The following is a 288,358-nucleotide window of genomic DNA, read 5'->3' as shown; positions in this document are numbered from 1 at the left end:
GATTGATGGTCAACATCTGATTGATGAGGTTTTTGGCTTCAGGGGTGACCGTGTCCCACTCTGGCGAGGGGAACTACAGGAAACATGGGAACTCATGGGTATGTATTGACTGTTGTACTGTATGAGTGAAATCACAAGGGGACTCACGTCATAAGCTCCAGCTTTGATCTGTTGGTAGAGTTTGTGCTGGTCTTCATCCCAAAATGGAGGATATCCCACCAGCAGAATATACAGGATGACTCCTGCAATCACATTCTAGATATTTGACTTCTAACGGATTCTATGGCATTCTTTGTGTACTCACAATTCAAAAAGTACTAATGCAGACATTTAGTCACACCTAAAACAACCTTAAATGTAATAATAAATACACATATAAATTCCATAAAGAAACATATACATATATAAAAAATAAAACACAAACTTATATTATTGAAAAAATATCAACTTAAACACCAAACGTCATCAAAACGGCATCAAAAGTTTATTTCTGTATATAACTTATCCAATTTCCACAATTTAATAATTCATAAAATAATACACCTATATTATAATAAATAACATTTACATTTTAGAAATATATTAACAAATGCTTAAATGTAATTGCTTAAAGCTCTCGTATTGAAGTCTAATTTGTGTATAAATCATTGTTTTGAACTGGTTCTTTGTAATAACTTGTACACAAAATACACAACTGTTCAAAAGTTTGAGGTCAGTAAATTCTATTTTTTTCTTTTTTTGAAACAAATCAATACTTTTATTTAGCAAGGATGTGTTAAATTGATAAAAAGTGATAGTGAAGACTTATATTGCTAGAAAAGACTTTTGCTGTTCATCAAAGAATCCAGAAAAAAACATTACAGGCTCACAAAGAAAAATATAATATATATATATAATTTTTTCTGAAAGGTTTCTGAAGGATCATGTGACACTGAAGACTGCAGTAATAATGCTGAAAATTCAGTGCTTTGCATTACAGAAGTTAATTACATTTTAAATTGTATTAAGATAGAAAAACATTCTTTTTTATTGTAATAATATTTTGCAATACTACTGCTTTTTCTGTATTTTGAATCAAATAAATGGAGCTTTGATGAGCATAAGAAATATTAAAAACATTAAAAAAAAACATTAAAAATCTTAATGATACCAAACTTTTGAACAGCAGTGTTATATATGGAAATTATATTATATTAAAATAATATAAAAAAATATATATACTATAAATGTATTAAAAAAATGTAATTGTTAAATTCCATTGAGAAATAATGAACCGGTTCAAATGAATGATTCATTCAGAAACAAGAACTTCTTTGAACCAGTTCTTTGTAATAACTCAGCATTTGTGAATCATTTGACTGTAAGGCAGAAATTTGCTTGGAGACTAAACCTGCTAGGTGGGTTCAAAAATGTTACTAAACATCACGCAGCCTGGTGATAAACAGTTTAAATTAATTTCTCTCTCTTTTGAGTGTTGCATTTTGAGAATGACTCCTATGAATCCATGAACTGGTTCACTGATATACAAACAATCCTAATAAACCACTTCACCCAAATGAATCAGAATTCCCAACCCCAGACCAAAAAACCACCAACCCACCGCCTGATCTGCAAAGTAATTAAACCGCTCAACTATCGATACTCTAGAGAAAGTGAATGTGAAACACGACGGTGAAAGCGGTGCTTGGCAACAGCCTCTTGACAACACCTGCCAGAGAAGAGCTCTCCACATCTGAGAGCTGATGTGTCTGAATATGTGCGGGGCGTCGAGAGAGAAAGAAGATAGAAATAGATGCAAAGAAGTGTGACTCACCACATGCCCAAATGTCCACAGGTTTCCCATAAGCTTCCTTTCGTAGCACTTCTGGGGAAAGGTAACCCGGTGTTCCAGCGAACCCTGAGTGCGAAAGCAAAAATAAACATCTGAAAATGCAAAATCCAGGCTCTTTCCAGCATTGTATGCTGGAGAAAACCATTTGAGTGCCAGATTATGTGCTTGGAAGTAGCCAAATTAAACAAATAAGGCAAAACTGTTGGGGATTTTTGCTTTGGGAGAGTTCAAACCGACCACGTACCAAACCAGGCCTGCTGGTCCCCTTGCACTTCAATGGCCAGGCCAAAGTCGGCCAGCTTGACAGCGGCGTTCTTGCATTTACTGGCCAAGAGCAGGTTCTCCGGCTGGGGGGGAGATCAGGGGCGCACTCATATTACTGCCGAACCAAAATCTGATACATGTCACCTTTTAACATCGAACACATAACATACAACCACAGCTGCGCAACAGATACAGCATACAAACAGAATCAACTCCCAAAATATAAGCTGTGCTGGGCGGCGCGGCCCGTGTTCTGTAACCGGTAGAGTTCACTAGAAGCGCATAACCTGTGATGTTTACATTTAAAATCACATGTGAGCTTGATATCTACAACTTTTAATCATCCAAATGGACCAATGGTTGATTCTCTGAAATAAAATGGCTACGGTTAGCATTGCAGGTATTCGCTTGTCAAGAAAAACATCTAACAACCAAAATACAGGTGACAAATGATGCTAAGCCATTGGTTCTCAAGCTGGTAGCTGGAACCAGTGTTATTTTAGTATTATTTATACACGATTAAATTTTTTATTATTATTTCTTCTTCTTTTTTTAATTATAATTTTGGTTCAATTTGATTAAAAAAAAAGTAAAAATCCATAAAAAAAAAATTAATTTGGTTAAAAATTTCATTATGTGCTTTTGACATTTTTTATGCTATTATTACTATTATTCCCACTAGTATTACTATTACGTTTATTTTTATTTCAGCCATTAGTTTTAGTTTAATTCAGTTTTGGTTGTTATTTATTTCCAGTTAGTATTTTTTGTGCTTTAACAAAATGAAAATTTAAAAAAAAATAAAAAAAAATCTAATATTTATATTTTATTATATTTCAGTTTTATTTTAATGAACAAAATAGTTATAATAGATTTACTTTTAGTTTATTTAATGATAACACTGGTTAGGACCTACTAGGAGGCCTCAACACACTTTACAATAATTTATATATATATATCCCAACAACTACAATTTTAATTGTATTTTTAAAGAACCAGGGCTCCCATGGTCTTTAAAAACCTGGATATATGAGGGTTGTTTTAAAAACGCAATTTCTAGACATGGAAAAGATTTGGAAATGTATAAAATCATGGAAATTTAAAAAAAAAGTCATGTCAAGACCAAATGTACAGTAATAAAAAAAAATTGATGAGAAATTACATTAAAATCTTCTAATCACAAATGACTGGAAAAGTCATGTAAATTCATCACTCATTAAGAGTGTGAACACTACACAGCTTTTGAAACTTTTACAATTATGGAAGTTTATTATTTAAATTTAAAATCTTTATTTCCCAATTTTAATAAAATAACATTATGCAAAAATAAATAAATACATTCGTATATAAAAGAAGTAAGCTACTTCAAAACAAGTAGCTTTGTCATTATAGCAGAAGTACCATAAATATCTTCACTTATAAACTGAATATTTTTGGACAATGGGAAGCCCTGGAGTCAAAAAGGTTGAGATCCACTGATTTACACACCTGTGTGTGCAAACATTTGTTATAGCTCTAGGTAACATTAGCCTATATTAGCTTGCTATCGACCTAAAGTTAATTAATACAGGATATAGAGCATTACGAAGAAGAGTGTTATTCATCCTGAAGAGCATTTTAAAGTTGTTCTTTACTGTCATTCAATCCCAGTGCTCCCTACAGCACTTTCCTCTGAGACCGGACTGGATTATCTTTAGCTGAGTCAATTTGATTGACAGGACGGGCTCTCAGTGATCTTACTGATGTCTGATACAGAATTCTGGGAAACAGATATTTACACACAACACTGACAACATTCAACCAAAGATATCAAGACAGACACTAGGGTTGATTTTGATTTCATGTTGATCATAAAAAAAGACAAAAAGAAATATGGACCTATAATACCATTGAAAAAGTTGAGGTCTTTAAGATTTTTTTTTTTATTATAAATTAAAGCTCTTTTATTAAGCAAGAATGCATTGAATTGATCAGAATTGACAGAAAAGACCTTTACGTTACGAAAGATTTCAAATAAATGCTGTTCTTTTTAATTTTTTATTCATCAAAGAATCCTGAAAAAAAAACGCATCACTGTTTTTAAGTAGTCTGATGTTATTAAGTAGGTTATCTTCCCTCTGCTCTTGTGGAAGTTAGGCCAGGTGGGAAATTGGGTCCAGAGGAGCAAAGAATCATGGGAAACTTATTCAGTCTTGATCTCTGATCTCTTTCTTCCTGTCATCCTCATCACGCTACAGATGCCGCTCTGAAAAGAGACGAACGGTGTCTGTGTTCTGACGCTGAGCTGCCGTTGCCATCTGCTGGAGCTATTCACGGAGCTCAGATGGCATCTCGACGTTTCGGGCTCAAGGTTTGAAAAGCGTTCTGATTGAGAATCCGTAGGATGGTGCGAAATACTCAATGACCTTGAACTGAATCCGGGGAAAACGGCGCTGGAAACGCATCCAGACTGAGATTTGCATAACCTGATACTTACAAATATAAAAAGTGACTTCTAATCTGAAGTAGGATTGGAAAAAGAAGCAACATGAAATCAAAACTGACCCTATTTACTGTATTTCAGGGTTATATTGAATTATACTGGTGAAAGTGATTCCATTCTAGTCCAGAATCAACCTGTGTGCCTTCAAACAAATCACAAAGAAATTTACATAAAATCAACGATAAAAAATTTAATCTGTACAATTTAAAGTTTTATGCCAGACATAGACACCCATGCACACAAAATGTCATGCTAAATTAGATAGCGAGTATTAAAAAGACAGTTCACCCAAAAAAGAAAATTCTGACATCATTTGTTCACCCTCATGTTGTAGGAAATGAAAAATAAAAGAATAAAAATATCAAAAAAGTTGCTGCCCAAACATTTACTTCCACCCGTTGACTTCCACAGTATGGAAACTATGGACGTCAACGGGTAAAACACAAACCCACATTCTTCACAACATCTCTTCCTGTGTTCAGCAGAAGAAAGAAATCCATACAGGTTTTGAACGACATGAGCGTGAGTAAATGACACAATTTTCAGTTTTGGGTGGCCTATCTCTTTAAGACACCCCCCCCTACTGAATATTAATCATCTCATCATAATCGCACATCACACATAGCATATTTGTACACAAAAGCATGCACGACACACGCACAGATGAACGAATCACCTGTCACTCACCTTTAGATCTCGGTGCACCACGCCCATTTGATGGCAATGAAGCACCGCCTCCAGGATCTGCTGGATGCAGTGACTGCATGCAAACACCAGGGGGCGCATGTTAGTCTGAGCAATGCCATTCTCTCGTGCACAGGCAGGAAATGCAGGCGATTACAGGGAGCTACTAATAATATGACAGGACATCTTCCTGAATTAATGTCAAAGATTGATGCCAAGCATCATAAATTATTTTAAGTGACTCACTCTCCCAAAAAACTGTCTTGTAAATTTTCACAAGTGTGGCAAAGAGATTTATCTACAGAATGAATCTCCCTACATCATGACCACATCAAATTTCAACCCCAAATCAAAAGAAAGAAAATAATAAAAAATTAATTAATTAGTAAAAAAAAATTATTAAGATTTTAATTTCATGACATTTTACCTTCCGAACTGTCTTTTAATTTGGCACAGAGTTTTATATATATATAGGACGAATCTTCCTACATAATTTTAGACCAAATTTTATCCCCAAATTAAAAGAAAAAAAATAATTTATTTTATAAATTACATTAAAGTGCCCCATTACAGATTTTTGGAAAATTACCTTTCATGTCGTTGTGTAACACAGCTCTAAGTGAATGAAAACATCCTGCAAAGTTTTAAATCCGAAAGTACACCATGTATAAAGTTATTGTCTCTCAAAAGAAAGAGTCGACTCTGAATCATTGAAACAAGTCATTTTTAAAACAAATCCCAAGCCATTTCATGTTGGTGTCAGCATGACACATTAGCATGTTGAGCACACAGACCTGGGAAAACTTGATTTTAGCGTTGGTCTGAATGAAAATGCAAATTCATTCTTTGCCACTAGGTGCCGCTTTTGAAAAGGTAACAATAGCGGTTTCCCTTTATCAGGCATTACAGGCTCATGATGAAATGAAAATGAGACCAATCGGACCAATCACCGCAGATTAGCGTCATGCAAGGGAGGGGTTCGGAAAAATTAATTGTTGAGCAAATCATTAGGGAGTCGTTTAGCAAGTAAGGTAAAAATAAATTCATATTATAAAACCATGAAAGTGTTTTTTGACCTTGCATGTCAACCTGTTGTTGGGGACTCCCAAAACCAAAATATGAACCTTTCATTACCCATAATAGAGGCACTTTAACATTATTTTCATGAAAAAAAAAACACATATTATCCCCCAAATTGTCAAATTTAACCCCCAAAACAAAAGAGAAAAATAATTAACTTATTTAAGATATTAATGTTTTTTTTTTCTGAATGTTTAACATTTTAATAATTTTTAAAAAATAATTTAGTGACAATATTTTCAAGATAATAAAGCATATTTTATCCTGAAATTTTATCTGTCATGATCAAGTGGTCAAAGTTTGACTAATTAATTCTTTCTTTTGATCTGAGAGTAAAATATGACGTAGACAGATTCACCCTTGGATTTATCTTATCTGCAAAGAAAACTAAAGAGTTTGCATTCAAACACATTCAAAAATAAGATCAAAGTAACTTGGGACTTGAGAAAGACAACAACCGTCACCCAAAACAGAGACCCTTAACAGGCAAAGAGAGACACAATAATGGATGAAATAAAGGCTCCTTCTTGATGCTATAAACTCTTTTCAGTCTGCAAAAGTGTTCATGTGCATCAACGTCTTTTGAAACAGCAGACATGATGGTTTTCCTGCGTACTGAAACCGTTTTACTGACACAGGAAGCTCTAGCTAACACTAAACGCTTAAAAACTGCTCTCAAGGGTGAGACGATCTCACCTCCCACGACGAGAGCGAGCATCAGGAGAGACAGAGAAGGTGAAAGAGAAAGACTGAGCCCGAGACGAGAAAGAAGAGAGGCCCTGGAAAGGCTGTGGCGCTGCAGTGGACTGGAGTGTGTTTTTTGGCAGTTGTGTGGTGAGATAGGCTGGAGGAAATGTACCGGTGTGTGAGGAGAGGGAGGTGGACGCGTGAGTCAGCCTGTGTAGGCGTTTACTGCTGATTTACTGAGAGTGAACGTGTGTGTGTGTATTTGTGTGTGTGTACATGTTGTAAAACTGGAAAATACAAAGCTGTTGTCTATTTCTTCCACACTAGGGCTCTTCAACTACCTTGTTTTGGGGGCCAAACTGAAGGTGTCCAAACACTTTTCAGAGTCGTACTAGATCTGGACGTCATTAAAGGGATACTCCACCCCAAAATGAAAATTTTGTCATTAATAACTTTCCCCCATGTCGTTCCAAACCCGTAAAAACTTTGTTCGTCTTCGGAGCACAATTTAAGATATTTTGGATGAAAACCGGGAGGCCTGTGACTGTCCCATAGACTGCCAAGTAAATAACACTGTCAAGGTCCAGGAAAGGTATGAAAGTCGTCGTCAGAATACTCCATCTATCATCAGTGATTCAACCGTAAGGTTATGAAGCGATGAGAATACTTTTTGTAAGCAAAGAAAACAAAAATAACGACTTGATTCAACAATTATCATCCGTGCCACAAGGATGTGCTGTTTCTATGTGCATTTAGCTTTGATTTGAAAGAAAACAGCACAGCCTTGTGGCGCGGATGATACAGAAGAGCATACGCAGCATACGGTGATATGGAGAGACACAGAGGAGACTGTTGACAAAGGAATTGTTGAATAAAGTTGTTATTATTTTGTTTTCTTCGCTTACAAAAAGTATTCTAGTCACTTCATAACGTTACGGTTGAATCACTGATGGCAGATGGAGTATTCTGACAATGCCTTTAATACTTTTCTGGACCTTGACACTGTTATTTACTTGGCAGTGTATGGGACAGTCACAGGCCTCCCGGTTTTCATCCAAAACATCTTAAATTGTGTTCCGAAGACGAACGAAGCTTTTACGGGTTTGGAATGACATGGGGGTAAGTGATTAATGACAAAATTTTCATTTTGGGATGGAGTATCCCTTTAAAAACTAAACCAAACACTATTAATAATGTGTTTACTTACATTAAAATAGTCAGATTTAAAAATCTAACCTTCTTAAAGTCCACAAATAAAAAAATGACTGATGACAAACTGTGATGTTGGCTTGACAAAGTCAGGTTCTGAAAGTTTACAAATACTTTGAAAAAGTTTTTCTCATAAAATGTTACTAACATGTTTTAACATGATCCGTTAATGACTGCTAGCAAGTTTTAACAAATTGCTAACATGTTTTGGCAAGTTGCTAACTTGTTTCAACATTTTGCTATGATGAATTAACAAGTTGCTATATTTTATATTTTCCCTGCAAACACTAGAGCAAGTGTAATTTTCAAACATTTGAACAGATAATTTCATTTCATTATAACTAGAGTAGATCTGATGATGAAATTAACTAACTTTTCTGTCATTTTTCCTTTGAAGGTTTAGTTTCATTATCAGTGTCTCTTTACCCAATATGTCACATTTCTTGTGGATGCAATCAAAAATGATGCACCTGTCTGAACCACAGACTTAACCTCCAACTCTGCTCCAAATACGACCACCGAGTGCTGTACTCGTCTCAGGTTGCACAGCAATTTCATCAATATTAATCGGAGGGCAATAAAAATGACTGATGGCTGATTTGGCCCACAGGCGGCCAGCTGAAGAGCCCCTGGACTAACACTGTTTGGTTCACTAATATAACGTAAAAAGATTCTGCGAGAAAGAAAAATTACAAATGGGATCTCTTTAAAGTAGTTACAGCATAGAGAATCAGATTTTTCTTCATCTTTTGAGATAGAAGAGTTGAACTATGAAATCAGAGTAAATTCTCGAGCTCAAAACTCAAAAAGAATTTATTAAAGCCAAGCTGCAGAAATGGCTCACTCTGAGATCCTAACAAATCCTCAACATATGATCACCTATTTTATACATCCAAAAACTCAATTTAAAACATAATATTGTATTATAATGGTTTTCAGAGCATATGGCCCCAATTGTTTCAGACAAAGTTGGTTAGATGAAATAAATGAGAACTTAATTAATCCTCCTAAACAATGAACACGTACACACTGCAGCTAAATTCAGTTCACCCTTTAGTTATTAATCCTGGTCAGAATTTACAGAAGTGACAACCGCATTCAACAACTAAATTAACTCCCAAAAATTTTTTGTAACAACCACATTACAGAAATTTGGGAATAATCCACAGGGAATGAGATACTTCTTGACTTAGTGTTGCCAGATCTTGCTATAAAAAAATACCGAACCCAAACAACAAGCCAAAAGATGCTTAATAATAAGTGGACACGGCAACCCTTCAAGAGCGCGCTCTGCAAAGCAACCTTTCAAATATGTGACCCCGGAGCACAAAAGCAGTCTTAAGTCGCTGGAGTATATTTGTAGCAATAGCCAAAAAAACATTGTATGGGTCAAAATTATCGATTTTTCTTTTATGCCAAAAAGCATTAGGATATTAAGTAAAGCTCATGTTCCATGAAGATATTTTGTAAATTTTTCACTGTAAATATATTAAAACTTCATTTTTGATTAGTAATATGCATTGTTAAAGGGAAACTCCACCCCAAAATGAAAAATACCCCCATGTCGTTCCTTGTGTGTCATCCGCGCCACAAGGATGCACTGTTTTATTTCAAATCAAAGCTAAATATACATAGAAACCTTTTATGGACCTTGACACTGTTAGTTAGCCTCCAGGTTTTCTTCCAAAATATCTTAAATTGTGTTCCAAAGACGAACAGAGCTTTTACAGCTTTGGAACGACATGGGGGTAAGTGATTAATGACAAAATTTTCATTTTGGGGTGGAGTATCCCTTCAAGAATTCATTCGGACAACTTCAAAGGTGATTTTCTCAGTATTTAGATTTTTTTTTGCACCCTCAGATTCCAGATTTTCAAATAGTTGTATCTCGGCCAAATATTGTCCGATCCTAATACACCATACATCAATGGAAAGATTATTTATTCAGCTTTCAGATGATGTACAAATCTCAATTTCTAAAAATTGACACTTAAGACTGGTTTTGTGGTCCATGGTCAGATATTACTTCCAAATATTTGTGTACTATTCCTTTGGTTAAAAATAGCAGATACCACAAGACAAAAACAAAACAAAAAACTTTACTATGGTTACAACGCTTCTGTGTGTTACATTTTCATTTAACCAGCTTTGTGTATCCAAATTACAATGCAAGAAATGAAGGGAATGAGATGCATCTTGACTCAGTGATGCCAGATCTTGCTATAAAAAACAACAAATAAGAACAAGCCACATAAGCAACTTAAATGCAAACATTTTATTGTGGAAATAAGCCACATACCAAAATATAACATCCTGCACCTTCCAACTTTATTAACTTCATAAAATGGATTGCTTTATGAGCCGAGCCCAAACAACAAGGCAAAAGATGCTTAATAAGCATTGCTTATAATAACTGGACATGGCAACCCTCCAAGAGTGTGCTCTGCAAAGCAACCTTCCAGATATTACTTCCAAAAAATATCACAAACCAAAAACTTACAAAAAATTACTTTGTTTAAAAATTGCAGGTATCACGAGATGGAAAAATGTTTCTATGGTCACCATGGTGTCAATCATCTGTAATTTAGGGGATTCACTTCTGTATCACTCCTGAAACTTAACAGTATTTACGCAGCCAATAAAAGTGCAACCAACTACTTATTCTCCGCCAATAAATCACGAGGACAGACCTATCAAATGCATCAACAGCAGGTCATACAGCCTGAGCAACCTCCCATTTTTAATCATGATCTCCCCTTCAAATAGCGTGGAGGTCTGGTTGACGTGTGGCCGAACAGAGCAGATACAGTTAGCAGCTTTATCTGAGCTTTTGAATCAAGACCTCAATGAGCTGCGAGACTCTGAAAGAGCCCTTCACTCAAGTGACTATTAAACAAAACAGCAGCACTCTGTCATCCTCAGTGCGAGGCTTGACTGAAACAATGCATTACACGCACCCGAGAATTACCCAATTGCAGAGATAAATGACACTGTTTTGAAACAACAGAGAGGAAGAAAGACAACGAGACAAGAAACAGAGAGAGCAGAACACACAGAGGGTGAGGAGATACTCTCAGTGCATCAAGAGCAGTTTGGCTGTTTTCACAATAGAGTGTCTGGTGCCGACCCGAGTTCATCTGACCACACAGTTTGGTTGGTTTGGTCAATGGGGCACAACCCTAAAATGTACAGTATCTATCCCCAAAGGGTGCCTATTAGTACCTTAAAGGGACAGTTCACACAAAAATTAGACTTCTGTCATTCTAAACCTGACTTTTTTTTCATCTGTGGAAAGTAAAAAAAGATATTTTCACAGTGGGTTGGTTATTGTTAAAATCTAAAATCTAACCATTTTCGGTAATTGAAATAAAGCTGAAATAAAATATATTATTAAATTGAGAGCAAATCGATTTTGAGCCTGCAAGCCTCAAAATGAACTCAGACAACCAAATTCTGTCATGACCAGTTTATCTGATTTATGCTATTAATATAAATGTTATAGCTCGATACTCTTACTGGTACTTTAAATAAAAACTGAAATTAAATATAAATATTAAATGAAACTTCTGTCTTGGCAATTAAATGAAATAAATAAGTTGAAGCAAAATTACAAAAACTAAGCCTGAAACGGAAATGAATTAGAGGTATATTATAATAACTATAATAAAGATAAATAGAATACAATAAATAAATAAAAAATTATAATAAAAAAAAAACTTAAGCTAAAATGAAAATGAAAACTGATCAAACAAAAATAAAAGCTAATTTAAAATATTATAAATACTATAATTGTATATAAATAACACTAAAATATCTCTGGTTTGGGTCAAAACAACAACAGATCCCACTGACTTTCATTATATTATGAACAAAATATTTTTCAAAAAGTCAGTCATGCAGGTCTGGAAACCCATGGAGGTGGGTAAATAAAGACAGACACCATTATTTTTGGTTGAACTATTCTTTTGAAGTTGCAATTTACTACCTTTAGATGAAAGCAATAAAGCCTAATTTGAGGCATAGTAATAAAATGTCTTTCTTTTTTGCCACTAGTTTGAAATTGCACACACAGACGCTTTTCTGTACACGTCTTCATAATGTTACTCATCGCTGTGAATCAGAGCCAAATAACACGTAAAAACTGAACTGTGGAGGAATTCAGACCAAACTACTTGCATCCTTCTCATCTCTCGCAATTCACCCACAATGCCCTGTGCACTTTAAGATTTTGTAGTAAAACTAAAGCCAAAAAAAAAAAACCTTTCAATTTTAGGTCGTCTCCTACACAGTTTTCTAGCTGGTAAAAAAAAAAAAAAAAAAAAATGCTGCTAATGTTCACAATAGCACTCGCATTACCACACAAAAACACAAAAATATATATAAAAAATCTTTTTTTCTTTTTTTCTTTTTTTTTTTTTTTTTTAAACAATTATATATATATATATATATAGATATATTTATATATATTTATATATTTTTTTTTTTTTTTATATTTATATATATATATATATATATATATATATATATTTTTTTTTTTTTTTTTTTTTTTTAAACAATTATATGAGTATAATATAAGTAATACAAGTAAAAAAAAATCTAAAAAGTTTGCATATGTGACCCTGGACCACAAAACCAGTCATAAGGGTAAATTTTCTAAAATTGAGATTTGCTGAATAAATAAGCATTCCATTGATGAATGGTTTACTAGGATATGACAATATTTGGCCGAGATACAACTATTTGAAAATCTGGAATCAGAGGGTGCGAAAAAATAAAATCTAAATACTGAGAAAATCGTCTTTAAAGTTGTCCAAATGAAGTTCTTAGCAATGCATCTTACTAATCAAAAATTAAGCTTTTATATATTTACGGTAGGAAATTTACAAAATATCTTCATGGAACATGATCTTTACTTAAAATCCTAATGATTCTCGGCATAAAAGAAAAATCAATTTTAACCCATACAATGTATTTTTGGATATTGCTACAAATATCCCACGCTACTAATGACTGGTTTTGTGCTCCAGGGTCACATATGTGTTTTTTATTGAGTATCATATTTTATACATAAAGCTTTTATGGCTCAGATAGTTTGATATAGTGAAAAAATGGAGGGAAAACGCAGAAAAAAACTCAGTTTTATTCAGAGGAACCAAATGAGCAAAAATATGAAATATGGTGCAGTTGCTGATATTTATATGTTCTGAAGAAATTCTGATAGCTTGTAATGTAAACCAATGAGATCTTTGTAACAGTATTGCAGATACTTACATAAAATGCATATAAATATCAGTTGTCAGTCTAAATCTCCCAATAATATCTCTTAGTAAGATGATATTTAAATACTTAGTTTAGATCCTGTTATTAATTTGATGCCCTTAGAAATTTGTGTAGAAATATGATACAGTAGGCTTTATTGGGTTAAATATGCAAATAATCTGCAAATTGTAGCCAAATAACATAAAATGAAAAGAAACCTGCAGGGAATCGAACTCAGGTTCAGACCAAACAATCAAACCAAGTGTAAAAACAGCCATCGAATGCAGAAACACACCAAATCCCAAACGTACCGTTCAAGACAGACACATGGGCGGCTCGAAACAGGCAAGAGTCACATGACACATGCAGTGGTCCAGTGCACTTCCCATACTGACCTTCAGGTCCCTGTGCACTATGTCATGTTGGTGAATGTGATTGACACTCTCTAGAATCTGATGGATACAATGACTGCAAAGACAAGCAAGACAGAAGGGAAAGAAAAAGGAAGGATGAGAGAGGCGTGGCGGAGGAGGGGAGTTGAGACCGGGAAAGGAACAACCCAGATAAGAGAGACTGTTTGATAAGAGGGTGATGAAATGAGACGAGTGATAACAGTGCCTGATGTTACACCACCCAGAACAATAGCAGCGCAGCTGGGCGGGACGCATCATTTCCTGTGAGGGCGCTGCCGATCACACGTGGGATGGAGAGATGAAGGGAAGGGTGGATGCTGAAGATATGGAAATGATCCGTGTGTGTGAGTTTGTCTGGGTGTTTGAGAGAGAGTACGGCTGCTTTCTGAGATGCATTTGATATTTTTAACACACATATCTAATACAGGCTCAACCGCTGAGTCTGACCCGGAAACAGTGTGAGAGCGTTTAGGGCCAGCTGGGGCAAATGTCACTTGTACAGTACATTCAGGCCAGTGCTACTGAAAATTGTACATTTGTTGGTGCATCATGTAAAACGTTTGGTTTTGTGTCATGTAATCTCCAAAAAGAATGTTTCAGAAGAATTATTAAGAAAGTATTGATAATTACAAACCTATCAGTCATGTGCTCATGAATTAATTAGTTACATTACAGCTGAATATTTCCAGCTTGTTGCAAGTTTTCATTTTGCAAAAAAAAAAAAAAAAAAAAAAAATTAGATACATATTCAAATAATAATAATTTTGTAAATATGTTTTATATAAAATATATTCATTATTTGACATCAATATGTGTTTTATATTTAATATAAAAAAATACAATATATAAGTTTGGGGTCAGTATTTTTTGTTTAAAAGAAGTTAACATTAATAAATCAGCAAGGATGAATTAAATTAATCAAAAGTGACAGGGAAGACATAAACAATAAAGACCATAATATTACAAAAAGTTTTTCATTTCAAATAATGCTATATATGTGTAGCATGGCATATATCAGCATTGCATCACAGAAATAAATTACATTTTAAAATATATTCAAATAGAAAACAGCTCTTTTAAATTGTAAAAATATTTCACAATTTTTCTGTTTTTTTTTTCTGTATTTTTAATCAAATCAGCCATGGTGAACATAAGAGACTTTAATCATTCTTACTCACTCCAAACTTTTTAACAGTAGCATACTGTATACATTTATCTAAATTTATTTAATTAAACTTTTTTTTTTTTCATTGTTGGCCCCTGAATCATGTTCCCTAAAGCAACTGATCAGACTTGTAAACAATTAAATGGCACAGACTTTCTTTTTACTTAGGCAATCACCTAGCAACAGCATAGTAATGTGAAGAAAACAGTAATTTTCTTCAGAAAGTGTGAACATGTAGTTTCTAGTGCTATGGAAACAGATCGAACTCAAATAAAGCACGTGCGACGCTGAATGTTAGCTGACACCGTAATTATGTGCGTTAATTAGAGGCCTACTTTCAGCCATCGCTCTAGTGGAGGCAGGTGGAGGGTCTGTGGCCCTCGGGAGCGGATACATTTCACCGTCCTGACAGCATCGTGACATGTTTCTACCCACGAAAATGGCTGATGAGCTCATGGATTCCAGTAGTCTCAGCGCTCGCCAGCTCTTGTGTTTCCTCCCTCGGTAAGTATCTCTCGTTCTGTTTCTCGCCGTATCTCTCACTCCCACATGCAAACCCACACAGTCAAATTGATTAAAGCTTTTCTCCTGAGGGCGACTGCAGTGTGTGTGTGTGTGTGTGTGTCTGTGAGAGGATCTGATGCAGAGAGGAAAACAGGAATAGATGGAATGGAAAAAAAGAAGCCAATGGGAAAACCGGAGGAGAGGGACCTGCAGCAGAGAGAGCTGCCGCCCACGCTTGCCGCCTCAGCGAGACACTGCCTCAAACATTCAACAAGCCTTTTAAACAAAATGTATTACTTGAATGATGTGGACAAAATTATTACTCACATGTTATACTAGAATATGTGCAAAACACACACGTTTATCTGGTTAAAATGTGTGAAAGAGAAGAAGAAAGCAGTGTGGATGGGGAGGATGGAGGGGAAATGGACAGGACAACAGGAGAAGATGGAGACTGAGTTTTACCTGGCGTCAGCTTCACTGTAATATTCTCTGGCTACGATGTCTTCAAACAGCTCTCCGCCCGTAACACTGCAGGACAGAGAGAACCGGTAACCATATTCAACTGGGATTATTCAACTTCAGTTTGGTGCTTTAAACTGGCAAACTGTGCATTCATATTGCAAAAGCATTTGCAGCATGGCATGGAAGAGAAGAAAAAGTAAAATAAAAGGTCAAATAAGAATGCAAACAAAACCAAAATAAATAAATGAATTAAAATAATGAAATATTAATCAAGTAAAATGTAAAAAAAGTAGTAACAATTTTTTTTTAAATGTAATACTGATAATATTAATTAAATTAACTAATACTAAATAAATACATTAATTAATTATAATAAAATAATTAACATTTGTTAAAAAAAAGTTTATTAAATATTTGGATTCAAACAAATATTAAATAAAATAAAAAATATTAATAAAATAAATGAAAAAACTGTTAAATTAAATGTTTTAAATGAAAAACTATAAATAAAAAATAAACTAACTAAATAAACTGCAATTTTAATAAATTCAAATATTACATAAAAAATAATAAATAAAATATTAATTCATGTAAAACTAATAAATCTAATAATAATAATAAAAATACAGTAATTAAATGAATAATCAAACAAATCTTAACATTTTACATTTTAATACAAATAATAAAAAATACAAAAAATTAAATTAAATTAAAAAAAAAAAAAAAAAAAAAACAAGGAAATAGCAATTTAACCAAAAGGAATAAATTAAAGGTGATTTGTGTTATTCAGTACTTTTTTTCTTCTATACAATTATTAGCATAAGAAAAATACTTTATCCTGTGCTAGGTTAGGTCTGGTTTGGTTGACTCCCCTGAAGTGAAAACAGCATGAGAACAGATTGACACAGCAACACTGGCTCAACCAATGGTGCAGTCCTTAATTATACTGCAGAGATCACATACTTCACTTCGTAAGCAAATTAAAGTGCAAATGTATCCAATTTATCAAATAATGTATCAAGAAAAGAATAAAAAAATAAAGCAGCATTTATTAAACAAGTACAATTAAGGAAGATAAACTAAAGTCAGTGTGGCAAAGCATGACAGAAAAAATAAGCAAAAGAGAGAGAGAGAGAGCGAGAGAGAGAGCAGTATGGACGGGGGAATCCTCTAGAAGAGAGAACACTGGGGCTTCGGGGGGGAAACCCCTGCTGCAGGATTTCTCTTCGGCTGGGCAGCCCAGCTCTGTTGCTATGGAAACTGGCTCTCGAGCGAGCAGGAGAGAGAGAGAGAGAGAGAGAGCAAGATATGAAGAGAGATGCGAGAGGAGTGGGTGGCAAAAACAAAGCAGAGAGAGAGAGATATTATGCGCCATATTATATGGAAGCACTTACAGGTCAAATAAGAGGTAATGGAAGCCTTCCTCTGATATACTGTCATGGAGCCGCACTGCATTAAAGAGAAAGAGAGTAATAATATCATGACACTTTCATTCGCCATTCCCTCAAACAGCACAATTCAAAGAGCAGTTTTATGGGCTGAAATCAACAGGCTTGCTTTCTATATTAATGCCCCTCAAAACACCTGCGTCCTGAATGATGGATTTCACACTGATTTCATCATGAATGGAGAAGTTTGGGTTTATTTGAGAAACTGACTTTAATGGACTCACCGATATTGGGATGCTTGAGCAGACGGCAGATACGGGCTTCCCGTTCCAGCTTCTGGTGATCTGGGAAAAGATTTGGGTCTGTGTTAAGTGTCATGTAATGGAGAAATTGCAGATGGAGTAATTAAAAGTTAAAAAAGTAATAAATTAATAGTTTGCACAAATCTTTTGTGTGATTTCATGAACTTTGAGGAAGTTTAGTTACTATGAAACCATGTTAGCCCTTTCAGTTTCACATGAACTTTAGTTAACCACAAATTAAGAAACCAAAATATGCCAGATTAACAAGTTTTTCAGTGATATTACCGTTAACTAAAACTAAAACCAAAACCATACAAAATCTAATAAAAATTAACTGAATAAAATATTAAAAAACTATTTCTGCTATTTGCAAAGGCAACATTTCTTATTTTCATTTAGTTTAACTTGAAGCACTAAAATAACTCAAACTAAATACTGTAAATAAAACCAATTAAACCAACTAATTAATAAAAAAACTATACAGACCATTAAAAACTTGAAAAAAATAAAATAAAATAAGAAAAAACACAACAAAATGACTAAAACTTTAAAAATAAAATAAAACAGAAAATATAAAAATAAAATCTATTCTGATATATTAGCAAAAACTACAACAGTTTATCAATAATACTAAAATAACAAGATATATACACACTGAAATGTCGGACAGAAAAACATGAAATAGTAAGTTGGCACTGTTTTATGCACAAGGGTTTGGTCCAATCGTGACAATTTATTATCATCATCATTATTTTATCCCACCCACACATCCTTCTTCCATCAGCAGAAAAGTCTTTTCAGTATGAAGAAAGATTATGAAAACCAATGAATCGTGCACAATATTTATAAAGACAGTAAACTGGATCAAGTTAGCGTTCACATTGAAAAAAGTGACATTAAAAGTGCTGTATTTGAAAGTAGTCTCACCAAAGCTACATTTAATTGTTCGAAAAACTACAGTAATTAATAGTAAAATTATGAAATATTATTACAATTTATAATAACTGTTGTCTATTTGAATATATGTTAGAATGTAATTTAGGGCCCTATGAAATCCGTTTATTTTTTCCCAAATTCCATTTTATTTTTTTTAATTCCGTTTTTTCCGTTTTAATTTTTCTGGATTCCGTTTTTTTAGTTTAATTTTTCTCAACTCCTTTTTATTGGTTAAATTAAATTGTATTAATCAAAAATCATGTCTAATTAATTAAAAAAATAAAACATACATTTTCACTTCAAAAAAAAAAAAATTTAAAAAATTAAATTACAAGTTCACTACCAAATTAAATTATTTTTCTTCACCACAATATTTATTATTACCACCATTATTCTTTTTATTATTACTACTAATTAAATAAATGCATAAAAACAACTTAATTTATTAAATTTTTTTCTCAAAATGGCCTCATGAATTTTTTTTTAATTATTGAAAATTAAGCAAATTTTATTTTTTGGTAAACAAATGGGATTTACTATTAAAATTAAAACATGGAAGAAATGTTGTGTGATTATTCCTTTAAAAAAAAAAGTGTGTGTGTTTTTTATTAGTAGTAGGCTAAGTACATTCTGCTGAACAACAGTAATACATTTCTGGCAAATACTTGTCTTTAAATTAAACCGGACTTTTATTTTGACAGGTTGCCGTGAATACCTGTACAGTTCTGTGTATGTGATATGAAGCTAGTTTTACTCAAATCAAACGGTCAAATGCTCATGAAGTCACTCTCAGAGCAGTTCTGGGGATGTTGTTCATGTGTTTACGTCTTAATTTAGAGAGACGGCAGACGCTGAAATCACCGCGAGCGTCACGCACACTTCCCTACGTGTGTAATAAATGAAAAGCACTTTGGCACCATTCATTAACAGAGACATGCAGAACATTCAGGATTCATATTTAAATTGAATTTTCCAGCTTAATACTTACAGATATTAGTCCATATCGCAATTTGATTTAAGTGTAATGACCTACTTTTGATTAATTCATTCAAAATTTGACAAATTCCGTGACATTCCGCGTTATATTCCATTTTTATGACTGAATTCCATGATTCCGTCCGCGTTTTCTGCATTGCGGAAATCAAAGGGCCCTAGTAACTTATTTCTGTGATGCAAAGCTGAATTTTCAGCATCATTACTCCAGTCTTTCCTTCAGAAATCATTCTAATGTGCTGATTTGAGCTCAAGAAACATTTCTTATTATTATCAATATGGAAAACAGTTGTGTTGCTTCACATTTTTTGTGGAACATGTGATAAATTTTTTTCAGGATCCTTTGATAAATAGAAAATAATTGATTACTTTCAAAGAATTTATTTGCAAGATCTTTATAATATTATAAATGCCTCAAATGTCAGTTTTGAACAATTTAATACATCCTTGCTGAACTGAAAAAAAAAAAAAAACTAATACATAAATCTTGCTTTTATGTCTTTTTTCATGGATGGATTGTTCAAAAATGACACCACTATCTTAAAAACAGCTTGCATTTAAGTTGTCATCAAAGGATGGGATGCATAATGTTTGTGTTTAAAAAACAGAAAAACCTTCATAATTAATTTCACATCATTTGAACAAAACACACAAGCTTGTTATCATTCTGAAGGATTGTGCTATTTGTTTTTTTTCCTCCAGTCAAACAGTTCCAGCTCAATTCACACTGATCTCAGATCAGATCTAGTTAAAAGTGCACATTTAAAGCGGTTTGCACATCACTTCAAACACAACGGCAAAGGTCAGACTCGTCATCACGCAGACCACACGATCTACTGTAAACCACACGGCCAACCGGCGGCTGGAGATCATGCAACCTCTACTAGTTTGAGTCTGGAGCGAATCTGCATGATACAGAGAGACAGACGTGCACAGCCAAGAGGCCTGGACCGCTCGGGCACACCCCACGGAGGAAGCCTGCTGTTTGCCACACATGAGTCATACAGGAAAGAGGCCGCAGATCGTCTTCAGCACTTCACGATTCAGAGTCCTGATAAAAACACACGCGGCTGGCTGTCTATCATCCCAGCATCATTAAGTGTTCCCAAACGGACTAGTATGGATCACAGCTATTATCTGATTGTGATGTTTTCTTTTGATTTAACACAAAAAACACACAATACTCAAAAACAACAAACAGAAAAAAACCCAAAAACACAATACAATGATAAAAATTGTAAAAAAAAACAAAAAAAATAAAATTATGAGTGTTATAAAAGTAGAAAAACCATTCAAAAGTTTGAGGTTTGGAGGATTTTTTAATCATTTTTTAACTGAAACTGCATTTACATGATCAAAAATACAGTAAAAATAGCAATATTGTTCAGGGTTATTATCATTATTTCAGAAAAAATAATTTTCTTTTTTGTTACATGAAATAAAATAACATTTAACTGAAATAACATTTACATAAAATAAATAAATAAATTCAACTAGTTGTAAAAGAATAATTTAATTTTCTTTTAAGCTAGTTCGAAGTACTAAAATATCTAATACTAAAATTTGTATAATTTACAATAAATAAAAAGACATTTGAAATAAATTATAAAAATTACCAAAAACAACTAAATTACTAAATCTATAACTAAAACTAAAATAAAAAACATTAATCAAAATATTAATAAAACTATAATTGTATATGCATTGTACTAAAATAACATTTTTGCGAAATATTATTTCAACTTAAAAGAACAATTTTCTATTTACATTTCAAAACGTAATTTATTCCTGTGATCAAAGCTGAATTTTCAGCATCATTACTCCATTTTCAGCGTCACATGATCCTTCAGAATCATTTTAATATGCTGACTTGCTGCTCAAGAAACATTTATTATTATTACCAATGTTGTGCTGCTTCATATTTTTGTGGAAACTGATGATTATTTTTTTTAAGGATTTTTTTAATGAACAAAGTTCAAAAGAACAGCATTTGTCTGAATTGGAAATCTTTTATAACATTATAAATTAAATTAATATTTTGAGTGCTAGTATATAAGTCGACCTCAGGGAATATATAAAATTACATTAAAAAATGCATGTACAGTCAGTTTAGAGAACATCACTGTGGCCTCACTGCAACCCTCCCAAACAAACTCACACAAACACAAAAGTTGTCACCTGGAGCATTGTGACTGGTGTGAAGCTGTGAGAATGCTGACACCCAAACACCACAAAACACCTCTGCGGCAAAGTGCATCAGACCCTGCCGAGACTGACTACTGCATCACCAGACTACAGTCATCAAGCACATTATACTCATTATATTCTAAAATTACTGAGCATTTATATATTTCTCTGAAGTGATGATAATGATAATTAGTAGGGATGTAACGATAAACTGCGAGCCGGATTCAAATTGGTTGAGATGCTAAACAAATGTTAAATGTTATGAGTTTAAATGAATGTATGTCTGAGGGGAACTTACTGTCTTTAGAAAAGTTAAGATGGTATTTTTTCTTTTCATCTCTCCTCTGTATAATGCATATTAAAGTTAATAAGTGCAGTGCTGCTTTGTTTACAGCGGAAACCATGGAAACACTTTAAGCTCCACCTGCTGGCAGAGAGTGAATCTGCGTCTCATTCAGATATTTTTTATGTATAGTTTTACAAAACTGAAGTCAAACCATTCTGTTTTTGCTTCAAATTTCGAAATTATACAATCTAATTTAGATTAAAATCTGCTCATGTTGCAAGTATGCAGCATCTTTGTATGGATCATGATTAACATGCAGTGGTTGCCTCTAATGTTAAATGCAAAGAGCACACAAAGACTTATTCTGTTTATATGAAGAGATTTTATTTTTATTTATTATTTGATTTTGGGCTTGTTTCAAAATTTAAAGTTAGTTTTCTTATTTACATTTACATTATATTTAAATTTGGTTATTTAGCAGATGCTTTTATGCAAAGCGACTTTCAAATGAGGACAACAGAGGCAATGAAAACCAATAAAAGAGCAATGATATTTAAGTGATATATTATTATAGTGTTATATTTCATTTTCACAAAGAAGCGTGCAGCATTTTGTCCAAGCAATAATAAAAGGACACATTTAATTTATAATTTATCTTAAATCTCATTATGTAAAAAAAAAAAAAAAAGAAGAAAATCGTGAATCGAATCGAATTGTGTGTTGATTGAATCGTTACATCCCTAATAATTAGTCATAACACTCTCAACTGTCTAACATTTTTTTTTATTTAAAGGGATGTTTTACTGTACCGATAAGACATTTTGTAAATTACCTCCTGAATCCCATCAATGTGTATATTAACTGTGTACATCAACTTACATTTCATAAGGGTTGCACAATAAAAAATAATTCCCACCAGAAATTTTGCACAATTTTGCAAAAATTTGCACAATATTGCAAAAAAAAATCAAAAAAAATAACACTTAAACAAAAAAAAACAACAAAAAATAATAACAAACAATAACAATAATAATTATTAAAAAATTAAAATACTGTAAAATAGAAAAAATACATTTTACACTAAAACTGTACACTTACAGTACTAATATTTTATTGCAGTTTTAGTTCATTCATTTTCAAACATTATACTGTTTTATTTTGTCAGAAAAATAAGAAATATTACTTTTTGTAATATTTTACCGTCAATGTTTTATGAATAAATAATTTTAGTTTGCAGCCAAACTGTAAAATTATAATACTAACATTTATTGTTCTCTTCAAGCTTTTATTTCCACATAAAAATTTTAATTACTATTGTAGTACTTTACAATAAAATAATGTAATAATGTAAAAAAAAGTTTTTCAAAACGAACTAAAAAAAAATTACAAAACTAACTTTTACGGCAGTCTTAATTTCTTCTAATTTCAAATGTTAAACTATCAAGCTTTTATTTTATCAGAAAACAAATATTTATAAGCTGCAAAAATAACTTGCATCAAAAACCCAATCAACTTCTTAAAGTCATATAGAGGGTGTAAACTGGCACTTAAAGGGATACTCCACCCCAAAATTAAAATTTCGTCATTATTCACTTACCCCCATGCCGTTCCAAACCCGTAAAAGCTTCGTTCGTCTTCGGAACACAATTTAAGATATTTTGGATGAAAACCGGGAGGCTTGTGACTATCCCATAGACGAGAACACTTTTTGTATGTGAAAAAAAATGAAGGCTCTTCTGTGTCAGCCGTGACACAAGGATACATTTTCAAGCCTCCCCGTTTTCATCCAAAATATCTTAAATTGTGTTCCGAAGACGAACAATGCTTTTACGGGTTTGGAACGGCATGGGGTTAAGTGATTAATAACAAAATTTTCATTTTGGGGTGGAGTATCCCTTTAAAAACTATATTATGACTGTTTATTATTATTAACATTATCTGATAGTCATTGATATTTAAATCACAAAAATCTTCCTAAATCGGGATATTCAACCAGAAAAAATATAGGCCAGGACTTGAGTTTATCTACTGGGAATTGATTCATTGTACATTTAGCAGAAGCTTTTAACCAAAGTGACAAATAATTCATCATACGTAAAGAACATATTCCAACAAAATACCCAGAATAACTAAACATAGGCAATTTTGATGCAAACAAATTTGGCAGGAGGTAAACTAAAGATAATTGGTGTTGCACACAGAGGAAGCCACAACCATATGCAATCAAATGCAACTGTGCTCACATTTGCATGGCAGGATAATAGGCCTGTCAGAAACAATTACAGCTCCAACAATCAATTTTATTGCTATTTATCCCAGCACTAAGCCATTATAATTGGAAACAATCACCGAGTCGATTGCCCCGATCAACCAAGTGCTGCATGTGTGTGTTTGTGTGTGTGTGGCACTTCAGGTAAATCCAGGTCAACTCCATACTGCATTGCAGGTGCTGCGATTATGCACATAAAGTATTCACAGCAAATCACAACTTCCCCAAAGCAGCTCTTGTTGTGTAATAAGACAATCCTTGTTGAGGAAGGGGCTGCAGCATCACTGGCTGCACTCTGCGTCAATCACTCCACCCAGGCCCCGCCCCCTCACGTTTGCTCCAGTTTCCACTAGCCACGTTAACTCTTTCAGCGCTGACACTGCCTTCACATGACACCCAAACCCTGTTTCTGTAGCAAAACCGCGATAATATGAATGCACCCTGATGTCTGAGTGAAAGCGGATCGTCGCATGGGCGTCAGGGGACAGCGAGGTGTCAGATGTGGTCACGAGCCGAGTCAAAACAAGAGCAGCGATGACGAAGTGACAATCTGAACGTTTTCCACTTGAAGTGTGGCATGTCTTTGTTTCAGAAGCGCAGTGGCAAACAAAAGCCCCTGGTGTTGGAGTACTTGAAGCCGTGGGTGTGTGTTCGAGCGTGTACACGAGTCCCGGGCTCTTGGCATGTTGGCCACGCCGTGCCAAATGCTCAGGCTGCCTGTGATGACCTGCTGACCGTATGATTATCCCATGTGTGGCCAATGCTTCCCAAAACACACACACACAGACACACGTTCACCCAGATTTCACAGAGCACCACAACAAACATGTCAACTAGGCTATGTGCTGACATCTTTATAGTCACCTAGTCATTTAAAGAGGCCATTTTTGCTTATTTACAAGTTCATAATTTCATTTTTGGGGTCTGCTAGAACTTTATTTCAAGCCATTTCAGTCCACTATACATTAATATTAAGGTACGTATCAAATATCCTTAAAAGACCTGAAAATATCCACAGGTTTTTTAGACATATCATCCATCTCAAAGTGCAAATCAACCCCATTTTCTCTGCCCAAAAACATTTTCCAGCAGTCATGATTTACCTCTTGCCGAAAGCTTTTTGGTGTTTATGATTTTGGCAGCATACTCTTGGCCCGTGCACAGCTTGACACAACGTCGCACGACTGAGAAGGCCCCCCTGAAGAAACAGACAGAGAAGAAAATACACCATTGAACTTGATGTGGAACCCAAAAATATCAGTTTAAAACCCTTCAGAAATGGCTTAAAGGGACACTTGTGTTCTCTATTTGCGTTCCATGCAAGCAAATGTTTTATTCTTCGGTGAACTGTTAAGAAGAACAGCAGTTATGCACAGCTACCTCTTTACCAAAAGCATCAACAGAGCCAGATCAGAAATAAAAACAACACGCAGGTGTTTAATGCGCAAATATTCATGATATTCACACGGGAACAAAATGTAGAACACACTCTGTCTTTCAAAAGCCTCCTTGAGTCTATTTTCAGAAAGACCTGTGTTATGAAAATCACTTGAGACGGTCATGATAACGGTCTGATGTCATTCCTTACTGGCTAAATTTAGCACACCTTGTTACAGTTACACAATACACTCGGCATGTCTCAAGCAGCCGCTCCGGATCTGTGACTTCCCGCCCCTCACCGTCAGGCTCAAATGCCCTTGGAAACACCCATGTGATGATAACATGTGATAAAAACAGACCATATGCCCCTCTGTGACCTCAGGCAAATCACCTGCACACGATTGGCTTGGCTAGCGGACTAGAAGAAACGAAGCCTGGAAGAGCTTGAGCATCATTAGTTGCGGATCATCGTTCAAAACATCATGCCAGAGGTGTAAAGGTCAACCATACACTTTCAAAAAAGTGACTTTTTGGATACGGTAACATGGTAGTACTACGTTTTAGGACATTTTCAACATGACAAGGATTGCCATGTAAATTAGTAATGGATGTTAAAATTCTAGCTAATGCCAATAAGCTTATGGATAATCATTTAATGTTCTGACTGATAACATGCCTTAATACAACCCAATCCCACCACCAAAAAAAAAAAAAAAAAAAAAAAAATTTATACCTAATCTCCTCACAATTCTGACTTTTTTTTCTCGCAATTGCAAGTTTATATCTCGCAATTTTGACTTTATAACACACAATTACGAGTTATGAAGTCAGAATTGCGTGATATAAACTTAATTTAACTTGCGAGTTAAAGTCCAGTGATATGTTCTCAGAATTGCGAGTTTATATCTTGCAATTCTTTTTGCAAGAATTGCGTGATTCTTGCAAAAAGAATTTCTGAGAAAAACTTTTTTATCAGAATTGCATGATATAAAGTCAGAATTGTAGGATATAAACTCGCAATTGCAATAAAAAAAAGTCATAACTGTGAGTTTATATCTTGCAGTTCTGACTATTTTTCAGGAGTTACAACTTTATATCTCACAATCATGACTTTTTAACTTGCAACTGCGACTTCTCACAATTCTTACTTTTTATAAAGTCAGAATTGCGAGATATAAAGTCAAAATTGCGAGATAAAAACTCACAATTGTGACTTTTTTTCTCGCCATTGCGAGTTTATATCTCGCAATTCTGTCTTTATAACACACAATTACGAGTTATGAAGTCAGAATTGCGTGATATAAACTTAACTTAACTTGCGAGTTAAAGTCCAGTGATATGTTCTCAGAATTACGAGTTTATATCTTGCAATTCTTTTTGCAAGAATTGCGTGATTCTTGCAAAAAGAATTTCTGAGAAAAACTTTTTTTAGATTTGCGTGATATAAAGTCAGAATTGTGGGATATAAACTTGCAATTGAAAGAAAAAAAATTATAATTGTGAGTTTATATCTCGCAGTTCTGACTTTTAAACTCGCAATTGCGAGTTTAAATTATGCAATTATGAAAAAAAAGTCAGAATTGTGAGATAGAAAGTCGCAATTACCTTTTTTATTTTTTATTCAATAAAAAAAAAAAAAAAAAATACAATACAGTTAACAAAAACAAAAATTAAAATTAAAACAATAAAAAAAAATCTGGAACTTAAAAAAAAAAAAAAAAAAATAGGCCTATATAAATATATGGCCTATGCAAAATATCTCATTTTAATATAATACTAAATTTTAGTTTAGTTTAAAATGTAGTACTCATTCTAACTTGAAGTACTAAAATAACTGAAAATTAAATTAAAATGAATAAAGACTATATAGAGTGTAAAACTGGAAAAAATTCATGGAAACTATACAGACATATAGGGGTAAAAAACACAAAATGGTCAAAACACACAACAAAATTACTAAAACTTAAATTAAAATTTAAATGAAACCAGAAATAATAATAAAAAAAAACTGATTCAAAATATTAATACAATCTATAATAGTATCCCAACTGCAAGTGTAACACTGCCGATAACTTATGTTATTATGTTAAGAAATTATGACATTAAAATTCCTAAAATGAAAAATAAGAACACTACAAACTAAACTCAATAACTTTAAATGCTGCAAGTTAATTTAGGCATGAAAACATTAAACTATATTATAAAAAAATATATACATTTTAATATTTGCATATTTTAATATTTAACATTTCACAGCTATTAAACTATTAAATTATTCATGTTTTAAAAATTAACTCTTTGTGAATGCAAAATTAAACATCAAATATTGCCCTAGATATAAATATATACTGCATATAATTCAATACAATGATATTTTTATATGATAATGAAGTACCATAGTATTACCATCTGATATCATTAATGTACCATGGTGCCATTGCAGATTGCAATAAAGGCAGCATATTAACACATCAACATGTATAATGTAGTGGGTGACAATATGTTTTATGATGGCTGATATGAAGCCAATATATATGAAACTGCATTTAATTGAAAGATCATGAATAACACATGCATAACAACTGCTGCAATTAAATTGGTTTTGCATAATATTTACTAAAAATAATCCTTTTGGTATTTACTAAAGTTAAAGATCACAGAGCTGTTACAATAAAAGTCCCACTTGTGACATTTATCAATCAAAACAGAAAAACTTTTCAGCCAATGCCGATAATTAAAAAATATCAGCTAATAAACTCAGTCAACCACTAATATCATGTATTATTATAATTGATGAAATAAATTACTGCTTGCCAGTGTGTGGGAAACAACGCGTTCAAGAAGAATGAAGAAGAAGAAACTTCTCGACTAATAAAGCAGAAGGTCATGAGACCGGGTGGAGGCCGGAGAGCCGTCTTTCTGCAGACTCGTGCGCTCAGTTAGCAAACGTGTCGTTTCATTAGTGCTGGAAACAGCCTGAGCGTCTCAGCGGAGACATTGAGCTGATTTACTGCCGTCGGCCTGTCAGGAAAACTGAACCGCCGAGCTGCGGGCTGCTGAGGTGTTCAGGGTAAACTGACACACAGCAGCAGAAAACACGCTCACAAACCCAAAAAACATTGTTCTGACAAGTCATAACCCTATAACTGTAAATTAAACCATTAAATGCTACCGAGTTCATAATATAATATAATAATAACCAAGTCTGCATTTATTTGATCCAAATAGTTTTTTATTTAATAGTTAAAAACAGTATTAATGTGAAATATTATTACAATTTAAAAAAAATGATTTTCTGTTTAAACATATTTGAAAATATAATTTACTCCTGTGATGGCAAAGCAGCCGGACTAATCATTTTAATATGCTGATTTGGTGATCAAGAAATATTTCTTAAAAGTTTGAGGTCATTTTTTTTACATACACTACCCACACAAATATATAGATATAAAAAAAATGTATAATTAATTTATATTTATAAAAAATATTTCTATATAACATTATGAATATATATTTATATGTATAATTACTTACAGTATGCATGTACAGTTATCTAACAAAAAGCTGTTAAGAAAAGGCTAAAATGCATGTCTCCACCACAAACTGAGGATGTGGTCAAATATTCAGCTCAGTACGGTGAAGATCTGCTGAAACATCACAAATACAAAATGTTTAAAAAGATTTTAAAAATGTCTATTTCTCCTCAGTGAGCGGGAATATACACTACGTTGAGATGAACTGAAAATGAAACCCGCAGAGTGAGTATTTATAAAAATGAGAAGTTTAAAAAGTTATGAAACGGATTATGAGAGAAGTCTGTCTACTACCATCTGTGTGTTTATGTGATTGTGGGTGATACACATGGGGCCTGTTTAATAATTCGAGAGAAAAAAGGTGCAAAAGAAACGCAATATTGACTGACTGGAGGAGAAGTGGGGGGGGGGGGGGGGGGGGGGGGCTGGGGGTGGGGGGGGGGGGGGGGGGGGCTGAGAGAGTATAATAATTTCCTAACGTCAGGCCGCTGGCATGCCTCACACACACACAGTCAGATTATAGACAGCAAACAGCCGCCCGGGCAGCTCTCGCAGCTCCAAATGTCACCAGACAGAACGACACAATGTAGCGACCGTTCACTGCTTCACCCTTTACACCAGAGTTTATGTTACATTGTAACGTTCATAATAAAAACTCTTTACACACTGTATCAACCCTACATATACACTCTCAGAAAAAGAGTACAAAACTGTCCAAATTTGTTAATAAATTTATTTATTAAAAAATTAATTTTTTTACCTATAGGATCCCGCCCCAGCGACAGCGTTGTACCTTTTTTTTTAAAGAGTGTAGAAATAAAACGTAGTGACCTTTCGGCCTGGTTATACTCTCGAATGTATCACACTGAACACAACCTCCAAATAACCCCGACAGCTGATAATTATAATCAGACATATGAAATAAACTCACTGTAATTTGCTCTAATGTTTCCTGACAGCTCCTCTGAGCTTTCTGCATGAAATGCACCATGCAATATTCTCAGGATTCTGTTAAATACTCACATGCATATTAATGCAACTCCCTTGTGCATTCTAGATACACAATATCTCCACATTAACATGCAATATCCTTTAAATTAACCCCTGATTGATCATGTTTTATCTTTAATTCAATACACTCACTATAAGAGCTCTTTAGTTAATGCATTTCAAAGCAACTCCACATTATATTTCCAAACAGCATATAAAAAGGATGCAACATCCTCAGATTTAACACCTGCATGCTCATTTTTATAATCAGAGACTGTATGCACATAAATCTTCACTGTAATATGCACAGTGGTGGGTGTATTTAAATGCAACTCCCCTCTAATGTTTCCTGACAGCTCCTCTGAGCTTTCTGCATGAAATGCACCAGAGGGGCCACAAAACATGCAATCTCCTCAAACTTTACCCCTGACGGCTTATATTTATGAGCACAGACAGTTCAAATAACACAGTAGTGGGAGTATTTGTATGCAACTCCCTCTGATGTTTCCTGACAGCTCTTTTATGCATCCTGCACGAGATGCATCGAGTTCAAACATGCAAAAAAAAAAAAAAAAAAAACATATGCATGCGCATATAGTAAATATGTAAACATTAACTTTAACATATATGATAACAGAGTATTTAAATGCAACACGCCTTTAGGATTCCCGAAAGATACTCAATGCATTTCAGATGCCAAAATGCATCAAACATTTATCAAAATGATCACCAGATCGCAGATTATTATCATCATAGACTCGATATAGTTAAACTGTACGAGTATTTAAACGCAACTCCTTCTAATGTTTCCCCACAACTCCTTTGGGCTTTTGCATATGAATTTACATTCAGGAAATGCGAGATATCAACACAAGACACTCCGGTTACGCACAAACACAAGCAGAGAAAGCAAATCTTACTTTCCAAGTTCTTCATACAGCTGGAACTCGTCGGTAAAGCGCGTGCAAGTTGTCGTTGCCATTTCTCAGCCCTCAGCGTTCGCGGGCAATATCCGAGCTGTGTGTCCAGCACCACGATTATTCTCCTGTACCTTCGACTTGCGGGATTTTTGAGGACAGAACTTCAACGTGGACACGGATTCGAGTGAGGGAGAGGTTCGCCGACGAGCAGGCTCGACTGCTTTACCGACCTCTCACCGAATGCGCCGTTCGACTGCAGTGCACTAGTTTTCCGCTGTGAGAAGCGCGCGCTGTCGCCGCTGGAGGGCGCGGCGGAGCTTACATCTCTCCATTTTTCACCTTTTTTAAGTGGGTGTATGGAGAGGTGCTGTGATTATGAAACTAATAACACATTTAGAAATTAATGATGTTCAGTTTAACTGACCAAATCTATATACAACTCTTCGAATATATGTCATCCCACGAAACACGCACATAATTTGCGCACTCGTTGTTTTCAGCAATGACTAACCTAAAAGCCCCTGATTGGCCATAAGCTAAACAGAAATCTATGTGATTGGTTATAATGCTCAACGCTGAAAAGAAGGAAAAAAACGCGTAAAAAGCAATGTGATGCAATCTGATGCAATTCACAAATTGACACTTTTCTTTTATTTTCACGTGTAATTTTTCATGCATGTTAAACTGAATACATAAATATATAAATGTGTGTATTTGTGTGTGTGTGTGTGTGTGTGTGTTTATATATATATATATAATACTGGTATGAATACTGGTAATATATATATATATATATATATATATATATATATATATATATATATATATATATATATACTGTATATACCCTACATATGATGATAGATAGACAGACAGACAGACAGATAGATAGATAGATAGATAGATAGATAGATAGATAGATAGATAGATAGATAGATAGATAGATAGATAGATAGATAGATGGATAGATGGATGGATGATGGATAGATGGATGGATGGATGGATGGATGGATAGATAGATAGATAGATAGATGGATGGATAGATAGATAGATAGATAGATAGATAGATAGATAGATAGTAACCCGTGGTTAATATGATGAAAAAAGATTGTGAAAATAAATCACATTGTTTATCCTTTAGCTCTTTCATTCAAAAATTTCACAAAAATCAAAGAATTTAAGCTAAAAGAAACAATTTTCTCTTCTTCCAATGGAGGTTGTCTACAGTTATTAACACCCCTGGAAATTCTTATATGTAAAGTATCTGTCAAGTATATCCCTCCTCATATTTAACATATTTTAGCACACTTATATCCCTCCTCATATTTAACATATTTTAGCACACCAAGGTTGGTGTGCTAAAATATGTTAAATATGAGGAGGGATATACTTGACAGATACTTTACACATCTCTCCTTGGCAAGGTGACTAGAAACATGAAATTCTCCAACCATGACTTCCAGTTTCACAGAAAGGAGGTAACACTAAGGTCAAATTCCCTCAAACATCAATCACAAGTAGTAAAACCAAAGAAAATTCTGATGTGCAGTAAAAGATTGTTGAACTTCACAAAACAGAAAGATGATGTAAGAAATTAGCTAAATTGTTGAAAACTCTTATTTACACCATCAGACAATAATTAAGAAGTTTTAATCTACAAGAAATGTTACAAATCTGCGGAGATGAACCGATCGACCGGCCAGGGACCAGAATAAGCAAAATATCAAAAAGATAACCTCACGGCAACTGATAATGTATTGATGTCGTGCCAGATGAGGCTCGCGCAGCCTGAGTGAGTCTGAGACTCGTGTAAAATAAAAAAAAAATAAGCGCAACAGTTATAAAGTTATAGACCCATACTGCGGTAGAATTATTTTTTTTTTTTATAATATTTGATTTAGTTAAGCAACATTAAACGACCAAGATATTTTTGACTCCCAGCAACACAGCGGTGTTACATTACTGAATGAATCCACGTTTTTGAACGAATCGAGTGAGTCAATGATTCAGTGGCACATTCCTAAAGACAGTCACTTGCCTAGTTTCTAAATAAATCAGCTGTTTGAACAAATTGGTTGAATAAATGATGAAATGACTCACTCATTGAAACAGTAATTTGCCGCCACCTACTGGTGGTTTGGTCATATTTAAAAGTATCATTGCATTTTTCCCATTTATTGCAACATTGCAACATTTATTTGTATGTTTAAAACAAATATGTAAAACATTAATCTTATAAAATTATTTATGCATTTGAAATGCATTTATGGCACCTCAGCTTCATCAAACAGTCTGTGTAAATACATCTAATGCCACTTCAGATGCAGCTTCTGTGTTTCCTGCAGTGGAAAGATGGAGTTTGTTGATACAGTTTTTAATTATTCTGACTGAATTAATTGAAACAAAGTAAGAATTTGATGTGAAAGATGACACATTTAATAAGATTAGGGAAAAAATGAAATCTGTAATGACTTGTTTTGTTACATACAGCAACACATTTTAAGTTAATTGTTATTTCTACCTCTTACCAGTCACAGTACTTTATTTTGAGAGTTGTTTAAGTGAGAGAACATCTGTAACTTTGTCAAGATTGGGGGAATTGTAATGTTTAATAATTTCTTTTATTGTGCAAATAACCTTTTGCATTGAAACTGGCATAGATTTTTGTTTGTATATGCTGTCAATTTTTATTCTTAGAGAGAAAATCGATATTGGCAGGTCCGCCAAGAAATTTGCAATCGGTGCATCTCTACAAATCTGCCCGTCTATATTGTTTTAATACAAGATAAGTAGGAGGAGTCTGAGTGGCCAAAGACTCTACAGGGCTCACAGCTAAAGAATTGTAGAAATTATTTCAGTCTTGTGGTCAGAAAGCTTTAAAAATATCAAACAGCACCTACATCACCACAAGTCATTTGGGAGAGTTTCAAGAAAAATCCTCTGCTCTCATCCAAAACCAAACTCCAGCATATTCAGCTGCCAAACACTACTTCTACATCAAATGGGACTGGGTTCTGAGGTCAAGTGAAGCTAAAAAGAGCTTTTTGGCACACAAGAATTAGGTTTGGTGCACACAGGGATAAAACGTACCCCATGCCCACGGTTAAATATGCTGCTGGATCTTTAATGTTGTGGGCTTATTTTTCTGCCAGAGGTCCTGAACATCTTGCTCAGATACATGGCATCATGGATTCTAGCTAATAGCAATATACCGGCACATGAAAAAAAATCTCAAAACCTGACCGCCTGTGCTAGAAATGGTTGGATCTTCCAAAACAAACATCAAAATCAACACAAAAATGGGTCACCGAGCACAAAATGAATGTTCTGCCATGGCTGTCCCAGTCCTCTGAACCCTACAGAAAATGTGTGGGGTGAACTAAAGAGAAGAGTCCACCAACATTTTGGAGTTTTATCATTTAATTATTTATTTTAATGACGTTTTTAGCTTGAAAAATATGTTTGTGCCAATACGTTGTTATCTAATGCAGTGTGACAGCAATCAAACAATAAGACAAATTTAATGTTTGCAAAAGGTTTTATTAGATTCAGGCACAAAAATCTGATGCAAATGGCGGAAACAAGTGAAGGGAAGAATTTCTTTCTTGTGTGAACTGCAGCAATCTGCTTAAAGAAACAGTGCAAACCCTTAACTTATCTGATGAAACTTTGTTTCACTGCTGCTATTGTAGATCACTGAAATAGTATGAAAACTAACAATCAACAAGCCCGAATAACTGGGCAAATGTAAGATCACAGACACTAAAGAAAACCTCAGTCAACTGATTTCATAAAACACTAAAAATTATAAATGATCAATGACCCATTTTGCATGGCAACTAAACATGAGACAATTATCAGTGTCAGTGAATCAGCTGTATTGGCATAAGATGTGCAGTGCAGACCTTTTATAGCACTGCAAGAAACCGACACCGTCACTGTACTTCAGTGTGTGTGTGTTTGTTACATGAAGTGCTGACTTTACATCTGGCATGTCATGTGACCTCAAAACTGCACAGCACTGGGTGGGATGTTGAACATGGAGGGGTCAAAGTCTTGGCCTTTAAATGGAGATCCTTCAGCATTCCAGCCCTTCTTCAGCATCTCGTGGACTTTCTGAAACACAAAGTAAAACATCTTTCAATGCAATATCCAGATGCAAACAAGTGCCAAAGCTCTTAAAGGAATAGTTTGCTCAAAAATGAAAATTTGCTGTAATGTAGTTACCCTCAGGCCATCAAAGATGTAGATGAGTTTGTTTCTTCATCAGAGCAGATTAGGAGAAATGTAGCATTACATCACTTGTTGTTGGATGCTCTGCAGTGAATGGGTGCCGTCAGAATGAGACTCCAAACCGCTGATTAAAACATCACAGTAATACATAAGTAACCCACAGCACTCCAGTCCAGCAATCAACCGCTTGAAACGATGCGTGTTTGTTAGAAACAAATCCATCAAGATGTTTTTAACTTTAAACCATTGCTTCAGTCCATATTCACATTAACACTTCCTCCAGTCAAAAAGTCTATCCACTGTTGTCCCCTCACATCAAAATCTACCTACATATTTGAACTGTTTTGGACTGTTTTTGCTTGGTGCTTGATCTGTGCATATTTCTCTCGATTAGGACTCATATTTTAGATGCAACAGTGTGAAGTTAACATCTTGATGATGGATTTGTTTCTTACAAACACGCAGCTTTTTGCTTCACAAGACATTAATTGCTGGACTGGAGTGGTGTGGGCTACTTGTGTATTACTGTGATGTTTTAATCAGCTGTTTGGACTCTCATTCTGACGGCACCCATTCACTGCAGAGCATCCATTGGTGAGCAAGTGAAGTAATGCTACATTTCTTCAAATCTGCTCTGATGAACAAACAAACTCATCTACATCTCGGATGGCCCGAGGGTGAGCACATTTTCAGCAGCGTCCTTGGACTGAACTCCTTTTATATTCCAGAGCAGTTATGAAGCAGCATAGAAAATAACAATTTCCATTGCTTGCTCACAATCTCATGGCTCTGTGGTTTCCCCTGGAGTTTTTGGTGGTAATCAAACGACAGGCGGTCCAGCACAGCGTGCTCCTCTTCATCTACAGTTGCCATAGTGCGTTCCCGGTTGATCTGGTTCACATCGATCTCGACCTCACCCTTCAACACGGCACTCCACCAAACCTCCCCGGTTTTACTGAGGGACAGCTGGAGGAAAAGTCCAAATGATCATCACGAGTATCTACAGCTACTATCTACAGATCTGTCTCCAGCTTACATTGCCTCAAATAATAATAATTTAAATTCCTTATAATACAATACAGAATACAATTTAATGACAGCAATGAGATGTACAGAAAACAGGGCTGTTATTGTTAACTACAAGGTTTCTGCAGGTTTTATCTTGGTTTAAGGATGTTTTGATACTGTAATTGCACTACAAATCAACTTAAAACCCTGTAACTAAAACTAATAAAAAAAAAACAAATACATTAACAAAAAAAAATATGAAATCAAACAAAATATAAAAATTAGACGAAAATCTTTAACTTAAAATACTGTCACAATGAAATTGGCAGATGCATCAGTCTATCACCATTTCAGATACACCATCCAAAAACAATGTGTACCAGAACGCATCGGCCGGGCTCCAGGCTCCATAGGGAACTTTCAGTGTTAATTTTGTGTGTGAATTCGCCCTCCATCAGGACTCTTTGTGATCCTCCCTCGTTCACGGCCACACGGACCCTCCCCGGCTGCAGATCCACAGACACCTGCGCGCAAAGATGGAACAGACAGCAGACTGTTATCAAACTAGCTTTGTGGTAATACTACACGGCAAGATTAATAGATGGAAATGAGGATTCTGCCAAACTGTGAGACAGTAACACTGATAAAATCAGATGGCAGCAAGATACACACCTGTCTGCCTTTAACGATGTTAGGCTGCACATGCACTCGAACCTCCACATCCGTGTAATCCTGCGACCAGGTGTAATTTTCTCTAACAGCACCATTGTAACTGTCTGCATTCGACTGAAAACGTTCTTGTCCACTGAAAAAAAGTAGAACTTGTTAATAGGTCAAAACCATGCACAAACCTTTGAGGTCAGTGAGACCTTTTAGTATTCATATTTTTGAGCAAATGATTTAAAGGTCAAGCATACACTTTGGCTGTGTCAGAATCGGAGTTTGATGGCGCTGCGGCTCCTGCTGGCTCAGCGGTGCTGCTCTGAGTCTCTCCGTGTGTCTCTGTGCTCTGTGCTGATGGTGCTGGGACAGCTGCGGGCTCCTCTGTGCTCCTCTTCTCCTCCACAGGAGCTTCAGCGTCCTGTTCTGATTGAACCTCCAGCTCCTGTACTGCAGGAGGAGCGGCTTTATTACCCTCTGCCAGCCTCGCTGCCCTCTCTCTGTCCTGCTCCGCAAGATTCTCAAACAACTTAAACGTCTGATGGGAAAAAAAAAAAATTCACTTACAGTAAATTCAATAAACTCTTAAGTCTGTTATAGCAACTACAAAGTGGGATAATAAAATAATATATATAAATGACTTAATTATTATAAATTATTTTATAATTTTTATTTTAATAAATTAATGTTTAATTAATTCAATTATTTTAAAGACCCTTACAGCAATTATAAAGTGGCATAATATAAATAAAATACACTAATAATTAAAATGTTTTAATTTAATATTTTTATTTTGAGTGATGAAATCATTTTTAATATTAATAAGACACTACCACAGCAATTACAAAATGGTACATAAATAATATTAATTGTTAAAATGATTTATTATAATACAATTAATTTAATAAATTATTTATTTTGAAGACAATGTTACACCAACAGCTGCATGCTGTAAATATTATAATTTAATTTTTATTTTATTTTTATTTAATGAATTATTATTCATTTTGATTCATTTAATTATTTTGATAATATTAATAATACATTTTACTATTGTCACAAACATCTAAAACACTGACATGGCTAGATGTCACACATTAAAAGCAAAACAAGACAATACCATGTTTTTGAACAAGTACCAACACAGAAGCACCATGGTACTATTTGAAATACGTTAATATCATAGTACATGAATATAATAATTAGGGCTGTAAGTCGATAAAAATATTAAAACTAATTAATTACATGGTGTAGTGATTAATTAATCTAATAATTGCAAAACTAAATTTGGCTGTGAAAATATCCACAAAAGATTATTAAAGTTATTATTGTGTTAAATGAGAAAGTATAAAGTAGACATTACAAATAGTAGTTTTAGAAATAAATATTTTGTTTGATTCAACATAAAATGTATTACACATAAACATTTAGACTACAATGGCTTAACATAAACTATGGAACATAAAAGAATATAATTAGAGAAACATCTCAGTAATTTTTTCACTGATAATCAAAACAGCTTAGTTTCCAACAGTCTTTATAATAAGTAAATGACAGATTTTTTTTATTTTGATGAACTATCCCTTTAATGTTTTTGTATTTATTTATTTCTTTTTAATAAATGAAATGATACTCTAAGAAGAAACTAAAACTGCCAGCAGGTGGCGGTAAATGTCTTTGAGTCATTCATTCATTCGATTCGTTCAAACGGCCGATTCATTCAGGAATCAAATAAACGGCTCTTTCTATGAACATGGACTTTTGAATCATTGGTTCAAATGATTCGTTCAAAACGCAGATTCCTTCAAAACTAAACACCGCTGTGTTGCTCACAGACGAACAAAAGTTCAGCGGTGGCTTTATAGGTAATATTTTCGTTGGCAAAATTGAGCAATAACACAAAATATTGCGTTTAAAATATAACAGTATTACCTTTTTATTTTCTGAACTGTTGTATGAAATCACATTTGCACTCGTGCTATTCGGACATAATCAGCACTTATCATGTGATATAAATATGAGACAAAAACTCATACAGGGGCACTTTTTGGCCCAAAATTTTTAATTTTATGCCATAAGTGCATTTATGGAGTTGTCCTGCATTATATTTGTCAACAGTCCACTGTATTAAATGTAAGATGACGTACAGGTTTGAGGGCGGGGCCAAAGCGTCATTATTCATAACTAACTTAACTAACGAGTTAAACTGACATCCCCAATAATAATAATTTAGTACTACCATGGTATTCTCAGCTGATGCCATCACTGCACCATGGTACTGCCACATTTATATTTATTTCTAAATTATCCAGTCAGTTTAATGGATCGAAACAACAGTCAGTCAGTACCTTGAACACCATTTTTTCAGCTACTCCGGGCGGGAAGCCCATGCGGTCCTGCGGGCCGCTGAGGAGGCGGTAGAAGTCCGTCTTTCTGTAGAGGAACCCAAAATAAACCTGCAGAAAATTCTGAATGTTTCCAACATGCTGCAGGATCCCCAACAGCGCGTTATCATACAGCTCAGTCATTTCCAGCGGAGAAGACATGGCCGGGTAGCTCAGCGGGAACAAATCTGACCGAAAGCTGTTTAATTTAGATGCCTATTAACGAAAAACAAACCCAAAGCAGCAGAGAGCCAGCAGAAAACTTGGCTAACAGCACTAGAACAACAACAGATCTTTCGAGACTGAGCAGCTGCTACGACACTTCCTGTTCACTCATTACAAAATAAAAGTCTAGCCAATAATAAATCACTTTAAAAGCTTTTTTTTTTTTTTTTATTACGTTTATTACATACACATATTTACAATATATAACACATCGAATGTAATATTTATAGTATAATAATTTATATTATATTATAATTCCAGTGCGGCAGGTGGCAGTAATGCGCTGTTCTGCAAAAACATGGCGACGTCCTTGGTCAGAAAGACAAAATTGTTGTCGGTAAGATTTAATTAGACTTTTTTGCTATTCTAACTAATAACGTCTAATCGAGAGGATCTTCCATATCTTATGTAACTGACGTAGAAGCGGTCTGATAGATATATATGCTACTGGCACTGAATGTAGTGTGGGATGCAAAGCACGATTTAGATTGAATAAGTAGTAAATATCATTTATCAGATGTCCTCTGTTTTTGTAGATGGTGAGCAGCCAGTTAAATTCTGCGGCATGTTTCAGGAACATTCACTGTACTGCAGCTTGTTTGAAGGTATGTGGTCGAACTCCAGTGTTTTAATTAGTTTATAATGTGCAATCTTGTTTATCCAAGCACATTTAATTTACATAATCTTAAACAAAATTAAAAAAAAAAACTAAGAAAAAAAAATAAAAAAAAACAAAAATAAAAAGTACGAAAAAACATTAAAAAAAAAAATTGAAAATATTTAGTGCTGTGAAATGATTAATCGCATCCAAAATAAAAGTTTTTGTTTACATAATTTATGCATGTGTAATGTGTATATTTATTATGGATATATTAATACACACACATGCATGTATATATTTCAGAAAAAATGTTATGTTTATATATTATTTATAATATAGACATGTAAATATTTTCAAAAAATATACTCTATGTGTGTTTATTTATATATACATAATAAATATACACAGAACACAAATATTATGTAAACAAAAACTTTTATTTTGTATGCGATTAATCGCGATATACCACTAAAAATATTAACACATTTTACAGCTTTGTATTATAGTATTTTACTATTTTTGTAATGTTAAACTTCTGCCTTAAAAATGAAAACAAAGCCTTATTTGTCCCATATTTACATTTATGCATACTAAAATGAGCAAATAGAAGTAGCAGACTAATTAAATAATATTCCTTATGATAAGACATAAGCAAAAAATGCATAAAACGGTTTCAAAACTCCAGAATAAATAAAAGAACATTTCTACATGTAAAGCACAAAATGTACAAGAAATATCAATATTAATGTTAGTGAAATCTATTTACAAGATTGCGACGGTAAAATGTACGTGTTTGAGACATTTAATTTGTGATTTAGTATCTATAAAGTAGTTCTCAAATTTTATTCCACATCAGACTGTCGTTTACAAATGTCAAAGTATTAGACAAAATCCATTTCAAACAAAGCCTGGACACATTGAATATTATATAAGACTAGAATCGGTATTTTTTTAATCTGCATTTTTAACCCAGAGGATCTGTCTCCTCTCTAACAGAACCGTGCAGCTCGTATTCGAGTGGCTAAAGGAGACAAGCCAGTGACTTATGAGCAGGCGTATCACCCTCATCACATCGGCCACAGGAAGGGCTGGCTCTCACAGCACACCAGTAACTCACATCCCCACTCTTTAACTTGTTCAGCATTACTGAAGCTCTGTGGGATGCTAATAAAGACCTCGTTGGTTCATTTACCTGTAGTATCTGTGAGTGCATAAACAAGACTCTTTTTTTACATCCCGCAGGTAATCTTCAGGGTGAAGATGGAGCGGCGGAGCGTGTGGTGGAGGACGTCTTCATCAGACGCTTCATGTACGGCACGTTTCACGGCTGTTTAGCGGATGAGGTGGTGATCAAACGCAGAGGAAACCTCCTGCTCATCTGTGCTGTGATGATACAGAAACTCTTACCGTCGAAATTCTACTTTCTCATTGGTTACACAGAGGAACTGCTCTCCCATTTCTACAAATGTCCAGTTAAAATCGAGATGCAGACGGTAGAAGAAAAAGTAGTCTACAAATATCTTTAAGGCCATGTGTTGTGGGGAAAAGCAGAAGTGATTTCTCTTTATTAGTATGTTTTATACTGTCCAGTAAGTGTCGGTGAAGGTGTTTTGTGATTTATTTGGAAAATCATTAGTAAAAATGATCTCATGATAGTAACTTGAAAGGGTCTTACACTGTGTTTATTTGTAAGGAACAAAATATTTCTTTATTACTTCATGCCAGGGTTGGAAATTAATAGGGGTTTGGTGCAAAAATTCCCACAAAAATTGCATAGTTATACCAACTAAAACTCCACATTTTAAAATTTAATGAATTGTTGATTGTGGCATTAAAATCAGATCTTCTCATAAAATACAATTAATTCAATGCATTTTTTTTTTTTTTTTTTTTGCAGCGTTTAGCATTGCAACCAATCGCATTTTTCTGTTGAGCGAATGAATGCAGTGGCCAATCAGAGGCGTTTAGATTAGTTACCAGGAATGAAGAAAATGCCAAATTTAACATAAAAGACAACACAAATACATATAATAAGATAACTCCTTTTACAAAAGGAAAAAAAATGCCCTGGAAAAAAAAATTGCCCCTTAATGGAAAAATAAATGAATGACCCTGAAGCTTTTGTTGTTGTTGTTCGTCACTTAAAAAAAAAAAAAGCAGTGAATTATGTATTTTGCATTTTTATTTTTAATTTATTTGATTATGTACTTTATAGATTGACTTAACAAGGGTTAAAATCACTGAGTCTTTAATTCAGTCAGCAATAAATATTATTTTATATTAAGAATATTATGCATGTTCCATAAAGTTCATCATACACAGTTTCTTAATTTAATCAGTCTAGATGACTTTAATCAGAAAACGTTTAGAAGGGAAACTGTTTGCATCAATTGGACGCTGCAAAGTCTGTCTTCATAAATTTATTGATTATTCAAAATTATTCAACATTTGTATCATACAAAGGCACAAACACTGCTTTAGTGCAAAAAGGCACAAACACGTTTAAGGCTAAAATCAAAGTTGGCAAAATTCCTTTATATATCAGACCTTTCCCTTTATCATTTTAAAATAACAACATCAGAACAGTATTTCCACTGTGGCACATGAGCGTTTTCAATTATGGACACATATAAGGTTTAATTCACAGTATCAATAAATCAAAATAAAACAACCATACATAAAGGTCAAACAGAAAAAAAAAACCTCTTAAAATGCAAAAGATGTTTTGATGGCAGTATATTTAGCCAAACACGACAAGATTTGGTTTAAACATTCATTTATCATAAAAGTGCTGAAAAAAAAAAAAAATAAGCCATGGCTGATGATGAGTAATTCTCCAGTTGAACTGGTTCAAGCCCTTAGAAACTGTGTTCATGTAGCTGTATGACAGCATTTGAACTAGAATCACACTGTAGATACAAGTGCATGTGACTTCCCAGATCATATTTAAAGGGAGAGTTCATACCAAATATTACATTTGTGTAAATATTTACTCATGAGAACCTGCACGACTTTCTTTCTTGCTCCAAATGCAAATCCATCCACTTTCATTGCATAGTAAAAAGAAGAAAGTCAGGGTTCAGTAAATACCGACAGGACATGAACTGTCTCTTTAAGAATTTCAGGAGAGATTTGTGAAATACGACTTCACATTACCCAACTTGGCGTTTGCTGCTAGAGATGGGCTTTCAGAGCAGGGCTGGGGACCGGCCCGCCCTCTGGCACGGTTTTATTTGACGTTTCGACAGCTGTCACCCGTGCAGGACTCCAGCTTGATCAGCCTTTGGTTCATGATCTGCAGAAGCGCAGGATCGACCTTCTTCACGATGTTCTCCAGCTGATGGGGATCTGACGTCAGGTTGTACACCTCTACGAACGACTGCAGGAGATCACAGGGGAAATTCACTGAGGTTCAGCTTAAAGTTGGGTCCACAACGGCCCACCTGTCTGTCATGTGCTCACCTCGTTGTCTGCGAACTCGCAGTACTGCAGGTTTGCATCCTTCAGAGTTCTGACGCAGGCGTACGTGTTGTTGAAGGCGTCTTCGCATACGCAGTCTGGGAAGCATTCCTAGAAGAAAGAGAAAACATCACTTTGTGTAAGAAGAACTCAGGAGAGGTTGATGGGAAAATGCATTATGTCATAGTAGAACCATTTTTGCTTTTACAAAGAACAATAGTGTGAAGAACATTTTTCCACTATAAAGGATCTTTTGTGCAATAGCAAAGTTCCACTGATTTTAAAGGTTGCTCATGGAACTAATAAAGAAGTTTTGTTTTTAAGAATGTGGTATGTGATTCCTGAAGCACTTACAGCTAGTCCAGGGCCGAGTTTAGGGCAGCTGGGATCTTCAGAGGAATGTCCCTCACCGGTGTACTCGACCAGGAAGAAGGGCCGTTCGGTGCCGTTACGCAACGATGGTGCCTACATGAGAACGTTAAACACTGAGAAGACTTTCTTTCATTGTGACATTATTAGACAATCCTCATTGTGAGAAATCTCATTCATTGAACTTCAATTATTCTCATTAATGGAATGCAAAAAAAGCTATGAGATTGGTATTCCTCGGATACAATTTTTCTTAAAAATAAAAATGAGCATAAACACTAGATGCAGAAAGTATTACTATAATTAGTATGTTTAGTTGCTTTCTAGTAATGAGATTTGAGGGGAAAGTGCTAAATTTTTGCAATGCATAAAAATCTTAATCATCCGAAACATGCTTCATTTTTTTCTTTTATAGAAAATATTTTCGATTTGGCCTTGAAATATGATGTGGTTCTGACAGGTTTTGTGAGAAACATACACTTCTGTTTAACGGTTTGGGGTTGGCTGCATTTATTTGATCAGAAATACTGTAAAAACAGTAAAATTATTACAATTTAAAAAAATGGTTTCTATTGTAATATATTTTAAAATACAATTTATTTCTTTGATATAAAGCTGAATTTTCAGCATCATTACTCCAGTCTTCAGTGTCACACGATCCTTCAGAAATCATTCTAATATGCTGATTTGAAACACAAAAAACATCACTAACAATTCTTATCAGTAACAGTTGAGATGCCTAATATTTTTCTGGAAACTGATACATTTTTTTCAATGAGTAGAAAGAACAGTATTTATTTGTTTACATTAGAAATGTCTTTACTGTGACTTCTCATCAATTTAATTCATTCTTGATAAATAAATGTATTGATTTCTTCTCAACAAAACCCACCCAATCGCGTTTCAAGGGGGTCCCCCGTTAAAAATCACTTTCCAGGAATAAAAAACATGTTTTTAGCGGGGTTCCCCTGGTAAAATTCACATTCCGGGGCTAAATATCACATAATTGAAGTCACTTCAACCAGTGGACATGAAAAACAACCCGCGGCAACAGTTTTAAAGTAGCCCAATTTGGCAACACTACCCAGCGTTTAGTGTGGAATTTTTACAAGGTATGAAAGTGAAATTCAACGAAAAAAGAAAATGACAGCCGCAGTCACTGGCGCCTACACCAGATTTGTTGCCAATCTACTAAAAATGCCTTTTTCAAGCCGCTCTTTTGCAGACAAAAGAGGAAGAACTGAGAAAGGTTTTGTGCTCCATTTCAAAGATTGCAACTATGAGTGGCTAACAGCTAGCACCGAGCACAAGTTATTTGGCCATGTTTACTTTTCATTACGAGTACAGGGACATGGAATGACAGATGCACAGAATTTATTTACAAGTGACAGGTGAGTGCTTTATAATTTGATGAGTATTGAATCCTGCACATTGTTATGTAGGTGTACGTGGTGTGTGGATGTCCAGCATTTGTACAGTTTTGCTGCGCATCATCATTTTAGAGTGACGTGAATCTTCATAGTGACCCGTGTATTGGTGGATTACTTTTACTGATCCATGTAGGGAAATTTACTCTGCATTTAACCCACCCTAATCTAGCCTATTGTTGAAATTGTTGACCAGCTGTCATTGTTGTTGAGAGCCTGTGTGCGGCATAATATACCAATTATATAAATATGGCTGTGTTGGCTGTAACAGAGATGTGTAAGATAGATGTGTGGGTATGTGGTTTACAGTTGCTTACTGAAGGCCCTGACTGAAACCCCACGGTACGCTACTACATATACATAAACAAATAAGAATATAAATATACATGTACAGAAACAGAAAGTGAAAATCATGACACACTCACCATCTGTGGCAGGAAAGACTGTCCGTCCATGTTGACGGTGGAGAGGTTTACTCCTGCGATGTCCAGGATAGTCATAGAAAGATCTATATTCAGCACTGGAGACTAGTGGACAGTTGAACACAATTCTTACATCTAATAATATATCCATACACACTGTTCAATAAACCTGTAATTCTTTGATCTAACCTGAAGTGTTAGTTTAGGTTTGATTCCTGGACCCCGAACTAAAAGAGGGATGCGAATATCAAATTCGTACAGCTGTCTCTTGTCAATAGGCAATGAGAACTGGCCTAAAATGGATTTTTAAAAATATGTGTCAAAGTCAGATGACAACAGGTCAATAAAACTGTGAAGACTGAGGACGCACCGGTGTGATAGCCGTGATCAGACGTGTAGAAGATGTACGTGTTGCTCAACTCCTTTATTGAATCCAGTTTGTTAATCAGCTGCTCCACCATGTCGTCCACTGACAGAAGCGTCTGCCACCTATCAGATATTAAACACATATCTCAATAGAAAGATTTATTTGACAGAATGTTGTATGACTCTATATTTGCATACCTCCTGCGGTAAGCGTTGTCGAGGTACTCAACAGAGCTGTTTGGCATTGGATTCGCAGGCTGCCGTAGTAACCAATGTTTGCCCTAAGAAACAAAACAAAAACAAACAGCATATTATGGTCATGTGGAGTTCAGGAAACTCTTTAATTGCATCAAAATATATAATTTAGCAAAATGAACATGCAGGCTAAAAAATTAAACTGGCAACATATAAACAAATAATAAAATATATATTGAAACCTCTATTTGGGTGAAAATAACATTCATCATCAAATTGTATTTAATGCATAATATTATAGATTTTTAAATATATAGTTAATGCATAATATGAAATTCAATTGTTAAACTAATTTATTTAAATTATTAATATGGTATTCATTGTTTACATTTATTAACACTTTATTATATAATTTTATTATATATAATAAACACATTTATTATTTTGGCAAAATTTGAGAACACATATAGCAACATGTAATATACATATATATAAATAGGTTTTTTTATTTTTATTTTTTTACTCTTTGTAATTTCTTAACACTCACTGACTGGTAAATCCAAGAATATATTTTAACAAAACATGAATTTAAAAAAAATCATGCTTTTTGCTCTATTTTAACAATAAAACACAACAATCACCATCAATGATATTTTAATACGCAAAATTTTTAATTAAAGGTCTTTAATAAAATTCCTGAGATTTATGTTAAATTATATCCAAATTATTTATAACATTTCAATAAATATTATTAAAATATTATTTTGTATCCAATTTTTTTGGACATTAAATTAGATTTGGTTTCTTAAAGTGTGATATGTTATGTAAAGCCGATCTTGTTAAATCCAACCATATTCATGGTTTACAACAGCTACGGTACTTCCTCATAATCGGTCAGATGTCATTAAAGATGAAACTGAAAGCTGAACCTTTCCAGGCATGTTGAAGCTGCCGTTTCGTGGTGCTTTGACGTCGCTGAAGGTCTGCTGATAGTGAGGGGCGGCCGTCCACGGCGAATGAGGAGACGGCGGACACAACATCATGAAGAACGGGTGACTGGGGCTCCGCTCCTCCAGGAAATGCAGCGAGCGGTTCAACTAGAATCAACATACATTTGATTTCAGATATTAACCACCAGTTTTTCATGGGAAAAAGTAGATTTTTCTTTTGCTGTCCTCAGATGCCACTTGGTTCATATTTTATATAATGCAATGACATTCATACTTTTCATTAAAAATATAAACGCATGCTGCAGATGGGTTTCAGCGACCCTTTTCTAAGAAAAAAAATAATTCTTGCATGTCTCATTTTCATTTAGTGTAACCTGATATACTAAAATAACAAAACTGAAATAAAATGACTATACAGACATTTAAAATAAATAAATAAATTACAAAAATATGCAATACAATCACAAAACCTTTATCTAAAATTTAATTTCTGAAATCAATTAATATATTAATTTATACTAAACTAATATACAATTTAATAAATAAAAATATCAATAAAGTAAATTAATAAATTTAAAAAAAATTAAAAATTAAAAATTTAAGAATTAAATCTAAAAAAAAAAAAATCTATCTAAATCCCAAAAAATCTATAATAGTATCTCAATGATATTAAAATAACACTGTTACACACAGCCCCAGACTGTGGACAACCACTATTGTGACTGGAGTTTAATTCAGGACTAGAGGTAATCTGTTTCCGGGATAACAGCCCTTAGTTAAATAATAACAGAGCAATGGTCAGTGACGGCAAGATTTCAGCCCAGGTTTTAGTGTCAGATAAGCAATAAAACAATGTAGCAGGCCGTATCAAGCAGTCCAGTCTCATGACTTGGAGGTTACACATAATGAAACTATGTGGCTTCTCAGTTAGTCTCTTGTTCTAAAACAGCCAACGGCGATATTATTTGGTAACCACATTGTGTTAACTGATGCACTTCCAACGTAAAACAAGTTTAGCAGGTGATGAAGCAACTCACTGGCTGTCACATTTAGCAGGAAGTAAACAGCTGCAAAAACTGCTGTTTACACCTCTAAAAATTAATGTTTGATTGAATGTGACATGACATGTTCCAACTTGAAGTCAAATGACTCTGTTTACTTTGTTAATATACATTCCAAATCAAGTCATGTCAAGTCTGCTTTATTGTCAATTCTTCCACATGTACAGTACATACATACAGAGAATCGAAATTGCGTTACTCTAAAGTTAAATAAAGCAGCGCAAGGCACATGGCAGAAGTGCAAACCAGTGAACAAACAGTGCAGATAAAAAGATTTTTAGTGCATAAAAAAAGCTCATTCAGTCTGATTAAAGTGACAAAAGGGCTCAAGAGCAGTTATTTTATTTAAACTGACTGATGAGGTGGTAGAATGATGAAAGTTCCATGGTGAATGAGGTAGTGAGCAGACCAATGCTGCACAAAGTGACTGGTGCATGTCATCGTATGTTAGAGGGAGGTGGGGTGGAAGGACCTGGGGATGTGGGATCTGGGTGGGGTGGGGTTCATAGTTCAGTGGTGCCTGGGGCAGAAGAGGGATGGGGGGGGGGCAAGTTTGGGAGTGAGTTCAGCTTCCTGACAGCCTGATGGATGAAGCTGTCCATCAGGCTGTTCCAAAGCTTATCGTGAACTATTTTTTAGAGCAACTTATTAAAATGTCTTGTCATGAACATATTGCCTATTAAAAACCAGTCTCCAAATTCTAAACAAAATAACAAGATATATAATAAAACAAATGCATGTTTATATATACATATAAATGTATATTATAACCTATTTATATATAAATAAAATAAGTCTCATTGAATATCCTGCTTAACCCAGAAGTGCATCACATTATGGAAGTAAAATGGTTTACAGATCCTTTATTAATGCTGACTCTACACTTAAAAGCATTAAACACTTACAACCAGATCTGTGAGATAGTCCTTCTCATAGTTGTCTCCATGTTTCTCCTCTTTTCCATTTGCAGACAGTGTGTAATTGTAATATTTAGAGTTTCCCACCTGTGGAGATACAAAATAAAACCAAAAGACTGTTCGATCGCACAACAAAAAGAAATATTTGCTCTTAAATCATCAGTAAAAGGGAAACCAAATGGTTAAAAATCAAATTTGCTTTTGCAGTTCAAGTTGTAATGAGACCCATCACATGACCATACTAAACCATGCTTTCTGCATGAACACTTGTCTATAGGTGACTGACACTGTCAGATAAGGGAAGTATAGAACATATTGCAGCACATACAGCATACAGCAAAGGGAAGTAGTCTTGGATAGATGTGTCTACACTGTTCGTGACTTACCAGTGCGTGCCATTGGTCCCAGCCAGGAGGCACATGACCCACACCGCCTGCGTCTTTACTTCCATACTGAGGACACAGAGAGGGATTTATGTAAGCTGAGGGAACAGATACTGGAAGAATCTCATGAAACGAGTCAAGAACATGCCAGAGTCATTTTTAATCTCTAAGGAAATATTTTTTTTTTAAGTTTCAGAAAATTAAGACTAAAAAGAGGCTAAATTAACATTTTTTTTTTTTTCATTATAAAATTTTAAATGAAAATTTATAACAAATAACTTAACACAATTATCATTACAACAATATAGTAGTGAAGAACTTAAGATTTTGTGCATTGCAACATTATTTTTTTTATCACAGTTTAGCACATTATCTTAACATGTTGTCATTACTATAATGCAAAAAGATTATAATAAAAATATTGTATAATTAACAAAAATATGCAACAAAAATATTTTTTAATTATTTAAAAAAAATTAAATATTAAAAAATGTATAGAAAATATTTAAGTAATATAAATTATTTAAATAATATTTTTTTTTCTTGAATTTGAGGGGAAATAACTGAAAACGAACACAAACATTAACAGTATCTCAAACTTCTCAAACCCATAAGAATGTTGTTGGCTTGGAACTCTTTAAATATTTGAAAGATTGCAAATGTTTAAACACGTTGTGCAGAGCTTCTGATATCATTGTAGGCAAATTTCAAAGAATGAGCACCATGCAAATAGGCAAGTGATAGTGTATAGAGGACCAAACGGGACAAAAGCGGACCTGATTCAAGTATTTCCCGCCGTAGAAGGTCTGGTAGCGCAGCTTATTGAGGTAAACTGGAAAGGCGAAGGGCTCAGCCTCCTTCTGCCACGTTGTGCTGCTACAGTTGCCAGAGATGGAGTTATTTCGGACCAAATGATTGTGTGGATATTTACCAGTGAGGATGCTGCTGCGACTGGGACAGCACAGAGGGGTGACAGTGAACTAAACACAACAGGAAGAGAGAAACTTGTGATATTTGATCAGATGAGATCCATAAAAAAAAATCTTTGGATCATGACCAAGCACTCACAGCATTGGAGAAAGTCACACCAGCATCACCGATCAGTGCTTTGGTCTTCATCATGGGCGTCTGTGAGTAAAAAAGATTCTATGAGATGCCTATAGTGTCAATCTGTAACAAAGAGTCAACAGGATGTATGATTTCACACACTAATTTTAGCCCAATGACTTGTTCCTGGACTTAATTCTTAAAACAACAGCAGCTTCAATATGACTTTAACATGAGACTGGTTTAATCTAGAAGTTTTACAGTCACAACGTTATTTTCATGATGCTTAGGTGCATCATATTTTATTTCAGTCAGCACTAGTACAAAAAATGCCACAATGTATACTTTTTAAATTTAAATGATGCATTTTAATACATATTTAACTGTTTAATATTTTTGCATTATCTGTGCATCTATCTGTTAATAAATGTGCTTAATTTCTGTGAAAAGATGTCAATGTAAAATCCTAAAATAGCAACAAAAAAACAATTCAAAAGTGAATGAGATTTCTGCACACACACTACATTTTTACACAACATTTCTATGGACATACATTTCAGTGCCATTGTATTACATCTACATTTTACCAGCAAGACACCACCACAATACTTTGTGAAGAAGTGTTACTGTCATGGTGCACGACAAAAAAAAAAAAAAAAAAAAAAAAAAAAAAAATTTGAAGTTTAATTTTGTTCACTTACCATTCCCCCCATCTCCACATCTTGGTCGTCGGTGAGAATGAGGATGATGTTGCTCAGTTTGACGCATTGTGAACACCTGAGCGTGCAGGTGAGAAGCGCGACAAATAAACAGGTGGACACCACTCGCGCGCTCGCCATGAGGCCAACAGCAGACCAAACCCGCAACCTGTCTGTCTGTCTGTCTGTCTGGAGAAACGCTGTCAAGCCTGTTCGAGTGGCGAACAGCAGCACACACGCTGGCATGAACCGAGAAAGTTTGAGGAAGTGAGACACTCAGTGTGTCATATGACTGCAACCTGATCTAACAGCTGATGCACTCACATAAAGTCACAGTTCATAATGAAGTTACAACATAACAAAAAAACATTCGCTCTTTTAGAGTTTTTTTTTTTTTTTTAGGTTAAAGGTTAAAAAAAACATGGTCTAGTTTTTAATGTTTAAAAAAAAAACATTATTAGTTTAAAAATCCACAATACATATTTTTAATTCATTTAATTAAAAAATGACAAATGTAAGTTTATAATTATATATGTCTATCTTTTTCGTTTATTCACGTATGTTATAAGAATTCAGTGTAAATTAATAAAGAGAAATATAGAACAAACATGACACCTCAAATAAACACTATTACTCTCAAATTAACAATATAAGTTTATCAGACATGACCATCCCTGCGTCACAATGTGCATACTATCTGCCCTAAATAGTGTTGAAAAGTATTACTATCACATAGACTTCAGGATGGATTGTGTGCACATTGGGACGCAGACCACGTGCGTTTTATTGTATTGCAAGGTCACAATCCTCACCTTCCCTTTCTTTCACTTATGATATTGTTTATTTATCGCATATGACATAGTATTGTAAAATCATTTGAAGATCAAAAAATCTGCCCTTTCGTATTTATTACGCATGTCTGCACCCAGTCGGAACACTTTATGGAATAAACAAAACTTTCTAAAAACCTGCAACACCGTATCACCCAAAATAGCGCATTCAGGCTGTAGAGTATGTACTCTTTTAGCGCTCGTTAAATTAGTTCTTATTGAAATTAAGTGCCTAATTAAAGGGTATGCGGTTTCGAACGCATCCCGACAAAATCTCGTTTTGACATCTCGCGTGGTTCTGTGTGATTTGGACAACTTCAAGTTACGCCTCTTTCGTCAAGTTACGCCCACTTCAAGTTACGCCCCTGTCTTGCAGTCTGCAGACAGACCCTTCCCAAAATAGACCCTCCTGGGGACAATCCTGCGAGACATGAGGTCCGTCTTCCGCGAGGTGGCGCCTGTGGCCCAAAAACCTGAACTCTCGTCTAGATTCGTATTGAAATGTGTACACGCTTTAGGTTTTTGAAGGCGTTTGTTTACCGCGCTATTATCTATAAAATATATTAATCGATATTCTCGATCCTTTGCTATATAATTCGAATTGTTCCGGAACAAATTCTATAAGTGATTACAGAATTAATTTCCAGTAATCACAAACGGCTGTGATTGGTCCATCTTCGCCAGCGCAGAGAAACGTAACAGATGACACGTGATTAAAACACCGCATCGTTTAGCAGCGATCAGGACAGCTTAAAAATTATACTCTTTAAGATTGATTTCTTCATAACTGTTTGGTTTTAAAAACACCAAGTGCATAGCTCAAACAGAATAATTATTTTCTATCATTAAACCCACGCACACTTATTTTCACAATAACATCACCAATGGATATATTTTTTAGTTCTGTGACGCACACGTGACACCTTTTCTCTCAGTGTGCTGGAAGTGCAGAAATAAGCACAGGAGGGTCTGATCTTATCTACTCTGTGAAGGTAGATGGGGGGATGAAGGTCATATGATTTTAGTGTTTGCTCTAGACTATGATCCCATTAAAACGCAGGAAGGTCTCTCTACCTGTAACCCAGCAGAATGACACCTGTAAGTTCCCCCATGTTTCTGTATTCATCCTGGAGAGGAAGATGGGAACGTCTAGAAGAGCATTTCTTACACGACTAGGACGGAGCAAAGGATTTCTTATTAAAGAAACCTACAGGTACGAACCATCAGCACTTTAATATGATATTACCACAGTACTAGGGGTGCAACTTTTGGACTATTCCTGTTTTTTTTACTGTTACAGCTCCTCCATCACACATGTTGTGTCAGAAAGCAACAGTGGAGATGAAGTCCAGGCCTGGCTGGACAGCCAAACTGAACGAAACGCCTCCAGTTCTGTCCATTTGTTGGACATTAGTTGGTTTACAGAGAGCATGGAGGCAGGACATCCCGTTATAGTTCAGGACAAACACATATTAAAGGTACAAGGGCACATTTCTGGACACATTACTTTTAAAAGAGCATTTAAACTAAGTATTTAGATGTGTTGCAGGTTAACCCCAAACCCAACGGAGACTCCACCGCAATGCTGATGAAAAGTTACGCCTGTCAAAGACGAACGCCTTTAAAACACCACAATTCATTTCTTACAGTGAGTTATCGGTTGTCTGTTTTTTTCTAATAATATGTCTGAACAGTTTGATGAACAGTTCGTCACTCTGACATGCAGGAGGCTCTTGAAATCTTGGCTCAGAATGCCGAATATAATGATAATGAAGGACGGAGCGTGGCGTTCAGACGGGCCGCATCGGTCCTGAAGGCGCTTCCCCGGCGCGTGAGGAGCATGCAGGATCTGAGGTGGCTGCCCTGCCTGGGTGACCATTCACAGAGAGTTATAAAGGTGATAATCAAGCTCCCTTATCTTCTCAAAGATCCTTATTATCTAGATGCATCTGCTAATAAGGCTATTTCACCATTTTAGGAGATTTTAGAAGATGGGTCATCAAGAGAAGTAGAGTCTACAAGACAATCAGAGCAATATCAGGCCATGAAGGTAAAGATACTATATTCTGTGTTTGCAGAAAGAACCGTGAAGGCATTGTAAATGATATTCCTGATTGGTCAGCTTTAGTGTGTGTATTATGAGGTCACATCTTCCCTTTCTGCAGGCTCTAACTGGTATTTTCGGGGTGGGTGTGCGGACGGCAGATCGCTGGTTTAGAGAGGGTTTGCGAACCCCAGACGATTTGATTCACACAGGACAACAGTTGAACCGTGAACAGCAAGCAGGTGCTCCATTTCACTGTTGAAAATTATTATTTAATTACGTAATTACATTCAATGTAAAAAAAAAAATCATTGATTCATGATATAAATACAATAAAATATATATATATATATATATATATTATAAATAAATAAAGTAAAATAAATAAAAAAAAAAAAAAAAGCATGTATATATATATATATGTATATATATATATATATGTATGTATATATATACGCACACACATACATATACATACATACACATATATATATATATATATATATATGCATGTATGTATGTATACGCACGCACACACATACATATACATTCGATCATGAATATGATTTTAAAATAAAATACATTTTTCCATTGATAAGCTGCTGCCAGTTCACCACATTATATATGTAAAAATGATTTTTTTCTTTTAACTTTAATTTTAATTTTAATAATTTGATTAATTGGTTGAATTAAATTATTTTCATATTTTTGAAAAAAAAAAAACTAAAATGTAAAGTACATTTTTTCAAAATATTTACATAAAGCAACTTTTAATTGATTTGATCAACTTTTAAAGGGATAGTTCGCCCAAAAAATGAAAATTCTGTCATTAATTACTCACCCTTATGTCCGAACCCGTAAGACCTTAATTTTCAAGATACAAATTAAGATATTTTGATGAATTCCAAGAGCTCTCTGTCCCTCCCATAGACAGCAAGGATCCTAACACGATCGAGGCTCAGAACGTAGCAAGGAGATCGTTAAAATAATCCATGTGACATCAGGGCTTCAACCGTAATTTTACGCAGCTATGAGAATTAATTTGTGAGCAAAGAAAACATAAATAACAATTTTATTCAACAATTCGTCTCCTCCACGTCACCCTATAGTGCCATTTTGGGGAGTATCATATACATAAACAACGTATGTTGTTCTGTGTCAGCAGCACCGTACGCTGATCCTGTTTACGTTTTGATCTGAACGTAAACAACGTATCCGCGTACATGCGTTGCATACATTGTTTATGTATGTGATACTCTCCAAAATGGTGCTATAGGATGACACGGAGGAGACGAATTGTTGAATAAGGTCGTTATTTTTGTTTTCTATGGAGGGTCAGAGAGCTCTCGAGTTGCATATAAAATATTTTAATTTGTGTTCCGAAGATGAATGTCAAATATATATTTTATTCATTTAGCAGATAGCAGAAGCGACTTACAAATGAGGACAATGGAAGCAATCAAAATCAACAAAAGAGCAATGATATACAAGTGCTATAACAAGTCTCAGATAGCCTAATGCATATATATATGACCTCTGACCTCAGGAGTCCAGTATTACGATGACCTCCAGAAACCCGTCACTAAGGCTGAGGCTGATGTCATCAGTGATATGGTTGAGAAAGCTGTGCACGCTGTGCTGCCCGGAGCAGAGATCCAGCTCATGGGAGGCTTCAGGAGGTCTGTGTGCTAATGATGTGCAGATCTTATCTCAACACTGGAGCTTCAAAGCAGTTTTGAGCATTCGTGTGCATTTTAGGACTATACATATTGATTAACAGCTTCTTTACAGAAAATACTGATGTTAATGTTTCTAATATCTTAATATTTTCATGTCTTATAGCAGCATTTAGTCAATTAGAGCTGGACAATACTATAGTTTCCATTCTGTGATGATATAAACTATCAAGAAGTTGACATGTGCTATAGATTGCTTATCATTAGTATACTGTATGTATGCGATTAAGGTTGTAAACATTTCCAACTTTTTAAACAGAGCTGTACAATAACATGATTACAATCAAACACTCGTGATTTACTATACTGCATATATTGCTTTACATGAATGTACTGTATATATGTGAGTAAAGTTGAGTGTACTATATATACACATCTTTATTTGCTATATATATATTTTAGGGGGAAGGAAGTCGGTCACGATGTGGACTTTCTCATAACACATCCAGAGGAAGGAAAAGAGGAAGGACTGATGCCTAAAATCACAAACTGGCTGAAGGAGCAGGTGCTCGTCAAGTTCTGTGAATGCTTGCATGATCAAATCCACCCAGTATGGCTGTTTGCTGATGACATTTTAGAGCGAGTGTTTATGTTGGATGACATGTGTTCTTCATCAGGGTTTGCTGCTGTATCAGAAGACGACCAGAAACTCTTATCTGGAAAAAATGGATGGTCCAGCTCGGGCGTCTAGTAACATGGATCGCTTTGAGAGATGCTTTTCCATATTTAAGCTTCAGAAATCTGCTGCGAGCTGCAAATCGAGTTCCGCTGCTTCTGCCGAGGATGTCAGTACAGGACGTGAAAGTGAAGGACCCGCTGAGCATCATTCAGAAGCGTCCGGCTGGAGAGCTGTACGGGTCGATCTGGTGGTCAGTCCCTACAGTCAGTTTGCCTTCGCCACTCTCGGATGGACCGGCTCAAAGGTGTGTAGCTTCCTCTCTTTTACACGATCCAGAGGTGGTTTGGTTTTAGCTGAAAATTTGGTTGGTTTTGATTGAAATGAACACTTACTTCATTTAGTAATTTTATATTAGTCAGATCACAGATTATTGGTTGAAAAATAATGATAAAAAATGTTTTTATTTTCTACCATTTTTGTAGTGAATCATTTCTTAATGTCTCATTCTCAACTTTTGATTAGTTTCATTGGTGTTTGATATATTTGATAAATATTTTTGTATTGATTAAAAAATATTATAATTTTTTTTTTTTAATAAATTCACAAATATTTGAATGAAACAACTTACTATATATATAGTCTCTCGTGCTCATCAAGGCTGTATTTATTTGATCAAAAATACAGAAAAAACTAATATTGTGATATATTATTTCAATTTCTATTGATTTTCTGTTTTAATATACTTTAAAATGTAATTTATTCCTGTGATGCAAAGCTGAATTTTCAGCATCAATACTCCAGTCTTCAGTGTCACATGATCCTTCAGAAATCATTCTAATATTCTGATTTATTATCAGTGTTGGAAACAGTTTTTCTGGATTCTTTTCTGAATGAAAAGTTAAAAAGAACAGCATTTATTTAAAATTAAAGAGTCTTTTACTATCACTTTTTTATCCATTTAACACATCCTTTTGAATAAATGCTCTGACTCCTAACTTTTGAACGGTAGTGTATATTGTAACACAAGATTTCAATTTTGAATAAATGCTTTTTTTTATTTATATTTTATATTCATAAAAGAATCCTGAAAACCGTATCACAGGTTCCAAAAAAACATGAAGCAGCACAATTGTTTCCAACACTGATAATAATTCAGCATATTAAAATGATTTCTGAAGGATCATGAGACACTGAAGACTGGAGTTATGATGCTGAAAATTCAGCTGCGCATCACAGGAATAAATTATATTTTAAAGTATATTAAAAAAGAAACTGTTTTTAAATTGCAATAATATTTTACAAAATAACATTTTTTTTTCTGTATTTTTGATCAAATAAATACAGCCTTTATGAGCACAAGAAACTTTAAAAATCTTACTGATTTGAATGGTAGTGTATAGAGAGAGAGAGTTGTATTTGTTTAATTTAGTTTTATTGGTGAAGTACTTTTAGTAATAAACATAGTAGTCAGATCACTGGTTATTGATGGTGATTTTTAAAGATTTGATGAAAATATATTTTTTATACTTTGTGTGTGTTTCATAAATGTATTTTTTTTTATCAACTTTTGATATAATAGATTTTGAGTCAATTGTGAATAATTGATTGGATGAAAGTATTTTTTTGTTTATGAAAAAAAGTAAATATTAAGTTTTTTTCCAATAATTAGAAAAATATTTTCATGAAACAAATTTTGATTTATTTATATATTTTTGTAATGATTCATACTTTTAATATACATATTTTTATATTTTCAATAACTACATTTTCTGAAAGTATATTTTTCATGTTGTTCAAAGTTTAGTTTGACATCTGTGAGTGTGACTGTCTAAACTGTGCCGTCACACCTGACTGCATGCAGCGGCAGTGTTTGAGGTCAGTTCTGTTCACTCATGATGCGCTGTTTGTTCTGCAGCTGTTTGAGAGGGAGTTGAGACGGTGGGCGGGGCAAGAGAAGCACATGTCCTTGAGCAGTCACGCCCTCTATGACAGCAAACAGGTGAACCGCGCTAGAAATACATCATACCTTACCATATTTGTGTATTAGGACATATAAAGCACCATTTGGCCTATATGTAAAATATAGGTTTATATGTCATTATTAAACGTTTAATTGTAAAATCTTGCTAGAATATCTAGATTTAAATCTCTCTCTCTAAATCTGTACAGAATCTGTACCTCAGAGCAAAGACGGAAGAGGAGATTTTTGCCCACCTGGGTCTGGAGTTTATTCCTCCATCCGAGCGAAATGCCTGAATCTGTCTGTTTTTGATTATCACTACAAATGTGCCATCGTCGAGCCTTATATTTTAGCTCCCAGTTATGATCAGATCACATTTTATATGTAAACATTTATAGGACATGATGGAAAAGAGACCGGTATCTGATGTTTTGTGTGCAGTCATCAATCAATTGCTGCATATGCAGTTTCAAGTTGTAATGTGTCTAGTATTGTATACTTCTTCTAGATGTTTATAAGATATTGTCTTTTTTGAAATTTTAACATTACTTATGTCTTATTTTATACTTTGTAATTAAAGAATATTTTAATTAAAACACCAAAATATGTCTCTCTTGATAATCTTTATCTGGATAAATGACCGATTTCCTTTCCATTCAGTGCACTGGCACCTATTGGTTATTCAACATGTAAATGTTCTACTGACATTCGTAGTTATGGAGGCTCAAGCTTTTGTGAGAGAGAATATTTGATGCATATGTAGGCGTTATTGCATATATGCAGGATGTATATGTGGTTAGATGATGCTTGACATTATTCTAACGTCCTTTTTGCACACCTGGTTCATTTTGACCCGCTTTTCCCAACCGCCTAACAACCATACATGCTCACTGTATATTATAGATGCTTACTTCTTGAGAACTGCACGGGGAAGAACAAACCACATAGACACACAGACATGTTTTTTCAGGAATTGCAATCTACTTAAATATAAGAAGAACAATCTTCTAAAAGTACAGAATTGCTTTATGATGTTAAGAACACATAAAATTATATGTGCAGCCTTAATCAATACAAATACATATACATATTTCTGAAACTGAGAGAGGAAATGTAGCTGATGGCGGTATAGTTAGGAGACTGTCTCCTGTATGTAAACAGACGTCTCTGTCTCTGCAGGAGATCTTTCAGGGGTGATCTCAGCTCTGTGTGTCTCCTTTCTTTCAGTGTTAATGGCAGCACGGTTTATTTAGCCTTTATAAAAAAATCAACTGTGCGGTAATAGAAGGAATCCCTGAATTTGCATGCATTTATATACTATGGAGAAGTGCACATGGTTACAGAAAAAAGGTAAATAAGAAAAAGTTTACCACAGCATATAGAGTATTTAAATCATTCAATTGCTCATTTGAAAATAAAAAATAACCATGTATTACTTGGTTTATTGTTTTTAATGCAACTGGTGTGGAAACCCTATTGAACCCTGTTGACCTTTCTGACCTGTATTTTATTCTTTCCCAATACAATTTTCCTACTGCTGTTTTTTTTTTTTTCCAAGGTGTAAAACCTTGAGACTTTTTCATTAAATATCTGTATTTAATTTTATACTAGCGTATTTATATTTATATATATATATAACATTAAATACATTTATATTCAGATGACTGTATATACAGGTCTTATATCAATATCAGTTATTATAGTTAACTAAAACCAAAAACCTTTACAAAAATGTTATAGATACATTAACTTATAACTTATTTAAGCATGTTGCCAAGGAAACATTTATCATTTTTATTAGGTTTAACTAGATGCACTAAAATAACTAAAACTAAACCTGAAATAAAATTAATAAAAACCGTAGATATTAGAAAATAATGATGGCAAATGGAAATAACAAAAAATGCAACACAATTTCTGAAACTTTGACTTAAATGAAAATTAAAACTCCCTGCTGTTACCACTTTTTTCCCAAGTATGAAACTTTTTTTTTTTTAATTATATCACTTTTTTTAGACAAGGTACTATGGTAATACCACAGTAAAAATGAATTAAATCTGGAAGTTTGAATAAAAAATTGAAATAGTGTTTTCTTTTGAAACTCTCCAATAATCACATAAATGTGTTATAATAATATTCTTTGTAAAAGGCTAGATCACATGTGTAAATATGATTCATGAATATGACAATCATTCAGTTGCATTACTATCTGAAACCATCAAGGTACCACAGTGAGTGGTGAAAAAGTATTTTGAATCAATACAAAAAAAAAAAAAACATAAAATACTAACAGTATTTAAGGTCTCCTCTCATAGTCATTTATATTTTGTTTTGATATTCTGTCACAGAAGTCTATAATACACTAATGGACGGTGTGAAATACTATAATGTTTTATCTTCAGGTTTGAGAGGACAATAAACTGCCACGTTTTATTTTATCCACCTTTAAGTTGTATTTTACGGTGGTTTGAAACCGGCAGACACCTTCTGCTAACAACATAATTGAGCTCTAAATGTCATTTGAACTTCAAAGGGCCTGTCTACGTTCACACCTCACATCAGCTTTTACGTTACACTCTTAACAGGAAAAGGAAAGGCCCAAATGCAGCGCTCCCTCCTCCCTCGTCTTTCTCCACGAGGACGCTCCTTTCAGTCGAGTGTCCGTGATCTGACAGCATTCACAAACATGCTGATCTGGCCCCGGCTCCTCAATGATGAGCGTCGTAAGAGACGGGGTGGGTGGCTTTCGGCAGTTATGCTCAATAGGGCTTAATGCCTCGTTCACACTTCCCCTCCCCGGTTCCAGGTGTGAGACAAAAGTGCTCTGAATGGGCCACTGGAGCGTCCCGGGACACATCTGGCCTCGGCTGTGGAGACGGGGCTCCGGGGCTCTGATCGAGGGTCTGAGTTCCTGCCGTGATCGGGCCGGTTCCTCAGGTCCTTCTTTGAGGCTGATTCATATGATTGTAGTCAATGAGGGATTACTGGATGTGTGGCAATCAAACTGATGGGATTAACTGGATCAATGACTTTCATAACAAACAAAAGAACATTAACGAGAGGCTGTATTAAAGTGATTAAACAGACATGCACAATCATTATTCAAGTGCTGATGTGACAATTGACACCTACAGACTACAGTACAGTACTGTAGAAAAAATGCAATCTGTTTACAAAAACAATAGCAAAGGTAATTAGGATTAACAAATATTCTCAAAATTGTCAACAAATTTACAGTGTATTTCATTAGAGTTTCTGTAAATTTTTAATCATGAAATTTAGCACATTTTTATTAAATAATATATCATGACTCAGAGGTCATTTTGACTTATGCAGTTGAAATATGCAATTTTAATGTTAGATTTTAAGAGTTTATTTTATTTCTAAACATATAATAATATTTTGTATTTTAGGTTGTAAAACAATTATTTTGGTTTAAAATGAGAATAATGTTTAAATAAATCTACATTTCATTTTATATTACCATCAATATTGATATATACTGGCATATAGTTGCAACTAAAACCATAACTAAAATGTTTTCATTGCTTGAAATAATATTTAAATAAAATAAACATAAAATTTAATTAAATATAAATACATAAAACTATTTAATTTTAGTAACTTGATGTATTAATTCAAACTGAAATAAAAATGGGAAAAAATGAAGGAAAAAAAACTATTAAAAAAAATCTTAATGTTAGATTTTAAGGACATTATATTTTATAAAATATATAATAATAATTTAGATAGAAAATGAGAATATATTTTAATTTAATATCTACATATTATTTTATGTCTGTATGTATGTATATGTATATGTATATGTATATGTATATGTATATGTATATGTATATACATATGTGTGTGTATACATATATACAGTATATTTACAGAACTCATTATAGTCTGAAATAAAGTAAACATTAACCTAAAATATATAACATTAACTATCTGTTAATTAAAAGCCTAATAAATAAATAAATTGCATTCAAGAAAAAGGGCTTTATTTTATATATTACTAGTTTTAATTACATTTTTTATAGACTGCTGAAATCATCAATATTCCTTTTTTTAAACCAATAAAAGCCTCTGAATAAATAAATTAATAAAGTTTACATAAATTATAGCTAAATAAGTAAATTACAGTGATTAGTTTTGCATTAGTTTAAAATAAATGTAACTGTTTATGGAGGAGTGTACTGCTAATATAATCTATATTGCTGTTTTTAAACAAATAAAAGCATCTAAAAAATTAATAATAGTTAATAAAAATGAAAATGAATAATATAGAAATAAAAACAAATTCAAAATATTAACAATATAAAAAATATAAATATACATAAATGTTTATTTTAATATGAGCATGTTGCATGTTGTAGGGACTCAATATAAGGTTAAACCCATCTAGAAATGTTGATGTAGTGTTTATTTTGTGGTGGTGTGCTGCTGGTTGTGTGTGTTCAGCCTCTGGCCCTGCAGCACCGAGAGAGAGACAATACATGAGCAGTCATTACAGAGCAGCAAACAGCCCTATTAGAGATGAAAGAGGCTCAATGAGGACAATCAAAGGCCGTCACCGCTGGGGGCCATTACTGTGAGAGACTGCCGTCTGTAGCGGCGCTTCAGGGTCCACTCACTGACGGACACCTCACAGCCCCATCACACTAGCCAGATATGCTTAACTGCTCTCATCATCACAAATGATTTGCATTAGTTTTTAAGAAATTGTAATGTTTTATTACGAGACGATAGACTAGTGAAATCATCTGCAATGCTAAATATTGAAAATAAGATAAATATAAATAAAAAGTAATGTCAATAAAACTTATTTATATATAATTTGTTTTGCATTAGTTTAAAATAAAAAATTTTATCAATGAAAAGCTTCATAAATAAATAAATTACAGTCAAGAAATATGACTAGTTTAATATGACTAATATATATATATATATATATATATATATATATATATATATATATATATATATATATATATATATATATATATATATATATATTATTAAGGGTGGATAGACCTCTGAAATGATCTAAAATAATATGTTTTTAAACAATTAAAAGCCTCTAAAATTAATTATTGTTATTAATAAAAAAAAGTATTTCATATCATATTAGTTCTGCATTAGATTTAAAGAAATTTCAGTCATTTAATAAGAGAGGATGGACTGCTGAAATAATCTATATTGCTATCTTTTAAATAAATAAATATATGTTACCAACAAAACACTATGTGACACATAACCTTAAATAAATAAATAAATACTTTAGCATCAAGCAACTCAGACACTCTTAAAAGAAAGTGTAAGAACCTTCTTATGAAGAACTATTTTTGGCTGTAAAAGGTTCTTCCGCTGCTGTATACTTCTTTAGAGAACTAAAACCATCCATGCTATGATATTACATGTTCCTCAGATGAGTGTTTTGGATTCTGGGTTCTTTAGCACCACGGTTATATTGATTATTTTTTTAAAAACAAAACATCTCTGTATGCTGCTATCAGCTCAAGAACATTATTACAGAAGAGTCTCCCTCTCTCACTGTAATCTGTGCTTTAATGATAGTGTTAGTGAGATGAGAAGTGGACCTGCCGTCTCCAACCCCTCCTGTCTGTCATCCATAAAAACAGGCTCCTGTCTGACACGCACATCAAAGTCAGGCCCCGGTTTATCACATATCAGGGCCCAGGGACAGCGGAAACGAGACGGGGACAGTCCCCTAACACTGAGCCTTACTGGAATATAGAAACCTACAATGCAATTACAGACAGATCAGTGACAGATAAGAGAGGAATGAGATCGGCCTGTTTGTTTGGCCTCTCGCTGAAAGAGATAGACAGATAGAAATGAAGATATGATGAAAGAGTGTAAACAAATTATCTGCCCTTTGAACCTTTAAATGGGTTGAAGAAGGAAGAATACATACAGACTCAACTCTCTGAATGATTTTACTCTCATTACTTGGTCGTTTGAGAAGATGAATGAACTAATTATATATTTTCTCCATTTATTTTACATTATCGCATCTTTGCAAGTTATTGAAAAGGAGCCACTTTTCATAATTTAACTATTCACAATTAAATAAAAATAATGTAATGTTAATTTTACAACATAAAACACTCCTGAATACTAAAATTCCTGTTTTCAAGCAAGAACACACACACACACACACACACACACAACCACACACACACACACACACACACACACACACACACACACACACATACACATACACAGATATAGATATGTACTACAAGGCATAATACTGACTGTTATTTTTTGTGATATTTTCATATTTTATATGGTAATGTGCTCACCACTTATAAAACAGTATCCATTTTAAACAACAAGAAACAAACAAAAAACACCTTATTTTGTTATTTTTTAAATAAATAAGTGCATAAAAATCAACCAACTCAAGAACCAAACAAATAAATAAAAAAGCAAGCAAGAAACTATCCAACACATAAATAAATAGATAGATAGATAGATAGATAGATAGATAGATAGATAGATAGATAGATAGATAGATAGATAGATAGATAGATAGATAAATAAATAAAGAACGAAAAACATTGTCATTTTTTAAATAAGCGTGTAAACCAACAAACAAGCAAAAAACAAATAAATTAAAAAAGAAACAAGCAACCAACTCAAGAACACACATAAATAAACAAATAATAAATAAATAATACAAACAAACAAAAACACTTTGTCATGTATAAATGTATAAACAAAAATTTAAATAAGCAAACAAACAACCCAAGAACAAAACAAATAAAAAATATCCGGCAAGAAACTATCCAACACAATGAACATAAATGAAAAACTAATAAATGTATTAATGAATAAATAAGTAATAAGTACATCATTTTTTAAATAAGTGTATAAACAAACAAACAAAAAAAACTGAAAAAAGAAACACGCAACCAACCAAAGAGCCAAACAAATAAAAAGCAAGCAAGAAATAAAGTAAAACATAAATAAAAAAAATTATTAAAAATAAATAAGTAAACAATAGAAACAAACAAAACACTTTGCTGTTTATAAAAAAATATATAAACAAAATTTTTAATAAATAAACAAACAACCCAAGAACAAAACAAATAAAAAAATATCAAGCAAGCAAGAAACTATCCAACACAATGAACATGAATGAATGAATGAATGGTGATAATCTTCCAGTGAACCTCTGTATGCGCAAATCTCCTCCCTTGGCGCCGTCTTTCTGTTTTTTTCTTCTTCAATGCGCCCAAAAGGGATCAAACCCTTCAGATCCTTTAGAAACAATAAAGGGACAATCTGAGGCTGTTTTATTTGCTCATCTGATAATCAAAAGTGTCTGGCAGGCTTTGATATCATGTATTCTTCAATAGTGGGCCTGATCAAGTTAATCTCAAGCAAGCCGCTGATAAACCAGATCAGCTATGCGTAATGATCCTGTTTGGGGAGGGCAACAGATCCAAGGGCCGGTAGTTATCTCCGTCAGTAGTTGGGTCTCTGTAGACTACTGTCTCCATACTCGTGTAGTGTTTCTAAAACAGCCCATTAACCTCTACCTGCCACTTCACAAGAGCCGCCTGCTTTGATACCAATACCGGCTGAAAAGGGCATAAACAAGAGCTGAATTACCCACGTTTGCAGCCACTCACAGGAACATTAAGTGTCTATGAGAGAGACATTTTCACAAAAAGACACTACTGCAGTTTTGCTCGATTGGAATCAGAGAAACTGACAAGCAAACAAACAATAAATAAACAAACGGGCTTTTCATAAATAACATTTTTTGTTCTAAAGACACTTTGAAAAAAAAAGAAATGTTTTATCTTCTGTATTGAATCAGTAAAACTAATTCTGAATGAATGAATAAATATAAATATATAGGAAATAATTTTCACATTTGACACTGAAATGTTTGAGCTTCATTTTGTTGTGTTGCAACTGACTCGTCTTAAAAAACAATAATAAAAAATATTTGGATGTCCTTTTGCAAGTTGTTGACATTTCTGTTCTAAAGAGATTATAGTAAAGGGCTTTTGAAAACATTATTTTATTGTGCTGAAATAAATACAAAAAAATTTCTTATTTTTTTCCCCAAATGTTTGAGCATCATTTTGTAGTGCTTGAACTGTAAATAAATAAATAAATGAATCCTTTTCTTATTTTACACTATGAAATATTTGAGCTTCATATGTGCTGGAACAAACAATCAATCGATCAATCAGTAAAACCTTTGCTTGTTTTACACTGAAATGTTTGAGCTTCATTTTGTGGTGTTGGAACTGTAAATGTATGAATGAACAAACAAACAAACAAACAAACAAATCCTTTTTTCAAGTAGTTGTTTTACTATTACCATTTTTACCATTACCATTTACCATTTCTGTTCTTCTGATGAGGGACTTTAAATTTGTTTTATTTTTTTATTTTTTTTGTATATGCATGCATGCATGTGTAAATAAATAAATAAATAAATGGATGTATTTTTTTATTAGCATTTCTATTCTAAAGATATTTTATAATAAAATGACTACAAAAAAGATTGAAATCTTTATTTTTTTTATTCTGCAATAAGAAAGAAAGGAATACGTTTGTAAGTCTACGGTGGATTTAGCTCCGTAGACATAATGCAATGATGCTTTTGCAGCATTTTAGTCAAATAACTAAAACTATTTAACTTTATGGATTACCAAACACGGCTCTCGATTATGAATTCCAAGCCTCTGTTTTTAACCTTGAACTTCCTCCATCACACTGTTCTAACGTGAACATATGAAATCACACACGCACACATGCACACCTCAGAGAGGAGACAGGATCAGAGATGGTTTTAGGGAGGGGATTACATCTCCAGACTTACTGGTGCCAGGAGTTAATGGGTTCACTCGAGGCCGATTGAGACGTCTTCATTACCACACTTGTGAAAACTGAAGGGGTGGAGATCAGGACGTTTCCTTTGATCCGGGGCGAAGTGAATTGTAAATGAGCTGGGATTAGTCCTATAAATACTTGAGCCCCATACTTGAGGTGTTGATCAGTGAACACAAACACACATCTGTCTCACTCAGACACGGGACTTCAGCTTCAAACTCAGCCTAAAGAAGAACTGCTTTGTGTTATACCGGATATTGGTCTTTCTTTGCTGGATTTGGACACAGCTGGTTCTCAAAGATGAAGGGGCATTTTTCCATCGAGTGGCTTTCTCAAAGCAGCCAGGCCTCGGCATCCACACTTCCCTCAAACTCTTGGGTCTCTCCCGGCCGGGACGTCCCGAGCACCTCTGGCACTGCCTCTGAGAGCCTTCCTGGCTTCTACAGCAGATGGAGACAGGAAAACATGGAGGATCAGGAGAAACGTATGGAGCCAGCACAACCGGGAAACAGTTTGTTGTGTACATCTACACAAGATACTGAGTCCAATGACAACAAGATCATCCAGCAACACACTCACGGTAAGAAACTGTTAAAATAATCCATGTTTTCATCGCTGAAGAATGTTTTAATGTAAAATACTGATCTAAAAGTACTTTTGTAATTTTATATTGTTCTTAATTTAATTATCAGTGAAATAGTATAAATTATTTAACATCTTAAATATATATATATATTTATAAAACTTTTAATTGAAGTTTTGTTTATACTATTTTACTGTTAAATTAAAAAATATTATTTTAGACCAGTATACTGGTAAGTAAAATACTGGTCTAAAATACTATTTTTAATTTGTTTAACAGTAAAATAGTATAAACAAAAATTTAACATAGTTAAAAGTTAAGTATAAAATCTAAGTTTTGCCAACAGAGGAAAAATTATGTTTTAAATATTTTAAAATAGAAGGGTTATTTAAATTTTAAATAATTATTTAAAGTAAAATACCTATTGGTATTTTATATTTATTGAATTAAAAATAGATTAATAGTAAAAATGGATTAAATAAATAAAATTACTTAACATCATACCAATAGTTAAAAAGTACTTGTTAAATACTGTTGAATAATACAATAATAAATAAAATGAACATCTGTATTAAGTATAAATCCATTTCAAGTAGTTTTTAAAAGTAATGCTTACAGCAAAATTACAGATTGCATAGGATCTATTTTATTTTACTATTTTATTATTATTATTAGTTTCAGTTGAGCAATAACCTATCCACTTAAATGCAAATTTACAATATATTTCCACTTTCTCTCTTGTGTAGCCTAGCTGTTGTATATTTGAATCTTTGTACTCATTTGTCTGTGTTTTCTGACAGCATCAGAGCCAGGTTTCAGCAGCAGCAGCAGCAGCGCGGAGGAGGAGGAGACGTCAGGGTACGAGAGCGAGGGCGGCCGCTCTCTCTCACCCGGGGCCCCTAAAGAACCGGCCCCGTCAGTGTCTCCCTCTACCGGCCGCAGACCCCGAACTGCGTTCACCGCCGAGCAGATCAACAGTCTGGAGAGAGCCTTCAAGAGGAACGCTTATCTCGGAGCCCAGGACAAAGCTGAGCTCTGCAAAACGCTGAATCTGTCTGATAAACAGGTACGAGGTCGAGTCATTGTATTTATTATTACTATTATTTTAAATGGGTTTAATAATGTGATTCAAGGCGACCGTGTGTTCGTTTTTCGTTCCTTGAAAGAGTGACGCGCAGCCACGAAGCTTCGAAATCTTCGCGAATCATTTGTTTTGATCCAGTGATTCGGAGCACGTGTAGAACTGCCGAAGTCACGTGATTTCAGAGGCTTCGTTACGTCATAACAGTTTCGAATCTTGTATTAGTATTAAAAAAAAAAAAAAAAAAAAAAATATTTGTATAATAAAAAGGAAGAGTAGTTAATATCTTATTGGACTGTTTAGCGAGTCCCTCCATAAAACATACAAAAACAACTGATAAAAAATAGAACATGACACATTATATTTAATGGAATTAGATGATTTATTAATTGCATTTCATATATTATACTTGAATAGAACATTTGCATTGGGTTAGGTTGGTTAAAGGTTTTTAATCCATGATTGGAAAGTTTTTGTCGCATTTACATAGTTTTGACCAGCAGGCGTCACTAACGTATTGCGTTTCGAGCGATTCGAAGCAGTGACTCTTTTTGCGAATCAGTTGGATCAATTGATTCAAAGATTCGAATAGGTTCGTTTCTCCCATCACTACCTTTAAATATCAGTTTCAAGATAGCACACTGACTTCTAAGAAGGCGAATGGCTTATCTTTCTTTCCCAAACGTCTGTTTTGTTGAAAAGGTTTCTTATTTAACACACCTGGCTGAGATCATCAGCACGTTAGGAGAGACATCCATGAGCTGAACTAACGAGTTGATGATCTCAGTCAGGTGTGTGTTACAGGCAAGACATGCAAAATGTGCAAAGCCGGGGGCCCCGGAACTGGAATTGGAAATCACTCTTTTAACCAAAAGAGGCTCCATCTAACTTTTATGTATTCAGTGTAAACTTATCCCATGTTTCTTTCCATTAGATCAGAAACTGGTTCCAGAACCGACGCATGAAGCTGAAACGGACCGTTCAGGACAGTCTGGCTCATGCCTGCCAGGCCAAGGTGGCCTCGCATATGATGCATTACTCCGATCTGCACAGTTTCCGTGCCTCTCCGTACACCAGCTACTATCCGGCGGTCCAGGAGACCCTGGCACCTTACAGCCCGGGATTTCACTACAGTCCTGCTACATCCGGAGGCCTGCCGACCCTGCCTGTGGAGGCCCTGTATCAGTACAGCACCCTACAGAGCCTTCCTGTCCATCCCAGCAACCCTTCCATGATGAGTCCATACCAGCCCTTTCACTCACAGTACTACAACACACAGTGAGACCAGAGACCCACAACAAAACATTCATTTCTGCCTGTTAAGCCTTGTGCTTTGTTTACATCTTTGCATTTGTGAATACAGGGTGAAGTGCAATAACAAATGTGATCTTGAATTATTATTTAAATGTTTGTAAATCTTGAGAAAGTTCTATTTCGTTCATGTCTATGTGTACAAGAGGAGTGTATAAATAAATCATTTTCTATTTGATTACACCAAGGTGTAAGGTGCTTTATTAATCCCGTAATTAATACTTTTACTCATCAAACATGGATTAAACTGATCAAAAGTTACAGTTAAGACTATAATGCTGTAGAAGAATTGAAATTTCTATTTATCAAACTGTTTTCAACAGAAGATAATAAATGTTTCTTAAAGCAACAAATCAGCATATTAGAATGATTTCTGAAGGATCATGTGACATTGAAGACTGGAGTAAAAAAATGATATTTTAAATGATATGCAAAGACAGTATTTTGAAATTGCAATAATATTTCACATTATTACTATTTTAATTTTTCATAAACATTTAAAAGTCTTACTGACTTCAAATTATGTGAAACCAAAACAAACAATATTGTACTTAAGTATAATTTTGGGGATTTTGTACAACAAATATACTGACCTAAAACTGAACACTTTTAATCTTACATCTTCAGCACTCTACTATCTATTGTTATTAAATGAATATTCAGTTACAGGGTTTCTGCAGGTTTTATGAAGTTAAATTAAGGAAAGGAATAAATAGAAGGGAACACAATACATCAATATGTTCTCTAAATCTAAATGTCTATGGAGGACACAATGAGCTGCATTAGCAACACTTTGTTTGAAAATACAGCTCCCAACACATCTGTACTTTTTAATCATTTTACAGAAACAAACAGCTGATGACTCAAATACCTCAGCTCACAGCTACTAGAATACAAAAAAATATTTTACTGTAACTTCTGATCACATTGCAAAAATTGTCTAAAGATTCTTAAATGATGCATTTAACTGTGATAAAAAAGGACATTAGTCCTGTTTTCTAATTGACCCGAATGAAGCGTTTATGAAAAAAAAAGCATAAGTTCACAGTTATGTTTAATTTCTAAGGAAACCAGACATCATATCTGCATTTTATATTTAAAGTAAATGTATTTTGATTTTAAGATAGATACACATACAAAAAGAAACCTCCAAAACTGAGGATCATTTAATGCCATGACTATGAAATGAAGACTTTCTGCGCCAACTTAAGACCTTTTAATTTGACCAGCTATTTGATAAACATTTAATTAATTTTTAACTATAATCAAATGTAAAACTACTATAAAATCATCTGCTGATAAAGTTAGTGTAAAAAAAAAAAATTAAAAAAAAAAAAAAAGAAGAAAGAAAGTTGCTTTAATACGTCTACAAAAACCTATATATTTTTCTATAATATAAATGAACCAAGAATGACGATCAGGATTCATTTCAACAGATTTCCTGCAGTATTTAGCGTCACATAAAGCTAATATGGAGAGTTTAAGCAATACGTGTCAAATGAAAGTCACAAAAAGGCAAAAACACTTAGAAAAAAAAAAATCTTTTAATGTATAAAACAGATTTTAAAAAGCCAATAATGAAACCCAAACCTCACAAAACCCAGAACCTATTCCTTAACCCAACTAAACAAAAACCATGATTACATTTCCTTACCCACAACACGTAACACCCCCCCTCCCCCATTAATTACCATGAATACAGTACGTCAACTCTAAACATTGTTATGTTAAACTACGCTTACCAAACAAATGGGGAAACATGACAAAAGCAACTGCTCTCTCAATGCTGACTGCCGTTTTCTATACAATGACAGAATCGAACATCAATGCATCTTATACAGTCTTCTGCTGGCCCTTCTTTCCAATCAGTGACTTGTGGATGTGTGGAATCACACCTGTAGGGAAAAACAAAGAAATGCCATTAAAATTAAATCCTTTTACAGCAAAGCATCATATTTAATGCAATTCACTTAAAAAAATAAAATAAATATCAGGAGTTGCAAGAGGCTCACCTCCACCAGCAATAGTAGCTTTGATAAGCGAGTCCAACTCCTCATCACCACGGATGGCCAACTGTAAATGCCTTGGAGTGATACGCTTCACTTTCAGATCCTTGGAGGCATTACCAGCCAACTCCAAAACCTGTGAATAAGACGAGCAACGTGTTTGAACGAGGTTGCATTTGCTTAACAGATGGGTTTCAGATGATTCACAGTAAGAGAAACCACAGCCAGCCAGAAATCTGCCACTACGACATTGTTTAACAAACTGTGCCAAAATAAAATCATTACCTCAGCAGTCAGGTACTCCAAGATAGCGGCGCTGTACACCGCAGCGGTAGCTCCGACACGGCCGTGGCTGGTAGTTCGGGTCTTCAGGTGCCTGTGGATACGACCTACAGGGAACTGAAACATAAAAACCAAATCAAACTCTCCGTATCACTCGGTCCAATTCAACAGCAGTCCGTTTTTTCTAATCTGGCAGAGGACTGTGTACCTGCAGACCAGCTCTTTGTGATCTGGAGACTGCTTTTGTCTTGGCTTTTCCGCTGTCCTTTCCAGCTTTTCCTCCTGCCTGCAGAAACACAAGAAAAAAGCTCATTTAAAAGTCTCATTAAAGGGGAAAAAAAAGAATAGAAATCTCTGGTGGAAGTTTTACTTAAGAAAATAGCAGTGAAACAAGATTTACTCTGAAATTGCTAGTAAATTTCACAAATAATTACAAAAACAGAAATCTGCTCCTGTGACATTAATTCAACCTTTAATGCACCTTTAATTTTATTTTTTATTTTTTGTAGAGACTTGTAGGTAATTTTTAATAATAAAGTGATTTACAAAAACGCCCAAAATGACTTCTGATACCTTTGTTTAAATGCTAAGAATACAAAAGTACAAATAAACCGAAGTAAATTCAAAATTGAGCTTATTTTTTATATTTTTCAGCGTGTCCAAACAGCATAAGCGAATTGCTTCGATGAGTTTGTCTCTTATTTCTAAACATTACGTTACTTCTATAGTCTTTTAACTTAAAGCATTCCAATATCATACCAATCCTATCAAATGCACACATGATTTTGCTTAATAATGCACCAAATTGATTTTAATCCACGGTCGGCGCTCTTTTCCAAGAACACTGCAAACCCTCAAACACCCCGAGCTTATTAAAAGCCATCACGTGCGCGGAATTAAAGCACGGCACCTTTATCATTTATACAAAACATAACCGTCCGAGCTAGGCTTCATTTTAGAAATCATACAAATAAAAACGTGCTTTACCATATCGTCAGACGAGCTTCTTCTCTTTTCGCACGAAACGGAGGGAAAACACAATGATGCCCACTTCAGCGTTTAGCGCGGTACGTTCCAGCTTAATAACCAATGAGCGAGCCGCGTCTTGGTTTGAAACGCCTGTTTCGTCCAATCACAGAGCTTTTCTATAGGTGGGTGGGTTTTTTTCTTGGTTCTCTTTTTTCCTTAGCGCACTAGTCTTGTGCGCATGCGTGCCGCCGTCATCTTTCGTTACAAAAAAAATGAAGTGTTTTTTATTTGTGATGTGATTGGGAATGTTTCGATCGCAATAAATGATCTGTAGAATAATAACTGGCATGTTATCGGGTATTCCGTTGTTCTTTTGGAAAAGCTACAATGCATAATAAATAAACTGTGTCAATGAGCACGTTTTGTCAGTTTATTTCAGGTCTCTTTCTGTTCAGCTTCCTGTTTTCAACCCCTCTAAAACTAAAAGTGACCTTGTGAGTGCCTTTCATTTTGCTTTTGCATGAGCTTATATCTGTTCATGGCGATGAGATGACCTTAGCTGTATATATATATATATATATATATATATATATATATATATATATATAGATATATATATATATGTATATTTTTTCCCTCGTTCACACGATGATGTGTTTTGTGGATTTGTCTTAAAAACTGTTAAATGCTCATAAAAGCGAGTTTATTTTACCTGGCCATGTTCTAAAAAAAAAAAAAAAAAAAAATCACCTGAACTATATGCGCATGCGCGATCGTTTGCCGCCTTTTTTTTGTTTTTGTTTCTGAAGATTGACCTGTAAATTAATGAATTACCACAACAATAACAAGAAACGTAAGTAAAACAATAGTACAGAATTAAAACCTGATTATAATATGATTAAAGCCTATGTTCCTCAATTAAAATAAGATTGCCATAGCTGTTGTCATGAAAATACCGCCCAAAAGTGACAATTCACCCATCCTCAGCTATCCAAATTTATTGGATTAATTTTGTAGTTGGATTAACTTAAAAAAGTAACTCATTTTGGCAAATTTTCCCTCTTTTTTGGCCAGTCTTTGAGTTTTTACTTCACTTTGCAGGTTAATTTTTAGGCTAACCCTATTTATTTAATTTTGGTTATGTATACATAATATATTAACCTTTTGAAAATGTATATTTTTCATAATTAAAAAATAATAAATAAAACGATAAACGTTAATCTTGAAGTAATAAAGTATCGGTTGTGCTGGCACATGAGGTCTTTTTTAATCTTGCCTATCTGTCTTTTCTTTTTATTTGTTGACAGTGGAGGGCGTAATAGTCCACATTTATTGTTTACCGTCTTGATTTATTATTTTACAGTAGGCTAGCAATATATTAATAAGCTTATTTAATTAAAAGAAAGGGACTAAAACAAAAAATCAAAAAAAAAAACAAAAACACTAAACATTTTAATTATGATGCCTATCATTAATTATTATGCCTATCAGTTATTATATATTAATATTAAAATTAAAAATATGTATATTGATTTTTTTTTATGTTTACATGGAGGTTTCCCAAAAATAGTTGAATAATAATGTTAACAAATAGATTATGCATTCTTGGATCTGTTCTCGGCTGTTGACAGACTCTGTATGTGAAACATAAAAGACATCCAGGGGCGGAGAAGTTTGTAGTATTTTGATAAATAATAATAATAATAATAATAATAATTATTATAATTATAATAATTAAATCTGTAGTATATTTCACTACTTAAACTTTTCACTTATAAAATATCATTTGTGATATAAGTGTTTTATTCCTGCATGTTTATTAAGATTCAAGAGTTGTTTTGCAGTAACACAGATATGCAAACAAAAGCAGCTACTTCTGTTAAAATTTCTCACAGCTGATTCGAGCAATAAGTGAATAATTATAGTGATTTAAAAAACCAAAACCTTGTTTTTGCTCATCTAATGATTTCATTAATTTTAAAATACAATAATTATGCTATATTATTATAGGCCCAATTATTTCTTATTTTCAGTTTATTTTTATTTTTATTGGAATGACAATATTAGGAACTGTGTTGAACAGAGGAATAATTAAAACAATTTGCAATAATTTGTACAAAAAGTCTTATTCATCCCAACCCTGGTTGTTCCAGTTACACACTTATTAGTGTATCACCTTCTACAATTAAAGAGAGAGTGATAATTATTCATGTGCGTGCTTTTCCTAATCACTTTCCCAACACACCGACCTCGGGAATTAAACCCAGACGTCACCTTTGACGTCATCCCGCACTCAAAGGCGGAAGTTCAGCAGCTGATCTACATTCAGCGTTTACGTCATAGCTCACGCTTCGAAAGCGGAAACCTGCTGATCCTGGGTCAGATTTTAAAATAAAATACGTATAAGCGTGTGCATATAAACGCTACATAAAGCCGTTATGTAAAGTATTGCTGATAATTTCCTCTGGTATGGATTTTAAAGAAGATATAATTTCATAACATTTAAAGTAGCCTATTAGTTTAATATAAAAACACCTATAACCTATAAACAGGCTACTAAGTGTTTAAAAATATATTTGTTTCACATTTATTCGTTCAAATTCACTATATTTTATATTGTTATGATATTAACATCAAATGCACGTCATATCTGTATCGATTTATTTTATTTTCTGTTTCTTTTATTGCATAGTTGCACAGGCGACACAAAACAATCAAGAAACTTACTTTGATATAGAAATGATTAGGCTATTTTTCAATTTATTTTTCTATTTTTGTTTATTTATGTTTACATACGTGTATTTTTATTCTCTTTTTATTCTTTACAGTCTCTTGTGTTGTTGTTGTCTCTGTGTGGAAGCTAAAACACATTCCTCGTATGCGCAAGCTTGGAAATAAAGCGCTTTCTGACTTCTGATTTATTATTATTTTTATTTTTGTAATGCTAATGTTTATTAGTTCTCCTTCAAAGCCTGAGCTGAGCTCCAGAAGGACAGGAAATGCCTGCACAGGAGGAGGAAACGTCTCTAACCAATGGAGCCCGAACGAACCTCCCTCGCGCTCCGAATGACAAGCGCGCAGACCTATTGGTGACCCCGCGAGCGCGCGTCGCCGGTTATTGGCTGGAGCAGGGCAGAGAGGAGCGTTTCTCTGAGGGAGAAGTTGGCTGGAGGTGCTGAAGATGGCGGATGGAGACAGCGGGAGCGAGCGCGGGGGCCTCCAGCACTTCCAGCGGGAGCAGGAGACCCAGGAGCTGGCGTCCAAGCGCCTGGACATCCAGAACAAGCGCTTCTACCTGGATGTCAAGCAGAACGCGAAGGGCCGCTTCATTAAGATAGCGGAGGTGGGCGCCGGGGGCTCCAAGAGCCGCCTCACTCTTTCCATGTCCGTGGCGGCCGAGTTCCGCGACTACTTTGGGGATTTCATCGAGCATTACGCCCAGCTGGGGCCGAGCAGCCCGGAGCAGATCGCGCAGTCGTCCGCCGGCGATGACGGAGGCCCGCGGCGGGCGCTGAAGAGCGAGTTCTTGGTACGCGAGAACCGCAAATACTACCTCGACTTGAAGGAGAACCAGCGCGGGAGGTTCCTGCGCATCCGCCAGACCGTCAACCGAGGTCCCGGCTTCAGCGTCGGCGGAGGAGGGGCCGGTCCCGGCGGCGGCGTGCAGGCCGGCCAAACCATCGCGCTGCCGGCGCAGGGCTTGATCGAGTTCCTACACCCGATCTCAAAGGGAACCCACCGACAGCGCGGGGAGCACGGGGGACTCAGTGGGGGGCTCGGGGCCGCGGGGGGCTACGGCGAGCTCCCCGAGGGCACGTCCATCATGGTGGACTCCAAGAGGTTCTTCTTCGATGTGGGCTCCAACAAGTACGGCGTGTTCCTGAGGGTCAGCGAGGTCAAGCCCAGTTACAGGAACTCCATCACCATCCCCTTCAAAGCCTGGGGGAAGTTCGGGGGAGCCTTCTGCCGCTACGCCGAGGAGATGAAGGAGATCCAGGAGAGACACCGGGATAAGATGTACGAGAGGAGAGAGGAGTCCGAGGGCGAGGATGTGGACGACGACTGACCCCAGGAGATGTGTGAAACAATAAGTGCATGAACTGAACTCAAATAGCCTACTAAAATATTCATCGGACAGAAAAATAGATCTGTGAAGTTTCTGTGTGGTGAGGGGTGGGGGGGGGTCGTCTAAGTTTGAAGCCGTGGGGTGAAAGATGTCTCGTGGGGTTTGATTTATTCCTAATGCTGCCCTGTCCTGTGAAACCAGCAAGTTTAATTGTCTTAGCTCACAATTAAACTTTTGTTGCATCAACACCAAGGCTGCTGAATTTCAAAAGCAGCACGTATAAGATAAAACCAGGCTATAAGGGTGCAAACATGTTTTTAGAGGGGGAAGTTTAGTATATACAGTATATATATATATATATATAGCGTCACTGGTCTTCATGGTGTGTTTCCTATCAAGGCAGCATGGGACTTTCTAAACGTATACCAGAAGTTTTGTTCCCAGTTTATTTTTTCCCTTTTATAGACTGATGTTCCCCAAGATGTTCCCTTTTTTGTTCTCACATCAACATGACTTTTATGGTTTGGCCAATTTGATTGAGCATTGAAAAGTTTTAAATTCAGATTTGGAGCATTTTGACCCCCTGGTTTGGAGTTTGTGTGTCTCGGCTGTTCATGGCGAGACTTTTTAAAGTCTTTATTACATGCATTATTGATGAAAATGGTTGCTTTGTGCACATCCTTCCACCGGTGCTATAAATTGATGGTGATATATTTTGGTTTTGGGGTCAACATACAAAAAGCTTAGTCTTTTTCCGACTTGGGTCCAAGTCCCCTCTGAATATTTAAGGACAGATTGCTTCAATAGATGAGTATAATAGTTAATATAAAGGACAGAGCTTCGTGGGTGAATGTTTTCACCCCGTCCCCTTTTGCATTGTCTTTTTTTTTAATTTATGTGAGATTGTTCCTTATCAGAGAATACGAAAACAAACCAGCATATTTTTGAATACACAAAGTAAAAATTATATATAAACTACAGAATTATTAAAGCTCAAGAAGCTAATTTTGTAAAAAAGAGAAATAAGCTGGGATTGGAAGACTGTCCAGTGTATTTGTTTTGTGGAAGATTAGATTAGCCTCGTGAAACGTCACCCTCCCAAGCTCCTCCCACAACCTTTTTGAGTTTACAGCCCGCACTTCATTACGTTTTCTCTTTCTACGCGATTAATATCAAACATCTTTCCGGTGGTCTCGTGCGTCCATTTCTGTGCATGCCCGTCCCGCATTTGCCTTTTTATTTAATTTATTGCTTTCTCTTGCGTAGTATCTGCAGCTATATTAATGCAAGATTTCTATTTAGCCTTTCACCAAAAATATTATAAAAATATGGTCTACTTGGTTATTTTTATAATATTTTTGAGGGAGAAAGATTGTTAACGACGTTAAACCCATTTCATCCATGCACTTTAGCAAAAACACAAAATACGATATGCTTGCATCCACGGCGAAGAATTGAACAACCTTTTTTATTAATTTTTATTTTTTTTTGGGAGCAACAGTGTTTTGTGAAGCCTCCTTTGACCTAAATGGCAGCTGTTGAAGTCATGTGTACTGCTGTGATCCTTCCTAAAACGCAACGAAAACGAATTGCATCCCATGTTATGAAATATTTTCACACACTCTTATCTGTTGGCCGCAGAATTGTTAATGGATGCCAATCTCTGCGCTCATTCTCTGTACTTCCACGATTGCAGCAGCTGTTTCTCCTCAACAGCACGCTGACTTAGCAGGCCGACTATTTTAATGCGAGAAGCATGAACAGGGTGAGCATTCCTGCCCTGGCGGCCGTGGATTCAGCTGTGCCGTTTGCTCTGTAGTGCGGCGAGGCACAAGGGCCTGATTGTTGAGTCGTTTGCACGCCACTGCAAATGTTATTACATCAGCAGACTGCATTCTCTGCACGTGATGAAGCTGTATAGTGGAGAGAAACCTGTCGTTTGACGTCGTAACATACAGCATTGAGTGTTTTCTGTGTAACCTTAAAAAACAGGCCCCGATTTGGCAGCCAAGCCTAAACGGCAATAGAAAGCGTGACACAGCAGCTGTTGGCAGGACATTCTTGCGTTTCCCCCCGCCTGCTCCCCTCCTAAGCTGCTGTTCGGGTTGCTCTGCTAAACTGAGCATTTGTAGACGGGAGGCACCATTCGGGACTCGAGGGGGGCTGAGTTGGCTTTATAACACGACTCGCTGCTCGCTTTAGGTTTTTAAGTTTTTAGTACATTGTACTTTTAGTACTGGCGTGTCTAAATCAGCAGCGTTTGTGCATTCATTTTGATTGTATGACCCATCAGTACTAATAGTGAAGTGAATGTGTCATGTGGAAAAACTGAGACTAATTGTTTCAGACATGCAAATCACAACAACAAAAAGCCATTCGAAAGCATTTTTTCTTCACTTTGAGAGATGCATTAAAACCCTCTAGGCTGCTAAACTTCAAAGTGGAGTTGAATATCGCAGCACTTTTTTCATTCGTTTAAAATACGGAATCGGGCACAAATCTCTTGCAGAACACCGGAAATGGACTTTCTTTCGATTGAACTTGCCTGTGTTTATTTCAGATGTATTATATATAAATATATATGTGAGAATATGTGCTGTAAAAGTTTGTGTTTGGTTTCCACCTTATTGTCACTAAACAGAAAAACAAAAAGGGACAGGAAGCAATACTCATCCAGAGGGATGGGATTATGAGTTCATTTCCTGTCAGGCTCTTTGCCGACTCTCACAATTGGCTGATTTGTCTTCCTGTTTCCTGAGGTTGGGATTTGTGTAAAGTTGTGTGGGGCGTCCGCATACTTTTCGAATGAACAATACCTCTGTACCACTGTACGAAAACCTCTGAAAGAATGTTCTGTTATTGCAGGTGACTCACCCGAGCTCTTAACAGCATCCATGTGTCAACTACGTTTTCCTGATCATACGCACAAGAGCAGCAATTCATAGAACAATCTTTATCGAAAGGTAGCTATTTTTCCAATATCTTATGTGTTCAGCAGAGATTTTAACGTCGGAATGCCCTCGTCTGGTTTAAACTCAGGTTCTTGGCATTCTCCGTATATATATATTTGCTCGATTCATTTTCTATCTGTTACTTGATACTGAAGTTACGGAGCTACTGCAGGACACTGTCAAGAGCTCAGGTCTCAGATACTCAAAGTATCTCCACCCATCCCATCAAGCCCCGCCCCCCACACTAGACTGCCTCTATCAGAACGGGCAGCCTTCCATTTTACCCATGGCTAAACCTTTTTTTTCTTTCGGAGATTTACAAATCTATATTTAGAAAATGCTATGTATGTTTGTAACAGAATAAAGGAAACTATAAGTGATGGAAAGCAAACTACTGGACTGGCGTTGGTTTGTTCATGTACATTGTGTTCACCAGTTTAAGAGTTATTTTTGTAGTATTTATGTAGTATTCACAGTTTTATTTCATATTTTTAATAAGATATTTTTAGTTTCTTTTTTGTAATTTTATTTAACATTTTATTATATATTATATATTACTATTTATTTTTAATTTATTTTTTATTTATTTCCAGTTAGTGATTTTAGTGTTGCCCTGGTAACATTTGTCATTTTTGTTTCATTTAGGGGTTTCATCTAATATTTATACTTTATTTTATTTCAGCTCTATTTAAATCAAGAATATTGTAATGATTTGGCTGAGTGATAACCCTATAGTCAACATAAAAATCAAACCTATTTATGTTCTTAAAGTAAATGATAAAACCATTTGTCCTTAGTCTTTTTAAAGATAAAAAGAAAGCTTTACTTCTGAAATAACATTCCTTGATTAATGTCCAGACTTTGGGTGAACACATTAATATTAACTATAGCTCTTCAGTCATTGTTTTCAGCTGGTGTTTGTCTAATGTCTTGCCAATAGTTAATGCAGTACTTCATTGCAATTTAATGTCAGCTGCTAATGTAATAATAGAAGTTACTGTTACTGCAATAAAACCAAATAACTGATTTTGGGTTACATTCTTGTTTTTGAAAGTGAAATAGACCTTCAGCCACTAAAGCCATTCCACTGTACATTATTTATTTTAAGTGAAATATCTTTTTTATTGTTAATATGCCACATAATATACTGTTCAAACATTTGGTGTCAGTAAGTCTCTTCTCAAAAATACAGTAAAAACAGTAATATTGTGAAATACTGGTACCATTTAAAATAATTGTTTTCTATTTTAATATATTTTTAAATGTTATTTATTTCTGTGATGCAAAGCTGAATTTTCAGCATCATTACTCCGGTCTTCAGTGTCACATGATCCTTCAGAAATCATTTTAATATGCTGATTTGCTGATGAAGAAATATTTATTATTATTATTATCAGTGTTGAAAACAGTTGTGCTGCTTAATATAATGTGGAAACTGATGCACTTTTGTTCAGGATTCTTCAAAAGAATAGCATCTAAATAAAACAGACATCTGTAACATTGTCACTTTTGCTCAAATTAATATCCTTGCTGAATAAAAGTGTATTACAAAAAGATATTACTAACCTCAAACTTTTGAGTGTTAAGTAAAAGTAAAACTTTACTGCATGAACTTACATAACCTAAAAAGTGAGTCAGTGCGTGGTAAGACATGTTGTAACGGTGACGTAGAAATTGCAGTGTGACAATATATAATTTACCTACATTGCAGCATCTCCAGCCACACAGATGCCTGCGGCCCATTTGGTGAACGTCACCGTAATGACAGTCATTCTCACAGGAGCCCACTGGAATGTAAGTCACCCTTTTTAAAGACTACAGGGGATACCAGGTACGAATACGCTCCGTGTCCCAGCTGACCCTTAGAAAGTGACCCCGCCGCACCCGTGGAATTAGACAGACAGGGTGGCACTGCAGACCGGGACACAATGCCACGCTAAGGTCTCTGCCAGATCAGGCCCGGATTATTTGAAATGCACTGAGCTCCTGCTGTGATCACATGAGCATTCATTGGTCACGAAGAGTCGGCGCTGTCTCTAAGCATTAAATGTGGGCCAAATTTAGACACGCAACTGGATGGTCCGTCATTATTCTGATTTAGGTCAGGGTGGGTGGGGTCATATGACATCAAAAGAGCAAAAAGCCATAATATTCAAATGTCAGGCTTAGGTTTTTCTCTGGATGAATAAAATGCAAATATGTCTTGTTGGTAAGACTTTATGGTGGTGCATATTTTTTTCTAAATTAAACTAATTTGTCCTGTTCAAGATTAATAATGCTTTTTACTTATGATTACATTGATGATTCAAATGTAATTATTCATTTAGCAGACACTTTTATCCAAGCTAATTTGATGGTACAGCTCACAGGAAAACAAGCTGATTTTTTTTTTTAGGTTAACTAATAGTGAGATTATTATTAAGTGTTATTCATTTATATACTATTATTATTATTTTTTTTTTAATATTTTGTTATTTTATATTTGTATTTAATTTGATATCTTCTGTTATTAGCTTATGTCTATACAGTTTTTTATTTTCTAAGTTATAGTTTTTAGATTATTTAGTTTTAGTTACTTTATGCAAGAAATGTTGTTGCTGCCAGGCAACTAGCTGAAAATATATTTATTTCAATTAACCAGCTGAAATGTAATGATTTAATGTTTTATTTAAAGTAATTATTCATTTTTTTTTTTTTTTAGTTGGCAGCTAGCTAAAATAAGATTTTTGTTTTTGTTTATACTTAATTGTATTCAATATTTCAAGTTATGAAAATTCAGTTATTATTTTGTTGTATATGTAAACATCTGTTATATGAAATAGCTTATTCAGGACAGTATAAAAATAATATGCAATTTTCATTAATCCCCTTATTTTGTTTCAATTATTAACATTTTGCACACTCTGCAAGGGGTTATGTAAACTTATGAGCACAACTGTATGTGTGGTTATACATAGATCAGTTAATATTTATTTTATTTCAAGTAAGGATTTTTTAAATGCTTTTTTGTTTGTTTGTTTGTTTGTTTGTTAATGACAGTAAACCTGCTGCACACAATGCTTTCGACATCGCATTGAGGTGAAGTCCTCGGAGAGCAGCTCTTTACAGTTTGACTGTAAATGAACTGCTGCCTTTGGAAACCAGCTCGAGCTCCCCGGTGAGAAGTGAACGCACGAGCAGATGAGAGGACAGCGTAAAGAGGAGGAGGGAGGGGGCGTTACGTGATGGGGATTCTGCGTTCGCAGGAAGAAACGCTGATCCCAGCGTGCTGCTGGGCTGGCAGGCTATATTTAGCCGGTGTTGCCATGTGCCCGGAATGTGAGACATATATTCTGCAGCGTGCGCATGTGAGCGTGCAAACGGCCGGGGGGAGGAGGAGGGCGCGTGCACAAATATTACACACTTCTCAGATCATTTTAAATAAACGCCTCATATAGAAGCAGTCATATTGGTCAATCCTTTGAAAATATGAATATGAAAAAGAAAAAAAATTGCATGTTTGCACTTGTTTTTTATGCAACCGGCGGCTCAGACAGCACAGAATGACCTGAAACATCTTTTATGATACTCTGTCTTTTTTTTTTTAATACTCTGTCTTTTGTACGCTTGGGCTCGGCTTGTGCAATTCAATGCAGTTTCTGTGTGAAATAGGAATCGGGTTGTTTCTCCAGATACTTACAATGGAGGGCGGTGTGTGGGAGGAATCCTTTTACATCTGGGATAAACACCCGTTTGGCATGTGATTAAAATTTTTGCTCATGAAACCACAGAACCTTTTGATGCAGTCATCTGAGCTGTAAATACTAGTTGACTATTGACATTTTTAATATGTAATACGATTGCCTTTTGAAGGAACAGCTCACCCAAAAATCAACATTTTCGGAAAATGTACTCACCTCGGGTCATCCAAGATCTAGATGAGTTTGTTTCTTCATCAGAACATATTTGGAGAAATGTAGTAGGCTATTACGTCACTTGCTCACCAATGGATGCTCTGCAGTGAATGGGTGCCATCAGAATGAGAGTCCAAACAGCTGATAAAAACATCATGATAATCCACACCACTCCAGTCCATCATCTCATGGAGAAACAGACCCATTAAGGTGTTTAAACTTCAAACTATTGCTTCTGGACAAAATAAGAGTCCTCTATCTATAATATTGCTTTCTGCAGTGAAAAAGTTTTCTCGTCTGAATCAGGAGAGAAATATGCACAGATCACCATTAACAAGTGAAAATAGTTCATGTTGGTTGATTTTAATGTGAGGGGACGACAGTGGATGGATTTTATTTTTCCACTGGAGGAAGTGTTATTATGGATATAAGGCTATAGTTTTTTTGGCCAGAAATGATGGTTTAAAGTTCAAACGCATTTGATTTGATTTGATTTGAAGTCAATCATGTATCTGTTCAGGGATATGCGCAAAAACTGGGACAAACCTTTGCTGCAAAGAACCCAGCAAATGCCATCTGGTGGCTCCTCTCATAAAAAGCAGTAGCTGCTGTACACAGTGATTATATCAGAAGGCAATACATTCACATGTGTTCATGTAACACTGCTCCATATTTATATTCGTTTACATCCAAGGTTCTTCAAAGATGTCCTAACATAGTACATGTCTAAAATCACCCCCAACAACTTGGTAATAGCATAGTACGTTTTTGTTAGTATCTTACATGTTGGATATCATTATTTTCAGTGTTTAATTGACCCAATGATGATATAATCAGTAAGCCATCATGGCAACCCATCAAAAAAGTTGAACCAATTTCAACTTAATTTTTTAAGTCTAGTGACAATGAAAATACATGCTAAAAGAAAATACTGTTAAAACGTTGTTTATTTAAATTTTTATCATGAACAAGTATTGCCTTAAGCCTACAAATGACATGCCAAAATATATAAAGAAATAAGTTGACATTTGATGTGCTCTTTTTGAAAGACTTATAAATCGGTCACATCATGGTTTGCTTTAATTAGTCTGATATCAAGAGTTTAAAGATCACTGAGATTTTGGTCACATTATGAACCAAGAGGAAAACTGTAACAGACAACATAAACACTTAATATCCAACACTGAGGACGCTTATGTTTTTATGTAATACAATCAACTATCTGTATGCAGTGAAATGTTCGACCGCATGGAGGCGCTCATGTCTTATTTTCTGTGTCTAGACCAGAGAAAGTACAGCAGAAGGCGCTGTGACCTGATATATAAAACTAAAAATTATAACAAAGCTTAGTTTTTAAATTTAGCGTGTTTTTTCTCTCTCCATGTTTCAGAGTAAATTGTCAAAGTTTATTTTGTCTTGTTTAATAAATGTTCAAAATATCTCATTGTTAATTGTCTTTATTTCTACATATAAAGTAGCTATTTTTGGGGTGCATAAATTCAGCTAAAACATGATTAAAAAAAAAAGTTCAAAGTTCAAGAGCCATTGAAAAGTAACATTTTACTTAAGATTATCAATAAAGTGACGTCAGTGCTTCAAGCATAAATGAACTGCATTTATGTGTAGGATGAATGTAAATTATCTATTAACTATAATTAATTCATTAGTGTTCTGCTAATTGCATTATTTTGGTGTCTCCATTTAGTGCCTTTAAATGTATAAATGCATCTTATTTAAGCTGATAAGAGATTGCTTTTTCTTTTTGTGCAGTGACTTATTTTTTAGTGCACTTTAATATTCTGTTGTCACTTTATATAATAATCTTAATAGTAATCTTTTAATAATAATAATCTTGTAATCAACTACACAACACCAAGTAACATCCATATCATAGGTTTATTTTAATATAAGATAAAAAAATCAGTACAGTGTAAAATAAGTTAGATTTAAAAATAATTAAAAATAAATATTAATAATATTTAATAATTTAAAAATTAAATTAAGCACATAGGCAAATGTTCACACTCAAATGTTCCCAACACAAACCTTACACATAATTGTGAAAAAAAAAAAACCCAGACAGATACATAAACTCATACAGGTTTGTAACATGTTTGAATAAATCCAGATTATAAACTGTACATTGTACATACTGGAAATGCGTTTATGGATCAGATCTGATTCTTAACTCAGGATTTATTGTTAATCTTCAAGTGTGAAGTCTGTAGTTCGGTCAGTTGGCACCTGGGACATTTCCACCCTCTTCCAGTCATCAAAAGCTGTGCTAATAAACCATCCAGGATATTTAACAGATTCAAAAGTGTTGTAATCCGTGCCCGTCTCTCTTTTGAAGAAGAGGAGGCTGTCGTACCCGTTCGGGTCACCGGCTGTGATGGTGTTCAGAGGGCCACTGACCTCCTAAAAAATAAAAAAGGGCTTTAAATCCTCATTTTATAATGTGGAAAACATTTCTTGGGGAAGGTTAATGTGTTTGTGGTGCACGAACCTTCAAGAGCAGGACGGGAGGAGAACCACCAGACTGGGTACAAGCAATGTAGAGGTTGCTGTTGGAGATCCCCAGGCACACAGGCTGGCCGTTATTTTGTGGGTCACTCGATACGTACGGCGACATGCTGAATTGAACTAAAGGGAGCAGAAAATGTGTAGAGGGTAACGTCAAGAGGACATTTCTGAAGTCATGCATTTACATGTGAAAGCTTGTGTTGAAGAGTTACCTTTGTATTGAATGTTTCCTGCACTCAGCGTCACAGCCTTCAAATGAAGATCTTCGTTGGTTGGTTTGTTGCTCTGCACCAGAGTCTTTTTGTACTTATCGCAAACGGTGCACAGCAGGGTCCGGCTGGTCTTACAGTAAGTCTGTGTCGCATTAAGCGGCTTCACTAAACGCTCTGAAAAATAAAAGATGCAAATGCTTAAAAGAGAGTGGTAGTCAAATTTACTTTTTCAAGTCATTAATATACTATCTAATATTATAGAGGTTTGACCAACCGGCTTGAATTAAATAAAATCTTGTGTCAAATTGATTCAAATGACATTCACCCAATCAGAACACATTAAAATCAGGTAATGTTAGTAAATCTAAAACCTTGTGCTGTGCTGAAAATCCTTTTCCTAAATCTGAGCTTATGCACCCCAGTTGTTAGGTGAAAAAAAGCATTCTGTAATCTTTCCTCATGCTATATTATAATCAATATTAGATTCAAAAGTTTGTTTTTTTTCAATTTCTTCAGATATGAAGCTTAAATGTAAACAAGCTTCTTCGAAGATGCATTAAAAAAATATATTGTTTTGGATGTGCATCCATGAAATATGCTGTTAAAACTGACATAAAGTCACAAAATATGAAGAACCAGGTTAACCGGTATTTTTTTTGTCAACTCAAGAATCCATCTGGATCAAACTGAATAGCTACATAATTTAATGGTTAAGGTGGTCGTCAGTATGGTTTAACCATCTTGACCAACTATCTATCAATCCACCTGAAGCTAGTTTAAGCTGCTTAAAAGTTTGCTAACGGTACCTTCGATCACATTCTCCAAGATGAAGTTGAGCAGTGCATCTTCACAAAACTTGCCAGAAGACATTTTTTTGATGTGCTTCAACTTTTCCACAGCGATGACGATGTTCACCACCTTCCTCATGCTGTGAGGATGCGGCGACAGTTCCAGTTTGATGTCTTTATGCATGTCACATTGGCACATCTGGAGAAAAAAAAACAATGAGCGATGTTTTAGAAGACTTAATATTAATCAGATATTAATCCACGAGCATATTTAACAGCAACTCACCATGCATAGTTGATCTGGGCAGTCCGGTTCATCAAAGCCAGCACTGTCAGGGTAAATTAGGTCTGTCTCCAGTGCACTGTTTAAGAAATTAACAAAATGTATCATTAAAGGAGTTTTAGGCAAACTAATCCAAAGCAAAGCAAAGCTAATTAAAAATAAAGAAATGCATCATTTACAGATTTTATTTTAAATGCATCATCTAGACAAGAGCTATTTGATAATGCATTAATATATAAAAAAAATATATAAATATATAAAAAAAACCAAAAAAAAAAAAAAAAACAAGCTATACTTACTCCGAAGGCAAAATATAGCGTCCATGGAGCGCCATCGTTCTGAAATAAAGCATAAAACTAAACAGTGAGAAAATGACAACAATCATCATCAAAAAAAAACTACCAACAAACAACAACCTAAGAAATAAGAAAACAGTACGCCACATACCAGTCGTTTAGTTGAGTTGCTGTCTGGAGTGACTGAGTTGGTTAAATCGTTGCTTCTCTTGTGAGAGTCTTCGTTGAATGTGTTTGTGAGGGTGGAAGTAAGCTTTATATCTACCCTAAGATCCTCCTCCATCTCTGTAAGTGGGAATTTCCGCTTTACAAGAAGTTTGTAAGTTTCGACATAGTTTCGATAAGAATCAGGATTTTATAATTGCATGTGTTCCTTTGAAGTGTAAACAAACGTGCATACTTTCCTTTGTTACATGGCTGTCACAACATATAACTAAAAATCCAATTAAACAAAAAGGAGGTTGTGCGCGAGCTCGCATGCACTCGCCATCACATGATGCTCATTTTGTTGTCCGGATCTAATCATTTTTTGAAAAATGCATTTAAATACATAAAATAATTTAGAGACAACCATTTAATGATTATGATTCTGCATACACTAAATTAAGAGTCAGTTTGAAATGTTTTGACTGTCATAAAGTATCAGATATTATAAAAGGAAAGTATACAGATATAGGAAAAGGATAAAAAGTTTCTTTAAAAGTTATAATTCTTAAAAAGCAAAGCAAAGAAGCATTTGTTTTTAATGAGAAGTTATTAAAAGGCGTTTGTTTGTGCAAGTAGCAACAAGAAAACCATAAAATATATTTTTATAACTAATATATATATATATATATAAATTCAAGTATATATATATATATATATATATATATATATATATATATATAAATTTTAATGCGCATGACATCATTTTAATATTTAGCATGAGGCATCCCAGTAACATAAAAATAGTTTAGTAGAAATTAACTGTGATCATTTTTTGTGAATATTTCTCAGTATCTTGACTACTAAAAATTTATAAGGCTTGTCATAATGCAAATTATGCCATTAAACAGCTTATTTCAGGCTTTTCAGCAAATAAATTACAAAAAAATTAAAAAAAACAAAAAAGTAAAAATAAAAACATGAAGTTTTGTTCTGCAAAAGCAAAAATCATAATTGCGCAGTTGGTTTTTTGTGGTCATTTTTTTGTGGTTTCCGTCTGCCTTTGCAATAATATGATGCAATTCACAAAAATCATCCTAATTTTCAACAGTTTTGAACTACATATGAGACTAATGTAAGATAAAATTTAAACTGAAATCTGGAACTGAAAACATTACAGTTACTCATATATAACCCATGTTACAACTAGCCCCGGTCTCCACTGGCACCAGTCCATAGCTAAATGTACACACAGATTATACACTCATCTTTGAGATTTACTTGTACTTGAAAGAAATTTAAGACAGTTTCTTACCTACAACGTTGTCTTGTTGAGTCTCAGTCCTCCATGCAGTGTTGCTGTTTGTGCTGTGAGGAGCAGGTGCATACAGTAACTCACTCCAGACTGATCTTGAGACATGATCCCTGAAAAGGCAGTGACTCAATCAAGCCCCACTGCAAGGACCAGATAACAGCCCATAATATTAGATTCAGGGGTCAAACAGCAGGGGCTGCAAGAAGTGTTCACATGAGATGACGGTTATTAAAGAAATGAGTCATTACTGTGTTATTCTTATTCAGTGGAGTGCAAAATTATGTTTCAAGTCGAATACATTGTAAAATTATACCATTTTCGTAACAATTCGAGTGAAAAGTTGAATGAATGTCACAAAATTCTGACTTTAATGTCACAAAAACTTAGAAAATAGTCTTTGTTTACAATTTTTCAAAAACCTACAGCAATTTATTTATTTTTAGGTTTAAATAATATTCGTTCAAGTGAAGGCATTCAGCACATGAACATTTCTTGTTCATGAGATTTACAAACAACTCACGCATGCGCTGTGGTCTGTGCACAATCCGCACAGATCCAAAAATCGAGCCGAACAGAGCATGGGGACATTTGTTAATTTGAAATTATTTTAAAGGTGCAGAATGTAGCTAAGAGGTTGAAATGGGTACTGCAGTCCAAATTCAAATGACATTTTCAACGAAAACTCAGGATCTTCCCAATTTAACATCACAAAGGGCTTTAGATTACACTGACCAAATCTGGAATTGATCTGATTTAATCTCTAGAAGGAGTTCGCTAAAATACAATGCCTGAAAATGGCAAAAACTAATTCTAAATAACTGACTTCCTGTTGGGTTTCGAACTTCGTAGCAGTGGGACTATTTTGTAGGTATTGGTGTGTTACATGTGTCGAATTTCATACATGTTTGTGAAACATAGCTCAAGGGGTACTTCGTTAAAATTGTATAGGTGGCGCTATTGAGCCATTTTGTCACACCCACTTTTGAAACCCATATCAGATGTAAATTTTCACCAAAAAAATGTAATGAGTTTTCGAGCATGTTTAAATCCTCAAAAATGCAATTCATTTTTGAGAAGAAGATAAAGAAGAAACTGGGCAATTCCAATATGGTCCTCGCATCACTGGTGCTTGGGCCCTAAATGTTGGAGAGAGTTGTTTCTCACGCTCCCTCACTCACGCTGGTTGCCAGATTGAGAAAACACAACAGGAACAAGCACAGTTTACAATGGAAGGCGATTTATCCACGTGTTAATATGTCTCTGGTCACAGAAGTTTTCAGATGGATGCTGAGGGTTTTTAGGTCGGATAAAATCTGCGATCTCTAAGCGGGTTCATTTGCAAGCTTCCATGGATGCAGTACGCTATGATTTTTTGCCAACTGTCAGCCTGGCGTGCCATAGTACTACTGAATTTTACAGTGTGTGGAATCACACAGACCAAGACAAAAACACATTCCCACACAGAATGCATGTTTTAAAGTTGAATAAATGGCTGTACCATTGTTTTTTTGTTTTTTTTTTTCCAGAAAAAAATTGTATGTGAGCTTAGCATGTTTCCTAAATATCTGCAAACATTTTATGCTATTTTTATGCTTTAGATTAGAACATTCAAATATATAACATACAGCACCTTTAAAATTAGATTTTGTAGAGTCACAAAAATACAAAAAAGCACTGCCTAAATAACTAAAAAAATAACTAAATAACTATAAATAAATAAATAAATAAATACCTAATTAACACCACTGGCTCTGCACCCCTTTACCTAAATTCATTTCTTCAGACTTATGTGCCCTCTAGAAGCTTCTGAGGTCATACATAAGGTTCTGAATGAATTAATGACCTATTCCAGTCTATGGGAGAATGTCCACAGTTGGGTTATTATCAAAATTAATTCAGTGAGGGTTGTCAGGTATTTTGTCTATAGGCAATCCCCATCCACTTACTTAAACAAATACTGGGGCTAAAATGTCGAGCAGAATTTCTGCGTTTATGAAATTTCCTCATTTAGCTTCTGCAAAATGCTGGTATAAAATATTAACCTCGGCTGCACTGCCACTTTTTGTCAGGAGAACACAAAAAAACAGCTCATATGCAGATTTACTTTTTAAAGACAATATTATTGTTTTCTCATGAAGTTTCTGATATAGGTCAAACAGACACAATCAGTCAGGATTTGCAGTTTCAGTAAGTAACAGGAAATTGTGACACAAAACATAAACAACGGTGTCCCCACCCGCAAATCCAGTTTACTTCGGACTCTCTTATCCTGTGACTCACCTGTCTTTCCCAGGTGTGTTCTACAAGGATGTGTGTAAATGGTGTTGCATCATTAGAGTTACTATCGTAAATTATATAGGCTAGTTAAATCATAGACTCAAATTTTTGTTCCGTATTGTCGTGTCCAGTATTAGAGATCTGAATGGGCAAAGGAAGAAAAAGGGATAAAATATTATAAGCTATAATATTTTATATAAATGTGAGTGTTGGAATTTAAGTCAAATAAGTCTGGATGATATAATGTTAGGGTCAGGAATATTTAATTTAATTATTTATTTTAAGAAATGAATGCTTTTACTCAGTAACAATGGATTCCATTGATCTAACAGGTCTGTAAAGATATTTATAATGTTACAAAAGTTCTCTATTTCAAATAAATGAAATGATTCCATAAATAAATATGAAGCAGAAAAAATATTTCTGTGTTGACAATAATCAGAAATGTTTCTTGAGCTCAAACTGGTATATTAGAATGATTTCTGAAGGATCATGTGACACTGAAGGCTGGAGTAAAGATGCTGAAAATTCAGCTTTGATTCACAGGAATAAATTAGCCTACATTTTAGAATATATTAAAATAGGAAACTTTGTAATAATATTTCACAATATTACTGATTTTAGTGTATTTTTGATTATATAAATGCAGCCTTGGAGGATATTTGAATGGTATTGTATGCATGTAGCCAGATGTAACCTTGTTTGTACTTCCACTTCCAAATATGGTCTTCAGTCTTTTTTTGTGATGTGACATGACTAATAAAAGGAAATTGCTCATAAATTTGTAAAAAAGTACCACAACTACTCATATGTAAATAATGTGTATTTAATGACTATATGGCTTGGCTATAATACATCTCTAAAGTAGCCTACATTAAAAATGAAAGATATTAGAAATCTAAGAAAAAAAAAAGATTCAAACTGCCAAATAATTCTGTTTATACTACGGGCAGTTGAATGCTTGAATCTGATTGGCTGATGAACGTTCTAAGGCAGGGGTATCCAACCCTGTTCCTGGAGATCTACCTTCCTGCTGACCCTGATCAAACACAACTGAAGCAACTAATTAGGATCTGAAGGAGCACTTGATAATTACAGACAGGTGTGTTTGATCAAGGTTGGAACTAAACTCTGCAGGAAGGTAGATCTCCAGGGACAGGGCTGGGCACCCCTGTTCTGATGTGTGCAATTATTTTCAAAGAAACCCACAGCGAATGTAGTTCCAGGCAGCTCTGGACCACATTACATCACTTTTTTCAGTTATTTCAAAGGTCTTACAACAGCAAAATAACCAAAACCCACAATGACACTGGCCAAACAAATAAATAATAAGCAATATGATAAAAATGACAGTTCATTTCCATGGTTTTGGCACAAAATTACGTTTTATTATGTACGGATAGCACATACTCTATTCCTCCCGCTCCAGCTCTCCCTACAGTTTGCACATACTGGTTGTTTGCACATGAAGTCACTGATGACACACAGAATGCAGCTGGAGGGCAGGAAGTGATCTTTCTCCATAGGATCCACTAGCAGAAACTAGAAATGCCTGTTTTTTGCGTTGTTTATGGATGCTCAGATTGGCCAATCTTTTATCATGTGCGAAAATGTGTTGTTCATAAGGGGGGAAAAGTCAAGAAATTGATTGAAAAACGCAGGAAAAAGTGACTTGTAAACCTGCATCTGCGGTTGGGTGGAGTGAAGCCGGATAATGCTCATGTGTGCAAATGGTTAATAATATAAGATATAATCATATCTTATATATATATCTATAATCTGAACATTTGTTTCCGATCTGGAATCCCTAAAATAAGGTCTGTGGTTCACACAGGCTCAAGATACTTTCACGTTTTTTTTAGGACATAACAGTGTAACACACCAGTAACACCCCACTCATGATTTTTTATACTGTTACGTTTCTTAAAAAAGACAGTTGCTAACAAGTTGCTAAATGGGACTACATGCACTGTCGGAGACATTAAACGTCATCACACCGTACAGTTTATCAATTTACAGTATTTTCCAGTCGTAGTATAATTTGTAATACAACTGATTGTAGAATAACCAATTAATGGTTTCCCGCATTTTATATTGTTGGTCGACGATGTTTTTTTGTTTTGCCCCGAAATGCAACACAAGTCTTCCGATGGAAGATGCTCGTTTTATCACTTTCCTACTGATGTGGAGACTGGGTTCATAATGTAAACTCATATTACGATTATTCCATGTAAACGTTCTCGGTTACTCACGTAACCTCGGTTCCCTGAGATGAGGGAACGAGACATTGCTATGGGAATTACCCTTTTTTCCAAATACTACTGAAGCCTTACTGAATCACGCCAGTGAAACTGGCCAATGGCGTTCAAAAGCGCGAAATATGAGCCCCCCCACTCTATATAAAGCAGCGCTTGTACGTCATCCATTCAGAATCTTGACTGAAGCACTTGGCATTCTAAGATCCTGAGTTAGGTGACACGGCAATAAGAGCAATGTCTCGTTCCCTCATCTCAGGGAACCGAGGTTACGTGAGTAACCGAGAGCGTTCCCTTTCAATTTGGTCACTCTACATTGCTATGAGAACATATAAAATCCCGCTGTGTCACAGCAATGGAGCCTGGCTCGACTAAGTATGTGAAGTTTCATATACGGAACCATAATGAGAGCGGCAATGATATAGCTCAGGTCAACAGGACCTAGTCAAAACCATGTAAAAGTCAAAGGGGGGCGTGGCAACTAGACCATGCCCCGTCACACCAGGGGCAGAATTAATGTAGATGAAACAAATGTGAAATGGCGGCATCTCCGGCGCCATAATATATAAATTAGTTAAAGTTTGTTTAATTTCAATGAAATTATGTGTTATGATGCAATGGCCATACCGATGCGCAAATAAGTAGAGTATGGTGGTGATCATGTCTTAAAAGACGTCATGAACAATATCATAACAATGTGATCAGCTGATAGGGACAGCATTGAACTAGAGGTACATCAATACAGGGGTGTATACGACCTAGTAGAAACCACTGAGGCAAGCAGCTCAGATCATAACTGAGGCTGAGTAGGTGCGTGCGCTGCACGCACTGACAGCACGTGAGGCAAGCGACGACACGTCTAGGTAATAAAAACTCGCAAAAGTGCTGGGAAACGACCAGCCTGCCACCGTGCAAATGTACTGAATAGATATGCCATTTGCCCAGGCCCATGAGGACGTGAGCTTGGACACAGGCAGGCCTTTTGTGCGCCCTACAAAGCATACATACAACTACCTGCTCCAAGAGCCTGAACTGTATAGGCCACTCGGTATAAATGCGCACTGCATGTACAGGGCAGAGCAAGAGTGTATTGAGTGGCTCCGGCCCGGCCAGTGTTTCTGGGTGGAAAGCAGATAGTGTTATGACCTGCGCTTTAAATGGAGTCGAAAGCACTTGAGGCACATAACCTTTCCAAGGCTTTCAGTTTCTGTCTGAACTCCCGAACTCAATACACGAGTTGTCAATTGACAGCGCCTGCAGGTCCCTAGCTTGCTTAACAGAGGACAGCACAAGCAGGAGTGCTGTCTTGAGAGAGAGCGCACGCAAGCTCGCTGATTGTATGGGCTCGAACAGGCCTTTTTTTGTCTCTTGAAGGAAGGCAAGAATTATTGGTATTGGGTAGTTGAATGAAAAGACTTCTAGTGGAAGGAGACCTAGCCTCAGACATAGTGCTCAACACGTGCTGAGGAAGTGCATCCGTTACAGGCAAGCTTTGTCGAGTGGCCAGACATGAAGAAGGCTCCATGACTCTTGATTTGGATGCTATATCGTTAACTGTGCTTGAGAGAGGAGGTCTCTCTTCAGTGGGATAGTTCATGGGGGGGGGGGGGGGGGGGGGGGGGGGGGGGGCTACCAGCATCTCCACCAGTTCTGGGAACCACGGCTGATTGGGCCATTTCGGTGCAACTAACAGAACAGATTTACTTTCCTCTCTGATTTTTCCAAAGCACGAGAGGCAGAAGTTTCACTGGAGGATCACTTTCTGCCAACTGTAAGCTAGTGCATCCACTCCCAGTGGACAGTGTGTCAGTGAATAAAACAGTGGGCAGTGAGTGTTCTCCGCTGATGCAAAGAGATACACCTCCGCCCTGGCGAATACACTCCAAATCATATGGACTTTAAAAGGGTGTAATCTCCACTCTCCGTGGATTACCCCGCCCCTCGACTGTAAATCTAAAGATAAGAAAGATAAGATAAGAAACTTATCTGTTTCTGATCACGTCCCAAAGGCTGGTCTGCTCGATGCATCTGTTGTAACAGTCTTTCTCCTGATCACTTGTCCAATAAGAACACCCCAGCAACACAAAGTCATATCGCGACAAGGGATCAGCACATCCCAGAAGTTGCGCATCACTTTGATACGCAAGGTCCCCGTGCACCATGCGCTCTGTGGCACCCGCCACTTTAGCCAGAGCTGAAGCGCTTGCATATGTAGGAGCACTAGTTTGCACACTGCCGAGGCGGCAGCCATTTGGCTGAGCGTCCTCTGAAAGCATTTCAGCAGGGGAGAGTGCCCTTACTTTAAGACTGTGAGAGAGCTGATCAGTTTTTGTGAGCGCTCCTCCGACAGACACGCTCGCATATTGATTGAATTCAGCTCCACTCCTAAAAGGGAGATGTTCTGGCTCGGTACCAGCATGCTCTTTTGCATCTTCAGTCAGCCCTAAAAGCTCTGAAGATATGCGAGGAGCCTGAGCTTAATACCACACAAGTGTGAGAGTGAGTGATGGGGGAGAGGGGAGTGAGAGGAGGAGAATTGCTCTGATAATGAGGTGAGTCTTGTATGTTTTTCGACTTTATTGCACTGCATAGTGGAACAGTCAAACACAAACATATCAATTGATCTCACCGCCCGCAACAGGCAGGGGGCGTGGTGAACACGTACAGTGGAGCGAGCAGACTTTTTTTGTGGCTCGTCTTCGCCGCTGGGTGCAAATTTCCTCCTCCAAGAGACAGCATCAGGAACGCATCTTTGATTCTTATGCCAGTGGCCTGCTGTCTCTGTCAGGGCAGGGTCTGAGGGGCAGATCCATGGCACGTCGGAGCTCTTTGAACACTTTAGGGTCCAGCCTGTCCTCATCCACACACTTGCGCAGATTGGCCTGATACACCTGGAGTATCGCCATCACATGCAGGGCTTAATATGCTTGGCCCGCCCTGGAGAAAGCCTTGTCGGCAAAGTTTGCAGTGGCGTGGCAAGTTTTAGAGGGGAGAGACGCGTTGTTCACTCTCCAGTTTGCCGCGGTTGAAGGACAGAGATGGGCAGCAACGGCTTCTTCCACAGTGGGGAGTTTAACATACCCCACTTGGTCAGTGCCATCCACAGAAGACAGTAGGGAGGATCCTGGGTGCACTTGACTGGTGAGCAGCGTGTCCTTTCGGCCGCGATCTGACTGGAGGTACTACTTGTCCAGACTGCTTCTGGCCGGCTCGGCAGGAGCTCATGAACTGCCTAGGACAGGACGCTAATGAGCTCAACATCACTATAATAGAGGTCCCCTGTGTCGCTGCTGTGGGGCACAGTGTAGTCCAGCGGGCTGTTAGACCACTCCTCTCTCGCAGATGCTGCCACCGAAATGGCATCATCCTCCTCTTCAGCCCTCCATGGCACCGAAGGACACCACATCTTGAGTGATGGGGGAGGGGCGGAGAACAGTGGTCTATTAAGCGCACTGGAAGGGGACCTGCAGCAGGGGGGTGAGGAGTGCATGGGCTCGTCACCTGACCCTGACTGATCCGCATCAGAAGCTTGTGGCACTTTCCTCCTTGGCTCGAAAGAGGCTGCATAGGAAGAGCGCGGCATGGCTTGTTGGGCAAGTCCATCACCTTGGATGATGGCCACACGGAGCTTGAGAGTCTGGAGGCTCATATCTCTGCAGTGGGGGAAGTCCGACCCCCCAAGCGCTGCTTTTGCATGGGCGCGACCCATCAGAGAGTTCAATTGGCTCTGCGCAGGAGAGGCAATCATGAATAATCCTTGTTTCCGAAGCTCTCCTATGAAAGAGTCGATATCAAGAGCATTCATGGCTCATGAGCAATACAGAGAAGATTTGAATCTTAACTACCAAAAATGGCTGGTCAGAAGTAAAAGCGTGTTTGAATCCCTGGTAATATCTATGTTTGTACCTGAAGAATTGACATCTTACAATATCCAAAAACTCGCTCGCTCTGCTGTTATTTAATAGATTAAATACACTAGAATTTTATTGAATAGTATGTGGAGACACATTTTTTTATTAAAATGTTCATATTAATCAAGGATTTATTTACTTTTAATGCACCTTATTTCGAAATGTACAGAAATACGTGCTATCATATGTCCTTTAGTTATGATTATTTCATTTATTCACTATGCTATTTATTATTAATGTCTCATTTCAGTTTTAGTTTGGCTCTAGTTTTGTATTTATTCCAGTTTATAGTGTATTTGGTATCAAAGTTGCGCTGTTGAGGCTCAATGTTTGTCTCTTTTTGTGAGAGACTTAAAAACAAATGAGCGTAACAGCACACATAGAGAAACTCAGTAGAAACACAGAGGTAAAAATTCAAAATGGTTAGTTTATTCATAACATGATATAGTTGAGTAACATACCATGACATGTGAACTATTTTGCTGAATATTCTCATGACAAAGAAAAAAAAACAACAAAAAAACAAAAACAAAAAAAAAAACATACAAAAAAAATATACAGCACGCACTACAACTGCATGATTCAGTCTATTCATTTACAGTGTGCTCTTTCACTGCATGATTCAGTCTATTAAAATACATTCAGAATTATCACAAATTCAAGACATGGGGGCAGAAAATTTATATATTTATACCACTTCATATAGTTAATAATTTTCTCCAAAAATGACCATGATTACAAATTATTTTTTTTTTTTTACAACAGTTCAATAAACTAGAAGCTAATTAAGAGACCCATATTGCCTGTTTCTGCACAATTTCAACAACATAAATAATTCCAAACAAAGCCACAGCCACTGATCTATAATAGAGATCAGTGGCCACAGGGCTGTTTTGTGTCTCTGAGCAACATGACAGTGTTTCGTTCCTGAATTTATCAAACATTTAAAGGCTTCGTTTGATGTTGCTAAAAAGAACATTATTTTGTGTATTTGGTGTAAAGCAATGTGTTAATGTGGTTTAAGGTTAAAAAAAAACACATTATTTTCCACATACTGTCCATTATTGTTTCTCCTCTATGCCCCGACTTTCTGAAACGCGTCTAATTTTACAAAGCTCATCGGTCTGAAAAGCGAGGTGTATTCTGATTGGCCAGCTATCCAGTGCGTTGTGATTGGCCGAATGCCTCAAGCGTGTGACGGAAATGCTATGCCCCTTAAACATACTGTGATGCCAGTGTGTCCCGGCGGGACAAGACAACACCATTACAAATGAGGCATTTGTTGCATCCAGTGGGGACATAATTACTTATTAACTGCATTAATCTGCTATCAATTGCTCAATCCTCGTTATGGACGATATGCGGAAAAAATTAATCCTACTCACAGTAGGGTTTTAAGTACAAAATCTGGACCAATACCTTGAAATATATAATCTGATCGATGTCTTGAGGTGTGGCAGCCGTAGTGTAAGCGGAATAATTGACTCTGGGCTGTTGAATTATTCGAAAAATAATGCACACCCGAGGTGTAACGGCATTATTTTTCAAATAATTCAGCGGCCCGTCGTCAATTATTCCTTACTTAAGTAATATTTAAGGGGATTTTTTTTTCAATATGTCGGCACATTAATTATGTTAAATGCTACAGATGTATGACAACTCATCTGGCAATATGTTTTAGACATTTGTCACACTTAAAAATACTTGAAAGTCATAATAATCAACCATACATAATCAACCAATCGTGGCGTGCAAGAAGGGGGGATTTGCAGATAACTATCAAAACAATGCAAACGTGTACTTATAATGTAGGAGGACTATAAAGAGCACGTCAACAGAAAAACAAAGCCAAAACCTGGACATTTTAGGCAAAAAAAAGTGGGCTATTTATGTCTAGCATACTGGTAACATAATACAAAACGAACAACAATCAGTTAAGCACTGGGCTGTGTTTATTTCCTATGAAAGAGTCGATATCAAGAGCATTCATGGCTCATGAACAATACAGAGAAGATTTGAATCTTAACTACCAAAAATGGCTGGTCAGAAGTAAAAGCGTGTTTGAATCCCTGGTAATATCTACGTTTGTACCTGAAGAATTGACATCTGCCAGCAACTGTTCCCACTTTACAACCTCAGAAGTTTCTTGTTAATTTACAGTCATCTCTAACCTATTCAAAAATCTCAGCATTTCTTTTGATAAATAGATTAAGACAAGAAAAGGTTTTTATCTATCTATCTATCTATCTATCTATCTATCTATCTATCTATTATACATTCGTTATTTTGTGACCATATAAATTGACTTTTACAACAGAACAAACAGTACAACATTTTGAACAGCAGAAAAATATTTACTTGGATCACACACTGATCGGTGAAGTGAGTTTTTAGCTGATGGCCTATAATGACAACATAAATAAGCACACATGTAAATAACTGCTTAAAATTGGTTATATGACTATTTGCATCAATAAAACAGAACAAATGAAGGCTTGAAATTCTTGAACATTAAGTCTATTTTGCACATCAAAACCAAATAACACACTACCGTTCAAAAGTTTGGGGTCATGATTTTTTTAATTTATTTTTTTTAATAAATTAATACTTTATTCTGAAAGAATAAACTCAATTAATCAAAAGTGACAGTAAAAACATTTAAGATTGCCATTTCAAATAAATGCTGTTCTTTTGAACTTTTTATTCATCAGTAAATACTGGAAAAAAATGTATCATAGTTTGACAAAAATATGAAGCAGCACAACTGTTTTCAACATGGATATTAATAAGATTTTTTTTTCATGAGCAGCAAATCAGCATCATTAGAATGATTCAGATTTCTAAAGGATCCCTTGACACTGAACACTAGAGTCATGATGCTGAAATTTCAGTTTTGCAACACATTAATTAAATTACATTTTAAAATATATTCAAATGAAAAACAGTTCTTTTAAATTGTAATATTATTTCACAAACGGTACTCAAATAAACATTCTTGGTGAGCATAAGAAACTTGTTTAAAAACACATACTCCAAACATCTGAATGGTAGTGTAGGCTGGCATGCTATAGAAACCTAACATAAACTTGAAATGTTTAAACCAAGCGTTTTTTCTAGGACAAGCGGATGGAACGGATAGCGGATTCGTTATAACAGAACACCATGGAATGCCAGAAACTTGTAGACTTATTAAGAAGTAGGTTTTAGGTTAATTACTCATCTACACAACGTTTCTACATTTCAAAATATGATTCAACCTCAAAAACACTGGGATTTTCAGAATTGCAAGGATCTAATTTCATGTTAATCCAATGGAATGTTCAGGTTATTCCAGTATTGCAAAGGTTGGACTTTTTCGTTTATACTGTTAGCTACATCTGCTACAGTCATGCATTTAGTCACCTAATATGCAAATGTTCTGAGATGCAGAATTAAAAGGCAGCCCGATGTAGACGTGCAGTGAATATAACGGGTAGGGATCACACAGAAGTTGTAACGTCGCTCTCCAATTTGTTTTTCTGCAAATAATCAATCTAACAATCTGAAGAGTTGGAGGGAACTATATTAGGCAAAGGTAATGATAATCAAAGGGACCAAGTATAGGAATTTCTAAGACAGAGAAGGACATATTCCCATCCCATTTAGTGATAACTCTGCATCGAAGACCATTTTTTTATGTGAAAAATCCAGCTTTCCACTTCTTGCAAGTTTTCTGTAGATAAACTTACATTGGCACTTACATATTGGGACCTAAAAGACATATTCCACCTAAGGACTCACCATCAAACCTGTCTTTGGAAAGCATTAATGTGGTTATTACGGATTAATCTTCTCCTACACAAAAATAAATATTTCAAAAGGGGGTTTTCGCACCAAATGCAATACATTTTTTAAAATAAAGTTGTTTTTAAAACTAGCATTGGTGGTTCCACGTAGAACTATTAACATTCATGGAACCTTACCATTGCACAAAAGGTTCTTGATAATGGAAAAAAGTTCTTTAGATTATTAAAATGTTCCTTTAACACACACACAGCAACATTCCAAACGCCCCCTTTTGGAATCTTTAATAAGTGTAGAAGAGCCATTTTTGGCTCCAAAAAGAACCTTTCAGTGAACAGTTCTTAAAAAAAAAATAAAAATAAAATATATATATATTTTTTTTAAGCACACCATTAACCAACCTTTAAAATCAATGGAACCTTTCCATTCCATTGAAAGGTTCTTTATATTTTTTAAACAAAGAAAAAATAGTTATTTTAAGAACTGCTCACTGAAAGGTTCGAGGAACCCAAAATGATTCTTCCATGGCGGGGTGCCCAACCCTGTTCCTGGAGATCTACCTTCCTGCAGAGTTCAGCTCCAACCCAAACATTTTCATAATCTAAAGAACCTTTTGTTGAATGGAAAGATTCCATGGATGTTAACGGTTCTTTACTGAACCATAGATGCCAATAAAGAACATTTATTTTTAATAGTGTACTTCCCCAAAGGTCTAAAATCTTATTTGCGTTCAGATTTGATGGCACTAAAGCCATGGAGAACAACATTTGAGTGCTTCAGTGAAGCTGTTTTGTCCTTTACAGAGGGAGGCTGACAGCTGTAGTCACTATTAATTGGAAAAATGGATATTTTCTGTGGCTCTGAACCCATTTTGGCACATTAGGGCTGGACGATTCAGGGCTGTAATACTGCTTATATGATATGACAGGGATAGTAAGATCTTGGCACACCATTTAATTTAGTAGCACATATGCACATGCAAACAGCTTAAGGAAGTAAGTGAACTTAAACAGAGTGCAGAGGAAGTGACATCAGAGGGAACAACTGTATAAGCAGAACAGAGTGAACAGATCCTGTCTGACCACAAAGACACGTCTTGAACATCACGTCTTTTGTTTTCCTCAACAGTCCTCCATCTGACTCAATCGCTGCATTCCAGGAGTAAAAGATTCAAGACGACATAAACAATTTAGTTGTCATAATAAAATCCTTGTGAGTTCTGCAGGAAGGCTAGATAGAAGATCAAAACGCTCCTCTCTGGCTGTGAAGCCCCTCGTCTGGCCTGGATTCCTGGCTTTTGCTCGCACCTGCAGAGCCCGGGAAATCAGAATGAAACCGTCCGGCAAAAACACTGATTCATCGTTCTCTGGTAACATATTCTCACATCATTCTGTGGACAGTGTCCAAAATGACCAGAAATACATTTCAACTCAATTCTTCTGAATTGTTACAACCTCATCAGAATTATGAAATCAACAGAATTACTAGCTTATTACGTTATTAATCGGCAGACATGTGGTAAAAATTCATGTAAAGTTCACACATACATATGTGACCCTGGAGCACAAAAGCAGTCTTAAGTCGCAGGAGTATATTTGTAGCAATAGCCAAAAATATATTGTATGGGTCAAAATTATACATTTTTCTTTTCTGCCAAAAATCATTAGGATATTAAGTAAAGATCATGTTCCATGAAGATATTTTGTAAATTTCCTACCATAAATATATCAAAACTTAATTTTTGATTAGTAATATGCTTTGTTAAGAATTCATATTTACAAATTCAAAAAATTTTTTTTTTTTGCACTGATTTATTTACACACCCAGATTCCAGATTTTCAAATAGAAATATCACAAAAAAATACAGACCAATCATAAAAAACCAAAAATCAATTTAAAAACATGTATAAATCTCGAAAAATTTGATGATGTATAAGTTTCGAAAAATTGACACTTAAGACTGATTCTGTGGTCCAGGTTCACATATAGCCTGTATTATCAGTATGTACGTATTTTTCTTTTTTTTCTCTTTTTCAATCTTTGTTTATTAGATTCTCATCCATTTCACTGCTTTAAAGTAGAAACAAAAATACAGTAATGTATTTTTATAGATGGCACAACAAATACTATATAATATAATTGTTTCCTTCTTTATTGCATTAATGAGAATGACAAGATAATGTACATAATATTATTTCTTATTTATGTCTTTTGACTTTGGGTGAAATATGTATGACCTGGACATGCTCTTATATGGGTTTTGTGAGATTAACCCATTTACTATTTGAATGTAAAAAATTTTTTTATAAAAATGTATCAAAATATATATATACACACATATACACACACATAAATAAATATTTCTTGACCAAAGTTAATTTATTTATTGCCTAAAATAAGTAAATGAAAATAACATAACATTTGTAATTAGTTAGCAGTTTGGTAGAGTAAAGGGAACTTCATAAGAAGACCTACCTGGACATTTAAATCCTGTCTGAGAGTTTAATGCGGAGGAGCCAACAGATAGCATTAATATAGAAGAGGGTTACTTTGCAAAACAGTGTCAATAAAAAATCTGAAGGATAAAACACTGACTTAAGATCATATCAGTGATGCATTCAAATGTAACCACTATGCGTATCATCTGACGTGCACTGATGTATCATACCAACCACCTGGTGGCGCTCTGTGATGCTTCGATGTACTGCTGGGATACATGTTTCAAACATAATATACCATGCTTATCACTTGCATTTACCTCATGCAAAGCACACTAACAGTAGTTTTCAATTGCGTCAAAGAATGAAAAGTGGAGCTGAAAGTCTAATGGAGATAAAAAGAGGGAGAAAATGAAGGGAAGGAGAGAAAAAGACAAAGAAAGAGAACAGTTTTAGTTCAGCAGAAGAGAGCGATGAAGTTTCATAGACATTCGCGGTCGACCTGTTCTTGCATGTTTAGACTCCACAACATTCCAACGCTAGCAAATTACACTGAAACACGGGAAGAAGAAAATACACAAATTCAAAAGCACAGAGTCGCACAAATGTTCTGTTATGTATTCGGTGTCATGCATGTGTGCCGGTGTTCATGCGCCGTACCTTGAGTAGTGTTTTTCTCGTTCAGGAGTTTGGTTTGACTGTTGGGCAGGATCTTGATTTCAGTCGGCTCGGGGCTCTGGGCCACCCGCGACGCCATCACAGCGTTGAGGTACTGCAGACGGGTCACCTGTGGGACACGGGCACATTTTAACAGCAGAGAACACAAAGGCAACCTTTTCTGAAGGTCACACGAATACATTACCCACATGCAACAAACAAGTCCATCATTTTTCAAAACAAATCTTCAATAAGTTCCAAAATAAAGATGCATCGCAACATAAAAAAAACAACAACTTTAAATTGGCACAAAAAAGTTGGAGAAACCAAAAGATACAACACTGTGCACTTCAATTCCTCCTTGGATTGCAAAAATAAAATGAAAAAATGTCATAGAAAATAACAGTACAATATAAAATTGTTGACTTTGATTGCTATTGATTGATTGATTGATTAGATTGATACTGTAGCTCATTATCCATTATAAATAGAAATAAATACTATTTGCTAAAAATCAATTTCTATATTTTCAGTACTTTAAATATAATTTTAAATGTTAAGATAACTACAAAATGACAACAACATATAATACATACAGCAGCAATAATAACAAAATGATCAATGTTTAAATATTAAATTAATAATAATAATACTTTTGAAAATATTTAAAAATGTTAAAATAAAATAAAAATTAAAAAAAAAAAAAAAAAAAATTAATATAAAAAAAATTATAAATGTTATAATAATAATAATAATAATAATAATAATAGTAATATTAATGAAAATATATATTTTTAAAATATAAAATTTATAAAAAAAAAAATTAAAAAAAAAATATAAAAAAAAAAAAAAAAAAAAACATCTAATTAAAAAAAAAATTATATATATATATTGCAAACAAAAAGAGAAACAACCGCTGAGTGAAATTTAAATTTGACATCAGCTGAAAAATAAAGTTGTTTCAGTTATGGAGCAGAGATGTATGTTTTGATTAAAATGAACAAGGAAAAAAAATAAAAATAAAACATGCATTGAGGAATCATGCACAATAAGACCAGAAACTGAGTCAATTCTGATTAATCAGCAATAATCCATGATCAAATATGAAAGCATACATATTGCAAAAGTCACAAAACGTGTGGGGAATAACACAAGAAAAGCAGACGCTGAGACGAGAGCTGCGTGTCACCTTGATGAACTGCAGGTCTGTGAGGGCTCGTACTGTGTAGTCGGGACAGTAGCTGGATGGGCTGGTGGCGTCTCCCAGATCAAAGGGGTCTCTGGGGGACTGACGCTGCGTGGACACCGGAGACTGATGGACTGATCACACAAACAATCATCACAGTCAATATACCAGAACACGCACTGCCATCATTCACAGCAATAAGACTGTGATCCCAATCAGACGTTACGCAATAAAACAACAAGTGATAAATCTTATCACCTCAGATGTTTATCTGAATCAACCGCTACCGCATAAAATGATCCACTACGAGATTTTGTGTCATATGTTTGGATTGTGTGTTTGTTATTTTGCGGCGGGTAGCTCCGCCCACGGCGGAATCTCATTGGTCTAAAATTACAATCCACTGAACTGTACAGTAATGATCATATATGTTCTAATTGGATGCAAACTTATCATTTTCTACAGCATTTTACTCTCAGTGAGGACAGAAAACTGGAAAGTTTACAGCATGTGTGGTCAGCTGGACATAAACATCTAAACAACAGCCCCGTATAGTCCTCATGCTTTCAAAACACAAGGCAGTTTACAAGCAACACTCACAGGAATGTCTTTGACTAATGGGCCATTTTTAAGACAACATTCATGAGTCAACTGTGATTAAAATAATTAATTTGGATTGGATCTGCTATTATCATAAAATCACATATCGCCGGGACAAACCTGAGGAGGGAGCTGTGAGCGCCGAAACGCCGTAGTATGTGAACGCACCATTCTCAAACTTCAGACCCTCTTTCCCGATCTCCACCTCCACACGGCCCTACACACACACACATGATTGAAACATAACAAAAACATCCAAGAAATACATTTTATTTTATAATTCAAAATATACATTTCCATTAATATAAAATATAGATTTTTATTTTATAGTATATATATATATATATATATATATATATATATATATATATATATATATATATATATATATATATATATATATACACACACACACACAGAGACATAGAGAGACACAGACATTTATCAAATAATTATAGATTAATCAATTATAGAAATATTTTAAATAGAATTTTACTTGTAAAAAAAAGTTATTAAATTAGCAATGTTAAGACATCAAATACTGAAATATATTTAAAATATTTTAAATGGTCATATTTTATATTAATAAACAGTACCAGTACTACTAACATCATATTTAAAAAAAAAAAAAAACAACTAACAAATAATTATTGATGTTTAAATATTTATGTTTTAAATATCATTTGAATTGTCACAATTATAATATTAATAGTTATTATTAAATTAGCAATATCAAATATTGAAATATATTTTAATAGTATATTTTATTATTATATTGGATCATGATTATATTTAAATAATAAAAAATAATACTACTACCAGTACAGCTACACTACTAACAAATAACTATCAATGTTTAAATATCTTTATATTTTAAATAACTCTAATTGTTACAAAATTAATAGTTATTAATTGTATGAACTATTAACGGTTTAAATAATAGTTATTAAATGAACTTATTAAATAAAATTTAACCAATGTTAAATGATCAAATATCTAAATATATTTAAAAAGTTTTAAATATTTTAATAATGAAGAAACTAATACTACTATTACTATCATATTTATCAAAACACTATTTAAACATTCTGATCGATTAATAATAACAAACAATTCATTTAGTTGTTATAATTATTAAGTGATCAATGTTATTACTAGAACTGATAATAATATCAAATTCAGATGTTGTATATTTATCAGCACTGTTATTCACACCAGTGCTTCTACAGTGTTGACATGCCCACATATGTGGCACCTGCAGCAGCAGAATGAAGTAATCCACAGGGTGGTTCCGCGTGTACAGGTAGTGATCAGGACTGAGCCGGATCGCGGGGTCAAACTTCACTTCTTGGTTGACGCTCGGGTGCCGCAGCAGATGAAACAGGACTCTCTCTGACACGCGCTGCGGGCTGAAGTGTTCCACCTCTGAAACAAGAAGAGGGAAGGGGAGGAGCACTGCTTAATGCTGTATGAAATCACCTCCATTAACCAGCACATAACAAGAACAAATCATCCCGCCGTTGATCCGAGAGACGGGGAACGTCCTTCAAAAGGGTCCTATAATGCTTTTTCACTTTTTCAACTTTAGTTAGTCTGTAATGTTGCTGTTTGAGCATAAGTCCAGTTCAAAAGGAGATATTTTATTTAACAGAAATCATTTTTAAAAGCCTAGCTTAACGAACAACTCGTTTGGACTACAACGCATATTTTCCGGGATTTGTGATATCACAAAGATCGCCGAATGAGACGAGACCTGGTTGAGCTGCACTAGAGAAGACAACGAGTGTTATCACTATGTCGGAGACACACTAGCTATCCTAAGGCAGACAAATTTAGATTGGCTACAATCATCCGGGTTTAAATCGTTCTTAAATTGATTTGATTTTGATGCAATATTTACACTGAAGCTCAGAGCAGGCAGCTATGGTTAGGGGCATGACATTTCCTGACCAGGCACCGATTGGAGCCAATCACAACACACACTGGCCCAGCTAACCAATCACAGTACATTTCGTATTTCAGAAGGCGGGCCTTCATTTGATGCAGGAACTATTCGAGCCATTCATGCCAGACTGATGTTGTAAAAATGTGAAATATGAGAAAAATAATGTGTTTTTCAAACAACCTAGTGTGAGAGCCTGTTCTAGTACACCTCCAAAACAAAATCAAGACTTTGTAAAAGTGCATAATAGGACCCCTTTAAAAGTTGAGGCTTGTTGAGACAAACTTCTTCTTTACCTCTTTATACTTGTCAGGTGAACAGACATACACTGCCGTTTAGGGTCAGTAAGATTTTTTTAATGTTTTGAAAGAAGTCTCTTATGCTCACCGAAGCTACATTTATTTGATCAAAAATACTGTAAAATTGTGAAAACATTAGTACAATTTAAAACAGCTGTTTTCTATTGGAGTATAGTTTAAAATGTAATTTATTCCTGTGATCAAAGCTGAATTTTCAGCATCATTACTTCAGTGTCACATGATCCTTCAGAAATCATTCTAATAATTTGCAATGATGAAAACAGTTGTGCTGCTTAGTATTTTTGTTAAAACTTATAAATTTTCATAATCATAATTCAACATCAAAAACACAAATGCCTAATAAAATAAAAATATTAAATAAAAAAAAAAAAAACCATTTGTACTGACCCGAAACATTTGAACGCTAGTGTATACTGTATAGAAACATAAAAACATGATCATCTGAATCACTGGAGTAGTCCTAATTTATGATAATGAGATACTGTTTTGTAATTATGAATATTCTTCTTATTATTATTATTAATAAATGCATTTTTTAAATATTGGTTGGTGTCTTTTATTATATAACTACAAAGCCATGCACATGACATGCAGACAAAAAACAGAATAATCATGGCAACAAATAAAGAATTTGTCCTTTTATTTTAGTAAAGAGTGGCCATGTTGAACTAATTTGTTCCCTTGTTTTGTTTTAATTACAACGTGGCCCTGATTTACTAAAATGAGGGAAGGAATTCTTAATTTCTATTTTTGCCTGCACGTTATGTACAATGCTCCATATGTTTTATACGTTTAATCAAACTATTTTTAATTACATTTTACCCTTGAGAAGAATAAGCAACTGAAGACTGAGTACTAGTGATTTTAACAGAAACACATGGTTGCCAGTGCATTTGCAACTTTTAATCAATGCTGCTTTTCGTTATTCATAAAGACTGAATAGCGATTGTAAAAATCATTTTAAAGAAAACAATTAAGAGAGAAAGAGAAAAACTATTGATTTTTCTAGACCTGGAAATCACACAAAAATAAATCTTCACAAAAACCTGATTTTTCCAAGACCCATGGTAAAATCACTGTAACACACAGCCTCTAGCAGCTTATTGTTTCACATTAAAGCAGGCAGACCTCGGGACAGGAATCGATGGGTGGCCAGCAACAGTTGAGGAGAGGTGCGTATCTTCGGTTCGCCCTCTGGAGGTTTGAAGATGGAGAACTCGTCGTGAACGCTGCGCTGCTCCAGGGGAATCTCCACCGGGGCCATCGGACGCTTCACCTTCATGTCCACTGTGGAAGGAGACAAAACTCATTATAATTCAGTTCAAATGAGACCGGGGCGGCAGGGTTCAACTCAAAAGCACATGCTGCAGCTGCTCACTGTAGCCGTCAGACTCGTCCAGGATCTCAGATTTGATGATCTCCTCAATGACGTCCTCCAGCGTGACCAGACCCAGAACCTCGTAGAATGGATCTCCTTCACCCTCATTATTCACCTTCTGAACGATGGCCAGGTGGGAGTTTCCTGTGAAGACAGAGAGAACATATGCTTTGTAATAACTTTGTTTGATCCAAAAGTGCATTCTAAAATTCATGAAAAAAATACAGTGACTTAACAATCAGAATGAAGAATTAAAGAGAGATGCATAATAAACACGGTTTTAGATGTATTATAACAAAATATAAACAATTTGGAAAAAGTATAAATGATTGAAATATAAATTAAGATATATATAAAATACAATAAAGTAAAAAATGTTTGGTAAAAATAAAAACTCATATTTACATGCATTTAATAGCAATAATTGGTCAAATATTTGGTTGTGTATTGATAACTAGATTGAAGGCGTCTGCTTGGGATTATCACATTATCAAAATACTAATAACACACTAACAAATTAATAATAATGATAATAATAATAATTATTATTAATGCTTAATATTTTAATATAATTTAAAATGCTATTAGTTTAATAAATGCTAATATTTTAAAATAAAAACAAATAATAAATTAAAAACGTTAAGTGAAAATAAAAGCCCAAATAATAATACACATTCAGTATTAGTCTCATCAGGGAAATTATTATTATTATATAATTATTCTGACAATAATAACTATAGTAATAGCAGTATGCTACTACTAATAAAATTATAAATGTTTAAATATTGAATGATTTTTCTTTCACTTTAATGTTTTAAATTGTAAAATAATAATAGTTATAATAATATAAATTATTGAAAATAAAAGCCTAAATATGATATGAATTCAATATCAGGCTGTCATAAATTAATACAACTAGTTTAAAGGCATCCTCTTGGGATTTTCAAGTTATAAAACATTTCTAACACAGATTAATAGTACAGATGAATAATCCCAATATAACAGCTCAAATATTACATGCATTCAATATTGGGCTAGACAGGTCAATAGCAATAACTGCAGATTAATGGGTCAAGTATTGGTCGAACACCGATACACATCATTTGTAGGCATCTGTTTAGGATTGGCATGCCTTTTTTGAATTCCTCCAGCATTGCATCCAGCTTGGTGTCATTAAAAACAAAATGCAGAGGATGGTTGTAGAACTTGGTGATGGTGGTCATGGGAGTGCGGTCCTCCGGGTCAACCAGCGCCAGGTCTTTGACGTACAGGATTTCGATGATGTTGGACCGCTCCTCCTCGTACACCGGGACGCGAGTGTAGCCGCTCTGCATGATCTCGGACATGGTGTTGAAGTCCAGCACGGCCGTGGAGGGCAGCATGAAGCAGTCTTTCAGCGGGGTCAGGATGTCCTCCACGGTTTTGGTCCTGAGAGCGCCCTTTACTGAACTCACCTTGACGAACTCATTATACGGATCGTTCACACTAGTCCGAATCATTTCCATGGTTTTCTCACGGATGCCGACGGTGCTCACGTCCCGGTGCAGGATCACGTCCAGCAGGAGGCCGAGAGGACAAGAAAGTGGACACGTCAGGATGAGACAGATCTGGGCCAGCCATATCAAACCCGGTGCCATCTGGAACCCATAACCCGAACATACAATATGAGGAACCAACTCAGCCAGGAGGAATATGAGGAAGCCACTGGTGAACACAGCGGGCACGATGGACCCATAGAGACGGTACAACAAGACGCCGAGCACCGAGTGACCCAAAGCGCAAATGAACAAGAGCGAACAAACCAGAACGTTTCCTCTCCTCCGGATGGGCTTGAGGCGCTTGGCCGCCCGCTTTTCATCCTCTGAACCGCAGCTGTGCATAACATACAGCTCCAGTGGGTCCAGCCACAGCAAACTCAGATTCACGCATCTGACCACACTGCAAACCAAAACCAGAAGCACAACCACCAAAACCAGAGCCCATAATGGAATGTAATCTGATGGCACATCCGGGTTCTTAATAACCAACTTGTCCGACCCGACAGAGACCCACGCCTGGCCCTTTAAGACGCAGAAATGATGGAGCACAGGCTCTGCATCTTTATTCTCCGGTTTGGATGCTGCAGCTTCGGTTTGGACTTCTATAATCCCGCTGTGCTCGTCATCCGACGCGAACGCTCCGCGTAACCGGAACGCAGAGGAGTTGCGGCGTTCCTCCAGCGCGCACGGGTCACCCGAGCCGCCTCCAGCCGCGGCGAACGCGACCCACGGCCAGGTCTCATTGGACAGGTAGGACCAAAACAATCTGAGCTTGAAAGTGGTCCCGTGCGGAGCTACGATGACCCGTTCGCGCATGAACACCCGCTCGGTAACGTCCTCCAGGCGCAGTCCGAAAACCTGCGTCTCTTGAAGGCTGCAGGTCACGAACCCGCTGAGGAACGATATGATCAACGGGAGACGCAGCACCGCCAAGCTGACCACCATATTGGAACAGGGCAGCTTGGCTTTATGAATCATGTGACGCTGATGTTGTTGCTGCTACGCTACCCTCCTACTTTTTCAGTTGTTTTCATATAAAACGGTGAGGGAAACTGGCTCGGCCCGGCCGCCATGTTGGCTCCGAGATTCTTGAGAAACAGGCACGGACTTACCCCAGGACTGTGGAGCCACAATGAACGCAGTTTCTTTTTTTGCACTGCCGCTACGTCGTGTCCATAATGGACCAATGACAGAAGAGCAAGCGTTCGCTTGACCAATCGAAGAACGGGCTGGTTTGGTAAAACACGCCCACAAGGGCACTGAAGAGTGAAGACCTTCAGCGTGTGAGATTAGCATCTTCTCAAGGCTCTCTGGAAAACAAACGGTTTTATCTGACTAAAAGCATTTTTTTTTTCAAACATTCACAGCTTTAATGCGAATCTAGCGATTAGGTTAACAAAGAGAGAGTTAAAAACTAACCGTAATGTTTTACACCTTGCAAAAGTTTTACCTAAAGTTTGCAATTGGAATAAAAGCAATATCACAGACCGAGCAAAAGAGGTGTTTTAATAGAGAAATAGTTAGATTTAGCATTTACATCATCAGAACTCGACAGAAATACAAAATATTTTATACAGATTGCTTTAAATACGACCGTGTTCACTGGAAGAACAGTGCATCTGCGTTTGCATTTCCCTTTGAAGAAAGCAATTTAAGAAAAAACAGTTTGTTGTGATGTTTTAAAAAGTAAATATGACAAAAATAACTAACCCAGCTTACAAAACAAATCATAGAATATTTTTTCTGTATTTCACATGGCTTTTTAATGGAAGACAGTGTGTTTACACTCTTTATAGTGAACCCAAAACAAAGTGTGCTTGCTTAGTATGCAATACAATACCCTGAACTGTTTGAAAGGCCAATATAGGTCATGACCCTGCAAAGTAAATAAATGCAGACACTTCCTGAAAACACACATTTATAATCTTTAACTGTGGTCTAATGATCAAACAGGATCTCTCCCGTTGAGTTCCTCAGGAGAAACTACCATAAACATTAAAAGCAGATTACTGAGCTGGATTGAAATCCCAGCACCACGCTTCATTCCCCACAAACAAAGTCCCTGTGCAGCAGAGAGAGGAACAAGGGCATTCAGTGGACAAATCAAAGTGCAGAAGGCTTTGGCTGTTGTGTTCACTCACAAATTTAATTCCACGTAGTGTTGCAACTTTGGTCATGATATAACATGTTATGCCTCAGTACAGAGTTTAAACGCAATGCCCACGTTTTGGTTGAAGTAGATACTAGTCAAATTTCATATACAAGAAATGTCAGTTGAGGTAAAATGCAACTTATTTCTTCTCTCACTGTGCAATTATACATTAAACATCTTAAAAAAAAAAAAAACACAGACCCATTTATTGCTTCAGATTTAAATCTCTCGTAAAGGCAACAAAACATTTATAAATAACTTATAAACCATCATACACTAGTTGGACAAAGTCAAATTCATACTGTTCAATGAGAAAACAATCAATCTAATGCTATTCTTCTCCGTAATTATTTCTAATACTCTGTAACAATTTATGAAATAAAAGAACACTTTAACACTGAAAGCTTCATGCATGCACTGCACGGCGTACTTACAGCATGAATACGTCAGAATAAGGTTTAAATATGGTTTCTAATGTCAGCTCAGCATGAAAGGAACACAATGGAAGAATCACTGTGACTTCCGAAACGTGATCTCTGTACAGAACCGGCTTTGTGGGCACTGTAAGTAGATGTAGAAAAGCTTACGTTTGGTAAAGGAGCAGTTTGCCCAGAACTAAAAATTAGCTGTAACAGAAAACAGATTTGGAGAAATGTGGCATTACATCACTTGCTCGCCAATGGATGCTCTGCAGTGAATGGGTGCCGTCAGAATGAGAGTCCAAACAGCTGATAAAAACATCACAATAATCCACACCACTCCAGTCCATCAATTAATGTCTTGAAAAGCTGCTTGTTTCTAAGAAACTGTTTGGACTCTCATTCTGACGGCACCCATTCACTGCAGAGCAACCACTAGTGAGCAAGTGATGTAATGCTAAATTTCTCCCAATCTGTTCTGATGAAGAAACAAACTCGTCTACATCTCGGATGGCCTGAGTAAATTTTACGTTTTTGGGTGAATTATTCCTTTAACTAAACTATAATCTGTTTACTTTTAACTCACTAAACAGTTTTAACAATCTAAACAGTGCTAGTGACTTTACACTTCAGGAAGAGAAACTGAAGATTCAGTCGCGTACAAACAAGCATGAGAATCAAAACCAATGTAGTTTCACTCCAGTTCACAGTGAATTCTGTTCAAGCATCTTTCGCGTCTGTTTCCGAGGATGGGAATGCTGGTGGAAAACAGCATTTGTGTCAAGAGATCAAGAACTGGGTAAATCTTACAAAACCTCTGGTCATATTTCACCTCGAAATCAAAATCAATATGCATTTAAGACTATTAAGATTCTTTGCATTGTGATATTATTTATAATTTTCATTACTATAAAGTGAAAAAAAAATATTGCGATACATTATGGTGCATTTGTATGGATTTAAAACCTTTTTTATCATTAAAATGAACAAATAATTCTAGTACAGTAATACATGTCTACTGAGAATCATGAGAATTATAAATGAGTATTTGTGAATAAAACGGGCTGAATTCTCATAAAAATAATGCATAATATGATGCAAAAATTCTTAATGGTATAAACAGGCTTTATTTTATCAAATTAAATATTTTATTGTGAAATATAACTAAAACTTTTGTGAGATTCTTCCGTGGGGATGAATTATAATAGTGTCAAAAAAAAATAAAAATAAAATAAATAAAATATGAATCAAATATACATACTTACTACTATAGACAAAAAATAAATATATGACTATGTAAATAAATTATTATATAATATTTTGAATCATATATCACAGATTTGGATTTGCAGTGGTCAATGCTCAATGTTTTTTTTTGCTACAAATGTCTCAGTTTTGAGCACTAACTGGGCCACGTGGGGTTCTCCAAACCCTATCTGCGTCAGCAAATTTCACGTCTCCAAACTATATTTACAGAGTTTCCCTTCACGTTTGTCACGCAGAGCTACGATTGCATCACATACAGCTACATCACGTAGCCACACTTACCAAATCAGCCTTGGCTTGATGCCAAAATCATATAGCACTACACACAGCAGGAAAACCAGACCAGAACGTGTGCTAAAACGATAGTTCAGTCCAACAATAGCTTATGAGACTCAAAGTGCCCTTATGCTCAAAATCTCAGAAAAACAGCACACAGGTGTTTGCAGCTGGGTCAGAGACATTATAAAAAGTGCATATCGTACAATAATTCTATTAGATACTGACGAAGAGTTGTATAATGCCTTTAAATGGTATTTGTGGCATACCGAACACACTTGTATGCCGGAAGCTTTGAGAGAGTGTCTACATGATTAGCATGCAAGAGCATACATACAGGAGTCTGCATGACTACACACTCGACGTGGGGCCGAACCCGCAGCCCCTAGAATCACAGTGAGATCACGTCCAGTGCTGAAGATGATGCACCTATTTGAACACACCACACTGTCCTCTGCATCGCTCAGTGTATTTGTGCTTGTGGTCAGCTCTGGAGCTCTCGGAGCCCCAGATTAGTGTGGTCAAATGGTGCTCTCGGTGTGCGCGTGCGTGTAGGTGTGCGTGCGATGCGACTGAGGGTTGGGGAGCGGCGTCGGGCTGCTGTTGGAGTTGGCATTGGTGTTCAGGTGCGACTGGTTCTGAGCGTGGATGTGCCGTTTGGACAGGCTGTTCTTGTCGTTGAGCAGCGAGGTGGTCTCGTCTGGACCGTTCTCTCTGGGAGCCGGCGGCGCTGTGGTGTGGTTCGCGGTGGTGGACATGGGAGGGGTCAGGGGCGGAAGAGGGCCAGGATCCAGACGGATATGGCTGCTCTCTGGGGACTGGGGTGTGCTGTCCAGTTTTGAAGCCAGGAGGCCGTTTTGGTACTGTGAACGAGTGACCTGAGAAACAGAAAAGGTCATTAATCAAACTTACATATGCTACTGCTCAATTATTATTCTTTTTTGGAAAGAAATTAATTATTTTTTATCATTAAGGACTCAATCCTATTCAACCGATCAAACGTGAGTAAATATTTTTATGTTGCAAAAGATTCATTAATAATAAGTGCTGTCATTTCTATTTCTAGTTTCCATAAAAATATTAAGCAACTGTTTTCAACATAATTAATAATACAAAATGCACAAATATTTCATTTGATCCCACTAACTCGGCACACCATCCTTAGTATTTGCCTATAATACATTCCACTTATTTTTGAAAAAAAAAGAGGCAAAAATATTTAAAATTAAATAAGTAAATATTCAAGCAAAAAAAAAACAAATATATCACATTAATATATTACTATTATTACATTAATACTATTACTAATATTATATTACTTCTATTACACACATGCATATAGATAGCTAGATAGACAGATAAATAGATAGACATATATAAACACAAAAACGCATATAAATGTTTGTCAAAATATTAATATTAATAATTAATATTATGTCTTGACTGACTATATTTGAAAATATTGACATTTCAATTAAATATAAAAAGAGGAATTTATATATATATATATATATATATATATATATATATATATATATATATATATATATATATATATATATATATATATATATATATAAAATTTAAAATATTATAATTTTATAATTTATATATTATAACATTCCTGAATTGTCATGTGACACTGAAGATTTGCGTAATAATGCAGAAAATTCTTTAAAATTACTTATTAAATATATTAAAATAAAAAAACGTTAATTTTAAATTGTAATAATATTTCATAATAATACTGTATTTTTATTAAATAATTGTTGCATTTGGGAGCATAAGACTTTAAACTGTCTCCTATAGACACTCACTGTTCAAACATTACTTTTATAGTTATAATTTTGAAAACTAAGCATAATTAAAATAATTATATAATTTTGTCTAACACTAGAGAGCAGATTGACCTGTTATCTATCTATCTATCTATATATATATATTAGATATAGTAAAAAAGCTGAAGTCAAGCTTCATATATACACACACACGTATATAATACAGTTGCTTTAGATATAGTAAAAAAGCTGAAGTCAAGCTTCAAAAAGCATCATAAAAACAGTTCATACAACTTGTGCGCTATTTTTCCAAATCTTCTGAAGTCATTCACACACTTGTGTGAAGCCCAGGCTGAAACATGATTGTTGATGGAAATAACATACCTTCACATACTGCAGGTCAGTGAGGGCCCGCACGTTAAAATCAGGGATGTACTGTGCCGCAGGGCTGGTATTGAGCTGACTGTTGCTGCCGCTGATGGACACTGAGTCGACTCTCTCTGTGCAGCTCAGAGACGCCGAGCGGTTCAGACCACTCACGTGAGACGGGGAGCGAAACTCTGCAACGCACAGGACTCCGTCACTTCATGTCACGGCACGCCTGCTTAAAAACACTCACACAGAAACTGAGTCAAGGAGTCCATCAGATACACACAAATACACAAAATGAAAAAACAACAGTGAAATGACATCATTGATGAGAGGGCAGCACGACAATAAACAAGGAGCAAACAACAACTCATATCACATTTGAAATGAATGGAAAGATTATTGCAAATGATTGGATGGTCATTGCAGACGTGCATTTGTGTGCGAGCAGCATTAGTCTGGTTACACCGGAGAGGCACAGATTATAATATAGTGTACTATTCATTATTATAATATTAGTATGTGACTATAAAGAGGAGATGATGTACATTAAAAAACCTCTATTACCTAAAATACTGTTCATCCAAAAGCACGTGGGGTCAGCACTGTAATAATAAATATTCTAGGGCCCTCTACAGGTGCTTTCATGAACTGCAACAGTCACAGCAGGCCTGTGCTTGGGTTTTGGCCATACAGTCTAAGGGTTTGGCGTTTTTACTGCGACAGTATCAGACAATAAATGAATGCTGACTGATGCGGACAAAAACACACAGCTGACTCAGAAGCACGTGGCTACTGAAACAAGCATGAGAGATTTTTCTCTGTTTACGAGCGACGCATCGTGATGAACTAGAACTCTCCGGTTATAATCAGTGAAATCATTTACACTGCAAAACATGACAAGTTTGTTGATAATTATTTTCATGTCGCTCGCGTACTCTCAGTGTAGTTGTTTAGTCAGTAGCGGTAACCCAAGTGAACGTGAATAAGTTCATAGGTGTTGCTGACGAAACCAATCAATCATCACAGCGATATCGGATAATTTCCATGATATCGGAAAATTGCCTTAGTATTCGACTATACTGCATTGCACTTAAGTCTAAAGCGTCCAAAAATGGACAGGTTGATGAAAATATCTTACAAAATTTGAATTCAAATGGACAACACGTCACTTCATGTAATTAATATTCATGACGCAAACAGTGCCTGGCACATCGCTGACTGAAAACATATATTTCCTGAGAACAAACCATAAAAGAAAACATGTGAATTTGTAAATATGTTTTAGCCCCAGACTAAGAAAAAGGGGCTATACAGATGTTTCTGAAACATTTATGTTTTAGTTAATTTAATTTTCAAAATGTCTATTTACTTTTTATTAATTATTTCAGTTTTAATAATTTTCCTATCAACTGAATTAAAATAATAATAAAAATATTAATAATAATAATAATAGTAACTAAGTTTATAATTCCTCTTTTTTTGTCTGTTAACATATGCTAATAATTATTAAGTATTTTTTATTAGTATTTTAGAATTTTTTAATTTTAGGGTTAATGATAACACTGCACTGCAAGTAATAAACGCTTACGCATATTTAGTCTGACTGATAAGGTATAATTATAGTAATAACATACAATTATTTTGCATTTTTTCATTCAAACAACAGCGCTCCTGTTTCATCAAGGCATCACAAATGGATAGCCTCAAAAAGCTCGTGGGACGTTTTCTAGTATATTCTGATACTAAGGCAACTCAGAATGGAGCAGGACTGAATCTTCAGGGTGGTGTGGATGTTGTGTTTGGTTGCAGGAGGTCAGGTGTGATGGACAGCAGGGTGAGTGTGTTAGTGGTTAGAGTAGAAGAGCTCTTCAAGACTGAGCTCAAGAGGACAACACCAGAGCCAACCAGTCCAGCAAGCTTCCATTGTACTAACATTGTCATTCAAATCTTTTTATATATTTCATATGCCACATCACTCATAAGCCATCGCTCACAGTTAATTTCAAGAGTTATCATGTTTGCTAAGCTAATATCTCAAAACTAACACAAATAGATACCCAGCACAAACAGATCAGTGATGAAAGTACATTTTTTTAAGATCAAACTGTATTCTACTTTTTGGTACTGAATAAATATTTCCTAATAAACAGAGAAAATACACTTTGCATGTGCATTTGAATTATTTACTATCAATATTTTATGCAGTAATAAAATTCTTTTTTATAGATACAATGCTTAAAATGTGCTGTATAGGTTTTGAAACAGCTTTTAAATCACTAAATAAAATAAACTTAGATTTTGCATTATTTTTGTAACTTAAACGGACTTAAGAGAACGATAAAAGTTATATTCTATAGCCATATGCTATATTCTAGCTCTTCTGAATGCAAACAATAATTTTGTATGAGGGAAAATAATGGCACTATTTACCTAAAGTTGCCTGCTATAGCGTTTTAAGTCTTATTTATGCTCGCACACATTCAAACCTGGTGTCTCAAGATGAGTTGTGTTAACTTTGAACTCAACAATGTCAAACATTTTTGCTTTTGCAACTCTCATGGCTCACTGGTATCAAGTTTGAATGTTTTGAATGAACGCAAGCACACACTTTTTTTTAATGAGAAAATACTGAATATTTCCTAAAAATAAATGTTGCATTTGCATTTTTAATCAGCTGGAACTTGTTAGTCTATGCAGTACTTGTATCCATGTATTTTTATTGTAATAAATAAATGGCTAAAATTGCTGTCTCGGCTTTAGAACAGCTTTTAAATCACTGTAAATAAATAAATAAAATGTGAACTTGCTGGACAACGGGTAATTTTTTCATTTTAAACTAGCTCCTGTCCCACACCACCCCATGCTAGCTACCCCTACATCCCTGAGTTAGCACCCAGCATGCAGGGCATTTACCTGGGAAACGCGAGAACAGAGAAAACCTCTTAAGCGAAAGGCGGCGCGGACGAGGCGACACCACAGAAGGAGAGAGAGGGGGGGTGACAGCTGAGGAGGACGGGGGGAGAACCAGAGCAGAGGAGAGACAGAGAAGCTCTTTAAACACGCCTCACATCAACATCCTGCCCAGAGCTGCTTCAGCATCAGCAGCCGCTGAAGGTACAAATCCCTCATTATAGGACACTATGGAAACATCACATTTTCTTTAAAGGGGAAATGCTATGCTACTAACCTTGCCTTTGAAAGTAAAACATATTTTAGTGATGCTAAAAGCATATTTCACCCAAAAATTGTCTTTATCACTCCACCTGTATGACTTTCTCCCTTCAGTGGTACCTAAAATGTAGATATTTTGCAGAATGTCCAAGCTGTTCTTTTCCATGCAAGGAAAGTGTACTTCACATTGCCAACAGGCTTCAAAAATTAATAAAAAACATGGTAAAAATGGTCCATATGCTATACTTGAATAATAAAAAAGACCAAAAATTAAGTCATTATTCAACAATGGGCTGAATTAGTTCTAATTAATTCTAATTCCAGAACCAAATTAAATGATTAGGCCGATTGAAAAAAGCTGATTCAAAAGTATGAAGTCTTAGGAATTCAACATTCTCTGCCAAGGAAAGCATGTCAGCATTTTCAGTGAATAACAATATTTAAGCAGTTTTCTCACACTTCTATAGTGATATTTGCATTGTTTTTATAATCTTAAAGCACTAAAAAGTAGCAGAAAGTACCTTCAGCTCTTCTGGATGCAAGTAATAATTTTGTGTGAGGAAAAAAAACAAAAACAAAATGTAAGTCATTATTCAATTAAGAATTCTCTGCCATAGCTCTCAAATCTCATTTACACTTGCACACATTCAAACCTGTTGCCTTAAGATTAGTTTGAAGTCAACATCAAATATTGTTGGTTTATACTCTGCTAATTACATCAATCAATCAATCAATCAATCAATTTCATTTAGTGAAATAATGTTTAATTATTCGATGGCAAAAAATTGTCCGTTGCAGCTCTCAAATCTCATATACACTTGTAAACATTCATATTTGTGCCAACTGTTTTTGTCAAAAACGTAACATTTTGTTGGTTCATGTGAATGTAGGGGTGTGCAATACTGACAAAAAATGATATCTCAGTTTTTATTGGGATTTTTTGATTACAATAACTAAATGATATTCTGCTGAGTGTGTTTTATGCTGGTATCTTGGCTGGTTTAGGCCTGTCATGGATAAATAAATATGGCACTATTGCCAGCAGGTGGCAGATAGTCTCTGTATTAATGAGTGATTCAATGAATCATTAATTCAAATCATTCATTCAAAACAGCCGATTCATTTAGAACTGAAGCAAGCGGCTGTCTTTAAGAATGGGTTTTTGAATCTTGGACTTCAAAAACAGATTCATTCAGGAATAAAACACTGCAGTGTTGCTCTGAGACGCAAAAATTGATGCTTTGGTTCTGTTTGTAACTATTTCATTGGCGAAAATTGGTGAATTGGCGAATTGTGTCTAAAATGTAACTCACGCAATATTAACTTGATGTTTGTTGAACTGTTGTTTTAAGATAATATCATTCGCCACCACGTTCTTTAAAAAAAAACGGCACTGTTGCTTGTGTGATATTACTTAAATGTAAATATAAAAAACAAACAAACCCATATAGGGGTATTTTTACTTTCATAACTTGAATTACAGGGAAATTTTAACGCAATTCTAATAGGCTCAATCACGCATTTAGGGTCAACTTGCATATTGTTAAAACACCAATTACGATATTATCGCAGATGATAAATATCGCACACCCCTTTTTGAATGTTTTGAATAAATGCAAGCTTAAATTTGATTTGGAAGATAATTTTAGGTTTGTTCATTGCAAAAAAACAAACAAAAAACTATTAACTGGCTACAGAAGACTTGAAATATATACAGACTTTTACTTCTTTTTTTTATTTTTATTTTTTTTATTTTTGCACGTGCGTATGAATCCCCATCCATTAGCAGTGTGTGGAAAAAAGCAGCTTGGTAATTCTGCTAAGCATCTCATTTTGGGTTTCAAGATTGAAAGAAAATACGAGCTTTGAGTAAAGGCCAGCGGATCAGTCACATGAGCCCTCGTCTCTTACGCAGTGTTTCTAAAAACACACATAGCCACACATTTAGATGCTAAGCACAGAACAGAATCAGACACATAGTGACGCTCGGCCAGCAGATGTCCCTGCAGTCAAATGTGTCCCGTTTAGCCCCCTACCGGCAGCCCCAGTGTTATTATGTAATACAGAAGACTACACTTACAATGACAGATCATGACAAAGTGCACTGGGAGACGCTAAAAAAAACATGGCACTGACAAGATCCATCACTTAAACGAAGGCTGGCCAGCAAACATATCAACAGACACATCACAAATCAACCTGGTTCAGAAAATAGATTCATTCAAAAAATCATATGATCAATTCTATCAGCATTTACTGTGCTGCATGCTTTTTTTCATGCAATTACAATGACTGAGACGCTTTCTAGCCTCCATAAAAAGAAGACAGCTTTTGAATGACACACGGGTGAGTAAATGATGACAGAATTTGAATTTTTGGGTGGACTGGCCCTTTAAATGAACTATTCACACTCTTTGATTAGAGAAAATAAGAGTTAAAAACGCAAGGTAAAACACTCACCCAACCACCCTGCATACAAAGCAACAACACCATAATAAGAGAAATTAAAAATACAACCACAGCCCCAAAAAAATAAGTCCTCAACTTCCACCCGACCCTGAAAGACAGGCATGAGTTAATTAGTTTCATTAGTTACAAAAGTCAATTGCGCAGGACATTTTGCTGAATATATTTTAAATAATTTGGGAACAATCATTAAGACAACAACCTAAATAATACATTGGCAATAAAACCTTTGTGGCTTTGCATGTTGTCCTTCAAGATACTGAAAGTTCTTAAATAATCGAACCACATTTTTAAAAACACTTACTAAACATTTAAGTCAAATGCATCTAATTTTGAAATCTTAACCTGTTTCCTTGAAGAACAACCAGTTGCATCTCCATAATTAAAGACGAATGACACAAAACCCAACCGAAACTCCCACAAGGAGCGTGAGGTCAGTACTTTTAGTAGTTTGAAACCAGTCGTGTGTCACACCACATTCTAGCGTACACACAAATTTGCCAATGTCTCAGACGTCATATTTTCCCCATTTTCCATCCCAATGGAGAGACAGCCTTCCCTCTCATTTTCAGAAAAAGGTAACCGGATCCACGGCGCTCGGATTGCACGACACACGGATCCTGTCACTCTATCTGCGTCTCCTCTGCTCTGGTGTCTATATTCAGGTAGACACTCCAAACACAAACAAAGCTCGCCAACACTTTGCTGCTTTCTGCTACGCCAGCAAATCAGAGCCTAATCGAGTTTCATAAAACAAAACAAGTGTTGACACTTTTTTTTATTTACTAGAGTAAAATTTGACTTAACTACTACTTTTACTACTACTAAATAAATCTTTACATTCATGAAAAACTAACTTATAAAAAAATTATATATACATATATATATACATATATATATACACACACACTACAGTTCAAAATTGGCGTCAGTAAGAATAATTTATTTATTTAAAGAAATTGACACTTTTATTCAGTGAGGATGCATCAAATTGGTTCAAAGTGATAGTAGACATTTATAATATTACAAAAGATCTCTATTTCAAATAAATGCAGTTCTTAAACAAAAAGATGGTTTCCACAAAAACATTAAGCAGCAAAGCTGTTTCCAGCATTAAATGTGTAAATCCTAATAGTAATACCTACAAATCAACATTTATCAATTACTAAACTTAACTTAATTTTTGTTGTTGTTGCTAAATCCAGAAGCCAAAACAAAATCAATAAATTACTTAAATTTTAAATATTAATACATTTGTTCATTGAATACATTTACAATATTTAAAAGTATAAATATGTATTATTTTAATAATTTTAAACATAATAATTGTAATAATTTTAATCATTTGTAAAAAAAAAAACAAAAATAATTATTTAAATTAAAATTAATAAAAATAAAAAGTATAAATATATTAATTTATTTGTAATCATTTTATTAAATATACTTAATTAGAAGTATAAGAAATTATAAAAATAATTTAAATATTAAACAAACAAAACAATACATTTATTCAATCATTCATTTGGTCAAGGCCTTTGCTATTTAACTGATTATGTTCGTTGAACCTTACGTAAAGTCAAAAACAATCAATTACTAAAACATATTTAATAAATATATTAATATATTTAAATAAATTGAATATACTGAAAAATATACAAAAACAAAGTATATATTTAATAAATCTATTTTTACTTTATAATACTTTCATTTAGTCTACAAAATTATCAAATAAAGTTAAATATAAACCAAACAAAACAATACATTACACCATTATTTGATCACATTGAAAATTCTGTTTAAATGATACATTTGAAATAGTTTTACAACTCATTAAAATAAAGGAAGATTCAATCTGGAAATTAGCAGAGTAAATTAATTAAATTAAATTAAATTAAGTAAATTTAAGCAGCCATGTGGTTTGAAGTCCAGCGTGACGTAACGTTCCCTGACACATCTGCGGGGATGATTATGACTGCGCTAAACACTCACACTGGCGTTGAGAAAGGGTTAACCTTGTCCTGGCTGACCCCCCGCGGAGCACACAGCAAATCCAGGATGTGATTTACTGATCCCTGGGGGCCGAGTGCCACGTCTGCCCTGTGACCTGTCACAGCTCGTTCTACCTTGACCATCGTCAATCTTAAGCCACGTTAAGTAAGCTGCCGCACATATATTCAATTCAGATGACTGGAAAGTATGCGGGAGGTTAAAGGTTGCACTATTGTGTCGATCCCTGTACGAGTTCAAATACAAGTCAATATCTATATACATGTATCATCTGCTTGCTGTAGTGTGGACATGCAAAAGTCTTTCCATCAATCTCGCCTCTGATTGGACTGTTTCGCCAAAACAAGGGCACGGAGATTGCACAGCTTTGATTGGTTGTGTATTCAATTGTGAGTGAGAGTGTGTATGTGTTGCTGGCAGAAAGGGGGTGGGATTAGAGCTGCTATGCTCAGGATCCTTTTCTTACGTAAGAGGGATCAATTAGTGAAGGGCAGGCCTGTCCGATGCAGGGCCTCTTCTAGCTAAACCTACAGTGAGGTCACAGACGCTCCCAACAGACCCGTCTGTGCAACTCTACACCAGGACAGGGCAGGCGAGGGGGACCAACGAGCCGCCAATCTCAAAATACACCATTAATAAAAGGTTGACAAAATTAACCAGCGGTACATGCGAAGGAAAGCATCACTATTACTAATGCTCAAACTTCATATGTGACCCTGGAGCACAAAACCGGTCTTAAGTCGCTGGGGTATATTTGTAGCAACAGCCAAAAATACACTCTATGGGTAAAAATTATACATTTTTCTTTTATGCAAAAAATCATTAGGATATTAAGTAAAGATCATGTTCCATGAAGATTTTTTTTTTAAATTTCCTACCATAAATATATTAAAACTTAAGTTTTGATTAGTAATATGCATTGCTAAGAACTTAATTTGGACAACTTTAAAGGCGATATAATCAATATTTTGATTTATTTGCACCCTCAGATTCCAGATATTCAAATAGTTGTATTTCGACCACAAATTGTCCTAACAAACCATACATCAATGGAAAGCTTTTATTCAACTTTCATATGTTATATAAATCTCAATTTTGAAAAATTGACTCTTAAGACTGGTTTTGTGGTCCAGGGTCACATATCTCTAGTACTAAGCGTTAAAACTCTGTATGTGTTTCATTCTGTGCCACTTGTGCTACAGTCTCAAAAAAAAAGGTACAAAAGTTGTCACTGGGGAGGTACCTTTTCAGAAGGTACATCTTTGTACCTTATTTACCACTAAAGGTTGCATATTGGTACCTAAAATGTACATATTAGTAGCTAAAGTGTACATATTAGTACCTAAATGGTACATATTTGTACTTTTTATAAAGGTACCACCCCAGTTACAGCTTTTGTACCTTTTTTCTGACAGTGTAAATCAAACACCGTCAAAAAGAGACCAAACTTAAGAAGAAAAAGAAGAAGAAGTTTTATTTATATAGCGCCTTTCCATAGCTCAAGGTCACTTTAACATAATGCTATACGAGACATTTACACACCCACATACACAGTACAGACATATAAGGCCACATATAGCCATATTATCCAAAATACATATAAAAAAAATATGTTTTTAGCTGAGTCTTTAAGGTTGACAAAGAAGATATATTACGAAGTGTAATATATAATTTAGGATCATTATCACTAAATGACCTACCACCTACAGTGGACAGCCGAAAACGAGGAATGGACAAAAGACCTAGCTCAGATGATCTGAGGGACCGGGCAGGAGAATAAGAGTACAATAGATCAGACAGATATGGAGGTGCAAGACCATTTAATGCTTTAAATGTTAGAAGCAATATCTTAAAGTGGATACATGATGCCACAGGTAGCCAGTGAAGATCATGCAGTAGAGGAGTAATGTGAGTAGAACGCCTGGTGGAGGTGAGAACTCTTGCTGCGGAGTTTTGAACATACTGTAACCTTGCAATAAGTTTTTTAGCCAGACCAAGAAATAGAGCATTGCAATGCATGAATTAAGGTTTCAGTATCAGCTAGAGTTAAAGAAGATCAAAGACATGCAATATTACAAAGATGGAAAAAATAAGTTTTAACAACAGAAGAAGTGTGAGAGGCAAAAGATAGAGATGAGTCAAATAAGACACCAAGATTATGGACATATGAAGAAGGCTTAACATGAACCCCATCAATTTCAAAGGACTGGTCAATCCTTCTGACTGATGTCAATTATTAGAATTTCCGTTTTGTTATTTAGTTTTAGGAAATTTGAAAGACATCCATTGCTTGATATCCCTGATGCATGCAGTAAGTGAGTCAGGCAACGATGGCCTATCAGAGCTGGTGGTTAGGTAAATTTGAATGTCATCAGCATAGCAATGAAACTGAAGTCCATGCATGCGTATGATGTCACCAAGTGGATATATATATAAATGATAAACAGAAGTGGGCCAAGAACTGAACCTTGAGGAACACCCCGTGAGACTGGAGCAGTGGCAGATTTATACCCTTGTATGGTGATATAATATTTCCTTTCGCTGATGTAGGAAATGAGCCAGGAAAGAGCTGAACCAGTGATACCGATATCAGAAAGACAAGAGATAAGTATTTCATGGCAGACTGTGTCAAATGCAGAGCTTAGATCTAGAAGAATCAAGATGTTTATTAACTCAGAATCCATAGACAGAAGAATGTCATTAACCACACAAAGAAGAGCTGTTTGAGTGATATGTGATGAATCAAATCCTGACTGAAAAGGTCCAAAAAGGCCATTAGCATTTAAGAAAGATCTCAATTGTGAAGCCACAACTTCTTCAGGAATTTTACTTAAGAATGGTAAATTTGAGATTGGCCTATAATTGTTCATGTCTAGATGGTCAAGAGCCATTTTTTTAAGTATGGGGGTCACCGCAGCCATTTTTAATTCTGCTGGAACTATAGCAGATGCTAAACTACAGTTAATCAGTGTTCCTGTGGCTCAGTGGTAGAGCATTGCGTTAGCAGCGCAAAAGGTTGTGGGTTCAATTCCCAGGGAACTCACATGCTGGTAAAAAAAAAAATGTATAGCCTGAATGCAGTGCAAGTTGCTTTGGATAAAAGCATCTGCTAAATGCATAAATGTAAATGTAATCATATGTGTTATGTAAAGTTCAACCTCAGGAACATGCATCTTAAGCAAAACAGTAGGTGTAGGATCAATCTGGCAGGATGTAGAATTTGACTTCACAATTAGATCACTTAGCAGAAGTAGTGAGAGTAAAAGCAGAAAGAGAGTATGTTTAGTGAGCCGAGTCAGCTGACAAGTTAACATCTGAGTCAGTTGTATGAGGGGTGTCATTGGAAATGGATTCAGTGATTACCTTTAATTTATCTGAAGAAGAAATTTAAAAAGTCATTCACAAATGCCTCAGAGCCAGAAATAACATGTTGAGGAGGGGATAGTGAGTTTGTTAACCATAGGGAACAGAGATTTGGGCCTGCACATGGAAATCTTAATAGTAAAACAAACATATGAGGATCTTGCAGCATTGAGAGGATTACGGTAATTGAGCAAATGTTCTTTCAAAGCCAAAGAGTGAGCAATAAGTCCAGTTTTCCTAAACAGTCTTTCCAAGCGATGTCCCATAGCTTTCATTGCTCTGAGTTCTGGAGTGAACCAAGGTGAAACGTACAGATGGAACCAGTCTAGTTTTAAGAGGGGCATGTTTCTCAAATATTTGGGAAATGGTATTATTATAGATGCTGCATATTTCAGATGGACAATTGGATAAACAATCTGACAGGGTAGAAACCCTTACTGAATCAGAAAAAGCAGACGGATCCACAAAACAGGTTTTACGATAAGTGAGCAGTTTTTTCACTAGCGATGTAGAAACTGGAAAACCAAAACTGAAGTTTAGTAGTTTGTGATCAGAAAAGGCAAAATCATTTCCACTAACAAGAATATTATATAAGCCAGATGTACATATAAGATCCAGTATATGACCTCCGGAGTGAGTAGCAAAAGTTACACGTTGAGTTAGACTAGTGCAGTCCAGAACAGAAATCAATTTATTGCATTGTATAGTGTTTTCATGTATATTAAAGGCAAGAGAAAGTAACTTACTAATCTCAGGGAAAAAATCTGCATGAAATTTTGGAGGTCAATAAATTAAGATTACAGCCATCAGTGTTTTGCCAGTCATTTTCAATGCAAGATATTCAAAAGATGCAACGTCATGGAACTCGATCTTAGATATTTTGATACTCTCATGACAAACTACAGCCAGCCGTCCATCTCTACGATGGAGATGAGCTTGAGAGAAATAGATGTACCCAGGTGGAGTTAAAAGGTTTAAATTGAGAAAGTCATTGGGCACTTGCAACAAAACCATCAAAACCAGCATTAAAAGTTACAAAACATACATCAAATAAAGCCAAGTATGTTGACCCATAATCAGAATTTGTGCTCTGCATTTAACCCATCCAAACACAACACAAACACAGCACTGAACACACACACACACAGTGAACACACACCCGGAGCAGTGGGCAGCCATTTATGCTGCGGCGCCCGGGGAGCAGTTGGGGGTTCGGTGCCTTGCTCAAGGGCACCTCAGTCGTGGTATTGCCGGCCCGAGACTCGAACCCACAACCTTAGGGTTAGGAGTCAAACTCTCTAACCACTAGGCCAAGAAGCGAGTGTTCAATGGCGCACATCACATATCTGAGAATGCAGTATTACAGATCCCAAGGATGGGATCAAAGCATAATGGTCTCAGATTTCCAGAGTTGACTACACAATTTTACTGTTGTGTTTTCCTAGAAGCACAGGTGTTGGTACAGATAACCTGAATACTATTTGAAGACGAGCAGCGATAAGTTCGAAGTTTCTTCCGTGAACAGTGTATGTAGCGGGGTCGGCGTAAAAATTCCAAGTTGTTCACACCATTTATAAGTGTCCGATGCAAAGCAGAGAGATCCTTTTAAAGTTCTAAGTTGAGCAGAAGAAAATTGCAAGGCCATCTTAGGAGAAGTCACTTTATTAACTTTATTAAGGACGTGCTCCGAAGCATTCAAGATTTCTAAGAGTTGAAAATGTTATTTTCAGGTCTATGCTCAAAAAGCAGTAGTATATGGATCAGAACTATTCCATAAATATGCATAAAATCCCCTAAAAATACAAAATATTATTATTATTTTTTTTTTTTTTATATTTTTAGTTTTGATTAATTTTGATTAATTTCACTGAAATGAAAATATTTTTAATTTTTAACCACCACACAAACAGGGCCAGAGGGTTAAAACACCCTAGAAACCAAATAGGAACACCCTGGCAACCACCTAAAACACTAGAAAACTCCCTAGAAGTTCTATGTGGCTGCCAAGGCATTGCTATGTGGTTGTTATGGTGTTCTAGGTTGCTAGTCTAGTTCTGGGCTTGGTAACAACCTAACAACTACGTAGCAATGCCCTGACAACCTCTCACAATATCCTGCATCATGGCAGTGAGTTTTGCACAGAAAGCACCACTCATGTTTTCTTCAGAAAAATCTGCTCTATTTTTAGACATGTATAATCCTCCACTCAAAATTCTGAGCAATGACAGGCAGAGAGAAATATTTGTGGATGGTTGTACAACTGGCATCCCTGGAGCAATGTCACGGGGAGCGAGTCCCCTGCACAAGTCAAATGGTGAGGGGTTACATGGGACACAATGGGTGAATCACACGGTAGCAGCCCTGAGGGAACAGGCAAATTCTCTGACCCTTTCTCCTTCTCTCATACTCCCAATCTCTCTGGTGCAGTAAAACGGTACCAGACAGTTCATTTTAAAAAAGGTCATATTATTAATGTGAGACATGTATGTCCAGGTCACCACAAGGATGCTAAGGAGTTCTAAATGGTTGCCAAGGTGTTACTATGGAGTTGTTAGAGTGTTCTGGGAATGCTTACTGGCTCAGATCAAAAGAGTACATCCTCAAGTCTCTGTGATTTTCTAAATATGCACCAATTTTTTTTTTTTACTTATATATATATTATATATATATATATATATATATATATATATATATATATATAATGTAATATATATGTATATATATATATATATGTATATATATATATATATATATATATATTATACTTTGATATTTAGTTGATATTTAAAGATATTGTAATTTCAGTAACTTCATTTAAATAAATGACTAAATAAAAATTAAAATAAACCAGCATTACTTGCAGTTTTTTTGATATCTGAAAATAATATTTTATAGTATATAAACTCTGAAACAGAGGCAGATTCAATAAAAAGGTCTAATATACTGTATACTGTACTGTTCCAAAGTTTGGGATTTAATTTTTTTTTTTTCAAGGCTGCATTTATTTGATAAAAACAGCAATATTTTGAAATATTATTACAATTCAAAATAATGGTTTTCTTTTTTAATATACTTTAATATAACTAAAATGTATTCCTGTGATGCAAAGCTGTATTTTCAGGATCATTACATCAGTCTTCAGTGTCACATGTTCCTTCAGAAATCATTCTTTTATGCAGATTAATTATCGATGTTGAAAACAGTTGTGCTGCTCAATTTTATTTTCTAACCTGTGATGCATTTTTTATGATTCTTTGATGAATAGAAAGTTTAAAAGAACAGCATTTAGTCAAAATCAAAATCATTAATGATGCTAAAAATTCATCTTTGCCACTACAGAAAAAAATTATAAAACCCATTAAAAAAACATTAAAAATCATACTGATCCCAAACTTCTGAACGGTACTGTATCTTCTGTATCTCTAACATTTTAACCAATAGCAATATATGCCTCATCAAGCATGACTAACGTGACTGATTATTGAAGGTATTAGCACACTTTCCATTTTAGCACTTTTACTGGTAGCTGAAAGCATTTTCAAACCAACCTAAATATTCTGCCAAAGTCTACAGAGCTTCCAGCTGAATTCTCCGCCGTTAAGTTTTACTAACCTGAAGGATAAGGACGAAAAAGTCGACAGGTTTTCCGCGCTGATATAAATAGTGCTGTTGCGAGCGCTTGTCGTTCTCGTTGAACTTGATCTCCTGAATGACATCCGGGTGCTTGAGGATTCGCAGTAAGACCTTGTCTGAAATCTGGATCGGACTGAAAAGGCTCACCTCTAAGGAAAGATGGGACACGACAAAGATCCTCTGTTATTTGCAACAGCAAATGCTCACAGACTGAGGGGTCTTCTAGACGTAACAGCTCACCTGTAGCGAGGAAACGATGCGCTGCCAGCATTAGTTGTGGGGATATCTTGACTTTGGATTCCCTCTCATGTTTGAAAGCAGAAAAGTCCCTCTTGTTTTTGTCCGGATCCACTTTCTTTCTGTTACGATTGTCAGCTAGAAGGCAAAAAGAAATCAGTAATCACTCAACCAATGCTCAACTAATAGTCTCAATGATCTACTTAGGCTTACGTTGCTTTTGGGAAAGCCTAGATCAATAAATAAATTGAATTAATTGGTCAATTCTATTGGTTATATCTCATGCCTAGACTTGAAATTTCGAAGACAAGTAAGAAAATCACTAGCATGAACATACTGTAGAGATCAGACTCGTCCAGGATCTCAGATTTGATGATCTCCTCAATGACGTCCTCCAGCGTGACCAGACCCAGAACCTCGTAGAACGGATCTCCTTCACCCTCATTATTCACCTTCTGAACGATGGCCAGGTGGGATTTACCTGTGGACAGAAAAACCTGAGCCACAAATCTCCCACTAAACATGTCGAACACTTGGAAAATGTGCTGTAATTGCAAATTGAACGGCTTCTTAATAGTTATTTGACAAAGATTTAGTTCACACCAGGCTAGGAAACCCACTGAGTGGGTGTGGAATAATTCAAACCATATTCGTATGGAAGCACTGCATGGACATGCATATTAATGAGCTGTATTATTATCACTGCAGTCTGAAAACCCCATGAATTATTCATCATCTTGTTTTATCCGAGGGGCCGGATCAATCATAAACGTTTAAGCTATACGGGACCATTAGCGCTGCATGTTTGGAGCCAGAAGAGAGTCAGATCAGAAGTGCTACTAAACTTAGAGCGAAAAGAGCTTAGGAGCGGGAAATGACGGAGATGTCTGGGGATTAGAAAAAGAAAGGAAAAAGGAAAGGATGAAGCAAGACAGGAGCAGACGATACATTGATGGTATTTAAAGTTAAAGGGATACTCCACCCCAAAATGAAAATTTTGTCATTAATCACTTACCCCCATGTCGTTCCAAACCCATAAAAGCTTTGTTCGTCTTCGGAACACAATTTAAGATATTTTGAATGAAAACCGGGATGCCTGTGACTGTCCCATAGACTGGCAAGTAAATAACAGTGTCAAGGTCCATAAAAGGTATAAAAGTTGTCGTCAGAATACTCCATCTGCCATCAGACGTGCAATCTGGGTTATATGAAGCGACAGGAACACTTTTTGTAAGCAAAGAAAACAAAAATAACGACTTCAACAATTCCTTTGTCAACAGTCACCTCTGTGTCTCTCCATATCACCTTATGCTGCGTATGCTCTTCTGTATCATCTGCGCCACACACAGCCACACCACAAGGATGCGCTGTTTTATTTCAAATCAAAGCTAAATACACGTAGAAACAGCACATCCTTGTGGCGCAGATGATACAGAAGAGCATACGCAGCATACGGTGATATGGAGAGACACAGAGGAGACTGTTGACAAAGGAATTGTTGAATAAAGTCGTTATTTTTGTTTTCTTTGCTTACAAAAAGTGTTCCCGTCGCTTCATAAAACCCAGATTGCACGTCTGATGGCAGATAGAGTATTCTGATGATGTCTTTCATACCTTTTATGGAACTTGACAGTGTTATTTATTTGGCAGTCTATGGGACAGTCACAGGCCTCCCGGTTTTCATCCAAAATATCTTAAATTGTGTTCCGAAGACAAAACGGAGCTTTTACGGGTCTGAAACGACATGGGGGTAAGTGATTAATGACAAAATTTTCATTTTGGGGTGGAGTATCCCTTTAAGAGGGAATCTGAAAATGCTGCAAAATCAACACTATACTGTATAATACTGAATTTGTGAAACACTTAATGCTCAAATCTGAACCAAAATAAATGGATGGACTAATACAGAAGTTCTGATTAATGGCTACAAGGAATTATTGTATTTTGTTATATGTTAATGCATATATTTCACCAATAAAGGTCTGAACTATATTTAAAATACAAGTAAAATCAGGTATTAAACATGCATTTAAAAAAAATAAAAAATTGGCCAATTACTTCTATAAAAAAAAAAAGTTTAAAACTTTTTGTTCAAATCACTAACCCTAAACAACTCTATTTTTTTATTATCCCTAATAAGTGATCGTAAACAGAGGAAATACGCTGATTTTTTTCTGAAATCCAGGGATTTATAGTACAAGATTTAGCCTTATTTTAGACTAAAGGAAGCATCAGACCAGCTAATATTTTCTCACTGAAATGTACTCCAGTGTTCCTGAGGGACTGACATTTAAGCAAACAACCAACATTTACTTGTTTGCATAAGTATAAGCTTACTTACATGCATTCATATCTCAGTGGAGCTCATTTTAAACAAATACTGAAAACACATTTGAATAGGGTGTAGAGTTTCTACAAATTTATAATCAAATGCAATAAAAGCTGTATCCCGAGCTGACATTTTGGACAATACAGTGCCTGTCACAACGCTTTTGTCCCTCTGTGGCACCTCTGCAGTGCTGCAGTGATTGGGAGATGAAAAACACAGTGGGAGGAGCTTCAAACTGCCAATCATTTCAAAACACTGCCCATACAACTCATCATTAATCTAACATTACTACTCTGGGGTAAAACTGTTTTCAAATGAGCTTCAACAGCTTGTACAAAAATCATACCAACATAATCGTTATGATTAAAGTCAATAAAGTGAAATAAAACATGCATTTGGAAGACACTTATTATTTTCTTTGAATTTAAGGTATATGCACTGTTATTTTAGTATTAAGACACTATTATAGTTTTTTTATTAATATCAATATTATATAGAATAAATTGAATTTTTTTATTAAAATCATATTTTTCATTTTCATTTTAGTTAAATTTTCAAGTTTTTTTAACTTTAATTTTTATTTCAGTTAACATTTATTTTACAGAATTTACAAAAGTTTTAAAAAGTTATGATTTTTTTTTTTACATTTTTAATCGATTTTAATTTTAGTTTAAAATTTTGCTAACTATAATAACTATAATAACCCTAAGCATACATTTTAGCAGTTCATAATTCAATTACAATAAAAAATAAAAAACAAAATCTCATTTGTTAACATTAGTTAACACACTCAAAACATTGTTAGTTAACTAACATGAACTAACAATAAGCTATATATTTTTACTGCATTTATTAATGATAAATAAGTTCGTTCACAGTGCGCTTACTAATGTAACCAGATAAAACTTCTGATATTAAAAATGCATTAGTAAATGTTGAGATTAACATTAACTAAGATTCATAAATGCTGTAGACGTATTGTTCATGGTTTAGTTCATGTTAACTGATGCAAATAAAACCTTTTTGTAAAGTTTTACCAGCATCTTTAATAGATGAGCTAATCTGGATATTGAGGGGAACGTGTCTCCCTAAATTTCTATGTTGGTTACGGCCCCAAATCTGAGGCTAAAATTGGTAATCACAGTGAGTAATTGTGCAAACTCTGGTGGACAGGATGACGTTGTCAATTTTTTATGAGTGTCGAGTGCTTTTGGCAGCATGGGATTCCTCTGCCTTTTCTAGATGAGCTTCATATTGATCGGAGGCTGATACAGGAAGCATATGGTTATTGATTCGGCTCTCAGGGGGACTATCATCACCCAACAAAATCAACATCACCAATAAAAAAACTGCATGGAGCCAAAGCCTTTGCTTCGTTCTGTTCAAACCTTCAAGACTCAGGAAGATGCACATAAAACACAACCACTAACCTTTCTTAAACTCCTCCAGCATGGCATCCAGCTTAGTGTCGTGGAAGACGAAATGCACCGGGTGGTTGTAGAACTTGGTGACCGTTTTAAGCGTGGTGCAGTCGTCGGGGTCGACGAAGGCCAGGTCTTTGACGTACAGGATGTCCACGATGTTGGAGCGCTCGGTGTCATACACGGGTATCCGCGTGTAGCCGCTTTCCATGATCTCAGACATGGTGTTGAAGTCCAACACGGCGTCGGTGTGAATCAAGAAGCAGTTGCTCAACGGTGTCATCACATCCTCAACCGTCTTGGTTCTGAGTTCCAGAGCACCTTGTATGATGTTCAGCTCTTCCTTGACCAGATCGTTGTAGGGTTCGGTGACCTTCAGCATCTCCACCAGCTTCTCGCGGTTGTAGACGGTGCCGATTTCCTGCCCGAGAATGCAGTCCAAAAGCTTACTGACGGGGAACGACAAGGGGAAGGTCAGGAGCATGAAAAATTTTGTCAGCATGATGGTGTTGGCGCCTACGGCCAAACCGTGGCGCGAGCAGAGCGCTTGTGGCACGATTTCACCAAAAATGACAATGCCAACAGTAGACGCCACCACGGCTCCCAACCCCGACCCAATCAAATCATCTAGCAGGATCGTCAAAGTTGTGTTGACCAGCACGTTACCCAACAATAAAGAGCAAAGCAGATAGTTGCCCTTGCTTCGAATGGGTTCGATTTTGCGCGCATACTTCTTTTCCTTACTAGTTCCACAACTTTGCACAATGCGAAGCTCCATTGGATCCAACGCCATGAGCCCCAGGTTGAGTCCGCTGAACATGCCAGACAGCACCAGCAAGCCTGAAACCAGGATGATTTGGAGCCAAAGCGGTAGAAGAGATTCCTTCTCCTCTACGACTAACAATCTTCCATCATTTTCACCCAGCTGGACCCAATTGTCTCCCAAACCCTGCCTGACACATAGGCTGTAGGTCTTTTCTCGTTCACTCTTACGCAGTGGCTTCACATACACACTCACCAGACCTGACGTCCCTCTGCTGCTCACGTTCATGAAGGTGCTGATGCTCAGGTCTTTGGTGAAATCCTCACAAGTCCTGTTTAACGCGTCGCTGTCCTCCGTGAACCTGATGTGGGATGCTGCGTCTGGGTTCAGGTGCACCCCATAAAACCTGAGCAGGACGCTGCTCTCCTCCGTCACCTGGATGAGCCCGTCCTCCGTCGTGCTGGCCGCTTTGTCGCTCCTCTCCAGCCGCATGCCCAGGATCTGACTGCTGGAGCCGGGGCTCGACGTCTCCGTTCGCCCGCCGACAGAGCTCCAGAGGAACACGATGAAAGTTAGAAGACACCCCTGTCCGCTCCGCTCTGTCGCCATGTTTGTTGCGCTCTCTCCGCAAGGCTGGACCTTACGTCACGTCATCGCTGCCACACGCGGACCCCGCCCCCTTATTTGCATAATGCAAAATTGCGCAACGCCCACTTTCAATATAGTGGAAATTATTAGCAATAATGTAGAATTAAAGAAACTTGTACATGTGAAATGTTCATTTAAAATACATAATGTTAGGGCTTTAAAGATAAACGTAGGTTTATGGTAATAAGTTTTTAATATACTTAAGCATTTAACATTTTAACGATTAAAAATGATACTATCTATATATTTTTCTGCCGTGTTGATTTATTTTTTGCTCGCGGCACGGTGTTGTTGTAGCGCGTGGAGTTGTTATGTAATAGCACGAGCTTTGTCCCCTTCACCACACAGTGGTGAATAACATCACAAAATGAAATTATCAGTATAAATGAAAACCAGTAGAATAAATAATATCATTATGTTGAAATAATAATGAAAAGTGAATAAATCAACTACAATAAGCTGCCATAATGTAATACATCATTGGGTTTGTTGTTTGTGGAAACGTGTTAAGTCAATGTCATTGTGTTTATTAACCATCACTGCATTTCGTCCTCTTTAAAATGTGATGCAAGTGCGTCCTCTAGTGTTACAAATAACCATCAACTCATCAACAGTCTGTGTTTTATTTCTTAAATGCATTTTATTCTCAGATTATTGCGTAATTATGTGCACATTTAAAACATTCTGAAATTATAGAAGTGGTTTTCTACAACTAAACATTACAAGGATTAATATAATATTGCTATTACTGAAAGATTTACCCATTACATGCATTGACATGAGTAAGCCGCTGTATTATAAGTGCTGTGATTCAGTGTCTTATATATTGAGAGATATTCTCAGTAGTCTATTCACAATTATTTCACATCTACTGATCAAATATTTTATACTTTACAGTCCTCATCAGTCCACACTGCTTCCTTTTGTCATACACAATTGTAATTCAAATACTGGAAACGGTTCAGACAACATCCTTTAGGAACTGCTTGCGTACAATCACTTTTCATAATTATCTATAGTAATTTGCTTACAGAGAGAATAATTATATAAACACTTTGAAATTAAAAAACACTTATCTAGTAGTTTTCATTTTCCCATGTTTAAACATAGTGTGCTCAAAGTCCATGATGTAAGGACATGGGTAGGCCTAATCTTATCTAATGCTAATGGAGATATGATTTAAAGTCTGATTCCAGTCGAGTTTTATGCCTGTTTTCCTGTATGTCCTTCAGGTAGAAGCACATCCACAGTGAAGCTGACCTTCTTTGAATGTAGCACACTGTAAGTGTTGTCAAACCGGACCACATCTACAGAGAAAAAGACATTGTAATAATAATAAGAAATAATTAGAATAGCACCAAAAACTAAGCTTGTTTCCCCTACAGGATAAAGGTAATCGCAACTTTTTATCTCACAAGTCAGACTTTTCTTCTCTTTTTATCCAGAATTGTGATTTTTTAAATCTTTTTTATATTAGAGAATTCGCGTTCCTGTGGCTCAGTGGTAGAGCATTGTGTTAGCAGTGCAAAAGTTTGTGGGTTTGATTCCCAGGGAACACATGTTAGGTAAAAAAATGTTAGCATGAATGCACTGTAAGTCGCTTTGGTTAAAAGCGTCTGTTAAATGCAGAAATGTAAAAGAGAAAAAAGTCAGAATTTTAAGATAAAAAGACTTCCATGGTGGAAACAAGCTTCCATAAAAAAAACTCAAAGTCAAATTCAAAACAAACGTACAGATGCCTGGCTCCTCACAGGTGTAGGACCCATCTTCTGGAACTAGGTGGGAATTGTAACGTTCGCTCGGCAGTATTGCCTGCATGGCTTCTACTTTTTTTGTCTCATTCCCTTTCGTCTTCAGGAAAAGTCCAAAACCGATATCAGACCCCTCGCTCGCAAACTGCCATCTGGATTAAAAAAAAAAACAGAAAAATGCAATAGTAGCATACATATGAAATATATTGCATGCTATTTTGCTAAACAATTATGCATAACAACTAGCACTTAACATATGGTACTCACCGTAGTACGCAGTTGGGAAAGAGCACCTCATAATCTAGCTGGTATGATGAGCCACGGCTAATAGTGATGCACTGGTCATACTTCATTTTGATTGAGTCGCGCACATAGTACGACTTCGGCACTACACCACCATAACGTAACTGAGAGGAAGACGTCAGATGAGTAAAGGCAACTAACAAAACATTGGTATTTTGAATAGACTAGCATTCAAAAGTTCGGGGTCTGTAAGACTTTTTAATGTTTTTGGAAGAAAACTCACCAAGGCTGCATTTATTTGATCAGAAATACAGTAAAAACAACAATATTGTGAAATATTATTACTATTTAAAATAACCGCTTTCTATTTGAAAATATTTTTAAATGTAATTTATTCCTGTGACGCAAAGCTGAATTTTTAGCATCATTACTCCATTCTTTAGTGCCAAATGATCCTTCAGAAATCTGACAAAAATCTTTTATCACTGTGGAAAACAGTTGTGCTGCATGACACACTTCAACTGTGATCTTACTGACCACAAACCAGAACGGTAGGGTATGTTATTCTCCTGTTCACTAGTAAACCTCACCATGGTTTTACAGAGAGGGTCTCCATCAGGATCAGTCATGGATCCCCCATAAACCGCAGGTAACTGATCTGCATCAACATAGTTCCTCAACACCTCTTTCCAGTTGGCTGGAAGGTGGAGATCACAAGAGAAACTGTCATTCATGCTGGATGAGTTACACACCAAAGTCAATAGTATTGTGATGTTTGCCTTAACAAACAGCACTGAGACAACTTACAACCCAGCACAGCAATCTTCTGCCTTGTTTCCTCACGCAAGAAGTGTTTGACCAAGTTATATGCAATAGGAAAGAGTTTAGGGGCTTTAGAAAAGAAGAATTTTATCATTAAAATAATTCAAAACTGGTTATTATCAAACAATATTATGCTGATGTGATTTCACTGGTGCAACAATTACTCACCTTTGATTAAAAGCACCTTTTTAAGGCTCTCTGGATAGTTCTCTTCAAACATAGTCAGAATCTGCAGGGGGAAAATACCACAATATAACAATTTTAAATGTCATATTTAATTTGACATGTGAAGAAGGACGGTAAGGCATACGTTACAAATGTTTAAAGGAATATTTCACCCCAAAATGAAAACTTGCTGACAGTTTACCCACCCTTGAATCATCCGAGATGTAGATGAGTTTGTTTATTCCTTAGATGAGATGTAAAGAAATTGAGCATTACATCACTTGCTCACCAATGGATGCTCTGCAGTGAATGGGTGCCATCAGAATGAAGAGTCCAAACAGCTGATTAAAACATCACAATAATCCACAACACTCCAGTCCATAAATTAATGTCTTGTGAAGTGAAAAGCTGTGTGTTTCTAAGAAACAAATTCATAATTGAGGCATTTTTAACTGTAAACCATCGCTTGTAAACGGTGTTTGATCTGTGCATATTTCTCTCCTGATTCAGATGTGATGACATTTTTACTGGAGATAGCAACATATATTTTATGGACTTGTAATTTAGTCAATAAAACAAGAGTATAAAGTAAAAACACAGCTTTTCACTTCACAAAATGTTACTTGATGAGCTGGAATCATGTGGATTATTTGTGGATCATTGTGATGTTTTTATCAGCTGTTTGGACTCTCATTCTGACGGCACCCATTCACTGCAGAGGATGCGTTGATGGAGTGATGTAATGCAAAATTTCTCTAAATCTGTTACAATGAATAAACCAATTCATGTCCATCCTTGGTGACCTGAGAGTGAGTAAAATGTTCATTTTTGAGTGAACTATTTATTAAAAAAATGATTTGTGATAAATTTCTTATTCATTTATATTCTGTATTTACTGACCGGCAAATAACAAGAAAGATTTAAGCATACACACACCAAAGATCTATGTGTCTGAGCATGTGGCTAGGTCACAGTAAAATACAAACAATTATACATAGTAATATTAAAAATGTGATTATTATTGGACTTCAAAAGGACTAAGCTGTACTGAAAGCATCATGTTCCTACCTCACCATAAACCTCAACGGCAGGCTTCCAAAGATGTTTCATGCCAAGCCCCTCACAGTCATAAATGATGGTGATTGATTCAATATATTTGCCAAGCTGATGAATAAGATCGCCCAAAAACAATAAAAAATAAAAAAACACAGACATAATCCTGATCACTGCAGATGGGAAGCAGATTTGAATGTTCAAATAATGAAATATCACATTACACTCATTACACTTTTAAAAATAAAGGTTCCAAAAGAGGCGTTTTACTGCAATTCTATAAAAGAAACGTTTTTGGCTCCCCAATGAACCTTTCGGTGAACAGTTCTTTAATGAAATATATATATATATATATATATATACATATATTCATAGAGGTTAAAGCTTCTTGATGGATCTACAGATGCCAGTAAAGAACCTATATTTTTTAGAGTGCAGAAAACAAAGTCACAGTTTTCAGAGTGTTTTCTAGTAATTTGGTCTTTATTTGACAGACTGTACCTTTTTAGACTGCTTCTCACACTCTTGTCGTAGAAGTTCAGCGTCTCTGACTTTGGTCCTGAGGCAGTCTTGTTTGCTAGCTGACAGTAAAAGGCCCTTTGGATCAAGAGGGCCGATGATATCGTACCAGACAGGACTTCCTTCACGATCATAGCCACACAATCCCCCTGCCACATAGCGCTCAATGACCTAGATGGAGAAAAACAATATAAGTTTGTTAGTAAGGCAATTTTCATTTTGAGATCGTGATAAAAATTGAAACTGTCCTGATATACCTCAGGTGGCTTCCAGTCGTCAACGATGGTGTCTACTTTCATATGCCTGCGAAACTCCAGATGCTGGAGTACAAAGATATTGATATATGTAAGGCACATGAGATTTTTTTTTTAAACAAAATTCTGGTTTAATTTGGTTTCTTACATGCATTATTCAAAGTGGCTGTATTACAGAAATGTCTTATCTTATATTGTAAATATATATATATATATAATATATATAAGTAAAATTATCACGGTTGCTAGACAAATACGATAGGATTCTGAGTTAGGATGTTTCTGTAAAACAGCTTCAGGTGCTTAAAGTGCTTGTAAATTAATTTAAGATGTGATATTACCTTTCTAATCATTGCCTCAGATTTTGGGACATTGAAGCTTCTAGCTGCAAACAAGATATAAAAGCAAACTTAAAATGTCTTTTATATAATCTACACTAAAACAATTAGAAACTTGTGTTACTTGTAGAAATTACTTTGAAAAGATTTTCATCCGGAAATGACTAGAAAATATCACAAATAATTACAATGAAATGGCAAGTAACACTTTGAAATAAATAAGAAATTTTGAGCTAGAACGACTGAAATCGTTTTTTTTTTTTTTGAAGATTTAATTTTTTTTTTAAAGTAAACTGCATTACTCTACAGTCTTGATTCTTTTATTTAAATGCAAAATAGGAAAATATGTGGAATAAATGCCAGATTTGCTGCTCTTTCCCAGATGAATCACAATTAAAGGCTGAATGCAGATGAGGAGGACTTTAGGATATTATTCAATAATGTAGTGCAAAGGGTAAGAGCAAATAATTCTGGAACGGTCAAAAATCACAGGTGAAGAGAGATAAACACTGACGCATACATTCAGAAGAATGTCACCTTGAACTTCTCTCTCAAAACATAAAGTCAACAGATGGTTTGGGGATGTTCTGCCTCAACATACAATATTGATTTCTAGATAAAACTGGTTAAGATGAAGCAATCGGACATGCAAAAACTAAATACATCTCAGAAATAACTTTTTTGTTTCATGGAAGAGTACTTGCATATATTGTCCTCCATATAATCGCAAGTGTTTGCTGAGGATCTGGCAGTCTGTTAATCAACACACAGGTTCATGGGGTCAAAAGGTCACCCATAGAGCATGACCGTGCAGTCAGAGTCAGAGATAATTTAATGGCAAGAACTTTAGCAGGCTTCCACTACTTTCATACAAAAGTGACCTGAAATCAAATTCCCAGATAAGGACAGTTATACTCTGATGTGTGTATTATAACAATTTAAAATCCGTTCTCACCCCTGAGCCACCGGAGCAGATAATGGTCAGTCTGATTGGGCAGTTGATCCAACACATCTGCTATTTTCTCCCGAAACTAATTGCATTAAAATATATAAACAAATCTTTGACAGGAATACGGTTAACTCTGAAGATTAGTTTTGTATGCTATATTACATTTTAATGTAAGGATATAGCAACCGTTCAAAGTCTGGGGTCTTTATGTTAAAAAATAAAAATAAAAATCGCAAAGCTTCAGTAAAAATAGTGATGTTGTGAAACATTCTAATATGCTGATTTGCTGCTCAAGAAACATTTATTATTATTAGTTGTGCTTCTTGCCATAATATTTTGTTGACTCTTTAATGATCAGAACGATCAAAACATCAGCATTTATTTGAAATAGAAATCTTATGTAATTTTATGAATATAAACTTTTGATTAATTGAATACATCCTTGCTGAATAAAAGTATTCATTTCTATAAATAAATAAACTTACTGACCCCAAACCTTTGAACGGTCGTGAGTATCGTATTTTATATTAAAACTGATATGTAAACAGTCTTAAACGAATTCAAAATATCCTGAAGCTCAGGAATAAAAAAGAGGTTTTCTGCATTTACTTGCCTGTGCTAAAGCCCCAGTTTGTTTGGGACTAAGGTCTCCTACTCGTCCGCTCATGTTGGGAGCATCAAACACACCTCTGCATTGAGTTCTCGAGCTCATGCAGCTGATATTTATACTCAGTCACGAGAGCCGCGCGCGCTGATGTAAAGGCAAGGCACGCGTAGCCAAGGTAATGAATGAAAGATACAGCGTCATTCTGAAACGATGCATAACAACGTGCACTACAATAGTTGGTTACATCCGTGAAATATCCCCTACACTTTTTTTTTTTTTTATAAACATATATCTACAATTTGGCAGTACTGGTATACACATCAGCAAAATATTTCTTTTATCATAACTTAAATTCCCGTTATATTAGGATAATATTCAAATATTTAATATGTGGACCAATAATAATGCTCCAACAAGTTATGGACATTTATAATTGGTTTCAGAAATAAGCCACCGTCGTTGGTCAGAATGCATTTACATACCATAGTACAGTTAGTGTAACTACTGTAAATCAATTTAAATAGTGTAATAATCGTATTTTTTGTATGTGTAATGAATCGTTACCCTACGTTTATTGTAGTAATAGTAATGGTATTTTTGACCATTTACTTTATTAATACATGTTTTGGGTCTTTTTGAACGATTTGGTTGTGCAAATTACTCCATTGTATTAACCATTCTCTTGCTAGGCCTCTGAAAATGTTTCACTTTTCTGCTGACATCATCAAGCCCTTTCATTTTTTCAAAACTTCCTGTCCAAACATGTCAAATAGAGACCATTTTCACCATCCCAGTGTTATTTTACATTATTTACATTATTACATAAGCCTATATACTATTGCATTTTTAAAAAATGTTTTGATTTGTCTTTTGTTTATTTTTAATTGATGAGTTATTTTTATTTATGTTTTAAATATTTCTAATATTTAGGTTTGATTTATTTGATCTCGGTTTTAGCTCTGTTTCAATTTTCAAGTTATTAAACCAACATTTCAATTTTTTGATTAATTTTTATTTATTATTTTATTCCAGCTTTATTTCAGTTAACAAAAATTTATTAATAGTTTTAGTTAATGACTGTACACCTGCGCCATCCAATCAGTTCCTCTGTGTGTGTGTGTGTGTTTGAGCATTATTTTTTCCCATTCAGATGAGGTTTGATCTGAAACATACAGACAGCGGTTTCACCCAGAGCAGCTGATAACTGTGAAGGAAGATGCTGCCAACAATTACGCCAGAGGCCAAACACCATTGGCAAGGAAATAGTAGATGTGGTAATTGATCGTGTTTGCAAACTGGTAAGACATTTTTCTCTATTTAGATATGCAAGTTTTCTTGCAATTATGTTTTTACAGATTTATCAATAGTTTGTACTTTCTTTTTAAATTGAGTGTGACTAGCGCACTGGACTAAGCGGATTCCTCATCTTCCACAGCTTTGGTGGTGGAACTGGTTCGGGTTTTGCTTCACTGTTGATGGAGAGGCTGTACGCTGACCATGGCAAGAAAGCCAAGCTTGAGTTTGCTGTTTACCCTGCACTTCAGGGACCACATTTGTATTCGGTTCCCGTTACTTTAAAGTCGAGATGAAACAGAAATAGCGACAGATCTTTACTTATGTGTTGTGATATACAGCTAAGAAACAACGATCATTGAAAAGGGAAAAATATTGGAATTTAATTTGTGTAATCCATTGGCACATGTGAATGCATTGGGTGGAGTTCAAGCAAACTAAATGACTGGAAAAGACATCACCAGAGAGAAGTCTGTTGTTAGACCGGAAGACTGAGCTAGTGACAGTTTGATTCAAAATTACAAGGTTAAAATCAATAAAAATGCACAAACAAAATTGATTAGAAAATAGATTTTCATGTCATGCCGGCATTAACAAGTAAGAATGTTTAAAATCACTTGGTCCTTTCTGGTATTGTTCAGTCACTTTATACTGAGACATTTTGCGATTTGAAATCTTCAACACTTTTACTTCATCAGAATGGTACAAAGCTTCACTTAAATATTGTATTAAATTAAAAATATTACAAAATGGGAAATATCTTGGAAACCACCTGTAACACACCTCAAGATCCACTAAATTTCAGTCTAGTGGATTATGAAAAACATTGCAAGTACTTCAAACTGTTTTCTGTTGGCTGCTTCTTCAGGTTTCCACCGCAGTGGTAGAGCCCTACAATTCTATTCTGACCACACATACCACCCTCGAGCACTCCGACCACGAGGCCATCTGATATCTGCCAAAATAACCTGGACATAGAGCGGCCCACATACACCATCCTCATCCTCATCCCCCTCATTGGCCAGATCGTATCATCAACTATCTGGCCGAAGTTCAAAGGGCAGTCTGCATGTTGAGCAACACCACAGCCCTCGCTGAGGCCTGGGCACGCTTGGATCACAAGTTTGATCTAAAGTACGCAAAGAGAGCCTTCGTGCACAGATGCGTCGGAGAAGGTATGTAGGAGGGCGAGTTTGCGGAGGCCCCTGAAGATTTAGCCGCTCTCGAGAAGGATTACGAAGATTGCGACACTCCCGAAAGAGAAGGTGAAGAGGGAGAAGAAGATACGTGATATTACTCTTTAAGTTCTGAATACAGCAATAAATATTGACATTTCACTTTTGGTAGTCTTTAGGCATTTATTAATCAGCATTAAAAAAAAAAAAATCGAGTCACCGAGAGCCACTAATCAAACAGCTACAATGTACAGTACTTTACATAAGGAGTGTTACAGGTTACCACACTACAGATAAAACAGTTCCGAAGGATTCTGCACCATTAATTGTCTTCAGAAACAGAAAGTTGTAGATGGCTTCGAAGATTTATCAAAGCACAGACACCGTGTGTTTAAATGCTTTCTTCATTAATCGTCACTTTTTTGTTGGTTCTGTTGCAAGGCACATTTGATTTCTTTTAACCTGTACTTACATCAGTATACAGTAAGTGACTCTACTCATTAACTTTACAGACTTGCATAATAACATCCTTCATATAAAACGTGCACAAGAATTGTCACAACCCAGCATGACAGTTCTTACACCAAAGTACCTGCACTTCTCTGCAAAGACAGATTTCATCAGTGCCAAAATAGATCACTTTACATCTCAGTAATGTTGTAAACAGTGTTCTAATTATTTTAATAATATAATATTTATATTATTTTTTTTAATATGGTAGCTGTTTAAGGATAGTTTGATTCAGTTTAGGATAATTAAACTGTATACTTAAGTCTTTCTACAGCAGACTTACTGTAGGCTGATCTGTTAATGCCACATTTCATTTCATGTTTAAATGAAATCAAAATTAAGTCCAACAAAGCCACTATATTCAAAACCACTTGACGGAGCGCTCATGGAACAGTTGGAGTGCATCTTTGGTCAGTTTTAACCCAGAAGTCCAAAATGCCAATATTGTCTGTTGTCGTTACAGTGACAACAGGAAGGTTTCCACACGAAATATAAAAGTACACAGTAAAGTTGTCTTACATGTGCATAAGGACCTATTTGAACATTTTCAGTTCAATTAGAATATTTACATAAGAAATGCAATACCCTCATTGTTTAGAAGTCATTTACACGACTTTTCTGATTAAAACTTTTGATTCTGAATCCTAATCTTGATGCATCTTACAGCATTTAGGTTATGCAAACAAACTAAAATTAATATATTGTTAACCAACAAGCAGCTTCACATGAACTTTCTGCATTTTTTTCTGTATCGAACATGTGAAAAAAAGTTCATACCAAGATACAATACACATAAGTGGCAGAGAATGAGCCGAAATCTGCTGAACATCTGAATTCTTTGTGGACCTGCAGAAACCCAAACCTGTTACGATCAAAGTGCATCTAAAGAAAAAGGGAGGAAAATGACATTTCACATTCTAGTGGAAGGGTTCAGGCAGAAGAACATCATTGCATTATAAACCCTGCCCGCGGGGGAAGACCAGCGCCGGGCCCTTGAGGAAGTGCTTGTGGGTATGGACATGAATATGATGGCACCGTGTTTGGCAGAGGAGCACCGATGCTTTGAGGGTTGTAAGGCATTGCTGATGCTTGAGATGTTGGTGCTGGTCTTACGTGAGCTGGAGAACCATTAGCTAGCCTTTGGAAAGCTGCGGTGGAGTTATGGGTCTCCTGAGGTTGTGAAGGATCAGTAGAGGAACCCTGAGGAAGATGAACACCCTTGAGCACCATCTCCTGTAGCTTATCGATCTTCACACGCCTCAGATGTGCCAGCTTCCTCTTGCTCTGGTAGTCATCAATAAAGCTGTCCAGGGGCAAGGATCCGTCCAAGAATGAATCGGCCATGTTCTACAAAACACAGGGGAGAATCTTAACATTGTGTAAAAATCAGTGTTATGGATTTCTGAAAATATGGCAAATGTTGTTACCTCTGTTTCTTCTTCGATCTTGGCTCCCTCGGTTTGCAAAAGAGCCAACAATGTGTCAAGTGAACCGTTACCTGAAAAAAAGATCCAATTTTTAAAACACGATTACCTGCAAAATAACTTCAATATTTCATCAGTTGTACTACATTAGCAGTTTGAAAGACACATTAATACAGCCTCACCCTCAGGCCACTGAAGATGTAGATCAGATTGTTTCTTCATCAGAACAGATTTGGAGAAATTTAGCATTACTTCAATTGCTCACCAATGGATCCTCTTCAGAAAAAGAGTCATCTCATAAAAACATCACAATAATCCACAAAAACATCACAATAATCCACATGACTCCAATCAGTTATTGTCTTTATGATGGAATGACTTTATAACAGATTTTTTAACACAAATTCTCACCTCACCCATTCCACAAGACATTAATTGATGGATTGGTATCATGTGGATTATTGTGGTGTTTTTATCAGCTGTTTGAACTCTCATTCTGACGGCACCCATTCACTGCAGAGGATCCATTGATGAGCAAGTGATGCAATGCTACATTTCTCCAAATCTGATGAAGAAACAAACTCATCTACATCTTGATCTTGGATTGCCTGATGGCAAGTAAATCTTATGAAAATGTACATTTTTGGATAAATTATTCTTTTAAAAAAAGTGAGACAGCGCTGAGAGCATTTTGGATTGCTTTTATAGAAATGCTGTAACGGATAGTCACCAAACAGAGCCATAAAGAGCACAGGTCTAATAATAGAGGGAGTGTTTTACAGTGTGGATAACTTTACATCAGTGTAGAGTTTCTTTGGGATATTATTCAAGCAGTCTTTGTATCAGTGTAATTCTAAGCTGTCTGCTGTATCCTGCTGACCCTAAAAAACTCACTTTCAAAACGTCTGCTCTGCTACATCATTACACTGACAACACAAGATAAAAGGTGTCTTAAAATAAAACTGGATAAATATAGAGCACAAAATACAGCCCTTTAACACTGATATTTGTGTGCAGATTTGACCTGGGACGATCAGTACCAGCTGCAGCTGAAATATAGAGGAAGCATTATGTGACCAAACAGGTTCCCCAGGATGCGTTATTGTTTTACACCAAAGAAGGAAGACAAAAAAGGTTTGGTTACAAGAAAGATGTGCTCTTTTGTGGTCCCGTCTACACTGGAATATTTACATAGTTTAAATTGTGTAAAGTATTTGGATACTCAGGTCATGCTTAAAAAAAAATGTCTAAACATCATGCATGTCTCAAATGCTGCAGGATGTTTTCTCTTCACTAACTTTTCTTTTCTTCATCACTTTTGCTCAGTGTGTTTAAATAAGCTGGTGTTTTGGTAACTTATGTCCTGGCTGAGATTTCTAATGGTTTTGTTTTCATGTTGACGTTCTCTCTACAGTCCTCATACCTTTTATACACATGTACTTGCATTGCTTTGACTATCTCTGTAGATCCCGCCTTCTCGCATGCCACGATTGGTTGATTATGTACATGCCTGCATGCTATTGGTCAAACTACTTTTCAGTCATTAGCTTCGGCAAGTATGAAACCAATAGAAAAACGAAGGCAAAACCCGGACACCACTTGATCTGTTGGTTTCTCATTTGAAAACCCAACAAACATTCGTGAAATGGTTTGAGAGTGTGAGTGAGGTAAGTTCATATCTGACCTAGCGTGGACCTGCGGAGCTGGTAGGACTCGTGCAGATCTTGTAAACAGCAGTAGCGTTTGGTCAGCTGGATCTTCTGATGGTCCAGTTCAGGCTGCAGGCTCAGGTTCTGCTCCGCCAGGCTGCGGTTACTGGCGATCGTCAGCTCTTTATTCTGCTGCATGTCCTGCATCTGCGACAGCAACAGTGCAGAGTCACAGACCATACTTCTAGCCCAACTAGACCAACTACTCAACAATGCAAAGCAAGATTATTCACACAGCCCATGCACAATGAAATACTATTAAAATAAAACTTAATATAATTAAATAAAATATACTGCTTAAGAGAGAACATTAATTTATATTTATATTATATTTATATTATATATATATATACACATACACATACACATTTGTGAGCCTGGAGCACAAAACCAAAAAAGCCAAAAAAACATTGCATGGGTCAAAATTATCATTTTTTTATTTTATGACAAAAATCATTAGAATATAAAGTAAAGATCACGTTCCATGAAGATATTTTGTAAATTTCCTACTGTAAATGTATCAAAACTTAATTCTTGATTAGTAATATGCATAGCTAAGAACTTCATTTGGACAACTTTAAAGGTGATTTTCTCAATATTTTGATTTTTTGCACCCTCAGATTCCAGATTTTCAAATAGTTGTATCTCGGCCAAATATTGTCCCAAACAAATAATACCAAAAAATTGCATCACTTCAAAATGCATTTTTACATGTTCTAACAAAGGCTACCAAGTCTTAAAACTACACTTAAGACTGGTTTTGTGGTCCAGGGTCACATTTAGTCATTTAGCAGACACTTTTATCCAAAGCAACTAACATTATATCCATATCTATCTATCTATCTATCTATCTATATATATATATATAGATATAGATAGATAGATAGATATATAAATAAACATAAGAACACAAAAAAGCATCTAAAAAGGCCTAAAATACTGTAATAAAACAATAATTTATATATAGGCTGCAATTAATATCTTTATATATACAAAAATATGAATATAGCTAAAACTATATTAATTTAATATTATATTATTTTATATATTAGAGCAATATAACTTTTTTATATATAATTACACACATATGACTGATTGCAAATGTTTATTCTTAAAATTAATGAAATAATATTGTATGATAATTTGGATAATAAAAAACTATTTATTCTTTTTGACATCTTTAGACTCTACGCGGGGAAAAGTCATGGAAAACAATACATGAAACTCTAATAATCAATAATCAGTCATATTAAGGTATTATCAGCATTGCATGTTTGGTTGACACCAGCAGAGCGTTCAAACTAACCAGTCTTCATATCACACTCATCTTTATTTATAAGGTCAGTTCATACTGCCTTCATTCTTAAGTCCCTTCATCCTGCCACTCCTTCAGTCAACAACACTCCCCGAGAAATAACACTGCTGTAGTCAAAGGCGAAAGCTCTCTGTCCCCGAATCGAACAAAGTAACGCGACACACGAAAGCAGCAGTGCTCTGTGAAAGCTCGAGCACTGATCAGATTCCGGGACTGAACCCACCTCCTCCATCTCTCTGACCATCCTCCGGAGCTTGTCATCGTCCTCCAGCAGTTCGTGCAGCTGTGTGGAAGAGTACGACTGCAGTCTGTTCTCGAAGCCGGACATTTCTCCCGTGGCTTTGTTATTGTGTCTCTCCGCTCCGCTGCCGCAGGGAAGCCTCTTGTGTTGCTCCTCGGCCGGAAGTCGAGTAATTCCCGTCGAATCAGCGCGTGTGAATGGACGTGACGTCACGTGCGTGGACGTGTGAGCGACGTCAAGAGGCCATTCATGGAGAAGGATTCAGGAAATAGAGTTTTTATGTAAACGTATCATTTGATTAATATCTTTACAGTATATTTCGGTTAATACGTTTTAAATCAACTTTCCTATCATTTGTACTAATGTATTAATCATTTATATTGTTATACATTATGATTGTTTTCAATTAAAAATCATCTCTGGTGGTTTATTTAAAAGAATGTTAAGCATTTCTTTTCTGCATTTCAATAGAAATACATTTAATTTATACAATAAATTCATCACTGTAACTACAGTTTCCATCACACATACTTTAGTTACTAACATTAAATAAATATAACCATCTCAAAATATTTGTCATTGTATTAAATTCCCTTTTGATGTCAAGGGTGTCTAATATGATACTGATATTTTAATACATTGCATTGTACTAGTGTTATTTTAGTATCACTGTTATAGCTTTTGTTTATATATTGATCACTTTTATTTTTATATTTTCTGTTTTCACTGTGATTTTATTTAAAGTTCTAGTAATTTTGTTGTGCTTCTCTATCATTTTCATATGTTCATATCATTAGTTAACTTATTATTATGTATTTAATGTTTTACACGGTACCAAGATACTGTAAAAAATACCATTCTGTATGCCAAAAAAAATTTCCATGGTACAATACCCAAAAAGCTTGTAAATGATGGGAATTTAAGGGCTGACAATCAAAAATGACAATAAAAATATATTCAGGCCTCTTTCATTCTTTATTTGAACAAAACACAACTGAACAAACAGAATCTGAATAAAACAAACCTGTTTGTTGTTCTCATAGATCACAAAGACTCATTTATAATGACTGTCTGGAAACATTTCAACATTACTCATACACTTTTCTGATTTTTTTTATTATAAAATGCTACAATATGAACTCAGAATCTATGTTTGAATATAGGTTTTAACAAATTTAATCCAACTGAATTTACTAGATACACTGTTTTTCTAACTATAATTGAATTTATTTGCGCTTTTGTCCCACTAGGTTCTATGAAATCTGTATTTAATATCATACAGGTCAAATATATTTATACAATATGATAATACAATCACAAACTTGGTTTAAACCTCTTCTGCTTCTTATTTTGGTCTTCTCTGAATAGAGTTGAATCTCGTGTGCTGATCTTAACACGTGTTTGTGTTCACACTGGCACAGCTCAGCTAGATCTAACTGAAGGATCTTGAGTCAAATCCAAGGTCTGAATGACTCACGCGCAATATGGTCAATGTGGGTTTGGAAACATGCGTCACTCGCTTCGTTGGTCAAGCACGTAAAAATATCATACATCTGTGAGCCTGGTGTGTTTGGGAGAGCGCCAGTGAAGCTGTGCTTGCATCTCATCATGGTTTGTGTGTTTGATCAGCTTCAGGATGCTTCAGGTTCAGGTAAGGGATGTCAGGTCCGAGTCGCCAGGGGTGCAAGAATAAGGGCCATGCTCCTACTCAAACACGAATAAGAAAGAAAAAATATAAAGATGAGTTTACAGTTCGGTCATTTGCTCATGGAACAGCACCCCTTTGGGTCCCAGTACTCACAGTTAGGCCGAGGGGTCAGAATTAGGAGGGTTTGGACAACATGACGGACTCATTGGCTTCAGAGGAATCTTCACTGACCGGAGGGAGTCTTTGGGACACTTTGACTGGGAGAAGACAACACCAGTGGAACAGATAATATGCATGCAGGTGCTATAATATGCATGAAATTAATACTTTTACTCAGCAATTAAATTAAATTGATCAAAAGTGACTGTAAAAACATTTGTAGTTTTACTAAAGATTTCTATTTCAAATAAATGCTGTTCTTTTAAACTTTCTATTCATCAATGAATCCCGAAAAAAGTATCATATTTAATCATGGTTTTTTTTTTTTTTTTGGACATTTTTTCTTTATTATGATAGCACAGTTATTAGACAGTAAGCGAAGTGGGAGGGGAGGAGGGATTGGGAAATGTTCGCAAGGCAGGACTTGAAACACCCGAAATGCTATGGTGTTAAATATCGGCACGCTGCACATGATTATATAATTATATTTATTTATATATACTGTATACACACAACCACACTTTAAAATTGTAGATTACTTTATAATTACTAAGTATATATAAAGTTTATATAAATATAAATTTTACACTTTTTATTATTGAATAATAATTATATATAATCAAATCTATAAAATTTGTATATTTTACATTTTTATTTATATATTTAACAAATACATTTTAATAATAAATAAATACAAATATAAATAAAATTTGTTTTAAATTTGTAATTAATTCTGTAAATATAAATATATATGTATGTATATATGTGTATATATATATATATATATATACACATACATATATACATATTATATATATATATATATATATATATATATATATATATACATACATTTTAATTACAATAGTGTTTATTTTTTTAAACTCAAAACCAATCACAATAAAATACAAAATATATAACAAAAAAAACTATTAAAAACACAAAAAAAAATTAACAATATTAATAAAAATAATGAAAATATTGAATATTAAAATCATATTCTTAAAATTTAAAAAAAAAATAATAAAAATTCAAAAAAAAATAATAAAAATCCAAATCATAATTATAAAACTGTATATATTTTGTAAGGGTAAGTACCCAGGGTCCAAAATTAGACTTAATGCGCTTACATTAGATGAAAAATTAGAGATGTTGCAATTTAAATCATGCACTTTGTTGCAGTTCCTACTATCAGCCAAATGGCCACTCACAATTTAATTTATCCAAGGCCAAATGTTAATTCTGGACTCTGAATAGACAAACATTTCATGCAAACACATCATTCAACGCTGTACGAATGACCACATATTACACAATAAGGAAACGGAGACATTACAAACGATGACAATGGTTAAGTATGGTTATTTAGAGGAACACATGAATAGTAGTAAGTGTTATACAGTGCCTTTTCAGCAACACTGTGGAATTAAAAGAAAACATATTAAAGATTAAATCACAACCCACTCAAACATCCTGATAAGATCTTCTGTGTTCATAAGTGTGTTAGAAGTCTAAGCTCACCTCTTCATCACTGTTGTTGTGTTCCTCCGACTTCCCGGCTTTCTTCTTCTCTTTTTTTTTCTTCTCATCCTCCTTCCTCTTCTTGTCCTTGTCGGGCAGGATGTCATCCAGCCAGGCCAGATCATGCTGCGAGAAGATCAGGTCCAGCATCTTCCTCACGACCATCAGGCCCAGAATCTGACAGAGGAGCCGGTCACATGACAACAGGGCAAGAGAACGGCATCCAAATGCAAAAAGCTAATAAAATGCTTATAATGCTTTGAGAGTCACAAATGGGTGAAGAAAAATCCAGGTCAAACCTTTCCCACAATTAAACAGTATATATAAAATTAAATATTTGGGATAAAGAAAATAAAGCCTCTTTTAGGATCTTTTAAATATTTTGCAGTATGACATTATTTTAATGGAAATTAACTATATTTTCAACATTTGCTTTATTTTTTTTTTTCTTTAGATAGTGGGGTGAAATATGACCTATATAACCAGCACTCGCACCATGACAGGGAAAATGATGGCGGCCATAGTGGACTTGAGGATCCAGAGGACGGCCAAACAGGTGATCTGCACCAGAGTGAAGAGGTGCACGCGCCGCAGGGGTACGTGCCGCAGGAACACAAAATCTGGCTGGTGCTTGGCTGGCATGAGGAACAGCTTCATCCTCTCCCAAAACTGAACAAAACAGAGAAACTCTGGTGAAATCTACTGAAGGAGTAGTTCACCCAAAAATAAAAACTTGCAGAAAATGTCCTCACTCTCAGGCCATACAAGATATAGATGAGTTTGTTTGTTCATCAGAACAGATTTGGAGAAATGTAGCATTACATCTCTCACCAACAGATCCTCTGCAGTGAATGGGTGCCGTCAGAATGAGAGGCCAAACAGCTGATAAAAACATCACAATAATCCACAAGTAACCCACACCAGTCTAGTACGTCAATTAACATCCAGTGAACTGAAAAGCTATGTGTTTATAAGAAACAAATCCACAATATAAGATATTTTAAACCACTTTAAACCATCGCTTCTGGTCAAAATATGAGTCCATAATCCATAATAACGCTTTCACCAGTGAGAAAGCTCATCCCCTGTTGTCCTCTCACATCAAAATCCATCAACATATTAGTTTAGAACAGTTTTGAAACGCTTCTTGATCTGTGTATATGTCTGTCCTTTTTCACCGGAGAAAGTAATATTATGGATAGAGGACTCATATTTTAGCCAGAAGCAATGGTATGAAATTAAAATGTCTTAATGATGGATTAAGTGGGTAACTGCTGAACTGGAGTGGTGTGGATTATTGTGATGTTTTTATCAGCTGTTTGGACTCTCATTCTGACGGCACCCATTCACTGCAGAGCATCCATTGGTGAGCAAGTGATATAATGCTACATTTCTCCAAATCTGATCTGAACTACAGATTTACAGAGCCACATGTACCTGAATTCCATGAAGAGAAGCAACACCCATGTACAGGAAAACACCATACAGCACAGGCATAGGGATGTACTGCGCAGAAACACACACAATTATTTGTACAGCACTAAGAAAACAAATGAGCATGATTTCATTGCAGTAAAGTAAGAGTGTTTTGATTACCTGCAGTATCGGTGCAAGGAAGACAGAGACACCGGTGAGGACAAACACCAGTACACCCGTGAGTCTCTGTTCCCTGCAACAAACACAAACATAATGCTCCTCACAACTACATGACAAAGTGCTAGATTCTACACAAGAAGTCTGACTTTGACTTACCGCACACCGAGAAACTGTGGCTGCTCACCAGGAGCGCTGGACTCACTCTCCATCTTCAGAGAGTCGATGTGGGCGATGGAAATGACTGTGGCTGCTACGTACCACGGCAAACCCATGAAGGAGCAGACGGCCATGAGGATGCCCACCCAGAACAGGTCCAGATGATAACCACAACCTTTCTGCTCAGATAAAATGGGAAGAAGACATTTAGCAATGCTTCATGGAACAACACCACTACTGTCAATGGACATACATGCATATTAAACATTATGGTGCTGCAGTATTGTGAATTGGAGTTTCTTTACAATACCTACAGAGTTCTGAGTGGGTGCTTGTCCATGATAATTTAGTATTATTAATATACAATTATAGCATTTATAAACATTTTGAATAAGTTTCCATTTTTATATTTTAGGTTTAGTAATTTTGTTATGTGCTTTTGTCATTTTTTCCCCTTTGTATTTCTATTTAGGTGTAGCTTATTTTAATTTTTAATTAAAAATGTTATTTTGAAATATAATTTGTTTATTTATTTATTAATTTTAGTACTCCAGCTTTAAACGTAATAAAAATCAAATAAAATAAAAAATTATTTTGCATAGTGAAAACAAAGCCTATTCAAATGTTTCATTTGAATTTGCCTATTTTAATGTTTTTCAGAATAAAAATATTTAGCATTTTAAAAAATTAAGCTTATTGGAGGATCACTGAGATATATAAAATAAAATAATTTTGCATAGAGACAACATAGCCTTTTAAGATTTTTCAGATTATTTTGCAGTATTTCAGAATAAAAATATTTAGTATATGAAAATAAAGCCTATTTAAGGTGTGAAATAAGATATTTAGCATATCGAATATGAAGCAAATTAAGTTATAAAATATCATTTTAGTTATAGTTTTGACTGTGTTTTGCATGTTTGCTGGAATGTGAAAATGAGAGCTGCTAGTACGTTTCAAATGTACCTTCAGCTTGTTTTCTTTTCGGTTGACGATGACAGCCGTGATCTGCTGGTCCATGAAGATGAGGATGGTGACCAGAAGAGCAGGTACAAAACTGGCCAAGCACATCCACCACGGGTTCTTCCCAAAGGGCATGACGATCCAGCCGCGATCCGGCCGCGTCGGCTGCACAGACACAACAACACTGATGAAATCATCCCTGAAATCACATGTTGTGTTCAGTAAAGCACAGTAGATTAATGTGATGTTAGTATGTAATCATTGTGTAAAAGCTCAAACAGATGCAGTCGGGAGGTAAAGAAAGATACAAGCATATCTGTAGGACAACGTACCTTAAATTCAGTTGGCACAATCAGTTTAGGTGTTTTAAGCCCCATTAACATATCAAGACCAACAAATGTCATGATTGACATGAAGATTGCAAAATCACTGATGAGTTTCCGAAGCTGCACATTTACAGAGGAAAAAAGAAAGATAAAGATGGAGAAAACTAAACCTAGAGAAGATCAGAGGCTTAATAAGAGAAAAGGCTGGTAGATTTGAGAATACAGCAGTAACATGTTTGATGCCTTCAAGTCGTTCTGGGAATTTGTTATGAGTTTCAGCAGACATAAATAATAATTATACTTGTATGGCCTCATGTTCATATTTTAATTATTATACATAAAATGAACTGAATTTAATGCATTTCATTTAAAATTATAATCAGTTTATCTGTCTGTGTACATGTTGCACATATACTATATTTTATGTCTTTTGAAACACTTATACGGCTTGAAAGGAGCTATACAAATTTCTGATTCAATATTTCATAATACTGCATTTAAAAAAAATATTATCATCAAATATTATTAGATAATATTCTTACCAATATTATTATATACATTTTAAATAAAATAAAATGCATACAAACAAAATGTGAAGATCCACATTTACAATAAGAAACTTACTTATAATCAATACAAATTTACTTTCACCAAATTTGGGAAGCCAGGGCTTATATAATAATAATAATAATAATAATAATAATAATAATAATAATAATAATAATAATAATAATAATAATAAATGTAATTGTTTCATTTAAAAAAATAATTCAAATATAATTACTCAATTATTACACATTATTATTATTATTATTAATTGTATTCAGAAAGACTTATTATTACTATTCATCATAAAAATATTTCTGTTAATAATTATTATTAGCAGTGGTTTTAATAACTATTATTAATCACTATTTGTAATCAGTTAAAGACTTAAAATGATGATATGATTATTATTATTATTATTAATAATAATAATACCTCCTTTTGAATTATATTTATTTATTTATTTATTATTTAATTAATTCTTGGAATAAAATGAAATGGTGAATCAAAGAAAATCCAGAATTTGCCACTTTATACAATCTTTTGGTGCCACTTGTGCACTTTTCTCTTATACACGATGATGACTTGAAAGCAGCATTTCATTCAAATATAACCAGTTTTAAAAGACAAGTCTTCTGTGTAACAAAGACAGAGAAGACGGCACATGCTGGACCTTTATCTGGGTGGGCACATGCAGTTTGGGAGTGTCCAAGGACATCACATAATCCAGAGCACAGAAGACCAGGATGGATACAATTATGGCAAAATCTGCTATAAAGGTGCGACATGGAGAAAAACGAGAAACAACCAGAAGAAGTAAATACAATACAGACTGGGAGAAGGAATACCATCTCCACATGGTAGTGTGTTGACATGCAAGGGAAATACATGGTTTTCCAACCTTTGTGGGGAAGTAACGGCTGGCCTTGAACTTTTTGAGCGAGATGGTCATGGAGTAAGTGCCGAAGAACAAAATGAAAGACAGCATGGCCAGATCAGGGATGTATTTGCAGGACTTGCCCACCAGGGAACCACCGAACCACAAGCACTCTTTCTTACTCAGCTGATTCCAGTCCAGAGCAGAGAAGTTGAACTGAGCGGAGGAGTGAGATCATGTGTGGACAACGACAACAAGAGACACAGAGCTAAAAGTTACAGTGATACTTGTTTTGAAGAAACCCTGATGTGAAACACAGTCTTATGACAGCTGCAGCTCACCATGGAGTAATCAGAGAAGTTTTCTAGGCCTAATGGAGAGGAAGTGTTGAGAACCAATGGAGACACTACAACAGAAGACAAACAAGCACTAATAGTGTTTTTATCTTAATTGAAATGAAATACTGAAGAACATCTTATACAGATGTCCACATGGTAGTAGCAATACTTACTCCAGTCAGCAGCCAAATCGAGTATGAGCGATAAAAACAAATATGATACACATAAGTTGCAGTGGTCAGATGTAACAAACCAATACGTTATCCAAAAAAAAAAAAAAAAAAAAAAAGGAAAAGCAGACAGTGGCTGAATGCAGGATTGCAGTCATTTGTGGAGATTACAAAAATGACTAATTGTAGTCACTTTAGTTGACCAAAATTATTACTTTTAAAAACTAAAAGAATTACTAATAAATTCAAATCAATTATTCAGACAAGAAAATAATGAGTAAATTTAAAGGATATTCTCATCAAAAGTGAAAAATTCATCAAAAAAAATAATAAAAAAAATATTCTCACCAACAATAAAAATACAAATAAAAATAATAATAATAATAATAATAATAATAATAATAATAATAATTTTTGACTTTTGATAAAAATATAATTTAAAATCAGTCAATATTTTGTGTCATATCGCAGTCATCTGTGGAGATTAAAAATTAAACAGCTACAGTCATTTTAATTGACTAAAATTCTTAAATATTAATATGACAAAATATGATAGAATATAAAGGATTTTTTCATCAAAGGCAAAAATATGACAAAATGAAAAATTACCCTGAAAAATGATTGCTATTTTTTATTTAAAATGTTATTATAATCAATTTTTTATTAATAATAATAAATATTATTATTATTAAGGACAATATTATTATTATAAATAATACTTACATATGTTTATAGTTATGTTTAATGATTTACATACAATTACATTTAAATAAAACATTGTTTACTAATAACATGTTATTATTATGAATAATAATGATAATAAAACAATAATAATAATGCAAACACATCTTGGAATAACATGCACTGATGAATCATTTTCTAAATTATACAAATGAAGAAAGTAAACAGGGTCAGCCTGCCTGAGGTTGAGGCGCGTTGGGTCGGGGTCAGACTCACCTTGATCAGGAGCCTGGCAGTCACACCTGTAGCTGGTGATGTAATCTGGCTTGAAGTCTCGATTGATGGGGTAATAATTGAAGATGCTCATCATTTTCTTAAGAGCGTCAGAGATGAAGATGAAGGAGATGAGGCTGGAGAAGCCCTCCTCGGTGAAGCGTGTCATGTACTTGATGATGTAGCTGGCGTCTGTAGCCACCAGGATCAGACACTGCAGACATGAGTGCAGGCCGATCCAGAGCCGGATCTCCATGTAGTCTATGTCATTGTTCCTGAACACAGACGACAATAAAGAATCAAACTCAACGCAAGACTGTTCACTCGCTTAATTCACTGAATTCTTTACACGCATTTTGACTTAATCACAGGATGTCCTGCTCACATGCTGAACTCATACAGCAGCTTTTCAAAGATCAGTATCGGTCCTGTAGAGCTGAGGATGATGAGGGGTTGACCGCCGAAGAGGCAGAAGACCACACCGGCCAAAGCCGTGCCCAGAAAGCTTTCCATCACACCCTGGAAGTCAATGAGACACATCCAAAAATGAAAGGACATGCAGACAGAAAACTAAACAGAGAAAAAAAGCAAATAAAGGAACAGAAAGACTTTTTCAAAGAAATTTTGAACGCTTTTCAAATTTCAAATAAATTTAATGAAATTTAAGTTAATAGATTTTTTATTTAAATGTGTTAAAAAGACATTTTGAGAAGCCTGCTTATTGTGGACACCCATTTCTGCCACATAAGAAAAAAAAGATCATGCTTTGGTAAACCATAAAAGTCAAAATTATCATTATTATGATATATTGTGACAATTATGACATAAAACGTCAAAATTATGAGATACCAAGTCATAAGTTTGAGATAAAAAGACATCAAAATTATCAGAAAATATTGAAATTGTCTAAATGACAAGATATTATAGTCTAAATAAAGTCTAAATTATGAGATAGCAATAAAATGTTGATAGTAGAACAAAAAGCAGTTTGTGACATAAAAATTCTACGTTTATCTTATAGTTTTGTCTAAAATTTCGACTTTGTGTGTCATTATTATGTTTATATGGCAAAATTGGGATTCCATATGTTTCTGTCTCAGAGTATATAAAAAAATGGTAGCTGTGACTTTATTTGTCACAATATGATTTTTATATCACACAACTGCAACTTTATTTCTCATATTTCTCTTAATTTTATTTCCTTATTTTAAACTTTTTTCACAATATCTTTTTTTTTTTTTTACTTAAATTATATAATTCAATAATAGAGCAGTAAATTGGGCAGGCCAGTTAACTGTTTCGTATTTGGCTGTTTTATTGGCTGAATATAACTAAATATTGGTATTACATCAACTCTTAAGATATCAGCATCGCCAATGGAAAACATTAGTGGACACAAATTACTTGGTAGTTGTCGGTTGCGTCCCCCAGCAGTCCTCCAAAGGTGATTGCATTGGTGATGCAGCCCAGGTAAATGAAGAGCACCGCAGAGACGGACTGGATGTGGAAGCCCTCATAGAAGTCACTGAGAAACCAGGGCACTTTACGCTTGATGTCCAGCCACAGTCCGCCACAAAATCTATACAAACAGAAAGAGTCTCAGACATCATGTACATCAAATCTAAAACTCTCATACTAAAATTTCATTTCCACTTCACCCTACCGTCCAGTGAATTTCAGCTCCTCTCCAAGTTCATGTGGAGCTGGCATTTCCTCGTCTTCTGCAGACGCCGCACCTCCTCCTGCATTCCCATTCGGCTGCCCCAGCTCATTCAGAGAGAAAACAGACTTCCTGCAAAAACAAAGAATAACTTGTGCTACCTGCTACATCATTTAAAAGACAATGTTTAATCAATATTAAATCATGTTTTTTATTTGAATAAAGCCAGTTAATTTAGACCACATGAAGTACGTTTTAGATTTTTTATAGTGCATTTTTTTTTAACACAGCACATCTATTATTTTGACAACATAATACTAAAGTTCAAAAGTTTGCATATACTAAAGTTCGAGCATCATTACTCCAGTCTTCAGTGTCACATGATCCTTCAGACATCATTCTAATATGCTGCTCAAGAAACATTTCTGATTATTATCAGCTGTGCTGCTCAATATTTTTTTGGAAACCATAATACCTTTTTTAGGATTCTCTGATGAATAGAAAGTTCAGAAGAACAGTATTATTGTTTATTAAACATTCTAAACTATTTACCCCAATCTTTTGAATGCTAGTGCAGATTTGTGATTTAATACCTCATTTCTGCTGAAGGCAGTTTCTTCGGGGGTTCGATGCGGATCTTGGGGTCCCATTCTCCAGGAGGAAGAACGATCACCTCATCCAAAAACTCATCAATCCCAGCAATCAAGTCCTCACGATCTCTGGCTTTATAGGCCACGTCACTGAACAGCTAAAGATGGTGGTAGATACAGACAGATCTGTTCACAAATACTGTGATGATGCTTCATTTCAAGATTCAGAATAGCTGATATTTTCTCTTACGTCATCAACCATGAGTGTAGCCATGGCCCGACCGATCTCATTGTAGGATTTGGCTTTGCCATTGGGACCGAGCAGCACAAAGAGAAACCTGAAAAATTCACACAAAAATTCAGACAAATATGCATTTACAATGCATTCTTTCTCTTTCTGTAAAATTAATCAAAAATATAGATCCAATTATAAATGCCACTTTACTCTGACCACGCAAAAATATTTTGATTTCCTTTTTATCTTGTTTTCCAGTAAAAACAGATATCCAGAAATAAAATGATTATGATGAACATTTCCACCACACAAAATTTGAAATAAGATAAAGTCATAATTATGAAATAAAAAAAGTCACAAAATCAACTTTTTCTTTTTTCATTTGGACTTTTCCATTCTACGTGATTTTTATTTTCTTTATGTGGTGGTGGAAATGGGCTAAGAAAACACTTTTATGAAAAACAAGACAAATAATCTAAAAGTCATAATTATGACAAAAGAAAGTCAACATTACTTCAAGTTTGCATCTTTGCGACTTTTTAATCTCATAGTTATGATTTAGTAAATCATAATTTTGGCTTTTTATGTCATAATTATGAAAACTTATGACATACTTTTGAATTTGTTGTCATTGTCATGATTATGATTTACCAAATCATGTGACAAAATTGGCTTCCATAGGCTTAGAAACTTGAAGACAACTGATCGATCAATCTGGCAACGCTTCATTTTGATAGTCCACTTACTATCTACTAATTATAAGACATTCTGCTAACTTTAAGCAACTTTGCAACTACATGTCAATATCGAATATCTGCTATCAGCTATATAAACAGCCAATAAACATATGTAAAGTGTTGTGGGAGGATCACCTTGTTGGCACAGGGACTTCAGTAAGGCCTCCTAGTGTTGCGGCTTGAGCCAGACGAACGAAGGCCACAAACGGCTTGTCTAAAAAATCCACCTCTCCAATCAACACATTAGACGCCTCGGCATCTCTGGGGATCTTCTTCATGAACTTATTCTTCAGCTGGTGGGTGGAATAACAATACAGTTAGGGATCACGGATGAGTGGGTTTAATTAGTCCATATGGTCTGAAGCACTGAGATGCGTATGTCATGAAATTTCCATGTTGGAAAGAGTTTGTGTTCACCAGTATCAATGTGAGCTCTATTATCAATGTCTGATGTGCGTGCATGTGATGGAAATGGGAAGCAGCTCATTTTTTCCGATAGCAGATCAATAAAGTTATGCAATCACAGCGGGAAGACCGAGCATGCAAATGCACACAAATGAACCAATGAAAACAGCCGCTTGGCAACGGTGGCCTCAAAGAACACGTGGATGTGGAATGGTCTGTGCTTATGGGCAAAATCAGCTTTTAATCTTTTAATGCCACTTTCAGAGTCAATTCGCTTTCGCTTTTTTCTGCAATGAATAAACAAGCTCCTTTCTCATGTCAAGACACTGTTTTGCCTCTTGTCAGATTGTTTGCTGCCGTTATATATGTGACTCTGGACCACAAAACCAGTCTTAAGTTGCTGGGGTGTATTTGTAGCAACAGACAAAAATGGGTCAAAATTATCGATTTTTCTTTTATGCCAAAAATCATTAGGATATTAAGTGAAGATCATGTTCCATGAAGATATTTTGTAAATTTCCTACCGTAAATATATCAAAACTTAATTTTTGATAAGTAATATGAATTGCTAAAAACTTCATTTAAACAACTTTAAAGGTGATTTTCTCAATATTCAGATATTTTTGCACCCTCAGATTCCAGATTTTCAAATAGTTGTATCTCGGCCAAATAGTGTCCTATCCTAACAAACCAATGGAAAGCTTAATCATTCAGCTTTCAAATGATATATAAATATAAAATTTTGAAAAATTTGTGATCCAGGGTCACATATGTACTACATCAAATCTGTAGGTTCCACCGCTCTATTAGAATAAATCTAGTTGTATCTAAAAGTATTTGGACACTCAAGTCTCACTTAAAAGTTGAACCTCTATCTTTTTCTCAGAACTAATTTCACATCCTTACAATGACTTAGCTACCTGGACCATGGTAATTTTTATTTGATGCATGACATCAATTCCCCTATAACTAAGTTAATTTAAAGTGACTTGCATGAAAAATGTGCTTGCGCTGTCTTTTTAAAAAAATAATTGCCACTTGATTTTGTTAATGCAATTACAATTCATTCATTTTTAAAGGTCCTTTTTGTAGCCATTGCATTAACACATCAATTAATCCAACTAATCAGTTTAAATGCATGCACAAATATATCTGTATATTAATCGAATTCTATAAACTAACTTGTGGAAATATCTTTGCACGTGAAATCTGCATGCATCTGACACCCTATAATTCCCGAGACCCTTGACTTTCAATCTCAGCATGCTTCTGTAGGGCATAATTGAAGCCTGTCGAGGGCAGTGGCCACATGAAAGTGAGCCGTGGGTGTCACTTTAAGCAGAAAAACTCATTAAAGTGGACTCAGAACTGGCCCACTTTGAAGTCTAGCGATCTGAGAGCAGCGGCACCAACAACCTTCCTCACACAAACACAGAAGCCCCGCAACCGACTCAAAATGCTTTGGCAAACTAAGTGCTTTATTTTGCATTTCAGATTTTGCTTTTCATTTTTGTGCCACATTAAAATAAAAGAACACACTACAAAATGACAAACGACTGCTGGCAGCATTTGTGCGACTTATATGGAATATTACCCTGCATAAATTATGAGATGTACAGTATGTATATCAAATCTGCCACATAAATGCACATAAATAAGACAAGACCCCAAATGTAGTGCTCTTGTTTCTATAGTCATCTTGTTTACTCTGTGCTAATGAATAAATATATTTTGAGTATCTCAGTATGTTCATGTGAAAAAAATAACACAATGTTAGGAATCCTAATGGAAAAATGTTGTACCTGGTCGGTGCTGGGTGTGACGGAAATATCATTCATACTGCGGCACTGAGAAGGATCTGAAAACACAAATGAAACACTTTGATGATTATTAATTAAATCAGTGTTGTCACTGTCAACTAAAACTAACACTAGTAAAAAAAAAATTAAAAAAAAATAAGTACATGTTAAAAAAATGCATAAAACTAAAATAAAACTTAATATAACTTAAAGTTGAAGTACCAAAATTACTGAAGCAAAAATGGAAACAAAAATAAATTAAATCTAAATAGCTAAATGGAAATATTTCAAAACTAATAAAAAACACATTACCAAATTACTAAAACGTAATTTAAAATTACAATATATAGGGAAAATATAAAAATAAAATAGAAATTCAAAATGTTAATAAATACTATAACAGAATATAAATAATACTAAAATAAAACACAAAATTAAATACATTATTATGATGTAATTTCTGTGTTGATGTGATTACACTATCAAAGGCAAAGCCAAATAAAGCAACAAATTAATCACAAATTATGATGGTAATAGCATACATCGTAAACTTCTAAATGTCACATTTGCTTAAAAAGTTTTGCTTAGAATGGGTCTTTTATGCAATTATGTTTTTTAAAAGGTACTTTTATAGTATACTTTTTAGTAACTCTTTCTTTAGAGATAAGAAAAAAAAGATTGTTTTTCTGTCCAAAAGTACCTAGAGTACAGAAACAAATAATAACAAACAAGAATGAAAAACTAAAGTCAAGACCTTTCTAATAATCTCTAATCCTCAGAACAATGGCAGAAATGCACCGCTGCATACTTGCAGAAATGGTTCACCTTCTTGTGCAACTACGAGCAGTTATTGTGTGAATGATGCTATGTGAGGTTAAAGGGTGTTCACACTGACGGAGATTTGGTGATTTCAAGCGAAAAAACTTGAATGCTTATTAGAAAATCCAGAGATCTGGAAGTAGTTGTAGATAAATCTATGTAAGGGGGAGAAGAAACAGACTCACGCAGTTTGCTGAGGCCACCGCTCTCACGAGCTCGCAGGTCCTCAGTGGAACGGTGGAAACCCGACCCAGAGCGAGGACTCGGGCTCGGACTGCGGTCTGATGCAGACCCGAGATCAGACACAGAGAAAGACATGATCAAGATGGCAGGACAGGCAGAAGAATAAAGTGGAAATGCAAGAAAGAGATGATTTGAAAAGACAAGTGCCAGAGAATGACCGGGAATTCTGGAAACATTACTGACTGTGACACAGGTCACACAGGAGACACTCACTGGAGGGGCTGGATTTTCCGATGTCCGCCAGCGAGCGGTGGATCGGCTTCTTGGTCTGGTGACGGTGCTTCCGCAAGAGGACAAAACTGATCTTCTCACGGATCTCTGGAGCTATAAGACCATCCTGCACCTGCTTTTCAATGATGTCATCTGTGAAAGGCAGAAAAACACAGACGAAGAATGCAAATTCATATTTACACAACACAGGGGACACTCAAAGTAAAAAGAAAAATTACACATGACATGAGACGTCAAGGAGAGTTGTCACAGAAATTCCCCTACACACCTGACTTGTGTCTCCCGACACTGAAATTATACTCGGGTGACTTTCTGACCGCAAACCGCAATTGTCTGAGCAATACGGTTTTGATTAATGGATGTTATCATTTTTGAATAGGTCCTTTTTAATTTGGAGAATGTGTTATACTGGACTCCTATTAGTAGCTAGAAACATAATCAAAAGTATATTTCAAAACTTTGCGGTCTGTAAGATTTTCTTAAAAAAAAACTCATGTTCAACAAGGCTGCATTTATTTAATCAAAATGACAGTAAAAACAGTAATGATGTAAAATATTTTTACTGTTTTCTATTTAAATATAATTGTTTTCTGTAATGCAGACTACTCATGATCCTTCAGAAATCGTTCCAATATGCTGATTTGCTGCTTAAGTAACATTTCCTATTATTATCAATGTTGAAAACAATTTGTTGCGTCATATTTTTGTGGAAACGTGACTTCTTTCTTTTTTTCAGGATTCTTTAATGAAAAGAAAGTAAATCATAAATGTCACTTTTGATCAATTTAATACAGGCTTGCTGAATCATTTCTTTCCAATAAAAATCTTTTGAACCGTAGTGTATATTTATAAAATGGAATATTAATAAGCAGAATTTTGGAACTTTGTGAATAATAGGTGTTCAAACTCAAGTTCAGTAGTCTAAGATTGAGCTCAGGTCTGTTCTATGGTCTTCATGTATTTTTTTCTGGGCAGACGGTGTACTGACCCACTATCTGCGGCAGTGAATACCCCTCCAGGTCCAGCAGGATGCATCCCGTCTGCAGGCAGGTGCGCAGCTCAAACAGACTGTGCAGAGACAGCGTGGACACATGCGGTTTGCTCCACCTCTCGCCACCCTCCTCCACCTTCTCCTCAAACTTAACCCACCTGATGAATCACACAGAAGATGCAACTTTACAAATGCTACCGTGGCAACTTTTCTTCCCACATACCAAAATATGGATGAAGTGTTTCTGGGTTTTTAAATGTGTCAATGAAATGGCTTGGAATCATTGCAACAATCAATAAATCTCCTTATAAAGTAACACTTTACAATTTGAAACAGTCAAATGACAGTTTTTCATTATTTAGATAATGTCACAAGGGCTTCAGAAGTGAGAGTGTGTGTGTCACCTGGCAGACTCTTTCCACTCCATCTCTCCACCCTCATGCTGCAGTGTGTCCATCTCTGTGAAGAGGGTGGGTGTGGGCTCATCTTCCTCTCTGAGGATGTGACGTAGTCTCTCTGCAGCAGGGGACACTGTCACACACACACACACACACACACAAACACACACACACACACACACACACACACACACAAACACACACACACACACACACACACACACACACACACACACACACACACACACACACACACACACACACACACACACACACACACACACACACAAACACACACACACACACACAAACACAAATACAAAAGCAAAGCTTAAGGTACTTTGATTAAATGCAAAGTCATGCATTTAATATATAAATATATATATATATATATATATATATATATATATATATATTTCGATGTAAAAATATTGTATTTTTTCACCTGTTGTATAAACTGCAATGTGAAAACCATTACTTTGAAAAGAAACTGCAAATGTTTTTATCCAACAAGCAAAACTGCAAGCAATTAAGCATGAAGAAGTAAGCACATAAACACTGTGTCCATGCAAAAGGGGCCAATAACAGCCTGCAGCTCAACTCCTCCTAATTGTAAAAATGAGTTTGATTCTTTGCGTCAAGCAGAAGCCTATTGTCCTGTATGACGTATAAGTCTGGGTGTTGTGTTTTGCCTTCGGCTCAGTCTGAATTGACCCTGCGCTGACCCGCTTAAAATGAAATCTGAATATGAGAGAGCAGGACCATTACGATGCATGGCTCCCGAGGCCATCAACGATCCCATCATCATTCTTAGCCAAACATGCATCAAATCTGAATGAGAATTTGATTTCAAAAGCCTGAGCTATCAGATCTGCGACCAGACTGAATTCATTCATTCATTCATTATTTATTCATTTATAAAGCACATTCAAAAACAACCCAGGGTTGACCAAAGTGCTGTACAGATTGTAGAAGTCAAATAAAAATATGAATTATAATCTCTCAAACAACAAACAAAAAACACTAAATAAAATAAATTAGAAACCCACACTTAGCAAATGTGTTTTAAGTTTTGATTTGAAAGAGGAAAGTGAAGTAATAAATGCATGGATAACTTTTTCAAAGTTCTTTAAAGAAAGAACAGGTTTGACTTTTGCAAAAACGTTGTAAATGATAAAAGCAGGATTTGACAACAGAATTAATTTGTTTATCAAACTTGAGACCTGAATCAAACAACACACCTACATTTTTCGCACATGGAGTAACATGAGGGCCAAGGTCCAGATCACCAAAATCATATTCTCATTTAAGGCTAAAAATGTGTAAGCCAAATTTTCACTTGTAAACAAGCTAGCAGAATCACTATGGAACTTGAATCATTATATTTAAAAGGAAGATATAATTGGGTGTCATTAGCGTATATGTGGAATGAAACTCCATATTTGGAAAAGATGGAACCTAATGGCAGCAAGTATAAGGAGAACATTGTTTGTGCCAGAATAGATCCCTGCGGAACACCACAAGAGAGATGTGCGGTTGAGGAAGTGTTTTCTAATACAGACAGAGAACATTCTATTAGTTAAAAAAGACTGTAGTCAGAAAGTCAGAATCAAATCAATAGCATTGTTTAAAGATAAGTATCTTAACAATCTTCCTTTGAAGATAAATATGCATAAATCTCTTCATAAATCAGGCCGATGTCTGAAAGCATATCAAAAGAATTTGTTCAGTAGATTAACTTAGAACAACCATGTGAGAATGGCTTACTCAAATCTGATGCACAATGCCAGAATCAATATCTAATGTCAACAGACCTGTAGTGATTTAATCAAATTTATCGACTCCATATATTAGGTAAAGTCAAATTACATAAGCTCCAGTGTGGGCTACTAAAACCTGTTCTCAATCTAATGTCATGTGCATTAAATCTGATGTTCAGACCAATGGTGCGAGTCGGTGCTTGTGAGCCCATGCATGACAATCTTGTTGTGACCTTCCTCTCGATCTCTGGCTTTTCCTCTGGATTGTTAGCACGTGGGTGTTTTTCTCCATGTAATCCTTCTAATCCTGAAGTAACAATCACAAATACGTGTGGTTGTAGAATGCCAATGTAAAGTAGAGTACAATGCACGGGGTTATTTACAGCTCACGCACCTGAATCACTTTGGTTATTCAATTAAACTTTGATGGAGTCACTAGATATTAAAAATTGGTTGTTGGTGGTATACATGTCGCCGTAGTATTAATCAACAACGCAGTCATTTCTTTAGTTTGCACTGAATAGAGAGGAAAGGTGGGTTCCAGTAACAGAATGAACACTGATGATCTAATTTTTAAATCCTGAGATTTTTACTTCTTCAGAAAAAAAAAAATCCTTTCCAAAAGACTCAAATGCATTCACAGTTAAATTTGATGTTTCACAATTTAAATTGTTGCATTTAATGCAAAATCATGATAATATGAACATTTAAACAAGGGCTGATAAAAATCATTACTGGAAGCCTGACTGGTCTCAGAAATTTGTCTTCATATCCAGTGGCAATGGGTGAACTCATTAAATCTGATGTGTGACTCATATTGCATATCAAAATAAAAGGAAAAAGTAATATTTTAGGACCATGAAATTTTTTGCACTGTGAGATTGTGAACATAAATGTGAACATTTAAGGACATCTTCCCTCAAATTATTGTAATGCAAATATTTTACTTCTGTATTTGTCTGTAATTGGCATTATTCTTTTTTGTTGTTATACAGATTTTTTTGTTATACAGCACAATATTATTATATATTTTTTTATTTTTGCATTACAGAAAAGTGAATTTTGGGGGTAAATGTGATTAAACGTCATGGACAATTACGTTTTTTTTTTTTTAGGAATTGTATAATTATTCTTATGACAATTGATAACATTTTCCTTCAAATTCTCATTAAAGTAATGCAGACATTTTACTTCTAAAATTGTCTCATTATTCACATTTTTTGTGCTGTTATAAAGATTTTTAAAAAAAATAAAACAATTAACAAATGAATGTCACACAATTATTTCTTTTTAAAAACAGAAATAAAAAGCACAATTAATGCTATCCCGATGTAGTTTACCTTTATTTATTTATTTTTTCATTACAAATAGTGAACTTTGTGAGTAAATATGTTTAAATGTCACAAAAATAATGTCACAATGCAAAAAATTTCCTGTCCTTAAATTTATAATCATCAACCAACCTTGTGACTTCAGTGATGGTTGATCAGCAGAAAACGTGCCAAAAGATTAATAGACTCAGCAAAATCATGATCTAGCAGTGTCAAACTCCAAACCAAATGTGCTCTTACCAAAATTCCAGACAGAAACTCTCCAGGACAAAGCTAATAAAAAGAACCGGTAGCAATAGTAAGGCAATAAGATGATATTGACGTCTGTGACTGTACCTGTGCAGCTGCTCTGAGAGCCCAGACTGGACGTCAACGACTGTATCGAGTCCTGAATACTAAAGGACTCCGTCGACCTACACTGTTCCTGCTCCATCCTTCAGAAAGTCCAGCGTTTAATGTTTCATCGATGGAAAAAGACCTACTAATACAAGTCTGAAATGTCCACTTTCACTTCTGTATGATTTCAGCCTTTTTGTGAGGAACCCGTTAACTGAGCTCGTCCCTCATTTCAGATGCACCTTCCCTATGAGCGTGTCCTCTTGTTCTTAAACTTTTCTTCTCAGCAATGTTGCTCTTTCCTGAAAACTAAAGCAGGGCAAAGTGCCATACTCATGAAAGGCCCAACAAGTGTTTTTCTCCTCCTCCAACTTCGCTGATCCCTCCCTTTCTCCTTCTCTCTCTCTTCAGAATTTAAGTTTGAAACCTCGATCACTCAATCATAATTTGCAAAAATGCATGTTATTTTAAAACAAACCTAAAGCAGTAACTGCATCAGGGCTATTATAGTTATTTAAAACTAAAACCATAAAAAACACATTTGCTACTTGAAATAAAATATAGGCTAAATGTTAATTGAAATAAATATACAAAACATTAAATTCTCGTGGCCAAAGCAACATTTCCCATTTACTAAAATAAAAACTAAAACTGAAATAAAAATTAATCAAAATTTTCTTTAATACTTTTTGGGGATTTTATTGCTTATAAATCTCTCATTATGCTATATTATTAACAAATTTGGGATTTAAGCTTGTTATCAGCCTGTTTTCTTTCAAATAGCACAGCTTTTGTATTTCATTTTGGAACTGATCATAGGCCTCATTGATCAAAGCTTATGTTTTTTGAATGAAGACTGCCAAATTATCACTCCAAAAACTGAGATACATAAGCTTAGATCAATGAGAGAAATATCAAAACCTGTGCTAAGTGAAAAAAAACCAAGCTGATAAAAAGACTGAATTTAAGATTTCATGGATTATCATAAACTTAATGAGATTTACAAGCAATTTTTCAAAAAGTCTGTCATTTAAACATTTGAACACCAAAATAGAATGCTCAGCACAACACTAATCAACTAAACTAAAGTAACTAAACTAACAGAATCTCAGTGATACTTGTTTTGTTAGGTCAGGGTAATAATAAGAGGTTAAGTGAAGCTCACTGGTGGAGTTGATGTCAGAAAGCTCGTTTGAATCCTGCTCGCCCTCATCTGGGTCACATGGTTCCTCTCGGTCGTGGTGTTCGGGGCGGTTGTGGTGTCTCTCCCGACTGTCGCGATCGTGGGAATGACGTGATGTATGTCTGTGATGTCTGCGCTTCCTTCTGTAGCTCCGTGGCACTGGAACGCCAATGTAGACAGACTCTAAAAACAGAGAATCAAGTGTCTATTTGATAGTGTTTATGGCATAATTCACTCTCCAGTAAGTTTCCTTTATTTTTATTTGAAGCAATTGTATTTTAATCAGTTCTGTTTTTGTATCTTAGTATTAATTTAAATTTTATGTAGCTTTAGCAATTTTGTTGTGTGTTTTTGTCCTTTCTATTTGTTATTTTATATATATATATTGATACAGTTTTTTATTATTTTTTTATGAGTGTTATTTTTAGCTGTTATAGTACATCAAGCTCATCAAGTAAACAAAAATGAGAAACGTTGTTGAAAAAAATAAGTTTATAGATATATTTTATTGTATTTCAGTTCAAGTTTATTTACTTCCAGTAATGACATTTTTGATGATATTAGCTGTTGATATGAGTAGTCAACCCTGATTTATTTTTAATTACTTTACACAATATATATGTTACATATACAAATTCATATGTCTATATGCGTTTATGTGATAAATTAATATTGGGGGGAAATAATCATAAATTAAACTGTAAATATTGTAAACATAATTGCATGTGGAAAAACCTTCCAGCAGTAAATATTTTAACCTTTTATTAACCTTTTTATGCTCTCCAGTGTCCTTATCATAAAAGTGGTTTGTAGGGTCAGGTACATTTGCCAAATATTGTAAACAAGGACCATCCTCTCACCATCCTCATCCTCATAGTGTCTGCTGCGGTGACCACTTCTCCTGCTGCCATGCCAGTCATGGTCCATCCTGATAGGAAAAGACAGAATAAAAGACTTTGTGACTACTTTAGTAGCACATACAACAACCACAGTTTTATTTCTATCTATATTCTGAAGGGATTTGTTCGTCTGATTTATATAATATAATGTATATGTTGTTTTGCTAAAACCATCATGACTTTTTTCCGCCTGTTGGCAGTATTTTCAGATTTATGGAGTAATAAAAAGAGAATCCAAAATTCCTTTAAAATTCTGTAAAAACTTCCAACAAAGTCAATAAGAATCTTGAACCCGAAATGCATGCACATTTCTGCATGTTTAATCAGATAATGCCTCGACCGCATATTTAAATATAACATTTCAGAAAACTTGGGGAAGCATGGTGATATTTATTAGTTAATGTTTCAGAGGTTTTGCATTTATTTCCTTCTGCTTAATTAAAGCACTCTGCAGATTACATCACCTTAGTGTATTAACACATAACTAATGAGTGCTCATCAGTTTCATTTTTGAAGGGAGTTCTAGCTTGCAGTGGTTTTAAAGCCTCCAGCTCAGTCACAGGACCTGAAAGAACCCCGCACGATGTGGCACGTGGACCTGCAGCTTCATTAGATCAATACCCCTGTCGCTGACGGGAAAGGAAAACCCAATGCACTGGTATAATTATGGGAGGATGTTCATTGTCAGCGCACACACACACACACACACACACACACACACACACACACACACACACACACAGCTCTCGTATGTCACACACTGTCACATAATTGATTGATTCATACATTCAGGAGCAGTAGCTGTGGCACAGTGGGGAGTACTTGCACTAGCAAGCACTAAAACTAAAACTATGTTTATTAACTAAAATAAAGCTCAAATAAAATAAAATATGAATATTAAATTAGTTTCAGTTTCTAGTTGTTTCTAGTTAGTAATTTTAGAGCTTTAACCTAAAGTTATTTTAGTTTTCAAAATTTATTTCGCATGTTTACAAGTTTTAAAATTGTTTTATTTAAGCTTTTATTGAAATAATTTAATAGTTTTGGTTTCATTTTTTTCACTTTTATTATTATTTTTTTTTTTTTTTTCGTTACCGATAATAACCAAATAAACAAATAATGAATTCAACGCTGTCAGTAATATAATGGCATGCTAATTACACAATCCTTCTGTTGGCCACTGTAATGTAAGACGACATGTAATACAGTAATTAAGACAGTGTGATGATCAGTGTCCTTCACACCAGATGGACAACAACTCCAGCATAAACAGATAATCAGGACTGACAGCATCATTGATCCGCGGGGAACGCCTATGTGGGAAAATATGGGAAACACGTCTGCAGATTTACCCATTTACAGTTCTGAATGTTTTTAAATGCGTGCCATTTTTTACAACAGAGACAATGACATGAACTGTATAAGACTATAAATAAACTATTTGCTTGTTGAGCAATGGCAGAAACGTTCTGGAAACCTGTTTGAACACAATTACTTTTTTTTTTTTTTTTTTTTTTTGCAATTCCCGTTGGTGGCACTAAAGGCTCAGAAAATACACACTTTATATATACACTGTAGTGATAGAATTCGCAGAAACAGTTTAAAAAATATATATACATTTTATTTTATTTTCATGTATCATGGGTCTACATTAACAGTAATTGTTCAATATTAACCAAGTTTCTGAAGAATTCTACTTAAAGATAACTTTTACAAGAATTTTACAATGAAAACCCCTCAGCTCTTACCTTGTTACAGAAGTGGCGCTCAGATGACCGGTGCGATGAACATCTGTCTGTATCTGATGATATCAGGCTCGTTTCTCTGTACAGTATCAGACACATAGAGACAGCCGATCACAATGATTACGCATCACCGTCTGTCTGTCTTGTGATTGGTTGAAGAGTCAAATGCTCCGGGTCATAAGCACAGCACTGAGCACAGTACAGTGGCAGAAAACGTGACATGAAGTTCATTAAATGACACACACACACACAGCATGCTCACTCTGAACACCCCGCTGGCTGTTTTATAATTGACCACACTATTGTCTGACAGTTCAACATAATTCCAGATTCACAGTGATACAGTACTTTATCCATAGGCCTACCTGTTGAATGCATATTATAAAAAAACCTATGTTGCACTATACTGCACATGCACAGAACAGTATCTCCACAATGTATTTGGACCTCTAATATATCCGAATATCAATGCATCAGCCTCCTCCAACTTGAACATATGGCTTGAGCTTCATCTAAATTAGTCAATGCATGCTGAAGTTCAAACCAAGTGGAATCAACACCAATATATCACAAGCACAAAATGTCAATAGATCTTCTCTTAATGTTTAATCATTTACAATTCATTTAAAACTTCTTTTTGTAAAAAGTTTTGCTAGAAAAGCATGATTGTGTAAATGTGATTTTTGATCTAAACGAACAAGCAAACAAAATTAATAATTTTGTAATAAAATAAACAATAAATAAATTAATAAAATGAATGATTAAATAAATAAAATAAATGAAAAAAAATGAGATAATCATATTTGTGACATTTTCTAGCTTGTACATTTAAAAGTACATATTATTTTACATTCTTTTTTTAATAAATAAACAACTTAAAAAAAATTGGTGATCATAGTCATGTGTGGGATCTGTATTAATTATTGTAAAGAAAATTAAGTATGGTAAAACTATTTCTGGTCTCCAATTTTATGATGATCAAATTTATGTTTAATGAACATTGAGGGAACATATCTGTGTGAAATAGAAACAGTGCAAGTTGTCTCTCATCTGTCTCATATACATATACAGTACATACTTTTGGTGTAGTAAATTGCTGTTTTGCATAACATTTAAATACATTTTTAAATAACCACCTCAACTTAGAGTGCAAGTTATCCACAAGATGGCTCCACACATACATGCTTGTCTTAAACTAGGTTGTGCCTGGCGATTTCAGATCATAATATCACAGACACATGATCATGTATCATGATGCTACCTACTGTTTTTTAAGTAAACTGATGTGAGGCAGACTTTGAGACATGAGGACTGATATCTTAATTTCAGACAACAGAAAAGAAATATTAAAGAATGGATATCCTTCATCTGAAAATATGTGGCATTTCTCATGTGTAAATTACTTTGAATAAAAACATCTGCTAAATGAGTGTAAAATGTAAATATAATGATCAACATAATGATTCATCTCATTAAAATCCATATACTGTACTAATGAATATTTGATATGATGAGGGGAGTTTAATGACTGACGTCTGAAGGCTTATTACTCTAACGAATAACAAGTTATCAGAGCATGTGTTCTCTATAATATAAACTCGACAGATGAATGACAGCCTAATGCTGGAGATATTTACATATAAATAACTAGATTTTAAATGAACTAAAGCATAAGGTTTCCCAGCTAACAAAAATGTCCCAAGAATGTTTGGCTAACGTTTCCATTTAGTTGCAAAAACTGTATTTCTGAATCTTCCCCAAATGTTCAAGACATCTTTATTTATTTTTTTTATTTTTTTTTCAATTAAGGGAACATTCCATTTTATCATTTTGCAAACATTATGGGAATGTTACATTTAAACATTCTCTGAACATTCTGAAACTCGTAACAAAAAAAAGAACTTTAGACGAACATTCAATTAAAACATTTCAGGGACTTTTTTTTTTTTTTTTTTAAATAATGTTTTGAAAACATTATGAAAGACCAGAGAACTTTGAACAAATGAATGTTCTATTAACATTACTGGAACATTTATTTATATGTCTGAAAGCGTCTGAGAGTGTTCCCTGTTAGCTGTGTTGTCACACTTTAGCAAAATAAGCATGTAGAGCATCAAGAATAGTAATAGTGATGCATTAGTAATAATCTTCAATGATTCTTCACAAAATTAAAATAGACATTGAAGCAGACATGCACTGTGAAGACGGAAGACTTGTGTTCTTGCTGTGCTGTAGAAAATTTTTTTTGCTCTGACGGATCATAATAAATTAAAAACTTGTAAGCCTGAGATGTCCTTGTGGATAAGCAGAGGATAAGACGTCTCATCCAAATGAATGTGAGCTAGTTCTACGCTTCTTCAGAGAAGGAAGTCTCCATAAAATCCTCTCACTTGAGACATAATAATAAGGGATTTAGAGTTGAACTTAAGCCAGAGTCAGATTCACTGCATGATGAGTGCAGGATAATGAGTACTGGGCCGTTTCAATGGTCTCTGTGAACACACTAGAGATACTTCAGAAGGATTTTTATTCCGTCAGCACACATGCATGCTCACACCTCTGCTGTCCACAGGTCAAACTGGATCAGTTATGACAGACTGCCATATTTCCCAATCTGTGAGCCTTGTGTAAACTTTGCATTTGTGTGTATTATCTATTTAGACTAATTCAATCCTGCTTTCAGCTACCAGTAAGAGTGTAGCATTCTAAAATATTGTGATGTATTTAAATCCATTTCACCTAGAATCAGTTTTGCAGCATACCTGAAACCTTCGTTACGTCTGGTCCTATCATTCAGCAAGCTGAGGGATGATAGAAAAGTTGTGGTAAAATCTTGTTGGCACATTAAATCAACCATCTATTATCAGTCTCGCCAGCAGTAGATCTGAAGACCTCTAATTTCATCCACGATCAGTGAACTGAAAGAAAGCAGGACCTGTTTAGGAGCGATCTGCCAGACCACCAAGAGCTCCATAATGAAAGCTCAGTGGAAGTGCTACATCATATGGAGTCCAATATCTGAGAACACTAATGAAAATGCATCTGTTTTGCATTTTTATTTGAAATTTAATACAATTATGTTTTCATTAGAAATTCTATTTGAGAATGTTCCAAAGAGCGACCCGATTAATGTCACTAATTTACCTTTGACCTTCAAATACTACAATGCAAGCTACCATTCAAAAGTTTGGGGTTAGTAAGAGTTTTTGAAAGTCACTTGCATAATATACCGAAATAAAATTACTTAAAATAATTGTTTTCTATTTATATATAATTTAAAATGTAATTTATTCCTGTGATGCAAAGCTGAATTTTCAGCATCATTACTCCAGTCTAAAGTGTCTATTGATCCTTCAGAAATCATTCTGATATGCTGATTTACTGCTGAAGAAACAATCATTATTATTATCAATGTTAAAAGTGGTAGTGATGCTTAATATTTTTGTGGAAACTGTAATTCATTTTTGTTTGAACAAATGTTCAAAAGAACAGCATTTATTTGAAATATAAAAAATATTTTGTGACATTATAAACTGTCACTTTTGATCAATTTAATGAGTCCTTGCTGAATAAAATGATTGCCAAACTTTTGAATGGTAGTGTATTTCTTTATTTTACATCACAATTCTTTGCTTTAAACTTTTCAAAATCCTAAAACTTGTTCAGATGTTGAATCCCAGGTTTTCAATGTGATTTCAGACTTTTAAACTCAACTATATTATCTCAGGCACTGTCAAAGTGAGAGGGAACATTCTTTTAATTATTCAGATTCACTAAAAGTGGCAATAAATGGTGCAATAACTTGTGAAATGAAAAGATATTTTATTAATGAAAATAATACTTTTTACACCTCCATCAAAAAGTGAGATCTTTCAGTTCGATTCTTTTTGCTCTTCTTTCCGCATGTCTAGAAATAAGTGATTACTGAATTGAATAAGTCAACAAAACCTTGGCTGACTAAACAACATAATTACCCAAGTCTAATTTACATCTCGAACCCCAGAGAACAGCCTCCCACTGATCATTTATTTATTTATTGCGTATGTATGTGAGAGGAATGCCAGTAATTGTTTCTGTTTGTTCACTCATTGAAACAGACATGATTGCATTGCTCCACTCTTCAAGAGATCACACTTCAAATCCAATTTAATTTGAACCCTGATATGGAGCATGTACATCCAATTTCTGAATGAAATTGGAATTGACATTTCATTTCTGAAGATCACGTGTGCATGGCAGCCTTTTTAACGCTCACCTGGTCCTGCTGCGTCGCACGTCGCCCTCGCTTGTCATGAGCTCATCAGAGATCATCCTAAAAATGAATGAATAAATAATTTCGCTAAATAAATACAGCAGCTGAGCTCTTGACACGGCCCTTCATGTGATTGAAATTTATGATGTTTGGGTCCTTTCTTCCTCGACCCAAACAAGATTCGGATACATGTATATTAGGTATTGTTTTTATGAAACTGCACCGACTTTGATCAAAAAAGTCCACGTTTCCAGGGTTTTTCTCCATTTCTGTCACCTGATGGTTCCTTGCCACTACTTAGTTGGGGTTTAAAAGATATTAAATATTTAGTAATATTATCAATTTGAGAGCACTGATGCCATCAGATAAGAACGATTTATGAACTGAATTGAGCTGATAATGATAATATTGTCTTGTGCTTTATAGCTGAATTGAATGTGTTCAATTTATTGAATTTAGCAGCTTCAACTGAATTGAATCAACTCTGAACTGACTCCAGTTAAATAATGATAGGTTTTTTTAGAGCCGCTTTACAGCAGAATTTGGATTTGTATAATTTTTGAATATCATTGATTCTGTTACTTGCATGTTTAATAATGTGAAGCAGCTTTGAAACAGTCTGCATTGTATGAAGCACCATAAAAAAACAAAGATGACTTTACTTGACCTGATGATTTCCAACCAAAGATCCTGCAGTAGAGAAAATATAAAGCAGATTTGTATTTTAAAACATGATTGATTAATTGAATTTAATTAAATTTCATGCAACAAGGTTTTACACAAGGAACAAGTCCAAAATATAGATTTTTTTGTGGTTATGACTGAGTTTCAAGAGACAAATTAATGTATTCTAGTTTAACGATACAGGACGGTATGGGCTGTATTGATTATCAGTCACTCACCATTGAAAACAATTCCTCGACATGCATCGCTTTTTTATTCGTTTCATGCCTTCAAGGCAATTCTACCATGTGAATGGGTTTTCTGCAAAGCAGCCTCTCTGAAACTCAATTACCCTTCATGACTCCAGGGTCAAGCAGTTTCCAGGCCAAAATATTTACATATTCATGCAGCTTCAGGTTTTAATTCTAAGACTACAGAATTATCAAAAAACACTAGGTTGAAATTAATCATCAAGTGTCTCACGTTTGGTGATGAAGATATTCATTCCTCTTCCTCTTCCCTGCATTGTAGTGGATTACATTCTAGCGAGCAGCAGGTGACGTGTGAAATTGAATTTCCATTTCCCTGCTGTCAATTCTGATCACTCACATTCGGTTGGACACTTGCAGCCACCAGGGAGGGACTGGACAGGTGCACAGAGTGGGACCGAAACAAAACAAATCAAAGGATAAAACCTCGGTATTGATCTGGTCAAGATCATTCACCCAATCAAAACACCATTTGACCATTTCAAAATATCCCTGAATGCTTCTGACAGCACAACATATGTTCCTGTTTTGATCTGATAACCTATCCACAAAGTGCCGCCAACAACGGTCCCAGTGTAATATAACTATTTGTGTCATAGACAACATTGGTTTTATACTGTTATTTTTTGGGCCACTTTCTTAAAAATAAAACCATTTAGACTCTCAGAAATGGGAATAATATTTTAGTGAAATGCAGTTACAGAATGACGGAACGTTATGTTTTGAAACAAAAAAAGATAGTTTGGCAGTACAGCATGGAATTATGGTGAATTGCTTTTATTCTGCACTCAGTAATATAAAAGCCCAGTGTCCCCTCTGCTGTCAAGTTCTTCTTAACCTCAGGATAACCCTGCGTGCTTGACTGCATATTTCATTTGCAATGAACTGAAGCCATACATTTAAGTGATGCAATACAATGAAAAAGTCAAAAGACATACTGTGAGAGAATGCATCACCCTCTTGAAGAATTAAAGAACGTCTAAATTCGCATAGGTCTGTCAAAAGCTTATTTATTGGCATGTGCAGAGGTCACTTACTAATAGGCCACTTTACTAATTGAACTTCTCTCCTTGTGTCCATTCATGGTGATGAATTGAAACGATTTAATTTGGTCTTTTTAGAAAAAACATTTTTTATCTATGTCCTTGGCCATAATTTTTTTGTCAACATTTTTCTGATGATGATTTATGACCTTCCGCACAAAACAATTTCAGATGTTGAGATGTTTCATGGTGAGAAATGGCTTGTCGATGAAAAAAGTAATGGTAGATTCAGCAGCCAGTCAAGGACTGTGCATTGATCCAGTCCTCACATTTCCCACCTGTGGACGTCTTGATATATGCATGCACTGACCTTGCTGTTGGGCTAAAGGTTAGTTGTTAATGGAATCTGAAAATGCCACATTCAGGGTGAAAACTAACATTTTTCTTAAGTGGATGAAAATAAAAGTAATCGATTTAGTCATCAGCTAATCTCATCCTGGTGCTATACAAATGATGTAAGTTGTTGTTGGTTTTCCTTTAAAGAAATACCATACCAGATTGCAAGTATAAGAAGCTTTCATTATTCAAGTTTTTTGTTATTACAGTGGTGGCTAATAACAAATTACAACAGTTTTAGTGCAGCAATAACTGTAATTCGATCAAACTGGTTTGCCACTGGTTAGACAAACTAACACCACAAATCATCACAGAATTCATTGCTAATACTTACTGATGTACTGCTGTTGTTTTCCCTCCAAAATAATCTCACTTCCTGGAGGATGATATTCTGAGGAACAGGGATGTACCAAAAGACTGTCCGGATGAAAAGTAACATCAGGCACACTGGAAAAACACAGAAAAATAAAGAATACGTTTAGTTTGAAACATGTAAATATGAGAAAGAAAACATGAAGAAAAACTTGAAATATTTCTAAACATATTTAGAAGATTGCAGTCCACTACAGAGTACATTTCACCCCCCTCCATCTTCAAAATGTGATTTTTTTTATCCAATTCAATTAGCCATTATTATTATGCACAGTAAGAATGACCATGTTTTGTTTGTTTTTTTTGATATACATATTTGTTGTTTTTATGTTTTCAAATTACACAAACTTAAAGTGCACACTCTGAGCTTTAATTTGAGAGTGTTCTTATCAAAATTTGAGGGAAGGTTAAGGAATTACAGCTCTTTAATATTTACCTCCCCCTTTTTCAAGGGACCATAAGTAATTGGACAATTGACTCAAATGCCGTTTCATGGACAGGCGTGGGCTATTCCTTCATTATCTCCGCATCAATTAATCAGGTAAAAGGTCTGGAGTTGATCCTAAGTGTGCCATTTGTATTTAGAAGCTGTTGCTGTGAACCCACATCATGTCCAAGGATCTTTCCATACAAGTGAAACAGACAATTGTTAGGCTTCAAAAACAAAACAAGTCCATCAGAGAGATAGCAGGAAAATTATGAGTGCCCAAATCAACAGTTTGTACATTCTGAGAAGAAAAGAATGCACTGGTGAGCTCAGCCACATAAAAAGGCATGGACATCCACAGAGGACAACAGTGATGGAGGATGAGAGGATCCTCTCTATGGTAAAAAAAAAAAAAACCCTTTCACAACTTCCAGCCAAGTGAAGAACACTCTCCAGGAGGCAGACGTGTCTCTGTCAAAGTCTGCAATCAAGAGAAGACTTCACGAGAGCAAATATAGAGGGTTCACTACAAGGTGCAAACAAGGCCAGATTAGATTTTGCCAAAAAACATCTAAAAAAGCCAGATCACTTCTGGAAAAGCATTCTTTGGACAGCTGAAATTAAGATCAACCTGTACCAGAATGATGGGAAGAAAAAAGTATGGAGAAGGCTTGGAACAGCTCATGATCCAAAGAATACCACATCATCTGTGTAACATGGAGGAGCAGTGTGATGCACGAGCGTGCATGGCTCCCAGTGGCTCTGGGTTACTGGTGTTTAGTGACATGACAGAAAAAGGAAGCCACCAGAAGAATTCTGAAGTGTATAGGAGAAAACTCTCTGCCCGGATTCAGCCAAATGGAACAAAGTTGATTGGACTGCGCTTCATAGTACATATGGATGATGACCCAGAACATACAGCACAAGCAACCCAGGAGTTTTTAAGGTAAAAAAGTGGAATATTCTGCAATGGCCATGTCAATCTCCTGATTTCAACCCGAATCGAGTGTGCATTTGACCTGATGAAGACAAAACTAAAGGCAGAAAGACCCACAAACAACTGAAGTCAGCTGCAGTAAAGGCCTAGCAACGTATCACAAAGGAGGACCCCCCCCCCCCACCCCACAGTCAAACAGTTAAAAGTGACAGTGAGGAGGATGCGCGTGACTTGAAAGATGCAGCGCGCGGTGTCAAGCTTGGTTCTACACTGCGCGGACACGCGAGCCACAGGAGCGCGTCTGGTGAGGCGCGCCGAGTACGCGCTCGCGATTCAGCCTGCAGCGTGTTCTGAAGACCCAGGGACAAGAGCACTGACATTTCATTTGTTCCTTTGGACCTATTTTTTCCAACCCAATCTTAAAACAACAAAACTAACTTTTTCGCTTCTTCGCTGAAATGCTTTTTCCTCTGATTATTTATTGATCATGGATCCTCTGTACACCACCTCACCAAACTCAAGCGGCAACGGGACCAGCGGTTCATTGGTCAATGACACGGACGTGTTCTCGAACCAGTTCGTTCAGCCGGTGTGGCAGATAGTTCTGTGGGCCATCGCGTACTGCTGTATAGTTCTGGTGTCGGTTGTTGGAAATGTCACTGTCATCTGGATCATTTTAGCGCATAAGCGCATGAGAACTGTGACCAACTATTTTCTAGTCAATCTTGCGTTCGCAGAGGCTTCAATGTCGGCTTTCAATACCGTTATTAACTTTGTGTATGCAGTGCACAACGAGTGGTACTTCGGACTTGTTTACTGCAGATTTCACAACTTCTTTCCAATAGCAGCTGTGTTCGCTAGTATTTACTCCATGACAGCAATAGCCCTGGACAGGTGAGCTATTTATCTTTTTCGGTACATGGTAGGGTATTCTTTCTTTGAATGACCTTGGAGGTCATCTAAATATCATAGTACATGAATATCCATGGTAGGCTATATATCGAACAGCACTGTACCATCACTTTAATGCATGGTCCTACCACAACAGTGTAGGGTGTAATGTATTACCATAGAATTAATTACTGTAAGTTACTTCTGATGTAGTCAATTATTGTAGACTATAACAATTCTATATACTGTAAAACAGTAGTGAATTTAACATTACATTTTTGTAATGTTAAAATGTATATTTTAATGTAACCTGGACCCTTTAAATACTTTGGACAGTTCAAGAATGGTTTCTGGAATTTTTATATTATTTATTTGAAAGAATTATAGAATCAGTGCACAGTTCAACTAGTCTAGGCAGATGTAGAGTTTATAATGTAATTAATAAGTAATGCTTGCAGTCATTTTTAGAGAGAGTAATTAATACCGTAATCTAATTAGACTGCTGAAGATCTAATAAGTAGCTAATTAATTGCTTTTTTAGAGTAATTTACCCAACTCTGTAGGCTACCAGAGTAATATTTTGTAATCCTAACTGGGTATAAAACACATGTTCCTTCATCTCTGTTCCTTGTGAATGCTACAGATGGATGCTGAAAAATACATCTCTATTGGGGCATTTTTTGATTTATAGTATGTTATTTTTATTTTAAGTAACAGGTAGTCTTACCTTAAGTTCTTTGGAGTACCAAGTAAATGCCATAGTACATGAATAATGCCACTATTCAGTATTGGCATCTGATACCATCACTGTACTATACCACCACTTTTTGGGAGGATGGAATTGGTGCAATTCATACCTGTGTAGGAAACTGTTAAAACTCAAAACATCCTTTCTATTCCATCTGAGAGAACCCTCGTTTGCAGGAAAAACCCAGCCCACTAAAAAGACAAACTCAACTAGTCATCTCACTCCCCAAATCAAATCAGCAGAACTAGGCAAATAATTTAGGAACAATTCAAGTGGATGATGCTCCTTTGAATTTGCATAAATAGCAGGTCATTGCCTTTGTTAAACTCCCCCTGCAGGTACATGGCTATCATCCACCCACTCCAGCAGCGCCTGTCGTCCGCTGAGACCAAGCTGGTGGTGGGGGTGATCTGGGCCCTTGCGCTGCTCCTGGCTTTCCCCCAGTACTATTTTTCCAGCACCGCTCAGCTCCCAGGACGTGTCGTGTGCTACATCAACTGGCCAGAGTACAGCGTGTTTGATTTTCAAAAGACGTGAGTCTGCTCTGTTAAATTCAGTGATGATGTATCTGTAAAATGAAAAATCAAAAGTGTCACATGTTGCCAATACTCTGAAATAAACTTTGTTTTGAACAACCTAAAATGCATATTTGTTGGACAGCCTACCTGAAGCATGACATTTGAAAATGTCAAAATACACTGGAAACTGGATATGAATTACAGTCAAACTCGAAGCTTGAGTGGCACTTCAAAACACCTGAAAGGAATACTTTTGCCATTTCGATACTAATATGAAAAAGACAATGATAATTCAAATCCCTCATGGAGCTAAATTGCCCAAAAATGCTCACCTCCTCCTCTTTTCCTTCCATTCTGGCACCTTGAGCAAAAGCAACAAACTTTGAAGTTTGTGCAGTGTGTTGTATTTCCTCCGGCAAGACAGCACTGCCAATTTTAGCAAAACACCAACAACAAAACAATAAAAAAATCTGACAATGCAATTGAAAACAACATTAGGGACACCATAGGGTGCACTCTCAAGAGTATTCAGTAGGTTCGGTACCAAGTGTGTGGCATGGTCTGATTTATGATATGAATATTTAAACTGTGGCTAAATAGCACTAAACACAATCTTGCATCTTACTCACATATTTATCAGCTAGTGAATGAGTTCTGATAGATCTTCACACATGGCGAGCGCTCTAATTGCTACCAACTCCAATCCAATTCTCCAATATCCTGCCAGTCTCCTGAAATGGCCGCATAGGTGACAGATGCCAACGGCATGTGGTTATTTCCATAAAAGCTTAGTCGTTCACCCAGGCGTACAGTCAATCTTCCTGCAGGCTTCCCCCGTCACTCCAATGCAGTGAGCATGTCTACCTCCTTCAAGTGATGTAACCTGTCAGACCTCACCAATCGACTTTGCAAGAATAATTTCTCGAGGTTGTTCTTTAGCTTTTGTCCACCCAGACTTTCTTTAAAGGTACAGATGGTCACTAAAAGAGACCAAATCTTGGTAACACTCGCAGTCTGTTTAACTGGCTGGTAGATCTTTGAGTGTGATGATGGATAGCCAGGGAGGTACAGAGAGGGGAAAGAGAGAGAACGGGAGAAGATAATGTTTTCTTTCACACACATATTTTTGTATCTAGCAACTGAAATCTGCAGGATTTTGGCAAGTGCACTGCAGGCTTTTGTTTTTGGGCAATCACCCGTCATGTTAACATGATTGTCTTCTTATTTAATAACCACAAAAGGCAAGAAGCATTTTTGAAATTAATCATCTAGACAATATTCAATTACCTCACACTCATTGAGAGTGTTATGGATGCTTGAAAAGCAGTAAAGACCCACAACTCATTTGGCTCATCCTAAATGGCATGTCTGTAGGATGTTCAATTTAAAACAAAAAAATGGGGAAAGGCATTTACATTGCTTTTTTTGGACAGTCTTGTGGGACAGGGATTCAGAATGTTTGTGGTAATGCGTGTAAGGCCTGTGTATATTTTCCCTCCATACCTCTCCAGTGAGGCGAGTGTCTTTCTAGATAAGCCTCAAGCTAATTAGCATGTTGAATTGTACAGCGCTCCAAAAGAAAAGAGAGGCACTGTCACAGTGCCCGAATCCTGAGAGCATTCACAGTTCACAATTCAAAAGTTTTCCAGCGGTTATTTTTAAGTGGCAGCTAATGTGAGAAAACACTCGGGACTCTGAGGTGTTGGTGTGTGGCATCCTTTTGTGTACAAATGTGCACTGAAAATGTGTCTCAACAACTTTCGTTCTATTTTCATCTTAGGTTTCTTGTCTTGTTCTTGTTATTTGGCTGCCTCCAATTCCAATTCTCCATCTGGCTGTTTTCTGTCTCATCCTCTCTCACAGGTATTACGTCTGTGTGGTTGTGCTTATCTACTTTCTGCCTTTGCTCATCATGGGTTGTGCTTACCTGGTGGTGGGATATACTCTCTGGGCTAGTGAGATTCCTGGAGACTCTTCAGACCGCTATCGAGAGCAGCTAACCGCCAAACGGAAGGTTATCAACTGTAGAGCAACTCACATAAAAGCTTAAATGTCAGTTGCCTTGCTAAAAAAGACCAGCTTGGATGGATAGTAACCTAGCAACATTTACCAGTTGAAGTTGACCATCTTTGCTGGTCTTTTCAACAAGACCATGAAGGAACGTGATTATTGTTTGCTTTAGGTCACTAGGTATCAATGAATCCAGGTTTTTAACTTCAGCTCCTTCTACTTTAAAGGGTTAGTTCACCCCAAAATGAAAATGTCGTTCTAAACCTGTAAGACCTTCGTTCATCTTCGGAACACAAATTAAGATATTTTTGATGAAATCCAAGAGCTCTCTGACCCTCCATAGACAGCAATGAAACTGAAATGTTCCCAGACCCCAAAACATAGTAAGGACATTGGTAAAACAGTCCAGGTGACATGAGAGGTTCAACTGCAATTTTGCAAAGCCACAAAATGGTTGAATAAAGATATTTTTGAACATCTGATGTCACATGGACTGTTTTACTGATGTCCTTAAAATGTTTCTGGACTTGAGAATATTACAGTTGCGTTGCTGTCTATAGAGGGTCAAAGAGCTCTCGGATTTAATCAAAAATGTCTTAATTTGTGTTCCGTAGATAAACACAGGTCTTACGGGTTTGGGACAACATTAGGGGAATTAATTAATGAAAGAATTTTCATTTTTGGGTGAACTATCCCTTTAACTTCTGTAGGTGGTGAAGATGATGATTGTCGTTGTGTGCACCTTTGCCATCTGCTGGCTGCCCTACCACGTCTACTTCCTGCTGCACCAGTTCCTTCCCCACTTGTTTGAGGAACGGTACATCCAGCAGGTGTACTTAGGAATTATGTGGCTTGCCATGAGCTCCACCATGTACAATCCCATCATCTACTGTCTTCTCAATGACAGGTAAGAGTTGGTTTAGAGGGAAACATTTCTGGTTTAGGGGTAAACTTCTCATGCAATACTCTGTGCAGGTTTCGAGCTGGATTCCAGCAGGCATTTTCCTGGTGTCCTTTTGTCCTTCAAGGCTCATATGAAGGTCTGGAGCTCAAGTCAACTCGCTATCTTCAGACGCAGGCCAGCATTTACCGTGCAAGCCGAATGGAGACCACAGTATCCACAGTGATGCCGGTTATCGATGGGGACCTTCAGGAGAATACAGATCGATGTTCAATAGATCTCACGTCTAATGGTTCTTCACAAAGCGCCTCCAAGACTGTATCAGAGTCATCAAGCTTCTATTCTAGCAACAATTTAGCCTAGAAAGGAATTTAGGAATTACTTTCAGTGTTAAAGTACCAATCTTGTGAGGAAAAGGGCAAATGATACACATTCCAGGGAAGGTCGTAATGTGAGATACAACAAACCAAAACAGGTTTTTAGGTTTTCTTGGGGATGAAAGGCTAATGTGTGAAAACTTAATTGTATATTGGTCAACATGACATCTAAAGACTGTGAAGCATTATTACTGTCTTTGTGTTTAGCAAAATTTTACTACTTGAGGGAGCCGGCTAGAAATCATTCCTGTAAGTGTTCAACCCTATCAGGATTTGCTCCAGGACCCAGTGGGTTTGTTTAGGAAAACCTGACCAGCTGATCCCCTTGGCAACGATCTGTCTGTCGTTACTGTTGGTTGTTAATGATACGATAGCCAGCGTGACCACGTGGAAGGGTCTGCACCTGTTGTTGCATATTACTGGACTACGAAGGCGACAATGTAAAGGATTTGTCTGGAAGGCAGAGGGTCATGATAATTATAGCACAGCGAGATACAGAAAAAATGGATTTTGTACTAACATAGCTACTTCCATTTATATCACCATAATTCTCTTTTAAATCCAGAGTTTATTATTAGCATGCTGTTGAGTATCAGTTGCAGCTATACTGCCTTTACAAAGAAGACCATGTTTAATAAATTTTAATGTGGTTATATTTATTTTAAGTGTATATTTATTTGTATCTTTCAATAACAGTGTTATTTATGTAAATGAAAACCTAATTTTTGTTTTGTGGCCACCGATTGCATTATCTTGATAAAAAAGAAAGTGTATAAACAGACATTCAGACATAGATATTCATAAAGGTTGTGCACTGTAAATATAAGGGCATAATTTATATTTTGACATTTCTAGCTTGTACAGAAATTCCTGCGACAACTACAGATCTTTTTCAGCATTATCAAAATCTAGATTCCAGTTAAGTCTAGTTTTATGTGTGGTCCATTTTCTTGCACAGTGGTTGTTGTACATTGGTGTATTATATCATGATGTTGTTTGGTGTGGCTTGTGCTTGCTTTACATGCCTGTTCAGCCCAAATTGTAGTGGCTCTTGCTTTGTTGGGCAGGTGTGAGAGCTGCTTTGATGCTTGCAGAGGAACAAAAGAGCAGCGATGTTGCACCTTTTGAACTGCTGTGCAGCTGCATGCACTAGCATCTCCACTTTCATGATATCTCAGCCCTCTTAATGGACACATGTTAAACAAACAGAAAGACAGTACTGGTTAGACTTGCTTTTACATAGTGTGACAAATCACCAGCTGCATGTTCTCATCTTTTTTTTGATTTGTGTTATATTCATTGTCCAAACCAGATTTCTGAAGGCCAGATATTTTTTGGGACCATAATATAAAGGTTATGCATCATGTGAGGACATATATGAGATTGAATGGGTCCATGTCTGTTCGATTTGAGATCTAAAAGATAGTATGCTCTATAAGTTCAGTTGAAATCTACAGTATTACTTTCTCTAGAATATGGACCAAAACTGTTAATTCATGTTGTTCACAAGGGCATAAACAATTTCTTTGTCCAACCAAATGATCTCTAAAATGAGAATGTCCTCACTATCGTTAGTCACCGACTTTTGCTATTGTCAGCAAAAATCATCGTTTAAAAAAATAAATAAACCAAAAGGCCAAAAAGATGCTGTATTTCTCATTCCAACTTCCTGTTACAATATTACGCTCTTAAAAAGGTGCTTTAAAAGGTTCTTTAAAGTGATGCCATAGAAGAATAATTTTTGGTTCTACAAAGAACCATTCAGTCAAAGGTTCTTCAAAGAACCGTCTCTTTCTTGCCTTTTTATAATCTAAAGACAACAAAGCTTTTGTGAAACACAAAGGTTTTTCAGATGTTAAAGGTTCTTTATGTAACTATGGCATCGTGAAGCACCTTTATTTTTAAGAGTGTAAGTACATCATCAATGGACTGAAAATTGTATGTTAAAATCATTTCATGGGATTTTCAACCAGACTACTAGTTAAGTTGTTCAGAAAAGCTGCCGACACCAGAAACATTAGTGACCACAAAATCAACTTTTGGCTGAGCCAGAAAATGCTGTCCAAGCAGTCAAACAATAAAGTTTTTAAAGTACCACAGAGCTGCATATATTACACTCAGCATTCAAATTATTCAGATTTATGTACATATGATGTATGTAATTTTTTCATGTGAAGCTATTGCTTGTCTTTGTGTAAAATACCTGAGAGTGTAAGCGCTTTAAATTTATAGGCTTACACTGTTAATATTAGACTGAAATGGAGGAAACATTACTGTGTACTGCTTGGCATTGCTTGATCATGTTCTGCAAATGTGAATTTGAAATAGCTCTCGTTTGTCTCTCTGCTTCGCTCAATAAAAGTGATCAGATACAATTATAACATATTCAGGTGTAATTTATTTTTTAAAGGAAGAATTAATTCCAAACTTAACAAAATAACCTCTGAGATGTATTTGCTATCTTGGTGATGTAGCCTAGCAAATAAGAAAAAAATGGTTAAACTTCCACCTTAAATTAAAATCAAGTAATTACCTTATACAGTCTATGGTAATTACTCATGTTAGAGAAAAAAGCTGATAGCACAAAGCTGAGACAAATGGACAGATATTATGGTCATTCGTCTCACATTTGTCTCAGCCCGGAATGAACCAGTGTGAAAGGGTCTAAGGAAATGTAGAGAAGACAAATGAATTGTTCAAGGCTGTGTGGGAATATCTGAGGCAGTAACTGTTTTAGCAGCAGTGCTGTAATCTCTACGTCCAGACACTCTTCTGAGAGTTGTCAGCCTGAAGCAGTAATATCCATTTGTTACCTTTCATATCTTAAAAGACAAAACCCCATCATGCCCCTCAGAATGAGCAAAATTATCTAAGCACTGCAATGAGATAAATGCATTGACTGTGTTAAATCAAAGTTCCTTCCATTTTTCCTCTTTAAATGCTCCCTGTCATAGAGACAAACTGCAACCGTGCCGTACTTCAGACAGGCACTATTTCTAAAACCATTAATACTACATTGGGCTGTTCAGACAACAATAAGATCATCATGCCAAGTTTTAGCTTTGCTCTCAAAGGTTCTATTCACTGGGGAGAAAATGAAATCTGTTGGGTTCAATATTATCGAGGTATGCTGCATGCTCTGACAAGATGTCTGGCATCGCCCTCCATCGACTGTCTCTTATTCTCTATAAAGCAATGTTCTGGTAGTGGATTGCATCAAACTCTGATTTCATTTAATGAACTTTTTCATTAGCCTTAAAAGTCATGGGTTTATACTTCAATAGAAAAGCACTCAGAAACACTCGTTTTTGACAAAGATAGGTTATGGTGGTAACAATAAATGTTCAAAGTTCAGGCGAGAGCTGCATTGTCGATATATCTTATGTATTGAACGTTTTCTAGATTTGCTGAAAAACTTAAACATAGTTTAGGATAGGAGGCAATAAAAAAAAAAAAACTCATAAAAACATAGCTTTATTTAAGTTACTGTATAGAAATTATTATTGCAAATAAAAAATAAATGTGTTTTTGGGTGCACATAAAATATGTTCTTTTGAATATAATAGAAATAGCAAGACAAGAACATGACTCTTTGATTTAAATCAGAGAGAAAACCAGGATAACCAAGCAAAAAAAAACCTTTGATGTACATCCAAATTATATTTTAAAAATGTTTATACATAAAAATTAGTGCTGTCAAACGATTAATCGCATCCAAAATAAAAGGTTTTTATTTGGATAATATATGTGTGTACTGTGTATATTTATTATGTATATATAAATACACACACATGTATGTATATATTTCAGAATGATATAGAATTAATATAATTAATTATAGCATTATATACTATTTTTATATATTAAATATATGTATTTATAATATAAATTATATGAATATAAATACAGACAAGTAAATCGATTTTTAAATATTTTCAAAATATATACTGTATGTGTATTTATATATACATAATAAATATACACAGAACACACGTTATCCAAAGAAAAACTTATTTTGTATGCAGTTAATCGCGATTAATCACTTGACAGCACTAATGCAAATACAGATTTTAAAATTATTTAAAATATATACTTTTTAAATTCTATAGTTTTTTATTATATATATTTATTCTATTTTTTATTATAATTTATTTTATTATAATTATTTTAAAAAAAATGAAATATTTACATTTTCCTCACAAAAAACACATATAAATTTAACATACAAATAAAATTAATCTTCTTAATTTTAATTAAAATCAAAATATTAATATAAAAAAAAAAAAAAAAATAAAAAAATCAAATTTTCAGACCTGCTCTCTAACCCCGTATCAAAGGCCAGAATATGATTTACCTTGAAAGGATCTTTGAGCATCACTCACTCGACGAGAGCGGCTCCCCGGGACCTGGTGCGCACAGAGTTGTGTTAATTTAAGTCTTGATATAATCAGATGCTACAGTGACATCTTCAGCTGAAGTGTGAGGCGGGGCTGTGCTTGTCTTTGATAACCTGTCATTCAATCTTTTGAATGGCTAAATGGGTTTTAATCATATGCTTTATGGAGTCCAAGCAGACATATCAAAGAATGCCTCTTTACCAAATGATTAATCACAGCACCCCAAGCCATCTACATAGAATAATTATAATTATACATAGCCTAGATATTCCTTGATTGATGAGGCCTAGCAGTCTGCATTTACAATACTCAGTTATTAATAGTGAATCAAGAAGCTTAGGAAGATAGATAGAGGCAAAACATGCAAGAGAAGTGCATTAAATTGCTTCGTCTTCCTCTTCATCATCCTCTCTCCACACTTCGAGCAAAACAAATGGTCTAAACACAGTAATGGACAAAAGAGCAGTTACGCTCAATGCACTAAATAATCTCATCGACGTGTTATGCTCCGTTTTAGAGATCTGTAATCCTCTCAGTGAATGATATCTATGGCTTTGAGTATCTAAATTGCCTAGGAGACAATAAAGCAGTTACTAAAGTAAAAATCCCATTCATTTTCTCCATAGAGAAACTGATTTTTACCAATACACCATGAACCCTTCAGGTCAGACTGAGGTTGTTAAAGAGATGAAATAAGCTTCTGTAGAAGCCCCAATCACAAGTCAAAAACGAAATACATTAATAAAAACAATACCCATTATTATGAAAAGAAAACCACTGAAAAGCCACTCAACTACCACCGGTTCAAATGTGTCAATCAAGTGATTATTACGTTTTGAATATGGATATTTTTTTAACAAAAAAGCATCGATTCGCCCAAGGAGGCCTTTGTTCACCCCCCAGAGCCGTGTGAGACACTTTTTTTTATGGATGGGTGCTTTTTATTAAACTTCTTTTGGACTGAAGCATGCAACACCCGCTAGGTGGCATTAAACAGCTTGAAAAATTCAAAGACGATTTTTAATGTAACTCCGACTGGATACTTCAAATCAAAGTTTGCATGCAATGTTGTGATCTATCTCAGAGCAATCAAAGTTTGCATGCAATGTTGTGATCTATCTCAGAGCATTTTGGATCAGTTTATGGCTTTACACACTTTCTATGTAAAAAAACAAAAACAAATTATGTTTGTTCATGAGAATCTGCAGTGGCAAGGATTGTGTCTTGTCTGCTTGTTTTATGACAATAATCGAAACGCTGCTGCTGTCAATAATCAATATTGGGTGAATGAAACAAGCTAATCTCAATCAAAAGATAAGAATCAATATTTTTCTCATATTTTTTCACAATTACATATGGTTCTATGAATGTAATATATGATACATGGAAAGTGGCATCACAAAAAAAAAAAGTTTAAACAAAAAGACATGGAAAGCAGACATAGTGAATTTAGTATAAAGCCGATTAAGAACACGAGAACAGAAGTCTCTCAATCTCATCTGGGCTGCAGTTCAATCAAAAATACAATAAAAACAGTACTATTGTGTAATATTTTTACAATTTAGAAGAATTGTTTTCTATTTGAATATATTTATTTCTGTGATGCAAAGCAAAATTTTCGCATCATTACTCTAGTCTCAGTGGCACATGATCCTTTAGAAATCATTCTTATATTATCAATGTTAATTGCGGAATAAAACTATTAAATTATTTTTTTTTTTTAAATCATACTGATCCCAAACATTTCAAAATTCAAACAGCTGATAAATTATTTTAAGTTTTTAAAACGTGTTTTCCTGACCTTTGCCCATAATCATATTGTGCATCAGCATTAATATTCTGTGTCTACTCCTTGCTATAATTTCACACCAGGTTCCAGACAGCAAAGATTTTGGGAGGGCGGCCACAATTACATCTAGGTTTGATTTTTCTTGAAGGGATGACCTACGCCCACCTTTTAGAGGTCAAAGCCACTCACTCCAGCGTGGGTGGTAAACAGCAGCCAAACTATCATCAGACACAACAGGAATACAAACACCAAATTACTCAGGTGAAGACTGATTATATTGTCTTCAGAGACATGAAAAAGCATGAAAACAAATAAAACGGAGACAAACCATTTTACTCAACAGGCTGTGCATGCATGTTAACTTCCCATTACATTTGATGGACACAAACAACTGGTGTCCACAAATAGAACAATCTATGGACTGGTTAGAACCCATTGGAGCTTATTAGATATTTGAAGCATTTTTTTTTCTTTGCATTCAACCCTTGAAGAACTGCTGCCTGGGTCAGCAAATCTGGTTCAGTATTGTTCTGGCTGTTTCCCAATTGCCTCGTCAACACTGAGGGTTAAATCCAAGAAACATAAATCGCTACACCACCCACAAATGGCAGACCAAGCAATAGAGTAGTGGGGTTTGTTTAAAGGAATGAAAAACATAGTGAAAATGTACTCACCCTCAGGCCATCCAAGATACAGAGGAGTTTGTTTATTCATTAAAACAGATATGGAGGAATTTAGCATTGCATCACTTGCTCACCAATGGATCTTCTGCAGTGAATGGTTGTCATCAGAATGAGAGTCCAAACAGCTGATAAAAACATCACAATAATCCACAAATAATCCACACCACTCCAGTCCAGCAATTAATACCTTGATGCCTTGAACAAATGTTGAAATATTGAAAAGCTGCGTGTTTGTAAGAAACAAATCCATCGTTAAGGTATTTTAACTTTAAACCATCGCCTCCGGCAAAAATATCCAGTCAATATCCATATTAACGTTTCTTCCAGTGGAAAAAGTCCATCCATTGTTGTCCTCTCACATCAAAATCCAGTAAGATATTTTGCAAACATTTTTTGGGCTGTTTTCATTTGTAAACAGTGCTTGATTATGCATTTTTCTCTCCTGATTCATACAAGACAGCCTTTTCACTGAAGGAAGCAATATTATAGATTATATTTTAGCCAGAAGCAACGGATTGAAGCTAAAAACACCTCAATGATGGATTTATTTATTACAAACACAGTCATTCGCTTCACAAGTCATGAATTGGTGGACTAGACTGGTGGTGATTACTGCTGTGGATTATTTTAGTGTTTTTATCAGCTCTTTGGACTGAGGCAACCCATTCACTGCAGAGGATTCATTGGTGAGCATCTTGGATGGTCTGATTTACATTTGAGATGTGGTTCATTTAAGTGTCTCTAAAGCCACCCTTATGAAAAAGAAGTTTATTCAAGTGTGCTATTAGTATACTTATTTTAAACAAAAACTAGGAAAGTATACTTTTAGTTTACTTTTTATGTACTTCTCAGAAATGGGCTTTATGTACTTCTAAGATATATACTTATAATGACAATTAAGTATACTTGACTTATACTTACTTACAAAAACTCAAAATATACTTGAACTTTACTTAAGTATACTTAATAAAATAAACTTGAAGTATACTACTTTTAGGAAACAATAAAATTGAGATGTGGTTCATTTAAGTGTCTCTAAAGCACTATATTTTACATGCAAGACAGCTTTGTGGCCATGACACCATAGGCTATCGTAATCAGTAGTGAGGGTAAAGGAAACACAGAGACGCGAGTCCCCTCAGGACGTGTGATTGAAGCACAGAAAAGGTCATGTCTACACGTTTGCCAACTTCATCGATTGAATCGGCGTCAAACAGACAGCCTTTTCTCTTTCTGCATGTTTCATTTCAAATGTTGAAGGAGTCCTGATGACCTTCATTGGTAAAGTGTTAACCCTCATGTTCTGTTTGGTATCTGTCAGACCCCAAGGACCTTTACATACATCAAAACACATACTTAACATCGATGCTTTAGGTTGACACTTATCGACATTGCAAATCTTATGAGAACTGATTCTAAACCATTTTTCATCTTGCTTTCAGTGTCATCCATGCAAATAGTAAATTTACTGTATAGTACAATTAGTACAAGAAATTCAGAAAGTAGCTCATTTACTGAAACCAAAACCTCGCAATTTGGTGCAGTTGCTGGTATATTGCCAAAAAGCTTGTAATGTACATCAAGTTACCTGAGAAGTTAACATAAATATGCTAGAAAACTGCATGCATTTATGGATGCACATTTAATACATGGGTGGAGTAAGAACATATAAGGTGGCCAAAGGGTTTAAAACATTTGTGCACAGATCACCTGAATGACAAAGTTTATTCTCTTTAACTGTGTTATGCAGTTTTGTGTTCATCTGCTGTTCATCTGCTTCTCTTATTTGCTCTTTTTACATTGACTATCACTCTATATAGACTATTACAATCAGAAACAAAAACAATGTATCCAATATTTATTACAATATATAGTGATAAACTTAACATTCACTTCAACGTCAGCAGCCGTGATAGCGTCCACAATCCAGTGGGAAAGACTCCTTTTTGACATGGCCTGGCCCTTCGCTCAAACACCATAGCACACGAAAAGCTGGTCAGATTGCCGAAAGCTGGCCGAACGGTCAATGTAAATCCTCAAAGCCCTAAATGGGCACACTAAAGTCTGAACGTCTGCATCACACAAGGTCGATGACTCAGAAGACAGGGCAGACAGTGAAACGGTCCGAGGAATGCATACAGCCTGGCTGCTGGCCAGTGCAATGTCAGAGCGTCCCTTCCAGCAGGGAGTGAGACAGGAAGAAGAACAGCGGGCAATGCGCATTCTCGCTCATTGCGGACAGATTCACCTCTGCTCTCCCGTAGCGGGTCCAAATCATCTGAACTGACTCGGGATGCAGCCTCCACTCTCCTTGAAGAATCCCCTTCCTCAAAAGCATTTCTGCCCCACTGTTCAGGAGACTGGGGATGTGCGTTGCTGGAGAGAAAGTGACAGTCTGTCCATAGCAGGAGATTCACTGCCTGCTTGTACAGAGCATTGGATCATATGCCTCCTTAGTGATTTATGTACGAAACCACAGACATGTTGTCGGTACATGTAACACTTCCAGCTGTGGCCGAAAATCCTTTAAAGCTAAGAACACCACCTCTAGCTCCAAGCAGTTTATGTGCCAATGGCTCTGAGGCCACCACCACACACCTCAACCCATCCTGCCCTTGCACGCTTTAGAGGTCGAGTCGAGGTGTCGCCATGACCACAACACGTGACATCACCAAGCCCAGGGGAACCCCCCGGCTGAAAAGTTCTTTGCGCCACAGCCTCAGAGCATCGATGCAGCTGTGGGAGACAAAGCACAATCTCAGATACATTATAGACTGACTCAAGGAGAGAATCCTCTTACGCACATTCACACATAGACCCAAGAACTCCAAGTGATGAAGCAGTTTGTCTATGTGGCTGGCTATAGTGTTGAAACGGGGTGGTCTGCGTCTGAACCGAAGGGCGTACCCATGCTCTAACACACCGGGTAACCAGCGTGAGATTCCTGAAATTGTTTTCCATGCACTCAGGAACTGACATATCGGCTTTAGCGGCTTGGTCGTTGGATGCGCCGGCGAGTGCTGCGTGGCTTTAACCTGTGTGGCAGCGGCTCTGCACCGCTCTGATGTGGGGCGAGCGGCACTACATTGATTGAGTGAGAAGGAAAGAGCTCTTTTGTGCAAATGTATACATTTTTTAATGAACACTCTCTCATCAAACACAAATTTGAACAATTTTGAGACAGGTTGGCGGCTGGGCAAACAGCACACTATTCCGTCCTCTCCAGGCTGTCAGGACAGTGGCTTGGCAGCTGACAGTGGGCGGGAGTCACAGCGCGGGCTCCTCCACTTGCCGTGGCACCTCTTCCTGGGTCCCTTTACACATTTCCCTGCACTCCTGGCAAGGGGCAGCAGCGGTCACAGTAGCGGCCGCCCCCCACACCAGTTAAAAAGCGCACCAAAGCTATGAGCCACGTTATACGGATGACATCTGTGCCTGTCACTACAGACTGTGAATGGCTATAAGACCTAGTTGAACACCACTTCTTATGTTCATAACAGGTCGCCGCACTGAAGCGGGGGCTGCATATCGCCTTGAATGAGTGAGAGAGCGGAGTCCTCTACACACAGCAGACCGCTGATGTGGGGCTGGTATCATGTGAATAAGAGAGCAGTGTCTTCCAAACACGGCAACCACTGATTGAGGGGCTTATCGTGTGAATGAGTAAGGAGTCAAAGTGGCAGAACTAAATGGCCACTCTAAGGCGGGGGGCTGCACGCTTAGACAGTGAGTCGTGCGGCATCTGCGGCGACATTAGAACCCTTAGCTCCAGTATCTGCACTCAGCTCTCTGCTCCGCCATGGAAGAGGGATGTGAGAAGCTGGGCTGATGTCCTGCAGGTTCGATGGGTGAGAGAAATGCGGACATTTTGTCGGCATGATGTTCTTAAGTTCTTAAGGTCCATCTGGCATTTGAAGAAAAATGTCATACTCACCTGAACAATGCAGAGGAGTGGCAATCCAGGCACCGCCCTCTGATGAGCAAAACCTCAACTGTGAACTGTGAGCTCAATCTGATGTATCCTTGGAAGGCAGCCTTTGTTTCGCATCCTTCATTCAGTTGAATTTGAAGGATGCATGGGATGTATCCTCCACGACCTTCAATTACCCACAATCCTTTGTACCCATTCCATTTCATTAAAAGAAATAAACTGACAAAAACAAGTCAGGAATAAGCTTGTCTGAATTTATTATGAAATGTAAGAAAAAAATATTGTTTTCAGACATGAAAGGATAGATCTTTCTTTTGGTGTAAATTACTTACTAAATGCTAAACTGCCAATAATTTAAGCCACGGGGAGACTAGACGACAATTGTGATTCAATGTATTGCTTTAATAAAAAGCAAAACAATATAAAGATTTGTAATACAAAGTATTTTTCCAAAACAAAGTTTTATTAGTGTTTTTGTGCCGTGACGGTGAGGCCGGGAACATATGTGACGTAGCCATGCGCACTTCCTAAAGCTAGGAAGGATGCAGCCTCAGTAGGATGCAGCCTTACATTTGAGAAGCACCCTACATTGGTTGTCTCACTTCAAAAAGGACTGGACTGCTGCTGAGTGGTCCAAAGTTATGTTCTCTGATGAAAGTAAATTTTGCATTTCCTTTGGAAATCAGGGTCCCAGAGTCTGGAGGAAGAGAGGAGAGGCACACAATCCACGTTGCTTGAGGTCCAGTGTAAAGTTTCCACATGTCTGTGCGTGTGTTTGTGTGCCATGTCATCTGTTGGTGTTGGTCCACTGTGTTTTCTCTGAGGTCCAAGGTCAACGCAGCCGTATACCAGGAAGTTTTAGAGCACTTCATGCTTCCTGCTGCTGACCAGCTTTATGGAGATGCAGATTTCCTTTTCCAACAGGACTTGGCACCTGCACACAGTGCCAAAGCTACCAGTACCTGGTGTAAGGACCATGGTATCCCTGTTCTTAATTAGCCAGCAAACTCGCCTGACCTTAACCCCATAGAAAATCAATGGGGTATTGTGAAGAGGAAGATGCGATATGCCAGACCCAAGAATGCAGAAGAACTGAAGGCCACTATCAGAGCAACCTGGGCTCTCATAACACCTGAGCAGTGCCACAGACTGATTGACTCCATGCCACGCCGTATTGCTGCAGTAATTCAGGCAAAAGGAGCCCCAACTAAGTATTGAGTGCTTTACATGCTCATACTTTTCATGCTCATACTTTTCAGTTGGCCAAGATTTCTAAAAATCCTTTCTTTGTATTGGTCTTAAGTAATATTCTAATTTTCTGAGATACTGAATTTGGGATTTCCTTAGTTGTCAGTTATAATCAAAATTAAAAGAAATAAATATTTGAAATATATCAGTCTGTGCGTAATGAATGAATATAATATACAACTTTCACTTTTTGAATGGAATTAGTGAAATAAATCAACTTTTTGATGATATTCTAATTACATGACCAGCACCTGTAGTTTTATTAACAAATTTCGGGAGGATCACGCGGAGATAATTAACACGGCCAGTCCATCATAAGTAATTACACCATCTATCCAATCAGCAAAAGAGAGGACCCCTATAAATAATCAAAGCAGCCTTACCTTCATCATCTCTAGTTTTTCAGCATCCCTCCACCACCTTCAGCCTGTCCCTACCCCAGCACATAGAGGAACACTCGGGGGAGCGAGTTAAAGAACTTATTAAAATCTTTTTTGTTGTTTTTTTTTTAATGTAAAAACTTACGTCAGGAACTCGTTTCTGTCAACACACCTGCAGTGACACATTTACCAGGATTTGTATATTTCTTCATCACCGTTTTGTTCTGAAGCATTACACAAACGGTGTTCAAAAAGAATAAACAAACGATTAGCAACAAGCCCAAAGACAGCTCGAGCTCAACACAAACCCTGCGTCTCCTCGCGTTGTACTGTTTGTTGCTCGCTGCCATCGTGTGGCGGTAAAAATAACTGCGATCTTAAAAATGGCGGCAAAAACAACCTCATGCTCGTTACTGTAGTATTGTAATAATGACAGTTTTTTCAAACTACGAATTATAAATAATAGTACTCGCTGTGCTGCCTTTATGTTGATTTTAATAAAACAAATGTGCCTGCAGTTTGATTTAATATTATATAGCTTATTTTCTAATGAGAATCATTCTTACCAATAACAATAATGCCTAGGCCTAAATCAGACACCACCGCAATAATAATAATAAAATTAGGGTGCTTCATTTAATCTATAGCCAGTATAAACGATGTTTTCATACAATGAGCAACACAATGCTATTTGAAAACTTTGTCGACAACTGTTCTCATTGGCACAGCTTTTTTACAGACCTTATCAGTTTTATTTAATGAGTAATAAAATGTATCCTGGATCATGACCACGTATTTTTTGCAGCCAGAGTTATAGGCTATAGACATTTGTCCAGGCCAAGTTTAACATTTGGCTGCGTGAGAACCATGCATATAAAACAAAACACCATTACATTTAAAGCCATTGATAAAGGCTTTTAATGTTTAAAATAAACCCAATTTCTTTTCATAAAATAGAATGAGAAGAGAACACACAGCGACACAATTAGTAATATTTTACATCCATTACATACAAATGCATTTAGAGACATAATACAGGAAACGTATTCAGTGTATTGAGAAATGTTTTTTTTTTGCTTTCAGACGATATTTCATTCAATGGTACGTTATTGTCATAAAGTGTTCACAGCATGTTACAGGATAAAGGTTACAACATAAAAGGTTAAATATCTTAAGATAGTTTTTTTTTTTTTTTTCCTCTGAGAAAGGGTTTGGAGTGAACCATGAATGCACCATTTGAACTTCAATATCTAATACATTTTGTCAAGTATTTCAAGTGTTTAAAAAACAAAAAACAAAACAAAAAAAAACACAACTTTAAAAATTTTGTATTGACCCAACACAGCACTTTAGACCAAACCAATGGGCAAAAAAACCCCACAAATAAGTGACCGCCCTCCCTCCACATCAAATCCCTTCATCACACAAAATGGTCTCTACTTAAACCAGTGCATTCATTCAATCCCAGCATTCAATATAATGACTTTTATTTGTTGTCCAGTGGATTGTGGGATCATGAGTTTATTGTAAAAGCAGGCTGTGATGTGGATCGTGACTTCAGCTTGCTGGGGTCTGTAGTAATGGGGTCTTTTCACTGGCTGAGCTGGACGGGTCCACATCTGCGCTGGGGTGATCATCCTTCCTACATTTTACCTGCCGGTGAAAAGAAGAACAAGTTAGTATAACAGCAAATCAACAAACAAAAGTCCCCACTAAAATTAAAAAGTCTCCACTAAACCACTTAAAACAGTTTAAACCAATATAAAAGCGTTAAAAAAAAAATTCAAATAAAAACAAAATAAATTTTAAATAAAAACTCTTAATAGATGCTTTTTGTTTGGTGAATTTGAACCAATTTTATTTTACACAAAGCATAAGTCCATGAACAAAAATATAGAAACTTTGTGTGTGTTTTATAAAAAAAAAAAAAAAAAAAAAAAAAAAAAACCAACAACAAACCACAAACCACAAAAAAAATATATATATTAAAAAAAAAAAAAAAAAAAAAAAAAAAAAAAAAAAAGGATATTTTTGGAAAATATTCTACTTATGCTTATAAATCAGCACCCAGTTTGATACAGACCAATACAAACCCGCAAACACCATTTTCCTTTAATGTAATTTTTCCTCTAACTTTACATCACACCCACAGAGAAAAAAAAAATTAATTAAAAATTGCACAGATAAAAAAAAAAAAAGTGTGCTATTATATAATACTATTTTCTATAGTTTAATACTAATAATAATAAAAAAATCCTTACAGGACATTTATTTTAAAATTAGCTTCCCATAAAATGTCTTGGTAAAGATTGGTAGAGTCAACACTTTTTGTTTTTTTAGGTAACCTAAAAGGGTTTCCTTTTTATTGTAAAATGACTGAATTAACTGCTTCAAATAGGATTTATCATCATTAGGTTACATCAAGCGCCAAACTGGTGTAACTGCACATGTAACCACTTATTTTTGTGCGTGTATGCTGTAAAGGTCTGGTAGAACAGATGTTTTTGCCCAGGTGGCCAAATTTTCCACCCAATAGAGAAAGTTTTTTCTTTGCAAGAAAACAAATTCGAGGAAACATTGCCCGAAAAGTTCTGATGAGTTATGATGGACAGATCAGTGAAACAGATGAAATGAATTTACAGTGACTATAAAGGTGAAATGAAGACATGCGTTCACTTCAATGTGCTCGTGTGACTCCAAAAACGTCCCACCTGCAGAAGAAGAGTTTGAGAAGAGGCGTGTCTGAGCCAAAAAAACCCACCTGTTTCGTTCATGCTATATTTTTCAGCCTGGGTCTCATTGGTCGGGTCGTGTTTTGTATCTTTTACGCTTTCCTAAAAGAATAACCAGACCTCATTGAACATCAGGGGGGCAGTGACACTGATTTGGAGCCAGCGGTCTTCAGGTTGATTATTGGACACAGTGACAGTACTGAGATCATCACAGCGGACAGAAACTGAAGGGAAGTTGAGAGGCCTGTAGTGCTCGTGTGCAGCAACGCATGCATGATGTAAGTGATTGAAATGGGGCGGGAGCATGCAAGATGAACATGATCGTGCAGTGGTTAAATCACATGCTTCGAAATTTGATTTTCATGTTTTTATAATAAAACTCATCGGTCAGGGATCATCTCTCTCTCTGGCTGTCCATTTTTTCAAAGCAGCAACATTACATTTAAGTATGATCAGGCTTTACTTTTTTCAGATAGATGAGTTTTTTTTCACAACAAAACATATTTAGAAAAAATATAACAACACTCTCTCCAAAATATACCCTCCACAGAAAATGTGCCACAACAAAAAGAGACCAAAAACATCATAAAAAAATCATAAAAACCCACAACACCACTCCAGTCCATCAATGAATGTCTTGTAAAGTGAGAAGATGAACTTTTGTAAAACCAAATCCAACATTTAAATTTTTTAATCTTTTTTTAAACAAGCAGTTGATTCCAGTCCTCTAACCATAATATTGTTTTCTCCAGTCAAAAGTTGTTGTGTCTGAATCAGGAGTGAAATACGCACAGATCAAGCACTGTTTACAAGCAAAATCAGTCCAAATCAGTTCTAAACAAATATGTATTATGTATTACGATGATGTTTTTATCAGCTGTTTGGACTCATTCTGACGGCACCCATTCACTGCAGCGCATCCATTGGTGCGGAAGTGATGTAATGCAAAATTTCTCCAAATCTGTTCTGATAAAGAAACAAACTCTTCTAGATCTAGAATGACTTGAGGGTGTGTAAATGTTCAACAAATTTAGATTTCTGGGTGAATTTTACTTTAAATGACACCGTAAACAAAAGTGTTTTAAAGTCTAGAGATTTGAAAATTACATGTATATACACATTTTTGATTGTAATTCTCACTGTAATCTCTGTTTTTGGATGTGCCTATATAAATAGTTTGTGCTGACCCCTTGTGTGAGAGATTCTGATGTCTTTTTCGTGGCTTTCTGTAAAACAAATCATGCAAATGTTGAACTTTAAACCATCTAAACCCATGCAGAGTTTTAATGTGGGGTGATAAAGGAATGTTAAAAGTGCATGTGGGTTCTTAAGCAAAACCTTACCTTCGCAGACACAATTAAAAAAAAGCACATTTGCTCAACATCATGTAAACTCACTTCCTCTCAATAGCTCACATATCGCACATGCACTCGCACAAACATACACGCTCTGAAGCAAAAGATATTATACGTAAAATACTCAAACATGCAAAATAAGCGCAGTAGGCCACGTACCTTGTCATTGACGTATAACAGCACGGCTCCCAAAATGCCTGCGAGTCCAAAAGCGATGAAGATGTACTGCATGTACTCCATGACCATGGGCAGCACCACCAGATTGGTGCCAAAAATGTAGACAACCTGGCAAAGATGACAACAAACAACAACAACAACAACAAAAAAAAAAGCAAATGGAAAGAAATTTCAATATTCATATTTACTCATACATTTTTATACAATACAGTAATAAACAACAGTTTTAGTGTCGCAAAGTTCTTAAGCTATGAAACAAATACAATTTCATCTGTAAAGCAGCTCTAAAAAGAAATGAAAATGTGTTATTAATCAGTCCATTTAGTTCAGTGTAGTGTGAATGGTGCAGAATTCATAAAAAACAAATCTGATTCAGCGATAAAGCAGCTCTACAAAACACAACAGTCATTATCCAGCTCAATTTAGTTTTGTTAACAAAAAGTTTCATCAAAACAAAAAATATAAGTGAATTCGAGATTAAAAGACTAAAAAAAACCTAAATTTAAGTGAATTCGAGATGTGAACCAAACAAAAATGCTTTTTTACTACATTTCAGCCATTTTAACATTTGTTGGGGACTTGACATTTTATTTAGACATCATGAGATACTTTGTGCCGTTGTTTTCTTTGTAATTCACACCTACCTCTTCAAACCAGATCATGGGCATCACCACTTCAGCTATCTTTCCTGTTTCTCTGAAAACAGAGCAAACCACATCACACAGAAATGAGTCACTGCAAAGAACAGTGCTGCCGTCAAAAACAAACACGTTTCACAACAGCTGGAGTTCTGTGTGAATGGACCTCAGAGCGGACACCGATATCTCTGACCGTTGACCTACTGTATAACTGTGCTGTACTTACGAGATGCCAGACACGGTCTTGATGAGCAGGTTGAGCTGCAGCCGAATGGAAACGTTCATTGGCACTCCGGTCTCCTGTAATACAAAGTTTACAATGAAAACTGACTTCTTGATACAGATCAGATTTGTTTCCCTCAGGAAGAGAATTTAAGCCCTTTACTTCAACACTAGATCTTTAATCTTGAAGAAGTATTAGTTTAGTAGAGGTTTAGCTAACATCTAATATAAAAAAACTCAGTACATCCCCTTTATAAACTTGATTCTACATAGAACAAGGTGCTCTTGAATAAATCTTTGGTACCTTTTAAAAAAAAAAAACCACGAACACATAAGTTAAAGAGAAATAGAAAAAAAAAAATTATATAAAAATAATCAATAATAATAATAATAATAATAATACTAATAATAATAATAATAATAATAATAATATATTAGATATATATAATATATATATATATATTATATATATATATATATATATATATATATATATATATATATATATATATATATCTATTATATATATTTTATAATTATGATTTTTTTTTCCTCTTCTGATGAATAAAGTTTATAGTCAGTCAGTCGCTTATTCAGTAAATAAACTGAAATATCCATAAATTAGGATCCCTGAATGTACAAGTATAATTTGAACATATTCCCTGGCATATAAAACATACACTACCATCCAAATTATATTTATGGCTGAATTTATTTGATCAAAAATACAGCAAGTGAAATAGAAGCACAATTAAAAATAAAAATAAAAACACTTTTCTGAAACAAATGAACAAATAAAAGACACTATTATATATGAACATAACTGCTCAAAACATACATATTTGAGAAACCAAATGTGCAAAGGCATAATCTTTTGGAGTTTTATGAAGGTTCAGAAGGTTCAAGGACTAACATGGTTTCTATGACTTCAAAAGGTAAACACATGCCTTTCTGCACTATGAAAATTAAACATTTAGTGAACTGCAGTTAAGATTTGGTACCAATGAGTTTGATTCCCAAGGAACACAAATACCATTACTGCAAGTTACAGCTTGAATACATATTGGATTAAAGCTGTAAATGGTAGCTGCCATTAAATAAAGTTGGTAGGCACGTCCTGAGGTGGCCCCTTATGTGTTTCAAAGGCTGTTTGATGAATAAGAGATACGAGGGAAAGTTTATGGAAACTCAAGGTTTATGGGATGTTTTGGTATGCTGCAGACAAAGTCTAGACACTGAAACATACGCAACTAAGATTATACAATACTATACTAAGACTACACATTAAACTATGCTCCATTTTAATCATCACTTATCCTCCTGCCTTATACTAATAACTTTAAACACTCATTTCAACTTATTTTGCTAATAGAACATCTACAAAAAAAAACAGATATTATTTTGGGTACCAGACAAGACTAGCTGTGAACAGGTTTTGGGCATTAGGCTGACTGGTTGTTCTGCTACCAGACAAAACAGATATTTTCTGACAGGATCTGGCGTCTGGGGCTGGATCTTAGTTATCTGGTGTAGAGGCATGATGTAACAAACAGAACTAAACTGCATTGTTCTCTATTGAAACCATTATTTTATGGGCATGGATTCAATGAGAGCAGACATGCATGTGTTTCCGCAGAAAACACTGAATCCAAAGAGCTTTCGTGACAACTTGATAATGAATCCAAGCATTTACAGACTCTGGAACTAATCAGGTGTCATGCTGTCAATTCATCCCAGACGTTCAACCCAAGCCGAGGCTGTTCGCATGTCCCGCAGCACTTTCAGAGAAACGTCTTTTTTATTGACGATAAACACAAGCATGAAAACAGATGAAGGGACAACAAGATAACCATTGAATTTTGCAACCGGACAAATAGCCGGCCAAGAAGCGTGTCAGGATTGTGCAATTCTGTGATGTAAACTGTGGCTGTATCTCCAGCTGATCAGAAATCATAAAGTGGAGTTTGTCTTATCAAGCTACATGTGTGGCAAAAGGGCTATGGATGCAGACATCAGGAGTTTCACATTTACCATCAGCAGCAAAGTGATCAATGCTCAGTATTAGAGTGCAAAACCAATTAAAATCAAAATAGCAAATGCCAGATTTCCGGCTATGTTTAACCCCCTATAAACCACATCACTACTAAATTAAACAAAGGTTTAAACCTAAAATGTGTCATCAGAAACCTTTAGTCAGTTATTGACCATGTAAAAAGACCAAACCTTTAGAATCCCAATCTTGTTTATAATGGTTCATTTAGGTGCTGAAAGCTATACAAAAATTATAAAAGGTCAAAATAACCATAATTTCAAATTAGCTTTTCAGATTTTTTAATGGTTTAATGGCAGTAATGAGCAATGTAATCTCATTATAAAACCAGTGACAAAGCTGAAATACTGATTCTCGTAACAACCACAAGCATGCAGCATTAGTTAGTTATGTCACGGGCTAAATCTGCTGGTACATCTAATAAATACAAAAAAATTCATAAAAAAAAAAAAATATATATATATATATATTTTTTATATTATATATATATATTAGATATATAATATATATATATATATATATATATATATATATATATATATATATATATATATATATATATATATTTATATATATATATATATACACACACACATACATATATACATATACGAGTTTTATTTATATAGCACATTTAAAAACAGCAAGCACGGCTGACCAAAGTGCTGAACAAACAAAAACATAGAACACCGGGCAACCCCCAAATTAATACCATAATCTCACAAAGAAATTGAAAGCCAAATAAGAAATAGGTTTTAAGAGATGATTTAAAAACAGTTAAAGACTGTGCCAATCTGATATAGTCTGGAAGGCTGTTCCACAGCCTAGGGCCAGTAACCGCAAAGGCTCAATCCCCTCTATGCTTTAACCGTGATCTTTGGTCACCAGAGCTCAGATTTCATGTAGGATTGTATGGATAAAGTTGATCAGATAGATAGCTTGATGCCAGATTTTTTTATAGATTTAAAAACAAAGAAGAATTTTAAACTCAATTCTCTGATACACAGGTAACCAGTGCAAGGATTTCAAACACCATGCTTTCTGAAAATAGAGCCCAAAGGAAGTAAATACAAAGAAAAAAAGAATGGGTGCGAGAACAGAGCCCTGTGGCACTCCACAGACAAGTTTATCAGGCGACGAAGAAAAATTACCCAATCTGACAGAGAAAGTTCTTTATTTATTTGTTAAATATGATTTGAGCCAGCTAAGAACACAAAATATTCCAGTTGAGATGGAAGAATTTTATGATCATCTTTATCAAAAGCTGAGGTTAGGTCTAACAGAGTTAAAATTACAGAGTCACCAGAGTCAGTCGCTTACAAAGCATCATTAAGGACCTGTAATAAAGCAGACTCTGTGCCAAGCAGAGACTTAAAACCAGACTGGAAAGTTTCAAAGATCTGATCTGAACTAAGGAAAGACTTTAGCGGAATAAGTGAAAGTGAAAGTTGTGACATTTGCCAAATATGGTAACCCATACTCTGAATTGGTGCTCTGCATTTAACCCATCCAAGTGCACACACACAGCAGTGAGAAGTGAACACACCGTGAACACACACCTGGAGCAGTGGGCAGCTATATATCCAGCACCCAGGGAGCAACTGGGGGTGCAATGCCTTGCTCAAGGGCACTTCAGCCATGGGTATTGAGGGTGGAAGAGAGCGCTGTTCATTCACTCCCTCCCACCTACAACTCCTGCCAGCATCGAGACTCAAACCTGAAACCTTCTGGTTACAAGTCCAATTCTCTAAACACTTATTCAGTGAATAAACACTTTTCTCCAGTGCTTTGGTAAATAAAGGAAGATTTGAGATGGGTCGAAAATTGTTAAAATTAAATTTCAATTAAGTGAAGGTTTCTTAAGAAGAGGCGTCACAGTAGGTTCTTTGAGACTATCTGGGATAGTCCCTGAAATTAAGCATTTATTCAGAAAAGACACCAAACTAGATCCAACCGAATCAAAAAAATCAAAAAAAAAAAAAATATAATATATATATATATATATATATATATATATATATATATATATATATATAAATAATTATATATATATATATAAGAGACTGGAGAGAAATATGTGGAGGGAGAACATCATGAGAGCAGAAAGGAGGTTTCAAATGGTCAATTTCTTTAAGAGACTGGAGAGAAACTGGATCAAAAGCACTCCATATGGCTGAAGAGCCGCAAGACTCAAGTAAAACATTAGCAAGTGGTTGCAGCTGAGATCTCGGAGTAGTAATCTTATCACAGAAAACCCTTGAGAAACCTTCACATAATGACGCAGAGGGATTTGAGATCACATTAACAAAAGGATTACAAACAAAATTTATAACAGAAAAAAAAAAAAAAAAAAAAAAAAATCAGGCTTTAGAGCTATGATGATTCTTTGCAATTAAATTAGAAGAATACTTAGACTTCACGGATATCACTGCTTTCTGAAAAGTAGCAAGTAGTCTTTAAGCATTTCATAGGAAATTTGCAATTTGACCTTTTCATTTCCGTTCAGCTCTTCTACAAGCTTGCCTCAGAGAGCGGATATTATCATAGAGCCATGATTTAGTTTTAGGTTTTGACTTCTTGAGTTTAAGAGGAGCAGTGGTATTCAAAACCTCTGAGCAGGCAGTATTTAACAGACTAAGATGCTGATCAGCATCCAAGTCAGGTGAAGATGACAAGCACATCATGTTAAAGGTGTTTGAGAAGTCATCACAAAAGTGGGAAGAAAAGGAATGAGTCAGTTGTACAGTACGAGTAATGCTTGAGCTTAGCTGAGGAAAAGGCATCGTAAATAAAACAGGCATATGATCTGAAGAGTGAAGTATCAAGAATCTGAACATCAGTAATAGAAAAGCCGTGAGAAAGAACCAGGTCCAAAATATGTTCATGAGTATGTGTGGGATCTTTCACCCACAGAGCCATGCTGAATGAATCAATAAGATTGAGAAACTCCATTTCCAAAAGTTTAGACTGAAAGGACACATGTATATTAAAATCACCTAGCAGAAAAATATTGTAAGAATATATGAGGACCAATTTCACATTCATGGCCAGTTTCAAAAGATAAAGACATCAAGTTTTTGAGTCATAACAACGGATAATTAATAACCTTGAGAGATAAGTTAGGTTTTTGACTCATAACAACCGAAAATCAATAACCTTGAGAGATAAGACTCAAACTTGCTCAGTAACCTAAAGAGAAAGAAACATTCCATCAGGTGTTAATGTCGTTTGCCTTCTTGATTTAAATATTTAAGATTTTGTTATAAATTATATTAGTTTTAAAAAATGGATAGCTACACATTTTATAATACAACACATTTATAATGTATATATAATAGATTATATTTTTAAAGTAGAATTTATTTCCAGAAAAAGTCTAGAAATACTAGAAATGTCCACCTAATTATATTAAGTAGTTCCCAATAATAATGCTACGTGTCACAGTTTTTGTTCTGTGTGCCTGGTTTTCTTACCGGGTGGATGTCGATGAAAAGCCCATGTTCATCTTCATTTGGCCTCAATCCATTGACTGTGTCCAAAAGGACGGGATCAGCCTCAAAAAAGTGCGGATGAGAGATGAACACAGGGGAATCTGAGACAGGAGAAAAAGAAAATGAATAAAGGTGCATGACATGGAGTAAAAGGAAAAAATTCAATTCAAGTTTGTTTAGTGCTCAAATCATTGCAAAGCAGCTTTACAGAAAATTTAAGTTTCTACATTATGTTTAGTTGTAGCTTATCAGTGGTGACTATCTCAAGTTGATGTCCACGTGGTAGAAATATACAGTGAAATTCATGCAGTTAATGACATGTAATCAAACAGATGATGAACACTATTAACTGCAATGTTTTTATGTTGCAATTAGACTTATACCAAAATTTGGTAGTTTTGTATGTTTCTATAAAGAATAGAAAAGCAAAAAGTTTTGAAAAAATTAAAAGGATAAAAAAAAAAAAAAAAAAAAAAAAGAGTAGAGAAATAGAAATGAGAAGGGAAAAAAAATAAAAATATATATATATATATATATATTTTTTTTTACAGCAACAGAAAATGAAGAAAAGGCTAAAAAAAGAAAAGAAAACAAAAGAAAAAAGAAAAAAAAAAAAAAAAAAAAAAACAGAAAAGCATGGAAGCCATCTAACACTAGATATAAAACCAGTATGTTTACTGACACAAGAACACAGATCCTGACACAAACCCTACAGTGTAACTGACTGTATAGGCAGCAGGTAAGTCTTGATAACAGAGACTCACTGTGTCTGCAGGTGCGGACGCTCAGAAGGCCGGACTGTCGACAAGGACAGAAGCCCTCATTGGGAGGATAATCTGCACCGTTGGCAAAAAGAGTCTTTGGAGCCACGAAGCGGTACACGGGAATCCCACGCGACATGCCTGGCCTTTGGTACACCAGCTCCATGGACCTGAGTTTGGACAATCGCCACAAAACGTACCCTTAGAATCCGTACATCCATTCAATTCTTATAATCTTACAGAGGGCATAAGTGAGGGTGTCACCTGCACGCATCAGGGCTGTAGAAGGGCATCGTCGACTCTTTGGTCATGAACGGAGGCCACATTTGACCCGCTGTACCATTGATCATGTTACACTGTTCAGACCTCCAGTAATTCACCTGCAATAACAAAAAGACCCTTGGCATACAGCATGATATCATTTCCTTTATGCATCTGTCCTACACTGGCAGCATCAAATCCAAGACCGCTTTCAGTAACTTTATATTAATAAACAGCAACTCACAAATATCACTTGCCACTATGCCAGCAACATTATACTCTAATGAAAAAAAAATTATGTAAACAAATATTGATTAGAAGTGCATTTATAATATTAAAGTAATTTTTAATAAAATGTAAAAATGTTCAAATCCTGAAAATCATGAGATACTGAAGATTGGAGTAATGACTGCTGAAAAGTCAGCTTTGCCATAAGAAAAAAAAAAAGGGTAATGTAGAGAAGAGAAGAGAAGAGAAGAGAAGAGAAGAGAAGAGAAGAGAAGAGAAGAGAAGAGAAGAGAAAGAAGAGAAAGAAAACAAAAGAAGAGAAGAAAAAGAACAAAAGGTAAAAAAAAAAAAGAAAAGAAAAAAAGAAAAGAAAACAACTTTACATATGCAAATACTAGCTAAACTTAAATATTTACTGCATATAGTATTTTATTCAATATATTTCTGCTGAAAATTCGGCTTTGTCAGAGAAATAAATTACAATTTTATAAAATTAATAATGTTAAAAGAGAAACATTTATTATCAATTATTAATAAATAACAAAAAAAAGAGTAAAAAGAAAAGGAAAAAAAGAAAAAAGGTGAAAGACAAACAGAAAAAATAGAATAAAAATTAAAAACAAAAAAAAAAAAAAAGAAAAAAAAAATTAAAAACAAAAAAGCAAACGATGAAAAATAAAGAGAGGGTATAAGAAAAGAAGAGAGAAAAACGTGAGGAGAAAAGAGTAGAAAGGAAAATAGCAAAATAAATTTTGATTTAAAAAAAAAATGCAGCCTTTGTGAGCTTTTTAAAAAAAAAAAATTGTTTTTTTACTTGTGTAAAATTGCATATACATATTTACATATATTATTTACATATATTACATATGCAAATACTAGCTAAACTTAAATATTTACTGCATATAGTATTTTATTCAATATATTTCTTTGCGAAACAACTTGGTATTACCAACCCTGCTGTTGACTAGAACCCTTTTGGCAATACAATATATGCACATTTTAATAATGCAAGGTGTGGAATGAAGTTCATGCAGTGTTTTTTGTTTTATTACGGTCTCAAATGACATTTGGCTTACACTTTTCAGGCCATTCCAAGAGTCCACCATATGAACTTTCCGGATGTCGTCCTGACCAGTGAAGACAGTGAACTGTCCAGCGTTGGAGTTGTTAAACTATATATGGAGAGAAACAAAGCAAGGAAATCAAGGAGGCTAAAACCCACTAAACTAATCATCACCTCTGACAAAGCTCCAGTGACAAGACACAGAAAACACCCACCTCAGCAAACAAGCCAAACTTCCCGCTGGTTGGCAGCATTCCAGGGAAGTATTTGTTCAGGAAGTCCACCAACTTGCTGTCGTAACCCCACATGAGCTCTCCAACTGGTTTTGTCAAGAATGGTCCCTCCTCGAAGGATTTGAACGTGGCGCTGAGCAGCATGCGTACAGGAAAGGGCATATTCTCCATCATTACTGACGCACCCTGCAACCGTGAATAAAAAACCAAGGTGTTACAGTTCTTTCAATTGCTTTTAATGGTGAGCTCAATACATGCTCACGAATTCTCACCAGCACTAGCATGTTAGGGATGGTGACCAAATCAGATTCATTTCCCACAGACATGCTCTCCTCAAAGAAATACTGCCGATATTCTTTATACGAGACGGTGTGGTTGTCATGAAATGTGATGTTGTCCTTCCAGCGTTTTTCACTGAAACACATGAGTTGTGACAAAAGAGAAATGTGACTTAGCCAGCTGATCTGCAACAATATTATCCTAACACAGCTAAATTCAGCTTTTTGAGGAACCACTTCTTCTCTGTCAGCACGTTAGAAAGTCACAAAAAGACTCGTGGCCCCCGCTCGGATTGCAAAATGTAAGAGCATGATTTATTTAAAGGTAAGTCACTTCCACAAACATCTGATAAAACCACAAAGATTTGGCCTTAAACAACTACTCTCCGAACAACATGCCTACAGACGTATACTACATACATGAACTTATGAACCTAGACAAATTAAAAGACACGACTGATATGGAAATTAAACATGATATGAATTTCAAAAATAAAATAACAAAAAATGTTGTGCTAATTAATTTGGGACCTTATAAGAAATCATATTATTTTAATTCTGAATTCTTAAAAGATAAAAAGGCACTACTTATATTTATAGAATAAAATTTAATAAAAATTAAATATATATTAAATATGCTATGCAACATAAAATAAAATGTATGTTGAGCTATTAAATTTGCATTTACAAAATTATCTTATGAGGAAATCTTCCTATTTTAATTCTGATTTCATACAAGTTAAGTCTAATGATATTTATAAAATAAAATATTATAAAAAATAATGTTGTGCTTATGAATTTGAATTTATTAAAACGATCTTATTAGGAATTTTCTTATATTAATTCTGAATTCTAAGAAGTTAAAAAAAATAAAATACAAATATAATAAAATTATAAAAAAAACTTAAAATTAAAAATAAAAAAAAAAAACAATAATAAGATTTACAAAAAAAAATACTAGTAAAAAACAATCTTATGAGGAATTTGTTAATTGAATTCTTTTTTTTTTAGAATCTAAAAAAAAAAAATTATATAAAATAAAATATGCTACAATACAAAATAAAATAAAATAAAATAATTAATAAATAATTAGTATGTTGTGCTAATAAATTTGGGTTTTCAAAATGATATATAAAGTGCTGAAAATTAGGGTTTTCAAAATTATCTTATAATAAATCTTATTTTCATTCTGGATATTATGGAGCTTCCTCATTCTCATTCGGTTCCATCACTGTGTCTGTTTTTACTCAGTCAAACGCTCCAGTATTAACGGCTCGAGGGTAGGATCACAGTTAATCTCTAATAAAAACTGGACAGATTCAGAAAATAAAAAAACAGAAAAAGGATAACAATAAGTGAATCCACACACACACACAAAAAAAGTTCTTGCATCTTCGCTCATAGCTGTAGAAGTCATGACTGTGGAAAATACTGCACGCAGGCTAACCTACCCTGAACTTCAGCATCACAGGGCTTTAACTTACAGGTCTGAACATCCACAAACATTACACTGTGTCCAGTCACGTCCGATCAAGTGATTCATTCTGAACTGGTTTAAAGTAGTTTTACAGAAAAAGGGAGCACAATTCTTACCGGTACACATACGGCCCCCTCTGTACCACCGTGGGCTTTTCTCCTTTTAGGATTTCATCAGGATTGACAATATGAAAGAAATATACAGACATAAAGAAGGGAACCGGGATGTCCTTCCACATAGTGTAGGAGAGTCCATTGTTTGGGTTAATCTCTACATTCTGTGAAAATATGATGTGAAGATGGTAAGTGGCCAAATGTGGTTTGCTGCATTTAAAACATCTTAACTTATAACCTCATCTTCAGATTTAATTATTAAATGCAGATTTATTCAGAAAATTCAGAAATTTTAGATGTTCACCAAGGCTGCATTTATTTGATCAAGTTGCAGTAAAAAAAAAAAAAAATTCAGAAATTTTAGATCTCAGTTCAAGTTTTCAAAAATGTTTCTGAAAAGTTCACAAAGGCTGCATTTATTTGATCAAGTTGCAGTAAAAGCAGTAATACTGCGTAAATATTATTAGAAAGCAAAATAACCATTTTCTAGGTTAATATATTTAAATAAAATGCAATTTATTCCTGTGATGCAAAGCTGAATTTTCAGCATCAGTACATACAACACATTATTAACAAATTCAAAACTACACATAATAAAAAAAAAAAAAAAAAAAAAATCACAGTAAAGGAATAAACAAAGGTGTCATTAACAGCAAATCTAATTGACTAACCACAAACAAACAACAACAAAAACAACTAAATAAATATCCTATTATACAAATAATAAAATAAAGCTATACAAAAAAAAAAAAAACTTCTTTGTCTTATAGCAACTATAGAAAGTCACATCAAGCTCCAGTCGAGGCTTTCCGACACTGAATCACGTGTTTTTGTAACATTATGTTAAATATGCAAATATGTTTAATTAGAGCGTCTCCTACACCTGTCAGATGTATGACTTACCTTCACTATTTGATCGTCTATTATAATAGGTCCGACAAATACCAGCACAGTCCCGAATAAAACCGACAAACCTCCCAGAACTATTAAAACGATCGATAATGTAGATTTAGACACCGCCATCCTTGTTCCCCGCACAGTTCACTTCACACACACACACACACGCGGAGCTTTGAGAACAATAAAGTGATTTCTTCTGGAAAGCGCAGTGAACTCAAAGCGCGACCACTGAACAAACTATCAGTTATACAAGATAAAGCCATAAAACTCTGTCCATTTAGTTATTAATGCTCTGCTGACTTTATGATCGTGCAGGATACATCACAGCTGGTAAGTGATGTTAAAGTCCGGCTTTCGAATCCTGCAGGTTTTATAGCGCTCTTGCTGTTTGATTACCATGTTTACGGCGCTCAAAGCGCCACCTATGGCACAGAGACTTCTGGGTAATGTAGTAACACACGCCTCCTACAGCTAGATAGATAGATAGACAGACAGATAGATGATAGATAGATAGATAGATAAAGTAATTTGATTAGAATGCAATTCTAATCAAATTATAAAAGAAAATGCAATTCTAATCAAATTACTTATCTAAGTTTTGTCCAAAATAAATTATAAGTTCTGAAGCAAAACCTTGCAAAAAGCATTTATTTTTGTACTTTTAAACTGTCATTAAAAACATGGCATATTATGTTAAAGCGGCATGAACAAACAGAGCTGCTGGAAGATCATGATAAATGTTATTGTATATTTATTGGATAAGTATTTGCCACTGATAACTCATACTGTATGTGTAACACAATGGCTTATCTAGAGCCTGCGGTGACAGCACAGCTGTTTCTCTTTGACAAATGAAAAGTGAAATAAAAGGTTTTGATGTAGTAGCTGATCAGCTATGGTTTGGCACTTCAGATGAAAACAGAGAAATATACATTTAAACATCCTATTTCAACATGAATTCAAGCACAAGAAAGTATAGTGTTTAATCTCTCTGGTGGTATTCAGGGATCTAAAGGCCTACTTATATATTTAAAGAGTGAAAATAAAACCTCCCGAGGATATGGACCACCCTTTACCCTTTTAAGATCTTAATTACGCTTTTCAAAACATTCAAGTATCAGATTAAAATTCCACCTAAAGCAAAAGAAACAATTAGACAGTGAATGCATTTATAGCAACAATGTGACGTCCAAATCTGGTTCACTAATAAAACCAATCTCACAAAAGAGTTTCATGTTTCAGTTGCTTATGCTTAGGATTCTTTTGGAGCGCCAGAGCAAATCTTACATCAATGAATCCTTCCTCCAGACAGTATGAACAAGCCATTTTATATGAAATGCCAATCAGGGTGAAGGCAAAGCGACATCAAAAGAGCTTTTTAAAAAAGGCTTTGCATGTGATTTTTGATTCCAAATCCATGACAAATCCAGACTGGAAATCTAGTGAAGCAAACAAGCAAATCTGCTCAATCATTTTGGGCATGACAAATATGATATAAACCACAAATTTTGAGTGATATTTGCTGGAGCGTAGAAATGTATCTGTGTGAAATGCATGAAAGACGTTCTTCCATTCTGAAAACACATGACACTGTGACGCAGCAGAAATTATTCAGATAACTTTATATGCTGACCGTGTTAAATTTAGAAACAAATTAATTCCAGTCACACTATGATAAATACTCATTAGGCAGGTCCGTTTAAAAGTTTTAACTAAAAGGCCTATTAATGTCAGCAGGTCACAGCAGGTTAAAACCAGATGAATCTCACATTTTAAACATCACAAAAAGTATTCACAGCGCCTCTAGCAATTCTTCATTAACTGTCAAACTCATATTTCTCATTTAATAGGCCAACATCAACAGCTTTATATAGGTATGGTTTTTTTTTTTTAGCTCTTGGCTTGTGATGTTTTCAGAAATCCAGGTAAGTATTTTTATTAGACCCAGCTGGACTGATATCAGATGCTTGTCTGTGCTTTTGTAAACAGAAACGTCAATAGTCAAGAGACGCTGTATGTGATTGTCTGGAATTGAGCAGCAGAAGCCAGCGATTGCTGACTTAACACAAAGGTTGATTCGTATCTTTAAGCAACACACAACTTAAGGTTGCTCAAGACGCACCGTCTCCAGTCAGTACTGCTGGTCAATTTCAATGAAAAACATCTGATGCCAGAAAAAATGGACTGAAAAGTGGCAAAACAAAGCATGTGCTTGATATCTATGCCCAACCCCATACCAATACACTGCAAGCTTAAAAAAAAAAAAAAAAAAAAAAAAAAAAAATCTGTGCAAAATAGACAATTGATTTCTCTAAAGGGTGATGTTTTACAATGTAGTTAAACTAAGTAACAGTTGCCCTTAAGCAGCCCAGATTAACAAAGTACTTAAGGACATCTGGAATAGAAAAGGATTTTAAGACTTAGGGAACCTGCATTTACCATGACTCAAGGGTCAGACATAAATCGTATACAAAATGGCCACCCCAAAAATTTACAGCATGTGGTGGCATCTAGTGCCTTGTTTAGTAACTACAACCTGCCACACAGGCTTTGACAGCAATATGCTAAAAACTATTTTCCAGTTGTAAGAGGTTGTACTTTTAAAACTTACATTTCTACTTTAATTTCACGGTTAAATGTTACTGCTTTTGCAATTCTTTGCAAAGTTTACTAGCATTTTTGACTAAATACGGTCTCTACAGAGACTATTCACTTTTTAAATTTAAGATTGCATGTTAAGATTTTCACTAAACTTATTGAAACTACCAAATTAAAACATGAGAAAAGCCAGCTTCAAAGTGTACAGATTAAATTAGATTTAAACCATTAAGTTACTCGTATACCTATAAACCAATATTTTAAAAGCCCCTCAATGTAAACATGTTAAAGTGACCATTTTGTGAATGATTTCAGAGATGAGGCAGAGAACAAGAGTCAGGAATGCCAGAGCTTTATTCAATGATTAAGAGGAACAAAGGAAATTGGAATTGGTCTGATAAATTTCAAGACTGTTACATTTAACATAATGAGCAGATTAATTGCCCCCACGAAGACGCAGGACGAGGTGGAGGGTGGACTCCTTCTGGATGTTGTAGTCGGACAGGGTGCGTCCATCCTCCAGCTGCTTGCCAGCGAAGATCAGACGCTGCTGGTCAGGGGGAATGCCTTCCTTATCTTGGATCTTGGCCTTCACGTTCTCAATGGTGTCACTTGGTTCCACCTCAAGGGTGATGGTCTTGCCAGTCAGGGTCTTGACGAAGATCTGCATGCCTCCCCTGAGGCGGAGCACCAGATGGAGGGTGGACTCCTTCTGGATGTTGTAGTCGGACAGGGTGCGTCCATCCTCCAGCTGCTTGCCAGCGAAGATCAGACGCTGCTGATCAGGGGGAATGCCTTCCTTATCCTGGATCTTGGCCTTGACGTTCTCAATGGTGTCACTGGGCTCAACTTCCAAAGTGATGGTTTTACCAGTCAGGGTCTTCACAAAGATCTGCATACCACCTCTCAGACGGAGCACCAGATGGAGGGTGGACTCCTTCTGGATGTTGTAGTCGGACAGGGTGCGTCCATCTTCCAGCTGCTTGCCAGCGAAGATCAGACGCTGCTGGTCAGGAGGAATGCCTTCCTTGTCCTGGATCTTGGCCTTGACGTTCTCAATGGTGTCACTTGGTTCCACCTCAAGAGTGATGGTTTTACCAGTCAAGGTCTTCACAAAGATCTGCATGCCTCCCCTGAGGCGGAGCACCAGATGGAGGGTGGACTCCTTCTGGATGTTGTAGTCGGAAAGAGTGCGTCCATCTTCCAGCTGCTTGCCAGCGAAGATCAGACGCTGCTGGTCAGGGGGAATGCCTTCCTTGTCTTGGATCTTGGCCTTGACGTTCTCAATGGTGTCACTTGGTTCCACCTCAAGAGTGATGGTCTTGCCAGTCAAGGTCTTCACGAAGATCTGCATACCACCTCTCAGACGGAGCACCAGATGGAGGGTGGACTCCTTCTGGATGTTGTAGTCGGACAGCGTGCGTCCATCCTCCAGCTGCTTGCCAGCGAAGATCAGACGCTGCTGGTCAGGAGGAATGCCTTCTTTGTCTTGGATTTTAGCTTTTACGTTCTCAATGGTGTCACTGGGCTCAACCTCGAGGGTGATGGTCTTGCCAGTCAGCGTCTTTACAAAGATCTGCATCTTTACGCTAAAAACAAAGATATTCAAATTGATTAACTTCAATGTGCGTGCTGCATTGGTAAAAATATAAAACAAAGAGTACAGGTTTAGTATTGTTAGACAATACTAAGAATTTTCTAGAAATTTCCTCAAAAGAAAGGGAAACAAAACGAGGTTTATCAGCGAACGCCATCACTAACGCCTACACAGCCGTGAGGGAGGGCGTAACAAATGAGGAATTGAAAACAAAATGGCGAAGTTTTACCTCAGAAAATGGCCAGAAACGACAACAACGGAACAAAACGTTGATAACCACAGAGACGTGACAATTAATTGATTATATTTCGAGCAGGTAAATGTTTAACTACGTGTCGACTGCTGACAGACGTCGCTGAAAGAAAATACGCAGATGAATTGAGACTCCCGGACCTTAACGCACTGTTTCGCGGTATAACATAATTCGCGCAAAAAGTTACCGAACGCGCACAAAACATACAGAAAATACACTGATGTAAAGTATTTTAATACCCATCCACATTACGGTACAAAAACGAACGAATTTAGTCCACAGAAACGTCCAGGTCGGCTAGCATTCAAAGCTAACGAGTTAGCCCTTTCAAAGATACACGTTTATGTAATATCACAAACGCTTCAAATCAAATGAAATAGTGTTGTTTTTAAGTAGCGATATAACTGGCGTCGTTTGTGTATATTTTACTTCATACTTACAAACAAATGTTCTTTTCTGGAAGAGTGCGGAATGCGTGAATCTCTTTCCTCTCGTCAGGGGAGCGAATATAACGGCTCAAAACAAAAGCCCCGGCTATTTATACAGAACGCGCTGTATCCTTCCGCCGTTACGCCCAACGCACTATTTAAACAACTGCAGCCATTTAATTTGAAAACCTGGTTTTGTGACAAGCACCAGCATACGTGTTATGTTGAAGATATAAAAAGGCGCATTTTATAAATTAATTTTTTGGACGTAAAACCGATATTTATGTTTATTTTATGTGTTCGTGAGGGTTTGGGGACTGGCGGAGTGATATGATGCACTGCACAGGGTTGCCTCTGATCAAACGCTTCGAGATAAAAATAAATACGCCACAACGATTAAAAAAATAACACATTGGCCGAGTTTGAATATATTTATTGAAAGAATTCACTTAAAAAAAACAGAGGGAAAACAGGGTGTTTTGGCACTAGGAAAATAAGAATGGCTCAATTTAATATCTAGGTCAAGAAAATGCACGCAGGCACATAGCAACAGCATTCAGTGCGACACTAAGCCCTACGTCACACTCTTCTCATTTCCCAAAACAAGACATAAAAAAACTGCATTGTTCAGGAAGTCCAGTGTAAATGATGTATGGTAAACTTAGTAAACAATAGTAAACAATACACTTCTGAGAGCTTCAGGAAGTAAAAATGTCTATCTGTGTCCAGTTTCCGTCTGAGGCTTGTTTCTTTGACATCAGTCTATTACATTGCAACATTTTGGTAGGATTTAGTTGCCTAATTATTATAATAGACTCTGGCGATGTCAAAATCAGACCCCATGTAACCACAGCTATTGCATAAAAACAATGCTCCTTATTATTTCCAACTCAGGTAGCTCTGTATCTTGTGAAAGGCCTTCACGGTGTATGGCACAAAATGGTGGTGAAATATCCAAGGTTGAAAACGAGCACATACTGCAATCAGTGTAGGACTATCAGTTCAGTTTCTGCCTCCTTTAGGAGATACCTGTCAAACAATTAATATTTTCAAAATGAATATAGTTTATTCAAAACAATGTGTAAGGACATATATGCAGCCTAATCATATATATAGTCTTACACAGTGCCCACAGAAAGTATTGGGACATATAATGTCATTTAATTAGATAAAACACCAAATCAAGTGACATATGTAAATAAATATTTCCAACTTCTGCCATTTTTGCAATGACATCTCATACTTGAGAAAGAAGAAACACCTTTTTTTTTTTAAATTCAGCAGCCCAAACTGAGCAAAAATATGAAGTTTGGTGCAGCTGGGGGAGGTTTTTAGAAACGGCCTTTTACTTGCTAAACAAATATAAACTTTTGATGACAGAAGGCATGTAGTAGATCGTGTACAACCAGTTTTGTATATGATACAACTTAAAAGCATGCACTCACTTGTGCCCATCCTTTCAGGCTCGTAGGAGTTTTAAAATCTCCTCGCAGTACCTAGGAAAAACAGACAAATTGAAATTATGACTGAATAACTAGCAACTCTGATCCTTGAGCTGCACTGAATGAATTGAAATGCATATTGTATGTCTTATTCTGTGTTTGAATATACCCTTTGAGTATTGTTGATCACTTCCGGATCTGGCTGACCATAATCTGGTGGATTGGCATTGGGGTTGTAGCCCAGCCTGCGCAGCATTGGCGCGATGCTCTCCATGTCCTGCTGGACATCTGCTGGGATGTGGCCTACCCAGCGTGTGAGGGCTTCCAGGTTAACTGGTTTGATCACTTGATCCGTGGAACATTCGGTCTTAAAAACAAAGTGAAAAGTGAGGATGGTCAGGAAACGATTGAAGGCCTGTGACCCAAAACATTAAAGGGACAGTTCACCCAAAAATGAAAATGCTGTCATCATTTAATCTCCCTCAAGTTGTCCCAAAACTGTATGAATTTCTTTCAGCTGTTGAAAACAAAAGAAAATATTCTAAAGAATGTGGGTAAACAAACAGTTCATGGCACACATTGACTTCCAGAGTATGGGAGAAAATACTATGGAAGTCTATGGGTACCGTCAACTTAAAATCTAACAAAATATAATCAAAATATAATCGTTTATGTTCAACAGAAGAAAGAAACTCATACAGAGGGTGTGTAAACAATGACAGAATTGAACTACCCCTTTAAATATAATTTCGCCCTACCGAGACAGTGATACCCCTCCTGGCTGCCCGATGGCCTCCTCATGATGAAGCACTCCTTCATGCCAAGGTGAGTTCAGAAAGTGTAGCACACCCTGCATAGTGGCTCGTGGCTGCAGCACCAGATCCTCATAGCGGACGGTCATACAACGACTCTGGCCGACCGCCATACACTGGGAGAGCATGACTTCGATTGCATTGCTCCATTTAGTCAGACAGTTCCTGTAGCTGGACAGGTTGAAGCCAGTGATAGTCACTCGTCTTGAGATCATAGAGTGCACAGACGCCCGGCCGTCTCTGAGCATTAGCAGGAATTTAGAGCTGGAAAAACAGATGATGATGGCATGAGGAGTGAGACAGGATGACTCAAATCTCATGGAAGAAACTAGAAATCAAAAGGATTTGGATTTGGGATTGTTTTATGCAGCACAAAACAATGCCTTTGTTTTAGACATTTTCCCAGTTTAAGAAAAATGCCCTAGTAAATCTATGTGAAAATCTTTAAGGAAACAATCTAAAAATACATTAAAAACTATTTACAAAATATCTTCATAGAACATGATCTTTACTTAATATCCTAATGATTTTTTGCATGACAGAAAAATCGCTAATTTTGATTCAATGTATTGTTGTTGGCTATTGATACAAATATACAGGTGCTGGTGATATAATTAGAATATCATCAAAAAGTTGATTTATTTCACTAATTCCATTCAAAAAGTGAAACTTGTATATTATATTCATTCATTACACACAGACTGATATATTTCAAATGTTTATTTCTTTTAATTTTGATGATTATAACTGACAACTAAGGAAAATCCCAAATTCAGTATCTCAGAAAATTAGAACATTGTAAAAAGGTTCAATATTGAAGACACCCGGTGCCACACTCTAATCAGCTAATTAACTCAAAACACCTGCAAATGCCTTTAAATGGTCTCTCAGTCTAGTTCTGTAGGATACACAATCATGGGGAAGACTGCTGACTTGACAGTTGTCCAAAAGACGACCATTGACACCTTGCACAAGGAGGGCAAGACACAAAAGTTAATTGCAAAAGAGGCTGGCAGTTCACAGATCTCTGGGTCCAAGCACATTAATAGAGAGGTGAAGGGAAGGAAAAGATGTGGTAGAAAAAGTGTACAAGCAATAGGGATACCCGCACCCTGGAGAGGATTGTGAAACAAAAACCCATTCAAAAATGTGGGGGAGATTCACAAAGAGTGGACTGCAGCTGGAGTCAGTGCTTCAAGAACCACTACGCACAGGCGTATGCAAGACATGGGTTTCAGCTGTCACACTCCTTGTGTCAAGCCTCTCTTGAACAACAGACAGCGTCAGAAGCATCTCGCTTAAAAAAAAAAAAAAAAAAAAAAAAAAAGGACTGGACTGCTGCTGAGTGGTCCAAAGTTATGTTCTCTGATGAAAGTAAATTTTGCATTTCCTTTGGAAATCAGGGTCCCAGAGTCTGGAGGAAGAGAGGAGAGGCACACAATCCATGTTGCTTGAGGTCCAGTGTAGAGTTTCCAACAGTCAGTGATGGTTTTGGGGTGCCATGTCATCTGCTGGTGTTGGGCCACTGTTTTCTGAGATCCAAAGTCAACGCAGCCGTATACCAGGAAGTTTTAGACCACTTCATGCTTCCTGCTGCTGACCAACTTTATGGAGATGCAGATTTCATTTTCCAACAGGACCCGGCACCTACACACAGTGACAACAGCTACCAGTACCTGGTTTAAGGACCATGGCATCCCTGATCTTAATTGGCCAGCAAACTCGTCTGACCCTAACCCCATAGAAAATCTATGGTGTATTGTGAAGAGGAAGATGCGATATGCCAGACCCAAGAATGCAGAAGAGCTGAAGGCCACTAACAGAGCAACCTGGGCTCTCATAACACCTGAGCAGTGCCACAGACTGATCGACTCCATGCCACGGCGTATTGCTGCAGTAATTCAGGCAAAAGGAGCCCCAACTAAGTATTGAGTGCTGTACATACTCATACTTTTCATGTTCATACTTTTCAGTTGGCCAAGATTTCTAAAAATCCTTTCTTTGTATTGGTCTTAAGTAATATTCTAATTTTCTGAGATACTGAATTTGGGAATTTCCTTAGTTGTCAGTTATAATCATCAAAATTAAAAGAAATAAACATTTGTAATATATCAGTCTGTGTGTAATGAATGAATATAATATACACGTTTCACTTTTTAAATGGAATTAGTGAAATAAATCAACTTTTTGATGATATTCTAATTACATCACCAGCACCTGTATGTGTGCTACTTACTACTTTTTTTGTCCATCCACACACACATATATAAAAAATAACTCACTCCTAACTAACATAAAAAAAAAAAAATAATAAAATATAATCAAAAAATTTAAATAAAATAAAAACTAAAATAAATTAAATAATAATAATTAAAAAATTAGATTGTATAAACAACTAAATTTTTACATTTTTAAAAAAAATCACGTTGGCCCTAGTGATGGCAAGTGTAAATTTATTTTTCATGATACTACAAATGTTTTTGTCCAAAGCTTCTAAAATAAAATAAAATAATCAGTTTTAGATTTTTACAGTTTCTTAAGAAAGCATGATGGCCCCATTAATGGAACACACATATAAAATAAGTGTGAATAGAATTTGCAGCAGTACTACAAATGTCTTTGTGCAAAGCTTTTTTAATAAAATAAAATAAAAATCCCGGAATGCACCTCCAAAAAATATATATCTTACTTGGGGAAAATGCGTGACAGATAAACGGCACTCTTCAGTGTAAAGGGGTCTTTATTGCACAGCAGTGGGGCAGGTTCCCCGTGTCGTGCGATGATCTCCAGCAGGAATGCTGTAGTCGCAGCGTCAATCATCTCTTGACTGACTCCCTCGTCCTCCAGCGCCCAGCGCTCCTCCGTCTGCCTCCCCCAGCCCTGCCGCAGAGACAGTATCCTGGGGATCACCCGCGTCTCCTCCCCGCAGCGGATGTCAGGGTGGGCGTCTAGCATGGCACGCATTAAGGTGGTCCCTGAACGTGGAACGCCACCCACAAACACCATCGGCGTGTTCTGATTGTACCGGTACTGTGTCTGGTTCGAGTTTCGAACCAGTATAGACCGCATATAACGTCTGGGAGCCTTTCCAGGGCATATTAGCACTTGATATAGAGTAGTAAGCGTACAAGCTCCGAAGAGAGTTAGCAGGAGTACAGCTGCCCGTTTGACTGACAGGCGCATCACGCTAAGACGGAAAAAAGATTCAGTTTAAACACAGAAGTGACTTCCTCTGTTGGCTACTTCTGCAAATATTTTGTTCATAACGGCAAGACAACTGGTTGCAGGAACCATCAGTGTCTTACAAAGCTAATTTTATTCATCTGAATTACACAACATTCTTTAAAAATCCCTTTTTTGCACATTAAATAAGTTAAAGTGATTGATGCCACATGCATGGCATGCACAGGAAATACAGGCTGCAGGTAGAGCTGAAAAATAGACATTGCGCTGGTAAAGTGATATGAAACGAGTTGCATTAAACACAACTCATTAAGGAAACGATTAACTGACCTTCAAGCCACAAACAATGAACGTTGCATGATCCTCCAGGCTCAGTGATCTGCGGTGGAGTCAAACGGTGAATGTGAAAGTAGTGAATGTAGTTTAAAAACATTCAGACTATCAGTTCAGATCTTATCTGGCAGCTACAAACCGGCTTTTTCTTTTCCTGTGTCTCTCAGTCTCAAATGTGCTCAGTTTGTGCTGAACGATTCTTTGGTAACCCATGTATAAAAATGTGTCGATTTGATAGTAATGCAGCCATTTGATGCAGTATCGTTTTCAAGGAAGATAAATCGAACAAAGGAAATGGGTGGACTGAGAAATGAGATCGCATGTGAAACTTTCACTGTAGTAAATGTGACTCTTGTAGCAAGTATTTCCACTCCATAAGACTGTGTTGACATATAGGGAAATGTTTTTGCATACATTTGCATTTGCTTCTGAAACACATTAGACTATGGATATGGCGTTAATTTACTGACAAATGTCAAGAGCGCATCATTGTAGCACGAAAGCACATTAATGCAATGCGCGAGCGCAAATATCTCCGCTCGCGCGCGGATTTCCGTTTCTCTTGCACAAAACCGGCCGCGCGCGCTCAGATATACGCTGCTCTCGCCCGGAAAGAGTGTGCGCAAACGTGTCTCTCCTCTCGCTCACACTGTGTCCAGTGCACGCTCAAATCTCTCTGGACATTGATTATATATATAAACATTGATGTTTTATATAAAGTCTTTAAGGCCATAGGCTATAATATGTTGTTTTTAGATAAATTGCTCAGAGACCAACCAGTTGGACAGAAGTTATGTGCAAATCATCCAAGCACCCAATTCCTGGCCATTTCCATTTCATTAACAGATTTCATTAAAGATCCATCTTTGATTGTCAAAAGAATTCCAGGTTCAGTTCACCAATAATATTTCATGCAGTATTTTCATCGGTCAGTTGTGGAGGTCTGATTGGTTAAAGCTTTATACCTTTTAAAACAGTGTTAACAAAGTAGCCTATTTCACAGAGAGATGCATATGTGCAAAGAAAAGATACAAATACAAGAGATATAGTAAAACAAAGTAGCTAAATAATACAACAAAAAATACAACAATAAAAAAATCAAGGAAAGGCCCTGCACAAATCTGTTTTGAGACTACTTTTTAAAAGTGCATAATGATAACCTTTGACAACGTTTAATTCAGCTGTGAAAATAATTAATATCTATAGCGCATGAGCCCAGAGAGATTTGAGCATGTACAGGACACAGTTTGAGCGAGAGGAGAGACACGTTTTAAGTGCGCGCACTCTTACCGGGTTAGAGCAGCGTATATCTGAGCGCGCGCGTCCGGTTTTGTGCTAGAGCAAAGAATTAATAATGCGGGCTCTCGACATTTGACAGTAAAATAACGCCATATATGGACAGTCATCACAGAATAAAAAAATTAAATGATTTGAACTCTTTTTAAAATAAACTAGGACACGTCAGTGTTAGAAAAGATTTAAATGAATTTATTTATTTTTTCACATTTCTTTAGAGAAATCAGTTACATTTTTTTTTCTTTATCTCCAAAATGAAGTATTCATCAATCAGCAGAGAACATTTCACATATACTTCAAAATAAATACATCATCTGCTCTCTGCTGCAGTAGGACGTCACTTGCAGGGGAAAAAATACTACTTTAAAACCTGCACTACAAACTGCTCTAAGTACAAAGACTTAAAAATGACAGCAGGCAGGACGGGCCACAGACAGACACAGGACAGCGCCACCACCACCCCTTTATATCGGAGCAAAGGGCTTACTCCAGGGTTAAACTCTCCCGTAAGTCACGGTATTGAGGTGAAAGAACACTGTGCAAACTCTTCACTTGTTATTTTCCACTCGCTTGTAATGTCACACACACACACACACACACACACACACACACACACACACACAGTGTTTGTGAATGGCAGAATGAGAACCTCCGGCTGTAAGCACATATTTATCGTAAAACCACAGTAACATCAACTGGCTGAACGATCTCTGCACTGGTACTTCCTGTTTCACAGCCCCGTTCCCTTCATGCCCCTCTCTGTCCCTGGAGGTTGGGGAGGTGGGGAGAGTGGAGTTGACAGGATCTATTTACATCACTTCCTGTAAGTGCTGGAGCAGTACGGGACGTGTCTGTAGGCCTCTTCATATGGACACCTCATATTCTCTCGTATCCTGTATAATAAAAACACAGGAAAATTACATTCATGTTAGCATTATGGAGGATCTTCCAATGTGTTATCATGGAAACGCTGTTGCGGCATCACTAGAGCATCCTGGGTGATTTCCAGGCCCTCGTTATGTGGTTTAGGATGGTTACTAGGTGGTTGCTAGGGCGTTGCTAGGGAGCTGTTTCAGTCGCTATGGTGAGCTGGGTGGTTTCCAGGGTGTCACTATGTAGTTTACAAGAGGTTTTTGGTGGTTACTAGAGAGTTACTAGGTGGTTGCAAGGTTGTTTTGAGTGGTTTAAGTCTCTACAGTAATCTGGGTGGTTTCTAGGGTGATGCTTTGTAGTTTTCAAGGAATTCTGGCTTGTTGCTAGGGAGTTAGTAGGAGGTTGCTAGGGAGTTTTGAGTGTTTTCTATTGCTAGGATGATCTTGGTGGTTTTCATGGTGACATTATGTAGTTTCCAACAGGTTCTAGCTGGTTGCTAGGGAGTTACTAGGTGTTTGCTAAGGTGTTCAGTTGCTATGGTAATCTGGGTAGTTTCCATGGAGTTCTAGCTGGTTGCTAGGGAGTTACTAGGTGTTTGCTAGGTTGTGTTGTATGTTTTCAGTTGCTATGATAATCTGGGTGGTTTCCAGGGTGGTGCTATGTGGTTTCCAAGGGGTTCTGACTGATTGCTAAGGAGTTACTAAGTGGTTACTAGGGTGTTTACAGTATGTTGAGTTGCTACGGTGAGCCGGGTGGTTTCCAGGGTGGTGCTATGTAGTTTCCAAAAGGTTCTAGATGGTTTCTAGGGAGTTACTAGGTGGTTTCTAGAGTGTTTTCAGTTGCTACGGTGACTGGTTTCCAGGGTGGTGCTATTTAGTTTCCAAAAGCTATGTGGTTTTCAAAGGATTCTGACTTGTTGATAAAAGTTACTAGTAGGTTGCTAAGGTGTCTTCAGTGTTTTCAGTTGCTAGGGTGATCTGGCTGGTTTCCAGGGTGGTGCTATGTAGTTTCCATGGGGTTCTGGCTGGTTGCTAGGAATTACTAAGTGGTTACTATGATGTTCTGGATCGGTGGCGCTAAGTTGTTGCTAGGTGGATGCTCAGATGTTTTGGATGATTCTTATGCAGTTGCTATGGTGCTCTGGGAAGTTTTCCAGAGCAGAGCAATGTAGTGGTTTTGGGTGGTTGCTAAGTAGTTGGTAGGCGGTTGCTAGGGTGTTCTGTGAGATTCTCACCCCTCCAGTCTCATAGAGAGGGTTGTCAAACTCGGTTTCCACAGTGATCTGGCTGTAGGGGTGCGGATACATCAGAGGAAGTCTTAGGTTTGAATAATAGCGGCACCTGAGGAACAGAGAAGAGAGTTTGACGGGCTCAAGCGCAGCACATGTTCTGGTGTTCATGGTGTTTTCTCATTACGCTTTAAGCCATTACATGCTTTATGAAGAAACCAATCTCATTTCACAAGCGGTGGCTCTAAGCACCGTTTCATTAGTACAAGTAGCTTTGAGCGATCTATTAAATCAGAAACAGAACATGTGTAGGTGCCCATGAACATGGCAGCTCTTTACTGTTGTACAGTTAGTAAATACTAAAGAACTGTACTCACATTAGACTGTCTGTATGGCTCACCTGGTGACATAAATGTAGGCTCCTCCCAGTAAAACAGACACTAGCAGCACCAGGATAAATATTGCTAGAGCCATACTTCCCCCATCAAAAGAAGAGTCTGCCGCCGCCTCAGCCACTAGACAAGATACAAGGATGATATACATTAATAATGCATTTCCACCTGCATTACCCTCTACAACTATCAAACCTTATAAATATATAATCCCTCTCATACAGTAACAATGTGCTTTAGCTGCTTGTGATATTAAAAGGTAGACACTTTACAATATAAAAGATACAATATAAAAAAGTTAAACCTTTGCTTAAATTAGTACATAAAAATAAAACTTACCCTCTAGAGCATAACACATAAAAAATAAAATATTTAATACATACTTCAGCATTTAATGTATAATATTATAATGTAATCAAACAATACATATACATGTATATATATATACACACACACACATACATATATATGAATTTTTTTTATATATATATATATATATATATATATATATATACAAAAATATAAACAAATACACACACACACACACACACACAAACAAACACACACACACATACATATATATGAATTTTTTTTTTTAATGGTAAGTAATGGTGATCCCAAAATGGTAATCCAAACATTTGTACGTTGTTTTCTTTTTATTCACTATTTATTTTTATTTATTTTACTATTTATTACTACTTAATAAAGCTGCATAAGAGACATTTAATGAATATTCGAAGTATTCTTAGAATATATTTAATGTATAAATATATTTTTCTAACACTAATTTGAATGTAACAACCTTTGGAAACTAAATATCTGTTAATGAAGCTAAATAACAAAAATGTAGTGAATATTCTAAGACGATATTACATTTTTAAATATATAAATACACTCATTGTATATTATTTAAATACATTTGAAAATGTTTTGAAAAGAAAATATATGTTGTGGAGCTCAGTAAATTAATAAAGTAAAAAAAAGTATAATAACAGTAATAACAATAATAAAAATAAAATTATTATTATTATTATAGTATAAAATAAATAAATACATAAAAAATCTTGGTATAAAGGGTTGACCCTATACATTTTTATACAAACTTATTTTTAGTAAATACCATAAATGATTCTTACCTCTGCACAGAGGTAATGGACCACTCCAAAAAGACGGATTTCCCAGAATGCATTTGATGGCCATCTCACCAATGAGCTCATAGTCTTGGTAGCACATGAAGGTTAGAGACTCTCCCGGTAGGTAAAGCCTTTTAGACAATATCTGGTAGCCATTGTCAGGAAGGCCGGGGTTCTCACAGGACACGGACTCTTCCGCTAATATACAGGGAATTAAATTAAGAATAATTGGGATTAAACAGGAGCTAAAACATAAAATACAGACATTTTGGACAAAATATTTGTGGGAACTCACACATGCAATGAGGCAAGCGAGACGTCCAAACAGGAGTGCCGGGTTCTCGACCATAGCAAGTGAGAGTGGCGCCGCCCTGCAGGATGTATCCGGGAATGCAGCTGTACTGGATAGTGGTGCCAACCAAGAGTTTGGGATCAGACAGCGTGCGTGTGGAGTGCTCCACGTGTCCAGGGTCTGTGCAGTACATAACTAATGAGGGGAAGCGAGAAAAGGAGACACAGCTGAGAAGGATGACATTTGAATCTGCTGAAAGTTAAAGTTCCTCAGACTCTAATTAGCATAGACACCCAACTGTGCTTGACTCACTCTTCTCACAGAACGGAGGCTGCGTGTTCCAGCTCAGGTCCACCTGACAGGTCAGGGTTTCACTGCCCACCAGGTCGTACCCCGGGTCGCACTGATACGTGATACGAGCTCCACGCACCAGCGCCGCGTGAGAAGTGGTCTTCCAGCCGTTCTGGATCTCAGGGAGGTCTGGACATGAGTCGTTGCGTGACACCTCTGAAAAAAGGAGCTAAATTATTTAACCTCCTCTATTAAATCGTTTATTTAATTTTTATGATATTAACAGGAAAAAAAATACAAGAGAATAGCAAAATAAATTGTCGCCACTTCACCTCCATTTATATATATATATATATTAGGGCTGGTAATAAATAGCAAATAATAAAGATAGCAAAAAATATTGTCCACTCCCATCCACTCACCTGCTCAAAATAAATTAATAAATATTTATAATAAAACTAAAAATATCACACAAACTAAAATATATGACATTATATAAAACAATTTTCACCAAATATACGACAAATTTTTGCCTAGTAGATAATAAAGATCCCATTTACTTACATTAAAGGAGAGATGTGATTCATAGAGACCAGAATATCACATGAGGGTGGATTTTATTGACTATTAGGCCAGTAAGTAACCACCTAGTAACCACCCACAACACCCTAGCATTTCAGAGGCGACTTATGCACGAGCAAGCAGCACTCACTCATTTTTAGAAAATGTAAAATCTAGTTATTTTTGGCCTTTCGGGAATCAAAAAGTCAAGTTGAACTTGCTTCGCCCACACAAACGTGTGTAGGAGCATGTGCGCTAACCGCTAGGTCACAGCTCTGACACTTTCAGTACTTTATTCATAAGATTTCAGATCTTTTAGTTGGCAAAAATCATAAATAAATGTTAAAGGCCTGAGTAAATAAATGTTTAATATAAAAGGCATTCAGAAGAGTTTTCTAACAGATCAGTTATTCCTAGCATAGCTGGATGTTCGTGTACGCTGTTAGTGCAGTGCTAATGGGGTTTCTTTAGATTCTACATGCATTTAGTTCATGAGCGGTTTGATCAAGAGCAAATCGACCGCCATTGTGAATTCACAGTGTGTCTGTGACCTTTATTCAGCTGGGAACTTTATCCTCTACCATTATACGAACATAAAAAGAGTATCTCTGTCTTTTTAGTTCAAGCCATTACTGGAGATTGCAAGCTATAACGTTATAACGTGCTCTCTCTCTGTGTGTATGTGTATCCTATTGGAGAGGATAGAGACTAAACTAAATGTGAATGAATGAGGGCAGCCAGGAGAGAAGGAGGAGAAGAGGATGGTGGGAGATTTCAGGAGCTGAAAATAGTTGCGTCTGTGCAAAAAAAAAAAAAAAAGAAAGAAAGAAAAAGAAGCACTGATTGAAATGCATGTCGACCATTTGAGAACATAATGGATTGGCTGAAGTAATTTTAAAAGAAAGAGTTGCATTGAGATTCTCTCTGTGTGTTCGTGACAGTCATAAGAGACTGAAAGTTTGTGAATAAAGCTTGTCTTTAGTTGGGAAATTAAATGTCTTTATACTGTGACAGACTAATTTTGTTTAGCCAGGCTTTTTGACTACCAACATAAAGTCTGCTCCAGTGTTAATTGAAATGAAGCTGAAATAAAATAAAATATAAATATTAGATAGAAAACATAAACTTAAACTTAAATGAAAAAAACAAAAAAAAAAAAAAACAAACCATGTTTAAATTGAAGTACTTATATTACTGAAACTGACAGATACTTCAGCTTAAACTTATTTTAAAGTTTTTTTTGATTTGAAGTTTTTCGTCTAATATTTATATTTTATTTTTAGTAATTTTAGTACTTACATTTAAATGTATTTTATTTCAGTTCTTTGCTATGGCAACATTTCTAATTTTCTTTTAAAGTAATAATACATAATTTTAATTTATAATTTATAAAATAAATGTTAGATGAAAAACTTATTTTTTTAAACAAATTTAAACCTAAAAACGTTAAACGCAAATGTAAAAAATGTTGCTATGAAATAAAATAATTAAAAGTTTTTCAAGTTTAAGTTTTATTTCAGTTACTTGCCATGCCAACATTTTCAATTTCCTTAAGTACTAAAATACATTTTTTTTTTTAATTAAAGCTATAGAGAAATATAATTTAAAAACTAATAAAAATTACCAAAGCACATATCAAAACTACTAAACCAAGCTAAAACTGAAAGTAAAAGCTAATTCAAAATAATAAATACTATAACAGTGTATAAATAACAATAAAAGAACACTGCTCTGGTCCACTATGCAGTTTCCTCTGGCCAAGAACTGCCCAAAAGACAGAAAATCTATCAAGTGACCAACCACTGTTTGTTGTTTTATAGACTTTTTTTCCTGAGTAAACGATGAGCGCCACCATTATTGACTGGATGCTCTTCTGTTCCGGTCTCCATAGAAACCCATTAAAATATTGTCCATCTGTTTTCATGGTAGCTAACATCGGCAGCTTTGTTTCATCTACACACTCATTAAACTTTGAGAAGTGAGACACTGACAGATGACGGTCATTACGACACTGTAAAGTGATGGCGCTATGGAGCCATGTGCTTTTTAACATTTTAATAGGTTTAACATTAGATTATCAGCTCGGAATATACACTAATTTGATTGGAAACACTGGAGACTGGAAATGCAAAGCATTATTCCGGTTAAGAGTCAGGCGTGACTTCCACGTTCAGGAAAAATGTCTATATGATGTTTATGGCCAGGTCGTGGCCTAGTGGTTAGACAGTTTAACTCCTAACCCTAAGTTCGTGGGTTCGAGTCTCGGGCCGGCAATACCACGACTGAGATGCCCTTGAGCAAGGCACCGAACCCCCAACTGCTCCCTGGGTGCCGCAGCATAAATGGCTGCCCACTGCTCCGGGTGTGTGTTCACGGTGTGTGTGTGTGTGTTCACTGCTGTGTGTGTGTGCACTTTGGATGGGTTAAAAGCAGAGCACCAATTCTGAGTATGGGTCACCATACTTGGCTGTATGTCATGTCACTTTCACTTTTTTCACTTTCACGTTCAATATAAAGTATTTAAGTGTTCTCAAAGACATCTTGCTCATTATGCAAACAAAACTCTTCAGTTCCAGACAATCAGGTTTTGAGAACACTCTTGCCATTTCTGTGTGCAATATGCATGAGACTTTGTCTAATTTATGCATTTGCAATTAGCTTGAGTGTCCTTACCCATGTAGTTGATGATGAAACCCTCTCCTTTCCCAAAGACCAGGCCGGCTGGGTCTGAGTGGAAGGTGATGGTGAGGTCAGGGGTCGAGGAGGACATCTTAAACGGGCTGGTTCCCCCAACAAACTGCCCCAATATACGTGTTGTGACCTCATCTCCATCCAAAATGGTTAGCATATCACTGTCGCTCAGATTCAAGCTAATGAGAGAGAGAGAAAGAGACAGTGGGCGAGAGGTGAGGGGTTTGCGTAGGAGGTAATGAGAAAATGAACGAGTCATTCATGCGGTTTGGTGAGTCATCGCATCCAGCAGGTCTGTGGACTTCGTTCGATTTCCAGCAGCATGACGTGTCAGCCAGCAAAGCAGCCAAACCAGCAGACTTTGCAGTTGTTTTCAGAACAGAATGTTCCAGAAGGACTTACAGCTGCACGTCCAGCAGGACGCGTTTGTCCTCGCCGACGTGAATCCTCCAGCTGCAGTCCTCGCCCTCGCCGTACCATTCGGGCCAGTTTGGGGACAGGATAACGCCGCTGGGGCCGGACAGGTCACCGCCACAGAGAGCTGCAGAGAGGCCACACAGACACGTGTCGCATTGATTTCTCTGTCACATTGCTGTCTGTCACACAATTCAGAGGAACTAAATTCTAGTTAGCAGTATGTGTATATATATATATATATATATATATATATATATATATATATATATATATATATATATATATATATACATATATCTATATATATATATATATATATATATACATACATACATACATACATGTGTGTGTGGTCTGTGTGAGTTTTTTATTTTTAATTTATTAAAAAAGATTTTCATTATAATTGCATCTTAATATTGCATATTCGATTCTGTTATAGTCAAAATTATCCTTCTGAATGTTCAGCACAGTAATATTTGTCCCTTTAACAATCTCTGATTTGTGGCCTGTGCATTTGGTTGTGAAACTCCAGACTCCAGTACGCTGCATTAATTGTGATATTAATTTTATGTGACACCCAAGCGTTAACAAGCATGTGTAACACACCATGTTGGGGTTGACCAGCGTTACATTCAGCTGTTATCTGTTACGACCTAATGCCAGTCACAGAAAGCCTCATTTATCCCCGTTAAAGATGAATTACAACAAGGTTAAGTACAGGGCAACAACTAAAAGTGACATGTGAATTTTCATCAGCCTAACAATAAGAAAGATGAAATTTTAAAAAGCTTAGATCAAAGGCTGTTTTTGACTATTAACATACCATTAAAATTCAATGCAATTACCATAGCGTAATTAGAGAGAACGTTTTAACTAGGATGTAACCTGCCACTCCCATTACAATTACCAAAGGACAAAATTTATCTTCCATATATGAGTGTTGTGTTGCATGTAGGGTAATGTAATCCTCTACCTTTGCAGAGGGGCTCCGTGTCGTTCCAGTAGGGGTCTCGTGTGTTTATGCACTCGATGACGGGTGGCCCCTGCTCCAGCGAGTGCCCGGGGTCACAGGTGAACTGCACCACTGTCCCCACGCCGTAAGTCAGGTCAGTCGTGCTAAAGTTTCCATTTTGGATATACGGCTCGTAGCAGTGGCCCTTCTCAAATGCTAAATGTGAACAATTAGAACAAGCTCTGTTAGATATGTAGATTTATTTAATTGGCAGATGCTTTTATCCAAAATGACTTACAGTTGAGGAATACAAGTGATTCATCATAAGATGTCAATAAACACAAGAAGTGCCAGTTCTACAAGTTTTCAGTGATCGTTCAAAATAGTAAAAGCTAGGACAGGAAGGGATTAAGGGATAATGAGAGCATGAAGAATTGATCTGTTTTTATTTATTTTTTAGGAGGATGCAGTTAGCTAAAGTAACAAACGAAATCAAGAGAAACATGTTAGCTGGATTAGCTATACTTAAAAATGTACAAATGTTATTGCATGAGATATAATATATAAAAGATACAATATCAAACAAATTGCATTTGTTTAAAGAAAGATAGCACACTTTTAAAGCAAAACGTAACATTTATTTTAAGTTTTATATGAGTTCCAGTTGTCAAATGTTAGTCGGACATGTTCATGAGAGCAGTTGCTTCATAGTAACTGGAAAAACTGTGTATATTTTATCTAATGCACTGAAATGTACACAGTTTTAAGTGTTACTTAAATCTGATGTATGATGTCTACTACAATTGACAGGTCTTTCTCCAGCTTTTTTAAACATTCAGGTCGTGATGTTACATGTTTACATATCACTGTCTTCTTGATTGTATTTATTTATTTATGACAACAAAAAAATCTAAATAGCTGATGAAAGTGGTGATGCATAAAGTACTGAAATATTTACTACTATTTACTTTTTCAGTACAGAGATGTGTCTCTCCAAATACAAGAGAGAAATTGCCTAATTTTATATATGTAAAATTATGCATGTTTAAAAAATTAAGTAAACTTTAATTATTGTATAAACATTAAGTTTATACAACAATTAATTTGTTTTTGTACAATAATTAAGTTATTTTCCTTAAACCATTAAACATATTTATGTTTTATCTATTTATAAACCCAAATATTATTAATAACTGAAATATACTGTATTTATTTGTTTAAAACATTAAGCAATTTAAATACAGTTTTCCTTTCCTTTACCATCCTGATTTAATATTTTATGTATCAGAGGTTTTAATGCCCAAATACAGGCAGATATACATTCAGTTTGATGTGGCCTACCTTCATAGCGTATATTGAATCCAGTGTTGTGACTGTTAGGTTGGTCTGTTATAAACTGGACCCGAACAGCCGGACCTTCGCTGATCACTCCTTCAAACGGGATAGGGCCGCCACGGCCGGAATCAAACAGGACCACCGAACCTGCATCAAGGCCGCTCCATAAGACCAGCCTGTATCATGGGAGAAGGCCTGAGTCTCTTATATACATATAAAAAGCATGCACTGATTTAGATGACACATGCATACCTGTCTGTCGGGCCTAACACCATTCTCTCTAAATGCAGGTGCAGCCTTTGGCCGTTAGGAGCCTCCAGGGACCAAGAGCAGCTGCGGTCCAGGGTGCTGTTAGGGCCTGAATGGGGTGAGGGGGACAGCACCCGGCCAACCGTGGCATTTTTTACAACCCCTCCACACAAAGCGAAGAGAACATAATGGAAAATGTGTCACTAACAGTAAGGTTTATGATTCACTTTTAAAAATAAATAATAATGAAAGAAAACAAAATTATAAAATATTTTTAAATAATAAAAAGTATTATTGATTAAATTATTATTTTAAAAATAATATATATATATATACACAACATATATATATATATATATATATATATATATATATATATATATATATATACACACAAGATAATAATAGAAATGTATTATTTAATAATATATTTTTTTATTTTTATATTTTAAGTAAACATATGTATATATAGTAAGTCTCTATTTTTTACCCCTCCACACTAAGTTTAAAAGAACATAATGGAAAATGTGTCATTATTATATAATGAATTATTATGTTTTATTATATATATATATATATATATATATATATATATATATATATATATATATATATATATATATATATATATATATATATATATATATATATATATTTGTATTTATAAATAGATACATTTATTTAATTTATTATAATGAATTGTATATACACTACCAGTCAAAAGTTTGGGATTGGTCAGAGTTGTTAATGTTTTTGAATGTCCCTTCTGCTCACCAAGGCTGCATTTATTTGATCACAAATACAGTAAAAATGGTAAAATATTATTTAAATTTAAAATAACTGTTTTCTATGTGAACATATTGTAAAATGTAATTTATTTAGGTGATGTAAACTGAATTATTAGCATCATTACTCCAGTCTTCAGTGTCACATGATCCTTCAGAAATCATTCTAATATGCTGATTTGCTGCATGAGAAACATTTCTAATTACTATCAGTGTTGAAAACAGTTGCACTGCTTCATATTTTTGTGAAAACCAAGATACAGTTTTCAGGATTCTTTGATGAATAGAAAGTCCAAAAGAAAAAGATTTATTTGAAATAAAAATCTTTTGTAACATTCTAAACATCTTTCCAGCCAGTATATATACGTATACACATTTATAGAGCACTAGTTGCTTTACTACTCTCAGCATGTCACCTCTGCAGCTTGGCTCATGTTGGCTCCACACAGGCAGCGAGGCATTGAGGCACGTGAGTGTGGCGTCCCCCTGCAGGTGGTATCCCATGTGACACTGGAAATGGGCCGTGCCTCCGGGATGCAGATCTTTTACTGACACCTCCCCAAAATGAGGCCGTCGAGGTAGGGCACAACTCAGGCGAAAAACTGGACAAGAAAGAGTACGTGAATACCCTTCAAAAACTCTCCTTTTACGACATCTGAATAAATGATGACAGATCTTTTGGGGTGAACTACTCCTTTAATCATTTATGAATAAAATGAATGCTAATGCCACTCGAGGACGCTGATTGAAACAAATTGCACACAAGACGGCACAAGAAAGCCTTGTGAAATGAGCCCTGGAGTGAAACTACAAGTACATTAGCCGGTTAATGGACACGGCAGAAGCTATCAAGTTAGATAAGCGAGCAAATTAACCAAATGGAGAATTTTTCAATTAAAAGTTTGGAGGCAAAGCCTGGCTGGTGTTTTAAAAGTTCAACAAGAGCCCCACAAGTGCTGAGACAACCGGACGAGGAGCGTTTTTAACATTTACACAAGCACCTGCAGGACTCATTACTTTAATATTACATAAACATTAGAGTTTTATGTAAAAGAGTAATTATCTCTATAAAACCACAGCAAGAGGCAAGTCCCAAAGATGCTGTGTTTAATGCATAAGTGGCTTGTTTTGAAAAAGACTCACTTTGATAATGCAGCTGAAACGTGCCGACTCCTCCCTCTGGAGACGAACGGTAGAACACAGACAGCGTGTTGGTCGGACTGCGGATCACCTGACCTTCCACCAGAAGCGTCTGATTGGCCAGCACGAGCAGGGCCCCGCCTTCATCCATCCCTCTGATTGACAGCTGCTCGCCTTCTGACAGGTTGACACTTTTGACCTACGACGAAGGAATGCCAATCATGTTAGCAGGAAACACTGGAAAGAAACACACAATACAGCCTGAACAGTAAAGCATTTACACTGACATTCTGATCATCACAGCAAAAAAAAAAAAAAAAGAACATGATGCAGTGATGGTATCTGATAATTATAGCATGGTACCTTCATGGATGAGGAAGTCTCAAAATATAGACACCATGACATGTGTCTTGACTTCACTCATTAAAACAATATGTATAACAATTTCTTAAATAATATGAAATTGATATGTGTGTGTGTGTATATACCTCGTTTTTTTTAATTAATTATTATAAATGAACTTACTACATTGATTATAATTATATACCAAATATTTCATATAATACTGAATTGTATATATACTAATATTAATACATTATAATAATAAAAACAAATTACTGTAAATACATAATATGTAATATGTATATGCGCATAACTATTATAAATTCAATTATATATTAATTAACATTAATTTTATCATTATATTTATTATAATTATAAAGCTAATATTTTATTTAATAATAAATGTTATATATACTTATATAATTTGAAATATTGAATACATAATAATAAATAAAAATAAAATACTGTAATTTTTTATATTTTAATAAAAATATTAAAAGATCTATGTAAATATTTATACACAAATTTATTTTAAAACATATTTAAAACTATGCTTATATATATAATGTCTAAATTGTCATTAGTATCAATGTTAGACACTTTTATTTCAAGGTTTCAAAGGCCAAAGGTTTTAAAAAATTTTTATGTTTTTTTAATGTGTCATGTTGAAAAAGTAATTCATTTACATATATATTTTTCATATGGTTCATTTAAATGTGTCATTGGTGTTACATTTTCATAGAAAAATTAATTTTGATGCATTAAACATTCTTTTTATTTTCCTTGAAATAACATGCACCAATAAATTGTAAAAAGAGTGCATTTTGATTTCATGTTGACTTTAAAGCATATCACAGCCAGCATGGATTATCCGTATCGCATCCGATCCCATGAGGACAGTGTGTGTGTATACATACCAAATTAATTGGAAGAGTTTTAATCCCTTGAGATAGAATATTTTACACACACACACACACACACAGACACTCAGCAGGCCTTTGGCTGTGGATTAAAGCGGTAATTAGAGATATTACATCACACGCGAAAAACACCCACAGACACACAGCACACGTACACACAATTAAATACACCCCTCCACACGCGCACACCGCTATAATATCTCTCACAAACCCCCGTTTCTCTCATTAACATCTGCCTGTGTGGCTCCGGCTCTCTGGCAACGCACTGCTGCCGGCCCCAAGCGCTCGACTCCAGTAATTAGATCAGTGCAATTACACCACATGCCACTAGAGGGCAGTTCAACCGGACGCAGGGTTGTTAAGTGCAGTCACCTGTATCCAAGGGTGTCCAAAAAAATTTGCTAGGCACAGGAGAAATAGGATTGCATTGCAGGGGAAAAAAAAGCTTGTTAGGCAGCAGATTGCATTTCCAGATAACTCCCTCAGGGCCACATGCTGTGGTCGGTGTTCTGCAGCTGCTTATTTGTTGGATTACACAGTCTATTAGCATGTCATTTAAAGAGATCCATGCATTAACAGGTGTCCGTTCAGTCAAGAATATCCAGCGCAGTTTGTTATATCATTTGGAGGTGGAGGAAAATATGATTAATGGAAGCAATACTCAAAGCTCATATTAAAAGGTACCTGTAGCTCCACACCGTAGCCTGTGTAGACGGTCACCGTGTAAGTGCACTGCAGGAACGCTCCTTCAGGGAGGGGCGGATCGTCTGAAGAATCGATGTAGCCCTCTGGGTCGGTGAAATTGACCCTGCAGTTTGTTACAGCTGGAGGAAAAAGCCAGACAGATGACATTAAAAACCCAAGCCTTCGTCTGAGAATGTCTACAGAGGGGATTTGAGATGGAAAACAACAGTGAGGAAAAACATCTAGATCATGTAGCTGTAGCTGTGTATTTCCCTGCTGGAAATGCTTGCTTTGTAGCTGGGTCATTCTGTGTCAAATCAACCAAATTTCAGAAATTTCCCCAGCTCCATTTTTTTTTAGTTTTTTTTTTTTATTATTTTTTTCTGTGGAAAGATAAACATGGATAGTGATGAAAGCCAAAATATTAAATGTCATGGATGTTTATTTTTTTACTGAGTAATCCACTATTTTGCAGATTTCAAAAGAAAAGTTTATTTAGAATGAGAATCTAGAAGGATATTCAGATATCTTGAATACTTTTAGAGTTACAGGCATGACAACTTTAGAAAAATAATATTTATGGCACTCAAACAGGTATGTTTATGCAAAAAAATTAGATACATTTCTAGTTTTAACATTATTTATTCTTCAGACATTCTACTTTAAAAAGTATCAGTTGTATGCAAAAAGACCTACATTTGGTTTTTGACCTCTGAATATGTGATCCATTTACCAATTTACTCATGGAGCCGCATCAAGGTCTCCATATCTCTGAGACTGAATCACTGATGGGCTTAAAAATGAAGATACCACAAGGAAAGTTTGTTAAGAACCAGAATCTAGAAGGATATTAAGATATCTTTAATACTTCTTGAGTTACAAGAAGTGCTTTTTGCCATTTTTTTGAACTGTCACCATTGGTATATAATGTAACAAAGACTGCTAAAGTCAACACATTTTACTAACAGAGCTACCAATCTCTGTGTGAAAATAAAATAATGATACTGCCAGCTTTCTAAAATCATTTTTATCCCCTTTTAATTTGGCTCAGAATCTCAGGTGAAAATTCCCATTTTGACACTCTACAACATAGTGGATTACTCAGGAAATATACATTGATGACATTTAATATTTTGACTTTCATCACTATATATTTGAGCCGGGGACCTCTGGTTGAGGTGACATGGAATGACCCAGCTCTAATTTCCATGCTGGTTCAGGACAGTTTATGCTGGTTAGTTCCAGTTTGGCATGGATCTTGCATAAGCAAGCAAACCTTATGTGAACTGCTCAACAAGCAAGGTTTCATAGTGAGGCTAGTTGAGGACACCGAAATCAAAACCATCGCTTCTGGGGGAAATTGTTGCAAACTGCTCTTTTACATCTGTTTATGCATGCTATTTAAGTGCATGCTAAGTTAATAGAGTAAATGAAGCTACAGTAGATGCTGTTTGCACAAAGTAAAATTTAATAAAAAATATTTTTACAACAATAAAAAAAACCACAAAAGAAACTATGCATGCAAAGTAGTAAAAATAGCCATTGCACTTGGGACAAACAAACAATTATTATGATAGATTATTATTAACAAGACAAAATGCTCAAGTATTAGAATTATTAATAATTTAGTATTATTTGTACACTATTATAGTATTTATTAATATTTCCAATTAACTATTCAAAATAACTTCATACATTTTTTTATATTTTATAAACATATTTTATATTTTTAGTTTTCATTTAAAATTATGTTTACATTTATTCATTTTGTTATATGCTTTTTCATTTTTATTCAGTTTTGGTTTTTAATATTTCTATTGATCTTTATTTTTATTTCAGTTTTCATTTTAGTAATTTTAGAACATCAACTTATTTTATTTCAGTTTGTTGCCAAGGAAACATTTCTAATTTCCGTTTAAGTTTAAGTTTTCAACTAATATATTGTTTTATTTCAGCATTATTTCAATGAACAAAAACAATTTTAACAGTTTGAATTAGCAATAACAACACTGCATCTGTGTCAATTCTTTAGTCACATGACTTAAAGCACAGTGACATTACTTTTTTACTAAAAAATATCCACCTTGAGTGAATATTCACATAGATATTTTATTCACATCATTGGGTTTCCACTTGGTGTTTTTTTAAACACAATATCAGAAAGTTTGTAATAAAAAAAGCACTCAGAAATCATTCACTTTCAGTGAGAGCTAGTGAGCTCAACTATGTGTAAATGCACAACATAAATAGCAAAACATAATGAGTAACATTCAAAAATCTCTCTTCAAAACTCTCGGTCTTACCTGAGGTGAAGGCCCCAGATGCTGTTTCAGCGCTCACAGTGGTGGGAGCCGCAGCGGAGCCCGAATGTTTGGTATGTGGGGTTGGAGCATCGGTATCCCAGCTCGGTGTTGCAACGGCCTCCGGGGGTTCGGTGGGGAGCTCGTAGGCTGGAGGTAAAGAGGGGTGGTCAGTGGCGCTGTGTGCAGGGAGCATCTTTCGCAGGAGGGGCTGGTCAGGGGACAGGGCCTCTGCTCCGGCCCCAAGACCCTTCTCCAACATGGGCACCAGATTAGGGGGTAAACCGCTGGGAAGAGTCACACCCTTCTGAGCCAGAAGTTGATCCTTACGGGACAGGACCGACTCTATGAAGTCCTGCCCCATGGACGCAACTCCTCTGGGGGTTTCTTTAGGGGCTGGGACCTGCATCACTGGAATGAGGCTGGGTGGAGGGGTCACACCGGACTCATCTGGAGGAACGAGAAAGAGTTTGAGAACAATTAAACAAGTTCCTTCCTGCACAGTTACCCGATATAAACTCAGACTGTCTTGGACAGCAATGTAGAGCAAATGGACACAATCGATACACTTTCATTTAAAATTTCTAAAACAAAGACACAAATAACCAACCAAATATCTCAACAGATACCAACAATTACTAAATCAGAAATCACAAGATGCCAAGATAGGTTTGCAAACAGATGTTATGATCTGAAGTCAAACATTTCTCATCAAATTTGTCCAAGATCAGATGATCTGAGCTACTGTCCACATTAATTTTATAGCTTTGTTACTGTATTTCTCTTAAAGGTACACTACATAATTTTGACCTCTCTATCTCCATCTGTTGTTAAAACATGAAATTTCTAGCCGAATCAAACTTGACAGCTCTGAATTAAAATCGATAATGTCTGCTCGATGGAAAACAAAACATGGTTTTGAATGCCAATTTCTCATGTACTGGCTCAATAATTCATTGCTAACAACAAATTTAATAAAATGAAAAAAATAAAAACTCTGCAGCAGGGTTATAATCAAAAACTAAAAATTATAAAAAAAAAAAAATGATAATTGAAATGAAGTTAAAATAAAATGTTAAATATAATATGGTAAATTGAAACTTGTTAGTTAGTCACCACTATGGCAATATTTTTCATTTTTGTTTAGTTTAAGGTGAAGCACTTACTATGTGGAAATAAATAAAAATTAAAGCTAAAAAAAAATACTGAAATAAATATAAATATATATATATATAAATAACAAAAGCACATTACGAAAAATAAATGAAAATATAAAAGTACAAATGAATAAAATATTAATAAAACCATTATAGTATATAAAAAAACAAAAATAACACTAAGTCATAGTGCACCTTGTCATTTTCATCATTTTCACTGCCTTCAACCCAAAAAAATTGACATTTTATTTTAAACAAAATATGCATTTTTTTTTATTTGGAAAAATATGTTTTCATTTACTTTAATTTACTATATTATCATGTAAGAAGTATTCTTTAAAAAATTCTACTAAAATTAATTTGCTACAAATAATAATGAACATGATAAAACTACAGTGTAACTTTGTAATTACATAGATAACCCTTAAGACTTTCTAGAAGAAAAAAAAGACAGTTGATGACAGATTTTTTTCAATTTCTGAAGGAGTGAGTGGAATATGAGATTAATTCTCATGAGCTGTGAAAATCAACCTCTCAGCTATACATTTCCATGTGGAAAGGCATGTTGCCAAACACGTAAGTGATAATCCGCATGATTAGTGATAAGGCGTTTATGGTAAAGCGTGGTTAAACAGGCTGCCAGTGCTGCATTCATTCAGGGCAGATGTCAGCTGTATCACTGATGAGGAGTCGATGTAAAAGAGGTGGGAGTTCCAGCTCAGGGTTTTCACAGCACTATTGTGGGTCTGTGCGGGTGAGTGGACCACTGCCAGAACTGCCGGTTATTATAACTCTCTCTCTCGCTGCGCCGCTGATTCAGGTTTGCAGCCAGTCCTTCACAGAGAGGATGGACTGGAACTCAAATGAAGCGTGTCGGAGAAACGGCTCAGTAAGAAATGCACCGACACGCCGTCTCCTACATGTGCTTATATGTGGAGCTACACCTCCTGTTCGCCAACCCAAACCTGAACTTATTCTCAAACCCACTGAAACCTCTCATTTTCTGCCAGAACGGTGTCAATGAGCCAGTTAGACAGTTAAAGTGACATCACACTGTTATGCTATTGCTTTGTGTGAATGGACCATTTTCCGCAATATATACACTGTACACACCAACATACAGTAAGGGTCCAAAAGTGTGAGACCACATTGTAAAGTTGATTTTTTTTTAAAGTCAGAAATAAACAGAAAAGCAAAAATATTGAAACACTTAAAAAAAAAAACGGCAAGAAATTAAAGAATATTTAAGTTTCCACACTATTGGTATATTAACTATTATAACAGTAATAATAAAAAAAAGAATAAAAATGAGAAAAATATTTATTTATATTTCTCTCTCTCTCTATATGTATATAAACTAGAAGAAATATTTAATTAATATATATATATTTTTTTATTTTATTACTATTTAATATTTTTATAAATATTAATAATATATATTAGTGCTGTCAATAAAAAACTAATCTCGATTTTTAACACCTAACATGAATTTGTATTCATAAATATATTTTTTTACTTTGAATCTCTAAATTAATGTAGAAAGAACAAAGTATATTTAAAATGTTTGCTTAATAGCATCTTTTTAGTACTATGAATGAAAGTACCGATAACAATACTGATTCTGATGCCTATTATATGGATTTATTCCCAAAATCTGATGAAAAAATTAGTAAATATAACCAGTAAACATTACAGTGAAATTAAAAGCCATAATTTTTACCATTTAATAGGCCCAAACTCTTATATATATTTAAATTTTTCATTTATGTAAACTTAAACTTGATGCAATGAACTTGATATACAGTAGTGCACTGCAGTGTGTGTGTGTGTATACATAATCTATCTATCTTATACTCTCTCTCTCTCTCTCTCTCTCTCTCTCTCTCTCTCTCTCTCTCTCTCTCTCTCTCTATATATATATATATATATATATATATATATATTGTTTTTAGTGTGGAATTGCATTATACCCTATTCTAAATGTATTTTTCATAACAAACTAATTTAGATGCATACTTCTTCTGATCTCTGTTGTCTTTTTCACCACAGCAGCCATTCCTCAAGGTGAAAAAAAGAGGAAGTGGCTGATCAATTAAATTACACTGGCGAAAAAAGCTATTACCCTCTGCGAATGATAGAGTGTTGTCCAGGGAGGTAGTCTGAGCAATAAAACATGTAATGAATGTGAGTACAAGACGAAAGCACCTGACGTGAAGTGCACAGGGCCACTTCGTCTTCTAGTGAAAGTTAATTGTATGGCATACATGCACTTCTGCTCAATATAAGCAATCCTGAATTTATTAGTCACCATAAGAGAGTCAAACAAGAAGCTAGTTGAATCTCTAGTGGATGTATAACACTTAGATTTAAAACATAGCTTCAACAGAAAATGTCTAAGAAATATAGTTTGCAAATGTCATTGTTTAGGAATTCTCAAATCTAGGAGAACATTTCAGGACACACTCTTAATAGAGAGTGTTCCTTAGGAGAAAAACAGACACAAATGAGAGCGTTACTGACATACAGTAAGAAGGAAAACTTGATGAGAAATGTGTCATATTAAACCTTGATGGCAGATTTCTGAGAGCAGTTTGAGATCTCTTCTGAAACAAACGTGAGATTGCGAGGATCTTTTTCTAAGATGAACAATCTCAAATTCAGCAAAGCCTCCATTTAATCTTCTAATCTAATCGCCGTCTAGAAGAAACAATTGAAGTATCAAAGAGATTTGTATTCATATACGATCACTAAAACATCTGGCCTAGGTGAAATTGGATTTTACAATACATTCATTGCGATTCAGTATCAAAACAACAACACTTCATCCATTAACAGTTAGATCTGAGGCTAGAGCTTTCTATAATCACTGTTTGCGAGTGCTGTGTTATCTCTGTCACTCATTTAATCTATAGGGACAAAGAGTAGCAATTTCGCGCTATTGTTCACTGGATCTTTTTCACCGTGTTGAATTGCTGTTCGACTTTTATTTATAGCAAGTGGGTCAGACAAAGTCAACACATCTGACTCTGAAACTCCAGTGCCACTAAACACTACAGGGTTGGAGTTGGTTAGGACAGGAGCCATTATCCATAGAGAGTATTTTAATTACACAATTTTTTAAACCTGCTATTTTGAATGTCAAATTTCACCAGTCAGTAATTGCAAGCACAATAAGACACAATAAGAGCTTGTCAACAATGAAACTGTCTTTCTGCTGTATGCAAACTCCGGATATGACAAAGCCACAAACGTAGTAATTCACACCTTGCATCAATAAAAAAAATAAATAAGAAAAAACAATTACATGATTCATTTTAAACACAAAAAAACAGCAATTTTACGATGAAAACATAATCAACTTATCAATTAAAAACAATAAAAGTATGATATTCAATTTAGCAACTAATAATGTAGAATTTATGATGAAATTATAATGTATTCAATGATTTTTATTGACATTTTATGTAAATACACATTCTAAATTTTATTTAAAATGATCTATCTATCTATCTATCTATCTATCTATCTATCTATCTATCTATCGAATTTATCTAATTCTATCTAATTTCATCACATTTTATATTATCAGTTGCTAAATCAAATATAGCTATATATGCAGTGTAGCATTAAATTACATATACACAAATAATGATGTGTATATAATTTAATGCATTACAAATTATATATATATATATATATATATATATATATATATATATATATATATATATATATATATATATATATAATTTATATTTTTATATTTATAATTTATATATCATTTTTATAAAATAATAAATTGTATACCGGTACACATATCTACTGTCAACAAAATTATCATATTAAATCATGTATGTGTAGCTAAAACATGTAATTATTACATCATATAATAACATATTTCACCGACCATTCCTCTTTCTAGATATCAACATTGACCATCAAAAAAATAAATTAAGATTAAAAAAAAAAGAAAATGCTTGGCTTGACCATTAGTCATAATCAACAATGCTACACCAACTTTAATAACCAGAAATGACTAGGGTGTTATTTCCCCGCTACTCTGAATGACAAATGAACTATTCCACCGGTCAGGAATTGCTCACGTCAAGTAGACACATTAATGTCCGTCCAACCGGAGCGAGTGAAGCGTTCTGCAGCAGTGTCAGATCCGTAAACCCCATTCATTCACATGAGATAATGAGCCCCAAACACAGGGCCCCCAACAGCACAGCAATTACTAAGAGCACAGAGTCCAACACTGCTGCTGATTGAGAAATTAATCCTCCTCTAGCTGTCATCAACTTAAACCTCACTGTCTCTCTCTCTCTCTCTCTCTCCTCCCTGTCTCGCTGTCTCTCCCCCGCTGCCTCGGTCTTTTCTTTATCTTGTTTCCTCGACTCGGCTTCTTTCCGTCCCCCCGCACTCTGCTTATTCTGTCGGATTATGACTCAGACAGCTTTCCTGACAGTGACGGTGGAAACAGCAGAAATGCAATTCAATAAATGGCCAACACTGAGAAAAACGCAGGAGGGGCGAAAAAACGGTGGCAGCTCATCCATGCGAGAAATATTAATGTCTGAAACCGGTCTGAACTTCTAAAGGGGGTTTCTAGCTGCTGTTTTTCTGGTTTCTGGTATTTGCTTTTCATAGAACCATGTATGAATCCTGTATTCAAACAGTATATACATATACATGTAAACAAATTGTACAATTAAAACTATCCTGGATGTCTTAATGTTGTTTTTAATTGCTGTATCCCTTACAAAAAGTATAATCATACAATCATGGTAATACCCAGTGTTGGGGAAAGTTACTTTTAAAAGTAATGCAATGCAATATTGCGTTACTCCCCAAAAAAGTAACTAATTACGTTACTTAGTTACTTTTTATGGAAAGTAATGCATTACGTTACTTTTGCGTTACTTTTTAAATATGAGCAGGGCTTGATTGTTTTTAATATAAGAAGTTCTATTTATAGCAAATGTAAAAGCCCTTTCACACCAAGAAGTGTGATGAATAAACCTCAGGCTGAAGGAAAAGTAAATTCACGTCTGTACAGTAGCACACAGGAGAAGAAGGTTCAACACTCTTCAGCAATAAAAAAAACAAAACAATGAAGCACAATTGTTAGTTTATCTAAAGTCATTTTTGCTCATTAGTATGGTTGAACTGGATCATTAAAGGTCAGCAGCAAAGACACTAGTTAATAAAATGGGATTAGATACATTTGTGTTATTTAACATTTAATTATTGCAGGTTTGTGTCATATTCTAAGTTTGCATTTCACTGTTTTAATTAATATTGATGAATACTAACTCTAAATTTTTTGTGAGTAGGATGAATTAATGCACATTCACATTTAGTCTAGAACTACATCATGTTCACACAGCGCACACAACGCCTCTGTACTCTGATTTCTCTCAATATGGGGACAGGAGGCTTGTCAGTCAATAAATGGAAAAAACAAAGAAACTGGCGTTACTTTTTTGAAAAAGTAACTCAGATAATTCCTTGTAAGTTTGTTGTTTTTCCATCTTGACCTCAGCTCATGAAAAAACATTATCCCAATAAACAAAAACATTACAAATCAATCCCAATTTACTAATTCATAATAATACCTTAGTTTATGCTAATACAGTAGCCTAGTAAACTTAAACATTGGAAATGATGCCTTAACAACTAACTGAAATGAAATAAGTTGAAGTAAAATGGCTTAAAAATATAAAATTACTAAAACTAAGATTTAAAAAAATACATTTAAGCTTAATAAAAACACCTAATAAAAATTAAAACAAAAACTGAAAATCTTAAATAAAGGTTAATTGGGAAATATGAATACATATTATATATAGTATATAAACAAAACTAAAATAACAGTATTTATAAAAATACCATAGTATCTCACCATGATATATATTCTTTTCACACAGTACCATACCATGGTATAATAAATATATAAATAACATGGTCCCTCCACTGGTCTTTTTAAAGGGTCCCTATTATTAGAAAGCAAATGCACAGCAACTTGTGCAACACATGTGCATCAATATAAATCATCTAAAAGGGTTTTGTGAAATATGACAGCATGGTTAAAAACAGCCAGTGTTCCTCATGCTGAAGCTCCCAGTCTCTGTAACAAACCCTATTCCAGGCCTTTCGTCTGTCGAAATCCAGGACCATAATTCCTCTCAGCGGCATCCTTTGACATTCAGACAGAGGTGAAAGAGGGCCAATCACGCGGCACAATGGTCTATTCACCAGCAGCGCTTGACAAGAGGAAGATCCCGACCAATCTGGATCAGCAAGAACCCCGAGATCCTGTCAACTGTGTACAAACGCTTGATGGTTCCTATCCCGCCTCCCTTTGTGTGTCTGGATCAAATCCAAAAGCTGTTCGGAGCGAATATGCCAAAATCAAAATAGAGGTCTTCAGTTGTCATAATTGCAGCCTAGAGAGCATTTGGAGGATTTTCAGTTAGACGCTGTTGCCTCAACAACCTGGAGAGATTTACCAAGCGTTCTCTGCTGTTGATAAAGCAGAGTTTATTTTCCTCCACCAGACTGTTACGTCTTTATCAGGATGCTGCTAAAAGCCAGCAGAGATAGAGAGCAACAGCAGAGCTCCAGAAGTAAAAATCCTATTCATTTTCTTTACAGAAAATCAGACTTTTACCAATAACGTATAATCCGAAAAAGACAGGTCCACCGTGAGCTCTGAGGTTAAGCTTCTGTAGAATTCAACTTTCAATTCAACTTTTTAAAAACATGTTTATTAGCAGAATTTACAATGATCCACTAAAGTAGTCGCTGTTACCATGGAAACAAAAACTGATAGATAGATAGATAGATAGATAGATAGATAGATAGATAGATAGATAGATAGATAGATAGATAGATAGATATATTTCAAATTGCTAATAAATTGATAAATTGCAATAAAGCAATATAATTTTTTTGTACCATAAATTACAGTCAATTGTAATGCTTCATTGGATGAGTTGATTCCCCTTTAAAGAATTAAAATTGAAAAAAAAAAAGAATAAAAAAAACCTAAACAGCTGCACAACTTTATCAAAACTTTAACTAACCACCAGCAGTCCAATTTAAGTGTATTCAAATTAAATCTTTCTTTTCAAAGAAATGCATTATGAGGTTAATTACAGAATATTAATTATGCAATATATTGCCTGCCACAATTAACATTGTGTTGATGTGTCAAGTCAAAGTTTGTAACGTTGTGATTCAGCGGGGAGCAAGTTGGTTTGCTTCGAGGTTTCTGAGTCTTTATTTGAAATCCCTAAGGTGAAAATGAATAGGAAAAAAATCCTTCCGGAACCCAAGAAAGTGGGCAGTCAAAGTACAAGAAAGGGCATTAAAACAAGCTCCGAATGACTTGGTTTGACCGAACCGACGCTCTCGCAGAGCTTCCCACACACTTCCACATCTCCCCCGTCTACACGGCATCCCATTATCACTGTTTAGTGCTGTGACTGCGTGCTGACTCATTAAAGGTGTCAATGATCCCACCATAGAGAAAAAGAGTAACAGAGTGGTTGTGAAAGGAGGGATTGCGTGAGATAAAGAGGATGGCGGGTGAGGATGGGTGAGAGAAAGAGAATAAGAGAGAGAGAGAGAGAGAGAGACTGTGTGTTTCTGGGCAGAGCAGATAAAGGCCACCGCCATTGGCTGTATGGATGCGGGGAAGAATTGCACGCTTGTCAAGGACTGAACGCATGGTTGAATAGAGAAACATATAACTAACCTTGACTTTTCAATCTCCACATTTGTCTGCTTTTATGCCCTTCCTCTTTCCACCGCCGGTGACATTCCCGACGCGCTTTACAGCTGACAAACAGACAATTACTGTAACCGTAAATTCCTGGCGGCGCATTCCCGTCCTCTCATATCCAGTCGCTGTGGAAAAGCACCACATACGAAGGCTAAGGCGCTTACAAAACATCACACATATTGGGGGGAAATTAGCTCAATAGCTGTCTCTGAGAATTATAAACCGCAGGGCAAAGAAACACAAGTGTTTAATTTAAACAGAAGCAGACGGTGATCACAATCATCAAGCTTACAGCTCAAACGGTTGCTCTCTGAGCCACGCTGAGCATTGTGGGAGGTCTGCAGTACAGCAAAGATCCCTGCCACTATCACCACTCACCATTAATAGCTGATGCTGCAGGCCTATTTTAAAGACTGTCAGAGTTTGCTAAAGAAATATTACTAAGGTTGCACAATATATTGATTTTTTTTTTATTATAATAGCGCCCCAGACTAAAAAAATGACTAGGGAGATTTTGGCTCCTGAAATGAAACATTTGCGAGTCAAACAGCTTTGTCATATTATTAGAAAAATTACTGAATGGCTCAAAATAGTTGTTCAGAAGCAGTTCTTTGAGTGCATAACTTTTTACTTTAGCTTTTAAAAGCAGTTAACAGCAACATTTTACATAGACTACAACTATTTAAGTTTATAAAAATTTTATATTTATTTATAAATAATTTATAATATAAATAATAATTAAGAAATACTACACAAATGCTACACATATTTACTTACAAATGCTATTATTACTTATTTAAATAAATATAAATCATATTGATGCACATTTATAGGCCTAAATATAGATGCAAAGTTTGTGCCATTAAAAACACAGTCGGAAAACATGACCCTCCTCCCCCCTTTTAAGGATTCTTTTATGAATGTAAAGTTCAATAGAACAGCATTTATCTGAAATAGAAACTTTTTATATTTCACTAAATACTATATTTAATTATAAATATTATTATATATTATGTAAGACTAATAAATAATTTTAAATAGATTACTTATAAATTATTAGATATATGTGGAAAACACTTGAAACCATGATGCACTTTTTATTTATACCAGGATTTCTAGATGAATATAAACGATTTTACTAAAACTTTACTATTTAGACAGAAATAAAATAAACAAAAAATAAACAAAACAGAAACACACAAAAAATAAATAAATAAAAATGCAAAAACAAAGTAAAATTACCTAAACTAAAATTACACTGAAAATAGAAATTATATATATATATATATATATATATATATATATATATATATATATATATATATATAAATTATATAAAATAACACCACTTTACAGTCGCTTTTGATTAATTTAATGTGTCCTTGCTAAATAAAAGTATTAATTTCTTTAAAAAAAAATCATATTGACCCTGAACGTTTGAATGGTCATCCCGATCTCACAGCGATTCATACATATTTGACAAAGTTGCTAATTCATACAAATTTGTATGACCTCACTCATTCGAATTCATACGATTTGTGAAAAATTTGTACGCATTTTATGAGGTGGCAAATTCGTAGGAATTCATACGAAGGACCGCACCAAACCCCGCCCATCACTGAAATCGTACGAGTGAGGTTGAATGTGTACGAATTAGCCACCTCGTAAAATACGTACAAATCGGCTGTAAAACAGCATTGGAATGGTAGAGAATATTTCAGGACGGACACAAGTCAAATCTAGAGATCAGAATATCACAGACAGTGCGCTTGAAATCGCAGACTGTCTGAGTAGGTACTACATTTGAATTTTAACTTACTCTGCAACCGTTAAAATAACATGTTCTACTGTATATACTGTATGAATATAGAATGAAATTTTGATGGACATTTGGCGTAAAGTATTCAACATAATACACAGCCAGGAACTATTAAATTTCATACACAACTACACCCTCGAAAAACACCCTGCAAATGACACTCAGAACACCACAGCAACCACAGCATCTTGCTAAAACCAATCAGCACACCTTATAGCCGTGCCTTGGCAACCACTTCAACACAATATTTTTCCAAACAATACCTCAGAAGGGCCGCATATTAATTATATCTGAACTATTGACCCAAGCTCACATTCCAGCATTAATTAATCTAAATTCTCATTCTCCACATCTACATGAAGGCAGCCATATTCCCAAGGGATCGCTGGCCCGGCTCACTAATTTGAACACCTGCTTCATTAGCGGTGGCGCTCGGCCCTGAGCTCAATGCCGGTTACAGCGGCTATTACTGGAAGCTCACACCACAGGGATAGAGACAAAGAAGAGCAGGAACCAGAAATAATGATTTTTTTTTTTTTCCAGTGGAAGCTAATGAGAGCAGCACAGACACTGGGTCGATGTCTCGGGACAGTTCCTACATGCCCCCATCGGGTCAGTCGAGCCCTCTAGATCCAACACTGAACTGGAGCAGCCATTGATTGTGTTGGGACGAGCCACATGACACATCATCTCTGTCTAAAGTGCTGCCCAGTGCACCACGGATACAATATTAAACCAATGAACTACCACACGAACATCCTTATCATCTCTTGTGAGTCTGTAAACATGTACAAATTACATCAAGAGTCTTGGACAAACGCCTGGTGACTGCACAGCTCTAGACTGACACAGTCGTCTATCGATGTGGAAAATAAGAGCTGTCAATCCTGATCCAGTACAGATGGCACGTTCACCCAGCATGTAAAGCTTTTCAGCACAAATCAACTTGTGTGTGTAATAAAACTTGGCCTCAAAATGGTCAAATTTAGTCATTTAATCAGCTTATTTTACATTAAAGTGTATTATTTTAATGTAAGCATTTTTACTATTTAAATATAAGATGCAAAGCAACTATAAATAAGCATTCATGAGTTAGCAGTGAACAACCACAAGCAATTTTACTCTTGTGACGTATGAAATGGCATGTTTAACTAAAAAATATGAAGTGACAAAAATTGGATGTTTTATATTACACAAATTAAAAATAAATTCACTCAGAAATTGTAAATAAATTTCAAAAACAATTAAAAGAAATGACTAGAAACACACTGAATTAAACATTTAAAAATTAATTAATTATTAAAACATACTCCAATAATCGTATTATATCTTGATAAATCATATCTTTGTCTCGATGAAACAAGCTTTTCTTGTAAAAAATTACAGCTAAATTAATTTTTTTTTATTTAGTTTGAATTATACTTGCTTAAGTTACAATTATATTAGATAAACAATAAATTAGAATTGCAATTCTGCAACCTGTTTGCTACCTCAATTCAAATACAGTTTAATTTCAGGTATTAAATTAGAATTCAATTCAATTCAATTCATACAACAGGACCAGAAGGCAACTTTTAAACTCTTTTAAGAAATTAAATAGTGTCAAATAAATGTAAATCATTCTTTAATACAGTCTTTACATTGCTTTAGAAGTTGTTAGTGACAATTTACGTGACGTAATTTAACATAATATTGAATGGGTTATGAAAAGAAATTGTAAAAATACAGCCCAATGTTAATATTAACAAATCTGCTATATTGACTTTTTGAAGGCATTTACCCATATTTTGAATTATGCTTTGCATTGAGTTGTGTTTAAGGGCTGAAGGTCATTTTCTGCCATGACATTTATAGTTTTTCAACAGATATTTTCTCACAGTGTAGTTATTGTTTCAGCATATTAAATTAGGACAGGAGAAAGTCTTTTAAATATGAATAAAATTCAAGAACATCAGAACAGTAAACCATCTCATCGTCTCCATGGTGCCTTTATAGGGATCTCATCCATTCTTGGATGTTTTGGGGGCTGGAATCTATTGGATTCCCTCCAGGATGGCGAGGCAGATGGCATCTTCTGCCCACTCGTCATTCGAGCGTCTCTGAGCAGCAGCACAGGTGTGCGTCGTCTGTCCTGCTCCTCTCTCTCCTCTCATCCTCTGCCTTTAATCTCAGCGCTCCTCCCTCAACATTCTGACCTTTGCTTTGGTTTTATTTGTGTTATTTTGAAACGCTGTGTTCCTCACAGCTGAGGTGAAATGAACGGTGTTTCTACGATACGACAAGAGTGTGATTAACCACTTCTCTGGAGAACAAAGGGTGACAATACATCAAAGGGCCGTATCCTCTCCATTCTCCCTTTGCTGCCTTCATTTAACTTACAGAGTGTACACAGGGATCAAAAAGATCAAGAAGAACGACAGAACAATTTATCTCAGGGCATCGGACCACAAAAACATACCGATTCCTCACAAACTTAAAGGTGCCATGTGTAAAAATTGAGGTAAAAATATCCAAAAAATGACCTACACGCATCAAAAGAATGAGAAGAAATAAGGGCGATGATGTCATTAAAAAAATGTCAAGTTATAGTGCTGCAGTGATATCAACCTTAATTAGCATTAGCATTACTAGCCACGGCCCGATAGGTGTCGTAATACCAGTTTCGGCCATGGGAGGCGGTATGCGGGCAACATAACCACCAGCCAACCTGCAATACACGAATAACTCGCACGGCTTGTGGGCGTACTTCAACCTAATGTCAATCGTGTGGAAAGTACAGCCCACTACTTCATTTCAGTTCAGGGAAGAGAGCGGAAGGATGGCTGAAGCCCTTGGCAAGAGACACCTACCACCACCACCCGCTACAGGGAAACAACCGCGCTCCGAATCACAAATCAAGTCCGATAAGAAAAGGAGCCGAACCAGAGTAAACATCGGCACTGCTTTCCATCGCTGGAGACAACTGATGGACGTGAAAGAAATGAGGTTCGACTCCGAACTTGCAACATTTCTTTTGGATTGGTAAGTAAGATGCTGTTTAGTATTTCGCTAGAAGTTTGTTTTATATGTTTGCGTATTTTTTTCGGGAAGTTATAACATAGAAATGTATCGAAGGCTGTTCGATAAACGTGCTAATGTTAGCGATGGCTAACCGTAGCTGCGTTTGATAATTAGCTAGCTATAACTTACCCACAGATCCGATCCGGTTTTCATCTGTTATCTACCAAAGCCCGTCTCTACCAAGCTGATGCTAAAATGTAACATTACCTAAGAAGCTTGAAATGTCTTCGATGATAATGAACCCGAGAGAGAGAGAGAGAGAGAGAGAGAGAGAGAGAGCGCCCCGGCCGTGCGCGCACTCACTCACTATATTCAGAGCGGTCAAGTTTTTGCTAATGAAAATCAAACTTGATATATGCTGCTAAATTAGCATCAGGCGTATTTGGTTCTAAAGGTCGGTGTTATGTTTTCTAAAAAAAAAAAAAAAAAAAAAAATCACCTAATGCTGTAAACATACAGAGAGTCCCATCAGCCCTATTGACCTCTTAACGTTGATAAAAAAAAACACTGATTGATCGATATTATGTATGAGGAATACATTTTGGTCATTTGTAGCCTACTGTATCTTTCAACAGGGTTCGTGTTTTTTTTACTATAGTAGAGATGATCGGTTCACGTGCGCTAGGGATCTGCCGTGTAACATTTACAAGTGCCAAAACGGTATTTTTTGAATTGCGTCATAAAATTGACAGAATCTGATATTTTTTTATATCATAACTAACCTGCTCTGTCTAGTCTGTTGGTCTCCGTGTCCTCTTTGTTTCGTGGGTTTTCTGTGCGTGAGAAAATTGATGTGTGGCGTGAAAGCGTGTGAAAAGAGTCAATTGCGTGTGTCTCACGGTGAATGCTTGAGAGTTGGCAGCTCTGGTTATGTTGGTTGGCGCTAGCTTGGTCAACATCAGCTGTCTGATGTTGACCAATGATGTTGACAGAATGCTGTCTGTCAAATTAATTTAATTCAAGTAATGTGTATATACAACTCAAAATGTAATATGAACAAAACGAATATGAACATATTCACTGGTAAAGGTGAAGGGGAGTAGCTTGAAGATGTCATGTTTCAAAATCACTTGACATCACCCAACGTTCCTCTGGAGGCAAAACGTCCTCTTAGGCTTCGGCTATGGCTCTAGGGTTGTTGTGAAGGTAGGGGCGGAGCATAGAGACTATGCCGTTTCTCGTTTGTTACTCTAGAGTAGACCAATTCACTTTATTGAGGCATACTGCCCCCATCTGGTATGGAATGTGGAGTATGACTTGATTTTTTTGCCAGACATGACACATGGCACCTTTAAGTCAATGTTCAGGATAGCAGATTATCATACTACCATTTTTTTTTTTTTTACAGTAAACTACCACTCAAATATCTGGGGTCAGTAAGATTTTAAGACATAGGCCTACTTTTAATCAGCAAGGACTCATTAAGTTGATCAAAATTGACATTAAAAATGTTACAAATATATACCGAATTAATGCTGCTCTATTCATTAAATCCTGAAATATGTATCACAGTTTCCACAAAAAATATAAAGCAGCACTAGGGTTTTCAACACTGATAATAATAAGAAATGTTTCTTGAGCTCAACTAAGCATATTAGAATGATTTCTGAAGGATCATGTGACACTGAAGAAAGACTGGAGTAACGATGCTAAAAATTCAGCTTTGCATCACAGGAATAAATTGCATTTTCATTTAGAAAATAGAATTTTTTTGTTGTTGTTGTTGTTAGTTATTTTGGATCAAATAAATGCAGTCACATGACCTCATTATTTTGCTTGTTTCACTCAGCATATGACATCCAGTTATCATTTAAGAAATATTTACAATATTTTTCCCCCTTTAATTCAGTTTAAAGAGTTTACAATTTTATAAAAATGAAAAAAAAAAAATTAAATTGGAAAATGAAGTTGAGTGCATTGCATTATGGGATTAAGTATTTCACGTTGTGTGCTCTAGTTGACTCAGGCAAATGTAGTACTGTATGTCATCCAGATGTTCCAGCATACAGAAATTCACATAACGTACAGTATAATAGCATGCATACTACTTAATTTCATAAATGTAATTACTAATTAGTATGCAACTTCAAAACCAACGCACAGATAATGGCCTTTGAGATTCTTCCCCATCCAACCTGAATATCTTTGGTTCACATTTGGCGTATTAACTGCATACTTTTCTTTGTAAAGCTACTTTGGACCAATTTCAATAGAAAAAGTGCTCTACTTATAAAACAGAATTGAACTGAACTGAATTCCACTCTTGTTTTCCCAAAGACTTCCTGTGTTGATATTCCTATCACCATGACAACCTATCTTAAAAGCCCTCTCCATTTACAATTAATGCGGTTCTCCTTTAAAACATTTATTTGCTGATTTATTTATGCTTTATGCTACCCAGAGGAATCCCGCCGTACGTCTAAAAATCAAAGTGCTTGTCATCTACACACAGATCCTGTGACAGTGAGGAGGTTTCATAAGTGTGACAAAGTTTGATGGATGCAAGATGGAAAAAAGCCCCCCCCCCTTCTCCATGCCTTGACTCCTCCATCTTGTGCTCTATGCATGAACGGGAGGCAGTCTGGAGTGTGAGTGGTGTTTCAATGACTGTTGCCCACAGAGAGGCACTAAAGTGTGCAGCCCTGCCAAGAACCCTCCAACCGATCGCTCATTCACACGCTCAAAAGGCCTGGATCCGACTGCAGCCGAGACTGAACAGGCAGAAAACACCCGGCCACCCATTTTAACACAGCCCTCGGGACGCCTTAACATCACACACTAACAATAAAGCACCATGGTACTGCCATGCTTTTTTTTTTATCATGGTAATACCATGGTATTCTTTTAAGTACTATGGAGTATCATGTATACCATGGTACATGAATGCAACAATCACTAAAAAACAGATGCACTAAAGACTATTGCAATATTAACAATTTTTCTGAACAAAGCACCTTGGCAATACAGTGATAGAATCAGATGGTAAAGCTTTACTTTGATGTAAACCATGGTACCGCAGTATTTACATGGTACTCCAAGGTATCAGATAAATAATTTTTTTTTCTGATAAAACCACATTATTCTAAGAAGTACCTTTAAAAAAACAGTAAATACTCTTATTGTGGTACATTCATGGTATTTCCACCTCTAACCGTCACTATACCACTTCTGTAAGGAAAAATACCATGTTTTTGATACCATGGTACCACTGTAACACCATGATTCTTATATGCACCATGGCATTACTACATCTTTTTGGTTATGGCCTTAGAAAAAGTACAGTGACTGTATCAGATGGTAATACTATAGAAACATTTACCATAACTTCCAAAACTGAACGTGTACATTTCCAAAATACCATGATAATAATATCTTACATGTCTAAATTGTACTTTGTTTAATGTGGTACCAGTGCTATCATATTCATGAAAGTACCTTGTTGTAGTACCATTTAAATACCATGGTATTTTTACCTGATACCATCACCATATTCATGGTACCATCAAATTTTAATGAAAATGGTAAAAGCATGGTTTTATGGATATTTACCATGGTAATACCATTTTTGATATGGTAACATGGTTAATACCATTTTTTAATGAATATTTACCATAGTGATACAATGTTTTTAATTTGTTAACACGGTAATACCATGATTTTTCTGGTTATAACTTACAAAAAGTACTGTGGTGCTACTATTGCACATCTGTGGTACTTTGAAGCACTTACCACAACTTCCAAGAATACCATGGTACGTTTCAAAAACACCAAGGCAGTATACTGTGGTACTTTTTTGCAAGTGTGGTACCAGATAATAATATTTTTGGATATGAAAGTATAATGAAATAGTTATGTACTTTGCAAAAACTACTGTGGCATAACAGTAATAGTATCAGATGGTAGTACTATGGTACTTTTGGTACAAATGTACATGGTAGTTACAATAATACCCTGGTAATACATGTGTAAATTATTACGGCATATTAATAAGTAGTAAGTTCCCTGGTATATATCAAAAGTACCATGGTACATCCACAGTAGGTTTTAAGGGCATTAAAGCTCTTCAGCCACATTTGAAGACATTAATTCCCATCTACAAAAGCAGCAGGCGCGAGACCTTATCGCATTCAGAAATGATTCAGGTCTAAACGTCTGAAATTACATTAATTCTGAGGCTCTTTCTAAAGCTGTCTTCATGCCCCGAAAAAGTCATTTCCATAATAGCTGTAAAATGAAGTTTCAGCACTGAATCGACTCTCTCCACCTGCTGGGACTGTCCGTCTGCATTAGCGGCTGACAGCGCTCGCAAGCAAAGAATGAACAAACCCGACAGCTGAAGGTGTGTAAAACATCGAGCTAAAACGTTAAGGCAAACACTAGCTCTCAAATGTCACCGTGGAGACGGGGGAGCTGACGGCGATGCTTTGACTGCATTTCTCACCTCATCTCGATGTGCTAAACGCGCCCGGGCTCAGGTGAAGGCAGTCACTTGCGTGCAGATCTCAAATCAGAGAAACAGGTTGGGACGTTTCAAAACATGCGACCTGTCAGCCACCGCTTTGAAGCAAAGGGAAGCTGAAATATTAAGCATGTAAAATGCTCTGTGGAAATTGAGGTGTCATGCGCCTGACAGATGGTGCATGCTTTGCACCAACCGTTCCATCTGGCTGAAGTGACACCGTCATATTCAGAGGCTCAGATTCATCATGGAGCATCTTCAAAGTTCAGCGCTGACGTTCTGAATCGCTCATTCACATGCATCATTAGAGCTGTAGCTGCGTTAGGAGCGATTATGAGGGGCTGTGTTCTATTCCTCAACAATATCCTGCTTTTTAATCTCTTTAAAAGGTGTCTGTTGGCAACAGTAAACATTTAGATGCTTGAGGAGCCTTATTCTCCAGTCTTGACGGTCTTGCATAATTCCATTACAGTTTATAGCAGATTGCATTAAAAGGAGGGAACAATCAAAACCAGGCTTAAACTCACATTTCCCATTTGAGCACCTTGGCTAAATCTGAGGGAGCAAATGTCCTTAAAGGAACAGTTATCCCGAAAATGAAAATTTGCTGAGAATGTGCTCACCCTCAGGCCATACAAGATGTAAAGGAGATGTGTGGAAATGTATCTTTGCATCACTTGCTCACCAATGGATCCTCTGCAGTGAATGGGTGCCGTCCAAACAGCTGATAAAAACATCACAATAATCCGCAAGTGATCCACACCAATCTGTATGTTTTAAAGAATAAATACATAATTAAGAAATGTTTAACTTCAAACAGATCCAAATCAGTTCTAAACAGATATGTGGGTGGATTTTGCTGTGAGAGGACAACAGGGGATGGACTTTTTCATTGGACAAAGCATTATTATGGATTTTGCCAAAAAAAAAAAAAAAACTGATTTAAAATAAAACACCTTCATGGTGAATTTGCTTCTTACAAGCACACAGCTTTTTCACAGCTTCACAAGACATTGATGGACTGGATTACTTGTGAATTATAGTGATGTTTTTATCAGCTGTTTGGAATCTCATTCTGACGGCACCCATTCACTGCAGAGCATCCATTGGTGAGCAAGTGATGAAATGCTACATTTCTCCAAATCTTTTCCAATAGAGAAAAAAACTCATCCACATCTTGGATGGCCTAAGGGTAAGTACATTTTCAGAAAAATTTTATTTTTGAGAGAACTACTTAAAACTCAACAAACATGAAATGGTGGCTGTAACCCAATGTGATTAATGCTCTGAGTCAAACAATTTTGGCACGACATGCACTGAATCCTTTAAAATAAGACTAGGATAATTTATTATGAAAGTCAAGTTGATTTTGATTTCATGTTAACTTTAATCAGTCATGCACACACACACTTCTGCATGTCAGAGTAAACATTTTAGAGCATTTAATGACTCCTGAAATGAATCCAGTCAGTGCAACTAAACACAAAACACGCACTAATATATTCTCTTTTCAGGGCACTGGTAAAAATGAGCTGATCCTTTGGGCCGTTCATTAGTTTTGTCGGATTCACTCGACCAATGTGATCAGTCAGGGCTGATTAACACTGCCTGATAATTTCATTAACACTCTGAGGCAACAGATGCTCGGCTGTGAAACTCTTGTGTCAGGATGTTTACGCTAAACTGTTTCCTCACGTTTTCATCAAGAAATGTTAAAGAGGGCCTTAATTTGTCTTTTCGTTTGACAGCCTCTTGATGCCTACCTGATAAGCGAGTGGGCAAAAGCTCAGAGCTGGTAACCAATAGTTTGATGGGTTGATCCCAGCAAGAAGAAAAGCATCCATATTTTGCCCTTCAGCAAAACACAGATTGCTAAAGGGGGACTGAACCTGAAACTACACCTAGAGCAGTGTTTGCCAGCGCAAATTTTTTTTCATCTGTAGGTTGTTGGTTAAACACTAACATAAATGACAAATGTAACACTGTTTCTGGCAGCTACCACATAATATCTGAGCTGAGGTTGAGGGAGGAATTGTAACTAGTTATGAATTATGAATTGTATGACTGAATTTTTTAAAAAATCATTTAATAATCAGACATTTAAAGAATGTAGGGTTTAATTCATATTTTAATTAAAAGGATTTTAGTAAAAATCATTTCTTAAAAATTGTAATATCACACACTATTCCAAAACTATTCCATATATATATACTCTTAAAAATAAAGGTGCTTAAAAAGGTTCTTCACAGCGATGCCATAGAAGAACCATTTTTGGTTCCAAAAAGAACCATTCAGTCAAAAATCTTTTTCTTACTTTTTCATAATCGGCAGAACCTTCTTTCACCACAAAGAACATTTGTGAAACAGAAAGGTTCTTCAGATGTTAAAGGTTCTTTATGGAACCATTGAGACGATGTTCACCAGGCTCACCATTTATTTGAAATAGTTAACTTTTGTAATAATATAAAATGTCTTTACTGTCACTTAGTTAGCTGGTAATGCATAGAGCATCTCCTAAAACCACCACTTATAATCTTTAGGTTGTACACTTCTCATCTTGTATTTTTTTGTGCTGTAGTACATGAGTGTTCAAAGGAAACCCAAGAAAGTCTCACCAATTCCCAGTGACTAGAGAATCTGTGTGAACGATGAGGAGGTGCTGAGCTGCTGAGTCGGGCTCCAGGTGCTGAAGAGAAGCTGTCAGTCGCCCTCCTGTCAGCAAACCTCCAGGGCATCAGATGCAAACCTCTCATTCGGAGGAAACTACAGCGGAAAGCACTTTCCAAGATCCACTGTACGTGCACAGGCCGCCAGCCCACGGTATAGAGCTATGGGATAGCAGATACTACGCAAGCTGCCCTACTGTCAGAGCTTATAAAATGGAAGTGATCTTGCATACATCCGTATTCTGATGTAGACAGAAATCTTAAGAGCTTATTGCTATTTTTAACACACCACATGCTTAATTGAAATAATACCATAATGCCAGCCAACAAATTACGCTAGAGATATTACCTAATGCTTATATTTACGGAACATGCCAACGTTCAATGGATCTACATGAGCGTTTGTTTTCATATCCGATTAGGGAAGTATGATATTAGCAAAACAAACAACTGGTGATGGATTCAGAACCAGACAGAAGCCCATCATATCCTGAATCAACAAACCCACACAGGTACAATCAAATGAGTCATTCTATGAAACTATGCCTTTTTCATTTTTTTCCTCTTTTAAAATCTATTTATTTTGAAATACTTTGTTAAAACTGAACAATGATTTAAGTAAAAATAATTTTAATTAAAGTAGAATTTTATAATTGTATAATGTAATTGATTACTTTATTGCAAATTTATTGTAGTTATATTAAACATTGATTAAATTAATTACAATTATTTTAGAATAAATGACAAAGGTAAGAGCTATCATACAATACTTGGGGCTGGCTATATATGAAATAATTTTTTTTTTTTAGAAAAAGTGATTTAAAACATTCCTTAAAATCATATTAAATAAATAATTTTAATGAAATGTATATAAATATAATTTTAGAAATGTATAATGTATAATGTATTTTTATTTAATATATTTATATTACACAAATAAATTAAATTATAATGTAACATTTTAAACACTGAATCAGACAAATAAAGTATTAATAAACTGTACTGTGCCATCTATTTAATTTTTTTTTCCATCTGCACTGCTGGTAGATATGCCACAGGCTGATACTTATACAAATATACACACTTCTCTAAAAACATGTGCACTATAAAAAAAAAAAAAAAATCATGGTAATGAGGCTTGCTAAACAAAAACATAACAAGAAGCAATAACAGAAAATGTCTATAACTATCCATACACTCATAAAAATAAAGGTTCTTTATTGGCATTTATTACACACTCTGTTTTTCCACATATATTTTTTTAGAATATTATTAAAAAAAAACGTTCTTTTAAGAACTGTTCACTGAAAGGTTCTTTGGGGAACCTAAAGGGTTCTTATGACATCGCTGTGAAATCCCCTTTTTGGAACCTTCATTTTTAAAAGTGTAATAAGAGTCCTTATTTACATGTTAATGAGTCAAAAGACACTTTTTACGTTTTGTTGAATGACCCAATGTTCAGGTCTCCATAACTCCACAGCAAAGGACACATATTTAAGCCTGTAGTCCTCTGAGAGCACATCTCACTTGTTTTAGTTCCTATCAGACATTTTCTGCAGGATATTCTTGCCCTTTCTATTCCGATTTGGCTTTGTGTCTCAGAAACTAGGGAGAACTGCGGAGAAAGATCGGAAATGATGTGATGGGAAGAGAAGGACAAATTCCAGATGAGTGAGTTTCAGAAGGTGCAGAACAGACAGTCTGTCACCTAGAGAGCTCTGGCCCTGTGAAAATAACACTGACAGCACCGCCAGAATAGTCGATCTGATTTTTGGGAGAGCTACTGTGAATTTGCATAAAACTTTGCAGGCGATAGAAATCACACTCATTTACTCATTCCTAACCCGTATGACTTTCTTTCCTCTGTGGAAGCAGAGCGTGAGTCCTATGACTACTTTTATGGCGCTTTTGAAGCATGAAAGCCCTATTCACTGTAATTGCATGGAAGAGAGCGACCAGCACAATACTTCTATGAATGAAGGAACACCAAACACAATTGATGAAGAGCAAATAGTGACATGAGAGAATTATTTCTTTAAAATATAACAATTTAGATTCATTTGAGTCACCAGTAAAAAACAATTTCATGTGTTTCGTAGCATGGAAGAGCTCTATCACCAGCGGTAAATAAAGACAGCTAGTGTAACTAAGATCTCATTCCTTTTAACGAAACAGAGTGTGCCAAAACAAAGACAACTCAATTATTATGGGACGTGATCCAAAGTGAACACGAGGGACATGATAACTTTTGTAATCTAACACTTCTAGTTATGGAAAGTGCTGGGTTCAGTACCAATTCAGATCTATATTAAGTAATTAATCACTATTACAGATGTTGTCCATTTCCAGAAAATTTCAACTCATTATTTGTAAACACAGACAATGCACTGTAATTATGTTTAAAGTAATGCTATTATGCTGTTTAATTCAATTCACATTTTCCACTATGTATGCCAACTCGGAAGCTAATGTGGAAATCTAGATTTTGAATAACTGTACAGTTGCAAAACAAATGCTTTTTGCCATTAAATTGCCATTTTGTTTCTTTACACATCATATTCTGTGCAGACAACAGAATAATGCATGGTTAAAGCTGTCAATCTAAACTAAATGGAACACAACATTAAAATGGAAGTCTATGGAGCAAGGAAAAACATTAAAAAATACCCACAAGACTTATAGTCTATGTATTAGAACCACAAGACATTAAATGTATTAACATGAGACTAGTCACTTACAAATCTTGCCTGCAGTTATCCAACATTCAACTCTCTTAATGGCCATGTAGACTAAAACTGGAAAACCTAGCAAATTCAGCATGGTAATTAAAGGAATGTAAGCTACATGTGAAAACATACGGATTGTAGCAAACCACACTCACATTATGCGCAAAGATGCGCTCACGGTGACAGGAAGTGATGCTTGCTAGTAGTAGACCTTCCTTTACAAGTAAAATAAATAAAAAATATAACAAAATATGATGCTCGTGTTTCTCAAGTAACACTATCCACACTATATATGAAGTTTCAGAGGAAGGTTTTTTCGGATTTATTGAGTTCATTTGCGTCGCCAATCTTATCATTAAAGCGTTAGTTCACCCAAAAATTGAAATTCTGTCATTAATGACTCACCCTCATGTCGTTCCAAACCCGTAAGACCTCCGTTCATTTTCGGAACACAGTTTAAGATATTTTAGATTTAGTCCGAGAGCTTTCTGTCCCTCCATTGAAAATGTATGTACGGTATACTGTCCACGTCCAGAAAGGTAATAAAAACATCATCAAAGTAGTCCATGTGACATCAAAGGGTCAGTTCGAATTTGTTGAATAATCGAAAATACATTTTGGTCCAAAAATAACAAAAATTATGACTTTATTCAGCATTTTCTTCTCTTCCGGGTCTGTTGTGAGCACGTTAACCACACTGCAGTGACGCCGCTGACGTATGACGCTGCTTACGTGTTATCTTTGTTATTGGGCGCACCAGAAAACACGTCAGCAGCGTCATACGTCAGCAGCATCATGAACGCACTCACAACAGACCCAGAAGAGAAGAAAATGCTGAATAAAGTCATAATTTTTGTTATTTTTGGACCAAAATGTATTTTCGATGCTTCAACAAATTCTAACTGACCCTTTGATGTCACATTGACTACTCTGATGATGTTTTTATTAGCTTTCTGGACGTGGACAGTATACCATACATACATTTTCAATGGAGGGTCAGAAAGCTCTCGGACTAAATCTAAAATATCTTAAACTGTGTTCCGAAGATGAACGGAGGTCTTACGGGTTTGGAACGACATGAGGGTGAGTCATTAATGACATAATTTCAATTTTTGGGTGAACTAACCCTTAACATGGCGTTAATACTAGTGGTAAAACTTGAAACGTACCTGCGCATGTGGGTGTGTCTGCTTCGCTGTGATTGGCTGATCATGCTGTCAACGGAATAAAGCCCGCCTACAACGTTCATAACAGGTGAGACTTAGGTCTCTGCAGAGCAAAAGTGGCCGTTTATGACCTTGTGGGTGTTTTCAAACTGCTGGGTGTTTCTTTAAATCATGCAATCAAAATGATCCCCTTTACCTAACCCCACCCCTAAACCTACCATCACTATGACGTCAGTCAATCAGGTATCATGGTCTAAAAACACCCTGATCTGGTAACTCCCATTACTTTCCTGCAGAGACCTATACTTGTAACAGGTGCGCGAAAAACCTGAATGCGTCAAACCGATGAATATAGAGACAAATAATTACGAGACAGACACAGATATCACCACTTAGCCTACAGTTAAATCTGAATCAAAATGAATTTAAAATCACTCGAATTGCACCTCCGTGTCTGCGACCATAACGCACGTTTGACCAAGAATAGTCGATGATACAATAACTGAGACTAATATAGCCAAATAAAACATACAAACAGCAGTTTGTACTATTAACGACATTATAAAATATCCGTTATTGTATTGTTGTAGTGATTCGCCTATGTTTGAAGCAATGTTTAACTCGCATAGCCTACGTGAGTTTTTAATATAGCCTAGGTTGTTCTATAGAAAAAAAAAACATATAGGCTATATTGTTTACACTTGCTTACAGTGTAGAAAACGCTGTTCCTTTAACCTGGAAACGTCAAATGGAGCTGGAATATGAATTTACATTGGACAGAAATAATCCAAAGGCAGACAGGTGTCTTTTCCTTCAAATTGAAGAAGATCAGCGCACAACACTGACGGAAAATACAACACATTTTTTTTTTTACTAGAGGACAGAATCGTGTAAAGGAGCCACATGCACTCGCGCATGTCCCGATTAAAGATGAGTTGCCCACGCGCGTGCAACTGAGCTAAATTTACACAGCAAGTGATTAAAGAGCTGCTCGGGGAAGAAAAACATGGGTGGATGAACCAACACAGTCATTTGACTTCTTGTTCACGCACCTGCATGAATAATGCAACAGCATTGCATTTATTACACCAGGTCAGGGAGGGTGAGTGCTCCTGTTTTGGGGAGGTGACACTTACTGAAATCAAACTGCTCCTGTTTCTGATGCGAGCGCACGATTTGCAAAATAAAGCATTTATTTTTATCGCAATCTTGCGCAAAGAAACTCATAATAGCGTAAAGGAAGCACGCTTATGAATGGACAAGCACACATACACACGCATTAGCTGACAACAAACCAGTGCATTTTCATGTCATTCCATGCACTTTCATTACAGTTAAAGCATAAGTCCAAAGGGTCCTTCTTGACTGTGATGTCTATGCATTACATCTATACATGTGATATATTAGAAAATCTCATTCAGTTGGAATCCCGCAGCGTTTTTCTTTGTTCACGCGCGTTATTATGCAGCAGATCCACACATAAGCATGTTTCTTCATTATTTCTGCCCCACTTTTGTCTTGAAAACAATTCTGGCGGCGCATGCACGAGCCAAACTGATCAAAACAGGCATGCTTGTCTCATATGATCTTGTCCGCAAACCTCACATGTCGCATCAGGGCGACTAAACTCAAATACTTGTGTTGCAACGAGTCTTTATCAAACAGGCTGTGCGTAATTATGATAAAAGTGAGGTGCGTGTTATTAAAGTTTCCAGGGCTCTTTCTGTTAAACAGCAGCGGCAGTACATCAAAGACACAAGGGCATCTGAATGAATCAGTGCAGTAATGAACATTACCTTGGGTTGTGATCTCTCCCCATAGGATTCCCATCCAAACCACCAAGCCGACCAGCAGTGCATCACTTTGAACTCCCAGCATGTTAAGACACAGTCCAAAGGGGGTCCAGCCCAGAATAATCACAGATGCAGCGTTGAAGTCCACAGCAGAGCTGCTTAGTGTCAGAGACGTGGAGTTGAACTCAGAGGCGGCGTGTGTGCATGAGCTCCTGTGTGTTCACAGCTCTGTGATGTCGGTTTGGTCTCTGTCTCCAGCTCTCTTCATCTCTTCTCTGCTGAACTCCGCAGTGTGTCTTCTACTTCACTCACCCCTCCTCTCTCTCTCTCTCTCTCTCTCTCTCTCTCTCTCTCTCTCTCTCTCTCTGGTTTGTGTGTGTAAAAGTTGCTGATGCTGTGGGGAGACTATGCTTCTACAATTTAGAATCTGAATCCAGGGAAATAGTGAATGCTTATTTGTTACTGATAGATAGATAGATAGATAGATAAATAGATAGATAGATAGATAGATAGATAGATAGATAGATAGATAGATAGATAGATAGATAGATAAATAGATAGATAGATAGATAGATAGATAGAGCATAGTTTGATCTGAAATAAACACAAGCACACCAATCAGAAATTTTCTGACATACATGAAGAACTCATTTCTGAGAATGGTGTGACAACTTACCCCAGTCTGCATTTTACCATAAAGGCAATTTAAAACTCCCAGTGGAGAGGCTGGTCTCTACTTATATTACCAAATGTTTTTCCCAAATCAATCCACAGTAAAGCCCCATATGGTATCATGCATGACTTCACCGGTCAAGGGAATTTATGGTCTAGTAACAGCGTTAGCCTCAGGCTAAAAGGCTCCTGGCCTGCACTAAGAAATGAGATAGACCTTGAGTTTGAGGTGCCGTGACCAGAGGAGACTCTGTGTCAACAAGATATGCCTGGCTATGTGAGAAGAGCTGGACAGAAACCGCATATATGATATGAGATATGTGACGCTTTGATGCACTTTTATTTCTTGTCAATCCAGTGGCCTGAGAAGAAAGTAATTTCTCTGAGAGCGTCATTTTCAATGCTTGTTAGCTGGATCAAGCTGCTTTGAGATAATCTTTGTTAATTACTTCTGAGTAAGTGTTCCAGAAGAGAAAGAGAAAACATCCATTGGGAGAAATTTGCTTAAAGGGATAGTTCACCCAAAAATGAACCTTTACTGACAATGTACTCACCCTCAGGCCGTACAAGATGTAGAGGAGTTTGTTTCTTCATCAGAACAGATTTAGAGAAATGTAGCATTACATCACTTGCTCACCAACAGATCCTCTGCAGTGGTGATAAAAAAATCTCAATAAACCACACCACTCCAGTCTATCAATGAATGTTTTATGAAGTGACAGTCCATCAAGAAATTTTTAACTTCAAACTTTTGCTTCTGGCACAAGCTGGACTGAAGTGGTGTGGATTACTTGTGGATTATTGATACGTTTTTATCAGCTGTTTGGACTCTCATTCTGACGGCACCCATTCACTGCAGAGGATCCATTGATGATGCAATGCTAAATTTCTCCAAATCTGTTCTGATTAAGCAACAAACTCCTCTACATCTCGTAAGGCCTGAGAGTGAGTACAATGAAAAAAGAAAATGTCATCAGTTAGTCACTATCAAATCCTTTCTTTTGCGCAAAAAATAAAATATCTTCAATAAGATAGATCCAGTGTTGTTTGGGATTAAAAAAGAGGAAAGGGCCTTTTGATTGTCTAAACCTTTATATATACAATCAACTGCCTGTTTCTAAGGCTGTAAGATCACAGCTCAGTGTTAGCAATGCCACTCAGCCTTACAGACTAATGAGGCATGACACATGATACATGTATGGCTCATTGCCCAGCACTGAAACCACTGTGTTTGCCATAGTTAAAAGTCAGCTGCTGAATATAATGATGCTGTTGCATTTATCTTAAAACAGATAAAGTGAAGCATATGCATCTTCTGACACTTATTCAAAATGATGTACATTGCATTCAATGTACTTTTTTTTACTTCATGCATTCCCTGGCAACCAAACCTTGGTGTTGCTAGCGCCACACTCTTCCCTTTAAGCTAGAAAAATGAAGAAAATCCATGAAAAGAAAATCTCAAACTGACTGACACTATATTGACACTTAATAGAGGTATCCCATCCTTTCCTTGAGAAAATCTTAATTAGATCTGAGGAGGTCTAAGGATTATCTGTGATTTTCCACACGGTCTCCATTTTCCTGCCATCTATCAGCTGGGTTGCTGTAATTCCACACTGAAATGCCACCAAACGAGCAAATCCACAATGTGCTTAGTTTAGTTAGGAAGTGCTGAAACAGGTATTCTGCAGTTAATGCGGTGTGGAAAGGTCCTTGGGGAAGGGAAGCTCATTTTTTTTTTTTTTTTTTTTTTTTCATTTTCAACACCTTTGGAGCATTTCCCAGGAACAATTAAAGCCAATGTGAAATGGTGCTTGCAACCCATTTTTGCTGCTGTAAGATGATGCATTTTTAAGTGAAACACGATATTCGAAGAGACAGAAAAAATTAGTAGGGCAGGACTTGATTTTATCCACCAGGAACTGATGAAAAAAAAGTAGGTGATATTTACCAGCACTGCTTAGTTCAGTCTACTGTTTTTTGCTATTATTGCAGCAACATTAAAGAACTGCATTAATTATCGGCAAGATTTTAGAAAGGTTGCATTACCTATACAATCATTGAAAGTGTAAACATCTTTTTGGCTATTGGTAAAAATGATTTACTGTTTTCTTTATAAAACAGCCTCTAACACTAGCATTCTCTATTATTTTTCTATTCTTTTAACTTGTTTTATTTTTATTAAAATAGGACCCTCTAACACATGCATTCCCTATTATTTTCTATTCTATCTACTTGTTTTCTTTTTATTTATAATAAACAAAAAACCTTTCTACTTGTACTGCATTAGGTTAACTGAGACTTGTCACAGCACTTACATTTTATTGCTCTTTTGTTGGATTTGATTTCTTCTATTGTCCTCATTTGTAAGTTGCTTTGAATAAAAGTGTCTGCTAAATGACTAAATATAAATGTAAAATAAATACAAATATACATATACATGATGTGTTCTGAGAAAGTACATTTCTATTTGTGACCTTGGACCACAAAACCAGTCATAAGGGTAATTTTTTTTTTAAAACTGAGATCTATACATCATCTGAAAGCCAAATAAATAAGTTTTCCATTGATATATATTAGGATAGGACAATATTTGGCTGAGATACAACAATGTGAAAATCCGGAATCTGATGTTGCCTTTAAAGTTGTCCAAATGAAGTCCTTAGCAAAGCATATTTCTTATCAAAAATTAAGTTTTGATATATTTACAGTAGGAAATTTACAACATATCTTCATGGAACATAATCTTTACTTAATATCCTAGTGATTATTGGCATAAAAGAAAGATTAATAATTTTAACCCATACAATGTATTTTTGGCTATTGCTACAAATATTCCCATGCTACCTATAACTGGTTTTGTGCTCCATGGTCACATTTACTCTATTATTATTTACTCTTACTTCTATTCCAAATTTCAACATGCCATCAATTCTGATGTCATGTTGACTTTAAAGCACACTTGTCACGTTACCAAACAGGCATTTGGCACCATGCACCACATGTGTGCGGGTGTGTGTCATTCATTGCATTAGACAGCCCACAAATGCTCTTACTCACCATTAATAATACAGCTAACAAATGCTCATTGGGTTCATTTGTGCTTTTAAACTTAAGACAGTGTGTGTGAGTGTTTCACGGAGGAGAACGAGGCCCACACACAGCGAGGATTCACTTGAGCCCTCCCACACGCTCTCTAAACCATCCTATACACCGTCAGGAGCCGAGATTGTGTGAGTGGAGCTCCCATGTGGCTTCACATTTCATTTACAAGGCATTCGTCTCTATTTTTCACGTCATTCGGTCTCTTCTGGCGAGCACAGGTGTGCAGACACAGAAAATGATGAAGTTATATTAAAAAACACAGCTCATAATTCTGCCTAACGTCAATATATAATATTTGTATATATAATATTGATTTACTCATCACCCCCACACCTCGTAATATCACAGTCTCTTTGTCCTCATGGCGTCTTCGGCCCCCTCCTCTACTTTCTTTTCATCCGGCAGCTCGTGGTCTTTGAAGGCGGCGAGGGGCTGGCGGTGGAACCCAGGGGAGCGGTGGTCAAACTCACAGCCCATGTTCCCTCTCCGCTCCGTAACCCACAGGCTGAGCGATCCGCTGCATGGAGATCTGTTAATAATAGATCACACGACAGAATGAGAGTGTGCAGCACATATGGAGCTGAGGGGGATCTGAGATACATAAACAACCGTGGCTAATAGAAGTTAAACGACTGAAATACGCATCCGAATTGAGTCACACACACACAAAAAAATAGTCAAGTCAATTTTATTATATAGTGCTTTTTATAACAGATCATTTCAAAGCAGCTTCACAGTAATAATCAGGAAAATAAGAATCAGTGATGCAGGCTTCTTCAAATATGAGAAATTCTGCTGTATAGCAGCTATATAAAAAGACATTGTTTAATTAATTAAAATAATGTAAAATTCATGAATTATGAAAGGAGCACAGCTTTATCTCATGAGAATAATTGATTTGAGGGATCTTTTTGGGAGACTGGGGCAAGTTGTCAGACTTTTTACTACAGTGAATATTTCTAAGGGCTGATTTACAGTATATATAAACACAAAAAGTCTTGAATACAAAAATAAAGAATATAAATATAAATATAAATAAAATCCACATTTATACAGATTATTTGTGACAATATATATAGGCCTAGTGGTTGTCACAGTGGAAATTTGCTATTTATTTTATACTGATTTGAAAATCATTGCACAACATGTTTATAAAATGTAATCAATGTAATCAATATATATATATATATATGCATGTATGCAAGTTTCACTTATTGACTAAATAACTATTACAAAACTATAATATACCTCTATTATAGTCAACTCTTTCTTTAAAGCATGCTTTTTTTACTTCCCAACCCAACGACACGACACGACAAAACTTGATTATATTCTATTTTTTTGTTTGTTTTAAACTTAATGATAATTTGGCTCTTTATTTACACTAGGTTTATAAAGTAAATTAAACCACTGCTACAAGAGAGGTTAATATAACACAAAAGACAACATATTTAGTATGCATAATTATGAGTCAGCTTAATTCTGTTCGATTAAAACATGATTATAAAGAAGTGATTTTTCAGCAGGTCGGATCCATAATTAACCTGCAGTGATCCTGACTTAATTACTGTCACCTGATGAGCAATTAACGTCCTCTTTAAACCTTCACAGGGCGCAAACTCACTCTTTCTTTTCTTTTGCTGTCCTAGAAGCAGCCCTGAGATTTATTTCTGGTGAGAATATGTAACGATTTTCTGAATATTTCACATTAGGCTACATACTGCGCATTAAATTGTCTAATAAACATTTACTGTGTGCGCCTTTCAGTTTTCTGTTTTTGTTTCAAAATGAGCAAAACAGAGAAACCTTTATCCACTCTTTGGGGTAAGATGTTACACTTTTCGTGTCTTAAGGTAAAGTATAATTCTAAACTTACTAATATTCTACATTAAATCTTTCGTTGTTTCAGGTTGTGAACTCAATGAATCTAATAAAGAAGAGTCCTTCAAGACGGACGATACGAACCATCAACACCAGCTGGCACTGAGAACGGTTGGTTCAGTGACTGTCGAGGTAAACGAGACGTTTAATCGGTGTTTATGACATTTAACCCGTTAATATCTGATTTGGATGTGTCTGGGTCACACCGCTAAAGATGAGTTCAATATTATCGAGTTGGTCACCGGTGAGGGCAACAGCAGCGCGAAGGCGGTTCCCATAGCAACACTACACGCTAAATCCATGCCTACGGTAAGAAATATTCGTTTTCGTGTGACGTTTCTGCACAAACGTTCGCTCGCTAAAATACACACAATGCCTCTCAAAGTAGTTTTTTGCTAATAGTGGATTTTTTTTTTCTTCCTGTAGTCACCCTAATTAGGCTACCTTTCTAAATTTAATCCTCTGGTGCTTTTTATATTTTTTTTGTATTTTTATTTTATTTTTTTAGGTAAAATAGTCTTGTGTGTGTGTGGTCAAAAATGACTCCTTTGGAAATAAATGGGAATCAAAACCTTTTGTGATCTCAACCTCAGATTTGGAACCCAGTTGCTTAGATTTATGGCTCGGCTTTATAACTGTTTTAGATTAGGCTAAAACATGTTTTGGAAAATATGTAGTTTCTATAATACAGTATCTGTGCACTTTTCATAGATTTATTTACTTTTGTTTGTTGCTGATTAATATTCAGTTCAGCAGTAATGTGGCAGTCAGACCAAACGTCTCTAAAGCATTCAAGATTTTCATCCCTTTAAGCTGGAAACCTAATTTTCAGATCTGTGTTCAGAAGGTGGTTAACGGGTAATAAAATAGATCACAAATATTACGTATAGCACAATAAAATCCCCTAAAAATGCAAAATATTAAACCTTATTGAACTAAAATAGTATATTAATTTAACTGAAATAAAAAGTACATTTATTTGACCACTCAAGCAGCATCAGAGGGTTGAAAAATGTTGTCAAAATATTTTTATGGAGTTTATTTTATAATTTGAATAGAGCTACAGTAATCACATTTCCCCCTCCTGAAGTCTGTTTATACCTCATGAGATTTCATTCTCCAGGTCAACCTGTCTGGATTGGATCTTCATCCGCCCGTGACCTTTCGCCTGAAGCATGGCTCTGGGCCGGTGTATGTCGGAGCGGAACATGTGGCCCGTGAGTGGTCCTTTCAGCTCTATTTTTAGCTACTGTCTGTGGTTAGTATTTAAGTCAATGGGACTTGTGCCAAAATCTCTCCCAGTGGAGGAGTACTCCGATGATGACGAGCTGGATGAAGAGATGGATGAGGAGGTAGAAGAAGAGGAGGAAGATATTGAAGTATCACCGGTTAAGAAAGTCACAAAAAATGGTGCTGGCAAAGTAAGGCCTTGTCTCGTAGGTCACAAGTTTTTCAATTAATTTTGTTCTAATTCTCACTACTCCCTTTCTTCAAAGAGAAAGAAGCCAGAAAAGGGAGAGGATGAGTAAGTTAAATCTAACATTTAATTGAGTTTTTGTCTTTCAAAGTAAACTAATCAAGTGTTTTGTAAATGCAGGGAAGCCTCAGATGGTGAAAATCCACCTAAAAAGGTACCTTTTTATCCTTTAGGGTTTTTCTTTTTCTTAAGCTATGCACAAATGAATAACATTTTCTTTCAGGGTAAAGGAAGGGGACGGAAGGCAAAGGTGTGACAAGGCAAGGACCTGTAGATGACGTACAAAATTGACCATGTAGAGACTCGAGCATTGATCATGTTCTCTTATTGCAGATGTGGATGGGAAGCAGCACGTTTCCAGAAGGCTGCTGTCGGACATTTGAGTTGGGAGCTCAAATTTCTCACTATGGTCCCATTGTAGTTATGCTTCGTCAATAAAACTGTTGGAGGGGAAAGCAAACTTGTCTCATTTTCTCAGAGCATTTTGTCTGTGGAAGAATGTATGACTGCGTTGGCACAAATGTCTGCAGCTGTCGTCTTAATGAGACGGAAGCACCAATTTAAATCTGAGGCACTGCATTAGTGATTTACCAGAGGTAAAGGTTAAATCTTACTGTGGTAAAATCACTGTAATGTGCTGCTTTCAGTAAGTAGATCTTTCATGTGTTGTGCATAAACTACAAGTTAAGCTCAATTTATGGCACTTGTGGCATAATGGTAATGACCACATTGAATGACTCGACAGTTAAAAGTACAGTTTTAGCAGAACTGAAGAGCTTAACTTCACATTTCTGATTTTTATAATCTCCAAAATTGGCCTTTAACTTTAATTTTCAGTGCCTTATTGCAACTAAGGAAAGCCAGTCAAAATTTATTTTGTGATATTCAATATTTATGCCACAAATGCTGCAATTTAGTATACCTGAACCCGGAATATTCCTTTAGCCTGTTTCTGCTTACTAAGCACATTAAATTACAAAGCATCTGGACACCGTTTAGCACTTTCAAATTCTGCTCTGGCAATTAAGTACAAACTATTTTCTTTACTCCATTCCTTGGCAAATAAGTCTAGGTTAATAATTTGATTGCAGAAACCAGGTCAGTCTCTATCTAGAGCCTCTTCTTTGTAAGCAATCACTGCTTTATAAAACGGCTCTATTTCAGTTGTTTTCCTCTGTGAGCATAATGCTGTTCCCCTCCTTTGAAAGGTCGAAGCAAATACCAATGATTCTGCTCGACGGTTTTATTTACATCTGTTGGAGTTCAACAAATTTGCACTGACTGCTGAGAGGGAACGCAAGCGCTCACTGGTCAAGATTCATTTCCCTGACCTGAAGCACCCACGGGAATCAGTACGGCTCGAATAAAGGGCATGTTTACAGTGAGAATTTTAGGAATTTCATGCGTTCACTTAAACATCTTTATTTATGTGTACAAACAGTGCTCAAAATAAATCCTCAGTGTATTTGTGCTTCCAGTTAAATGTGCCTCAATGCATTCTGGACGGAGTCAGTTCTCCATGTCTTCATCTATCCTGTCAGGGGAAAGAAAAAGAGAGAGAGAGACTAAATGATTCACATCCTTTCACAATTCAATTTAGGTTTGTATTGCTCATTTTTCTTTTCTTTTGTCATTTAAAGGGGTCATACACTTTTTTTTTTTATTTCCAAAACCGTTTTCGTGAACATTGTCCATTCTATCTTTTTTTCTTTGCAGCTGTGCCTTTTATACATATAAACATTCACTTTGCATACACTCTTTTAGAATTAAAAGCACAAAAGCTGTCACTGTGGGGGGTACCATTTCAAAAGGTACACCTTTGTACCTAAAGTGGGGTGACCAAACGTGCTATTTTCCCAGGACACGTCCTGGCCAGGATTTCTATATTGCCTAAAATATCCACGTTTTGGCTTTGTTTGCGCTACGCAGACCAATTGTATGACAAAGTACAATGAGAGCTCTAGAGAGCAGACGGCTTCTTGTGCTTTTGAATCGCTCTCGCTGTACTTTGATGTCATACACCGATCGGTATGCTCAGTGCTGCTTCAAGTCAAACACTAATATGTACACGTATGCATCGCTTTGACCGTTCTCTGTAGATCCCACCTTCTCACGCACCACGGTTGGTCGATTACGTACAATGTCTGCATGTTATTGGTCAAACGATCACTACCTTCATTAAGTATGAAAACAGGAAACCAAAGCCAAAACCTGGATATTTAAGGCTATATAGAAATCCTGGCCAGGATGTGACCTGGGAAAATGGCACGTTTGGTCACCCAAACCTAAAGAGTGTACATTGGTACCTTAAAGATACTTCTGCTTCTCGCAGTAAGGAAAAGACACTGTAGGTAATATCCTCCAATAATTAATTCTTCTATAAAAGTGGTTAAACCACAGAAAATGCAACTTCCTTCTAAACACCAAACTGATGTTTGTGATGTGCAATGTATGGGTGATCAAATTATGTTTCTGACAATACAAACCACAGATTTCAGAATATCCCTGGATTTGGACTGGGAAGAAGTTTTGAGTTCTCAAAGTTATAGTATGTTTCAGTAGTAGCTCAAAAGATTAAGGAAAATTAGGTTCCTCATGATATGACCCCCTTAAATGTAAAGCAGGCCAGTGCATTTTTTAGCTTAACCTCATTGAGTCTTCTAGTCGACTTCTGCTTTTTTGAGGTACTTCTTCATGACCGAGTTGACGTCCTCGCTGCCCTCGGCTTCCAGCCTCTCTCCTTGAGGCCCACGGCGCTTCTGAGATCCACCAGAACTTGAAGAATCTGAGTCGGACTCCCTACGTGACGCTCTGGAGGGCGGCAACTCCCCAAAGTGCACACTGAGGGCTCGTCTCTGGCCCGTTCGGGAACTGCTAGATGCCAGGCTGCTGGTGGACTGCGCTCGTCGGATGGCTGGGAGAATGTCTGAGCTGGTGTCCCCTGCATCGACTTCAGACCTCTCCTTGTCTTGATTCCCAACGAGTCTGCGATTCTGGAATACAAGTGGTTCCGATCCCAATTGCGACTCTCCCGTTTCTGCTACCAGGCCACCGAGTAGACGGCGTTGGACTGGTTGATAGGTGCCAAGAGGAGGCATGGCTTTTGAGCTGGGCTCCTCCTCTCCTTCCTCAGGGATGGCCAGATTGGACAAGTGGCGGCGGGAACTTGCGGTGGAGGTCACGGATGCGAGGGAGTCACAGGAGCTGAAGCGGTTCATCTTTCCTGTGGTGTTTGTGGTGGTGGAGGATGTTGGGCCTGACTCAGACAGGGAGCGGAGGCTGGAGGCTCGAGGCAGGTGCGGACTGGGAGGTTTCAGTATGCCAGGTCGAGGCAGGTCCTCCAGACCCTCCTCTGCTTCTAGAGACAGCGCTGAGGACCTGCGGCGTAGCGTGGAGGCCCCTGTCGTCTGATAGATGGGAAGGGACACTGTGCTCCCTTCGCCCGCCTCAGAGCCTCTTTCCCACCCAGCGCGCTTCTTCCTCAGACCCTCCAGGAGCTCAGATAGGGCAGTGGATGACGACGCTCTGCCAAGACCACTGGAACTTTCTTTGATGTCTTCGTTAAGGTCTTGCGTGCAAGATCTGTCATAGGGAATAATTGACAAACAATAACAGTGAATATAAATTAAAGGACGGTTATTAAATCATCATTTACCCACCCTTATGTTGTTCCAAACCCATAGGATTTTCTTGCTCCCATGGAGCACAAAAGGAGACATTTTCAAGTATCTGACAAGACATGACTAATCATCATCAATGTCAATCCTCACTATGGTTGCAAAGGGCTGGAAAATTTCCAGTCCAGAAACTTTCGAAAAATTCCTGGAAGATTCCAAAAAATCCTGGTTGCATGCAGATCTGTTATCATAACGACATTAACCCACCCCCAAACATAACACAAATCTACTTCATATGTACACCTCAGGTAGCTCCACAGACCACAATGCAACACGATTATGATGCCATCACAGATAATGTTTAATTTATCCTCACCCCAAACAACTGTATGATATATAAATGTTTTTTTTAAAACATTTACAACAGCCTAGGCATTCCTATATACATATAGAATGTTGCATCAGACAATTTCGTAATGGAAAAAATGTAAATAATAAACCAACTCCATAGCAGATTCCAAGTGATCAAAGGCTTAGGACGTTCCAATTCAGCCCATTGCAAAGGCTTCACCAATAGTGGACACTTGTGCAGCATAATCAATGACATAGATACAAGTAAATGAGACAGAGGGAAATGAGTGAAGGGCATAAAAAAATAACTGGAATGCAGCCATAGAGTCCAGACCTTATGCTTAATCTCCATTTGTGATTCACAAAAGTCAGTCAGTCATACAGGATTAGAGCCATGTTTGCTAAAAAGGACTACTTACCTAATCTGGCCTGGTGGTGTTACCTTGTTTATTGATGCACACTCATGCTTATTGATTATCAGTCTTCTTTTGCAATGTACCTGAAACTGTAGTTGCTCATGGTGTCTGTAACAGACTGGCGGCCGGAGCTGCTTCCTGCGTAAGAAGAAGTTCTGCCTCCTCGACCTCCTCGCGGTACACCTGCCCACTGACGGATCCCTTCGCCGACGTCTTCAGTACCCACACTGGATCCGACGCTGGACATGGTGTCGCTGAAATTCAAACCCCATGTTAGTGTGAAAATCATGCTTTCATTGGAAAGATTAACAGCTGTGCAACATGCTTTCACAGCGCAAGCGATCAAATCAATATAAGCCTGTATCAGTGCATACATGACCTACATGAATACGATCATGCACATGGCTCAAGAGGAGATCTCTCGTCATGGGTGCTGTAACGCCACACATGGGGGTGATATTAGCTCTGATATCCTCATTGCTACCCAGCAGGCCATGTGTGTTCAGTGAGCTGTGAGTTCATTAGTCTTGGGAGTGCTGTCATTAACAGGGCTCGTAGGGGCATAACTCACTGATCCACAGCCTGTTTACAGACTGACTAAAGCTGTTTGCTTGAGATCCCAAAACATAAGCTCTGTTCCAAGAGCTGTGCTGCCTCAATGCGTATTGCCTAAATTGCCCATATTCTAATGGAGCATCCTACACTATTAAAAAATGAAGTTTCTAAAGGGTGGGTGTGTGAGTGTGTGTGTGTGGGGTGTGGGGGGGGGGGCATTTGGGGTTTGTAGCAATGCAATTGAATCACCAATTTGGGTTCCCCAAAAAACCCCTCAGAGTTAGTTTCTTAGTGTTAAGAATATTTTAACAATTTGAAGAACTTTCTTCCATTATAAAGAACCTTTTGTGCAATTGAAATGTTCCATGGACTTAAAAGGTTCTTTGTGGAACCATCCCAACAAAGCACATTTATTTTTAAGAGCATAGCCATGAATTCTAATAAGTGATTGATTTAGAACGCTCTGCATAGGCATATATTTGCATCTGCATTTATGCATTTGGCAGACACTTTTATTTAAGTGATTTACATTGGATTCAAGGTATGTGTATGAATTCCTTGGGAATCAAACCCATGACCTTGGCATTATTTCCACCATGCTCTACTATCTGAAATACCCAGAACAGAACTATAAGGAGCTTTTGCTGCTAGGAAATAAGTTTTGCTACTACACAACTGATTAGTACAATTAGTTTTGAATCATCATGTTGCTAAATGATGCAAGAGCTACTCTACCAAGCATAAAATGTGCATTCACACAAATATTGGCTACAATTGCATTTTGTATTAGATTATTTCAGTACTGCATTAAGAATATACAGTAGAGATCAAAATGAGAGAACAACATATAATTTCCTAAATTTCAAGGTCACTGTTTAGCCCTATTTAAAGTTAACCTAACAGGACTAGTAGGGTAGTTTTTAAGCATATTTGATAAATTAATTGTATTCTGAAGCACAGTATACAAAACTTGAATGAGATA

The 288,358-nt window shown here is 35.8% G+C and overlaps 21 protein-coding genes across 78 annotated transcripts in view; 6 read left to right on the top strand and 15 right to left on the bottom strand.

Moving 5' to 3' along the window:
- The window catches only part of LOC109058922 (calcium/calmodulin-dependent protein kinase type II subunit beta-like), a 61,831-nt gene extending 30,284 nt beyond the window's left edge, over positions 1-31,547 (bottom strand). For 18 of the 42 annotated variants that reach the window (XM_042733155.1, XM_042733176.1, XM_042733158.1 and 15 more), the window contains exons 1-10: positions 31,228-31,540; positions 25,508-25,602; positions 17,716-17,775; positions 17,438-17,492; positions 16,044-16,109; positions 5,265-5,337; positions 2,076-2,178; positions 1,814-1,897; positions 148-242; positions 1-73 (exon numbers count right to left, since the gene is read on the bottom strand). The exon at positions 1-73 is cut by the window's left edge and continues 50 nt beyond it. In XM_042733155.1, coding sequence (XP_042589089.1) covers positions 1-73; positions 148-242; positions 1,814-1,897; positions 2,076-2,178; positions 5,265-5,337; positions 16,044-16,109; positions 17,438-17,492; positions 17,716-17,775; positions 25,508-25,602; positions 31,228-31,289 — 766 coding nt within the window. In that variant the 5' untranslated portion in view covers positions 31,290-31,540. Of the gene's footprint in view, positions 74-147; positions 243-1,813; positions 1,898-2,075; positions 2,179-5,264; positions 5,338-13,891; positions 13,965-16,043; positions 16,110-17,437; positions 17,493-17,715; positions 17,776-25,507; positions 25,603-31,227 lie in introns of all 42 variants that reach the window. The other 24 variants (XM_042733156.1, XM_042733164.1, XM_042733159.1 and 21 more) reach the window with 8 other exon arrangements.
- A 3,199-nt stretch (positions 31,548-34,746) lies between these two features.
- Positions 34,747-39,853, bottom strand: LOC109062944 (nudC domain-containing protein 3-like). Its single transcript, XM_042733153.1, has 6 exons — positions 39,477-39,853; positions 37,386-37,666; positions 37,141-37,273; positions 36,849-36,992; positions 36,238-36,426; positions 34,747-35,343 (listed from the first exon to the last, which is right to left on the bottom strand). The coding sequence occupies exons 1-6, from the start codon at positions 39,672-39,674 to the stop codon at positions 35,233-35,235; spliced, it is 1,056 nt and encodes a 351-aa protein (XP_042589087.1). The 5' UTR covers positions 39,675-39,853; the 3' UTR covers positions 34,747-35,232.
- Positions 39,854-39,957: 104 nt separating this feature from the next.
- LOC109062997 (28S ribosomal protein S24, mitochondrial-like) lies at positions 39,958-42,004 on the top strand. Its single transcript, XM_042733154.1, has 4 exons — positions 39,958-40,074; positions 40,274-40,342; positions 41,335-41,446; positions 41,581-42,004. The coding sequence occupies exons 1-4, from the start codon at positions 40,036-40,038 to the stop codon at positions 41,862-41,864; spliced, it is 504 nt and encodes a 167-aa protein (XP_042589088.1). The 5' UTR covers positions 39,958-40,035; the 3' UTR covers positions 41,865-42,004.
- Positions 42,005-42,742: 738 nt separating this feature from the next.
- LOC109062988 (N-acetylglucosamine-6-sulfatase-like) lies at positions 42,743-51,951 on the bottom strand. The gene is made up of 13 exons (XM_042733151.1): positions 51,636-51,951; positions 50,956-51,015; positions 50,664-50,867; positions 49,891-49,956; positions 49,493-49,591; positions 47,506-47,673; positions 46,580-46,662; positions 46,386-46,504; positions 46,205-46,308; positions 46,019-46,120; positions 44,152-44,262; positions 43,801-43,908; positions 42,743-43,717 (listed from the first exon to the last, which is right to left on the bottom strand). Exons 1-13 carry the CDS (start codon positions 51,876-51,878, stop codon positions 43,568-43,570), a joined length of 1,617 nt encoding a protein of 538 aa, XP_042589085.1. The 5' UTR covers positions 51,879-51,951; the 3' UTR covers positions 42,743-43,567.
- Positions 51,952-53,355: 1,404 nt separating this feature from the next.
- Positions 53,356-59,712, top strand: polm (polymerase (DNA directed), mu). Of its 3 annotated transcripts, none has more exons than XM_042733149.1 (12): positions 53,356-53,454; positions 53,551-53,675; positions 53,763-53,940; positions 54,012-54,110; positions 54,189-54,359; positions 54,441-54,512; positions 54,628-54,748; positions 56,053-56,185; positions 56,645-56,747; positions 56,860-57,165; positions 58,777-58,860; positions 59,031-59,712. In XM_042733149.1, the coding sequence occupies exons 2-12, from the start codon at positions 53,602-53,604 to the stop codon at positions 59,115-59,117; spliced, it is 1,428 nt and encodes a 475-aa protein (XP_042589083.1). In that variant the 5' UTR covers positions 53,356-53,454; positions 53,551-53,601; the 3' UTR covers positions 59,118-59,712. The 3 variants fall into 3 exon arrangements, with proteins under 3 accessions (XP_042589083.1, XP_042589084.1, XP_042589082.1); XM_042733150.1 differs by having other exon boundaries at positions 53,548-53,675; XM_042733148.1 differs by having other exon boundaries at positions 53,373-53,675.
- Positions 59,713-67,876: 8,164 nt separating this feature from the next.
- Positions 67,877-70,759, top strand: LOC109062940 (homeobox expressed in ES cells 1-like). The gene is made up of 3 exons (XM_042733147.1): positions 67,877-68,293; positions 69,097-69,362; positions 70,312-70,759. Exons 1-3 carry the CDS (start codon positions 68,014-68,016, stop codon positions 70,657-70,659), a joined length of 894 nt encoding a protein of 297 aa, XP_042589081.1. The 5' UTR covers positions 67,877-68,013; the 3' UTR covers positions 70,660-70,759.
- Positions 70,760-72,213: 1,454 nt separating this feature from the next.
- On the bottom strand, positions 72,214-74,100 carry LOC109063000 (histone H2A.Z). Its single transcript, XM_042733146.1, has 5 exons — positions 73,964-74,100; positions 73,185-73,262; positions 72,980-73,093; positions 72,701-72,830; positions 72,214-72,583 (listed from the first exon to the last, which is right to left on the bottom strand). Exons 1-5 carry the CDS (start codon positions 73,964-73,966, stop codon positions 72,522-72,524), a joined length of 387 nt encoding a protein of 128 aa, XP_042589080.1. The 5' UTR covers positions 73,967-74,100; the 3' UTR covers positions 72,214-72,521.
- Positions 74,101-76,917: 2,817 nt separating this feature from the next.
- Positions 76,918-81,353, top strand: LOC109063005 (transcriptional activator protein Pur-beta-like). The gene has a single exon (XM_042733145.1). It carries the CDS (start codon positions 77,127-77,129, stop codon positions 78,009-78,011), a length of 885 nt encoding a protein of 294 aa, XP_042589079.1. The 5' UTR covers positions 76,918-77,126; the 3' UTR covers positions 78,012-81,353.
- Positions 81,354-86,811: 5,458 nt separating this feature from the next.
- On the bottom strand, positions 86,812-89,358 carry LOC109062994 (interleukin-1 beta). Of its 2 annotated transcripts, XM_042733144.1 has the most exons (7): positions 89,109-89,358; positions 88,961-88,999; positions 88,665-88,740; positions 88,397-88,577; positions 87,591-87,764; positions 87,362-87,498; positions 86,812-87,273 (listed from the first exon to the last, which is right to left on the bottom strand). In XM_042733144.1, the coding sequence occupies exons 2-7, from the start codon at positions 88,993-88,995 to the stop codon at positions 87,058-87,060; spliced, it is 819 nt and encodes a 272-aa protein (XP_042589078.1). In that variant the 5' UTR covers positions 88,996-88,999; positions 89,109-89,358; the 3' UTR covers positions 86,812-87,057. The 2 variants fall into 2 exon arrangements, with proteins under 2 accessions (XP_042589078.1, XP_042589077.1); XM_042733143.1 differs by lacking the exon at positions 89,109-89,358 and having other exon boundaries at positions 88,961-89,013.
- Positions 89,359-103,581: 14,223 nt separating this feature from the next.
- Positions 103,582-114,075, bottom strand: LOC109097445 (metal transporter CNNM3-like). Of its 3 annotated transcripts, XM_042733141.1 has the most exons (10): positions 112,296-114,075; positions 111,164-111,307; positions 110,914-111,072; positions 108,779-108,948; positions 107,644-107,740; positions 106,927-107,057; positions 105,741-105,867; positions 105,401-105,465; positions 105,118-105,136; positions 103,758-103,949 (listed from the first exon to the last, which is right to left on the bottom strand). In XM_042733141.1, exons 1-8 carry the CDS (start codon positions 113,677-113,679, stop codon positions 105,416-105,418), a joined length of 2,262 nt encoding a protein of 753 aa, XP_042589075.1. In that variant the 5' UTR covers positions 113,680-114,075; the 3' UTR covers positions 103,758-103,949; positions 105,118-105,136; positions 105,401-105,415. The 3 variants fall into 3 exon arrangements, with proteins under 3 accessions (XP_042589074.1, XP_042589075.1, XP_042589076.1); XM_042733142.1 differs by lacking the exon at positions 105,401-105,465 and having other exon boundaries at positions 112,296-114,074; XM_042733140.1 differs by lacking the exons at positions 105,118-105,136; positions 105,401-105,465 and having other exon boundaries at positions 103,582-103,949; positions 112,296-114,074.
- Positions 114,076-115,707: 1,632 nt separating this feature from the next.
- Positions 115,708-138,999, bottom strand: LOC109090395 (metal transporter CNNM4-like). Of its 2 annotated transcripts, XM_042733137.1 has the most exons (8): positions 137,601-138,999; positions 134,179-134,322; positions 133,845-133,979; positions 133,584-133,753; positions 124,596-124,692; positions 121,878-121,967; positions 118,977-119,152; positions 115,708-117,692 (listed from the first exon to the last, which is right to left on the bottom strand). In XM_042733137.1, the coding sequence occupies exons 1-8, from the start codon at positions 138,961-138,963 to the stop codon at positions 117,336-117,338; spliced, it is 2,532 nt and encodes an 843-aa protein (XP_042589071.1). In that variant the 5' UTR covers positions 138,964-138,999; the 3' UTR covers positions 115,708-117,335. The 2 variants fall into 2 exon arrangements, with proteins under 2 accessions (XP_042589071.1, XP_042589072.1); XM_042733138.1 differs by lacking the exon at positions 121,878-121,967 and having other exon boundaries at positions 118,977-119,175; positions 124,613-124,692.
- Positions 139,000-139,606: 607 nt separating this feature from the next.
- On the bottom strand, positions 139,607-145,861 carry sec14l7 (SEC14-like lipid binding 7). 2 transcript variants are annotated; one of them, XM_019104212.2, is made up of 12 exons: positions 145,710-145,861; positions 145,103-145,178; positions 144,151-144,194; positions 143,813-143,875; positions 143,538-143,726; positions 143,052-143,147; positions 141,987-142,047; positions 141,804-141,887; positions 141,587-141,693; positions 141,021-141,160; positions 140,736-140,905; positions 139,607-140,309 (listed from the first exon to the last, which is right to left on the bottom strand). In XM_019104212.2, the coding sequence occupies exons 1-12, from the start codon at positions 145,806-145,808 to the stop codon at positions 140,206-140,208; spliced, it is 1,233 nt and encodes a 410-aa protein (XP_018959757.1). In that variant the 5' UTR covers positions 145,809-145,861; the 3' UTR covers positions 139,607-140,205. The 2 variants fall into 2 exon arrangements, with proteins under 2 accessions (XP_018959757.1, XP_042589069.1); XM_042733135.1 differs by lacking the exon at positions 145,103-145,178 and having other exon boundaries at positions 145,710-145,766.
- Positions 145,862-148,340: 2,479 nt separating this feature from the next.
- Positions 148,341-153,547, bottom strand: vps37bb (VPS37B subunit of ESCRT-I b). The gene is made up of 4 exons (XM_042733136.1): positions 153,353-153,547; positions 151,790-151,961; positions 150,109-150,179; positions 148,341-150,028 (listed from the first exon to the last, which is right to left on the bottom strand). The coding sequence occupies exons 1-4, from the start codon at positions 153,455-153,457 to the stop codon at positions 149,627-149,629; spliced, it is 750 nt and encodes a 249-aa protein (XP_042589070.1). The 5' UTR covers positions 153,458-153,547; the 3' UTR covers positions 148,341-149,626.
- Positions 153,548-154,326: 779 nt separating this feature from the next.
- Positions 154,327-178,352, bottom strand: LOC109090013 (electrogenic sodium bicarbonate cotransporter 4-like). 7 transcript variants are annotated; one of them, XM_042733130.1, is made up of 27 exons: positions 177,990-178,352; positions 176,203-176,270; positions 175,325-175,525; positions 170,739-170,865; positions 170,332-170,492; positions 169,326-169,475; positions 169,055-169,150; positions 168,054-168,109; positions 165,982-166,139; positions 165,125-165,212; positions 164,878-165,032; positions 164,288-164,416; positions 164,029-164,203; positions 163,010-163,143; positions 162,628-162,899; positions 161,504-161,568; positions 161,187-161,378; positions 160,959-161,072; positions 159,746-159,859; positions 159,417-159,578; positions 158,451-158,629; positions 158,295-158,367; positions 158,136-158,204; positions 157,194-157,367; positions 156,699-156,875; positions 156,583-156,595; positions 154,327-155,074 (listed from the first exon to the last, which is right to left on the bottom strand). In XM_042733130.1, exons 2-26 carry the CDS (start codon positions 176,267-176,269, stop codon positions 156,587-156,589), a joined length of 3,297 nt encoding a protein of 1,098 aa, XP_042589064.1. In that variant the 5' UTR covers position 176,270; positions 177,990-178,352; the 3' UTR covers positions 154,327-155,074; positions 156,583-156,586. The 7 variants fall into 7 exon arrangements, with proteins under 7 accessions (XP_042589064.1, XP_042589063.1, XP_042589062.1 ...); XM_042733129.1 differs by lacking the exon at positions 156,583-156,595 and adding an exon at positions 155,172-155,275 and having other exon boundaries at positions 161,504-161,532; positions 177,990-178,341; XM_042733128.1 differs by lacking the exon at positions 156,583-156,595 and adding an exon at positions 155,172-155,275 and having other exon boundaries at positions 177,990-178,339.
- Positions 178,353-186,531: 8,179 nt separating this feature from the next.
- Positions 186,532-193,342, top strand: tacr1b (tachykinin receptor 1b). Its single transcript, XM_019104211.2, has 5 exons — positions 186,532-187,179; positions 188,263-188,457; positions 190,306-190,456; positions 191,163-191,359; positions 191,428-193,342. The coding sequence occupies exons 1-5, from the start codon at positions 186,773-186,775 to the stop codon at positions 191,714-191,716; spliced, it is 1,239 nt and encodes a 412-aa protein (XP_018959756.1). The 5' UTR covers positions 186,532-186,772; the 3' UTR covers positions 191,717-193,342.
- An 11,796-nt stretch (positions 193,343-205,138) lies between these two features.
- Positions 205,139-220,537, bottom strand: LOC109090011 (scavenger receptor class B member 1-like). Its single transcript, XM_042733125.1, has 12 exons — positions 220,141-220,537; positions 219,241-219,401; positions 217,642-217,783; positions 217,352-217,555; positions 217,150-217,245; positions 215,849-215,964; positions 215,588-215,754; positions 214,806-214,924; positions 209,287-209,360; positions 209,061-209,118; positions 208,405-208,530; positions 205,139-205,811 (listed from the first exon to the last, which is right to left on the bottom strand). Exons 1-12 carry the CDS (start codon positions 220,258-220,260, stop codon positions 205,716-205,718), a joined length of 1,479 nt encoding a protein of 492 aa, XP_042589059.1. The 5' UTR covers positions 220,261-220,537; the 3' UTR covers positions 205,139-205,715.
- Positions 220,538-223,071: 2,534 nt separating this feature from the next.
- On the bottom strand, positions 223,072-225,170 carry LOC122138754 (polyubiquitin-B). The gene is made up of 2 exons (XM_042733124.1): positions 225,026-225,170; positions 223,072-224,324 (listed from the first exon to the last, which is right to left on the bottom strand). Exon 2 carries the CDS (start codon positions 224,315-224,317, stop codon positions 223,172-223,174), a length of 1,146 nt encoding a protein of 381 aa, XP_042589058.1. The 5' UTR covers positions 224,318-224,324; positions 225,026-225,170; the 3' UTR covers positions 223,072-223,171.
- Positions 225,171-225,430: 260 nt separating this feature from the next.
- On the bottom strand, positions 225,431-231,219 carry LOC109090399 (protein-tyrosine sulfotransferase 2-like). Its single transcript, XM_042733126.1, is given in 6 exon segments — positions 225,431-226,042; positions 226,459-226,509; positions 226,625-226,822; positions 227,189-227,531; positions 229,957-230,454; positions 230,781-231,219. Coding segments are annotated over 5 exon segments (1,113 nt in total). The 5' UTR covers positions 230,451-230,454; positions 230,781-231,219; the 3' UTR covers positions 225,431-226,015.
- Positions 231,220-232,248: 1,029 nt separating this feature from the next.
- LOC109090010 (seizure 6-like protein) lies at positions 232,249-275,625 on the bottom strand. Its single transcript, XM_042733123.1, has 16 exons — positions 275,303-275,625; positions 248,668-249,114; positions 246,365-246,504; positions 244,422-244,617; positions 243,696-243,880; positions 242,497-242,669; positions 242,251-242,420; positions 240,931-241,125; positions 239,943-240,081; positions 239,523-239,719; positions 236,310-236,504; positions 236,001-236,192; positions 235,709-235,903; positions 234,581-234,695; positions 234,187-234,292; positions 232,249-232,972 (listed from the first exon to the last, which is right to left on the bottom strand). The coding sequence occupies exons 1-16, from the start codon at positions 275,382-275,384 to the stop codon at positions 232,943-232,945; spliced, it is 2,757 nt and encodes a 918-aa protein (XP_042589057.1). The 5' UTR covers positions 275,385-275,625; the 3' UTR covers positions 232,249-232,942.
- Positions 275,626-280,650: 5,025 nt separating this feature from the next.
- On the top strand, positions 280,651-282,892 carry npm2b (nucleophosmin/nucleoplasmin, 2b). 4 transcript variants are annotated; one of them, XM_042733121.1, is made up of 10 exons: positions 280,651-280,752; positions 280,847-280,903; positions 280,989-281,071; positions 281,150-281,269; positions 282,084-282,177; positions 282,263-282,381; positions 282,457-282,485; positions 282,558-282,591; positions 282,661-282,697; positions 282,788-282,892. In XM_042733121.1, exons 2-9 carry the CDS (start codon positions 280,867-280,869, stop codon positions 282,691-282,693), a joined length of 549 nt encoding a protein of 182 aa, XP_042589055.1. In that variant the 5' UTR covers positions 280,651-280,752; positions 280,847-280,866; the 3' UTR covers positions 282,694-282,697; positions 282,788-282,892. The 4 variants fall into 4 exon arrangements, 2 of the variants coding, with proteins under 2 accessions (XP_042589055.1, XP_042589054.1); XM_042733120.1 differs by having other exon boundaries at positions 282,771-282,892; XR_006155779.1 differs by lacking the exon at positions 282,457-282,485 and having other exon boundaries at positions 282,263-282,396.
- Positions 282,893-283,843: 951 nt separating this feature from the next.
- Positions 283,844-288,358, bottom strand: part of LOC109097712 (unconventional myosin-XVIIIb-like) — a 48,803-nt gene continuing 44,288 nt past the window's right edge. The window contains exons 42-44 of the mRNA XM_042733122.1: positions 286,905-287,075; positions 285,085-286,019; positions 283,844-283,971 (exon numbers count right to left, since the gene is read on the bottom strand). Coding sequence (XP_042589056.1) covers positions 285,098-286,019; positions 286,905-287,075 — 1,093 coding nt within the window. The 3' untranslated portion in view covers positions 283,844-283,971; positions 285,085-285,097. The remainder of the gene's footprint in view (positions 283,972-285,084; positions 286,020-286,904; positions 287,076-288,358) is intronic.

The sequence above is a fragment of the Cyprinus carpio genome, chromosome B10, assembly GCF_018340385.1.
Source record: "Cyprinus carpio isolate SPL01 chromosome B10, ASM1834038v1, whole genome shotgun sequence".
Classification (NCBI taxonomy): domain Eukaryota; kingdom Metazoa; phylum Chordata; class Actinopteri; order Cypriniformes; family Cyprinidae; genus Cyprinus; species Cyprinus carpio.
Note: the sequence above shows the minus strand (reverse complement) of the source record. Positions and strands in the feature narration are given on the sequence as shown.

Excerpts from the sequence above, each read along its gene's own strand:
- LOC109063000 (XM_042733146.1), bottom strand. Across the intron at positions 73,094-73,184 it reads CACAAAGAGCTGGTCTGCAG|TTCCCTGTAGGTCGTATCCA; the intron begins GTACACAGTCCT and ends TTTATGTTTCAG. Across the intron at positions 72,831-72,979 it reads TGGAGTACCTGACTGCTGAG|GTTTTGGAGTTGGCTGGTAA; the intron begins GTAATGATTTTA and ends TCTTATTCACAG.
- LOC109062988 (XM_042733151.1), bottom strand. The coding sequence starts at position 51,878 with ATGCCAGCGTGTGTGCTGCTGTTCGCCACTCGAACAGGCTTGACAGCG. Across the intron at positions 46,663-47,505 it reads GCTTCAACATGCCTGGAAAG|GGCAAACATTGGTTACTACG; the intron begins GTTCAGCTTTCA and ends TTTGTTTCTTAG. Across the intron at positions 46,505-46,579 it reads GACAACGCTTACCGCAGGAG|GTGGCAGACGCTTCTGTCAG; the intron begins GTATGCAAATAT and ends AATATCTGATAG.
- LOC122138754 (XM_042733124.1), bottom strand. The coding sequence starts at position 224,317 with ATGCAGATCTTTGTAAAGACGCTGACTGGCAAGACCATCACCCTCGAG.
- LOC109062994 (XM_042733143.1), bottom strand. The coding sequence starts at position 89,013 with ATGCTTTATTTCAGAACGATGGCGCTCCATGGACGCTATATTTTGCCT. Across the intron at positions 88,578-88,664 it reads GCCCAGATCAACTATGCATG|ATGTGCCAATGTGACATGCA; the intron begins GTGAGTTGCTGT and ends TTTTTTCTCCAG. Across the intron at positions 87,765-88,396 it reads CTTGGAGAATGTGATCGAAG|AGCGTTTAGTGAAGCCGCTT; the intron begins GTACCGTTAGCA and ends TTTATTTTTCAG.
- LOC109090011 (XM_042733125.1), bottom strand. The coding sequence starts at position 220,260 with ATGGCGGTGTCTAAATCTACATTATCGATCGTTTTAATAGTTCTGGGA. Across the intron at positions 217,784-219,240 it reads AGGGGGCCGTATGTGTACCG|TGAAAAACGCTGGAAGGACA; the intron begins GTAAGAATTGTG and ends CATGTGTTTCAG. Across the intron at positions 217,556-217,641 it reads TCCCTAACATGCTAGTGCTG|GGTGCGTCAGTAATGATGGA; the intron begins GTGAGAATTCGT and ends TCACGGTTGCAG.
- vps37bb (XM_042733136.1), bottom strand. The coding sequence starts at position 153,457 with ATGTCCGGCTTCGAGAACAGACTGCAGTCGTACTCTTCCACACAGCTG. Across the intron at positions 151,962-153,352 it reads TGGTCAGAGAGATGGAGGAG|ATGCAGGACATGCAGCAGAA; the intron begins GTGGGTTCAGTC and ends TTGCTGTCGCAG. Across the intron at positions 150,180-151,789 it reads GCTCCGCAGGTCCACGCTAG|GTAACGGTTCACTTGACACA; the intron begins GTCAGATATGAA and ends TCTTTTTTTCAG.
- LOC109097445 (XM_042733140.1), bottom strand. The coding sequence starts at position 113,679 with ATGATTCATAAAGCCAAGCTGCCCTGTTCCAATATGGTGGTCAGCTTG. Across the intron at positions 111,308-112,295 it reads GCTGGAGGAATTCAAAAAAG|GAAACTCCCACCTGGCCATC; the intron begins GCATGCCAATCC and ends CTGTCTTCACAG. Across the intron at positions 107,058-107,643 it reads GCTCACAGCTCCCTCCTCAG|TCCATCAGTCTCCGGTGTCC; the intron begins GTTTGTCCCGGC and ends TTGTGTGATCAG.
- tacr1b (XM_019104211.2), top strand. The coding sequence starts at position 186,773 with ATGGATCCTCTGTACACCACCTCACCAAACTCAAGCGGCAACGGGACC. Across the intron at positions 190,457-191,162 it reads AGCTAACCGCCAAACGGAAG|GTGGTGAAGATGATGATTGT; the intron begins GTTATCAACTGT and ends TAACTTCTGTAG. Across the intron at positions 191,360-191,427 it reads TACTGTCTTCTCAATGACAG|GTTTCGAGCTGGATTCCAGC; the intron begins GTAAGAGTTGGT and ends TACTCTGTGCAG.
- npm2b (XM_042733121.1), top strand. The coding sequence starts at position 280,867 with ATGAGCAAAACAGAGAAACCTTTATCCACTCTTTGGG. Across the intron at positions 281,072-281,149 it reads ACCAGCTGGCACTGAGAACG|ATGTGTCTGGGTCACACCGC; the intron begins GTTGGTTCAGTG and ends TATCTGATTTGG. Across the intron at positions 281,270-282,083 it reads ACGCTAAATCCATGCCTACG|GTCAACCTGTCTGGATTGGA; the intron begins GTAAGAAATATT and ends TTCATTCTCCAG.
- LOC109063005 (XM_042733145.1), top strand. The coding sequence starts at position 77,127 with ATGGCGGATGGAGACAGCGGGAGCGAGCGCGGGGGCCTCCAGCACTTC.
- LOC109090013 (XM_042733128.1), bottom strand. The coding sequence starts at position 176,269 with ATGGACCATGACTGGCATGGCAGCAGGAGAAGTGGTCACCGCAGCAGA. Across the intron at positions 164,204-164,287 it reads GAGCTGAAATTCACTGGACG|ATTTTGTGGCGGACTGTGGC; the intron begins GTAGGGTGAAGT and ends CTGTTTGTATAG. Across the intron at positions 163,144-164,028 it reads ACGCAACCGACAACTACCAA|GGTGTGATGGAAAGCTTTCT; the intron begins GTAATTTGTGTC and ends ATTGACTTCCAG.
- LOC109062940 (XM_042733147.1), top strand. The coding sequence starts at position 68,014 with ATGAAGGGGCATTTTTCCATCGAGTGGCTTTCTCAAAGCAGCCAGGCC. Across the intron at positions 68,294-69,096 it reads CATCCAGCAACACACTCACG|CATCAGAGCCAGGTTTCAGC; the intron begins GTAAGAAACTGT and ends GTTTTCTGACAG. Across the intron at positions 69,363-70,311 it reads TGAATCTGTCTGATAAACAG|ATCAGAAACTGGTTCCAGAA; the intron begins GTACGAGGTCGA and ends TCTTTCCATTAG.
- polm (XM_042733148.1), top strand. The coding sequence starts at position 53,503 with ATGATCCCATTAAAACGCAGGAAGGTCTCTCTACCTGTAACCCAGCAG. Across the intron at positions 53,676-53,762 it reads CTTATTAAAGAAACCTACAG|CTCCTCCATCACACATGTTG; the intron begins GTACGAACCATC and ends TTACTGTTACAG. Across the intron at positions 57,166-58,776 it reads TCGGATGGACCGGCTCAAAG|CTGTTTGAGAGGGAGTTGAG; the intron begins GTGTGTAGCTTC and ends TTTGTTCTGCAG.
- sec14l7 (XM_019104212.2), bottom strand. The coding sequence starts at position 145,808 with ATGAGCTCGAGAACTCAATGCAGAGGTGTGTTTGATGCTCCCAACATG. Across the intron at positions 141,888-141,986 it reads AAAGGTGCTTTTAATCAAAG|CCCCTAAACTCTTTCCTATT; the intron begins GTGAGTAATTGT and ends TCTTTTCTAAAG. Across the intron at positions 141,694-141,803 it reads GAAGATTGCTGTGCTGGGTT|CCAACTGGAAAGAGGTGTTG; the intron begins GTAAGTTGTCTC and ends TCCACCTTCCAG.
- LOC109062997 (XM_042733154.1), top strand. The coding sequence starts at position 40,036 with ATGGCGACGTCCTTGGTCAGAAAGACAAAATTGTTGTCG. Across the intron at positions 40,075-40,273 it reads GAAAGACAAAATTGTTGTCG|ATGGTGAGCAGCCAGTTAAA; the intron begins GTAAGATTTAAT and ends CTGTTTTTGTAG. Across the intron at positions 41,447-41,580 it reads CTGGCTCTCACAGCACACCA|GTAATCTTCAGGGTGAAGAT; the intron begins GTAACTCACATC and ends TACATCCCGCAG.
- LOC109062944 (XM_042733153.1), bottom strand. The coding sequence starts at position 39,674 with ATGTCTTCTCCGCTGGAAATGACTGAGCTGTATGATAACGCGCTGTTG. Across the intron at positions 37,274-37,385 it reads GATTCTGACACAGCCAAAGT|TGGACAAGAACGTTTTCAGT; the intron begins GTATGCTTGACC and ends ACTTTTTTTCAG. Across the intron at positions 36,427-36,848 it reads AGCCCGGCCGATGCGTTCTG|CTGTCCCTCAGTAAAACCGG; the intron begins GTACACATTGTT and ends CTTTTCCTCCAG.
- LOC109090395 (XM_042733137.1), bottom strand. The coding sequence starts at position 138,963 with ATGGCGACAGAGCGGAGCGGACAGGGGTGTCTTCTAACTTTCATCGTG. Across the intron at positions 133,980-134,178 it reads GGACGAGTCTGATCTCTACA|CTGACAATCGTAACAGAAAG; the intron begins GTATGTTCATGC and ends TTTGCCTTCTAG. Across the intron at positions 117,693-118,976 it reads CTGACCTGCAGTATGTGAAG|GTCACTCGTTCACAGTACCA; the intron begins GTATGTTATTTC and ends TCTGTTTCTCAG.
- LOC109090010 (XM_042733123.1), bottom strand. The coding sequence starts at position 275,384 with ATGCTGGGAGTTCAAAGTGATGCACTGCTGGTCGGCTTGGTGGTTTGG. Across the intron at positions 249,115-275,302 it reads GGGAGAGATCACAACCCAAG|ATGAGTCCGGTGTGACCCCT; the intron begins GTAATGTTCATT and ends TCGTTCCTCCAG. Across the intron at positions 241,126-242,250 it reads ATTCAATATACGCTATGAAG|CATTTGAGAAGGGCCACTGC; the intron begins GTAGGCCACATC and ends GTTCACATTTAG.